Raw genomic sequence first — 286,770 nt, forward strand, 5'->3', positions numbered from 1 at the left:
CCGCTAACCCAGAAATAGTACCTCGGGTTAAGAACTTTGCTTCAGGATGAGTACAGAAATCGTGCTCTGGCGGCGCAGCAGCAGGAGGCCCCATTAGCTAAAGTGGTGCTTCAGGTTAAGAACAGTTTCAGGTTAAGAACGGACCTCTGGAACGAATTAAGTACTTAACTCGAGGTACTACTGTATGTGTTTTGCTGAGAGCTGTGAAACTGCACATATTTGTTGCTTATTGTATCTTTGTATCTTGATTCTCCTCCCAGGAGCTCAAGACTGTGAACATTGTCTTCCCTTTCCCCTTTTATATTCACAGCAGCCCTGTGAGGTAGGGAAGGCTGAGAGCTGTAGTTTTGTAGTCTAGTCCCAGCAGGACTAGAATGTATTATGGGGAAAGAGATCTGATTGGACACCAAGTTAGAACTGCCAGTTTCCAAGTTTTGCTAACCCAACTCTGTTAGAGAGTTAGCAGGAACCAAGTGCCACTATCTGCCCAATCCAAGGACAGCAACAGGAGATGTGATGTGCCCATTTTTTCTCCTTTAGCAAGATTTGGTGGTTTATCATTCTACGGTATATATCTCAATTTTAACTCATGAGCTATTGCTGCAATCTGCTCCGATTGTATATTTTATCTTTATGAACGCTGTTTTTATTGTTATGTTACGTGAGCTGGTCTTTGACCGTAATAAACTATCTGTCTGTCTGTCTGTCTGTCTGTCTGTCTGTCTGTCTGTCTATCTATCTATCTATCTATCTATCTATCTATCTATTCTATGGTATACCAGGAGATGGCAGCAGAAGACAAGAAAATACTTCCCCCTGAATTTTAGGAAAGAAAGGTAGGTAGCAGCTTTATACAGTCAGACCACTGGGCTGGATAGTTCAATGCAGTCTACACAGGCTGCTAGTGGCTTTCTGGGGTTTCAAGCAAGGAATATGCCCAGCCCTATCTTGAGATGCTTGGGACTGAACCTGGGACCTTCTGCATGCTCAGCAGATGTTGCAGCTCTTCCCTTATTTGCTTCCCTGTCACAACCTGAAGACCAAGCCTCCTCCTTCCCTTCTTCTGCAGCACAGAGAAGCTCCCCTCCAGCTTCTCTGGGGCCACATTTGGGTCTCTCCCACCCAGTGATTGTCTTCTCAACTACTTGGATCTTTCCCCTGGAAGCAATAGCCCATATGCAATCTTCTCTGCCTGTCTTTTAATCATGGTGGCAAAGGTGGCACCCAGAATGCAAAAGGACTTCAACAGTCTGCAGGTAAGTATATAGGGAAGGGGATTCCCTTCTTATTTTTTTTTTATTTAGGTATTTAAACCACTTGTATCTGCTTTTTTAAAATCAATGATTGCAAGCTGGTTTTTACGTTATAGCTTAGCATCTTTTGGATTCTTATATTCTCTTGGTACATTTCCTTTTCCTTTCTAGTTCAACTAATCATAGCTGTGATTTCTGATTACAAGGCTAGCACTAGACTGCATTAATTGCAAATCATTGCAGTCCTGAGGTTTTGATGGAAGCAATTTGATTTGACTCTGATGTAAGCCTGCAGAAATATTTTTTTTATAAGATATTTATTAAGATTTTCAGAAAAATTACAGAATAAAAGGAAAAAAACAAACAAAAAAACCCCAAAAACACCAAAATAAAAATAGTTTAAAAAGCAATTCAATCTTTCTATCACATATTTTTCATTTGCCTATTTCCCGGACCTCCTCACGCCTTCCTTTTCTGTATTCCAGTTCCAATTGTTAATTCAGCAAATCCCTCCCCTCTTCATTCATCTTAATCTTCAATTTTTAAATATTATAACATTATTATTTTTAACCTATTAATAACCATTTTCTCATATTCCCTTATAGCATTACAGCAAAAGACCACTTAGTTTCTATCCAACATCATTCTAACATTCATTAATTTTGCAGTGTTTCTGTAAATAATCTTTGAACTTTTTCCAATCTTCTTCCACCGACTCTTCTCCCTGGTCTCGGGTTCTGCCAGTCATTTCTGCCAGTTCCATATAGTCCATCACCTTCATCTGTCATTCTTCCAGGGTGGGTAGATCTTGTGTCTTCCAGTACTTTGCGATGAGTATTCTTGCTGCTGTTGTGGCATACATAAAGAAAGTTCTATCCTTCTTTGGCACCAATTGGCTGACCATGCCCAGGAGAAAGGCCTCTGGTTTCTTCAGGAAGGTATATTTAAGTACCTTTTTCATTTCATTATAAATCATCTCCCAGAAAGCCTTAATCCTTGGGCACGTCCACCAAAGGTGAAAGAATGTACCTTCAGTTTCTTTACATTTCCAACATTTATTATCGGGCAAATGATAGATTTTTGCAAGCTTGACTGGTGTCATGTACCTCTCTTCCTCTCTTCCTCTCTCCTCTGTTATAGTTGCACTTGGAGAGATGTTTTGTTGTGGTAGGCAAGCCTCCAGCAGCCAAATGCCAATAAGAGAAGGAGGTAATAAATCACTCAGGCTGGAGTCAAAGTCGGTGTTAGCTAAAGCTTAACAGACAATAAAACTACTAGCTCTAAAACTTCTATCTCTAAAAAGCTCTAAAAGGCACGGCAAGGGCATTTGGAACGAGCAATATTAAGCTGTAGCTGTCTGCAACATCAGCGAGCAGCGTGGGGTTGCTGCTCCCTAACCGCCATCTTGCCTTCCCTCCTTGTTTTTCAATATCCACCTGTATATCATTTTCATAATATTCTCTCTTAGGGCATTACATGCCGTAAATTTCATACCTGTGGTCCACAACTGTTCCCAGTCAGCAAACATAATGTTATGTCCAACATCTTGTGCCCATTTAATCATAGCAGATTTCACCGTTTCATCCTAAGTATTCCATTTCAACAGCAAGTTATACATCTTTGACAAAGTCTTAGTTTTAGGTTCTAACAGTTCTGTTTCTCATTTTGATTTTTCCACCTGGAAGCCAATTTTCTTATCCAAATTATATGCCTCCATTATCCGATAGTAGTGAAACCAGTCTCGCACTTTATCTTTTAATTTCTCAAAACTCTGCAATTTCAATTTGTCTCCTTCTTGTTCCAAAATTTCCCAATATTTTGGCCATTTGACCTCCATATTAAATTTTTTCTGAGCCTTCGCCTCCATTGGTGATAACCACCTTGGGGTTTTGTTTTCAAGTAAGTCTTTATATCTTATCCAGAAATTAAACAATGCTCTTCTGACAATATGGTTTTTAAATGCTTTATGTGCTTTAACCTTGTCGTACCACAAATATGCATGCCACCCAAAAACATTGTTAAAACCTTCTAGATCCAAAATGTCTGTGTTCTCAAGAAGCAGCCATTCTTTCAGCCAGCAAAATGCTGCTGACTCATAGTAAAGTTTAAGGTCTGGCAGGGCAAATCCACCTCTGTCCTTTGCATCAGTTAATATTTTAATTTTTATTCTGGGCTTCTTGCCCTGCCAGACAAATCTAGAAGTAAGCCTGCAGAAATCTGATGATGCATCCTCTGCTTGCTCTGAACTAGTTAGAGGGGACAGCAATATCACTCCCATACAGTGTAGATTCAGAAGTAAGTCCCACTGAGTTCAATGGGGCTTATTCTCAAGTGTGTCTCAGGCTACAGCTTTGGGTTGCAATCTCGTACGTACTTAACCTAGGTGGAAGCCACATTAAGCTATATGGGACTTGCTTCTGAATCTACATTGCATAGGATTTCGCTGTAAATTGATACTGATCTGTCAATTCCAGTTTTTCTGTTTCCCATTCTGAGTTCATATCTCCATATTTCCACATCAGTTTTCATCTTTTTTTTAGGTTCTCATGAAAATTCACCAGCGTTGTAATATGAATTTTGTCCAATATAATAATTTCTAAAAGCAATTCCCCCTTATATATTTTTGTATGTGCAAATTTACACTAGTATATGATGTTTATGCATATTTTTATGCCGTTGAGGTGAAAGGGCCTCAACTGATTGCTACCCTTTCCCATGTACTATATTAAGACTTTCAACATTAGCAGACAGAAACTGAATAATACTATCAACCCCCTCCCCATTTTGTTTAACATCCATTTGTCTTTTGGTAGCAAATTTCAGAGTTTAACTATGTGCTCTGTGAAGAAGTATTTCCTTATGTCTGTCCTGAATAATCCAACAGATTCTCAGGATAGCCCCATCTTTTGTATTATTAGAAAGAGAATATACAGTGGCACCTCGGGTTACATATGCTTCAGGTTACATACGCTTCAGGTTACAGACTCCGCTAACCCAGAAATAGTGCTTCAGGTTAAGAACTTTGCTTCAGGATGAGAACAGAAATCGTGCTCCTGCAGCACAGTGGCAGCAGGAGGCCCCATTAGCTAAAGTGGTGCTTCAGGTTAAGAACAGTTTCATGTTAAGAACGGACCTCCGGAATGAATTAAGTACTTAACCCGAGGTACCACTGTATAGGTACAAATGACTATGTGTGACATTTATTTGTACTTTGCATATCTATGCAGGAGTTCGAGGTTTACACTATCCCCCTCTTTCCCCCTTTTATGAGGCTGAGCTAGATTAATTTAATATATGCCCAATATACATAAAAATGTACGGCTGTCACGATGCAGCCCACATTGGAGGATTTGTAGTGCTGCACCACAATTTTGGATTTGCATGCAGTCAGGGTGGGGCAAAAGAGAAGGCAGGTTGCACACCAGCAGCAGCCATGGCATGGAAGCAAGAAGGGAAGACCTTTAAACCACATTTTTTGTCCATTGTCTCTCCATCCCCCCACCCCCACTTCTGCCATTGCTTGAATACAGCAGGGAGGGAGAGACTCTGAAAGGGGGGGGGGGAGGGACTGTTTTAAACACTCTCTTCAATTTCCCAGCTGCCTGAAGCTGATCTGTAAAAAATGTAACTTGATAAAAGAGACATTGCATATACTTTTAGGAACCAAGAAATCTCTAATAAAATATATATTTAAAAAGAAAGAATGCGGAGCTCACAAATATTCCATTGTACCTTCCCATATTCTTCATTCCTAAGTAGTATTAGGGACGCGGGCGGCGCTGTGGATTAAACCACAGAGCCTAGTACTTGCCGATCAGAAGGTCGGCGGTTCGAATCCCCACGACGGGGTGAGCTCCCGTTGCTCGGTCCCTGCTCCTGCCAACCTAGCAGTTCAAAAGCATGTCAAAGTGCAAGTAGATAAATAGGTACCGCTCCAGCGGGAAGGTAAATGACATTTCCGTGCACTGCTCTGGTTCGCCAGAAGCGGCTTAGTCATGCTGGCCACATGACCCGGAAGCTGTACACCAGCTCCCTTGGCCAATAAAGTGAGATGAGCGCCGCAACCCCAGAGTCGTTCACGACTGGACCTAATGGACCTTTACCTTTACCTTACCATGTGTTGTATTTAGCATGAAGTTCCAGATTCATTGTAGTAATTTAGAAGAGATGTTTTATAAACAAACAGCCAGGTGCATAGGAAAGGGGAGCCCGCCCCAGGTGCCATCATGGAGGGGGTAACAAATTATCAAGGAACAATTACTGCCCTACTAGGGTGGTTCATAAAAATACCTTTTTTTTTTTGAAATGCGTGCTCCGAAGGTCTTATCTTACTACACTAGGGATTATATAGCTATATATGAAATTTCATGCCTATCAGTTAATATCTTGACCCTCCTCCATGAAAATAGCTGTTTACTTGGCCGTTTTCCTATGTCGTGAAGGCTGAAATTTCAATTCAGTGGAGCAGGGTCAAGATATTAACTGATATGAGTAGATTAGGCCTTGCCTTTCCCTTCTCCCCACCCCTATACACAGCCAATTTTTCCTGATTTTACTGCTGTGGTGTTTTTTTGTTTTTTTGTTTCGGTAAACCACTTTGCAGGTTTTTTAAAATAATTTTTATTAAATAAACAAACAATAAATATAAATAAAATAACACAGGCCAAAACACAACCCATCCTGCAGATTTAAGTATCTGTCCATAGTTGCCTACTTGTTATCAGAGGCCCAGATTCCACATTCCTTTGCAAGAAAATATGAAATAACGTAAAACCATTTTTGCAGGCAAAAAATAAAATAAAAATCAATGTGTGTGTGGGGTGTGTGTGTGTGACAAGAAACTTTCCACACCGGATACCACCTGACCTTCGTACGCCTCTGCAAACAACACCTACCGTATATATGTACATCCATCAAGTGAATTTAACCTTCTCTAATTGAACAAGCTCACTGACAGGCTTGCTCTTAAGATTCTATTAATTTTAAAGATACAGTAACATATACAGTGGTACCTCGTGTTACATACGCTTCAGGTTACAGACTCCGCTAACCCAGAAATAGTACCTCGGGTTAAGAACTTTGCTTCAGGATGAGAACAGAAATTGTGCTCCGGTGGCATGGCAGCAGCGGGAGGCCCCATTAGCTAAAGTGGTGCTTCAGGTTAAGAACAGTATCAGGTTAAGAACGGACCTCTGGAATGAATTAAGTACCTAACCCGAGATACTACTGTATATCTGTATGGGTTGTGTGCACAGACGGGGCTACAGAATAAGAAAAAGGAAGAGATATGGAAATATAGGGAGATTGGTGTGCAAGGGAGTATTGAAAAAAATATGAAAGAGGAAAAAGGATGAAGGAGATAACGGTGTGTGCGCGCGTGTGTACGCGCGCGCAAAGGGAAATATAATTTGAAGGGGTAAGCAAAAGAACCTACCTCTCTTGTAGAGACATCCTGCTCATTCTTCTTATGATGAAAACTGGAAAAATGATCTCTACCTCTTTGCTTTCAGGTTTGCGCACCAAAAGTTAGGCAATATGGAGGGAGCAGGGTCAGTTGTTTTATTTCCAATCTTTGGTACTTTGGGATGTGGAAGAGATCAATATCTGAGAGAGTGCAGGAGGAAGCTCTTTGCCTGCTGGAGGAAATGGTGACCATGCAAGCTCCTCTTGTGTCTAGCTTATCTCCCCTCCAAAACCCCTTCAACCCCAAAAGCAGCCCCTCAGGGCAGGGAGAAGGAATTTGCTTAATTAGAAAAAGGAATAGGCTCTTATGTAATGGAAGCCACATGGAAAGTTGCTTGAAACATTTCCAAGTTAAAACTCAGTTCCATCTGCACTCCATTGCAGCAGAATGAAGTGAAAGGGGAAATATTGTTAAACAGCAGCAACTGGCAATGTTAATTTCTTCCACATTCTGGATTACTGTGATATTTATTCAGTCCAGACACCGATTTTCAGGGGAAATAATATTGCTAATGAATAGCATTTCCTCCATCCCCCGATACTCAGAATACGTCAAAGTACAGAAGCACTTGAGCTTGAATTCTGCCCATTCTACCGTTTGCTATGGAAAAGACTGTTACGATCTTACATCATATTACATATGCTGAGATGCCAATAGCTCTTCTGATACTTAGATGGGGTGATTCCTGTGGGTGAAAGCAGTGGATTTAGGGCTTGATGCAAAGCTCCAGCTGTGGATTGTAGTTCAAAAGTACGTTTGTTGTAGAATGCATCAACAGGCTCCCCCTATTGGTGGCTAACCCCTTTTAGACTCGCCCCTCCCTGAGGGGCGGAGTCGAACTTTGAGGTTTCCCCAATGCCTAAGCCAATACCTCTCACATGCTGTAATCTATAAAGTTGTGGCCTTTTCTAGCCCATTAACCTTAAATACTGTGTCCGTGTGTCTTTCTTATCCCCAGGCGTGGGGGGAGGGGCCTCGAATCACAAGTACATTTGTTGTAGAAAGCATCCATTTTCAGAATGGATTGTAAAATTTCAACAGACTTGGCATTGCGATGAGGCCAAACAAACCCCTGTGTTGCAAAGAGACCCATAACAAGTACCTTCTAACCATAACAAGTTAGACCTTAATTGTTTCATTTGATTATTTGTATATTGTCTGTTACTTTGCACTGTACCTTTAAACTCAACCTCCTTGTTCTTAGCACCACCTGGAGTTGGCTTTATATGTTTTTCAAAAAATATTGTTAGTAGCAGTGACTTCATTATTACATGAGCACTGTTCCACAGCATTTGATATTTTCATTTGCATACATTCATTCGATATAAGATGGGGTATGTACTATTTTTCATTACTGTTTATATTATATTTTTTGTAAAGTGGCATGTGCATGCAGGTCATCGTTTGTAAAATTTTATTTTCAGTTTATGAAGCAATTCTATATCCTCCCACCATGCTGATGAAGAATTCTACAAAACAGTAGTCAATATCTGGAATCACTGTTCAGTGTTGGACATCATATTTGCTGAATACACAAAGCTTCACAGAATGTCTATCATCACACAAAGTCTGGTACCTCACTTCATTTAAAGGTTTTCAGAGACTTTAGACTAAAGATTTCATTTTGTACTTGTTATGGTTTGAAGGAATTCTATAATAATAATAATAATAATAATAATAATAATAATAATTTATTTATACCCCACCCATCTGGCTGGGCCTCCCCAGCCACTCTGGGCGGCTTCCATAAAAACCAAAAATACAGTAAAATATCACACGTTAAAAACTTCCCTGAACAGGGCTGCCTTAAGATGTCTTCTGAATGTCAGGTAGTCGGTTTGACATCTGCTGGAAGGGCGTTCCACAGGGCGGGCGCCACTACCGAGAAGGCCCTCTGCCTGGTTCCCTGTAGCTTTGCTTCTCGCAATGAGGGAACCGTCAGAAGGCCCTCGGCGCTGGACCTCAGCGTCCAGGCAGAATGATGGGGGTGGAGACGCTCCTTCAGGTATACTGGACCGAGGCCATTTAGGGCTTTAAAGGTCAGCACCAACACTTTGAATTGTGCTCGGAAACATACTGGGAGCCAATGTAGGTCTTTCAAGACCGGTGTTATATGGTCTTGGCGGCCGCCCCCAGTCACCAGTCTAGCTGCTGCATTCTGGATTAGTTGTAGTTTCCGAGTCACCTTCAAAGGTAGCCCCACGTAGAGTGCATTGCAGTAGTCCAAGCGGGAGATAACCAGAGCATGCACCACTCTGGCGAGACAGTCCGCAGGCAGATAGGGTCTCAGCCTACGTATCAGATGGAGCTGGTAAACAGCTGCCCTGGACACAGATTTGACCTGTGCCTCCATGGACAGCTGTGAGTCCAAAATGACTCCCTGGCTGCGCACCTGGTCCTTCAGGGGCACAGTTACCCCATTCAAGACCAGGGAATCCTCCACACCTGCCCGCCTCCTGTCCCCCAAAAACAGTACTTCTGTCTTGTCAGGATTCAACCTCAATCTGTTAGCCGCCATCCATCCTCCAACCTCCTCCAACCTCCTCTATAAAGATTGTCTATTGCGTATGTACATGGTCATCGTGTTGCCTAGACATTGCTGACATTGTGATGAGGTCAGCAGTTGGCTCCATGAAGTTATAAGCACGCCCCAAAGCAGAGATTTCTGTTTATGGCTTCAGTAGCTATGAGACTCCAAGACTCCAAAACCATTAAAAGATGTATTCAGGCATCCAATTATGAATGATACAAAGACATTGTTGGGTTGCTCACCATGAGCACCAGATCTTATTTTGCTGCTCCTACCCCTTTTATTTGCCACAGCTAATGATGGTAGCAGTAGGAATGCCCCCTTTTTTTTAGTGGCCTGGCCTGACCATCATTTCCCCTGGGTGCGGTGTGATTGTTGAGTACTGTGAAGGGAAAATAACAGCCACTTAAAAAAAAAAATGCAGCCACCAATATGGGGTGGATGTCAACCAGCATTCTCCACCCCAGAACAATGTTGCATACAAGTTTCTCTGGCTGAAGAAAATAGTACCTCAGCTATTGAAGAAAGAGCAGTGCTTGTAAAAATGAACGTGTGTTGGAAAGGGAGGGGGAATAGAGAGAATGATTGCTGCTATGGATTCCTATCTGCTTTCCTGAATTTCATTGTCCTTCATAAACCTCAAGGAAATCACCTCCAATTTCCAAAGACAATAAATGGGGCCAGAAAAACAGGGGCCATTTGGACTCAGACCCAAGATCTAGAGTGTCATTTCCTGCTGAGACCAAGCAGTTTCCCATTTCCTTTTAAGATACAATTCTAAATTCAATGATTACGGCTGGAATTATTGGTAGGATGATTTCCAGCATACAGTTGTCGGCCTATAAACTCTCTCCATTGCCATTCATCTCTTGCAATGGGTCCAGGTTCTGTATCAAACAGATGAGGATGAAAATAGGCCACAAGCAGGATTTGTAGTCAAGCAGTCCATGTAGTGTTGCATATTTAGCAAATTAATTGCACTGCAGAAAGAATGCTGGAGAGACCACACGTTCAGGAAACCATGAAGAAACACAAAAATATCTTTTGCTTGGCTTTAATTACAAAAATAAAAACTCCTCTTACATTAACTCTATAAGTATGACCCATTCACCAGGGTACTGAGAGAGGTACACGCTGCTCTTTATATACTATACCCAATTGCTGACACAGCTTGATTAACACAAATTAACAGCACCTGCTATACTGCTTCACAGCTGTAAAACTAGGTCATGATATTTACTCTGGCCTTTAAAGAGATACATATTTTGTGAAACAATAATGAACCTTAATATAGTGGTACCTCGGGTTAAGTACTTAATTCGTTCCGGAGGTCCGTTCTTAACCTGAAACTGTTCTTAACCTGAAGCACCACTTTAGCTAATGGGGCCTCCTGCTGCCGCCGCGCCGCTGACGCATGATTTCTGTTCTCATCCTGAAGCAAAGTTCTTAACCTGAGGTACTATTTCTGGGTTAGCGGAGTCTGTAACCTGAAGCGTATGTAACCTGAAGCGTATGTAACCCAAGGTACCACTGTATTTAAATAAACCATTCAACCCTGCCAAGTTGATGGGCATTGCCATGCAAATCGTGTGCACACACTGTGTCATGTGATCAATGATGTGGGGCGGGGCTTTCCTGGGCCCCTGCAATATTTCATTCAAGTTGGCACCCCTGGTCAAGCACATCTGGTATTCCAGCTTCTGGAAGAAGGAGACAAATAAGATGGGATGGGTAGCATCTAGGGATGTTGGAGGAATCACTTGAAAAGTAATTATCTTTGAATGGGTGCACCCAGGGAAGGAAATTGATTTGTAAATATCCGTTGATGGCTAAGATATGCATGTTTATCAGGTGCAGCAATATACATTAAAATTACATGTATTTTTCATCACCAGACAATGAAAAGGAAAAGAAGACTTGTGCAAAAGACACCAGTAATAGTGGAATGGAAAATGCTGGGTGAGAGTGCAAATGAATATTGGAACAGACTGTGGCACAGTCATACATCTCAGTGGGATGAGTTGCTAACCTGAGGAACCAAGCCTAGATCATCAGTTACAACAAGTTATAAAGGGCTTTCTAATAAGCATCCCTTAAGAAGTGAGGTGTCATGAAGCGGATGCTCCAAAGTTCCTGCTCAATTTTCTATATACTGTAAGTCATTTTAAAAGCTGCTCTATGACTGTTTGGGGTATTCAGCCAGAACTTTTTTGGGGTGCACTAAAAATATTCAAAATATCTAAGACTGTGCATATCATCTCAATTTCAGATGTACATCATTCCCAGAATAATGGACTACCTGCCTGTAAGACAAAAAAATATAGCTGATTGTGAAAAACTGTGTGCCTTCATCCATGAGACAGTGGAGTTCCCCACATAGACAATGGATGCCCCAAACCCCCATGACTATATTGACTGCTTCCTTTTCAGATCTGAGAAGGTAGGTAGAGCCAAAGCTTTAGTGGCACATTTGAAGATGTTTAACGAATATATCCAAGTTGGACCTAAATATGAATGCTACATTTGAAACCATACCACCATGTCTCAACACAAATTCCTCTTCTGGGTGTATCATTGACTGCTAAAGGCCATTGTGATGATTGCTAGACCACTGTCAATGTTGATTGTTAAAAGTATCCCTGAGACAGGAATACGTTGGTAAAGAGATGTGTTACAGTTGCTCTGTATTTGACTCTGCACACGCTTTAAAGTCTTAAAATGCATAAGTTTTATATTTCATATCTTGTGCATTCTAATAAAAGACAGACATATAAAATGGTAAAGATTTTGATGCACCTTGGAAAACTATAAATATTGTTAGGACCATCACCATCACCACCACCATCACCACCACCACCACCACCACCACCACCATATTTATACCCCATCTATCTGACTGGGTTGCTGACTGACTTCCAACATATAAAAAACCATAATAAATCTATCCAGGGCTACTTTCAGATGTCTTCTAAAGGTTGTAAAATTACATCTCCTTCATTCGGGGGTCGCATAACTCCATACTCTCCAACATTTCTCTGATGAAAATAGGGACGTCCTAAGGATTGTTCCTGGAAAATAGGGAAACTTGGAGGGTCTGTAAGGACTGCCTATCTTGAAGTATTTTCTTGTCATCCTAAACTTTTTAGAATTGTGCTTTTGTCTCTGGGTCATGTTGTCATGCCACACAACTGTTCCAATTCATTTTATGAGAATAAGATACGTTCTGTCTCTACTTCCTGCCTTTGATTTAAAATTTACTTTTAATGCTATTGCCCACCCTCAAAAGGAATATGTCTATTCTCTTGACTGATTATTCTTGCACACTTGGGTTGCCACAGGGACTTGTGCTTAGCTACCAAGAATGTAAGAGATAATTATATAGAAGATGCCCAGGTGAGCAGGTTTACTTGCTTGGGGTCAGGGGTTGTTCTTTCCCACTTCCCCTCTCTGCCACTTTGTTACATAAGGCAGGAAGCATCTTTTGGGTTTCTTGCTCAAGAATATGCTTCTTCTCTCCCCTACCTCCATTCTCTAAAACATTGCAGGAAAACATGTGCCTAAGGAAGTTAGAATTACCTGAAAGGTTTTCTCACCGCAGGCGTAGAAGAACTGACAGAGCACATTTCTACCTGTTACTTAATGCTATAGATGCCAGTAAATACTTTTGAGGGGAAGAACCCTTGAAGGAGAGGAAAGTTTAAGTTTCCCCTGCTTCCTCTGGCTTGGATTAAATTTCAACTTCATTTAAATTTCACAGCAAGAGAAATGTTCTTCCCCTGTCCACTAACTCTCTCTCTCTCTCACCCCCCCCCCCATGAACCAGGGGCATGGAACTGGTGACCCTCCAAGTGTTATTGGATTCCACCCTTAACCCCCAGCCAGCAGGGACAATGATATAGGATGATGGGAGTTGAAGTCCAGCTGCATCTGGAGGACCATGGGTTCTTCACCCAATATAAATGAATATCTTCACATGTATAGCTTAATCTGACATTTACGTAGTCTTTCACACTTGGTTATGGAAATGGACCATGTATGTGAGTGGTCAATGGGCTTATTGTTTCTGTGTCTGTTGCTTTTATGCTTCTAGTTTCAATTCATATCCATCAGTCTGTTTTTCATGAATGATGTTGTTCTATGCCAGAGTGGTCCAACTTTTTATTCCAAATGGGTGGCAAGAGTGTTTTGACATAGAACCTGTGGGCCACTCACTGCCTTGATGCACAGAAGGGGTGAGTGAGCCCAAAATTTGACAACCCCCCACCAGCCCTCATGCTGCCTAAGCATGGCACTAGGCGTGAGGCTCTGGCAGCATTCTAGAGCCCTCCCACTTCCTTTTCAAAGTTGGAAAAGCACTAACTAGGCTTTGTGATGGAGACAGGAGGACTCTGGGACCCTGTCAGAGCCGACCTTCATGCCTCCTTCCTAAAGCCCAGGGCCTTGCTTACCTGACTTTGGGAAGGAATTTGAGTGCTGGGGGGCCATCAGATGTTGCCAAGGGCCACCAAAAAGGACCTTGAGGGCTACATGTGACCCTCGGACCACCCTGTTTTGCAAAGTTTATTTACATGTTTTGTTGAGATAACAAAAATATTTTAAGGCTCAATAAGATTACTCAGGAGTTTTTCCACAAAGAAACCTTAGCCCTAATTTTTAATTGATATGAAAATGTTCTAGAGGCAGGCATGACAATAAGTATTTCTCAAATATATTAACTTACTACAAAAATATTCTGTTTCCTTCATCCATATCTTATGCCCAAGCTGGAAAATGCATCGGGTAAGAAACTTGTTTACTGGTGGTGAGGGCAGGGGAACGTGACTGAAAATGAAGTATGAATGCACCAAATATCAACAGTGTTTTCAATATCAGATATTGATTGCACATTGGTTATTTGTACCATGCAGTATAAATTAATGCTTCTTTTCACAAGGGTTATTGCTTCACTATCCGTGTTGTAACACAGTTTCCGGACAGTGTGTTACAACATAGATGAAAAGTCATTATATTTCCTTTCAGGGTGGGTGCGTGGCTCACTTGATTTCAGTCAAAACTTGGTGGCATATTCAGAATTTATTTGCTGTGAAGTAGAGCAATTACTTTTAGATGCTGGTTGAAATCGGGAGATGCCAGTTCAGATCTGACTAGGAATCTACTCACCGAGGGGTCTGGCCTATCATCCTTACCAGCATTAGGATGCCCCTTGATGGATAAAAAGGTGAGGTTGTCAGTGATGGGAGGGTGGTGGTGTTTGAACATGGATATTATGGTTTTAAAATATTATTTCATTGTTGTGTTAAAGAAAATGTACATTGTTGTCAGTAACATGTAAGTCTGTACCCAACCTTGATGTTGAAGACATAGAAATTAACCTATTTTCAGCCCAGGTCTAGAGCTTATGTTGATGATTAACCCACCTTTCCTAATGGAACACATACTGGAAATAAAAGAACTAAGATTATTTGGAGAAGGTTGGAGTTGGGGTTTGGCTGGGGCTCTAATAAGCAGCTGTGTTTTCACCTTGACTTTCTTTAGTAGTTTCCTGGATATATTTGACCAAAAGAAGAGCCTTCAAGGAAGATGGAAGTGGCTGTAACAGGAGCTCTGTTCCTTCTCTGGGTTCTCTTCATCTTCATTTTCTATTCCTTAAAAATGTACAAGGAGAAAAGCCAGCTACCTCCAGGCCCCACTCCCTGGTTCTTCCTGGGGAACCTGCTGCAGAAAGATGTCATGCCTCTGAACAAAAACTATTCAAAGGTAAAACCGTTTCTTGTTGTGGTTTCTCTCTGTTCCTTTGTCCCTGTGGCACGGCATAAACAACCATTGTCTGGAATGAAGCAATGTGTAGAAGAAGGACAGAAGGTTAATTGTTCCCTAGCTTGCTTATATACTTTTCCATTCTTCCTTATAATAAAGGCATGCTTTGAAGAGGCCCAGATTTCTGCTTCCTTATTTTTATTTGTACTGTTTATTACTTGATTTTACTAGGTTTTGTTTACTGTTGGCATGTGTCTATTTTGCATGCTCTTTAGAGCTTCCCTGAATCAACTTAAGATCCCTCCAGACAATTGGTTTATTCAGCATTCATTCTGATTTGCTTTCACAAAGCTTAAACAGAAGTTACCATAAAAAATAATGTCAAAAATTTGGGGGCGTCTTATGCACGTATCCATCTTCTCCCATTTCCTTATATCGGAGTCCCAAAAAATAGGGGGTGTCTTATACATGGGGGCGTCCTATAGATGGAAAAATAAGATATATCTATATCTATCTCTATATCTCTATATCTCTATATCTCTATATATCAATCACACATTTGTTCTGATTTGCTTGCAGGGTGGTTCTATGATAATGAGCATTCATTCATTCTTCATTCATTCTGGTTAGCTTGCAGGTTGTCTATAGTCATTTATTCACCCCATGCTTTTCAATACATTTTCCCATTACTTTCCAACAAGCAAAAGTCCATTTTTTAAAGAAGTAGATTTGTTGCACTAGGATTATGTTAACTGCATAGTCCCAAGATTTTGGTATGTGCTTGAATCCCTCTTGCAATGAAATAGCAATATTCATTTAGAAAAAGCACAGCAGCAGCAGATTAGATTTTTACTTCATTTCATTTTTATTTATTTATTAAATTTCTATACTGCTCATCATTTGAGGATCACAGGGTGGTTTCCAACATGGAATTTTGAAACCATTAAGTTGCAAGCTAGCTGTATTTGGCTGTATGTGTAAACACAACCAGTCAAAGGGTAGTGTAGGCACATTGCAAAGCCCTGTCCCTTCCAGTGCATGATACCTATAACATGTGAAAAGCTCTCCACTACTCATGCAGACTCCTACACAATTTAAAACCCTGTTTGTGGTTGGCAGGTCACATGGGAGTAAATAATTGTACTGTAATCCATAACAGTATTGTACTGTAATCCACATAATTGTTAGAAGATCACTTACGGTAGTTGTAACCAAATGTGAGGGATGCGGGTGGCGCTGCAGTCTAAAACACTGAGCTTAGGGCTTGCCGATCGGAAGGTTGGCGGTTTGAATCCCTGTGACGGGGTGAGCTCCTGTTGTTCAGTCCCAGCTCCTGCCCACCTAGCAGTTCGAAAGCACACCAGTGCAAGTAGATAAATAGTTACCGCTCCAGCGGGAAGGTAAACGGCTTTTCCGTGCACTGCTCTGGTTTGCCAGAAGCGGCTTAGTCATGCTGGCCACATGACCCGGAAGCTGTCTGTGGACAAACGCTGGCTTCCTCGGCCTATAGTAAGAGATGAGCACTGCAACCCCAGAGTCTTCTGCTACTGGACCTAATGGTCAGGGGTACCTTTACCTTTAACCAAATGTGATAAATAACAAGCTGAAGCAGAACCAGGCAGTATGTCAAGAAGCATGGCCCCGTGTTCATTGATTGGCCTGGACATAATTATATGGTTATGCTTTAGACATATGAAGCAGTGGTTGATCATACTGAAATGTGTGATGGGACACCTATTGCAGTGTCATACCTGTTAAAGGGGCAGCTAAATTTCTTTTCTTCATGTGCCTGTCTTGCAAAGTGAATCAAACACCTGATGAAGATGGTGTGGCTGAACATAGGATTCATTTCACAAGACTCTCTTTCTTTTATGGAGGCAGTTCTAAATGTGGTTCCTCCTCATTCAGGAACAACAGCGTTCTAGCAGCCCATTCTCCCAGGAGCCATCCAGGTGTCCTTTTTATTGCGCATTCATGATTATTTGTACTCATGATGACATTGGAGTAGTTATACGCAATCCTGTTTCCAATACTGTTTGCACTTGCAAAAGTTCTGAGGTGGACACACTGTTTTGTTCCAGTCAGTGCACGTCCCATAGCTTCCTGTTCAAATCATGTAGCTTGTTATAGCCCAAATGTTCAAGTGTGTGTGGCTTTTGTTGCACTACAGTATATACAATGTATGGATGTAAATTTTATGAAATAAATAAATGTACCTGTCAGGGTCTGGACTGAGGAGGAATGGTGGGGACCACCCCCCGAACCTTCCCGAGAACAGGAGGACAGTATAGATTTAGAACAGTGATTTGCAGAAGGGCATAGTTCAGAGACTGCAGAGGGGAAATGCTGGGGAATATTGGGAGAGGAACAGCAGGAAGAAACACTGGGGGAGAGACAGCTGACAGACTCAGGGTCTTTGAAAAGCATTCCTGAGCCACCCTCTCCCAGGACTAGGCATGCATTGAGAGTAGTAGAACAGAATGCTCAGAGGCAGAAAGCCCAGATCAGTCGGCGCAGGGATGACGTAGGATAAGAAAGATAGAGGGGTTGGAATTTACTTGGAGCAATGCCATTATTTAATAGGCACTACATTCCTTTCTCTGTGTGAATACTGAATAAATTACGTGGTGAGGACTCTTCTTGTTATCTGCTTTTTTGGCTGCCACTGGGGGAGGGATAGGATTCCCTGAACCTTGACAGTATCCCTCCAGATGGCAATAATGTAATAACACTCAGGAAGTATTGGGGAACAACTAATAAAGCGGAATTCTGCCACTAATGTGCATTTACTGCATCAGCAACATGTTGCAGCATATGCCTGCAAAACCCAACACAAAACAAGCTGCAGGTGCCCTAAGAGATATTGCAACCATTCCTTAAGTTAATTACTCCAAAAGAAGTTTCATTGTGTAACACTTTCTTTGTGCCTTCAGCTGGTTGAGAAATATGGCCCTATGTTCACAATCTGGATGGGACCCAAACCTATGGTCGTGCTTTGTGGATTTGATGTGGTAAAAGATGCTCTGGTGGATCATGCTGAAGCGTTTGGTGGGCGTATTAACAGCCCCATCATTGATCGAGTGACCAAAGGCCACGGTAGGCTATTTCTTCTTATTCTTTATGTATAGTTTAGCTCTACTTTGATTTGTAATTCAGTCCCCCAAAATGTGCATGATAATTAGCATCATGTCTAGGAAAGAAAGAAAAGAAAGACAAACATTATCAAGCAAGGCATTATTTTTTGCTTTGGCTTGCTTCTCCAAAGAACCATTTTTGAAAATCAATTCCCCCCAAAGATCCAGGGAAGCTGTCCCCTACGCAATCACTTTAAAAAATAAAGAAACACCACCCATTTCTTGAGTCTGCAAACTGAAAATAGCAACCTTATTCGTTGCTACCTCTCTCCTGTGCCAATAGCATGTCATTCTGAACATGGGTGACATGATTTCACCTTCCCACCCCAACTGCAGCCAACAGTGTGGGCTACAGGCAGGCAAGAGGGTGATGCCATGCCTCTTACCATCCATTATTTACTTTGTTATGTAGCACTGGACATAATTATTCAACCAAAGAAACAAAAATCCCTTACACAACAAAGGACTGGGCTCTTGGGGGCAACAATTAGTTGCCGGATTGTAACTACAAATGGGGATATAATTTTAAGGTGGAAAGCACCAGAACCACCTTTTCATGTAGAAACTTCCTGCTGGTTCCTGTTAGGTCAAGAACTGAGAAAATGACGTTCACCTCTTTTCCCCCCCAGGGATAGTCAACTCTAGTGACATAGAATGGAAAGAGCTGCGCAGATTCACGGTTATGACACTGAGAGACTTTGGAATGGGGAAGAGATCAATGTCTGAGAGGGTGCAGGAGGAAGCTGTTTGCCTGGTGGAGGCACTGGCGGCTACAAAAGGTAATCTAGCTCATTAAAAAATAAAACTGAGAAAGCACTATACCAGGGCAAGGAGATGATATTTATTAAATTGAATATAGGAATGGGCACTTATAGTATGTAAGTTTCTGACATAGTTAGAATATGTGGCTGTCGGGCTCAGTGGCAGCAGGGAGGCAAGCTTTTCCCATTTGTCCTTTCAACTCTCTCCATGCTCATGTGAACCCCAACTCATGTGTTGTACTTCCACCGTAATATTTCACTAATCCAGTAATGCGAGAGAGTCTACCTACACTTCTTAGGTGTGCACACTGAAGAACATACTGTGTGCAAATTGTTTCAGTGAAAGTTGTTGGGCTTATTTTTATTTAGTGCCAACATGGCCTTGTGCACCACCTGAAACTCTGCTGCAGGCAATGCTAGCAGAATAAGCATCAGATAAGTTAATTAAGTGGAATGTTACAGCAAAGAAATGATTATTTGGACTGTGGATGGGGTAGGTGGTGGTGGTGGGGGGGAGAAGTAAACCCAGTGCCTCTTTTTCTGCCTCTCACCTCCCAAAAATTATGTTTAATTGCAGTTTAAAAATAAAAAATAGCACAGCCCCCAGAATTGATTTAGGATTGGATACAATTTGAGTGTTGCCCAGGTTGCCCTGAATATTGGGTCAGAGCCAATTTGTGGACCCAGATTCAGGCCTCACATCAGGTCGGTGTCAGGGGTACAGCTGTGCACTTTACTACTACTTTTAATTTCTTAAACATTTGGTTCTTGGGACTGATGGAAATTCAATCAACCAGGCTTAAGCTGTTTAAACAGTTTTTAGACTTAATTTTGTATTGGGGTCTGAAGATGGTGGGGTCCACTTTCATCAGGCCTTGCTGACTGTCTTCAGTTCCTCCTACAGGACAGGGCTTTGATCCAACAACTAGAATCACATCCGCTGTTTCCAATGTGATCTCGTCAGTCATCTTTGGGACTCGCTTTGACTATGCAGACAAGACCTTCCTAAAGCACCAACGCATTATAGAGGACGAAGTTGGCCTTTTTCGTACTATCTTGGGACTGGTAGGTTGTTCCTTCTGAGTTGCAAACATTTTCCTCACTATCAGGAAAAGGAAAAACAAAACCTAGCTTGTTGGAGTATGAACGATGGCATGAAGGGTTCACAAATGTGTGCCTGACTAACTATCAGATGAAAATAATGTTCTGAAAATGTCTTCGACAGGGTTGAGATGGAAATTGACACAATCACAAAGTTCCAGTGATTTCAGGGGAGAAACTGGACCCTTGAGCAGGGCAGGCAGCAGAAAAGTTGGAAGACTTACCTGGGCTGTTCACCAATAGCAGCAGATCTCCCTTTCCTTTCCTTTCCTGACCCCACCCCTTTTACTTTGCCATTGCTCCCCCCCTCCCATTTGCCTGGCCACCATTTCCCTCTGGATGCAGTATAACTGTAAACATTGCAAGGGCACATTTGTACATCTATAGAGGCATAGGGTCCCCTCTGCCACTCTTAGCACCTGAGGAAGTCTGCAGGAAAGGAAAAAATAATTTTTTTAAGGTAATTGGAGCCTGAGTCATTTAGGGCTTTAAAAACTAATATTAACACATTGAATTGGGCCCAGAAACAAATTGACAATGTGTGCAGCTTTTTTAAAACAGAGGTTATGTGAAACTTAAATAGAACCTGAACCAGTAACCTGGATTTTGGACCAGTTGACATTTCTCAATCATCTTCAAGGGAAGCCCCATCATCCCCATCATCATGAGGTAAAATGAACCAGAAGCTCAACAGTTCCTGCTGGATTTCCAAAATAAGTGATTAAAAACAACAACTGCTTTATCACTTTTCAGCCAGAATCTTAGTGGCATAGTATAAAAAGATGGATTTGCAATATTTAAGGCTGTATGTGTTATCTTCATTTCAGCTGTACTCTGCTGTCCCTAAAATATTGGACTACTTTCCTGGAAGACACCAAAAGATTTTTTCTGATTGTGATGAGTTGTGTGCTTTCTTCCATGAGAATGTGAAAGTACACAGGCAGACGCTGGATCCTCAGAACATCCGTGACTATATTGATTGTTTCCTTATCAAGTCTGAGAAGGTATGTGGGTCAAAAAATTTAGTTGCACAGGCATTGGTGCCCAGTTATGTCCTAGTCCATGTGGGGAAGGGATACCAGGCCAACCAGAGTGCCCCTCTGTCTTTGCCTCCTCCCCTTGCAACTTCTCTCGGCCACTCCTTGCAAGACATTTTTAATTATTATCATTATTCATTAGGCTGAGGTATCCTGTGCCCAGTGTTAAAGTCTATGCTTAATGTTGTACTAAACAATGCAAGTGCTTACGATAAAAGTAAAATTGGTTCACTCACTTTACAGCCTATATGAGTACCATGGACAGCTACTTTGCCCAAACAAAAATACATAACAAGTTACTCTTTTTTTTACTGCCATCACTCCTATAATTTCTGATCCCATATATTTTCAGATATACAGTGGTACCTCGGGTTACAGACGCTTAAGGTTACAGATGCTTCAGGTTACAAACTCAAAAATAGTACCTCGGGTTAAGAACTTTGCTTCAGGATGAGAGCAGAAATCGTGCGGTGGCAGCGCAGCAGCAGCGGGAGGCCCCATTAGCTAAAGTGGTGCTTCAGGTGAAGAACAGTTTCAGGTTAAGAAGGGACCTCCAGAATGAATTAAGTTCTTAACCAGAGGTACCACTGTATATAATCTTGGTTAGCTCTAACATTCCAGTAATCAAACAACACGTTTGTAATGCAATGATATGCAAGTACTTTTCTTTATATTTCAAAAGTAATTCTATTTTAAATACATGTGATTGGATTAAACACCTCTTGGGGTGAGTGCAGGATTTCACCCATGATGCTCATTCAAACAGGCTAAGGTGTCTCCATTTTGCCATCTTTCTTTATAGTGAAGTTTTCTCTCTCCCCCCCCCCCTTCCCTCTGCCTCATAGGAACAAAAGTCTGCTAGTGACACCTTCAGAACCGAAAACCTTGTCATGACAGTGTTTGGACTTTTTTTGGCTGGGACAGGAACCACAAGCTTTGCCTTGATCTCTGGCCTCATGGTGATGGCTAAGCTGCCACATATTCAAGGTATTCAGATACCCCAGAGAAGTTTAACACGAAAAGGTTTTGAGGGCTCCTTGGTGTCTTCAAATGGCACTTATGTCCAGGGGTAGAAACATAGCCAGAAGAGGAGGGACCTCAGAATTCTGGAAGCACATTTTCCAAATGATATTTGTTACAGGAAAAGTCCAGCAGGAGATCAACAAGGTGGTAAGACACAGAGGAATGAGTGGAAATCACTCAAGAGGAGAATTTGTGTTGGCATGAGTTTTCATGATGTCGGAGAGTCCCTGAGTTTTTCACTCTGTCAGATGAGAAGCAGAATCTGAATCCAGGAAATAAATCTCTCGAGTCTTTTTCATTACAGCAAAAGTCCAACAGGAAATTGATGAGGTGATGAGTGCCACCCGTGCCCCTAGCATGGAAGATCGTGTGAGGATGCCTTTCACCAATGCAGTTATCCATGAGGTTCTACGATACCCACCATCAATTAATGAGACCATTCCCCGTACAACGTCTTGTGATACAAAATTCAGGGGGTTCACCTTCCCTAAGGTATGATGGCCCAGCATTTTGCCATGATAATTGTGGAGAAGAAATGGAGCAGTTCTAGGAACTGATTGTATAAATGGCCCTGGACTGCCCTCATGGAGGCAGGGATGAGATCAGTAGTGGAGATCAGTAGTGGAGATCAGTAGTGGAGATCAGTAGTGGAGATCAGTAGTGGAGATCAGTAGTGGAGATCAGTAGTGGAGATCAGTAGTGATTTTGTTGGCCTAAACAAATGAGCTGAAGGAACTAGTGATAGAGGAGAATTTTGTTTGTTCGGTTCACATTTTAAAATGAACCAACGGAATTAGTATTTCACAGAACTATGCATACAAAATGTATCTTTTATGGGGAAAATGTGTACTAAAATCAATGGTTTAGTGGGAAAATGCACACAGAAGCACAGAATAAAGCACACAAAAATATATTTTAGATTGAGAATGGGTACATAAATGTGTATTTTAGGGGAAAGTGCATACAAAAAGATGTAGAATATAAATGCTAGTGTTTGGTGAGGTTTTAAAACAGAAATTGTCTGATGGGATGGAGCAGAATTATGACTGAAAGCTGGTGGAACTGTCACAGAACAGAACTATAATGATCCATCTGCCCCCGAAAGGAGCTGATAGATGCAGCAAGCTATTTATGCTCCAGTTTCATAATTTCTTAAAAAGGAATTCTACTGGTCATATTGATTGGAGTGGAATGTAAGGCAGTGTGTACTTATGGACTAATACAGGAGTGGAACAGAATAAATCCGCTGATCCCTAGTGGAATCCCATTCTTCTAAGTTAGCATCCCCATTTTATCATTTTATCATAGTATGGCTATTTCCTAGATAGTCATGAATTGAGACCAAAAATGTAAATCTGCCGTCTTCTATCCCTGAAGGGCACAGCTGTTGCTCCAATGTTCACAACTGTGCACCGTGACCCTCTCCAGTGGGAGACTCCAGAACAGTTCAATCCTGGACATTTCTTGGATGAGAAAGGCCAGTTCAAGAAGAAAGATGCCTTAATAGCCTTTTCGGCAGGTAACTATATGAGCCTGTGGTAACTTATGTGCAAACAATGCCATTTCCACTTTCTTTCAAAAGACAGTGTATGGAAAGAGAAATGTCTGCCCCTACATAGGACCAGCCATTTATTTTTCTGTACAATATCTCTGGAAAGAAAGTGAAACAACATCATTTCCCTTGACAGTGGGATTGTTTTGAGCCGTCAACAGACCCCATGTTTTGCAATTTCCCTGAAGGATTACATGGCACCCTGTTGTAAGCTGATGGCATGCACCACTTTTTAAAAGCAGGCAGTGCCCTCTGTCCATCTTCTAATAGGCTTCTTCTCACAAAGGCACTGTGATTTGAAGTAAAATGAGAGACCTATAAAGCATTCCCTGATTGGACATGCCAGTCTTGTAATTATATTTCCCTCCCTGGTATTTTCTGTGAGTAGGGGATGGCACAAAAACATATGATATTGTTTGAAAAAAATTAAAGTACATCTGGGTCAGGAGTCACTGTGCATGCAGTGTGGAGCTAGAAAAGGGTAAATAAACTGGAATGTTTGGAAAACATGAAGTTGAATTCCTCCCATTCTGTGGTTGGAGTACTGCATCAGAAAATTTGTAGAAGTGAAAATTTTGAAGATTGGTTGTGTTTCCGTTCTCATATGGTTTCAGAAAGGGCGCATTTGATAGACTGAGCTTTAAATGTGAACTGAATCTCATGTCTCCCCATGCCTACTTCAGGCCAATCATAATATTATTAGTCTTAGTCTTAGTCTTACTCTTGATTTAGTCTTGATTTTAGTATTCCTCACCTTTTCCCATAATGTGACTCAATATACTATACTCTAGCTGCAGTACATTTTTGGGGGTGCATTAGTATTTCCAGTCCCCCAAACCAACACTGCATGAATTCACTAGGGGTGGATCTGCACACAGGAAATATAAAGCTATAAATAAGTCAGAAATTAAATTGTTATATGATTTAATTGCATAGAAAAGGATTTTTGCTCTCCACCACCATCTGGTGTTGCATGGTTATAACACATTCAACACGTTATTTTTTTGACTAATGGAGCTGAGTCCTAGGTTTCCTGTGCACTGTGTAGATTTTTGGGTTACTGGTTAGCTGTGCCTTCTTTTTCTTTGCCAGGGAAGCGGGCATGCGTTGGGGAAGCCTTGGCGCGAATGGAGCTCTTCCTGTTCTTCAGTACTCTGCTCCAGAACTTCACCTTCCAGCTGGTTGGAACTGCAAAAGATATGGATTTAGCCTCTTTGTTTACGGAGTTCAGAGCTAAAAATGTCTCTCCTCTAATGAAAGCCATCAGACGTTCAATGTGATCTTGTGACAAAAGATAAGCAGAAAGAATGTGGTCAGTGGCTCCCAGAATATTTGTAGTAGGTAGAACAGGAGTACTGCGAGGTGCCTTCCTTCACTCATTCAACACCTCTCAGTTTCACATAAGGGTAATAGCCCTAGATATCAGGTATTAAAAGTTTTCTTAGCATGGCAAACGTGAAGAGCCTTTGACCTTTCAATCCCTAATGTCCAGTCAACTGTTCACGGGCTCATTAGCACTTAATAAAATATTCCACATCATCAACTATTGCAGTGTGTGTATGTGTTTTTTAATTCCCCCCCTCCCGTCATATACTGTTATAAACATTTGCTCTCTTCTGCAGATTATATTGAGGGGCTTTTTGTTCTCTCAAGTATACATGGTTTCTTGATTTCAGTTTAACTACAAGTAGGGCTGGGCAATATCTGGTTTTCAACATCGCAAAATATCCCCAGGTAAATATTGCAATATACCGATATATCACAATGTCTGAAATAAGGATGGAGCTATGTAGAGGCATTGGCTGGCTTCATGGTTTCCCCCCCATTGTGATTTTGCATGGCACATGTGCGCACACACATCATGATTCACAATATATTACCAGGTCAAAAATTATGAAACCGACAGCACAATATAGATTTTAAACTGGTTTTGGATGCTATATTAATATATCGCCCAACTACTAATAGGGATGAAAGTGGATTTCATTTTCATTTTCTCTTTTTTTTTCAATGATCATGCCCGGATTGGAACACAAGCATTCAAATCAGATTGCATGTCTATAGACCTTTCTGAGGATGATGATTTTTATTCACCCCACCCCCACCCCTTCATTTTAACACGGCAGTCTGTGGGCTTTCTGTCAATTTCCCCCTTTCTTCTTAAAAACTATTTCCAGCCACTTGAAGCAGCTAGAAAGCACAGTGTTTGCTGTGTTCATTGAAATGTTTAAAGTAAAAAAGCCCCTGGAAATGGCAATGCGTTGCTGCTGGCCACATTTTCCTGACTAATTCTATGTAGTGCTCCCCCAAAAATACCACAAAAAGAGCCTAAGTCCCAAGCACTCACTGTCCAAATTGTGCTCACTGTGTGAGGGGGAAGCTTGCCTTGCCAGTTCAAAGCCCCTTGCAGAGATGTCACTGTGACATCATATTAAACTGCAAAGAACTCATGATGATAAGGATCAGTAGGCTGAGTCGCCTCTGCAAAGCAAGTCAAATAGGTGGCGATTTTGCTGCCAAAACTAGTGAAGTGAGCACAGCGCCATGCTTTTGAAGGTGAAGGGGCAGTAGGTGAAGGGGCAGTGTTGGTCCAGAAGAATTGTAGGTTTTTCTTTCCATTTGTCAAAAGTGTTGGTCAGATTGCAAAAGTCACAGATCCTTTAGAAGCCTGAATCCCACCTCTCTAAGGGCGAAACTAGATGATGTGCCAATTGCAGAAATGCAATCAGATTCCTCATCTTATCCTCCAGATAACCCTGGAGAAGCCTAAACAGCCTCTGAAAAAGGTAGATGACAAAGGTTGTAGATACTTCCAAAACCAGAAATTCCACCTTTCTGAACTTGTATCTATTTTGTGTTTTGTCAGAAGCAAATGTAGAGGTTATGATTAAAATGTCCTGAATTGAAGGTGAGAACTCTCTTGTGTTTTTCATAGTAGGGTAGTAGAGGGAAATTCAGCAGGTGAAGGTTTTCTCACTTGTGTCAAACTGGATTCTTCTTCTGCACAAGAATTCTGGTGCTGCCTTATGTTGCATCTGGTCATGGTACTGTCAGAGTGATGGGTCAGATTACCCAGTAATTTCTTGTGGTCTTCCAGGAAGCAGAAAGATTACCCCAGAATGGATTAGCCCACTGTACCGTCTTTCTAGCTTACAATACTCAAGGCAGTATACAAGCTGAAGAAACAAAGAATGTACACCTTATAACAATCTAATGCAATACAAAAATGTGATAATAAAACATAACATATCCATCCCACCTCCTGGGCATGTTTATGACCACATGCTGTGGTAATTCAGCAAGGTTTGGAAAGCGTTCTCCCTCCCTGGTATCTGTGGCAGATCTTGGGGTCTCAAATTTCAGGGGCCAAAAATTTGACACTCCAGTCTCTTGAGCTCCATTATAAATAAAAGCTGTGGCATCTCGGAAGCTCTGTGCCCAGTGTCACCAAACCCATTGCACTTCCTTAAATCTGCTTCTGCTGGTATGTTCACCTGACATGCACACTGTAAGGGTTCCAAGCGATTGCTCGAGAGCAAGCAGGCAATTACCTGCCTACTTGGTAGTAAAGCCTTGCTTTAGCTGCTAAAATAAACTTTATCTGTCCAGAGCACCACTCTCTCGTGGCTGGCTCATTCACTGGAAGAATCTGTGAGTGGGCGGTTCTTAAAATTTCCCCAGCAAAGTAATTTCTTGACTCCCAGTCTGCGCCTCCCCTCTCGGCACGGAAGCTTACTGTGCAAGGAGGGTGTGGGTAATGGAGGACCCCTCTCCTCCCCGCTTTGCCCAGGCAAGGTGTCTTGGCACCGCCTCGCCTCCTCCGAGCCCTGAAGCTCCTCTCCACTGGAGGCGTGGTTACTCTCCTCCGTTGAAGAGGAGCTGCTTCCCACGATCCTTGGAGGCTCTCTATAATCCATTCGGCTTTTCCTTTCTCCCTCCTGAACCGATGGCAGTTCCCTGACACACACTCTCAGCCATTTTTCACCTCAATGAGCATGCCAAGTCTAAAGGCACTCCAAGGACCCACCCCTCAAAGGCAGAGTCCATGGAAGGTGACTAAAGAGTGTCCTCAACCCAATAGTGCCTCAGACACTGCAGAAACCCTTTCTTAAATATTCTCACTTACCTGGGCTAAATGCCAATTGCGCCAAATTAAGGAAACACTTCTCCAGTCCCACAGTGTGCAGTCAGTGGAGAAAAAACACCATTCAGAAAGATCAGGGCAGCTAGATGCCCCAAAAGAAAAAAGATAAATCACTAATTGAGCCTCTTGGCTTATGGCCAGTCCCATACATGGGGCAATGCAGCTAAGAAAGCCTTACTTGAGATGCATAGCAGTCAGCAGGTGAGAGCCACATCTATGAAGCACAAACTGATCAGTAGGTATGTCAACACACTAAACTCCTGTATAAAAATGAGCAGGAACATAAAGTCACAAAAATGGAAACTACACTAAAGGTCTGTCCAGCTCAGTATTGCTGACTTTGACTGGCACCAGAAAAGAAAATGTTTTCCCTGGCTGACTTCACAATAAATGTGCATCAGTGCACAGCCTCCATGCACAGCATCTCACATTTCCAAGGGTTAGGGGGTTAACTCGGAGTTCAGGTCAGAGTGACATTCTTTTAATGAGTAACTAGCTCTTGCTAATAATTAAAAATCACATGGAAAAGAATAAAAACAGGGTTGGAATGTTAGAGACAAGTTTGGCTGGGTCTCCAGCTGACGGCATTCCCTCCTTCCTGACTTTCTTAAGCATTTTCTTGGATTTCTGGCCTAAAGAAGAGCTCAGTGAAAGATGGAGGTGGTTGAGGCAGGAGCTCTGCTCCTTCTCTACTTGCTCTTCGCTTTACTCTTCTCCTCCTTCAAAATGTACAAGAAGAAAAGCCAGCTACCCCCAGGACCCACTCCCTGGCTTTTGCTGGGAAATCTCCTGCAGAAAGATGTCCTGCCACTCTACAAGTTCTATAAAAAGGTGAGTTTCCCTGTCCATAAATGTCAATAGGATTTTGCCTAGAATAGTAGGACAGAGAGAGGAGGACACAAATTTAATTTCTTCCTTGTCTGGTCTGGGTATATCTGCTTGAGTCTGCTGCTTTGAGAAGCCTTCAGTTAACAGAATGGAGCTTATGATAGGAAAGTTCCCATCCTCTTTGTCTTTTACCATGCTAGAAGGCTTTAGAGAGTATGGGGATCCATATGAACCAACTTGGACCCTGTGATTGTCATCCGAGGCCCTTCTTTTGTGCCTTCTCTGTGAGAACTCCATAGGGTGACAACATGAGAATGGGCCTTTGCTGTGGTGGCTCACCATTTGTGCAATGCTCTATCCAAGGAAGCTCACCTGGTGCGTTCATTACATATCTTGAGGCACCAGGCAAAAATATTCATTGTCACCCAGGCCTTTGGCTAATTAAGCAATCTATACCGTTTAAACTTCGGGGAGGGGGGTATTCTTTTTGCCTGTTATTATGCTATGTATTTCTGTGTTTTTAAATTAATATTAATAATAATATGATGATATAATCCTCAGAATAAGAGCACTATAGAAATTTAAAAAGTAAAAAATAATGAATGAATGAATAACAGCCATTAATTTTGATGGAGGATAAAGCTACAGTTGATGGCCATATTATAGCTTTAGGAAATCTGCCTTGGTGGAACTGAGTGCCTACTACCAACTTTAACTGGTGTCCCAGCTGTGTCTCTATCTTATCAGCTGTTAAAACTGTCCATCATTACATCTAGGAGTCATGAATTCCAAACTCTGTGCTGTGTCTATGAAGTACAGTCATACCTTGGATGTCGAATGGAATCCTCCCAGAAGTCCATTCGACTTCCAAAAGTTCGGAAATCAAAGTACAACTTCTGATTGGCTGCAGGAAGCTCCTGTAGCCAATCAGAAGCTGCAGAAGCCCCATCGGACATTCAGCTTCCAAAAATAGTTCGCAAACCGAAACAGTCACTTCTGGGTTTGTGGTATTCGGGAGCCAAAACGTTTGAGAATTAAGCTGTCTGAAAACCAAGGTATGACTGTATTTCCTTGTGTTTCTCTTGAATTTCCCACCATAGAGCATCACTGGGTGACTGGCCAGGAAAGAGATCTTGTGTGATGGGAGAGGGAGCAAAACCTCTCTCTCCGCTTCCTTCACACCATGACACTGTTACACACTGCTGTCTTCTCTCCTCTTACTCACCTTTTTCCTAAAAAAAGAAAGAAAGATCCAGATGTTGTGCCCAAGTTTGGCCCAGGGGACACAGTTTCTCCACCCCTGCCCTGAGGCATCTGTCCAAAGGAAGCATTGCCCAATGAACCTTGCTTGTCTTTGATTCTACTTTCAGCTCATTGATAAATATGGCCCCATCTTTACTGTCTGGATCGGGCCAAAGCCCATCGTTGTGATTTGTGGATATGAAACAATGAAAGATGCTTTTGTGAACCATGCTGAAGAATTTGGTGGACGTCCTGCAATGCCCTTCATAGACAGAGCGAACAACTATCGAGGTAAGGGGTGTATTGCATTTCTGTGCTTATTTTTGGATTACCTGTGTTAACCTAGGCCCTGCCACACTTCCCTGTCTATTATGCTCAGCAGTTATGCCATATTTCAGGTACACAAGCAGAGCAGCCATGCTGGATGAAAATGGATGACATTACGCCATGTTTGTGTCTTCAGTATCAGCTGCTTGGATCTTTGTGAACATGTTTGTAGCTTTAGGTTCGATGAATGGTGTGGCGTTTGCCCTCCTAGGTGTGTGACATCATACTGGCTTCATAAGGAAAGGGTTAACTAAGTGTAAAATGATTAACCAATAGGAACCCAAGGGGAGGAGTTAGAGTTAGAGTTGTTAAGAAGTTAGTCTGGAGTTAGAGAAGAGAGAGGGAGGATAAGTCTGTGGGTTGGGATAGTCTGATGTGAGAGGGTGAGAGAATCTGTTAAGTGGAGTCAGTCAAACAGTCAAGATAATCAGTCAGAAGGTATTAGGAAGGTATAGGCCGGTAAAGAAACTAAGGTTAAAAAACTGACAAGAAAATTATCTGAGAAACCATAAACTTGTTAATGCTTATAAAATAAACTTGTTTATTTGGTTTAATTTTAACAACTGTCTGGACTCAGTGTGTACCTGAGAGTAATGGGTTGGTGGCAGCAGGGAAGCAAGCACAGTGGTGGCACAGGGATCAATAGACTGTCAAACATCCGGGGACCCTGTGTGATCACCACAAATGGAGACCTTGGCATTGTGAAAAGAGTAACAGAACAGCCATGAAGCCAAACAAAAAACAAAAAACCAACTGATAGCACAAGATGTTTTGGCAAACCAGTGCTTGAGTGTGTGAAAAAGTGACCTGTGTGAAGAACTGCTGATATAGCATTGGTGCAAGTTGCTCCTGCCCCCCTATTCCGGATAGATTATCAGAGGGGAATTTTGTGGGGAAGTCCAGCTCCATGCTCATAGCTCAGCTGGTAGAGAATGAAAGTAAAGTAATTACCCGTGAGTAGAGCTGAAATGGAAGAATTGGATTTCTAAAAGTTTAATTTGGCATCGTAACGGGGAGGTTCAAAACAGGAAGTCCGCCTTCCCTTTTTGTAAATAGACTGAGGCAACGAAGTTGCAAGCTGGAGTCCTGGAAGGTCTTTTGTAAAAGATCAAATTTCCAACGGTAAAGAACATTAACCCCCCTCTTGGAGGCAGGAGAAGAGAGGGGGAAGTTGCGGATTAAGTATGCCTGCAGGAGAGAGCGAAGAGGCTTAAAACACCGCCGCTCTGACCCTGGAAACGGGCTGCTAGTAAGACTGACATTTTTGTTTTTGTTTTTGGAATGTTCATTGACAGCGCTTAGAACATTCATCGACAGTTAGCTAAATAAGAGAAATACATTGTTTCTACTGTTTCTGGCTGCTTTAAAAAGGAGTAAAAGTAACTGAAAATTGAAACTAATTTGAAACTAACTTTGGATTGTTTAAAAGAGGGCACTATTGACTTTTACAAATAGAAACTGTTTTCCCCTAGTGGAAGCCTTTGAAACTGGTTGATTTACAAGAGTTGGACTAGGGGAATTTCCAGCTGCAAGTTAAAAACCGTGAGACTCTGGGACTGACCTTGAATCTTTCAAATGTTATGGTAAATGGAAGAGGAAAAACAGACCAGTCAACTGTTGATAAAACATTAAGGTCTGGGAGGACTTGGTAACAATCCAGGAGGGGTCTATTATTAAGCCCTCCTGTTCTTTTTGTTGCTGACTCTGTACTAGTATATTTGAAACTAAGAGGAATGTTGACAGAAGAGGCTTTGGTGGCGGCATTATATAAGATAAATGACTCATTGGAACAGCTTCACAGGAAAATGGACATGATAAATGCGAAGGTGGATGTTTCAATTGTTGAGGTTGACTTGAATGCAGGGAGTATGGACAATACCAATACAGAAACCACCCAGAAATTGATGCAAGAACCTATTTTGATATGGCAAACTGTGGAGGAAGTTAAGGAAAAAGCTGTTGCTGTTGAAGGTACAGAAACACAAATGGAGAGAAAGAGAAAGAGAGCCCCAGCCCTACAGAGGCAATTTGATGAACATAAGTTGATGCTCGCTATGACTGAATTTAAGGAAAAACAGACGAATTTGAGGATTAGAGTTCACCTTTGGTGGACATGCCCAAGGATTAAGACACTCTGGGAGATGATTCATAACGAAATGAAAAAGGTATTTAAATATACCCTTTTGAAGAAACCAGAGGCCTTTCTCCTGGGCATGGTCGGCCAATTGGTGTTAAAGAAGGATAGAATTTGTTTCATGTATGCAACAATAGCAGCAAGAATACTTATTGTAAAGTACTGGAAGACACAAGATTTATCTATCCGGGAAGAATGGCAGATGAAGTTGATGGACTATATGGAATTGGCGGAAACGACTGGCAGAAATCCCAGACCAGGGAGAAGAGTCGGTGGAAGAAAACTGTCGGTGGAAGAAGACTATGTATAGAAATATTGTAAAATAATGAATGTTAGAAAAATGTTGGAATGAAGTTATATGGCTTTAGTAGAAATGTTATAAGGAACTAAGTATAAATAGAAATAGAATATTAAAGGGAAAAATAAGATTAGAATATGTTAAGATAATTATAGGATAGAAAACAGAGGAAGATGGAAAGGAATTGCTGAAACAATTAATAGAAGTGGAATACAGAAAGGGAGGCATGAGGAGGTCGTGGAAATAAGGGAATGAAAGTTAAGATATTGAAATTGTTTTTGTGTTCTAAATGGTTTGAGTCTTGTTTTGTTAATCTTATGTTTTTTCTCTTTTTTTCTTTGCTTTTTCTTTTTCTTTTTTGTTTTTTCTGCTTTATTGTGTTCAAATGGTTGGAAAATCAATAATTATTTTTTTTAAAAAAAGAGAATGAGACTCAACCTCAGGGTCGTGGGTTTGAGCCCCACATCAGGCAAAAGGTTCTTGCATTGCAGGGGATTGGACTAGAAGACCCTCGTGGTCCCTTCCATCTCTACAATTCTGTGGTTCTTTTAATGTTGTATAATCTAAGTGCAATTGAACCGCAAACAAATCAGGCTGAATGCTGAATAAACCAGTTGTCTGGAACCACCGCATTTGCAATTACAAATGGGAATATAGCTTGAAGGAGGAAGGCACCATCTCTCATATTGAAACTTCCTGCTGGTTTCTGGACATTGAGCTCTCCACCTGTTTCCTTTCAGGAATGGTCAACAGAAATGAGGCAAAATGGAGAGAGGTGCGCAGGTTCACATTATCCACCCTGCGGGAATTTGGGATGGGAAAGAAAACAATGTCTGAGAGGATACAAGAGGAAGCCCTTTGCCTGGTAGAAGAATTGGTGGCCACACAAGGTACTCTTGAGCCATACGTCTTCCAAAGAAAATTCTGCCATCCTTCAATGCAGGAAGTGGGGTTTTATTTTGTGATTGTTGTTGGTGATTGTAATTTGTCTCTTCTTACTTCAGACCTCTCCAATTTTAATTCTCTCTTTAAATATTGGGCAAGCTTTATATTCTTCTTGGGGGTGGTGGTTCTATAATTAATTTGTTTTTAAAGCTAAGTGTCAGGGGTCTGCCTCCAAGGGAGAGGGGAGAGACAGGAATGTACAGACAGCCTCCTCCTTTGTTGAGCAGCTGCACCTCGTCAGTCTGGTGAAAGTGAGACTTTAGGAGAAAGGGGGGAGGATGCAAAGGCTCAGTCAGGCTGAGATGAGCCACGACACCGCTTCCAGGGAGTTGGACGTGCCTGTTCCATTGCATAGTTTTCGCCAGGGAATTACACGTAAGGAAAAGAGGCGGAAATGGGGTTCTCCCGGGCTTATATGCTGAAGGGCAAACAGGAAGAAGGCACTTCCGGAATCTACTGGTGATTGAGGCAGACATGGATTTTAGACCTCTGTACTGTACATAGTTTTTGCACTCAATAAAACCTATAAAACCCTCCCAAAACTAACCTAGCTATTCCAATCCCTCCCAATCTGGATCCCCCAAACCCAACTCTGCAGATGGGAGGGAAAACTACACTCCTTTATCTTCTCACACAAAAACCCAACAATAAGCCCCAAATACCTGCACCTCCCCACCTCAGAAGGAGGATGGGGAATCCCCAACATAGAAGGATATTATACTGCCAACCAAATGTGCCATATAATCCCATATATACTAGAAGATGAGACAAAACAATGGATACACCTAGAGAGGGACACAACTGAAAATACCTGCACCACAGCATACCAATTCCTCCCAAACAAAGGAAAATTCCCACAACACTTAACAGGTACACACAGACCATGCTCAAGGCATGGAAAACAGTAATAGGCAAACTATCCCCAACCCCAGCCCCACTAATCCCCCTGGCATACTACCCATTATTCCACCACGCAGCACAAAACCTCCAGATTAAAACCTGGCAAACCAAAGGCCTATATTGCCTAATAAACTTCTATGAAAATAACAAACCTTTATCAACACAAGAAATACAAGACAAACTAGAAGACACCCAAATGCCCTGGTTAACACATCACCGATTACATGACTTCTTAAACAATCCAGCAGTAAAATCAGCAGCAACTAGGCCACTGACAACCTTTGAAAACCTCCTTTTAACAAGTCCTGGCTGTTATCTTTGTGGGCAACCACACATACTCCTCACACTAAGCTAGGGAATTTTTGTCACCTGCTTACTTGGTTGTTGAGACAGAGAGACAGATAAGAAGGTAGTTCTTTCTCTCTCCTCCATTGTCCCCCTGCCCTTGTGGCATCTGTCATGCTGATGCAGGGCATAAGTACTTGAATTGGGAGTTACGTTTACGAAATGCAAACCACTCACTTGCAAAATGCAACCATTGTGTGTTGAACCAGATTTCTAACTAGACCAGTACTCAAAATGGTTTGCAACCAGTCTTTCTCACCCTGCTGTTTTCTCCCTTTATAATAAAAACAAAAAATCTTGCTATTGCAAAGGGAGGAAATCAGAAGTGAGATGAGGAAACCCAATTTATTACCAGGCCAGAAGACTGCCATTTCCACAATGCCATATCAAATATTTATCTATTTACCTATCTATCTCTTTTTAAAAATAAACTTTATTCCATTACCATATTAGAATAAATAACAAAACATTTAATACTTAAACATTAGATTTCACATATATGCACATAGGTTGGTGGTTCGAGCCCAAGCAGGGACAGCTGTGAGTGGGATTCCTGCATTGCAGGGGGTTGGACTAGGTGACCCTCGGCTTCCCATTTCTATGATTCTATGATCCTCACACTTAAACTGTACTTCTGTATTACTAAATATAATAAATATCAGAAGGTGTCATGTACAAGGAATTTAGGTAAAGGTAAAGGGACCCCTGACCATTAGGTCCAGTCGCGGACGACTCTGGGGTTGCAGCGCTCATCTCGCTTTAATGATGAGGGAGCCGGCGTACAGCTTCCGGGTCATGTGGCCAGCATGACTAAGCCGCTTCTGGCGAACCAGAGCAGTGCACGGAAACGCCGTTTACCTTCCCGCTGGAGCAGTACCTATTTATCTACTTGCACTTTGACATGCTTTTGAACTGCTAGGTTGGCAGGAACAGGGACCGAGTGTGGCGATCACACAGGGTCCCCAGACGTTTCACCATCTATTGAACCCTGTGCCACCACTTTATTTCTCGCTGCCACCACCCAGGCACTACCTGGTAAAATACTCAGTCCAGTCAGGGTTAAATTGGAACATAAACTTCTGTTTATTTATTGCAGTTTAACAAGTGTGTGGTTTCATAAACGGTCTCAGTCAATTACAATCATGGGGTGCCTATCCAGACCTATAATTTCCGCTACCTGCTCTCACTCACTAAACCACCTCTCAGATTTTTATCTGTCTTCCTAGCTCTTAACTGTTCCTGACTCAGCTTTTTTCGCTACACTAACTCAACCTACCCACAGACTCCATCCCAATTCACTCCCACTCCAACCAACCACCCAACTCCCATCAAACTCCCCCTTCGCCCCTCCCAGAGCTGATTTTATAGTTCCTCTGACTCTACCCCCCTGGGTTCTGATTAGGTAACCTGTTTAACTATTTCACCTCCAGCACTCTCACATGTTAACGTCACACCGAGCAACGGGAGCTCACCCCATTGCTGGGATTCGAACCGCCAACCTTCTGATCAGGAAGCCCTAGGCTCTGTGGTTTAGACCACAGCGCCACCCGTGTCCCTTAAATTACTGGGAGATATCAAAAGGAAAATATATCAGTTTTGCCATAAAGGCAAAAGCAGCCCCCCAGAGTGGCTGGAACAACCCAGTCAGATGGAAGGGGTATTTATTATTATTATTATTATTATTATTACTACTACTACTACTACCAACTTGCCAGGCCCCACTCACCATGTCTTGTTTTTCTTGCAGGGCAGGACTTTGACCCAAGAAGAAGCTTCACATGTGCTGTTTCAAATGTCCTCTCTTCAGTTGTCTTTGGGAATCGGTTTGACTACAAAGATCCGGTGCTGCTGGAGAACCTGCGTATTGTGCAGGACTTCATGGGCTACATCCGTACTTTATCAATGCAGGCATGTCGTTCCTTCTGCATGCTGAACCTGGGGGTCTTTCTTCCACCTCTGTGTTTCTACTGATAACTATTTCTGTACTCAAACAGGCATGCTTCCTCAAATTTACTTATGTCACCAGTAGGGATGTAAAATTTGGTTCAATTCATCTCAGTGTGACCTGTTACAGGTCTTTCTCCCACATAACAAACTGCAATCCAAATCAGTTCTTCACCCCAGTGGCCTGTCTTTATGCAAATAATGCCAAAAATATCGTCACATTTTTGTTAAAGTTGTAAGTTTACATAAAATACCGTGTTTGAATGCTGCAACCTTAAGCAAAAACGTTGCACTCTGACAAAAGCATTAGAGAAGGCTCCTATTTTTCCATTGGAGTGAGATAAGTGGCCTGATGACTCATTTCTGGATACAAGAGTGGCAGAGCTCTCACAGCAGGAAGCTGAAACTTGAAAAGTCTCTGTATGTGCTTGTTGGACATGACTACTACTACTAGTAGTAGCAGTAGAAGCAGCAACAGCAGCAGTAGCAGAGAAGTTCCAAAAGCCACATTAATTTAATAACCTCTGAATGAGAGAGAGGCAAATACAGTTTATCTCATTTCTCGTTTATCTCATTTATGATTGCAGTATATCTCATCTCCTCATTTCCCCATTGCTTCTGTTCCAGATTTATAATTTAGTCCCAGGAATCATGGCTTACCTACCTGGACAGCACAGGAAGATATTAGCAGACTGTGAAAAAATGAAGGCCTTCATTCGTGAGAGGGTGGAGTCCCACAGGAGGACACTGGATCCTCAGAATCTCCGTGACTATATTGATTGCTTCCTTATCAGGTCAGAGAAGGTAGGGAGATCCACAACTTTCTTTCCCTACATTTCTGAGATGCCCCTCATTTGTAGTTAATTTGAAACTGTCCCTCATTGTTGTTGCACTCCCTCATTCTGAACCATTGTCCCTCTCTTGGCTTTGGTGGCTGCTAAAGTCCATCTCCAAACTAATCTCAGATGGAAACATCTTTCCTCCAGTTTATTTAGACATCAACCCAGGCAGGAGAAACACGGTTGACCAAAATGAAATCATACATGTGATTGTGGTCTGAAATTCTCCCCCCCACACTGGTTCTCAATGATGTCTTTATATTCAACAATATCTTTATATTGCAATAAGCAATGTACATCTTGTGTTTGAAGTTATCACAGTTCATTCCATTTATAGCCTTGAGAAGACAAGGCCATGGCAGACCAGACCACCAAGGTTATTGTGTGCAATAGGATGAGATGTTTCAATTTCTCCACCCTCCTTTCCCTTCTGCCTTGTTTATAGAAACAAACCAATCCTGAGAATATCTACAGCACTGAAGAGCTTGTCCAGTGTGTGTTTGGACTCTTTATTGCTGGGTCAACAAACTCAAGCACTGCCTTAGTCTTCAGCCTCCTGGTGATGGCTAAATTTCCACACATTCAAGGTACTTAAATGGCCAAAAGATCAGATTTGCTCTGCTATCCAACACAAAATCTTTCAAAGGTCACTTGCAGTAAATTCAACGAAACAGCAAAATATGCACTATTTCACTAATATAGTAATAGTGATATGGTAAAAAAACAAGTAAAGAAAATATCAATGAACAATTGGAAGCTGCATCATAAAAAACAGCAAAGCTGTTCAGAGGCAGTAAGACTTACTCATAAAGATCATTGCAGAACAAAAAAGTATTTCTACACCTCTAAAGATGTCAGACGAGGAGGTTTGAATGGGGGTTAACTTTAGCCTTAGTTTCTAAGAAGAGAAAGATGATTTGACATACAATTTTTTATATTTTCATGCAGCTTTCCACTCAGATGAATCCCAAAGTGACTTACAAACAATTAATAATAATGGCATGATAGAACATAGTAGAAAATCACAAATACAGTACAGCATAAATCATATGAATAATTCACAAATATTCAGATAATGCTCCCTGCATTTTGGAAGAGAAATTGCTTGAGAAAATATCACTGTGTCAGATGAAAAGCAGCTCCAGAGTTCCAGAAGTACATTTTCTGAATGCTTTCCATTGTAGCGAAAGTCCAAAAGGAGATTGATGAGGTGGTAGGTGCCAACCGCATCCCTGGCATGGACGATTGGGTGAGGATGCCCTTCACAAATGCCGTTATCCATGAGACTCAACGATTTGAAAAAGGGAGCCTTGAGGGTTTCCCACGTGCAACGACGTGTCGTACAGAGTTCCGGGGCTACATCCTCCCACAGGTGTGATTCACGCATGAAATGATCAGTTTACTATGGGGAGGAAAAGGGAGGGATTTAGCATCACATGAAGGGCCTTGATCTGCCATAGTTCCAGACAGTGTGGAGACAAGTCGTAGTAAGTTCCACCCACCTACTCCATTTCTGGTGATTTTTCAGAATACTGTGCAATTATGTGAGACAGACTGCTTCAGCAATCACTGTCTTTCTGAAAAGAATGTCCTTTCTTATATGACTGTGAAACCAAAACAAATAATGTAATGTCTATCTTCTCCCTGAAGTCAACCACTGTGGTTCCAATGCTCACAACTGTGCACTATGACCCACTCCAGTGGGAAACTCCAGAAAAGTTTAACCCTGGACATTTCTTGGATGAGAAGGGTCAGTTCCGGAAAAGAAATGCCTTCATGCCTTTTTCTGCAGGTGACTTGATTCCCGTGTTGTGGGGTTGGGGCTGGTGGCCGGTGTGTAGGTAGGAGTGGGATGCTGGGAGAAATCTGGTCATTCTAGGAGAGAAATAAATGCTGGAATTGGAGCGATGGAATGAGGGGCAAGGATATTTCTGCTGTTCATCTAATATTTGCTTTGGAGCTAATATGCATATGTGAAGCCATTGAGCAAGGGTTTCTACACACAAACTCACAGATTTGCATAAAACTGATTTGGTTCTGCTTTTCAAATGAGAGCAATTTCACACACACAGACCCCAGAAATAGGTCACATGTTGTCTAAGTTCTTGGCTTTATCTGTATGAAGAGGTCCCACACATTTGCTGTCTTACACTGAGTTCCTTGGATCTTCTGTTGCCCTAATGACTCATTAAAAGGTAAAGGGACCCCTGACCATTAGGTCCAGTCGTGGCCAACTCTGGGGTTGTGGTTCTCATCTCGCTTTATTGGCCAAGGGAGCCGGCGTACAGCTTCTGGGTCATGTGGCCAGCATGACTAAGCCGCTTCTCGCGAACCAGAGCAGCACATGGAAATGTCGTTTACCTTCCCGCCAGAGCGGTACCTATTTATCTACTTGCACTTTGATGTGCTTTCGAACTGCTAGGTTGGCAGGAGCAGGTACCAAGAAATGGGAGCTCACCCCATTGCGGGGATTTGAAATGCCGACCTTCTGATTGGCAAGTCCTAGGCTCTGTGGTTTAACCCACAGCACCACCCGCATCCCAATGACTCATTACCTCCAGGCTATTACCTGAAAAAGAATGTTGGTCTGGCTTAATTAGCTTTTAAAACATGCCTATTCCAGATTAACACCAAGCAGGTCTTCCAAATCCTGCTGTACTTTGATGCTACATAACATGTCTACAATGAAATGCCACCCACGAGTCAGAGAAGCAAGACAAACTGGAGACCAACAGTTCAAAAACCCACTTGCTGAACCACCTTGACCTTTCAATGTACATAACAGTTTGCAAACAGAGAGCTGTAAACACCAACTGAGAATTGGCCCTATTGCTGCCCTTGCTATGCTTGCTTTGTTGTTGTTTTTTTTTAAAAAAACTCTTAAATGCCAGCATTTGCTGTGTTTGCTGTGCACTATCTTGGTCTTTGGTTATTGATTGGCTCTGCCTTCTTTCTCTCTGCCAGGAAAACGGGCATGCCCAGGGGAAGCCCTGGCTCGGATGGAACTGTTCCTGTTCTTCGCTGTTCTGCTCCAGAACTTCACCTTCCAGCTGGTGGGAGATTTCAAAGAAATGGACGTAACATCTTTTCATATGCAGTACAAAATGAAGAGCGCATGCTTACAAATGCAAGCCATTAGACGTTCTAAGTGATCCAGTGAGGTAAACTAAGCAGAAGGGATCAAGGCAGTGCCTCCAAAACTATTTGTAGTAAGTAGAATGGAAGCACTGAGAGATTTGAATCCAACAGTACTGAGGAAAACCAAATATTCCAAGCTTAGGTGGAACACGCCATAGGAGCTGCCCCCCCCCCCAAGTAAAATATTTGAGGAGGCTGCCCCCCAAGTTGATAGCTATTACCATTCAAATGGGGTTCATATGTCGTATCTTGTGATCAGTTATGCAGGGCAGGGCTTAACCCCCCCCCCCAATATTTTATTAAGGTTACCACCCCTGGACAAGGCAGAAATTGAACAGGCTAATCCCGATATTCTCGGACATCAGCTGCCATCATCCCAGCTAGTAGTTGCTAGCAGGATGCATGGGTGATAATGTGTTGCTATCCTCACTTTTCAATGCCACACATTGCCCGTTATTCAATGCCAATTATTCACAGTAAACAGAACAGAAGTAAAACAAGGCTCCAAAAATGAATGGAATGTCAAGTGATAATACCTTTACAAGTGTGTGTGAAGCAGATACTGCAAAAGAGTTTGTTGTTTAGTCGTTTAGTCGTGTCCGACTCTTTGTGACCCCACGGACCAGAGCACGCCAGGCACTCCTGTCTTCCACTGCCTCCCGCAGTTTGGTCAAACTCATGCTGGTAGCTTCGAGAACACTGTCCAACCATCTCGTCCTCTGTCGTCCCCTTCTCCTTGTGCCCTCCATCTTTCCCAACATCAGGGTCTTTTCCAGGGAGTCTTCTCTTCTCATGAGGTGGCCAAAGTATTGGAGCCTCAGCTTCAGGATCTGTCCTTCCAGTGAGCACTCAGGGCTGATTTCCTTCAGAATGGATAGGTTTGATCTTCTTGCAGTCCACGGGACTCTCAAAACAGTAAATTACCTGAATTATGAATTAAGGCTATGACAGTAATTTTGAAATATAATAAGGATCCTAACTAAATGAAATACTATGTCAATATATTTTGTTTTTGTTTTACAAAAGATATGTTTAGGAAAATAATAAATCTAGTTTTGTCTGAAAAACTAAAAAATAAAGCAGTAGTTATTATTATTATTATTACATTTCTACATGCAGCAAAAACATGCAATAATATCCGTTTCTTTGGGGGGATTAAGAAATTTTAAAGATTGAAATTAAATTCTAATCCAATCCGTAAATTCGTGAAGAAATCCATTTTTCAGTGTACCAAAAATAAATTGCCTTCAGAAATATATATATATTTCAGATACTTTTTTTTTCCAAGAGAAAAGAAAATGCAGCTGTGTTGATTCTTTTATTGTTTAAAGCAGCCTTGGGGGAAAAGGTCCAACTGATTTTGGTGTTCTAATGTCAATATTGCAGGCTGAATTACTATTACAGGCAAGAATTATTGTTAGTGCCCTGGCATCTACATTAATTACAGAATTAGCTTATAATTTGCCCAGCTGGCTTGGTCTTTACCAGGTTTGGAAATAACAGAGATATGAGCATCCTACCATAGAAGAGTGGGAATATAAATTCAATCAATCAATAAAAATGTATTGTGTGAGGGGAGTGCATAAAGTTTCCACTCTGTTCTACAAGCCACACAAAGTTTTCAAAACACCCATAAGGATGCCTTCCAGTTAAATATTTTCCTAAACTAAAAAGCCAAAATCGAAGTGTTAAAAGATGGGCTCCTGTCAGTAAGATAATTTGCTTGAGTTTTACTTTTCCTTCCAGTTGGAGAATGTTGAAGGTTTTCACTGTGTCAGATGTGTAGTGGTTTCAGAAATCTGGAAAAAGAGCTCTCAGTGTTGTTTCTTATTACAACAAAAGTTCAACAGTAGATCGATGAGGTGAGAGGTGCCAACCATGTCCCTGGCATGGAAGATAGGGTGAGGATGCCCTATACCAATGCTGTTGTCCATGAGGTTCAACGATAGGAAGAATAGAGCCTTGAGAGCTTACCACAGGACACAATGTGCCATACAGAATTCCAGGGTTACATTATCCCTCAGGTGTGTTTCACACATGGAATGATCAGATTACTACAGAGAGGGAAATGGGAAGATTTATCATCACGTGAATGGCTTTGATCTCCCAAAGTCCCAGACAGTGTGGATACAATATATGGTGATTCTCCACTTCAACCCCATTCATGGTGATTTTTCAGGATGCTGTGCAACGACTTGTTTTTATGCTAGAGAACCAGTTTTAGAAATTACTTTCTGACAAAAGAGACAGTGATATCTTTCTTCATGAAAGAAAGCTGTTTCCTATTATATTTATGTGTACTGTAATCTTCATCTTCTCCCTGAATGGAGCTGCTGTCCACTGTTCACAACTTTGCACTTTGACTCTCACCATTGGGAGACTCCAAAAAAGTTTAACCCAGTCATTTCTTGGAGGAGAAGGGTCAATTCCAAAAATAAAAAATAAATGCCTTCATGCCTTTTTCTGCAGGTGACCTGATGGGCCCAGGTCCGATTGGGGTTGGTGGCCTATGTGTGGTTGGGATTGGGGCACTGGGAGAAATCTGGTGGTTCTAGGACAAGCATAGGCAAACGTGGCCCTCCAGTGTTTTGGGACTACAACTCCCATCATCCCTAGTTAAGAGGACCAGTGGTGAGGGATGAAGGGAGTTGTAGTTCCAAAAAATCTGGAGGGCCGAGTTTGCCTATGCCTGTTCTATGAGATAAATAAGTGCCATTAAACTAGCTCTTCCAGTCCCTCACACTCACACTTCAGCTCAAAATTTGTTAATTGTTACACGTGTCTCAAGAAATCCACACATGAGCTTTAAGCATTCTTGCAAGAAGGAAATCTTTTATGTGGAGCAACCGTGTCCCATCCTGGACAAGTATCTACACTCTGAGAGGCTTCCAACACATATAAAAACATAATAAAACTATACAAGTCTGCTTTCAGATGCCTTCTAAAGATTGTAAAGTTACATCTCCATGACCCAGGGACTGCATAACTCCATACCCCCCAACATCCTAAGGACTCTCCCTGGAAAACAGGGAAACTTGGAGGGTCTGTAAGGACTTTCTATCTTGATATATTTTCTTGTCATCATAGGCTTTTTAGAATTGTGCTTTTGTCTCTGGGTCATGTTGTCATGCCACACAACTGTTCCAATTCATTTTTTTAAAAAAGTAAAATGCTGTACTTTCTGTCTTTACTTCCTGCCTTTAAAAATTACTTTTAATGCTATTGCCCACCCTAAAAAGGAATATGTCTATTCTCTTGACTGATTATTCTTACACAACAGGGTTGCCACAGGGACTTGTGCTTAGCTACCAAGAATGTAAGAGATAATTATATAGAAGATGCCCAGATCAGCATGTTTACTTGCTTGGGGTCAGGGGTGGGGTAGCAGCAGAAGAATGTGGAGAGAAGGATGTCGCCTTTTGGGCTTTTTGCTCAAAATATGCTTCTTGTCTCCCCCACCTCCATTCGTCGAAACAATGCAGGAAAAGATGTGCCTAATGAAGTTTGAATTACTTGAAAGGTTTACTCACCACAGGCATGGAAGAACTAACAGAGCACATTTCTACCTGTTACATAATGCTATAGATGCCAATAAAAAGGTTTCTGCAGCTGAATTTGAATATGTTTGAGGGGAAGACCCCTTGAAGGAGAGGAAAGTTGAACTTTCTTCTGCTTCCTCTGGCTTGGATTAAATTTCAGTTTGATTTAAATTTCACAGCAAGAGAAAAGTTCTTCCCCTACCCATCTGTTGTTCATGGATGATGTTGTTCTATTTCAGGGTGGTCCAAATTTTGATTGCAAGTGGGCTGCTAGATTACTTCAACACAGCACCTATGGGTCACTCATTGCCATGCTGCACAGCAGGAGAGAGTGAGCCCAAAATTTGACAACCCGCACCAAACTTTATGCTGCCTAAGCGTGGTGCTAGGCTTTGGGAAGGACAAGGCGTGAGGCTCTGGCAGCATTCTAGAGCCCCCTCACTTCCTTCTCAAAGCTGGAAAAGCACTAACTAGGCTTTGTGTTGGAGACAGGAGGACTCTGGGACCCTGTCAGAGCCGGCCTTCATGCCTCCTTCCTAAAACCCTGTGCCTTGCTTGTCCAGCTTTGGGAAGGAATTTGAGCGCTGGGGGAGGGGGCATCAAATGTTGCCAAAGGCCACCAAAAAGGACCTTGAGGGCTACATGTGACCCTTGGGCTGTGTGTTGGACCATAGCGTTTTGCTAAGTTTAGTTATATGTTTTGTTGAGATAGCAACATAACACACAATAAGATTACTCAGGAGTTTTTCCACAAAGAAAGCTTAGCCCTAATTTTTAATTGATACGAAAATGTTCTAGAGGCAGGCATGACAATAAGTATTTCTCAAATATATTAACTTACTATGAAAATATCCTGTTTCCTTCATCCATATCCTATGTCCAAACTGGAAGATGCATCAGGTAAGAAACTTGTGACTGAACGTGACTGAAAATGAAGGACGAACACACCAAATATTGACAATGTTTTCAATAGCAGATAGACTGCACATCGGTTATATGTACCATGCAGTCTAAATTAATGCTTCTTTTCACAAGGGTGATTGCTTCACTATCTGTGTTGTAACACACTTCCTGTTCATCCAGACTGGCAAGCTCAATGTGACTTTTAGGTCGGCTTGTTCATTGGCCATGAAAGCTCTCCCAATTTATTCAGTCTTCGTATGATTTGCTGCACTACATTTGACAAAGGTAGATAAGGCAGTGGAGAGTTATATATTTCCTTTCAGGGTGGGTGGGTGGCTCACTTGATTTCAGTCAAAACTTGTTGGCATTTCCAGAATTTATTTGCTGTGAAGTAGAGCAATTCCTTCTAGATGCTGGTTGAAATTGGGAGATGCCAGCTCAGATCTGACTAGGAATCTACTCACAGAGGGGTCTGGCCTATCATCCTTACTGGTATTAGGATGCCCATGGATGGATAAAAGGGTGAGGTTGTCGGTGCTGGGCGGGTGGTTGTGTTTGAATGTGGATATTGTGGTTTAAAAATATATATTACAGTTGGACCTTGGTTTTTTAATAGCTTAGTTCTTGAACATTTTGGCTCCTGAACGCCGCAAACCTGGAACATAGCGTTCTAATTTGTGAACTATTTTTGGAAGCTGAACGTCTGATGGGGCTTCCGCAGCTTCCGATTGGCTGCAGGAGCTTCCTGCAGCCAATTAGAAGCCACATTTTGGTTTTCAAACATTTTTGGAAGTTGAACGGACTTCAGGAACAGATTCCATTTGACTTCCAAGGTATGACTGTGTTAAAGAAAATGTACATTGTTGTCAGTAACATGTAAGTCTGTACCCAACCTTGATGTTGAAGACATAGAAATTAACCTATTTTCAGCCCAGGTCTAGAGCTTATGTTGATGATTAACCCATCTTTCCTAGTGGAACACATACTGGAAATAAAAGAACTAAGATTATTTGGAGAAGGTTGGAGTTGAGGTTTGGCTGGGGCTCTAATAAGCAGTTGTGTTTTCACCTTGTTTTTCTTTAGTAGTTTCCTGGATATATTTGACCAAAAGAAGAGCCTTCAAGGAAGATGGAAGTGGCTGTAACAGGAGCTCTGTTCCTTCTCTGGGTTCTCTTCATCTTCATTTTTTCATCCTCAAAAATGTACAAGAAGAAAAGTCAGCTACCTCCAGGCCCCACTCCCTGGTTCTTCCTGGGGAACCTGCTGCAGAAAGATGTCCTGCCTCTGAGCAAAAACTATTCAAAGGTAAAGCCGTTTCTTGTTGCAGTTTCCCTCTGTTCCCATGTCCCTGTGGCACGGCATAAACAACCATTGTCTGGAATGAAGCAATGTGTAGAAGAAGGACAGAAGGTTAATTGTTCCCTAGCTTGCTTATATACTTTTCCATTCTTCCTTATAATAAAGGCACAGATTTCTGCTTCCCTTCTCTTTCCTTATTTTTATTTGCATTTTTTATTACTTACTTCCCTGAATCAACTTAAGATCCCTCCAGATCATTGGTTTATTCAGCATTCATCATTCATTGTGATTTGCTTGCACAAAACTTAAAAAGAAGTTATATCTTTTTTGCACAATTGTTCTGATTTGCTTGCAGGGTGGTTCCATGATAATGAGCATTCATTCATTCTTTATTCATCCTGGTTAGCTTGCAGGTTGCTTATAGTCATTTATTCATCCCATGCTTTTCAATGTATTTCCCCATCGCTTTCAAAACAGCAAAAAGTCCTCTTTTTTAAAGTGGATTTATTGCACTAGGATTATGTTAACTGCACAGACCCAAAATTATGGTATGTGCTTGAATCCCTCTTGCAAAATAATGACAGTCTGGAGGCATCCTAACTGAAGGACTCACAATAAATAGCAATATTCATTTAGAAAAAGCACAGCAGCAGCAACAGCAGCAGCAATATACATTAGATTTTTACTTAATTTTTTTATTTATTAAATTTCAATACTGCTCATCATCTGAGGATCACAGGGTAGTTTCCAAGATGGAATTCTGAAACCATTAAGTTGCAAGCTAGCTGTATTCTGGTATATCTGTAAATACATTCAGTCAAAGGGTAGTGTAGGCACATTGCCAAGCCCTGTCCCTTCCAGTGCATGATACCTATAACATGTGAAAAGCTCTCCACTACTCATGGAGACTCTTACACAATTTAAAACCCTGTTTGTGCTTGGCAGGTCACATGGGAGTAAATTCCAATATACTTCCATAACAGTATTGTACTGTAACCTAAATAATTGTTAGAAGATCACTTAGGGCAGTTGTCCCCAAATGTGATAAATAACAAGCTGAAGCAGAAACAGGCAGCATGTCAAGAAGCATGGCTCTGTGTTCATTGATTGGCCTGGACATAATTATATGGTCATAGACATATGAAGCAGTGGTTGATCATATGATGTGATACCTATTGCAGTGTCATACCTGTTAAAGGGGCAGCTAAATTTCTTTTCTTTATGTACCTGTCTTGCAAAGTGGATCAAACACCTGATGAAGTTGGTGTGGCTGAACATAGGATTCATTTCACAAGACTCTCTTTCTTTTATGGAGGCAGTTCTAAATGTGGTTCCTCCTCATTCAGGAACAACAGCGTTCTAGCAGCCTATTCTCCCAGGAGCCATCCAGGTGTCCTTTTTATTGCGCATTCATGATTATTTGTACTGTACTCATGGTGACATTGGAGTAGTTACACACAATCCCATTTTGAATACTGTTTGCACTTGCAAAAGTTCTGAGGTGGACACACTGTTTTGTTCCAGTCAGTGCACGTCCCATAGCTTCCTGTTCAAATCCTGTAGCTAGTTATAGCCCAAATGTTCAGGTGTGTGTGTGTCTTTTGTTGCACTCCAGTATATACAATGCATAGATGTAAATTTTATGAAATAAATAAATGTATCCTTCCAGATGGCAATAATGAAATAATACTGAGATGTACTGCAGAACAACTAATAAAGCTCAATTCTGCCACTAATGCACTGTTACTGCATCAATGACATGTTGCAGCATATGCCTGCAAAACCCTGCACAAAACAAGCTGCAGGTGCCCTAAGAGATATTGCAACCATTCCTTAAGATAATTACTCCAGTGGAAGTTTCACTGCCTAATTAAATAACATTGTCTTTGTGTCTTCAGCTGGTTGAGAAATATGGCCCTATGTTCACTGTCTGGATGGGACCAAAACCTGTGGTCGTGCTTTGTGGATTTGATGCGGTAAAAGATGCTCTGATGGATCATGCTGAAGAGTTTGGTGGGCTTATTAGCAGCCCCATCAATGATCGAATGACCAAAGGCCATGGTAGGCTATTTGTTCTTATTTTTTATGTATAGCTCAGCTCTACTTTGATTTGTAATGCAGTCCCCAATTCAGGGCCAAACTAGTTGTGTGAGTACCAATAACATTTTGTTCATAAATAGCCAGCACAAAGAAGTCTGAGTAATCTTGGGGCCACAGACAATGGGAAGGAGAAGCTTGACTCTCTCTACATGCCATCAAAAAGTGTCTTTCTAAAGCTGTATATGCATTTCAGGGCAATTTGTTCCCCATGTGCACCAATGAGAGCATTTAAGAGGCAATTAGAAGCCTCAGAGAGGTGATTTTTGTTACCATGGTGGCATGTAGAGAGAGTCTAACCTCCATGGTCCCAGTTTTGCTCAGACTTCTCTGTAGCTGCTATTTGTATAACCATGATAATAAGAATAAATAAAAAAATTCCTTCCAGTAGCACCTTAAAGACCAACTAAGTTAGTTCTTGGTATGAGCTTTCGTGTGCATGCACACTTCTTCAGATACACTGAAACAGAAGTTGCCAGATCCTTCTATATAGTGAGAAGGTGGGGAGGGGTATTACTCAGAAGGGTGGTGGGAATGGGAGATTGGCAGATAGCTGAGATGAGCCTGTTGACGACTGTTGAGTAATACCCCTCCCCACCTTCTCACTATATAGAAGGGTCTGGCAACTTCTGTTTCAGTGTATCTGAAGAAGTGTGCATGCACACGAAAGCTCATACCAAGAACTAACTTAGTTGGTCTTTAAGGTGCTACTGGAAGGAATTTTTTTATTTTGACTATGGCAGACCAACATGGCTACCTATCTGTAACTGGAACCATGATAATAAGCATCATGTCTAGGAAAGAAAGAAAGACAAACACTATCAAGCAAGGCATTATTGTTTGCTGTGGCCCACTTCTCCAAAGAACCATTTTTGAAAATCAATTCCCCCCAAAGAAGCTGCTTTCCTACCCTCCAAGAGAAACTGTCCCACCCATAAACACTCCTAAATATAAACTTGCCACTCAAAACATCATCCATTTATTGAGTCTGCAAACTGAAAATAGCAACTGTATATGTTGCTACGTCTCTCCTGGGCCAAAGCATGCCATTCTGAACATGGGTGACATGATTTCACTTTCCCACCCCAACAGCAGCCAACACTGTGGCCTGGAGTCAGGCAAGGCAGTATGTCATGTCTCCTGCCATCCATTAGTATGCTGAACTCGACATACTTGTGCTGTTTTATTTGCCGTGACCCCCGCTAATTGATTTACGAACCACGATTAGCGATTTATTAGCTGCCCGGCACGCTTCCACTCCAGCTCCTCACCGTCACGGCCAGCAGAGCTTCGCACAGCGTTGTAAAACTGTCACCTGCTGGATTCAGCTTCTTGACAAACACACAGAGTCCCGTTTGTCTCTATACAGCATTTATTTACAACATTTCTCAGGTATTTCCAGGGCTATTAGCAGCCATACCAAGACCACGTCTTTTCCCCACAAAGTTCAAAGTGGGACTGGCAAACTTTGCCCAAGCTCCGCCCGAGCTTCTAAAAATGACGTCAGAATGGTGTAGCATCATGGGAAAAGCTTAACTCGTTAAGTTCCAGCTCCCACACCCCCCCTTGCTGCACCTTCTGACAAGACCCTTTTGAGTTCAACACCTTCCCCTTTGCCTTGTGCTCTTTCCCAGCATCTTTCCCAGGCACCCGTTGAACCCCTTCAATACTCCCAGAAGCACACTGTGCGAACCAGGCCCATGCACTTGTCGCCTGGTACCTGTCCGGCGGAATTCCCTTCGTTGAGCGACTGGACCTTCTGGGCACAAACTCAGATGTTACCTCTGACTCACTGCCACCAGGACCTGTGTCCTCACCCTCACGGGATTCCCCCTCTGACTTAAAACGTTTTCGGACCTTCTCCATTACACTTACCGGAGAACTGGGCTCGCTTTTGGGTGTTCTCTTAACCTGTGGAGAAACTACAGATACCTTCTCCTGTTCCTGACTTTGGTCAGTTCCCTGATCGTCATCATCAGACTCAGTTTCTTCTTCCTCCCCTCCTTCCCCCTCAGAATCTTCTTGTTCTGAATCAGAGAGACACTCTGAGAGAACATCACGCTTGGCAGCAGGTTTTGACTTTTCATCCTGCTCATAGAACTCAGCGTGTTTGCTGATCAGTAACTTACTCTGATCACCTGATGGAAATGCAAATCTCCACGCATTGGCTGTTGGCTCATACCCACAGAAGATCATTTTTCGGAACTTGGATCCATCTGGCCCCTGCAACGCAGCAGGTACTGACACAGATGCAAGTGATCCAAACCTGCGCAAAAAATGAATCTGGGGTTTCCTGCCATGCAACAGCCCAAACGGTGTGTCCCCTACCATGGAATTGTAGGTGCGGTTCCAGGTGAAGCTCACATACTTGATTGCCTCCAACCAAAACCTTGGAGGTAACCCAGAATCTTTCAGCAACACCTGAGCAGTTTTAACCAGAGCCTGACTCATCTGCTCTGCCTTCCCCCCCTGATTGGGTGCAGTCACTGTGTGACGTATTCCTTTCTTGCGAAAGTACTTCTGCAAAGCAGAACCTGTAAACTCAGCTCCCCTGTCACTTGTGACAGCTTGCACTTTGGTGGAAAACTTCTGTTCCACCTCCTCAATCCAACGTTTGATCAGCTGTGCTGCATCATCCTTGGATTTAAGACCATGTGTCCAGGAATTCTGGGTAAAATTATCCTGCATTGAGAGCAGATATCTTGACCCTCCCAGACTTGGTTCCTTCACAGGACCCCACAAATCTATGTGAATTTGTTCAAAAGGCCTAGTGGTTATCCTCTCAATCTTTGGATAACTGCATCCTTTTATCTTTGCCAGCTTGCAAGTTTCACAACTTACATCATGTCCACATTCTGAAATCTTACACCCTTTAGAAACTTCCGGCAGCACCTGTAGTTCTTCTACTGAACTATGAGCCGTCCTAGCATGCCAAATATGTGCACATTGCACTTGAGCGGGAATCTCAGTACACAGGGCTTGTGCTTTCTCAACCTTCCCCTCACCCTCCAGAGACGTTTTAAGAATGAAAAGATCATTCTGCCCCTTTTTAACCTTGGCAAGCATCCTCCCTCCTTTGGAGATTGTGCACACATCATCCTGAAAAGAAAACGTAAATCCCTTTTTCAGTAAATAAGGCACAGATAACAGACAGTGGTGCAACCCAGGAACGGTACAACACTCCAGCGTTTCCTGCAAAACACGAAAATGCAGATTTACAACGTTAGTCAGATTTCCTTTCTGTCCATTTGCAAACAGTACAGATTTCCCGGCAGGTATTGCCGTGCACTTCCACCGCTCGACAGCAGGTGTCTCTGGAATCAAATTGCGATTAGCTGCAGAGTCAATAACAAAGCGAAACTTGGAATTTTCCACACAGCCGTCTTCGAACAAAGCCATGCTCGCTGCTATCTGATACGTCTCGTGTTGTTTTCCACGTCCTCCTCTTGCGTTCCCAGGCTGGCCTCCTCTCCCAGACTGGTTCCCATGGAAACCCGACTGATTTCCATGATAGGTGTCCTTGAAGGCTTCCTGCCCAGCTGTTCTCGCTTTCTGTGGGCAGTCTCTTTTCAAATGACTGTGAGATCCACACACGTAACACCGACGAGCTGCAAAAGCCTGAACAAAGCTCTCATCTTGCTTCGCCCCCCCCTTTTTTCCGGTGGAGCTTGCTGCGCCAGACTTGCTTTCCCTGAGCCGTCTCTCCTGTTCGTCAGCCAAGCGTCCTGTGACGTAGGCCAAAGTCAGATCCTGCGGACTCATAGATTCCAAAGTTAGACATAAATTGTCATAACTTTTGTCCAGAGAGCTTAGCAAAATATAAACCTTCAATTCATCAGTAAAGTTCACCTGCAACAGCCGCAGTTCATTAAACACAGAGAGCATCTCTGTAACATGTTGTCTTATGTCCCCACCTGGACGTAGCTTCATTTCAAACAACCGCCTGGTGGTATGGATTTTAGCACCAGCCGTGGTCCTGTGGTGCACTCTTTCAAGAGCAGCATAAGCTTCATGCGCAGTTTCCAAACCCTCCACATGGGGCAACTGTGAACCCTCCAAACTGAGCACTATAGCTCCCAGGGCTTTCTGATTTTTCCTCCGCGAAGCATGCGCATCTGCAATTACTGCTGCTGCAGCTCCGGCGGCTGGCTGAGGCAGTGGAGGCCCTAGGACCGCGTCCCACAGACCCTTGGCTACCAGCCAGGCCTTCAGCTTTCTGCTCCATTCTCCCCAATTTTGGCCGTTTAATTTTTCGAAGGGTACGGAGAATGATTCATGGCCGTCCGCCATCTCTTTCCGTTCTCCCAAGGGGCCCCAAGCTGTACTTACAAACGCACCAGCTCCTCCGGCTCCTCAGCTCCGTGGAGAAACGACACCTCAGCTGCTCTCAGCTCTTGGCAGTTCTCAGCAACTTGGCTCCACAGCAACGCAGGCACTTCTCTGCATCTTGCAGCTGCCGCTTGCTTGTTTGCTTCTGCCTGCACTTCCTGCCGTTTCTGCTCGACACCGCAGATCAAAGCTCCCGACAGTTTTACAAGCGGTGATGACCCATAACCTGTGCTGTTTTATTTGCCGTGACCCCCGCTAATTGATTTACGAACCACGATTAGCGATTTATTAGCTGCCCGGCACGCTTCCACTCCAGCTCCTCACCGTCACGGCCAGCAGAGCTTCGCACAGCGTTGTAAAACTGTCACCTGCTGGATTCAGCTTCTTGACAAACACACAGAGTCCCGTTTGTCTCTATACAGCATTTATTTACAACATTTCTCAGGTATTTCCAGGGCTATTAGCAGCCATACCAAGACCACGTCTTTTCCCCACAAAGTTCAAAGTGGGACTGGCAAACTTTGCCCAAGCTCCGCCCGAGCTTCTAAAAATGACGTCAGAATGGTGTAGCATCATGGGAAAAGCTTAACTCGTTAAGTTCCAGCTCCCACAATACTTATTCTACCAAAGAGCAAAAATCCCTTACACAACACGGGACTTGGCTGTTGTGGCCTACTTTACCAGGATAATTGAGAGAATGACCGCTCCCCACATTAAATGGGGGGCGCCCTTTGCGTGGTCGTGTGCAGCCCCCTCTACCCTATGTGGCACCATTACCACAGGCTTGGCTTCATCTTCATCTTCCCCAGGTGGGATACCTGGAGGTCTCCGCCTAACTCAGCCAGTTGCCCAATCCCACCTGGGGAGGCATTGCCAAGGTGATCAGGCTAGGTAGGGGGAGGGACCACCTGCCCACACAATAGGGGGAGGATCTTACCTGGGACAGGGCTGTTGTGGCCTACCTTATCAGGATAATTGAGAGAATGGGAACAACTGGTTGCTGAACTGTAACTACAAATGGGGATATAATTTTTAGGTGGAAAGCACCAGAACCACCTTTTCATGTAGAAACTTCCTGCTGGTTCCTGTTGGGTCAAGAACTGACGGAATGACCTTCCTCTTTTTTCCCCCAGGGATAGGCAACTCTAGTTACATGGAATGGAGAGAGCTGCGCAGATTCACGGTTATGACACTGAGAGACTTTGGAATGGGGAAGAGATCAATGTCTGAGAGGGTGCAGGAGGAAGCTGTTTGCCTGGTGGAGGCACTGGCGGCTACAAAAGGTAATCTAGCTCATTAAAAAATAAAACTGAGAAAGCACTATCCCAGGGCAAGGAGATGATATTTATTAAATTGAATATAGGAATGGGCACTTATAGTATGTAAGCTTCTGACATAGTTAGAATATGTGGCTGTTGGGCTCAGTGGCAGTCTGTCTTGATCTCCCCAGGTCCGCAGCAACCTCATAAATTTTTCTCAGGGGGCCCAGCTAAGCTGAACCCACACTCCAACATAGTAACAGCCTAGTCCTCCTCCCCCTGGATTCCTGCGGGTGAGCCTGCCATGATGAATCTCTTTTTATGACTGCGTCACAAATGACTTACTTTCGTTTCCTGATGCTCCCATAAGTCACGTCCTTGCATAGTAGTTAATTTCCACACAGTTCTTATTCCTCCTGCTTGTAATCAGTAATTGCAACGATTCTTTTTTTGGGGGGGGGGATTATTGGGCACTCACATAAGGCAAAAAAGAAAAGTTTTTCTCCCCCCTCCTTTTCAGTCTCGCTCCGACATACCGATCCTTTGATGAGTCTTCTTCTTGATTTATTCTTCTTCTTGATTTATTAAGTCCAGCCTGTCGCTCCACCTCCCAGAGATCCCTTTAGTTAGCAGTCTTTACTCCCGATCTTCGCTCGAAGTATGTGCGTTTGCTTCTGTCCTGATTGTTTATATAGAGCTCCCGCAACTAGCTGCGCAGATCAGAGACAGCGTCCAGGAGAGCCGACCCACATGAGGGCTTTTGTGCCTAGTACCCTCACCCCCTTTCGAATCCGGGGGTGTATTATGGGCACAGCAGGCAAGGCAGCGTTCCCCATCCGCTTGGGGTAACGAGGGAGGCTGCATACTCCCATTACAGCCTCTTAATTACCTCATGTGAGCCGGAGAGATGGTATTGTCGGCCATCTTCCGATGCGCCCCCTGGCGGCCCCCGTCTACCTACACTTCTTAGGTGTGCACACTGAAGATTATACTGTGTGCAAATTGTTTCAGTGAAAATTGTTGGGTTTATATTTATTTATTTACATACATTACATATTCAAATGATATAGGTAAGACACATAACTTTGAATATTCAAATACTATAAATAAAACTCGTCATGTATTCTTCGCCTTTAACATTGCAGTTGTATATCCACATTTAATCAACTATTGTTACACCTTTCCCTTTCCCCATAAACACTTGTGACTCCCCTCCCCCCCCCCATGCATGGCTTCTTTGATTCTATTTACAAATACAGTGGTACCTCGGGTTAAGTACTTAATTTGATCTGGAGGTCCATACTTAACCTGAAACTGTTCTTAACCTGAAGCACCACTTTAGCTAATGGGGCCTCCTGCTGCCGCTGCACCACCAGAGCACAATTTCTCTTCTCATCCTGAAGCAAAGTTCTTAACCTGAAGCACTATTTCTGGGTTAGCGGAGTCTGTAACCTGAAGCGTCTGTAACCTGAAGCGTATGTAACCTGAGGTACCACTGTAATACTAATGTGTTTATACTTACTAACTTATTCAAAATTCCATCTTCAACATCATAATTCTTGTCTTTGTGAGCTCAGTCTATGCTCATCAATAGATTCTGGTTGGAGCATCTTTGTACCATGTAATCTGTTGGGATACTGCCAGGGAGACAAAGTCCATCATGGCCCCAAGCCGTCTGCCGGACGATCCATTGATCTCCCGTAGGCATGCAGTATCAGCAATTAGTGACATGAGTTTCCTGAAATATCTTGCCACATTCCAAAGCTCATGCACACTCTATCAGCAGATAATGCACAGCAAAAGTCGCACTCAGGAGAGCATTATTTACAAGTTTTATTCAGCGTTGATCAGAACAAAGAAAGACATGACTGCCTGCGTCAGTGTCTCCAGCACAGAGAGAAAACGAAAGCAACAGAAAACATAAACATCCTGTGAACAGGAAATACGCAGACTCTGTGACTCACAGCCTGCTCCCTTTTAAGGTGGAACGAAAATATCCTAACATAATCATCAACACATTTCCATTCCTTGGGTTTATTTTTATTTTTATTTAGTGTCAACATGGCCTTGTGAGCCAACTGAAACTCTGCTGCAGGCAATACTAGCAGAATTGGCATCAAATGAGTTAATTAAGCGGAATGTTATGACAGAGAAATGAGGGGGCGGGATTCATTATTTGGACTATGGATGGGGTAGGTGGCGGGGGTGGGTGGGGGGTTGAGAAGAAACCCAGTGCCTCTTTTTTCTGCCTCTCACCTCCCAAAAATTATGTTTAATTAGAGTTTAAAAATAAAAATAAAAATTAGCACAGCCACCTGAATTGACTTAGGACTGGATACAATTTGAGTGCTGCCCAGGTTGCCGTGAATATTGTGTCGGAGCCAATTTGTGGACCCAGATTCAGGCCTCACATCAGGTCGGTGTCAGGGGTAGAGCTGTGCACAGCCCTCTTGATTACAGCATTTTACTACTACTTTTAATTTATTAAACATTTGGTTCTTGGGACTGATGCAAATGCAATCTACCAGGCTCAAGCTGTTTAAACAGTTTTTAGAGTTAATTTTGTATTGGGGTCTGAAGATGGGCTCCACTTTGATCAGGCCTTGCTGACTGTCTTCAGTTCCTCCTACAGGACAGGGCTTTGATCCGACAACTAGAATCACATCCGCTGTTTCCAATGTGATCTCGTCAGTCATCTTTGGGACTCGCTTTGACTACGCAGACAAGACCTTCCTAAAGCACCAACGCATTATAGAGAACCAAGTTGACTTCTTTCAGACTATCTTGGGACTGGTAGGTTGTTCCTTTTGTGTTGCAAATATTTTCCTCTCTACCATGAAAAGGAAAAACAAAACCTAGCTTGTTGTAGTATGAACGATGGCACAAAGGGTTCACAAATGTGTGCCTGCCTAACTATCAGATGAAAATAATGTTCTGAAAATGTCTTCGACAGGGTTGAGATAGAAATTGACACAACCACAAAGTTCCAGTGATTTCAGGAGAGAAACTGGACCCTTGAGCAGGGCAGGCAGCAGAAAAGTTGGAAGACTTACCTGGGTTGTTTACTAATAGCAGCAGATCTCCCTTTCCTTTCCTGCCCCCCCTTTTACTTTGCCATTGCTTCCCCACCCCCTTTAGTTGCCTGACTACCATTTCCCTCTGGATACAATATAACTGTGGAACATTGCAAGAGAGAAATAGCTGCCACCACAAAAAATGGCAGTCACCAACAGGGGCTACACCCTACAGTTTCCATCCCCACAACACCCCAGAACAATGCAGCATACAGGTTTTTCCTAATGTAAGAAAATGGTACCCAAGCTACTGAAGAAAGAGCCATGAGGATGTGGGGCAGGGGAGAATTGTTGCTATGAATCGCAAACTGCTCCCCTGAAATTTACTGCCCTCATAAAACTTCGCAATCAGTAAAGGGAACCACATAAATTTCTGTCCCAACAGGAGCTTTACTTCTTTCATTTTTTGTTAATTTTAAATAATTGTTGATTACTGGGATAGGTTTGTCTATTGTGCAATATGATATGCATTTAAAATGGCAGACATTTCCACATTAGCGGATGACAAAATAGAAGAAAGACTTGTGCAAAATGCACCAATTGCAGGAGAATGGGAAATTCCAGTTGAAAGTGAAAATGAGTGTTGGAACAGACTGAGGCACATTTGTACATCTATAGAGGTATCCTGGTGGGAGGAGTTGCTAAGCGTGGGGAGCCACACCTAGATCATTAGTTGAAACAAGCTACCCAGGATGATGTTGTTCTTGTTGTTCTGCCCTTCACCCTAATGTCCCAGGGCAGGTTACAACAATTGAAACACAAAGTTTAAAACAGTTGAAAACAACTTATATACACCTCAGGAGTCAAAAGCCAGAGTGAAAAGGCAAGTCTTCAGCATTCTTCAAAACCTGTATAATGAAGATGCCAGGCACATCTCTGTGTAGAGGAAGTTCCACAACTGAAGGGTTGCCACAGACAATACCTTTTTCTGCACCATGAGCCTCTGAGGGCAGTGCAACAACTAATAGGGTCCCCTCTGCCACTCTTAGCACCTGAGGAAGTCTGCAGGAAAGGAAGTTGTCTTTCAGGTAGTTGAAGCCTGAGTCATTTAGGGCTTTAAAAACTAATATTAACACCTTGAACTAGGCCCAGAGCCAAACTGGCCACATGTGCAGCTGCTTTATAACAGAGGTTATGTGAGACTTAAACAGAACCCGAACCAGTAATCTGGATTTTGGACCAGTTGACATTTCTGAGTCATTTTCAAGGGAAGCCCCATCATCCCCATCATCATGAGGTAAAATGAACCAGAAGCTCAACAGTTCCTGCTGGATTTCCAAAATAAGTGATTAAAAACAACAACTGCTTTATCACTTTTCAGCCAGAATCTTTGTGGCATACTATAAAAAGATGGATTTGCAATATTTAAGGCTGTGTGTGTCATCTTCATTTCAGCTGTACTGTGCTGTCCCCAAAATATTGGACTGCTTTCCTGGAAGACACCAAAAGATTTTTTCTGATACTGATGAGTTGTGTGATTTCGTCCGTGAGAATGTGAAAGTACACAGGCAGACGCTGGATCCTCAGAACATCCGTGACTTTATTGACTGCTTTCTTATCAAGTCTGAGAAGGTATGTGGGTCAAAAAATTTAGTTGCACAGGCATTGGTGCCCAGTTATGTCCTAGTCCATGTGGGGAAGGGATACCAGGCCAACCAGAGTGCCCCTCTGTCTTTGCCTCCTCCCCTTGCAACTTCTCTCGGCCACTCCTTGCAAGACATTTTTAATTATTATCATTATTCATTAGGCTGAGGTATCCTGTGCCCAGTGTTAAAGTCTATGCTTAATGTTGTACAAAACAATGCAAGTGCTTACGATAAAAATAAAACTGGTTCACTCACTTTACAGCCTATATGAGTAACATGGACAGCTACTTTGCCCAAACAAAAATACATAACCAGTTACTCTTTCTTTTACTGCCATAACTCCTATAATTTCTGATCCCATATATTTTCAGATATATATAATCTTGGTTAGCTCTAACATTCCAGTAATCAAACAACACGTTTGTAATGCAATGATATGCAAGTGCTTTTCTTTATATTTGAAAAGTAATTCTATTTTAAATACATGTGATTGGATTAAACACATCTTGGGGTGAGTGCAGGATTTCACCCATGATGCTCATTCAAACAGGCTAAGGTGTCTCCATTTTGCCATCTTTCTTTATACTGAATTTTTTTCTCCCCCCCCCCCTTTCCTTCTGCCTCATAGGAACAAAAGTCTGCGAGTGACACCTTCAGAACTGAAAACCTTGTCATGACAGTGTTTGGACTTTTTTTCGCTGGGACAGGAACCACAAGCATTTTCTTGATCTCTGGTCTCATGGTGATGGCTAAGTTGCCACATATTCAAGGTATTCAGATACCCCAGAGAAGTTTAAAGTGGATGGGACTATGATGGGCTCCACTAGTAATCACACATGAAAAGACATCCCATGGACTAGGAGGTTTCCATTAGCATTCTGCATCAGCCTGAACCTCCACTCATTGTTAAAAAATAAAAAGGGTTTTGAGGGCTCCCTGGTGTCTTCAAATGGCACTTATGTCCAGGGGTAGGAACATTGCCAGAAGAGGAGGGACCTCAGAATTCTGGAAGCACATTTTCCAAATGATATTTGTTACAGGAAAAGTCCAGCAGGAGATCAACAAGGTGGTAAGGCCCTGGCACAGAGGAATGAGTGGAAATCACTCAAGAGGAGAATTTGTGTTGGCATGAGTTTTCATGACATCGAAGAGTGCCCAAGGTTTTCACTCTGTCAGATGAGAAGCAGAATCTGAATCCAGGAAATATCTCTTTTTCATTACAGCAAAAGTCCAACAGGAAATTGATGAGGTGATGAGTGCCACCCGTGCCCCTAGCATGGAAGATCGTGTGAGGATGCCTTTCACCAATGCAGTTATCCATGAGATTCTACGATACCCACTATTAAGTAATGAGGCCGTTCCCCTTACAACGTCTTGTGATACAAAATTCAGGGGGTTCACCTTCCCTAAGGTATGATGGCCCAGCATTTTGTCATGATAATTGTGGAGAAGAAATGGAGCAGTTTCAGGAACTGATCATATAAATGGCCCTGGACTGCCCTCATGGAGGCAGGGATGAGATCAGTAGTGGAGATCAGTAGTGGAGATCAGTAGTGATTTTGTTGGCCTAAGCAAATGAGCTGAAGGAACTAGTGATAGAGGAGAATTTTGTTTGTTCGGTTCACATTTTAAAATGACCCAACGGAATTAGTCTTTCACAGACCTATGCATACCAAATCTTGTGGAGAAATGTGTACTAAAATCAGTGTTTTAGTGGGAAAATGCACACAGAAGCACACTAAAAAGCACACAAAAAGGTTTTTTAGATTGAGAATGGGTACATAAATGTGTATTTTAGTTGAATGTAAGGCAGTGTGTACTTATGGAGTAATACAGGAGCAGACCAGAGGAAATCAGCTCATCCCTAGTGGAAGCCCATTCTTCTAAGTTAGCTTCCCCATTTTATCATTTTATCATAGTGTGGCTATTTCCTAGATAGTCATGAATTGAGACCTATAATGTAAATCTGCTATCTTTTATCCCTGAAGGGCACTGCTGTTACTCCATTGTTGACATCTGTGCACCGTGACCCTCTCCAGTGGGAGACTCCCGAACACTTCAATCCTAAACATTTTTTGGATGAGAAGGGCCAGTTCAAGAAGAAAGATGCCTTAATAGCCTTTTCGGCAGGTAACTATACGAGCCTGTGGTAACTTATGTGAAAACAATGCCATTTCCACTTTCTTTCAAGAGACAGTGTACGGAAAGAGATATGGCTGCGCTGTGGTCTAAGCCACTGAGCCTCTTGGGCTTGCTGATCAGAAGGTTTGAATCCCTGCAACGGGGTGAGCTCCCATTGCTCGGTCCCAGCTCCTGCCAACCTAACAGTTCGAAAGCACACGAGTTCAAGTAGATAGATAGGTACTGCTGTGGCAGGAAGGTAAACAGTGTTTACATGCGCTGCTCTGGTGTGCTGGTCCCATGGGTCAACCGAGAGGCGAGGTCCAATTCCAGTCCCAGGTCGAAGGTGCAATATGGAGGCAGTCCATCAAAGCCGAAGCTGGGTGCAGGGCAGGGAGTCGGGTGAAGTCAGGAACAGGCTTGCAAGCAGGGAGTCAGGGCAGGTCAGGAGCTCCGGCAGGAAAGCAGGACAGGGTTCAGGCAGGAACTAGCAACCAACAATGTTGCTCCTGCAAGTTGGGACTGGGGCTGGCCGGCTTTTATCTGCCCCGAGGCATAGGGCGGCCCCAATCCTCTAATGACCTTCTTCTCCTGGCCTGGAGGCGAGCACTCCTCCTGTGGGAACTTAGTTCCCTCCGCCTCTCTGCCCTGAGCCTCTGCAGCTCAGGAGAGGCTGGAGGGTTACCGGACCCAGAGGCAACCTCAGCTTCCCCTGACGGGGCTGAGAGTAGAGCACCTGCAGGCAATGGGTCCTCCATCACCTCAGGGGCCAGAGCAGACTCAGCTGGTGCCTGCACCTGAGGATCCAGCACAGGTGAGGACCCTTCAGGCTCATGCCCCTGCCCCGGCTCAGCTGGTTCTGGAGGCGGGGGATCCTGTGCAGGCTGGGATTCCTCAGGTTCAGCATCCAAATCCGAATCCCAGGCCATCACATCTGGTTTCACCAGAAGCAGCTTTGTCATGCTGGCCACATGATCCGGAAAAACTGTATGCAGGCAAATGCCGGCTCCCTCGGCCTGTAAAGTAAGATGAGCACTGCAACCCCAGAGTCGTCCATGACCGGACTTAACTGTCAGGGGTCCTTTACCCCATGTTTTGCAATTTCCCTGAAGGATTACATGGCACCCTGTTGTAAGCTGATGGCATGCACCACTTTTTAATAGGAGGCAGGGCCCTCCGTCCAGCTTCTAATAGGCTTGTTCTCACAAAGGCACTGTGATTTGAAGTAAAATGAGAGACATATAAAGTCATTCCCTGGTTGGATGTGCCAGTCTTGTAATTATATTTCCCTCCCTGGTGTTTTCTGTGAGTAGGGGATGGCACAAAAACATATGATAGTGTTTGGAAAAAAAATAAAGTACATCTGGGTCAGAGGGTAGAAAAGGGTCAATAAACTGTAATGTTTGGAAAACATGAAGTTGAATTCCTCCCATTCTGTCGTTGGAGAACTGCATCAGAAAATTTGTACAAGTGAAAATTTTGAAGAAACTTCCGGGTTGGCGCCATCGGCAATGGCGGAATTCCTCTGACAGGGAGGAATTTGCCCCGTGGGAAATTGGGTCTGGCCGCCACGGCGAAGGTGGAGACCCGCAAAAAATCACAGGCGGGAGAAGCCTGTGAACGTGGGATTCGGTGGGCACCTTCTGCGCCTCCCCTACTCGCGGAGAAACCTGATTTCGGGGCTCCGGAGCGACTTGGGGTGAGTGGCGCGGTGCTTCGAATCGTCTGCTTCTTCCATGGAGCGAAGCTGCACAGCCGTTGCCGGACAGCGCTGACTTTTTCCTGTAAATTTGGCTCTAAAGTAATTACCCGTGAGTAGAGCTGAAGCGGGAGAATTGGATTTCTAAATGTGTAATTTGGTATCGAAGCGGGGAGGTTCAATACAGGAAGTCCGCCTTCCCCTTTGTAAATAGACTGACGCAATGAAGCTGCAAACTGAAGCCTTGGAAAGCCTTTGGTAAAAGACTAAACTTTCAATGGTAAAGAACATCCCCAGTCAAGCTTGCAAAAATCTACCATTTGCCCGATAATAAATGTTGGAAATGTAACGAGACTGAAGGCACATTCTTTCACCTTTGGTGTACATGCCCAAGGATTAAGACATTCTGGGAGATGATTTATAATGAAATGAAAAAGGTATTCAAATATACCTTTCTGAAGAAACCAGAGGCCTTTCTCCTGGGCATGGTCGGCCAATTGGTGTCAAAGAAGGATAGAACTTTCTTTATGTATGCAACAACAGCAGCAAGGATACTTATCGCAAAATATTGGAAGACACAAGATTTACCCACCCGGGAAGAATGGCAGATGAAGTTGATGGACTATATGGAATTGGCGGAAATGACTGGCAGAATCCGAGACCAGGGAGAAGTCGGTGGAAGACGATTGGAAAAAAATTAAAGATTATTTACAGAAATACTGTAAAATCAATGAATGTTAGAAAAATGTTGGAATGAAGTTACATGGCTTTAGTAGAAATGTTATAAGGAATTAAGTATAAATAGATTAATAGAGTATTAAAGGAAAAAATAAGGTTAGAATGAGTTAAGATAATTATAGGATAGAAAACAGAGGAAGATGGAAAGGAATTGCTGAAATAATTAACAGAAGTGGAATACAAAAAGGGAGGTGTGAGGAGGTCGTGGAAATAAGTGAATGAAAGATGGGATAATGAAATTGTTTGATTTATTTTATTATTGTTGTTTTGTTTTGTTAGTTTAATGTATTGTATTGTATGTGTTTTTTTCTTTTTTTAGTGTTTAAATCCTTTAGAAAAGTAATAAATATTATTTTTTTAAAAAAAATAATAATTGAAGATTAGTTGTTTCCATTCTCATATGGTTTCAAAAAGGGTGCATTTGATAGACTGAGCTTTAAATGTGAACTGAATCTCATGTCTCGCCCATCCATATGTCAGGCCAATCATTATATTATTATTATTATTATTAGTATTAGTAATAATAATAATAATAATTTTATTATTTATACCCCGCCCATCTGGCTGGGCTTCCCCAGCCACTCTGGGCGGCTTCCAAAAAAATATTAAAATACTGTAATACATCAAACATTAAAAGCTTCCCTAAACAGGGCTGCCTTCAGATGTAGTAGTAGTAGTGGTAATAATAGTAGTACAGTGGTACCTTGGTTTTCGAATTTAATCCATTCCGGAAGACCGTTCGAGTTCTGAAACGTTCAAAAACCAAAACTCAGTACGGAAGCCTCAGTATAGAAGCTGCATGGCATATTTGACCAGAACGCATAGAAAATGTCCTTAAAATTATCTTCCCACTTTTATTGTTTCTTGATGAATGATACCTAACACTATTTCCAGTCCCCAAACCAACATTGCATGAATTCACTAGGAGTGGATCTGCACACAGGAAAAATAAAGCTATAAATAAGTCAGAAATAAAATCGTTATAACAAATTATTTTATCGTATAAATTTTTTTTTTGCTCTCTGTCGTCATCTGGTATTGCATGTTTAGAACGCATTCAAAACGTTGTTTTTTGGAGCTGAGTCCAAGTTTCCTACGCACTGTGTAGATCTTTGGTTAGCTGTGCCTTCTTTTTCTTTGCCAGGGAAGCGGGCATGCATTGGGGAAGCCTTGGCGCGGATGGAGCTCTTCCTGTTCTTCAGTACTCTGCTCCAGAACTTCACCTTCCAGCTGGTTGGAGCCGCAAAAGATATGGATTTAGCCTCTTTGATTATGGAGTTCAATGCTAAAAATGTCTGTCCTCTGATGAAAGCCATCAGACGTTCAATGTGATCTTGTGACAAAAGATAAGCAGAAAGAATGTGGTCAGTGGCTCCCAGAATATTTGTAGTAGGTAGAACAGGAGTACTGCGAGGTGCCTTCCTTCACTCATTCAACACCTCTCAGTTTCACATAAGGGCAATAGCCCTAGATATCAGGTATTAAAAGTTTTCTTAGCATGGCAAATGAGAAGAGCCTTAGACCTTTCAATCCCTAATGTCCAGTCAACTGTTCATGGGCTCATTGGCACTTAATAAAATGTGACAAAAGATCATCAACTATTGCAGTGTGTGTGTTTTAAAAAGCTTTCCTCATACAGTAGTACTTCGGGTTACAAATTTAATTCATTCTGGGGGTCCGCTCTAAACCCGAAACCGTTTTTAACGTGAGGTGCACTTTTGCTAATGGGGCCTCCTGCTGCTTCTGTGCCGCCACTGCACAATTTCCGTTCTCATCCTGGGGCAAAGTTCTCAACCCGAAGTAAAACTTCCGGGTTAGTGGAGTTTGTAACCTGAAGTGTTTGTAACCCAAAGCATTTGTAACCTGAGGTACCACTGTATACTGTTATAAACATTCACTCTCTTCTACTGATTAAATTGAGGGGATCTCTATTCTCTCAAGTATACATGGCTTCTTGATTTTAGTTTAACTACAAATAGGGCTGGGCAATATCTGGTTTTCAATCCGGTTTTTGGAGGTCCGGAGCGACGTGGGGTGAGCGGCGCGGTGCATCGAATCGTCTGCTTCTTCCACGGAGCGAAGCCACATAGCTGTTGCCAGAGAGCACTGACCTTTTCCTGTGGACAATTTGATTTTAAAGCAATTACCCGTGAGTAGAGCTGAAGCAGAAGAATTGGATTTCTAAATGTTTAATTTGGTACCGTAACGGGGAGGTTCAAAACAGGAAGTCCGCCTCCCCTTTTGTAAATAGACTGAGGCAATGAAGTTGCAAGCTGGAGTCTTGGAAAGCCTTTTGTAAAAGATTAAATTTCCATCGGCAAAGAACATTAAACCCCCTCTTGGAGGCAGGAGAAGAGAGGGGGAAGTTGTGGACTGAGTATGCCTGTGGGAGAGAGCGAAGAGATTTAAAATACCGCCGCTCTGACCCTGGAAATGGGCTGCTAGCAGGACTGACGTCTTTTGGAATGTTCATTGACAGCGTTTAGAACGTTCATTGACAGCTAGCTAAACAAGAGAAATACATTGTTTTTATTGTCTCCGGTTGCTTTAAAAAGGAGTAAAAGTAACTGAAAATTGAAACTAATGTTGGATTGTTTGAATTGTGTCTAAAAGAGGATACTATTGACTATTACAAATAGAAACTGTTTCCCCCTAGTGGAAGCCTTTGAAACTGGTTGCTTTACAAGAGCTGGGCTAGGGGAATTTCCAGCTGCAAGTTAAAAACCGTGAGACTCTGGGACTGACCTTGAATCTTTTAAGTGTTATGGTTAATGGAAGAGGAAAAACAGACCAGTCAACTGCTGACAAAACATTAAGGTCTGGGAGGACTTGGCAACAATCCAGGAGAGGTTCATCACCAGGCCCCCCTGCTCCTTCTGTCGCTGTCTTTGTACCAGTATATTTAAAATCAAAAGGAATGTCGACAGAAGAGGCTTTAGTGGCTGCATTATGTAAGATAAATGACTCACTGGATCAGCTTAACAGGAAAATGGACATGATAAATGCGGAAGTGGATGTTCCAATTACTAAAATTAACTTAAATACAGAAAGTATAAATAATACCAATACAGAAACCACCCAGAAATTGATACAGGAACCTACTTTGATACGGCAAACTGTGGAGGAAGCCAGGGAAAAAGCCGTTGCTGCTGAATGTAAAGTAACACAACTGGAGAGAAAGAGAAAGAGAACCCCAGACCTACAGAGGCAATTTGACGGACATGGGTTGACGCTTGCTATGACTGAACTCAAAGAAAAACAGACCGATTTGAGGATTAGAGTTCACCTTTGGTGGACATGCCCAAGGATTAAGACACTTTGGGAGATGATTCATAACGAAATGAAAAAGGTATTTAAATATACCCTTTTGAAGAAACCAGAGGCCTTTCTCCTGGGCATGGTCGGCCAATTGGTGTCAAAGAAGGATAGATATTTTTTTTTTACGTATGCAACAATAGCAGCAAGAATACTTATCGCAAAATATTGGAAGACGCAAGAGTTATCTACTCGGTAAGAATGGCAGATGAAGTTGATGGATTATATGGAATTGGCGGAAATGACTGGCAGAAATCCGAGACCAGGGAGAAGAGTCGGTGGAAGAAGACTGGAAAAAGTTTAAGACTATTTATAGAAATATTGTAAAAATAATGAATGTTAGAAAAATGTTGGAATGAAGTTATATGGCTTTAGTAGAAATGCTATAAGGAATTAAGTATAAATAGATTAATAGAGTATTAAAGGGGAAAATAAGGTTAGAATGTGTTAAGATAATTATAGGATAGAAAACAGAAGAAGATGGAAAGGAATTGCTGAAACAATTAACAGAAGTGGAATACAAAAAGAGAGGTGTGAGGAGGTTGTGGAAATAAGGGAATGAAAGATAAGATATTGAAATTGTTTTGTGTTTTAAATGGTTTGTGTCTTGTTTTGTTAGTCTTATGTGTTGGTGTTTTGTGGTGTTTTTGTATTGTATTGTATTGCGGTATTTTTGTTTTGTTTTTCTGTTTTGTTGTGTTTAAACTGTTGGAAAATTAATAAATATTATTTAAAATAAAATAAAAAATAAAAATAAAATTCCGAGCAAGATTCTGGTTTTTTAACATAGGTTTTTTTCAACATTTTTTTCAATTCATTATATATCATTTGCCAATATTCTTTAACCTTCTTGCATTCCCACCACACATGAAAGAAAGGACCATCTATCTCATTACATCTCCAACATATCTTAGATCCTGTTTTATACATTTTTGCATTCCCCCCCCCCCGGTGTGATATACCATCTATATATCATTTTCAAATAATTTTCTCTTAATAATATACAATCTGTAAACTTTAAATTTGTTTTCCATAATTTTCCCATTCCTCCAACTGTATATTATGCCCAACATCCTGAACCCATTTTATTTGTGTTGATTTTACCATCTTAACTAAAGTCTCTCCAGATAACAAAATGTTATATGCTTTCTTCAGTAATTTGGTGTTTCCCTCCAAAATTTCCTTTTGGAAGTTTGAGATAGTTAGCACCCCTGGACAAGGCAGAAATTGAACAGGCTAATCCAGATATTCTCGGACTTCAGCTCCCATCATCCCAGCTAGTAGTTGCTAGCAGGTTGCATGGGTGATAATGTGTTGCTATCCTCACTTTTCAATGCCACACATTGTCAGTTATTCAATGCCAATTATTCACAGTAAACAGAACAGAAGTAAAACAAGGCTCCAAAAATGAATGGAATGTCAAGTGATAATACCTTTACAAGTGTGTGTGAAGCAGATACTGCAAAACAGTAAATTACCTGAATTATGAATTAAGGCTGTGGCAGTAATTTTGAAATATAATAAGGATCCTAAATAAATGAAATACTATGTCAATATATTTTGTTTTTGTTTTACAGAAGATATCTTTAGGAAGAAATCCATTTTTCAGTGTACCAAAAATAAATTGCCACTTTTATTGTTTAAAGCAGTCTTGGGGGGGGGGGGAGTCCAACTGATTTTGGTGTTCTAAAGTTAATATTGCAGGCTGAATTACTATTACAGGCAAGAATTATTGTTAGTGCCCTGGCATCTACATTAATTACAGAATTAGCTTATAATTTGCCCAGCTGGCTTGGTCTTTACCAGGTTTGGAAATAACAGAGATATGAACATCCTACCATACAGATGGCAAAGAAGAGTGGGAATATAAATTCAATCAATCAATAAAAATGTATTGTGTGAGGGGAGTGCATAAAGTTTCCACTCTGTTGTACATGCCACACAAAGTTTTTAAAACATCCATAAGGATGCCCTCCAGTTAAATATTTTCCTAAACTAAAAAGCCAAAATCGAAGTGTTAAAAGATGGGCTCCTGTCAGTAAGATAATTTGCTTGAGTTTTACTTTTCCTTCCAGTTGGAGAATGTTGAAGGTTTTCACTGTGTCAGATGTGTAGTGGTTTCAGAAATCTGGAAATAGAGCTCTCAATGTTGTTTTTTATTACAACAAAAGTTCAACAGTAGATCGATGAGGTGGGAGGTGCCAACCATGTTCCTGGCATGGAAGATAGGGTGAAGATGCCCTATACCAATGCTGTTGTCCATGAGGTTCAACGATATGAAGAAGAGAGCCTTGAGAGCTTACCACAGGACACAATGTGCCGTACAGAATTCCAGGGTTACATTATCCCTCAGGTGTGTTTCACACATGGATTGATCAGATTACTACAGAGAGGGAAACGGGAAAATTTATCATCACCCGAATGGTCTTGATATCCCAAAGTCCCAGACAGTGTGGATACAATATATGGTGATTCTCCACTTCAACCCCATTCATGGTGATTTTTCAGAATGCTGTGCAACGACTTGCTTTTATGCTAGAGAACCAGTTTTAGAAATCACTTTCTGACAAAAGAGACAGTGATATCTTCCATCATGAAAGAAAGCTGTTTCCTATTATATTTATGAGTACTGTAATCTGCATCTTCTCCCTGAAGGGAACTGCTGTTTGTGGTTCGAGGACCCGACCCCGGTGAAGTGAAATGAAGACACAAGGACACGTGATATAAGGTTAATGGGCTAGAGAAAGGCCACAACTTTATTGGTTACAGCATTTGAAAAGGTATTGGCTTAGGCATTGGATCGAAACAAGTGGGTTCTTCACCAGAAGGTGGAGCCTGTCGATGCTGATCCGACTATAGGCTCACCCCTGCTGTCACCGAGGGTCGTGCCAAGGCCTCCCGCCAAGCAGGCATCGGACGGAATACACGACCCCCAGATTCCTTTAACGGAATACCCCTAAAAAATTGAAGGCATAGGCGATGGCCACACCTAGCACTTCCACACAGCGCAACACATTATTCCAATGCCTAACCTACCCACCAATACCACTAAAAAAAAAAAAGTTGTGACGATTGCTACGAGGTAGGCGAAAAAACCAATTAGCCTAGTGCCAAATGGGAAAAACTCCTACCAGGCCCCCCAGCCAACCCGGGCGACCAACCTAAGGTCCATAGCAAGGCCGAAAAACCTGAGCCCTAACTAAAGGGAGTGGAGGGTGGGTGACTCGCGAGGGGCGAAGGAAGGAAGAATGAGGCCGGGGGAAGGCTGGCGCTGCAGCAAAATGCTGCTGAACACGCCCCCACCGTGGCCCCCGGTTGGATGGCCACCGAGGGGGCGTGAGCGCCAGCCAGGTGAGTGGGCAGCAGGGGGCCGCGCCCCCTGCTAGCCGGAGCTCGAGCCCCGACCACAACCCCTCCCCTCCCCTTCGGGGAGGAGAGTCTTTGTGGTTCGAGGACCCGACCCCGGTGAAGTGAAATGAAGACACAAGGACACGTGATATAAGGTTAATGGGCTAGAGAAAGGCCACAACTTTATTGGTTACAGCATTTGAAAAGGTATTGGCTTAGGCATTGGATCGAAACAAGTGGGTTCTTCACCAGAAGGTGGAGCCTGTCGATGCTGATCCGACTATAGGCTCACCCCTGCTGTCACCGAGGGTCGTGCCAAGGCCTCCCGCCAAGCAGGCATCGGACGGAATACACGACCCCCAGATTCCTTTAACGGAATACCCCTAAAAAATTGAAGGCATAGGCGATGGCCACACCTAGCACTTCCACACAGCGCAACACATTATTCCAATGCCTAACCGCCACCCGAGCCAAAGGCTCGCCGCCAATACCCTCAAAGCTGCAACCAATCCCAGATGCTTTTAATGACACTAGCTAACCAAAAATCATTCCCCAGGGGCGAAGGAAGGAAGAATGAGGCCGGGGGAAGGCTGGCGCTGCAGCAAAATGCTGCTGAACACGCCCCCACCGTGGTCCCCGGTTGGATGGCCACCGAGGGGGCGTGAGCGCCAGCCAGGTGAGTGGGCAGCAGGGGGCCACGCCCCCTGCTAGCCGGAGCTCGAGCCCCGGCCACAACCCCTCCCCTCCCCTTCGGGGAGGAGAGTCTTTGTCCACTGTTCACAACTTTGCACTTTGACTCTCACCATTGGGAGACTCCAGAAAAGTTTAACCCAGTCATTTCTTGGAGGAGAAGGGTCAATTCCAAATAATAATAATAAAAAATGCCTTCATGCCTTTTTTCTGCCGGTTGACCTGATGGGCCCAGGTTCTCATGTTGTCCGATTGGGGTTGGTGGCCTATGTGTGGGTGGGATTGGGGTGCTGGGAGAAATCTGGTGGTTCTAGGACAGGCATAGGCAAACTCAGCCCTCCAGATGTTTTGGGACAACAACTCCCATCATCCCTAGCTAACAGGACCAGTGGTCAGGGATGATGGGAGTTGTAGTTCCAAAAAATCTGGAGGGCCGAGTTTGCCTATGCCTGTTCTAGGAGATAAATAAGTGCCATTAAACTAGCTCTTCCAGTCCCTCACACTCACAGTTCAGCTCAAAATTTGTTAACTGTTACACGTGTCTCAGGAAATCCACACATATGTGTGCTGTACACATGAGCTTTAAGCATTCTTGCAAGAGGGAAATCTTTTATGTGGTGCAACCATGTCCCACCCTGGACAAGTATCTACATTCTGAAAGGCTTCCAACACATATAAAAAGCTATACAAGTCTGCTTTCAGATGCCTTCTAAAGATTGTAAAGTTACATCTCCTTGACCCAGGGGCCTCCACAGTCATTTACGGACTCATTGTTAAAACTGTGTTCATGGAAGACAATCTTACTCTGCTAAGATTGATCACCAAAGAAGAAGAAGAAGACCTCATGTGTCCCAGCTAGGGGCAAGGGGATGTATGCCCAACTAGATGGCCCCTCCTCTTCGGGCCTGGGGTCTAGCAAGAAAAAGCATCCAATTAAGAAACCAGCCACTGACCGTTGTTGGCAGAAAAGTTTGTTACCTGATGTCTCCCCTGACTTTCTCCATCTTCATACTATCAAGGACATCCTTGATTTCTTTCAGCTGCAAAGGCTTGCCATGGATTTAGTTTGCTGCAGATCTAACTGCTGAAGAACCAAATGCAGAAATAAACTTTAGCATTCACAGATCAAGGTTACTTTTCTTTCCTATACAACAAAAAATAATACATTAGAAACTCTGAATTTATTTCGTCAGGTGTTGCATGTATTTGATTGAATCATAGACTCATAGAATCATAGAATCATAGAGTTGGAAGAGACCACAAGGGCCATCGAGTCCAACCCCCTGCCAAGCAGGAAACACCATCAGAGCACTCCTGACATATGGTTGTCAAGCCTCTGCTTAAAGACCTTCAAAGAAGGAGACTCCACCACACTCCTTGGCAGCAAATTCCACTGTCGAACAGCTCTTACTGTCAGGAAGTTCTTCCTAATGTTTAGGTGGAATCTTCTTTCTTGTAGTTTGGATCCATTGCTCCGTGTCCGCTTCTCTGGAGCAGCAGAAAACAACCTTTCTCCCTCCTCTATGTGACATCCTTTTATATATTTGAACATGGCTATCATATCACCCCTTAACCTCCTCTTCTCCAGGCTAAACATGCCCAGCTCCCTTAGCTGTTCCTCATAAGGCATCGTTTCCAGGCCTTTGAACATTTGGGTTGCCCTCCTCTGGACACGTTCCAGTTTGTCAGTGTCCTTCTTGAACTGTGGTGCCCAGAACTGGACACAGTACTCCAGGTGAGGTCTGACCAGAGCAGAATACAGTGGCACTATTACTTCCCTTGATCTAGATGCTATACTCCTATTGATGCGGCCCAGAATTGCATTGGCTTTTTTAGCTGCCGCGTCACACTGTTGGCTCATGTCAAGTTTGTGGTCAACCAAGACTCCTAGATCATTCTCCCTTAATCAACAGAGCATTATTCTGACTTTTTTGAGGATGAAGCTGGTGTATGCAGGTGTGTGTGTTGTGTTTGTGGGATGGTGGTGATAGTGGAATATGTGTTCAGGCTATCAACCTCCACCTTTCCATTTTCATCCCAAACAACTCTCTCCTGCTGACTTGCAGATAAAAAGTTACATTGCTGTGAGTACACCAAGAAAGGCAGCCGGGAAACATCTATCATCTATACCTCACTCACAGTTTTAATGTGGCATAGATAGATAGATTGATAGATTATAGATATAAGTAAAGTGTGTTTAAAGGTGCATGTGCAGATTCAAAAAAGAAGGTAAACATCCTCCCTGCAGCAGGTAAACACACCTTTTTACTGACTGGCTTCTCAGATAGCATATATTTGCCAGCAGCCTCCATGTACTCTTATCTCTCATGTGCCCCAGAGGGTATTCCTCTTTTAATTCTGAGTCAAGGTTAAGTTCAATATATATTAATGAATAACTCTCCTTGTTAATTATTAAAGGCCACATTTAAAAAATGAACACCAGAAGAGCAACAGAGATAATCCAAAGTCCGAGTTGGGTTGGGTCTCCAGCAGGCAGCTTTCTTCCACCTTGTCTTTCTTAAGTATTTTCTTAGATTTCTGACCAAAAGAACACAGAGAAAAATGGGGGTGGAAGCTCTGCTGCTTCTCAGCCTCCTCTTCACCTTGCTCTTGTTCTCCGTCAAAATGTACAAGAAGAAAGCCCAACTACCTCCAGGGCCCACTCCTTGGTTTCTTCTGGGCAATCTTCTGCAGAAAGACGTCCTGCCTCTGAGCAGAAACTATGCAAAGGTAAGTCCACCTCTTGGAGACCACTTTCACTTTTCATTCGTGCCGTAAAGCAGATTTGGCTAGAATAAAAGGACAGAGAGACAGGAAGGCACAAAGTTAATTTCTCCCTTCTTTAGTCTGGGTATGCCTGATTCTATCTGCTGCTTTGAGGAGCCCAAATATTCCTGCATCATAAGTGAACAGATGGGAAGTAATAAAAGGAACGTTTCCCATTCTCTTTGTCTCTTCCTGGAAGTGCTGCCTTGCTGAGAGGCTGCAGAGAGCACCATCTTTCAGAACATACAAAGAATCCTGAGGGACTAGATGAAAGACCTATCCATTCTCCAAGGTGTACACTCTCCTGCAATTCTGCTCTGCACCCACCCCCTGCCTTAGCAGTCAGTGTTTATTATTATTGCTGCTATAGATTTTCATGGATAACAAAGGAACATATTACGCAGTGGTGTAGCTATGGGGGGGTAGCCAGGTCCCCCCCAAGTGATGCTTCCAGGGGGCACCATTGAGGATCCCAAACTGTAGGTATGTGTACATAAATGGGGGCGGGGATATGCCAAACTGGGTCTTTGACTAAGGTGAAATAAAGCCTAGTTTCGCCCCTGCATAATGTCTCTGTTTTCAGTTAGTAGAGCCCTATCTACAGGTCAGTAATGCTTGGTTGAGACATTACTATCATAGGCATTGTGAGGTTGGGGGAGGAGGGAGGAAGAGGTGGGGAGAGAGAGGTGGGACTAATGATCTTTCGAAGGGTAGTAATGATATTTGCATCTTTTGCATAGTGTATGTGTGGGGTTTTGTGTTAGCATCACGTGGATGGTTCTTGCATCTACAGTGGTACCTTGGGTTACATATGCTTCAGGTTCCATACACTTCAGGTTACAGACTCCACTAACCCAGAAATAATACCTCGGGTAAGAACTTTGCTTCAGGATGAGAACAGAAATTACTTGGCTGTGGCAGCGGTGGGAGGCCCCATTAGCTAAAGTGGTGGTTCAGGTTAAGATCAGTTTCAGGTTAAGAATGGACCTCCAGAACGAATTAAGTACGTAACCAGAGGTACTACTGTATTCATTTATTTCTTTTTTGTTGGCAGTGAAAGAGACTGGTTGGTTGCATTTGGTTGATTACAGTGAGTTTTCTTTGTGTGTGTGAGAGAGAGAGAGCGTGAGGGGTTGTTGGGTCAAATTAGCCATATCGATTCGTATGCTGTTGGGTGTGTGTGTTATGTTGCTGTCTTGTTAGCAATTAATGTTCAAAGGCATACTATGTGTCATCTGCAGGTAATGTATCGCCATCTTGCCTAGCAGCCATTGATAGCCTTATTTGTCTAATCCACTTTAAAATCTGCCCAAGTTGATGACCATCCAGACATCTTGCGGTAGTGCTGCCTCTGAGAAGGAGCTCTTTGTGCTTATCCTGATTGTCCCACCATTCCGCTTCACTGGACCAGGAAAGCAAACTAGTGTTCTTACCCCACACCATGATAAATTGGATTCACCTCTGTTATGTCTCCTCTGCAGTAGCAGAGTCCACACTATCTTAATCTCGTGACTAGTTTAGCCCTCCTGATCAGGTGCATCTGACTTGACTGAGACACATGACCAGTGTCAATAGCCTTGCTACACAGTTATTTTGATAGCCTCCTATGATGCCCTTGAAAAAGTTCAGTGTATTGTTCCATAAACATCCATAATGATTGACAGACTGTTTGCTCTTCCTGCTCAGTTCCTGTTGGATCAGTGCCCCCTGTATTAAACTTTAAACTTTAATGGAATACCCAGTTCCTGGAGGGGCAGGTGATGGCCGCACCTCCCCTCCCCACAATCCAACTGAGCCAATGCCTAACCGCCACCTTACAAGTTGTGACGATTTGCTAAGGGGTAGGTGAAAACCAAATGGCTAAAGCCAATCTGCCAAATGGAAAAATTCCTACCCAGCCCCTGTTCCAAAACAGGCGACCCAAACCAAAGCAAGGCCAAGCGACTCTAACTAAACAAGGGAGGGTGGGCGGGTGTTCAACAGTGCAAAACAAGTGCCACTCCTTGCATCACACTGCTGTTTTTAAAGCCCCTGGGATCACGCCACCCACTGGCTATTGGCTAAAATCGCCTGGTGTGATCCCAGGGGAATGGCCAGGACTTCTTGCTCCTAACCCCCCCCCCCATTTTAATGCTATCAGGTGAGCTCTTGGGTCCCGCATGCAACCAGGACCCTCTGTTATGAGGATCCCATTACTAAACCCTTTTCTTCAGTTACTCAGATATGTCTGACCACCACACCCTTTTGCTTTCCAATAGGCTCTCTTCACACAGCTCCATTCCAATTTAAAATGTGCAGAATCTCATCTTGCTGCCCTACTTCTTGCTGATAAAACAATGAACAGGGTGATGATACAATGACTACTGCAATAGACACAAGATAATATCACCAAGTCAACTATCTGTAAACAAACAATAAACATCCATAAAAATTGCAAAAGCAGTTTCTTTCTCAAATAGGTTTTATCTTGAACTATTGCAAATGCAGTAATAAAGAACACTTAGCCCCTGGGACTACCAAATCATCGGGCCAATTACCTTCAGTTATCTTGGTTGAATTGAAACAATGTTAGTAGGTGGGAGGGGAAAATTGCATAGCTAGGTCAAATAAAAATAGGCTTTTCTGCTTCGAGAAAGAAAAGTGTGGGACCTCCTAGCTAGAGCAACACTTTTGGATTGTGATTAGTTGAGTAGTGCAGAGAGCTGATTGAGAGAAAAGTATCCAGTACTCCTGGAAATGGGAGAGTGTGTGGAACAAAAAAGACTATAGCTTTGAGATTGGGGGGATTTAAAAATAAATTGCTGGGTTTTCACTTGGTAGGGATAAACCCTGGTTGCCATAATGGGCCAGTCACCACTGATATATCCAGAACAGGTGTTGCCTAATAATCCATGCATTTTTAAAATTCTACCATCAGCTCTATGATAAATGGGGTCCTATCTTTACTGTCTGGCTGGGTCCCAAGCCCATGGTGGTACTCTGTGGATACGAAGTGGTGAAAGATGCTCTGTTGGATCATGCTGAAGAATTTGGTGGGCGTCCTGCCTTGCCTTTCAGTAATACAGTGAGCCATTTTAAAGGTAGGTAGGGGTTCTGTGCTTATTTGTTTATTGCTTCCATTTTAATGGGAGAAGCAGACTTCATTTTCAGGGGTCTCCAAGTAGGAATAAGCAGACATCGAGCCCTCCCTTTTTCAACCTCAGGTGGAGCTAGATGTTACCACAAAAAGGAGTTTGCCACCCAAAATAACAGCCCTGAACTGAATTCTTCCTTTACTGTGAGGGATATAAAGGTAAAGGGACCCCTGACCGTTAGGTCCAGTCGCGGACGACTCTGGGGTTGCGGTGCTCATCTCGCTTTATTGGCCGAGGGAGCCGGCGTACAGCTTCCAGGTCATGTGGCCAGCATGACTAAGCCGCTTCTGGTGAACCAGAGCAGTGCACGGAAACGCCGTTTACCTTCCCGCCGGAGCGGTACCTATTTATCTACTTGCACTTTGTGCTTTCGAGCTGCTACATTGGCAGGAGCAGGGACCGAGCAATGTGAGCTCACCCCAACATAGGGATTTGAACTGCCGACCTTCTCATCGGCAAGCCCTAGGCTCTGTGGTTTAACCCACAGTGCCACCCGTGTCCCGTGAGGGATATAGTCAGTCTCAAATAACCAACATGCTTAATTCTAAATGCATGAAGGTGTTAAGATCATAAAGTCAGCTGTCATGCCAAGCTTAGCTAGCTCAGCTTGGAAGGAAAGGCTACCAAACTCTTTGTTCTGCCCCATCCCTTACCACTTATAAGCATATAGTTGGGAAAATTTGGAAAGAAGTTAGAAGGGCATGTTTTAAAGGTCCAAAAGCCTATTCCCACACTTTAGTTTGCTGCAAGTTTTGTGATGTTAAATCTCTGCTGGGGCTCTCTTACCAAAGAGTACTTGCCCCAAACCTTGATCTAGGCATCCAGGAAATTCTCCTTTTTATTCTTTTACCAAATCCAACATTTTGCCCATAACAGATATTTAATGAAAGACGTGATATGACATGACCCATAGAAGAGTTTGCCTGTCCTCTCTCCTCCAGCACCATTTAACAATATGGAGAAACGACACAACATGTTCACGCTATAGTTCAGCACTGTTATTATGTGATAAAAAAGTTACATACAAACCACCCATGGCTTGATTCAACTACAAATGGAACTATAGTCTGAATGGACAAAGTGCCACAATGTAGAAACTTCTTGCTGAGAAAACTTCTTTCTAAGGGAAGGATCTTCACCTGTTTGCTTTCAGGACTGTCCAGCAGATCTGTGAAAAGATGGAAAGAGCTGCGCCGATTCACACTCAGCACCCTGCGGGATTTTGGAATGGGGAAGAAAGCGATGTCCGTGAGGGTGCAGGAAGAAGTTCTCTGTCTGGTGGAGGCAATGGCAACCGCAAAAGGTCTTCCCAAGTTATCCTTATTACAAACACAATTTTGAAGTCCTTCAGGGCAGGAACAGTCCCAGAAAGTGGGATTTCTGTTAGTTATGTCACAGGTGTTCATGAATTTATTCCTATTAAAGAACTTGGCTGAGTTGTAAGGTACACCTTGAATGCACCAAGCTCTGTTTGTGCAGGGAATTCTTGACCACACATATGGGGTAGCACATCTTCCTCCTTTGGGGAGTCCATAATGTTATCCTCAACAGTTAAGCTGCACTTACATCTTGCTAAATAAAGGGAATACAGGAGCTGCTGATACTATCATTTCCATGTAAAAGGAACTTAATCATCTTTTAATATAAGGGAAATACAAAATGCACCATGTGTCAGGTTCAATTGTGCAAGGAATTCTGGTTTACGTTATTCTGTCGTGCAGGCAGAGGGAGAGAATATCCACCTTGCCAAACTCTATTGACTGTGTCCTTTTGCTCCTGCAGGGCAGGCCTTTGATATAAGAAAACACTTGAGAACTGCTGTTTCTAATGTGCTCTGTTCTGTTATCTTTGGGAGTCGCTTTGAGTACAAAGATCAGGTCTTCCTGGAGAAGCTGCATATCATGGAGGCTTTTGTGGGCTACCTTGTGAGTTATATGGGACAGGTATGTTGTTCCTTCTTACAAGTATATCCCATGGACCCAGAACCTTGGTTCATCTTAGTGGACATGGGCCTGGTATAAGCCAGGTGCACCATGGGGTATATTCCCCTTTACCTTTTCCACTTTCTCTGATCCTTGTCTCCATTAAATTCCACATGACACAAATCACATACATCTTGGCTTTAATTGCAGAGCATCAGCAAATTAACCACTCAAAATATAGACCTAGAGAAATTCTTCTGTAGGCATGTTGGTGGAGCACTTCCCCGGGTTAGCGGTGAATTTTCCCAGTTATTCATTATCAAAGGATTGCTTATCTAAAGGGTTCTAGTTATAGGTAGGTAGCTGTGTTGGTCTGCCGTAGTCAAAAAAAAAATAAAAAAAATTCCTTCCAGTAGCACCTTAGAGACCAACTAAGTTTGTTATTGGTGTGAGCTTTCGTGTGGATGCACACTTCTTCAGATACACTGAAACAGAAGTGCTACTGGAAGGAATTTTTTTTTATATCTAAAGGGTGTGAAGACAGTCAGAGCTGGGCTGAATATCTGCTTGGGGCAGGGGAAATGAGTTTGAAACTCGGACACTCCCCTTTCCCAGGGAGTATAAGGAAAATGTTCTTATCTGGGCTTTTCTTCAGCCGGAACTCAGTGAAACTCAATTTTGGCACCTCTCAGGTGCATGCTATTGTCATTCTAAGAGAACAAGGGAGGTGTTCATGGTGAGTTCTGGTGCCTCTCTTTCTAGAAAAATGGCACTGATTCTTATCATGGATTGCCTTTCAATTGATATCGCTAAAAAGCTTCCCTCACAACTATGAGGTTATCCACACCTCAGATTGCCCCACCACTTTCCCCCAGGAAAACCCATTGTTTGGTACTGAATTGGAACAAACAGCAATCAGGTTTTCTGCAGACTGCTGTTTGTTCTGATTAAGCACTAAAGAGCAGGTTTCCTGGGGGGAAGCAGCAGGGCAAAGGCAGAACCACTCAGACCTGTGCCTAGAAAGAAAGAATGGGCCGAGTGCAAATCTGCTTGGAGCTGTGCTTTCTAGTCATAAATAAGTGGAAGTGTGGGAGAGACTGGGCAATTAACCCTTTGTTTCTCTCTGGTCTGTCTGAGAAGCTCAGCATGTGAGGACGTATGGGTTGGTTGCTACAAGCTCAGACCGCATGGCTCTTACAAGCTACTCTTGAGTTCCTTGTATGCCAGTGATTGAGCCTGGGCCCTGCTCCATGCAAACCTGGGGCTCTGCCACTGAACCTGTCTCCGTAGTGTTCCGGTTTCTAGTCTACTCAGAGTTAATATGTATGGTACATGTATCAACTAAGCACAGAAACATTCAACCAGGGGTGGTGCATCCCATTTCATGACTTGAGACAAAACAAGGTGAATTCTTAGCCAGCAGAGAAAGGAGTGGGGTGGGCAGGACATATAAGGAGGGTACCCTTCAAGTACCACCTGAGGTACCTGCTTCATTCCACTTCATGGATGGGCCAGACCGGCATACAAGGTACAATTAAGCTAACATTATTTTTTTTAATGAGTCTTTGTTGTAGAAACATCTAGAACCTATTTCTACATTATTTTGTTTCAGAGAATAAGCAGGACAAAAAATAAACAATGCATTTGCTTTTTAAAAAACAATGTTTTATTTTACAATTCACAGTAGGAAGTCAATTAGGGCTGCGATCCTAACCCCACATACCTCAGAGTAAGCCTAGTTTAATTCAGTAAGCCTCATTTCTGGGCAGGCATAGTTAGGATTTCTGCCTCAGTGGATATGGGCAGGATCTAGTGATAATGAATATGTAAATATAGTAGACTGTAAATAAAGGAGACCGAGAAGAGGAGGAGGAGGAGGAGGAGGAGGAGGAGGAGGAGGAGGAGAGAGGATTTATTTACAATTGTTTGTTTGTTTATTAAATTTAAATCCTGTCATTCCTCTTGAAGGAGCCATCGATTGCAAACATTTTGCAGTAGATTTCTCCAACATCCCTAAATCCATAGACTCAGCAGGCAGTTCTAAAATGATAAATTCAATATACAGTTGTTATGTATTGTTTCTGTTCCAGGTTTATAATGTGTTCTCGAAAATAATGCCTTACCTGCCTGGACAGCACAAAAAGATTTTAGGAAATTTTGAAAAAATGTATGCTTTCATCAATGAGAGGGTGGAATCCCACAAGGAGACTCTGGATTATCAGGACCCCCGTGACTATATTGACTGCTTCCTTATGAAGTCGGAGAAGGTAGGAGGTTATATAATTACCCTTCTCCACGCTTCTGAGATGTCTCTTGTTTGTGCCTACATTTGAAAGTGTCTCACATGGCTGCTGCCCTCCCTCATTCTGATCCTGCATTCTGGCTGTGGTGGTTGGCCATTGTGATGATCTCCAGGCTAATCTCAGGTTTCCCTCAAGTTTATTTAGACATCAAACCAAGCAGCAGGAGAGCAGCTGAAAAAATAATGCCCATCATTATAACTATACATGGGATTGTTTTCTTCATGGTTCTATTATTTGGTTTTCAGTTATCTTTTTATTTTCAGCATTATAGATATGCTACAATAAGCCATGCAGGTTTTGTGTTCCTTCTGAGTTACTGCATGGAAAAGACTGAGATGTCTCAGACCCTCCAGAGTTTGACATTCTTAATGTCAGGTGGTGCATTCAGACACAACAATTATGATTTACTTTTCTTAATTGCCAATCAGGTCAGCTTGCCTAATGCTTCAGTTTCCCCGATGGCCTCCTTCAGCAACACTTCTGGATCAGCAAGTAGATTGAGTGGATTGGATTGACCATTAAATGCCACAAGACCTTTAGCATCATTTGAAAATCTGATCTTACTTACAAATGAATATACCCCCCCCCAATAAACACTAGATCAAATAATTAATGAGTTATTTGATAGAGTATAGTAGTTTTTGGGGGGCAGGTATATTCATTTGTATGTAATTGGAGGATGCAACTCCATGAAACAGCACCCCTTTTTGTAGAGAAATGTCCCTGAATTCAATTAAAAAACAACAACACTGTACTTACACTGTAATAAACCATGCAAGTATTGTGCTCCATCCAGTTACTGCATTTATTGAGATGTCTCACTTCCTCCGTCTCTCTTTCAAATAGACGTTTTAAATTCTTCTCTTTTTCCTTTCCCTTTTTACAGGACCAAACCAATCCTGAGGCCATCTACACCAAAGAGGAGCTTATTGTGATTGTGCAGGAGCTCTTTATTGCTGGGTCATTGTCCACAAGTGAAGTTTTGAGCTGTGCCCTTCTGGTGATGGCTAGATTGCCACACATCCAAGGTACGTAAATTGCCCCAAAGACTGAAAGGCTCTGCCTTTCCAAGGTGGAAAGGGTAATAGTAAAGAGAAAGAAAAAACAAAAAAACATTAAAACTGCACAGTCAGTACAACTTGCTCACAAAATGTCTTCTCCTAGGTCCATGATAAAGGTTTCCATTAGGAAACCTCCACTTTTATTTTTTATGACTATTTATTTTGGATAGATTTTGAGGATAATAATAATAATAATAATTTATTATTTATACCCCGCCCATCTGGCTGGGCTTCCCCAGCCACTCTGGGCGGCTTCCAAAAGAATATTAAAATACTATAATACATCAAACATTAAAAGCTTCCCGAAACAGGGCTGCCTTCAGATGTCTTCTAAAAGCCTGGTAGTTGTTGTTCTCTTTGACATCTGGTGGGAGGGTGTTCCACAGGGAAGGCTCCACTACCGAGAAGGCCCTCTGCCTGGTTCCCTGTAACTTGGCTTCTCGCAGTGAGGGAACTGCCAGAAGGCCCTTGGTGCTGGACCTCAGTGTCCAGGTAGAACGATGGGGGTGGAGACGCTCTTTCAGGATTGCTTTGTTTTTTATGTTTTAAAAAGTAATACATGTTGGCAGATGGAGCACATAAGGATAATATTTCTGGAGGAGACCAAACAGCCCATCTATTCCCATACAGTGGTACCACGGGTTAAGAACTTAATTCATTCTGGAGGTCCGTTCTTAGCTTGAAACTGTTCTTAACCTGAGGTATCACTTTAGCTAATGGGGACTCCTGCTGCCGCCGCGTGATTTCTGTTCTCATCCTGAGGTAAAGTTCTTAACCTGAGGAACTACTTCTGGGTTAGAAGAAACTGTAACCTGAAGCGTTTCTAAACTGAAGCTTTTGTAACCTGAGGTACCACTGTATTCCGTGTCCAAAAGTGATTAGAGAGATGCCTCTGGGAGGTTTTCAAACTGAGCATTAACGGAATTTTCTGAAAAACGTGATATGGAGCTGATATCTATGGATTTCTAAAATTCCTGTCTGTCTCATAGATCTCAGTGAGAAGTGCTCCACTTTCGAGGTTATAAACACTGCAGACGCTATCATATGCATATTATAAGCATATGCACTCCAATTTTCCGAAAGTAACCAGCACATAAATAAGGAAGCTACATCAATGATATAATTTATGAAAAATTGATAAAATTCTCATAAATTAATACGACAATAGAGTACCGTCCTCCCAGAGTTATGTCCTTCATGTTCTGTCTTCCTGGACACTGATGTTTATCTTTCCCTGAGGGAAAAGGGCATCTTCTCATTCACCTCAACTCCACAGCACTTCACTCCAGCGAATTTGGCACTCAGGAACTAAAACTTACATTCCTTTATAAAACACATACTTCAACAAAGAAGGACCTTACCATGTAATGAATAACTGCACCTAAAACTTTAAGGAAACTTCACTACTGAGCTATTCTTAAGGGTTCACAGCCTTACACAAAGGAGAACAGGTTATTTGCTCATAATGCTGGCTGCTCCCTGCCTCAGCTCTTGTTAAAATGATCTAAAGCAGTGGGTTACATTTGCACCAGCCCCTTGGACAGATGTAGCCACTGGATACCAGAGGCGATCCTATCGGAGCCCAACTCCGTGTATGAATCAGTTTTAAATGGTTTCCTCCTCCATCCCTCAAAGCAACAGTCCTCCTAGTCCCTGGTATTCAGACGTTAGACTCCCCAACAGAGGTTTTCATTCTGATTGTAATGGCTCCATGAATTTGTCTTCTGGCAGCAAATTATGACTTTTAAATATGCATCATGTAAAGAAGAACTTTATCTTTTCTGCCCTGAGCCTAATGCCTGAGCCCTTGCCATTGTTGACCCTGATTTACTACCCCAGGACTCCTTTTTTTGGGGGGGGAGAGTGGGATATAAGTTTAATGAATGAATAAAAGGTATTGTGTGAGGAGATTGCATAAAGTTTCCACACCATTTATTCAACATGTTTTGCATGACTTCATGAACATCTCTAAGATAAAAAGCCCACATCCTTTAGTAACCTAAGGTGATCCCCTTTAGCAAAGGGGGCAAAAGCCGAATTCCTTTCATCTTTGCATGCCATCTTTAAAAATGGGCTCCTGTCAGGATGCAAATTCATGTAAGTCAGTGTTACTTTTCCTTCCGGTTGGAGAATGTTGAAGGCTATCACTATGTCAGAGGAGAAGTAGTTTCAGAATTCTGGAAGTAGAGCTGAATTTTTTTTCTTACAGAAAAAGTTCAACAGGAGATCAATGATGTGGTAGGTGCCAACCGTATCCCTGGCATGGAAGATAGGGTGAGGATGCCCTACACCAATGCTGTTCTCCATGAGGTTCAACGATATCAAAAAGGGAGCCTTGAGAGCATCCCGCGTGCAACAACACGTCCTACAAAATTCCGGGGCTATCTTATCCCCCAGGTTTGTGTCACATGTGAAATGATCAGGTTACTGTGGAGAGGGGGAGGGAGGGATTTACCATCCCACCAATGACTTTGGCCTGCCACAGTCCCAGCCAGTGCAGAGACAAGATATGCTGATTACAACCTCACCCCCCCACATTCATGGTGATTTTTCAGAATGCTGTGCAATGACTTGTTTCTATATATGACAACCAACTTTAGGAATCAGTCTCTCCCATAAGATGGCTGCTTCTTATGTATATGACTCTGGAAAACAACAAGCAGCATGTCAGCTAATAATATACTGACAGTATTTTTATAACACTATACTGTATCAAAATTATGAACAGAAGGCATATAATATGTGCATGGAGTCACGAACTTATTAGAATCAGATAAATGTCCCATAACCAGGAATGGTAGGATTGGTAAGTCACTGTCAAAGATCACTGAAACAGAGGCAAAATGTCTTATGTTTATGAAGCTGAAACAAATAATGAAATCTGTATCTTCTCCCTGAAGGGCACAGCAGTCTGTGCAGAGATTTCAACTGCGCACTTTGATCCGCTCCAGTGGGAGACTCCAGAAGAGTTTAACCCGGGTCATTTCTTGGATGAGAAGGGCAACTTCCGGAACAGGGCTGCCTTCATGCCTTTTTCTGCAGGTGACTCTATAGACCTAGATTCTCATATTGTGGGGTTGGGTCCAGCAGCTGGCATGTGGATGGGTGGCCAGTTGGACTCCAGGAAGTGATAGTGCTGCCAGGAGATAAGTAAGAGGTTTGGGGAGGGATTGTCTACCCACAAGACATTTCTCTCTGCCTCTGTCCTCCATTTCCTGCATCTTGAGCAGAAAATTTGTAAGCATCAGCCTGAGGAAGGGACAGTTCAGTTCCCAACTTTTGGACCACTACCTACAGGAACCACTTGGGCTCTGTGTTAAGAAAGAGAGTTGGCATGATGAAATGAGAAGAAAGAGTAACTCACACTCACATAATCTTTTATATTTCTTTGCTCTGAAACTGCTTATGTGTAGCTTTCAGCAAAGATTTACACATACACACAGACGGAAGCCACATTATTGTGTTTTCTGGCAGGAGAATAAGCCAAGCAGTACTTTAGTGTTATATAACATGCTCAGAATAGAAGTCCACCAATCAGCCAAAGAATCGAGAAAATGACATGAGACCAATATCTCCAAAAACATACTTGCCTGAAACACTTCACCTTCACATCACAGTGGAAACAGAGAATTGCAGGACCACTTGAGAAATGGTCTCACTGCTGTCTTTCTTATGCAGTTCCATTATTTCAAAATGTGTTGGCTGAGTTTCTTGGGCACTATATAGGTCTTTGGTGACTGATGAGCACTGCCCCCTTCTTTTCACCCAGGAAAACGGGCATGCCCAGGGGAAGCCCTGGCTCGGATGGAGCTGTTCCTGTTCTTCGGTGCTCTGCTCCAGAACTTCACCTTCCAGCTGGTGGGAGATGCCAAAGACAAGGATATATTTACTTTGTATGAGGACACTGGCCTGATGAAAGGAGACTTGCCATTGAAATTCATTAGACGTTCAATATGATCCAGTGACAGCAACTAAGCAGAATGGATGGTGCCAGTGCCTCTCAGTATATTGAGTATATACTCAGTATATAAGTATATATCTCAGTATATAAGTATATCTCAGTATATAAGTAGGAATAATATGATTATTGGGAGATCTGAATCACACAGTACTTAGAAAAACTATATATTCCAAACTATAGCTCACATCATGCTGGCTGGGGCTGCTGGGAGTTGTAGTGCAACACTTGGAAAACACAACTGAGCCATTTCTACATTAGAAGCATCAATCCAGAAATAAGTAGTGATAGATACAGTAAAAAGGGCAAAGATCAATAAAGCTTTGGGAGCAGATGGAATCTCAGTGTTATGATCTTTAGGAGTATGTTAGCACAACAACTTTCTAAAGTGAAGAATGAGATATTACAAATGGGTAAATTGAATTCTGTAACAAGTCTATAACAATAGCATTTTTTAAAAAAAAAATCTAAAAAGGATCATAATTAAAAATCATATAGATCAAGATGGATTTTGCATAATGAAGGATAATATTAGGAAAATATTGCAGCAGCTCAACTGGTCACCTTTATATACAGCATCTATTCCTTATTGGTCTCTACAGCCACAGCAGGTGCTGTAACCCTCCAGTGGTTTGACTTCACCCACAAAGTTGCACTCCTCCATTGTCTCCTGAGACAGACGAATGCCAACAACTTCATTTATGCATGAAAAACAAATCTTGAACAAGTAGTTACGTTTCCAGATGCAGAAAAAGCATTTGATAATATCACACGTCAGTTTCTCGTTGAAGGTGTTTATAAAGCTTCACAACAAATTGCTGCCAACACCTGTATCTCTTCCTCTCCCTTTAATTTGTTGGTAAAATGGGATGAAATTACGGGCATAGTAGACCCTTTGAGGGGCATGAAACTTGCCACATATTAGATAAACGGGTGCAAGAAATCTTGGACTATGATTTTTTAATGGTTTAATGCCCTTCTTTGTTGATACCTGTGCACACCACCTCACTTGGCATCTGAAACAATTTGCAAAAAGAGCATCCCCTCATAAAGAAGAAGCTTCCTTTGCTCTTCCAGGGAGGTAACAGATTTTCACTTTCGTACACAGTTTTTATCTCTCTCTCCATTTCCCCACCAATGGTAGCCACACTCCTTCAAGCCAGCACTGTATCAACTTTGGACTTCCCTAACATTCCTCAGTTCTACCTATGTTTTTCTTGCATCTTCTGCTCATCACTTGCTAAGTTGCATATAAGAACCCTCCTATTTCTGCCTTTTTCTGGATTTCAGTCCTAGATCCACTTTGAATACGGTTTGTATAGTCAGTATTATAATGTTACACCCAATCTCTGAGCACCAGGAGTTTTCAGGGGAGCCAGCTATTTAATGAGCACTCACTCTGATTTGTTTGCATCACATACTTTTTTTTTAGCACCATGAAACTGGCTCTTCCAGTTCCTTACACTCTAGCTCAAAATTTCTTTAACTGATATACATGTCTCTGAAAATCCACGTGTATGTTGCCTTGGACACATGAGCTTTAAGCATTCTTGCAAGAGGGAAGTCTTTTATGTGGAGCAACCATGTCCCACCCTGGACAAGTATGTACAAGGAATTCAAAATGTACCAGAAACAAAGCCAACTACCACCAGGTCCTACTCCATTGTCCTTTGTGGGGAACCTCCTGCAAATAGATTTCAGGCATCTGTCCAAATCATATCAAAAGGTAAGACACACACATACACAACTTCCTGGCATTCTCTCACTATTCCCTATTTTTATTTTGGATCATACAATTGTTTGTTGGTGTGGAGTGTTGCTGGGTTTCTTCTTCTTGTTAAATTAAAATAAAACATTGGCAATATAATGTTTTGTAGGGTTTCAATGAAAGTGATATTCGGGGAGTCCTCATCAGATTTCATGTAAATTGTTTGCTATAGGTTTGCTTAATTTTATTTTTTACATGAGTTCTTTTTTTTAAAAAAAATGTTGGGCTCAGTAAACATATTTATATACACCTGCTGACTTCTTCCTTTCTTTACTGTATACGAGCAGCATACAGTATACAGTGTGTATTGCTTATATATGGCATGGAAATTAACCTGAGGCACCCTAACTTTCCATTTTCTTGCCACTTAGTGCATGAGTGAATTTGCAAGTGGTTTAACTCTTCTCAAATAGAATAATAATGAGAACCGTAGGTCTTCTGGAGCATACTGACACCCCATAGGTCACTTGAAAAACTGGGCTATTGTGACAGTATCTATTTGTTACAGTATTGGGTTAAAGAGTCTTCCTGTATTAAGGTGAGCAGTTATAACTGGGGTACCAAGTAAGCCCCTTCAGCTATCAGGCTCCATCTGCACTATACGTTTAAAGCATTATTATGATGCTTTAAACAGTCATGGCTTCCCCTAAAGACTCCTGGGGAACTACAGTTTGGGTTTTTTTATATAAATTTTTTTATTGGTTTTTCACAAATTATATAAACACAAACAGTACACAATACAAACATACAAACACAAAAACAAACATGCATAATTTCAAATCCTTTTTTTCTTAAAACTTACTTCGCCGACTTCCCTGTACCTCCCCTTTCTGCATCCCAATTCTCAAATTTGTTTCAGCAAATCCTCCCCCTTAATTATATCTAATTTTTCCTTATTCTTTTCTTTTACTTGAGGGGGGAACTACAGTTTGTTAAGGGTGTTGAGAGTTGTTTGGATATTCATATTCCTGTTACACAACTACCATACCCTGAGTGGTTTAACAATCAGTCCCTCTTCCCAGAGAACTCTGGGAATCTGAGCTCTGTGAGGCGATATACATTCTGATTCCATACATGTTTTCTCACAGAGTTCATTGGTGCTCACTCTCGAGAAAACATGCATGATAGAGCACAGTATTGCAGCCTAACTGTGCATATGCATGCCTATCCAAAAGGAAGTCCCACTTAGTTCACTTTGCTTACTCGTAGGAAGCAGCATGCAGGTTTGCTGCCTATACCTCCCATTAAAGCATGCTAAAATCACAAACATTTTTTAGTAGTAGTCTTTTAAGGCAGCTGCCTAATGAATCATACACCTCCATAGTACTTTCCTCAGCTCACCAAGCAGTATGACCAGATATTCACTACCTGGATAGGATCAAAGCCTATGGTGGTGCTCTGTGGATACGAGGTTGTGAAAGATGCTCTGGTTAGTTATGCTGAAGAGTTTGGTGGGCAAAGTAGCCAACCAAAAATTTAGATGAGTGTATGATGATTTCTCCCTTCTGTTTCATAGAATCATAGAATCATAGAATCATAGAATCATAGAATCATAGAATCATAGAATCATAGAATCATAGAATCATAGAATCATAGAATCATAGAGTTGGAAGAGACCACAAGGGCCATCGAGTCCAACCCCCTGCCAAGCAGGATACACTATCAGAGCACTCCTGACATATGGATGTCAAGCCTCTGCTTAAAGACCTCCAAAGAAGGAGACTCCACCACACTCCTTGGCAGCAAATTCCACTGTCGAACAGCTCTTACTGTCACGAAGTTCTTCCTAATGTTTAGGTGGAATCTTCTTTCTTGTAGTTTGGATCAATTGCTCTGTGTCCGCTTCTCTGGAGCAGCAGAAAACAACCTTTCTCCCTCCTCTATGTGACATCCTTTTATATATTTGAACATGGCTATCATATCACCCCTTAACCTCCTCTTCTCCAGGCTAAACATGCCCAGCTCCCTTAGCCGTTCCTCATAAGGCATTGTTTCCAGGCCTTTGACCATTTTGTTGCCCTCCTCTGGACACGTTCCAGTTTGTCAGTGTCCTTCTTGAACTGTGGTGCCCAGAACTGGACACAGTACTCCAGGTGAGGTCTGACCAGAGCAAAATACAGTGGCACTATTACTTCCCTTGATCTAGATGCTATACTCCTATTGATGAGGCCCAGAATTGCATTGGCTTTTTTAGCTGCCGTGTCACACTGTTGGCTCATGTCAAGTTTGTGGTCAACCAAGACTCCTAGATCCTTTTCACATGTACTGCTCTCAAGCCAGGTGTCACCCATCTTGTATTTGTGCCTCTCATTTTTTTTGCCCAAGTGCAATACTTTACATTTCTCCCTGTTAAAATTCATCTTGTTTGTTTTGGCCCAGTTCTCTAATCTGTCAAGGTCATTTTGAAGTGTGATCCTATCCTCTGGGGTGTTAGTCACCCCTCCCAGTTTGGTGTCATCTGCAAATTTGATCAGGATGCCCTTGAGTCCATCATCCAAGTCGTTGATAAGGATGTTGAATAAGACCGGGCCCAAGACAGAACCCTGTAGCACCCCACTAGTCACTCTTCTCCAGGATGAAGAGGAACCATTGATGAGCACCCTTTGGGTTTCAGACCCTACAGATTGTGGACAGAGTGGAATGTTTTAGAAAGTGGCAGAGAGACATTTCTAAATTTGTCTGGCAGGGCAAAAAGCCCCGAATAAAATTTAAAATACTAACTGATGTTAAGGAGAGAGGGGGGTTTGCCCTGCCAGATTTGAGGCTGTATTATGAATCCGCAGCTTTCTGCTGGCTGAAAGATTGGTTGCTTCTTGAGAACACTGATGTCCTGGATCTGGAAGGGTTTAACAATGCTTTTGGATGGCATGCATATCTGTGGTACGACAAGGTAAAAATTCATAAGACTTTTAAGAACCATATTGTCAGAAAAGCAGTGTTTAACGTCTGGACAAAATACAAAGACTTATTAGAAAACAAGACCCCAAGGTGGCTGTCACCAATGGAAGCCAAGGCTCAAAAAAGACTCAATATGGAGGCCAAATGGCCGAAATATTGGGAAATATTAGAAAGGGAAGGAGATACTTGGAGATTGCAGAGTTTTGAGAAACTAAAAGATAAAGTGCGAGATTGGTTACACTATGCTCAGATCAGGGAGGTTTTCCATTTGGATAAAAAAACAGGTTTCCAGGTGGAAAGATCGAAACTAGAAACAGAATTGTTAGAACCCAAGACCAAGGTACTCTCAAAAATGTATAACTTGCTGTTGAAATGGAATACTCAGGATGAAACGGTTAAGTCAGCTATGATAAAATGGGCACAGGACATTGGGCACAATATTATGTTTACAGGGTTAGCTAAAATTATGAAAAGGAAAGATATGAAAGATGTTTGGAGAGTGATGAGGGGAGGAGAGAAGAAACCATCTTGAGGGGCTGGGAGCTGGGGGCACTGTCATACGCCCCTTCCTCCTGGGCCGTGTTCAGAAAGTGGTGGTGGGGGATGAGTGTTCAGACCCCTAGGCTCTCACTTGTGGGGTGCCTCAGGGTTCTGTCCTCTCCCCCATGCTTTTCAACATCTACATGCAGCCACTAGGAGAGATCATCAGGGGGTTTGGGCTGGGTGTTCATCAGTATGCGGATGATACCCAGCTCTACCTCTCTTTCAAATCAGAACCAGTGAAGGCAGTGAAGGTCCTGTGTGAGTGCCTGGAGGCGGTTGGAGGATGGATGGAGGCTAACAGATTGAGGTTGAATCCTGACAAGACAGAAGTACTGTTTTTGGGGGACAGGAGGCGGGCGGGTGTGGAGGATTCCCTGGTCCTGAATGGGGGTAACTGTGCCCTGAAGGACCAGGTGCGCAGCCTGGGAGTAATTTGGGACTCACAGCTGTCCATGGAGGCACAGATCAAATCTGTGTCCAGGGCAGCTGTTTACCAGCTCCATCTGGTACGCAGGCTGAGACCCTATCTGCCTGCAGACTGCCTCGCCAGAGTGGTGCATGCTCTGGTTATCTCCCGCTTGGACTACTGCAATGCGCTCTATGTGGGGCTACCTTTGAAGGTGACCCGGAAACTACAACTAATCCAGAACGTGGCAGCTAGACTGGTGACTGGGAGCGGCCGCCGAGACCACATAACACTGGTCTTGAAAGACCTACATTGGCTCCCAGTACATTTCTGAGCACAATTCAAAGTGTTGGTGCTGACCTTTAAAGCCCTAAACGGCCTCAGTCCAGTATATCTGAAGGAGCGTCTCCACCCCCATCATTCTACCTGGACACTGAGGTCCAGCACCGAGGGCCTTCTGGCAGTTCCCTCACTGCGAGAAGCCAAGTTACAGGGAACCAGGCAGAGGGCCTTCTCGGTAGTGGCGCCCTCCCTGTGGAATGCCCTCCCACCAGACGTCAAAGAGAACAACTATCAAACTTTTAGAAGACATCTGAAGGCAGCCCTGTTTAGGGAAGCTTTTAATGTTTGATGTATGACAGTATTTTAATATTTTTTTGGAAGCCGCCCAGTGGGGCTGGGGAAGCCCAGCCAGATGGGCGGGGTATAAATAATAAATTATTATTATTATTATTATTATTATTATTATTATTATTATTATTATTATTATTCATTCTTCTCACCAATGCATAAGTCCTACTCAACGATCAATTACATCTTCGCTTCAAAAAACTTAATATCTAAAATAATGAATAGTGAAATTGGAATAATAAAGATAACCGAGCACGCATTAGTTAATATGGCATTAAAAATAAAGAAAAATTATAAGGAAGCCAGAAATGGAGGCTAGACATGAGGATCTTCAATAACAGTCAAACAGTAAATAAGATAGGGAAATAATTATTAGACATATGGGAGATTGATGAGAAGGGGCAAAGTACTCAAGCAATAATATGGGATACAATGAAAGCAATGATGAGGGGAATTAGTATTTGGGAATCTAGTAAATTGAAAAAACAACAACAAGACATTAAAAAGTTAGAGGAAGAAATTAGGACACTGGAAAATCAAAATATTAATGATAAAGATAAAAGAAGTTATGCATAATTGCAGGTAAGACAGGGAATATGCAGGAGAAATGATTTTGAGGAGATATAGAAGGTGTTTGTAGAATTTGTACTGTTAAAACAGAAAGGGATCAAACCATCGCAAGAGGTGTTGAAATTTGGGGAGGTTGGATAGTTACAACGGAATGATCTCAGTGGTGGGGTGCACATTTTTATTCTTACTTATTTATGATTATTACTTTGTAAAAAAAATAGTTATAAGTTTAATGTAAAAAAAAAAGACTTCATAAAATGTTGCTCCTTTTGACCCCTTGCTCATCCATCTGTGTGATATTAGAAAGGTACAGTAGCCCTAGACTTCAAACACATAAAGAAGATTGTATGTAGCAGATCCAGAATATTCAAATCACAAAAAATGACTGTTTGGCTAGGGAAGTGTGGTCTTTAAGCTTAGCAAAAACTTCCCATTTAATTTAATTTACCCAGCTTTCATAATTTTGTTTTCTATTAAGTTGGAATGATTTATTTTAAAACCCTCCATTTTGAATGGATATAGATGTTTATGAACCCTGTTTTCCACATAACACATTTTTAAGGCTGCTATGTTTTGGGATGAGTACTACGACACACACTTCTAAAATGGCTGTTAAATTGTGAAAATATCTGACACCCAATTACATTGGGTTGTAATTCAGGGGTCAGCAAACTTTTTCAGCAAACTTCCCTCAGACCTTGTGTGTGTGTGTGGGGGGGGTGGACTATTATTTTTTTTTAAAAAAAATGAACGAATTCCTATGCTGCACAAATAACATTTTAAATAAATGTTGCATTTTAAATAAAAGCACACATTCTACTTATGTAAAAACACCAGGGAGGCCCCACAAATAACCCAGAGATGCATTTTAAATAAAAGGACACATTCTACTCATGTAAAAACATGCTGATTCCCAGACCTTCCAAAGGCCGGATTTATTTATTTTTTAATAATTTTTATTAACAGACCAATCATATCAAATCAAATCAAATCAAATCAAATCACATAAGTTCCGAATTACAGAGCCTAATTTTGAATTTTTGTTGGGGGTACCCATATTTCAAGTTCCGAAAGGGATCCAATCCTCTTGTTGCTGCTGCTTTAAAAGTCCATAAATCTGTCCAAATAATGTTTAGAATTCTGTCCAACCCTTTCTTGCTGTTTTCCACATCTCTTCTAGTTGTTTTCATATATTTTTCCTTTCTCTTTGTCTTTGTGGCCTCTGATTGTCTCCATAAGCAGGTTGAAACAAATTTGTATTCCTGTGTGGATTTTTCCGTTCGTCCAAGAGTCATATTTCAGACAGCTGAAGAGTCATATTTCATCGCTTCCATAAAGAAAAACATTCTTGCTGTCTACTCATTCACTTTTCACAGGTCTGTCCCTCTTTCTCAGTCCTCGAGGAGGTTCTACCAGGAATCCAATATGAAAACAAAGCTTCCTCCTCCCGATCATGAATCTTTCGACAGGACCTGTCAAAATGGCAACTCCCTTTTTGTTGCTGCGCCATCAAAAGCCCTTGTTCTTTTTCTCGATCTCACAAGCCAAACTTTTGGTAGTAAATCATTTCCACACAGTTTTTAATCATCCTGCTTAGGTCGGTTATGCGGCGGTTCTTTTTGAGGAGGGGTTATTGGTTAATCACATAGAAGAAAAGAAAAAAGTCCCCCCCCCCAGCCAGTCCCGCTCCGGCATACTGAACCTGGTGTATTTTCTTCATGTTGTATTCCGTTAAATCCAACCTGTTGCTCTCGTTTCACAGAGGTCACTTCAGTTAGCAGTCTTCACTCCCGTTCTTCACTTGATTCTTTCGAATCCGGGGGTGAATTATGGACACAGCAGGCAAGGCAACATTCCCCATTCCCTTGGGGCAATGAAGGGAAGCTGCATACTCCTATATCAGCCTCTTAATTACCTCATGTGGGTCGGAGAGATGTTATTGTTGGCCATCTTCCAATGCGCCCCCTGGTGGCCCCCTCCGAAGGCCAGATTTAGAAGGCAATTGGGCCGGATCCGGCCCCCGGCCCTTAGTTTGCCTACCCATGGGTTATATCCAACATTTGCAATTCCCCCCTCCACTGCAGAACCCTCAAAAGGAAGGCCCACCAGGAGAGGCTTTTTTCAGGGGACCTGGCAGAGGGAGAAGCTGAGAAGAAAGATCATTTGCACAAGTAGTCTTTAACCTGCACAGCCATTTTATACACACCACTTTGTCCCAATCTGTCCAATCCTAAACAGTGTTTCACATTTGCTCTTTTCTTCCTGACTTTTTTTGGGTATTTTTATTGAAAACGTTTCAATTATAAATAAAGTGACGCAAGGAAAGGAAAGGAAAAGAAAAAGGTACAAAACTGGGTAGAAAGAAACAATATATGAATATATAAAATATACGAAGAAAACTCTAACCCATACATCATTATATAAATTCAATATTATTATCCCGATGCATATGTAAATATTAAAAGCCTACTGCATTTTGTATAAAGTCCTCAACTTCAAGACGTGTTCAAAGCAGTAAAATTGTACCTAATAAAATTAGATACTAAGGGGAGGATATGGTTGGTTCCTTGCAAGTGGAAGGAAAGCTAATGGAGGAAGAAGGCCAGCAGGTAAGAAACTCTGTACATTAAAAAGTATACACAAGAGGGGGAGACTATAGCAGGAGTCTACATTTACCACTATGTTCTTTTCAGCTAGAAAAATATCTTTGACCTGCATTCTGCAGTATCAATGAGATCATTTCAGCAACTGTGGCTTGTCAGGCAAGCCCTTTGTTTTCCTCTGGACAGCCAATTAGGCTGAGACACGGTGCCGAGACCATGGTTATCTAGATGGCTTTATGGATGAGTTGGGATTTGAACCTGGGTCTTCCCAGTACAACATCCTAACCATCAACCCATGTTGGATCATGCTGTAGCACTCCCATGCTTGTGTGATTGTGCATCAGCTTCTTAGTCCTTTCCCTGTGTAGTGCGGCTATTCCCAAACATCGTGACTCCGGGTCCTTTATAGGGGGAACAAGTCAGTTGACAAAGAAATGCTAGAGAATGGTTCATGAGTTCCTAGTAATGAGGAAAAGGGGCGTTGTAGTTTATAATTAGTGCCGAATTCTTCTAGTGCAAACTGGTCCTCTGGCAGGAGGAAGAAGGGGAATGATGCTGGCAGCAGAATGGGGAAACAGGACAAGAAAAACTGCAATGTTGCAGTGTCATTGAGCTAAAATAAGCAGCAATGCAAAGAACAGGAACTGAAATTGCAGGTAGGGGAAAGTGCAGAAGGTTAACAATTTGAGCCACTTTCAACAATATAGCAGAAAGGTCAGCAACAACTTTGAGCCTAACCAAATTTGTTATGGCACAAGCTTTTGTAGACAGAAGCCCATTTCATTTATCATCATATATATTCATCTCATGTCACAATAAATCTGTAGGAATCATAGAATCATAGAGTTGGAAGGGCCATCAAGGGCCATCAAGTCCAACCCCCTGCCAAGCAGGAAACACCATCAGAGCACTCCTGACATATGGTTGTCAAGCCTCTGTTTAAAGACCTCCAAAGGAGGAGACTCCACCACACTCCTTGGCAGCAAATTCCACTGTCAAACAGCTCTTAGTGTCAGGAAGTTCTTCCTAATGTTTAGGTGGAATCTTCTTTCTTGTAGTTTGAATCCATTGCTCCGTGTCCGCTTCTCTGGAGCAGCAGAAAACAACCTTTCTCCCTCCTCTATGTGACATCCTTTTATATATTTGAACATGGCTATCATATCACCCCTTAACCTCCTCTTCTCCATGCCCAGCTCCCTTAGCCGTTCCTCATAAGGCATCGTTTCCAGGGCTTTGACCATTTTGGTTGCCCTCCTCTGGACACATTCCAGTTTGTCAGTGTCCTTCTTGAACTGTGGTGCCCAGAACTGGACACAGTACTCCAGGTGAGGTCTGACCAGAGCAGAATACAGTGGCACTATTACTTCCCTTGATCTAGATGCTATACTCCTATTGATGAGGCCCAGAATTGCATTGGCTTTTTTAGCTGCCGCGTCACACTGTTGGCTCATGTCAAGTTTGTGGTCAACCAAGACTCCTAGATCCTTTTCACATGTACTGCTCTCAAGCCAGGTGTCACCCATCTTGTATTTGTGCCTCTCATATTTTTTGCCCAAGTGCAATACTTTACATTTCTCCCTGTTAAAATTCATTTTGTTTGTTTTGGCCCAGTTCTCCAATCTGTCAAGGTCATTTTGAAGTGTGATCCTGTCCTCTGGGGTGTTAGCCACCCCTCCCAGTTTGGTGTCATCTGCAAATTTGATCAGGATGCCCTTGAGTCCATCATCCAAGTCGTTGATAAAGATGTTGAATAAGACCGGGCCCAAGACAGAACCCTGTGGCACCCCACTAGTCACTCTTCTCCAGTATGAAGAGAAACCATTGATGAGCACCCTTTGGGTTTGGTCAGTCAGCCAGTTACAAATCCACTGAGTGGTAGCATAGTCAAGACCACATTTTACCAGCTTCTTTACAAGAATATCATGGGGCACCTTGTCAAATGCCTTGCTGAAATCAAGGTAGGCTACATCCACTGCGTTCCCTTCATCTACCAGGCTTGTAATTCTGTCAAAAAATGAGATCAGGTTAGTCTGACATGACTTATTTTTCAGAAATCCATGCTGACTATTGGTGATCACAGCATTCCTTTCTAGGTGCTCACAGACTGTTTGCTTAATGATCTGCTCCAAAATCTTCCCTGGTATTGATGTCAGACTGACTGGGTGGTAATTATTTGGGTCCTCTCTTTTCCCCTTTTTGAAAATAGGGACAACATTTGCCCTCCTCCAGTCTGCCGGGACTTCGCCTGTTCTCCAGGAATTCTCAAAGATGACTGCCAGTGGTTCTGAGATCACATCTGCCAGGAGTGGTGTTCAGTTTTGTTCAGAGTTATGCCACTGAAATGAAGGAATATGACTAAATTAGGCCAATTTATTTCAACGTGTCTGTTCTGAGTAAAAATTAATTGGCCTAATTTAGTGTTGAATATCATCCCATGTCTTTAAAGTACCAGAGTGTCAGGAACTGCTGACCACTGCTCCATGGGGAAAACAGGGTCAATGCATTTTCAAAGCACAAAACCAGTTAAATTCTAGTTTCAGTTATAAAAGAAGGCTTCTACAAAGAACTAAGAATGGTCTGCAAGATCAGGCCAGTGGCCCAAATAGCCTGGCATCCTGTTCTCACAGGGGCCACCCAGACACCTAGGGGAAAATCACCTCCTTTCATTTCCAGCAACTGCTATTCAGAAGCATTACTGCCTCTGACCATGGAGAGAGACCATAGCCATTGTGACTAGTAGTTATTTCCAAACTTAATAAACACCCATTGTCCATTCCCTGACAAAAATCCCCATGGGGATAAACTGACCTAAATCTATATCCCTTTCAAACTCCTACTTACTGGAATCTTGAACCTATGTTTATGATGATAACGGCAAATGAACCTTTACAGAAAAAAATAACAGGGATTATGCCATTTATTTTTATTTGAAATCAAAACAGTAACTAAACAAGAATTTTGTGAAAAGTTCTGTTGCGTCCCTAATCACTGGTGTAATTGACTAGCCTGCAGCTGTGTTAGCAGCAATGGAAGATACCAGGGGGATTGGAATCCAGGAAGGTAGAAAAAATGTCTCTTGCTGGCGTTCTGGGCGTGTCTCAAACTTTGTCACTTTCTTCTAGCTCAGCATCTCTTAAAAAGTTTCTGCCCTTTTGTCTTTGGAGTGGACAGAGCAAGGATACAGATGGAGCTGGTAACTGGGGCAGGAGTGCTCCTTCTTCTCTTTCTGCTCACGGCCTTCTCCTTCAAACTTCACAAAGCTAGAGGCCAGCTACCTCCAGGACCCACTCCCTGGCTCTTTCTGGGGAACCTCCTGCAGAAAGAGGTCCTGCCTCTACACAAAACCTACCCCAAGGTAAGTGCCCTCTCTTGCAAGGTTTCCACTGGAATCCTTTCTTTAAAAAGGCAGAGAATAAGAAATGGCTCAAGAAGCAAAGGCAGAAATAAAGGCAGGAGGTGAATGCATATGTGAGATTTCCAGGAATACCAATCCTCTTGTGCCACCACCTAATCCAAATGCTCCTTGGTTCTATTCTCATAACTACCCCATAATTGGGAAGCATTTTCAAGATCCATTAACTCATCCAGCTGGCATGATTGAAGTTCTCTCCCCTGCCACCTTCCTTTGATTGCATTTGGAAGCGTGTATTTAACTCCCCCCCCTTTATTTGCTTCTACTCTCTTTGCTTCTACTTTCAAGGTAAATTCATCAATATCTACTTCACGTTTTAGCTCTCCTCACACCATGACTCATGGTGTTCCAATTGCCTTGTGATCTTTCCATTCAAAGCAACCTTGGCTTGAAAGATCCATGATCTGAGGAGTCCAGATGTGTGTGTTTTCCACTTTAAAGCAGCAGAGTGGGGGCAGAGAGGGTACATTGTTTTGCAAAGAGAGGGTCACATGCTCAATCCCTGGAGAGCACCTGGAGAGCTGCTGCCAGTCAGTGTAGGCATTACTGGAGTAAATGGGCTGATGGTCTGACTCTGCATGAGGCAAATTGCTGTATTCCTATGCTCAGAACCACCCATGCCGTCTCTTTAATGCTAGCATTTTTGGAACGCTTCAAGGTTTCCCTGCATCTTGAAGAAATGATTGAATTGAACTCAGCACGCTAAATGCGAAGTGAAGTATTAATGTGCTTTGGGCGATAGCTGTGAATCAGAGGTGAAGTTCTAATGTGAATGCAATCTCAGTCTTACACTAGGCTGTTTCCTTTATTTGAGGTGAACTTATCATGTTCTCCCCAGTGCTAGAACTGAGATAAGTATAGCTGCAGAGCCCATTCAAGGTACTTACGTAGGTCAGGTGAGGATCTCCACCCCCCATGCACACATTCTTTGAACTCTATTTTTTTAAAAAGCAAAAATAAAGGATGATCAATGCAACTGATCTGCAGTAAGCAATGGTATGGTGTGGGCAGCAAATTGGGGCAGATTTCCAAGAATGATATCTTACAGCTCAATGACTCGTGCTTTTCTTGGATTCTGTCCTCAGCTTTTTGAGAAGTATGGCTCAGTCTTCACCATCTGGCTGGGGCCAAAGCCTGTGGTTGTGCTTTGTGGATATGATGCGGTCAAAGGTGCATTGGTGGATCACGCTGAAGCGTTTGGTGGGCGGCCACCCATAGCTCTCATTGAAAAAGTGTCTGGTGGCTACGGTGGGTGCTCTTAACTATCTTATCTTCCCCTTAATTTGAGATGCAGTTGCCAAGAGTCATGGCAATCTTTCCCAGGAATTGATGGCTGTCAGTCTTCTTACAAATCTTGGGGACAACGAGCCATCTAAATCCTTTGGGAGAAGATCCTTGCCTCTGGACAAAACATGCTGCAGACTTCAGTGTCGTCTGATTAAACATAAATACAACAGTGCCAATTGTATTTTTCAGGGCTCATCAACCCAGACAATGCAAAATGGAGGGAACTGCGCCGCTTCACTCTCTCCACACTGAGGAACTTTGGCATGGGGAGGAAACCGATGGCTGAGCGGATGCAAGAGGAAGCAAACTGCTTGGTGGAAGTGCTGGCAGCCAAACAAGGTTCTCTAGGCCCCTTCCTGGTCTAGTACAGAGATGGGGAACCTGCAGCATTCCACATATTGTTGGACCCCAGCTCCCTTCAGCCACAGTCAGCATAACCAATGGCCAGGGTTAATGGAAGCAGGGTTCCAAAATATTTGGAACATGCTAGATTCCCATTCCTGGTATAGGGAACACAGAGCAGCCCTTCCTTTCGGGTGGGAACAGTTAAAGAGGAAGTAAAGAAGAGTATGCTGGGGCATATAGACGTGTGACCAGGAGCAGGGGAATGCTGTGAACGTAGTGTATCTTGATTTCAGTAAAGCTTTTGACAAAGCCCCCCATGATAGTATTGCAGAGAGATTGGTAATATGTGGGCTGGATGAGATAACTGTTATGTGCATTTGTAGCTGAAGAGTTGTTGTGCTCACTAATGGTTTCTCATCATCCTGGAAAAAAGTAGTAGGAGGAGGAGGAGTTTCCAAATCACCTCCAAAGGTAGCCCCACATAGAGTGCATTGCAGTAGTCTAAGTGGGAGATAACCAACACATGTATCACTCTGGTGAGACAGTGCACAGGCAGGTAGGGTCTCAGCCAGTGTACCAGATGGAGCTGGTAGACAGCCGCCCTGAACACAGAATTAACCTGTGACTCCATGGAGAGCTGTGAGTCCAAAATGACTCCCAGGCTGCGCACCTGGTCCTTTAGGGGCACAGTTATGCCATTCAGGACCAGGGAATCCCCCACACCTGCCTGCCCTCTGTCCCCCAGAAACAATACTTCTGTCTTGTCAGGATTCAACTCAATCCGTTAGCTGCCATCCATCCTCCAACCACCTACAGACACTCACACAAGGACATTCACCACCTTCACTGGTTCCAATTTAAATGAGATGTAGAGCTGGATATCATCTGCATACTGGTGAACACCCAGCCCAAACCCCCAGGGGTCTGAACACTCATCCCCCAACAGCACTTTTTGGACACGGCCCAGAAGTGGGGTGCCCCAGGGTTCTGTCCTGGGCCTAAATGACTTGGATGAAGGTACTTAGGGAATGCTAATCAAATTTGCAGATGATATCAAACTGGGAGGGCTGGCTAATGCTGCAGAATACCGAATTGGGATTCAAAATGGCCTTAACAGATTGGAGACCTGGGCCCAAATTAATACAATGAAATTCAATGCAAGATTCTACAGTTTGGCATGAAGAACCCGTTTCCCTGCTCATAACACATACATTGGCAGTATCTCTAATGTGTTGGAAGTACATTTCTCATAGGTTAATGACTGGCTGGATTGTGGTAGTGAATTCTGGCATTCATTTCACCTTTTGTCCTTGCCAATATCTTAGGTGTGTATGTCTGTGGAGGCATTAAGGCAGCAATCCTATGGCCATTTACCTGGGAGTAAGCCCCACTGAACACAGTGACTAACACATCTCTCTTTTGGTAGCTTTCTTTAGGGAGCAAAATAGATTGCTCCCATGCTTTTCATAATGCTTGTTTTAATCAGCCTCTTCATGTTACAATTTTTTCAGAAATGTGTCTTGTTAGAGCTGCTGTATTTTCCATATAAATTCTGTGTGGAAAAATTGATTTCATGATGAATTCAGATGAAATTCACTTCTTCTTCTTCTTCTTTTTAAAAAAGTTCATCACTTTGGCACATCACCTTCACTTATTTGAATGTGCCAACCTTGAGCTTTAATTTCAGAACACACAGAGATAAAAGATCCAAATTCCAAACTATCAGTCACTGAGAAAGTTCACAAAGCCTTGACGGATGAAGGGCAGAGGATACAAACGCCAGTCACCTTTTTAACCCTCTCTTTGCGGTTGTAGGGCAGGCCTTTGATGCATTGCCAGACATCACAACTGCTGTTTCTAATGTGCTCTGCTCTGTTATCTTTGGGACCCGATTCAGCTATGAAGACCCCCAATTAAAGGAGCTCATGGATGTGATCAAGAAATTTGTGCGCCTCTTTCTCCATGTCTCTGGAACGGTACGTCACCCTCATACACTAGGAAAACTGGGGACGTCTCCCAGTCATTGAAAGTGTTCATTTATGCAAAATGCTCCTTTTATGAGCAAACATTCTACTGCATTCCGAAGGAGAACAACCTGTACATAGGTTTTCCATGTTAGTGAGAAGAAGGGTTGACACCTATCCTGTATAATACAGGATAGTCCTGTCAGCGGTGTTGCTAGCTGCTTGGGTGCCTGGTGCAGCGCGCATGTCCTGCAGCTGGGGGTGGGGGAAACTACCCATGGGGGTGGGGCGAGCCAAGGCAGGGAGCGCTGCATGGAGCCTCTCCGCAGCCTCCCCCTCAGCTGTAGGGCTGCTGAGGTGGTGGGTTGACACAAGTCTCATGTTGCTCAAAAAAGCAGCATGGAGCTTGCAGGCAGTCAGCCCACCGCCTCCCCCTCAAGAGAGACACATGGCTCAGGCACGCTGCAGTGTCCCCCGCTTCGCCTAGCTATCAGTGGCGTAGGAAAGGAGCTGTGGTGGGTGCGGGAGTTATTTTTTCCAAAAAAAGAAAAGTATCGTGAGCCCAATTTTTATTTATTTATTTTAAAAACACAAATTTTGCCATTTTGTCACACACACCCCTTAGTAATGACACCCAGGGCAGTCCGCACCCACCACAAACCCTACACCACTGAGTCCTATATTTCAATGTAAAATGCGGTGTCCTATATTGATTCAATGCAGAATGCAGTTTGTCCTGTATTTCAGGTCAACTCTCTTCCTCTCCCTCCCCCTCCCCCCCCTGCCAAGTTAGAGATCCTCTCCAAATGCTTGTGTGTGAAAAGGGGTGTGAAAGGTTATGTATTTAAGTTCTGGGTAGCAAATCACAGACAGATTTACAAATTTGTGTGTGTGTGTGTGTGTGCGCGTGCGCGCATGTATGTGTGTATGTCAAATTCCAGAGGGGCCATTCTGTTAGACTGTAATAGATTGTAATTGATTGTTTTGAAGTCATTTCAGCACCAGATTTTAAAAATAAAAATCACCCCCCCTTGACCTGCCCTGTATTTTGCCAGAAAGAATGTGGCAACCCTTCTCTAATACATGGGTGCATATATTAACGTGTGAATTGGGCCAAAGGTGGGAAAGTAAGCCACTGATGATGGGGGCAGGAGAGGGGGGAGGGAATCACTGTCTCTAATGCACTGCATTGCCTTGTCTCAGGCATACAATGCTTTCCCAAGGATCATGGACTTTGTACCTGGACCACACAAGAGTACCTTCACTGACTCTTCCAAGCTCCTCCAGTTTATCCGAGATAGCGTGGAATCTCACAAATTGAACCTGGATCCACAAAATCCTGGTGATTTTATTGACTGCTTCCTGCTCAGGTTGAATAAGGTAGATGAGAAGTTTTTTGGCGGAAGAGAAGCTAAGGGAAATGGCTTGTTGCATGTAACTACAAAACTTGTATCTTTTCAGCCTGGGGATTCCCGCCCCCCTACCCCCACCCCAAAAGCTTAGGGCAGACTATTTTGATTGGAAATTGGCTATGCTCTCCAGAAAGCTTTATACGTATGTGGCATATATTGTCATGTCTGCTACAATTCTTTGCCTGTAAATTCAGTAGTGAGTCCCTGTGATCCAAAGTCACTCACCTGGGTGTGCATCAACATGTCCACCTTGCTTGGCCATAGCCAGCAGCACACAGATCAGTTGGAGATGCTTATCAGGTAATGGGGGAACATGAAAATTGCCACAAAGGTTATCTGTGGCAGGGTCCCACAGAGGGGTAGGTGGTGGAGGCAAGGGAGTAAGACACATCAGATATTTGGAGTTTGCTTGTACAAAGGCCATAGGAGAAGGAACTGGATCTGCTTCACCTTCACCTCAGTCCCTTTTCTTTTCCATTCAGCCATGAACCTAAGCTGCTACCTCTATCCAGATGGGTGGGACAGTCTCAGTAAGTTCCATGGGACATCCAAATTAATGTGTAGTGTATTACATAGGATTGCCACTTTTGGTGGCCCCTTCCTATAGCTTGATCTAGAATAGGGTTATCAGACGTCCCCGTTTCCTGGGGACAGTCCCTGGACAAATTCTATCCCTGGAATGTCCCCAGATTTCATCTAATGTCCCCGGGAAACACAGCAGCGGCAGTCTCAGCAGCCCGGAGCTGTTGGCTCTGGCTGGCTTCAGGAGCTACTTGGAAACCCCCATATGATGGTGGTGCAGGGGCTTGAAGATACAGCTTCTGGGCTGCCTCCACCTTCCCTGACCCCAGCAACTAAGCTATGAAGGGAGGCTTCATGCTGCCTATCGGAGCTTGCATGCAAGCAGGAGGGGGCAGGGATCTCTCAGTTAGGCAACAGGAAGCCTCCCTTCCCAGCTGAGGGATCCCCACCACCTCCTGCTTGCACGCAAGTAGGAATGGAATTGGGGCTGCTCCAATGGGAAGGGAGGCATTGCACTGTCTGAGCCTCACCACCGCCACTGCTCTTGGCCCTCCTTCTCCGCCTTCCATGCCTGACCCACCACCGAAGAACCAACAACTCAGGGGCTGCCCAGGCTCATGGAGAAAGGAGATAGGAGCCTCAGAGGAAGGGGAAACGTGGTGGTTGAGGTCAAGGCAGTGGCCACCCCTCTGCAACTGGCATCGCTGCAGCATCAACATGTAGTATTTATTTATTTATTTACTGTGTCCCTGGATTCATTGAAAAAAAATCTGGTAACCTTAATCTAGAGTGGAGCTAAAGCCGAGAAAACCATCTTGCCAGCTTACTGATGCACAGCTGTCTGGTGTTGCACAAATTCTGGTCCTTTATTTTAAGCAGGTATTTCCCTTCCACCTCTTCCCTTTCTTTCTGCATTAATTTACAGGAACAAAGCTCTGCTCAGAATATCTGTGCTGAAGACCTAGTGATGACTGCGTTTGTCCTCTTTGTTGCTGGTATAGAGACCTCAAGCAGTAACATCTTGTATGGCCTCCTGTTGTTGGCAAAGTTCCCACACATACAAGGTACACAGCTTTAGCACCCCAACAGACACTTCCAGATATTTCAGAGCTCCAGCTTAGCTCTCTCACCACCCCCACCCCCAGTCTGTGGTGTCTCTCCCACAAAACTACAGGCTGTTTCTCTCTCCACAAGCGTCACCCTTAGAGAAAGTGAAGGAAGCCATGCCCACCACCCTCTAGTAGGCGTCTCTGCTTCCCGAGCTGTTGCTAAACTCCTCTACTTAACAGCTGGGACACCCTGAGCAACTTATTTCTGGAGTTTACTTAACAATGAGCCTAAACCTGCCTGTCCATTTCTTGGCCCACATTCTCTTAGAATCAAGGATGGCTAAGTTGAAAGAAACCCCAAGAGATTTCTCTGACCACCACAATCCCACAACCACCTCAGTATTTGAAATTAACAATTTAACCATGTTTGAAAATACATTTCACATTTTAAATGTGCACTAGATGTATAACCTCCTGAGGCAGGGCCAGCCTAGTGCATTTTGCTGCCTGAGGCAAAACAGAAAATGGCGCCCCACGGCCACCCCTGCCTCTTGCTCTGCTGCTGCCATCACCTCTGCCACGGCAACCTCCTGAGACAATGGGAGGCAGCCTAGAGAATCCCACACCTGCTGAAGACAGTGGCGGAGGGGGGAAAGGACCAGAGAGCAGCAGGTGGCAAGGAAGAATGGTGGGGGAAGGTGGTGGCTGAGGAGGCAGTGGCTGACAGGCAGAGGAGATGGCTCCTCAGGGGCCTGGATCTGCTGCCTCTTCCACTGCCTGAGGTGAATGCTTCACCAAGCCTCTTGGGTGGGCTGGTCCTGTTCTGAGGCAAACAGGCCAATAAAGCAGCTATTCTCTTTATACAGTAATCTTTCACCTACTCTAGAATGATTACACACATTATATCGTCTTTCTTACATAGAAATGTAAGGCTATCATCACACTCTGCAATTCAGGTGGCTGCCAACAGGTGACCAAGCCAACTCTAGCACTATGAGCAGCAGGCAGGAGAGTTGAGGAAGCAGCACTGGTGGCAGGGGGCTCAGGGGAGCTGTTTAATAGAAAGGGATGAGGCATTTCACAGAGTGGTTTAGCAAGTTGCTCTACGAAGCATTAATCCTCCATTAAGCATGGCTGCAATGAGGTTTAACACAAGCGGAGAGGGACTTTCATAGAGCAGTTTAGCAAACCACTCTGGGAAGCACCCCCAGAGTAGGTGAGGTGTAAAGGAAGAGGGTTGGCCAGTGTGGGGAGAAGGTAGTTGGCAAATGGGGAGGCAGAGCTGGAGGCTGGAGCGAGCAGGGACAGACTTCATAATTATTCTTTTAAAGATAGCTCAGACTTGATGGATTGATTATGGGAAACTGCTAGAGTAGTGGGCCTTGGACTTTCAGGAATAAGAAACTAGGTGCAGAATAAAGCTTAACAGATGCAGCATTTCATCTTCATGCTCCTGTTCTGGTTTTAGCAAGTCCTTGGCAGTGCTATTTTTCTAGAAAAAGAGGTACTGGAACTCACCATGAATGCCTCCCTTGTTCTCTTATAATGGCAATAACGCCCACCTGAGAGGTGCTGGAAATGAGTTCCGGTTGAAAAAAAGCCCTCGTTCTGGGTCAGACAAACCTGTGATTAACCCTAAGCATTTTTGATTACTGGCCTGGATCAAGCAGTGGATCTGTCATGCAGCAAGTGACTGTGGATCATTGGGCCATCACTTCAAATTGATCTCTCAAATAGGGTTGAAATTGGAAAGTGAAAATCGGCTGTATATTCTTGGTTCTACACACTGTATGATGCAGGCAGTCTGAGCCTGTATTGTCAATATGGGGTTAATGGGTTCCAGAATAACATGCAATAATATTATTTATTGTAATAAAATATCATTCTTTGCAGCCAAAGTCCACCAAGAGATTGATGAGGTTGTTGGAGTCAACCGTGCTCCTGGCATAGAGGACAGGGTGAAGATGAACTACACCAATGCATTTACCCATGAGCTGCTGCGTTATCAGCTAGGGAGTGGTGAGGCTTTTCCACGTTTGACAACTCAGGATGTGGATTTCAAGGGCTACACCATCCCTCAGGTGTGGCAAGTCAGAACATAAACAGGGTATTTTGGTGAAGGGCAAATGTATTGTGCAAAGGATGGTCAGATATGGCAATTTCAGTTTTTTGTTTCTCATTTCTCCAGTCATAAATTCTATTATTTTCATCAGTATATGAATTTTATGCACACTTTATCTTAGTATGTGTGTTTTTGTACACATGGCCAGAGAATTGCACTGCTAAACTGGGAGAAGTGCAGATTTTGAATTGTTGGTAAAACACTACACACACTTTTCCCCACACATCTTGATACAAGTGATCGTAAATCACATAAAGATTTGGGGTGGGGCTTAACATAGTGGCAAGTGGGGTATGCATATGGGGAATGAGGTCTGCTTGTGCAGCAGAACTTCCCCACCTATCCTCCCCACCGATCCGTTCTTTAAACCTTGCATTTTTCCCAACCCTCCAGAAGAGATTTAGGGGGTGAGAGGCATGTGGTGGGAGGAGAGTGGGGAGAGTCTTGTTGCGCCAACGGACCTCATTCCATGCACACAACTACTTAGTTGAATCTATCAGAACCACACTTTTCAAAACAACATGATAATGGAAACAGCATGAGAATGGAAAATTCGAATCAGTTCGAATTTTATGAAATAGTCTCTCCAACAAAACTATGTTTACAGAAATGCATCAATAAGGGGAAAGTTTGCATAAAAATGGGTAGATCCATGAAAAAACATTCAAAAATGCATTACTTTCAGGGCAGGGGGTTGCTTGTGAAAATTGTGCACAATGCTGCATACAAATGTGCTTATTAGAAGATATTTGCATTAAAATGCTGAGGAATTTTTATGAGGATTTAAGAAAAAATGCTGCAGAAATGGGGGGGGGCAATGAGAACTTGAGATAATTGAAACTGACAGATCCATCCACCCTTAGCTCCCATCATCTTTCTGCTACTATCCTTCTATGAACCACTGAGGAGATTTATTCCATTCAACTCTCTGTCAAAAACAATACTTTTTATTTCCTCTCTGTTAAATTGAGCCGTCAGTCTTGATTATGCATCTTCTTGTCTCCCTAAAGGGCACCATTATTGTTCCACTGCACATTTCTGCACATTTCGACCCAGCCTGCTGGGAGACTCCTGAAAAGTTTGACCCAGGTCACTTCTTGGATGCAGAGGGTGAATTCAAGAAGAATGATGCCTTCATGCCTTTCTCTGCAGGTAACAGTAAGAGCTGTTCCCGGGGCTCGCAGCTGCATTTAGGTACCTAAGATCCTACAAAAGCCTGGAGCAGGACTGAGGGACCTCAGGAAGCTGAATGTGGCCCTCCAGGCCTCTTTATTTGGCCCTCAGGACTCTCCTCAAACACCCCCCTCCCCAGACCACCCCCCTTTCTCCCAGGCTGCACCCACCACTACCCCTGCTCTATGCCCACCCTGAGTGCTCTGGCTGACTGGAATATATCCTTGAACTGTGACAGTGCTTCCTGCTTAGCTGGCTGGCTGGCTGGCAAGGGGCAGGTGCAGAAATAATCCTTTGACTTTTGCAAGGCTGGATAGAGCCTACTCCATTGCTCTACCCACTATTGCCTTTGGTCCTGCTCGCCCAGATCATGTGAAAAGGTTTCCTGCTCCTGGCATAGAGAGTGCTTCATGGCAGTGCCGGATTAAACCCTGTGGAGGCCCCTAGGCAGTTGAAATCTTGGGGCCTCCCTAGTGCGCGCACTCCCGTGAGATAACATTGAATTAAGAAAGCTCGACTGGAATTTTCTTTCAAGATCTAATCAATATTATTTTGGTCCGTTGTTGTGGGGACCGTAAAAGGCATGGGGCCCATAGTTTGGTGCCTACTCTGCCAATTTGGTAATCCGGCATTGCTTCTTGGAGTCTGGTCTTCTGCTATCATGGCTGCTGCTGAAATTCCTGCTTCATCCACATGTGTTGGACTTGCTCCCTGCCATTGCTATTGACTGTCTTGTTTTTGAGATTAACACCTCGAGCACATGCAAATCCACATGTAAAAGTAGGTAAAAGGTAAAGGGCCCCTGGACGGTTAAGTCCAGTCAAAGGCGACTATGGGGTTGTGGAACTCATCTCGCTTTCAGGCTGAGGGAGCTGGCGTTTGTCCATAGACAGCTTTTCCGGGTCATGTGGCCAGCATGACTAGACTGCTTCTGGTGCAACAGAACACCGTGATGGAAACCAGAGTGCATGGAAATGCCATTTACCTTCCCGCCAGAGCAGTACTTATTTATCTACCTGCACTGGTGTGCTTTCGAAATGCTACGTTGGCAGGAGCAGGGACCAAGCAACGGGAGCTCAGCCCGTTGTGGGGGTTCGAACCACTGACCTTCTGATTGGGAAGCCCAAGAGGCTCCGTGGTTTAGACCACAGCACCAGCCACGTCTCAGCATGTAAAAGTAGCAGCCATGAACACTATTGTGCATTGGGAACAGGAGCTTCAGATCTGAGCCTTGAAGCAGAATGCTATTTATCTTGGTGTCAAACTGTATAAATATGGTGGGAGGGAGATATCCATGACTAAATCTCTCAGAGTGGGGTGGGGCAAAGGTACAAGCAACCATGGGAGTGATGGAAGGAATGTGCATTGTCCTCTTGCATTGGGAAAACAGCATAGGGAGATGGTTAACTTTGCAGTCCCAGTGTGATTCACCTGTATTCCCCAGAGTGGCTGTCTTTTACTTTTGCGGAGAAGGGAGCGCAGGTGATCTGGTCACATATCACCTGATAACACATCTTTTTGGGCCATAAGTCAGAAGTTCTCAACGCATACTCGATCTTAGTAAATCTCCCCAAGTGCATTTAAGGGTACACAAACAATCCCTCTGGGACAAACCACAGCTCATGTGGGTGGGGTGGGAGTTTTTATAGTGCAAGAGTGGATGGTTACCCCCCTCCCCATGCTGCAGCTGCCCCCGTTTTGCTTCTAAAAGTGAAAATTATAATAATATGCAACAGTTCTGCAACCAAACAATGTTTACCAAAAAGCATATATTGGAGGAAAGTGTGCCTAAAAATGAATATATTTGCAACTATAACATACAAAGATGCATTATAGTAGGGAAAACTGATTGCGAAAATGTGAATATTAGTCAAAACTACATATAGAAATTAGTTTATTAGGGCAAATTCTGCCTAAAATGCTTATGAGGTTTGACAAATATATATTTTTAATGACAAATTGTAGCAAAATATGGGCAACTGATTTTAAGAGTGGGGAAATGAAAAAATGAGAGGATCGAAATTGACAGATCCTTCCACTCCTACTTCTTAGAGTGATGAAAATTGAAATTTAATCCTGTTGCCTAGGCTGCTCAGTAAAATGTTGATCTAAGTAGGCAGAGGAATAACAGAGCTCTTACAGATGGTAACCTTTATAGTCTAACATACATTTAATGGTTAATGAAATACCTCTGCATTCATATTGTGGGGCTATCACATTATCTTGCTTCTGGGAAAATATCTCTACACACACATAATAATTTGAGGTGACTCCTCAGGAGTCAAGAGTTTACTGGGTACCATAAATGTCTCAGGTGATGGGTGATGAACTAGTTCTCTTTCCCTTTCCGTCTTCTAGGAAAGAGGGCCTGCCCAGGAGAGGGTCTGGCCAAGATGGAGCTTTTCCTTTTCATTGCCACCCTGCTCCAGAACTTCACCTTTCAACTGGTTGCAAACCCCAATGAGATGGACATGGGTACCCTGTTTTCTGTTTGCAGAGGAAAGAGGAAGCACCGCCTGTTACGAGCCATCAGACGTAAAAATGAGAAATGAGAAGGAAATTCATGATTCCAGAAATACTCAGAGATCCAAAACAATGTCTCTCTGTCTCTGTGTGTCTATTTGTTTCTCTGTCCAAAAGCTTCAGGCCTGTGCCAGAGTAGAAAAGTGGAGGATGTGGAATCTGCTGAGAGTCACCAAGTGTGACACACGGCATTATGCTTATTCTAAACTTGAGGTTCTGATGTCACATAACTCCCGCTGAGAGTCCTACCACTCTTCCCTTGCCTCTAGTGGACCATTCCAAAACCACAACCCTGACAATGCATTTGGAATATACAGTAGGCTTCATACAAGAACCCATGCCTAATTTTCTTTGCTGCCTCTCTCAAATGTAACCACAGAGCAGCTTCTGGCTAGCCGTTATCTGTGAGCAAATAAATGCTTTATACTGAGTTAACAAAGTGAATGCTAATCTTGTTTGTCTGGTTTCAGCTGGAGGCTTAAAACTGCATACAGGTTGTTGAGATATTTCAAATGAGTCATTGGCAACAGATTATTGTTTTTTAATCTTATTGGATTTACCCTGGATTGAATTGAGGGGGAATATGGGTGGCATTTGTTGTGTGCAAAACAAAAAACACTTGAATGCATGAGGAACACTGATCCCACAATTAGAACCCAACTGAAAGCAAAGAAAGCCTGTGAATAGACGTGTCAAATAAATATCTCTTATCTCTCTCCTCTGCACCTGCTCAAGAGGCAGTACCCCCAAATTCCTTAATTCTGTCTATTTAAATCTCTGAAGAAGAAGAAAATAACTCTCTCTGTTTCAGTGTATCTGAAGAAGTGTGCATGCACCTGAAAGCTTATACCCAGAACAAACTTAGTTGGTCTCTAAGGTGCTACTGGACAATTATATATATATATATATATATATGTAGGTTTTGGTGTCTTCGGGTGTCTTCCCGTGTAAGAGTTGGGGTGTCTAGGCGACGTTTCGACGAGGTCTCACTCGTCATCTTCAGGCTGGTGCTTTCGGCTTCTTGTTACTGGAACAGAGCTCTGAGGAAGCTATCTAGTTTTTCCTTCCCGTGTGGCCAAATTACAAAGGTGTCGTAATTTGTTTGTAATTTGGCCACACGGGAAGGAAAAACTAGATAGCTTCCTCACACATCTCAACAGCCTACACCCCAAAATACAATTCACTATGGAAATAGAAGCCAATAACCAACTTCCCTTCCTTGACGTCCTAATCTACAAAAAACCTGATGGCTCCCTAGGACACACTATCTACCGGAAAAAAACACACACCAACCGCTACTTACATGCACAATCACACCACCACCCTGCACAAATAAACTCCGTAGCCAAGACTCTCATCTCCAGAACCAAACGCCTGGCTGACAAAGACCACTTGACAACTGAGTTACAGAATCTCTCAAATGTGTTAATCGCCAACGGATACCAGCAAAACAGGGTTACGAAGCTAATCCAAAAAGAAACACCCCCCAAAAACCAAGACACAGAAGAAAACAATGGCATGGCCCTCCTTCCTTATATCAAGGGCACTACAGATAAAATCAGCAAAATCCTCCATAAACACAATATCAAAACAGCCTTTTGCACCAACCAAAAAATAGCCAATATCCTCAGAAACCCCAAAGATAAAATCCAATTAGAAAACCAAGGGGTCTATGAAATACCCTGCAAAGTCTGCCCAGCCACGTACATTGGACAAACAAACAGACGAATAAATGCACGTATCGCAGAACACAAGAATGCCGTCAAAAAAGAAGAAAAAACTTCCTCTCTTTACCAACACATGAAAGAAACAGGACACGAAATTAATTTTGCAGATTCCAAATTGCTCTTTAACATGGAACATCACCACAAGAGAATAATCATGGAAGCCATCGAGATAGAGAAACACCCTCACAACATGAACAAGCGTGACGACACGTCCCGCCTGCCAGACATCTGGAAATTAGCCCTCCCCACAAAAACCGACACCAGAACCAGAGGCACACAGAACGCCATCTCCAATCAACCACACCAGACCCAAACCCAGACCCTCTCCACAGATAAATTACAGACACCATCCAGTAGCCAAACCATAGTGGCACCTCCGGATGCTGCACCCCCCTGCAATCCCTACACAGATCTGGCTGGCACAGGGCACAAAACCACAGCTCGCCCCTATACACGAAGCCAAGCCAGAGCACAACTAAGTGCAGTACAGCCATCTTCTCAGAAAAAACTCTTCACAAGCTCAAGAGGTCAAGACACGAAAGCTTTAGCAACTAATCCACACCTAATGACCCTCCTAAGTGGTACTCAGAATATCACTCAAGAAATCACTCAAGATATCCCTCAAGTAATTAATGAACAAAAGAAGAAAAGGCACACTAACCTGGAAACTTCCTCTCTGCCCAGAACGTTGGAGGCTATACACCACACCCCCTCAACAGTATTTATAGGAACTCAAACACTGAGATCCTGCTCTGTTCCAGTAACAAGAAGCCGAAAGCACCAGCCTGAAGATGACGAGTGAGACCTCGTCGAAACGTCGCCTAGACACCCCAACTCTTACACGGGAAGACACCCGAAGACACCAAAACCTGCATTCCTGTACCCGTGAAAATCTACGAAAGCAAATATATATATATATATATATATATATATATATATATATATATATATATATATATATCACAGACAGGTAAGTGACAAGTGGTCAAGGGGAAAATTTCTTTGGAATTAGAGGAAACTGAGACTACTGTAGGAGGACCAGTTTCCTTCAGAAAGTGTGAACATAATTTAAAGTCATTTGCACAAAGACACAAATGAAATATGTAGTAAGGGCTAGGAAAAGGCACAAACCCATGAAAAAATGCCAGCGTGGCTGAATAAGAAACAAGAAGATGTGGAAAAACTTGGCCTAAATAAATAAATAAATAAATAAATCGTTTCATTTGTATGCCGCCTTCCCAAAGTTAAAACCATGCTCAAGGTGGCTTACAAAGTACAAAAAAACATAAGTACAAACATAACAAAAGTAGTCATAAACAATAAACACAACATCAAAAGGTACACAACCTGAACCTTTTAAAAAAATAAAAAAACTGCATTTATTTAGACACTGCTTAAGATATATTGTAACCAAATTTGGCACAATCGTCCCTGAGGTCAAGGAGCAGTTTCCTGACTATATTTGAACACCATTTTGAAACTAAATAACAAGCTAGGTCTTTCAAAAATGCACTGATTAGGACAACTATTAAGATATTTTTAAAAAATTGGTACAGTGGCTCTTCAGATCAAGCAGCAGGTTTTGGTCTATCACTGGATGCCATTTTGAATCAAAATGGTGGATGGAACCTTTCAAAACTGCACTGATTGCCAGTAAAGGGTTGCTGTTGGTTTCTTAGAATTCCCATGTAATGACAGCAGTCCCCACTAGTTGATTGTAAGGAAAGCCAGTTAAGAGATTTAAGAATAAACACTAGTAAGTAATAGTAGCATGGTTTTACCCACCTCAAGGCTTTACAATAAAGCAGAACACAGGTTTTAAAATATATAAATACTGTGTTTAAAACCACCCAGAGAAGCAGTACGTCCTTTAGTTGACAAATGTGTGATAAAGAGAGCTTAAGGGAGGCAGAAATAAATTCTTTCAAAAAATAAGCCAACTCTTTGCATCAGTCTTCAGGTGCTCAGCCATGTTCCTGTGGGTACCGCAAGCCAGATACCACAGCAATCTTGCATCTGCCTACAAAAGGCAGACAGCTTTACACTGAGTTCTCTGTCGTAGTAGCCAGCTACTGTTTCCTGCTGAAGAGTGGCTCCACATACCTCTGAAGCTATTGGTCTAGGAAAAAGTCTCCACCACTTCTAGGCAACCTGTTTATTGAACATTCACACTGATTTGTTTGCACAAAGATTGCTTGGAACCTGCACAGTACCCACTGTTTGTTGAGCATTCATTTAGATTTGTTTGCACAGAGTTATGCAACGTCCACTATTTATTGAGCATTATATGAGCTTTCATCAGTTCATCATTACCCTACACTTTCACACCTTCCAACATTCCTCTGATGAAAATAGGGAGCCCTAAATAATAATAATAATAATAATAATAATAATAATAATAATAATAATAATAATAATAATAATAATAATACCCCACCCATTTGACTAGGTTGCCCCAGCCACTCTGGGCAGCTTGGAGGGTCTGCACTCTTCTTACTGCAAAAAATCTGAGTGGGTTCCTTTTTTTAAAAAGTGAGCTTGCTGCAGAATAACACTTCAATCCACTTTTGCAGCCCAAACCTAAATGTGCTAATATATGATCAAATCCCTCCCACAGAATATTGACCACCTGGAAGCAAACCAGTTATGATGGAAATGTAGTAGTAATGCAGTAAGCACATAGACCTTATTACAGATTAGTGACTGGTTTCAAAACTGAACACGAAGTGGACAGTTGGAAGGAATTAATGGATTTCACAGTGTAAGGGATGTAAACAAGAGTGCGATGTACCAGAGCTCTCCTTTGCAATTATTGCTATTGAAATAATTCATAAAATGATTTAAAGTCAGATGATGCCAAACACCTTTAGAATGGTAAAATCCCAAGAAGACTGGGAAGAGGGCCAAAAGGAATTCCCCAAACTGAAAGCAGAGAGAGATGAGATTCTGTGTGAATTCAAAGTGCTCCCTCATGGAGACAAAAACAGCACAGAAGACTATGTGCTCAATCATAATGAGTCTGATAAGTCTATTAGGAGAGAGACTCGCTGTTAAATGAGTTAAGTGGAAAATGTAGGCCAAGATGCACAGTGAAACAAATAGACAGAATTTCTGGGAGGCCAGTTGAATATAATGAGACTTACTTTTGAGTAAACTCAACATGTGTTAAACGAATGGTAACTTTGGATGGACTTTTGGTAAACGCACTTCTGGTAAATGCACACAAGCATAAGCACCTGGGAGACCAAAACAAAACAAAACAAAACAAAACAAAACAAAACAAAACAAAACAAAACATGGTTCTTTCAAACAGACCTCCCCTTCAAGACCCACCAATATCCTCCCAAGTTTTTCAGAGAGATGGCAGCAGCTTTTTAATCTCCAGGGCTTGGCACCCAGGAATTTAGGATTTCAAAAGGTTGTGGGTTTATTGGGGGGAATGTACATCCCCCCACCACCACTGTATTTTGTGGGCAAAATCTGATCTATGTTTGATCTTTCTGTGTCTATATTGATACAGAAGCAGCTCTCTCCATCTATTAGAGTCTATAAGGTATGTTAGCTGCAGACAGTTTTGCCCTGGCAAGTTCTAGGAGAATTATGGTACTAACTGTGTCTCCTAGGAGTTCTGAAAAATAACGAGTTCCACAAACAGAAAACTGTTGCTGCTAGACAGAGATTTAGGGTCATGGAGAGAGACTCTTAGGAAGCTGCTTGCTTGCCTTTGGCTGGTGGCCCTTGTGTCTGTGTGTGTGTGTGTGTGTGTGTGTGTGTGTGTGTGTGTGTGTGTGTAACACAGGCTAATACAATGAAGACCCACCCGGTGGTGGAAGTGGTTCCACAGCTCCTGGAATATAAACTAGAGTACTCTCCAGATCTGCGGTGTGACAAGCAAACAGACTTGGTGCCTGTTTGCTATCATTGCAAATCCTGCATCTTGTCCTGGAAGGCTCTCTCCACCCGAGAGTGGTTTGTGCGGGCCAGCCATATTTCTAAGGGGCAATTCTTGAAGGGGATCATAAAACGGTTCCAAAGCCAAGACCTCTTGAAGTATGCCTGGAACCTCCTGCAGTCCACCAATAGCAAGGATTTCACCTACAGCCGTTCCTGCGTCAGCTCCAGCTTCGCAGCATCTTCCACCTTGGACCGGGCACTTAATCCGAAGAAACTGGAGCATGCCATGGAAGACCTCTGGAAGTGGTTCTTAAATGCCAGTTTCTGGAGCAAAGCAAACTACCTCTTGCTTCTGCTGCAGATGTGTGACTCACAGTTGTTGCTGATGGCTGCCAACCTGGTTAGCATCCTCTTGAGCCAAGATGAGGCCACTTGCAAATCGGCGGACAACAAAACAGGTAATACTAATGCATTAGGAAGCTGAAGGTGCTATCTCTGACTCTCAACCAGACATCCCAGTAATGTGTGGAGGGGGAAATGGACAGTATCCTTTACTATTGTGCTAATCCTCATTGCATAGATATGTGTGGGGCAGCCAGCATCCTAGTTGCAACCAGCGAAACTGAATGAACTGTCCCAGCTTACATTGGCCAAGGATCCAGTTACATTCAGAAGTTCACGTGAAAAGGTGGGTGTGGTGGGGAACCTCCAGATGCTGCTGGACTTCAATTGCCATCACCTCTGGGTGGGTCTGATGGGAGTGGGAGTCCAATAACATTTGGAGGGCCATAACTTCCCCATACCTGACTTCAGAGAGGACCACGTTAAGTGTAGCTTGTAACTGCTCTTCCTTTGGTTGCAGACCAATGAGCAAAGAACCTAGATACAGAATCATTTCCTGTGGATTGTTTGTCTCTTACTGTTTTGTTTTTTCATTTTTTTCTATCTCCTGTGTGATTTAAATCTTTCCAGCTGTGCCAGATGAAGATCAAACAAGCAAGGATGTGATTCCTCTTAAGAAGCAGGAGAAATCTATCTCCCAGGTTCGGAGCCACCTCACATCTCACACCTCTGGTTTTACCTCGGGGGTTGCTTCAGAGAAGAGTGACTTATTTGGTATTATTTAATTCTGTTTATCCATCCATCCATTTCCCATTCCTAATACAGTCATACCTCTAGTTGTGTTAGGTTCACGTTGCATTTTTTCTGGGTATTAACACAGCAAACGCGTAAGTGTTTACTTCCAGGTTCGCCACTTTGTGCACAGAAGTGGCGCTTTACTTACGGACTTTTTGGGGTAAGAATGGCACCCTAGAATGCATCACGTCCGTAAGCAGAGGTACCACTGTATATATATGCCACTTTTAATATGCAAAATCCATAGTTATTTTTGGGTCAGCCAAAATGTCACAGAATAGTGAGCAAGCTTTCAAGTGCTCCAGAGTTCTTCCTTAGGCTAGAAGTTAAACTTGTGGTGGGGCTGGGAGATGGTCACATCTCCCTTTTGTCAAATTACCCTAACTAATGACATCCCTTATCACAAGAGCAGTGTACAACAAAGCTCATGCTGTCAACCCCACCAACCTCTGCAGCTGATCCAATAGACTAGACTTTGTCTTCCAGCCAAATGTCAATGTCTGCTTCTAACAGTGGCACCCCAGTGGAGCAAAAGAGGTCCACCCAGTATGAGCAGGTGGGTGGGTGGGTGGGGAACTGATGGCAATGCCACTGTTAGCCTGAACAAAACATGCTATGGCATTACTTAACTGCCTCCTTGTGATTTCAACTCTGGTGGCAGTCTTGGCTCTCCAGCATAGTTTCTGTGGCCATGCTGGCCATCCCAAGGTCATGGTTGGGAAACTCTCAATCAGAAAGTTGAGATCAGCCTTCCCCACTCAAGTTATGTCAAGGCTTGTTGATACCCCTGAGCTGCACCACCCTGTAGCTCTGGCGGGCCATCCTGCTCTGCTCTTCTTCTCATTCCACCTAATTCCCCTTCCAGCAATCCACTCCGCCAGTTGTAATTATAGATAACAGCCAGAATCACAGTAGTGGATGTTTTGATGAGATTAGTGATAATCAAGACAGACCATTGGTCTGTTTATCTCAGTGTTGTTCCCAGCAACCGGCAGCATCTCCCTATGATTTCACACCAGGGTCTCTTCCAAGGTCTTTACTTGGAGATGCTGCAGATTGAGCCTGGGACCTTCTGCCTGTGAAGCAGCAGCTCTACCACTTCTATGTCAATCCATGACTTTTCATTGTTCCTGGGTTTTCTCCAGGAGTCACATCTTGTTGGTAAATAATCGCAGCTACTACCCAGTTAGCATAATGGAAATCTGGTGTTGCATAGCCCCTCTTGAGATGTGGGACTGTATGAGACATTGGCTACGTCACCTACAAAGCCATGGTTCATATATAACATGTGTATGAGGAGGTCCAATTGCTCAAAGGCACAGGCTGCGTGTTCACTGCAGGGCTATAGAGGGTAACTTAAGATTCTTATCCTGCCCGTTCTTTTTATGGCCACTCTGTAATATTCCCTTGGTTGGTTTTCTCATCCACTCCGCAGGTCGTCTACGTTTGCAAAGGCTTTGGAGCAAAGAGTCAGATCAGATGTCTGAAGTAATGTCAGAGTACATGGATGAAGCCGCCAGCAGCTCTATCATACTGAATGTCGCGGAGCCTGTACCCACCCATCCCACAAAGCCCTTCAAAATCAACAAGTTCAAAGACTTCATTCGCTGTCTGCCCATCCACTTGTCCAAGTTCATATTGCGTAAGAACCTCTTGCCTTCCTCACAGTGCCAGATTTACTTATACACAAGCTAAATTAAGCTACATTCAAGAGTTTCAGATTATGAGGAATCTCTAAATACATTCTTTTAAAAACTAAATTTAATGTTTTACATAATGGGTTAAAAAGGAGAACAGGGAAAGCAGACTCTAAAACATACAATATTGCTCTGATATGACAACAATATACTTAATGGCTACACATTTGTCATACTGAGTTCATTAATTTGTGCAGAAATAGCTGTATTTTATAAGGTGTCCATGGTTAGATGGTTAGTTTTTTGTTATAGCCTTACCTGTGCCACCACCATATATGCCAATATTAAACTTCGTTATTTCTATTCCCATTGCCTTTTCTGTTTTTTGTTGTGTTTTTTAAAAAAATGTTTCCCGGCCTCTTAAACTTGACAAAAGCTTAGGGGCTTCAGCATGTCTTAATAAGTCCCTGAAGCAGCTTTCTAATGCTTCACTTTTAGGAAGCAACAGAGCAACAAGCTTCTCTTTGTGTTTCTCTAGGAATGCTGGACATGAAATCCTTGAACAGATGTGCTCTCGTGAGTGCACACTGGGACTTCCTGGTCAAACTAATCAAGAGGGATATGATAGCAAATCGTGCTCTCCAAAGTGAGATTGCATTCCTGCAGGTACTGTGGGATTCTCCTCAACCCTTGTGGTTTGTTAAGGGTACTGGGCATTGTAGCTCTTTGAAGGGCAAACTACGGTTCCCATGATTCTTTGGGGGAAATCATGTGCTTTCAATGTATTGCGTATTTGCAGTCATAATGTGTGGAGTGCAGTCAGTAAGGATGGACCTGCCCTCCCATGCAGAGGCCAAGCATTATCTTGCACCAACTGCAGCCGTTTTTGTCCTAACATTTCAGTGCTGACATATTTAACTAAATGATTTTGTCTTCTTTCTGTTGCAGGGGTCATGCCCTAAAGGAGCAATTTCCAACTATGCCAAAATTGTCAATGTTGCCATTCCTCGCATAAACTCTGAAGGTGACATCATCCGAAGCAAGGCCAAGTTAATCGTAACCATAAAGGTGCATTGTGGGTGTTCTGCATTCCTGGATTTTCTTGGATTGGGTTTGAGTAGGTGGTGGGAAATTCTTGGGCCCTATTCAGTTCTCTGCCATTGGTTGATCTCTCTGTTGGAGAGAGAGAGAGAGAGAGAGAGAGAGAGAGAGAGAGAGAGAGAGGGAGAAAGTGTGAAGTGTGAAGTTGTGTCAACCTGAAGCTATGCTCCTTCTTTCCCAAAGAAAGGAATAATAGCCCATATGTGTGCACAGCTTGCGGTGGGAGTCTGCGTACCTGTCTTGCCCTAGCACATTCTCTATACTGGGTAGAGGGGGCTTCTGACGATGGAAGTGGTGGTGGAGACAAAGCCCATTTCTGCCAGTTGAAGCAGAAGGCTACCTACTTCCTCGTTTGTCATTCTCTCATATCACCAGTCATCACTGCTTCTCATTCTGCTTTAAGGAGAATGAATACCTGCGCAAAGCTTATCATGGACAAGAGGTAGACATTGTCAAGTTGGAAGAACGGAATGTCTTCTGCAGTGGGTATAATGTCCGGATTCTAATAGACAGGTATGTGTACCTGGCAAGAAGTGTGTTTTGCCTCATTCCACCCTCCTTCCCCCCAAAAATCTGTAGATGTGCCTCACAACAACCAATGTTCCACAACATATGGGGCATTTTGTAAACCCATGAACCTCTGGTGATATTTTCAAAATAGTGAACACATATAGCTTTACTCCCAGGAGCAGCATGCTAAGGGAAACCTCTCTGTGTCTTTTATCTGCTTCCTGCCTCTGAATAAGTTGGCACAAGTGGTACAAGTAGAACGTACATTCCCATAATACATGCAAGTAGTCCAGTTCAGTTCCTTCTTAGAGGCCAAAAACACTTGGAGGAAACCAGATGAATGTTTGCTTAGTGTTGCATCTGTTGCTACATACTGGGATCTGGTGTGAGGGCATATGAAGCTAAGCAGGTCTGGATCTGTTTGCTGCTTGGATGGGGGACCTCCTGGGAATACTATATTAGCTGTCATGATGAAATCCACCATGGAATAAAGGCAGGATATGAAAGAAATAAGTCTATCAAATAAAACCAGGTTCTCCCTTCAACTTTCGCTTCCTCTTCAGTTTGGATCCAAACAGAGTGATTCACTATGGTGGTGGGAAGCTGATGGCCACTGGTTCTGTGGACCGGAAAGTCCGTTTGATGGATGTGGATGAGATGCGCTATGTCCCTCCTGCCTTTCTGGGACATGCTGGTAGCATCCGGGCTGTGTACCTCAATGAACAGAAAGGATTGCTTTTGAGTGGCAGCTATGATCTCAGCATCAGGTGAGCTGTGCTGATCCTAACATCTTTACATTGCATTTTTGGGGGGAAAGGCAAAATATGAAAGGTGTTAAGGGTACTTGCGGCCCATTTAATTCAACGTCCCTTGAGTGCTTCGTTGCTGGTGGGGCTTACAAATACTTCACACTGTATTATTATGCTCCTTGAGTCTAAAATAAGTTATGTACTCCCACAACAAGGATGAGGGCTCAGGGGTAATCTGTGGAGAGGTACATTCCAACACTGGATGGAGCCATAGCAAATGATGGTTGGAGTCAGAGAGCTCCAGAATTAGCTAATGTATTTTATTTTTTTAAGAAAATAATAATTATTATATACCATCCTTCATTCTCCATTTCCAGGGCACTTCGCACTGTAATGAAATATAGATCCACAAACTACAGAACACAACAGCAAATGAAACAGCAATGCACTTGCAACTCACTAGCAGAATTTCAAATAAATTGTTGGTTGACTAATTTGTTGGTGGCTCCAGTTCATTAAGGAGTGTCAGCTTCTGAACATTGTTTATTGAAACCCAGAAAGCGCATTAAAAACAACAACAGTATAGTGCCATGTGTTACATTGTATTCCATAATATATCATACCCATATCATCAAATTATTTAAACTTTAGTACATACTAGACAAGCTATAAAACCTGGTACCAACAGATCGGACAAGAAGATAGGTGAATGGAATGTCAGAACCTAAAGCAATTTTCATGCACATATCTACCAATTCAATCTCACCTTGGATTGGCCATTGCCACATATTGCCAATCCCCATACTAATTTGGTAGAAGAGTTTGGAGGAAGAGTTTGGATTTGATATCCTGCTTTATCACTACCTGAAGGAGTCTCAAACTGGCTAATATTCTCCTTTCCCTTCCTCCCCCACAACAAACACTCTGTGAGGTGAGTGGGGCCGAGAGACTTCAAAGAAGTGTGACTAGCCCAAGGTCACCCAGCAGCTGCATGTGGAGGAGCGGAGACGCGAACCCTGTTCCCCAGATTACGAGTATATTGCTCTTAACCACTACACCACACTGGCTACACCACACTAGTAGGCTACATAGTAGAAAGGGGGAAATGAAGCATTAACCCCAGTATCGTAATCCAAACAGAGAAAGACTGTGCAAAGCATATTGCTTCCAGATATTTATTCCCATTTGTTTGGTTACACCCCTATCTAGATATGCTTGAAATTTTAATAAGTCGTTATATTCTGGCTGTGTACATGCTTCTGTTTACTCAGCATCTCATGCACTTCCGCTACTAGTTTGGAAAGCAATGTATACACCATGTTGGCCACAATGCGCATCTATTCTGTTGTTTCTTGAGAAATACTGCATTTTGATGCAATTTCCCCTAAACCCGCTTTGATCCAAATTGATGGGGGAAACAGCCTAGCTATATTATAAGCTGGTAACATACATGCAACTTCAGTGTTTGTTTCTTCTCATCCTCTTGATCCATATCTTTTAGAATGTGGAATATCCTCACTGGGGCGTGTGTGAAAATTTTCAATGGCCACACAGGAAGCATCACTTGCCTGGATTTGTACAAGAGCAAGTTTGTGTCTGGATCCAAAGACTGCACAGCAAAATGTAAGCAAAACGTTGTCCGTCTCCTAGGGAAATATGGGAAAATCTACATACTATAGTTAAATTTAATGCAGAACTAAATTTAATGTAATGCAGAACTATGAGCACATCGTCAAGGTACTTTTAAAGTAGAATCATACCACTTTAAACAAACATGGCTTCTGGCTTCCTCCAAAGAATCTTGGGAACTGTAGTCATTAGAAGGCTCCTACTGGCACTGTGGTCTAAACCACTGAGCCTCTTGGGCTTGCTGATCAGAAGGTCAGTGGTTCGAATCCCCGCGATGGGGTGAGCTCCTGTTGCTTGGTCCCAGCTCCTGCCAACCTAGCAGTTTGAAAGCATGCCAAAAAGTGCAAGTAGATAAATAGGTACCGCTCTGGTGAGAAGGTAAACGGTGTTTCTATGTGCTGCTCTGGTTTCGGTGTTCCATTGCACCTGAAGCGGCTTAGTTATGACCCGGAAAAACTGTCTGCGGAAAAATGCCAGCTGCCTCGGCCTGTAAAGCGAGACGAGCGCCGCAACCCCAGAGTCGTATGCGACTGGACTTAACTGTCAGGGGTCCTTTAACTTTACCTTTTATTGCAGAATAACATGTTGCAGTGCATCCTCAATACAGTCGTACCTTGGTTCTCAAATAGCATAGTTGCCAAACAAATCGGCTCCCGAATGCCACAAACCCAGAAGTAAGTTTTCCAGTTTGCGAGTGTTTTTCAGAAGCTGAATGTCTGACACAGCTTCTGCTTGAGTGCAGGAGACTCCTACAGTCAATCAGAAGCTGCGACTTGGTTTTTGAACAGTTTTGGGAGTCAAATCGACTCCCGGGACAGATTAAGTTCGAGAATCAGTGTAGCACTGTATCTAACAGGAGTGTTCCAGTTCAAGGTGCCAATATGCCTTCCTCCATAAGTTGCAAGGGGTCAAGCAAGACTGTTCACGCACACCGTTTTCCATTTTTCCTCTCCGGTAGACACTCAGCATTCTATTTTGGCTGAAGGCCACTAAGGCTGCTCAGTCCTCATTGGGATTTTCTTTTCTGCTTCCAGAGCAAGTGCTGGGGGTTGCTTGGTCATCAGGGGGAAGGGGACTGAGTGACTCTTCGGAGCAGATGCTGCTGCTAAATATGCTGCCACCTGTAGAGATTTTTTTTGCAAGAGAGTACTGTCCATCTCCCAGCCTGTCTGTGTCTTTGGCAAGGTCTCTGAGATCCTGCACTCAGCTTAATGGCAACAGGAGACTGCTCAGGGTTGTGCTGAAAATGAATAACGGCATCTTTTTGTGTTTTTCACAGTGTGGGATATAGAAACTGGAAAGTGCGTTAAGACTTTCGCACACAAAGCTATTGTTTGGGCTGCTAAGATGAATGAAACACATGTTGTGAGTGCCTGCGATAAGGGCATAGTGAAAGTGTGGCATGCTGAGACATGTATACTGATAAAGGTAAGACTTAAAACGCAGTGGCCGACTCTGAAAATGCTGTCAGCTCAGTATGTGGCACCAAGCAACACATTTAAGGTGGAGTCAGAGCAGTGGTGGGGAAACTCAGGCCGGGGTGGGCGGGCGGGAGGGTAACATGGCCCTCCATACTTCTCTACTGCTCTTGCCAAAAGTTTGTATGCAAACAATGGGGCTCTATCTTCCTTGGGAACACAGAGAAAGGTCAGCGAGACCTTTCAAGCTTCTTTGGCATTTCATGAATACAGGGATAGCAAAGGGACTAACCCAGGCAAGCGTCAAACAATCAGAAGAGAGCTGGCTTACAGTGACCACTCATTCAGAGTGAAATATGGGAACTGCCCCTGGCAGCAGGGGTTTTCTAGGTGGGCAGCAATAGGTATTTAGTGTACAACTTCACCAAAAGTGGTTGCTAATTGCAATACATCATGTCTGTGACACACTCATAGAATTCTGAATGTTTGGTGAGGCAAACCTCTGTGAGAAAGTCTTGCAGGTCTTTCTTCAGCAGGGCTTGTTCGTTTAATCACAGGTAAAGTTTTAATTATGCTTTCTAAAATTTTTCCTGGGGTTGAAGTTAGCCTAATCAGTCTGAATGATTCCTTGCTCCCTTTTAAAGGGGTTATATTGATCTCCTTCTACTCCAGTAAGAAAGCTGACATTTCTGGTAGGTTAGATGCTTAGCACTCAGCAACAGGCGGCCAGTGGAGGTTAGTCACATCTTTACCACCAACAAAGTAAACAATGGCATCATAATTCTGTGGTTGCTGGAAGCCTCTAAAGAGCATGCAAAAACAAGTATGTTTCATTTTCCAGACTTTACAAGGGCATCTGGGCCCTGTGACATGCCTGTCGTTTGATGAGTGGCATCTTGTGACAGGAAGCAATGACGGCTATATCCTGGGATGGAGCATGCACGGAAATCACAAGAGATGCTTGGGGGCTTTCAGACACCCCATGTAGGTATTGTTTATTGCAGTCAAAAAGCTGCAGACTTTGTGATGTCCTTAGCAATGACTCTTGATCCTTATGTGTTTGGAGTAGTTTTTATAAAGGACAAAGCTAACTGGAACTGTGAATCTTTCCCATTGCCAAAATCCCTTCTGTACGAGATGAGATAGCTCTCTGCTTTTGAACCATACAAGGTTCATCTTTTCTTTTAACTCTCACCCACCTCCAAGATGGCAAACCTAAGACCACAGAACCTAGCATGACTCTACTATGAATGGCTTGTCTCCACCTTCAAAGTCCTCTACGTTAAAGCTGTTCATGGGATTTACCACTTCAGTTAATATTTAGTCTATATCACATCTCAAAAGTGTGTGTGTTGTGAGCTGGTAATGATGAAAGGATACAGCAAGAAAGAAGGAGAAGAAGAAGAAGGAGAAGAGTTTGGATTTGATATCCCGCTTTATCACTACCCGAAGGAGTCTCAAAGCGGCTAACAATCTCCTTTCCCTTCCTTCCCCAAAATAAACACTCTGTGAGGTGAGTGGGACTGAGAGACTTCAGAGAAGTGTGACTGGCCCAAGGTCACCCAGCAGCTGCATGTGGAGGAGCGGAAACGTGAACCCGGTTCCCCAGATTACGAGACTACCGCTCTTAACCACTACACCACACTGGCATGTGGTTACAGGCCTCTGAAAGATGGTGGCCATTTTTCACTTTCCATCCCCATCAGACTACTTTACTCCAGAAAGGCAGTAAGTTGTGCCTCTTCATTCACTAGGCTGTACTCCAGGGATGGTGATCTTGCTGGCTGGGGCTGATGAAGGTTCGAGTCCAACAATAGTTGAAGAGTCACCTACCCTTGCTGTACTCTCTGTGGTCCTCTTCTCTAAGTTTGTCTCACTTCTCCCAGGTTCCTGCTGGCCTGCCTTGGCACATAGAAGAAGGTGCCTCTAGCATTTCTGGACTCGAGCCAATGCCAGTTCTCGGTTCAGGCGGTTCTCCACCCAGCCCCTTATGTCAGCATACAATCCTTCAACACGGTGTTGACTTTCTTTCTCCCTCAACTGCCTAAAAGTAAATTGGCTCACATTTTGTTTGCTTACGTTTAGCGCTCTGCTGATCCGGGTGCGTTCTTGCAGTAACTTTTCACTTCAGGTGGCAGCCTGTTTAAACCTCAATTTGTCATTTTCCTAGTAAACAGCACTTGCTTGACATATTTTCTGCTCAGAGTAACACATGAGGGAAGGATAGGAACTAGGGGTGGTATTCCACTAAGTTCTACTCAGAATAGACTAATTCAAATTAATGAACATTGACTGTATTATGTGCATTCAACGTGTTTGTGCAAATAGACAAAGTTGTACTAGTAATAATCCCCCCCAATTTCACCTCAGTCATGAATATTCCTTGTAAAACACATCCTCCATTTGTTTACTTTGAGGAGTGTTAATTCATCATTCTACACCAAGACACCCTTACAGTCTCAATGTTGTCCTCATAAGAGCAAGTGCTGTATTTCAACAACTTTCCTTGTTTGTAGGGAGGTTCTGTCCCTGGGATTTCTGTATCTCAGAGTCATCAGTGGCTGTGCGGATGGGAAGATACGCATATTCAACTTCCTGACAGGGACCTGCCTGAGAGTTTTGAGAGCCAATAGCAGAGGTGACCCCGTCGTGTCCTTCTGTATAGTGGAAAACACGTAGGTTGCAGACATTATTTCCCAGTTCTTAAATAATAAAGGTTGTCATATACATTTCTGAGGAAATGTGTGGGCTGGCATGTGAAGGGCCTTGGATTGCTTCCGGAGTGATTGTCTGAATTGCTGGTGGACGGCACTGCTTTGCTGTGGTTCTGGTCCTGTTTGGATGGATGTTTCTAGAGAGTGACGCTTGGGGAGTGCTCTTCAGCCCTGTGGAGTCTTCAGTGCAGGGTTCCTCAGGGTTTGATGTTATCCCCTATGGCTGTTTAACATCTACATGAAACCAACGGAACCATTCCCATGCAAATGACAGCTTTAGAGGAGCAATTTTCATTAGGACTGCACCAAGGGAACGAGAGTTTAAAATTTCTCCTCCCCCATTTGCTACAATTCTATAATTCTCAGTCTTCCACCCCGCCACGTGATTGCTATTTGCATTTGGAAAAAAATCAAATCATGTCACTAGTTGCAGGAAAAGGCAGTGTGGCAGTAAGCTACATCCATACCACCTTTCCTTCCTTGCAGATTGAAGGTTCTAATAATGCCTCACTCCTCACTTTATAGCACTACATGTTTGGTACTTTCTGACAGTTGGCCATGGTGTTTTCTCACTACCTTTGCCTTTCTTTTAGGCTACTGGTCAATGCACTGGGCAGTGTGGTTATGTTCCAGTTTGAGGAAGTAGTGTGGGACCACACACTAGCTTCCGAACAACTAACTAAAAGGAAAGAAAAGAGCAAATTTGACGACAAAGCATTGCAAATAATGCCGCCACATTTACTTTCTGGGCGGAAGAAACGGTCCCACAGGAATAAATGGAAGCTTTACAACACCAGAACAGTATTTTCCTATGACATTACTCGGAAGTCGACGAAATACTTCAGAAATTCTACTGCAGGTACTGCTCCTGATGCCCATCAAGTATTAAGTTACCGTATTTTTCGCCCCATAAGACGCACTTTTTCCCCTCCAAAAATGAAGGGGAAATCGGGGTGCGTCTTATGGGGCGAATGCCTGCAAGCCTCGCGCGCCCGGCAGGAGGTCCCACCGGGTGCGCGAGGCTTGGGGCGGCAGCCTGTCGCCCGAAGCACGGGGAGCCCTCGGGAGGGCTCCCCCTGCTTCGGGCGAGTGTCTGCAAGCCTCGCGCACCTGGCAGGAGGTCCCAGCGGGTGCGCAAGGCTTGGGGCGGCAGCGGACTGCTTGCGCGCACCTAGAAGCTTGGGGCGCGCTGAGCTCAGCACGCCCCAAGCTCCTGGTGTAGCGCAGCGATCCGCTAGCCCTGGGAGAGCCCCGCGGCTCTCCCAAGGCTAGCGGACTGCTTGCGCGCACGCAGAAGCTTGGGGCGCGCTGAGCTCAGCACGCCCCAAGCTTCTAGGTGCGCGCAAGCAGTCCGCTGCCGCCCCAAGCCTCGCGCACCCGGTGGGACCTCCTGCCGGGTGCGCGAGGCTTGGGGCGGCAGCGGACTGCTTGCGTGCACGCAGAAGCTTGGGGCGCGCTGAGCTCAGCACGCCCCAAGCTCCTGGTGTAGCGCAGTGATCCGCTAGCCCTGGGAGAGCCCCGCTGCTCTCCCAGGGCTAGCGGACTGCTTGCCGGCACGCAGAAGCTTGGGGCGTGCTGAGCTCAGCACGCCCCAAGCTCCTGGTGTAGCGCAGCGCACCTGGGGGGGAAATAAAATTTTTTTCCTTTATTTCCCCCCAAAAAATCTAGGTGCGTCTTATGGGCCGGTGCGTCTTATGGGGCGAAAAATACGGTAAATGGCAGGTGAAATCCTGCAAGTGTTGATAGGAGTCAAGAAGGGAGGGACTTCTTCACCCTTTTACAAATTCTTCCAGGGTGTTTAGATGGCTTGTATACAGCCTCGGTCATCTCTCCTTTAAATTCTAATACTCTGTGATGATAAGCATCACATTTGATCTATGTTGCATTTGACATGCAGTAAAAGGGTGGTCTGATCCTCCTTTTATCACTCACAAAGAGGAATGAAAAATCTATCTGTACTCCAAATGTTGTTGGACTATAACTCATATCATATGCAGCCAGTTTAGCCAATGATTAGAGATGATAACTGCTGTCAAGCAACATCCGGGGACCTCAGTTTGAAGGATATATCATCATTTAGGATTATGTGAGCAAGCTGCAGTGAGCCTTGGGCTCACACAACTGCCCCTGCCACTCTGCTGTGGCTACAAAGAAGAGTTTGGAAGGTTTTGCTCAACCACAGCTTGCTTGTTTTGCCCCAACTGCAAAACCATGGTTGACATTAGCGATGGTTTATTTGACACAAGCTAGCTTTGAACTACATTGACATTAAGCACAGCTTATTGGTTTGGAGAACTCAACAAGCTGTGGCTAAGCAGAAGTGAGAGCTTCCAAGTGCCTCTTCATGGCTGTACCAGACAAGATGGGTGACCTTTCAAACCTGAGGCTTGCAGCGGCTCACTCCAGCTTGTTCATCAAACTATGCTTTAGCATGACACCCCAATGCAGCCATTGAGTTGTGCAAATGCCGAGTAATCAGACTCCTTTTGCCCACTCAGTTTGCTGCAGGGTAAAGCAAAAACAACCAAAATCTGAGCATATGAACCAGTTCTGGGTACATATGCAAAACAGATGGCTGTGCGGGGATATTTCAGGTCATTGGTGGCTGTTTGAAGATAGAATGAATTATCTGTAGGTTTTAATACACAAGCGATCTGCAATGTCCTGCTTTATACTGTTTTTTGGATAGGTAAAAAGCGGAACTCATGTAATATAATCATGGATTTGTGAGCAGGATTGGGGGACCTTATGCCCAGAGACCAAATCCAGCCCTGACTGCAATGCATCCTTACAATAAGATAACACCTCTTACTTGCCTGGATGAAGGATGGAGACACGTGGCTGTGTGTGTGTGTGTGTGTGTGCATGGGCGCACATGCAGAAACCTAGCCCTTTTGTGTCTCAGCTACTGTAGGAAGATAAAAGTTACATCCATTGTTCACCCACTTGGACCACACCCAAGACTGTCACGTGACCCTTAAAAAGTTCTCCATGAGGAAATGTGGCTTTTAGACTAGAAAATATACAATCTAGGGCCACCTTCCCTTCATCAGATGGCGTCATATTCTGCTTGATGACATTCTCCTAGGTTATTATTGATTAAACTTATTAGTCACTTTTCTTTTTTTCATATACAAGATACTCAAAGCAACTTAACAACAATAAACATATAACACATATATTAAAAGCAACATTAAAAAATTATAAAACCTACCTCCATTACAGAAAGAAAGGCTGGATATTTCTGGGTTCCTAGGAATATTCATCAGAAATCTTTGTGTAGTTTTGCAAGATGGGCTTGATCTTGGTTCTCTGGAATAATGAAGAGTAAGACGGGTTTCTACTGAAGTACTCCTTTTGAATGTGTTCTAATAAGTTCTTAAGAATTATACAAGACCAACTGCACAGTAGTTAGATAATCCCTTTGGTGAAGAAGTCCTATCAGACTACTTTTCACATTTTTCTAATTTCACAATATTCCAATTAACTAGAATTTCTGGAGAGAGGAAACAGATATCAAGTGATACATTGCTCATATATGTTCAGGATGTTTGTAACTGACACAAAACTGATAAGCCCAAGCTCACTGGCATGCACAGTCCCACTGATCCACAAGACACAACTCTGGAGTTAAGCCATTTGAAGATTGCAGCCATATAGCCATATTCTCATATACTTGGAAGAAAGTCTGACTGCGTTCAGTAGGACTTCCTTCACAATAAGTGTTCTTTGGACAGCACCCGGATTTATTGCCTTCTTTTCTAGCTCTTCGTTATCAAATTTCGAAGGAACCTCTTCCCAGGATGCGCGAAAATGTAGTAACCCTGGAAATGAAGCCAGATGAGCAGACTAGACTCTCTTCTATTGCCGCGCATTCAAAATCTGTAACAACTCTAGTAGGTAAGGAACTATGGTGTATTGAAAATGTGCAGCTGCATTTAAAGGTGCCATTTGTTCCTGTAGTCCAGCTTTAGGCCACTAGAGCTGATTAGCATACTCAAAATAAACAGTATGCAAATTGTAGATTTGGGAGGTGTAGTGGAAACGCCAAAGAAGGATCGAGCAGGCTTAGGATTGGCCTTGCGCAATCAACCATTCCTTGAAGGCCGCATGTCCTCGCAGGAGCACTCCTGCCCTTGAGGGTGGCCAAGCTCGGGCTCGATTGCCCAGATTATGGGACTGGGAGGCAGTGGCGTAGCGTGGGTTGTCAGCACCCGGGGCAAGGCAAGTAATTTGCGCCCCCTAACCCGTGGATTTGCGCCCCCTAACCCGTGGATTTGTGCCCCCTAACCCTAACCCCCAGATGTTGCGCCCGGTGCGGCCGGCCCCCCCTGTACCCCCCACGCTACGCCACTGCTGGGAGGAGCCCTAATCACCACAGGCGGCGGCCGTGGAGGCATTTGATGCAGAGAGTCTGGGTGCGGGGCAACATAGTCAACGTTGCTGCATCACAGACTGGACGCTGTTGTTCCTGAGGCTGCCTCCCCCCCATGGCTGGAACAAGGGATTTGGTGATCTGGTGCTATATGTGGGTTGTCTGAGTGAAGGTATTGTGGGGATTGCTTCTTTGTGATTGTTTCTTTGTGTAAGAGGGTGGATCATAGATTATCTGGGGAGGTTTTACACGAGAAGCCTATTTTGTTCAAATAAAAATCTTTCCCTCCACTAAGCGCTCTATGGTCCATCAGAGATCCATTAAAAAACCTGCGATTGACTTGGCATAACAGGAGGGGGGAATGTAGATTTTAAAACAGACTGACGGAAGGTGAGGGTGGGGAAAGTAAAATGTGGGTCAGGGCATGGGAATATCCTTTACTACATGTTAAAGTGAAATAGTAAAGAGGCAGGTGGGAAATGGGATAAACAAAGCACCACAAAGCAGCAGGTTAAGGGATGTTAAATTAGAAAGAGAAACAGAGCCAATATACATTTTAGATCGTACAAATGTCAAACACGTACTCTACCCTTTGTCTCCATAACATCCACCTCACACTCCTGCATGACATAATAGTAGCCTGGAACTGTGCTTGTCTTGGCGCACCATGGCAACCACTTTGACATCATCAGCAACAATGAATTCATCTCACAGTAAATACCAGTGCTGCAGTTTAGGTGAGTTGAAGACTTTGGGCCCTCCTTTACATGGTAATGTGCAGAGTGAGCTCCACATTTTTGTGAGCCATTGAGCAACAAGCTTATCATCTGGCACCACTCCTTCCTCCTAGTCATATCCCTTCCCTCTTTGGACTTTCGCCCTTAAAACTAAAGTGCCATCCAACATGATTTATTCCTCCCCACCTCAAACAAACACCCAAGCCTTCTCCCCATCCTGCTCTACTCATCAGGCTTTGCAGGCCCCTACCCACCTACCCATATTCAGTCATTCAGCCCCCCCCCCTATCCTGCACAAACCACAGCCCCCAGTCTCACAGAGAGAGGAGAGGGGAAGCATTCAGCAGGAAGCTAGCTACTCTTCTTCTAGCTCTTCTGACAGTGGAGCTCCTGATCCCCATAGGTTCCTCTTTCAATCCATGGATTTTTAAAAGACTTCATTTGGGGGGTCTTCTGATCTACCAAGTAGGGGCCCAGACCTGTGCTCCAAGTTCTGCCCTGCCTTCCCCCAGGTGCTAATCTTCACTCATCTCACTTTTATTTTTGAAAACAGGAGATGAGTTAGAGGAAAACAAGCCCTTAGCCAGCAACTTTGCATCGGGCCAGGATGCTGATGCTTTCATAAAGCACATAAAGAAGAGGCGTTTCCATGGTCCCCTGTCTGGTGACCAGATACTTCTCACTGTTAGCACAATGCAGCATGCCTACCAGACAGACCAAGTCAGTGCCAACATGGCATACAATATGAAAATCAAAGATGCCTGGGGGCCTGCCTTTCTCCAGAAAAATTTGCCCCAAAAGACCCCTGGTGCCCAAAGTCCAGAGCAACTGAAAATGGATCCATCAACCCAGCTGAAACGACTGAAGGCTGCCCGTTGCATGATCGGCATGGAAAGGATTTCCACACCTTATGAAACCAAAACGCTGCAGTTAAGCTTAAAGAACTCCTTGCTTGGAAGCAGGGTGAAATCCTTCATCCCAGCCCCCACTATTACACGTTCCCAATCATGCAGCAACTTGGCCAGAGGGGGAAAGATTTCTCGCCAGGCAAAGATACCATCTCCACCTGCCATAGGGCACGTCGTTGGTCACTTTACAAGCTCTGTCGAATCCATCAAAGTGCCCCGAATGAAGATTGCCCAACCCGATAGAGACATGATACCACGGCGACCCAAACTCTTCTTCACCCACACTCCAAACCCATACCGGCTCAATTCTGGGTTCCGGCTTTTGACAACCCAACAGATGAAAGAGTATGAAGAAGCTAAGGCGCACGAGTATCAGGCACAGAAGACCAAGGTTATAGCAAACAGAGAAAAGGAGTGTAAAAATGCCTGGCTAAGGAAAATTAAAGGTCTCCCCATCGATGATTTCAACAAGGAGGGCAAAGTTGCAGCTCCTGAGCTTGGAGAGAATGTTTTCATCTGAACTTTGCTTTTCAAAGCAGCCTGCTAGTCCTTCCAAACAACTGCCTACAAACCAAACAGCTGGCACTGGAGAGCTTTGGGCTGAATTTTTACCCTCAGCTTGAAGCTACCTTTCAGAAAATGCTAACAAACTCTATTGAATTATCCATATTTTCACATAGCTGAGAAGGTGGGACTCTGGGCTGCACTGGGGGTGGGGTGGGCTGGATATGATGGGGAAACTACTTCACTCCGCAAAGAAATGTTTTTCCAGTTTGCAATGAGTGCTGTTTACAAATGCTCCTGGTCTCTAGAGAAAGGTTTATTAACATGACTCTACAATGATTCTGTTTGTAAGCTTTGTTTCTAAGACTGTGTGTACACTTCTCAAAGCTCACCATATAGCCCAAATCTTAATGAAAATGTTCTAAACTTTGCAGTCCTATTGAGGACATCCTCCAGGTGTCCAAGAGTCACCATCAATTAATATATGTTCAAAAAATAAAGAAACCTGGCTACAACAGCTCTTACAGCAGTATCTGCTTTGTAATGAACTTGTTTCCTTACTTGTTGCTTTTCATGTAGGTCTTGTTCCCACCTTCCAAACAGGGTGGAAGGAGCAGCATATTAAATTCCCCACAATATCAGACTGTCTCTATCCCACTTCATGTTTAAGTGGGCCTTAAAGACAAATTTTTTCTCTCTGCAGCCTTCACTAGTTGAAATAAATTAGACTGCTAATACTATACAATATTCCAAATTGTTAATATGTTGAGTTTATGCTGGGCTGGCTAATAGTTTGGGGTAACTTTTTAGTTATTAGTGTGGTTTTTATTTAGTGTTTTTAAATGTTATTTGTATTGGTTGGTGTTTTTTGTATATTTATTAAGTTTATTTATTAAACTTCGAAGTATCTAGGACAATATTGTTCCTCTAACACTGAAACTACCTTAGAGTGACAGGTCTGAGATTATGCTTAGCATCTCCTTCACAGGAAGAAGTTGAGCAGATCCATTTTGTCCCAGATGCTGGTGTGGTTTTGGCATTGATTCATCTTTGACACCTGCTTTGTGTGGTTCACAAATTATACAAGGGGGAAGACAAGGGGATAACTAATCCCATTTGAAAGAAGTCCAACCAGATGATCCCCAACTTGGCACAGAGCTGTAAATCTAACTTGGTGAGACCAGCTGAAACTGAAATGTTGTTTAAATTGTGTGTTATTAAATTGTTATTTTGTGGTTGGTTTTACTGTTGTTGTTTTAATTTAAACATTTTAAGCCACCCAAAGTTCCTGACAGTTTACAGGCTTTGTGTTAATATTGCAGATAAATTAATAAACAAAATAAATAAATTTGTCCTTAGTCCTGCTTTTGGGGATGGGGCAAAGGGAAAATATAATGAATAAATGTAATTTTCTATGGAAATTGCAGTCGAGTTGGTGCTGGACTTTCTGTCCTTTAGACTTCTTTTTACCGTTTATAAGCAGTTTTAGCAACAGCTAACCATCTCATATGTTTGCAAAGATAGTATAAACCACCATCTAGTTTTTCCTGACTCTGGCCACTGAGTTACTATCAGTATTTAGTTCTTCTTATTGACATTAAATACCATATTTGGTATGGAGGTTCCTAGCAGAGACACAAACCCACAAACTGTTCACATTTAACAGCTTTTGCCATGCTGAAATTATCTGCCTTTTGGCCTGTTCCTTTGAAGATTTACTCTGAAATTACAGTGCTATCCTAGTCATTTCTACTATGTGCCCTCCAGTTCAATGTGACTGATTCGCAGATTGCAACCTAAAGCTGTGTGCACATTACTGCTTACCTCCAGCACCTTCCCACCACTGGTGTTTGAAGCTGAGTAGACATGACAATAGCCATAATCCATAGGTATCCTGTGACTTCTTGAGAAATACTTCTGTTTGATGTGTTTTCTCTCAAACCAGCTTTAATCTGATTAGAAAACAGAAGCCACAGTTAAGCTGAGGTGTGTACATTTTGGGCAGCATTATGCACTCACGGGTGACAGGACTTGCACAGAGGGCGGATTAGGCAATGAACATCATATGAAGACCTCCCTGCCCCCTCTCTGGTGGGAACAGCAACTTGAAATATGGGGGGTAGGAGGGAGACTACCTCGCCACATTTGAAATCACTAACGTGTACATAGCCTCACTCTCACAGAGCCCAGGGGTGCTTACTGCCTGTAAAGCAGGCATGGCCAAAGTTGGCCCTCCAGATATTTTGGAACTACAATTCCCATCATCCCTAACCACTGGTCCTGTTAGCTACAGATGATGGGAGTTGTAGTCCCAAAACATCTGGAGGGCCAACTTTGGCCATGCCTGCAAATAATCTGCATCACATTGCATGAGTTTCTTGGGCCCAGCAGCATTTTAACCATGCTGCTGTTGCACATGTACAGTTGATTTTGGCTATACTCCTCAAAGCTTCGATGGGAACAGCCTCAAATAGCTGCGTTGAATAGTTAAAGCCTTTTGGAAAGGATGAAACCACCTGCAGAAGAAGCATGAAACTGAATGATACGGAAACAGCAACAAACAGGGAAGGACAGGGGAGATCTCCACTGAGGCCAGGGCTGGATTTAGGTTTGATGAGGCCCTAAGCTACTGAAGGTAATGGGGCCCTTTATATGTCCAGCTGTCCTTTGTCAACAATAAATTGTCGCTGGTTTTTGTGTTGAATGTGGTCATTTATGGACCTAATAGGTATCGAAAGCAATTTGGCACTGTTGCTGTATGTAGGTTTTATTTTATTTGTTTTTAACTTATATTTTGGGAATGTACATCCAGTTTTTCCCCTTTAATTTTTTTTGGCCCCCCCAAGAGAGTGGAGCCCTAAGCTATAGCTTGTTTAGCTTATACATACATCCAGCACTGACTGAGGTAGAACTGACTGCAGCCTGTAGAAATCAACTGAGAAATTCAAGATTTTAATGTTGCTCACAGTGGATGAACAGGCAGGTAGCAATAAAGAACAAGCTTGTCAACATTTGAAGCCATGCAAGTCCTGGAAGGGCAAGGCTTCTGCATGCAACTGACACCTTGATATGGGTTTGGAGGGGTCCTGAGGGGGCAATATAGGGTGATTGGTCTCTCCTTGTATATATGAACAGTATCTTAGGAGGAGTGGAGTGGTGGTGGATGGAAAATATTGTCAGCCATTCTCTCAGCACCATTGCTTCCCTTTGCAATAAGCGGCTATATATATTTGGCATACGGATTCACATGCAATGGCATTAAAACACACGAAATAAGCCGTGAGCCTGGAAAAGCACAGTCTTCCGTCCCTCCTGCCGCTTCCTTTCGTTTTGGGTGGACAACCCGCTGTAGCAGCTCAGTCCCCAATACGCCGGCGAAGACACCTGATATTATCCGCGCCGCCCTAGGACACATTTAAAACAGCTGCCGATGAAAATGCGGAAATACAGAGATGTGCCTCTCTGTACTTTTATCTGTCGGCCAAAACGGATGCTCTTCGTTGCTGTTTTTTACTCCCGGAAGTTCAAGAAGCGGGTCGCTCTTGCCTTTTTTCTAGTTCTATCTAATCGCGCGCGTCGGTCGCAGAGCGACGGCGTGTCGGGTTTCGCCCGCTGGGCGGTATTGTGACGTGGCAGAAGGCGGAAGCGATGTTGCGGCAGGTGGGGATGTGGGGGACAGCGGGTGGGTGACACGGTTTCCTTGCGAGCGGGGCGGGTCAGAGGGAGCCCATGAGGGGGCGCGAATTGGGGGAGGGTCCGGGGGAGGGGCTAGATGGTTGGGGGCCCGCGGGGGAAAGTGGGTCGCAGGGGGGGGGGTCGCTGTCTGGGGCTGCTCGACTTGGGGGGCTGCTTTGCTTACAGAGGAGGAAGGGGCGGGCAGCGGGATGAGCCTCCCCACCGACCTCCTTTCCTCTATGCACAAAGCTAAGGGCTTGTTTTTTTGGGGGGGGGATGTTGCTTTCTTCGCACTTGGTTTTCTTTTCTCCCTCTTCGTTTCTTTTGCATTTGCTTTATACGCATCACATTTCTTTAGGATTTCCCAAACCCTAGAAGTTAGGCATCATTAGAAGGAAACACTCTGTGTCAAAATGAAGAGTAGCGGTGGCTGTGAAGTTTTTTCGGCCGCAGTAAACTAACATGATTCCAAGTTATGGAGGGGGGAGTATTGGATTGTTGCTTTTATTTTGGTTATGTATTTTGTGGTTGTATATTCTAATTCTGTTCCGTGAACCGCCCAGAGACCTTCGAGTTTAGGGCAGTATATCAATTCAATCAACAAACAAATAAGTTGCCACCACAACACACTTTGACTGCTGTATTCCTTGTGCACACATAGGAGTCAGTTTAATTTACCTTTGTGCTACTTATTTCTGAGTAAGCATATTTTTATTTGTATATTTTTATTATTTATTTATTCATACCCCACCTTTTTCCCTGACAGGGACTCGAAGGCAGCAAATTTTCTTTCCAATTAATTGTCTTGGCGTTCTCCCAAATGATTGGGTTCTTGCTGTGCAAAGTGCCTTTTCATAATCATTAATACCTCTGAAAATGAAACTATATGAAATACCACTTTGAATGGTCCTTTAAGATGAGAAAATATTAAAATATCATTTGACTTTTTCAGGCATTTGCAGAAATTTACAAAATGCTGAAGGTTTTAAAAATGCATTTTAAAAAGCCACATACAGTATTTTGGATCTGGAACAAGTGGCCAGAAAAAAATAGATAACTGACAACTACATTATCTAAGGAAAAGGATGTTTATGCAGTTGAAGTCATTACTGTTCTCTGAAATAATTTGTTATGCTCTATAATGTCTCAAGAAAACAGAGATCAGATAAAGTGTTCAGAATGTATTGTCTGACTGTATAAACTCCCCTCCAGTGCGTCTGACTGTTAGCCAGAAGGTTGGGGGTTCAAGCCTACCAAGGGATGGCTGTGGCAGGATTCCTGCATTGCAGGAGGTTAAACTAGATGACCCTTCCAACTCTACAATTCTACGATTGTATGTAATGTCACCACTCATGCTGTCTTTTCTAACCCTTGCCCATGTGCTTGTCCAGGACAGTAGTGATGACACAGAAGATGTGTCACTCTTTGATGCTGATGATGAAACCTCCAGGAGGCCGAAGAAATCAAAGATAAAGTAAGTAATTGACAGAATTGTCTTGGGCTGCCGTCTCTTTGGTACAAGACCTGCCATTTCTTGTGTCTGTCTGTTGGAGTGAGCTTGGGGAAAATAAAAGCTCTGGCACTGGCTTTATATGCTTTATTGAAGAGCTTTCTTGTAGGATTTCTGTCTTGAATATCATATGATACATATATTTAAATCTTACCTGCTTTATATTCTAGTACTGTATGGGTCAAAATAAGTCAGATCAGATATATATATAGAGAGAGTCTGTATCTAATAAGAAGTATTTTTGATATATTTTGGTAAGGAATCAACCATACTGTATCTAGTAAGAAGTATTTTTTATATATTTTGGTAAGGAATCAACCATAGAGAAATCCAGTCAAGCTGGGCAAGGGCTTCCATTCTAATGGCTTTGGAAAACCTTCCCATATACCTTGAGGAAATGGCACTGTGGTGCTATTCTGGAAATAGACCAGGATTATATGAAATGGAGGAGATCTTGTGACCCAATCCCATGCCCTATGTTTGTGCTGGGGACCATGTAAATTGGATCACAGCAGGAGTTTGATTGCCTTAACTGCCATGTAGGTACTAAGACCTGTGGATGCATATGGAATTGCAGTTGGGGGTCTCTTGCACGGTAGGGAATTGTAGCTGCAGCACTGGATAGGAAGCTCTCTTGTAGTAAGTCAGACCAGTGGTCCATTCAGCTCACTATTGTCTACACTGGCTCTGTGGGATTTCAGACAGGGGTCTCTTTCAGCTCTACCTGGAGATGCTGATGATGAAACCTTGGACCTTCTGCTCTGCTACTGAGATATGGCCCTTCCCTTCATGGAACAGCCCCCCAATGTTGCATGCCATCCACTTTGTTTTAAGTTTTATCGCAGATATTGTGCATCATCTCTATAATTTATATCCATTGGTGGTATATCAGATTATTTGCAAATAAATAAAACCTTATCGACCAAAGACTTTTGGAGGCTAAAAATAAAATGCAAAATGCTACGGTGGATAGCTTTCCAGACAACTCAGCATTTGCTTGCCAATTCATTGTTGCCACTATGGTTTATTTATACTGTCTGTCACATAGGGTGTGTTTATGTTCTTATCCAGGCGCAAGAAACCTGGTTTGGAGCATTTACAGATGCTGGCATGCTAAGGTGGCCTTGAAATTCCCTAGTTCAGAGCAAGCAAAGAAAAATTGATCCAAACAGAGTTAATGGATTTGACATATGCATAGCATTGAATGCACAATGTATCATTAAGCACAGAACTGCTCCAGGCCAGTCTTCTGGTGTCTGAAAGTGTTTGACAAAGCTCTGGATAGGTTCCATCTGAATGATTTACCTGTGCATGCAGATTATTATTTTAGAAGGAAATAGATGTATTCTTCTGAACTGCAATGTTTACTTGCCGCTGTATTCTTAGCAAACTTTGCAAGGAAGTGCTGTTAGAGAGGTCTATCTCACCAGCTAAAGATTGACGCTTTCTGTCTGCCCACACTGATTATGCTATGGTAATTAATTAGTTGGTTTTTATAATTACTTCTGTCTTTATGAAGTGCAATAACATGGAATTACGATTGAAACTATAACCCTTGTTAGGCCTTTTGATTTGGACAGAGTGAACAGATAAATGCATTACTAAATTATTGTCTACATGTGCCTTTTACAGACATCCGATAGCCTCCTTCTTTCACTTGTTTTTCCGGGTCAGTGCAATAATCGTCTACTTACTCTGTGAATTGTTGAGCAGCAGCTATATTGCCTGTATGGTGACGATCATCCTACTTCTGTCATGTGACTTTTGGGCAGTGAAGGTAAATACTGTTGAGAGTTTGTCGGTGCTATAAAATGGCTGTTCTCAAAGGAGAGTGGGCAGATTGGCCAAGTTTTTAGATTTTGAGTTAGAATTCTCTCTTCTAAATCCCTTAACTTCAGTAGTAAAAGTAAGCAAGTGTTTTTGCATGTACTTTCATACCTCTAGGTATGTGCAGAGTACATTTAACCTCTGAACAAGCTTCCTTTTGAAAGCGTGGGGGGGGGTAGGGTATTGATTAAACCCAGGGTATCCCTAGTCCTAGTGTGACACACACTAACGACTACACCAACATGAATTGAGATCCAGCCATTTCCAGGGATGATTGTAACTGGCTGGTCTCATGAAGAGAGGCATCTAGACCCCTCTTGAGTAGAACTCAGCATCTGTGATGGAGTTGCACCCTACATATCACCCATGTAAAGCCATTTGGTGGGGAGGAATACAAAAAAATAAACAAACCCCATTTTTCAGCCTGCAGTCCCCTCTAGGGCATGAGATGTCTGTGGTTTCCCACGGTGCTGCAAATCCCAGGCACATTCAGAAGCACCCAGGGCCACCAGGCAGGCTGCTATGTAATGGGAGGAATCAATTCATTCCTGCCTTCACTTATCCCATGGAGTAATCTCGTATTTCTCTCTCTAGAATGTCACAGGGAGGTTGATGGTCGGCCTCCGCTGGTGGAACCAAGTTGATGATGACGGCAAAAGCCACTGGGTGTTTGAAGCCAGGAAGGTAAAGATCTCCCAGTCCTTGAGGGAAGTCTGCGGTTGGTGGTATATGGTGTTGTTTTCCAGGGCTGTAGACATCTTTCATTCAAGATGCCATTTGGGGGACATAAGACAGATTGAGCTGGAGCAATAGTTAGTGTGGGAGTGTGGGTGTGAAATCTGGCTTTCCCTATCCTCTGCTTTAGAGACAATGCTGCAAAGACATGTCATTAATTTCACAGCGAAAGAACACAGATTATATTACTGAACTTGGAATAGAGTATTTACAGTTAGGCATATAAAGACCAAACTATATTTATACAAGCTATATGAACAGCGATGTTAACTGTTTTATACTAACCAAATTTCATTAAGTGGTTTCAGAGCCTGGATAGCAGAATACCCTGGTTACTATTAAAACGTTGACATGTAACTTTTAATTATTGAAATGTAACTCTTAATTATTGTGAAGTCTTACAATGGAAATCCATATGGGAAAGGAGAAGCCTTGTGGCAGGAAGCATACATCCTAGAGCTTGGTCTTGACCCAGTAATCGTGTGGGATTCAGGCCCTGTTACATCTTTACAGGCCTTTAAAATGATAGGAATAATGAGCATTCCCAAGATAAAATAACCTTCACTATGCCTACTCTGAGATACTATTTCCAGTTGTGGCATGTTCTCCTTCCCCATTATTTATAGAAGAATTCATTGATTTTAGCTGGCTAGTAGTGGAACACCTCTCATCATTATTCGACTAACACTCATTTTCAGTATATGCAGCACTGCTCAAAAACTACTTTGGTTTGATCCTTTATTTTGCTGTATGCAATTAAAATATCACATCCTGTTACTTAAAAAATACCTCAGCTGCTTTTCATTAGGATGTTTTAGTTCAGTTTGCTGAATGCTCTTTTTTTCAGGCTATTGTATGTCCAAGGTCAGTGCTCCCAATTTTTAGAAGCTTTATAAAGAGGCTATTGTGTCATGGCATTGTGCCATGCCTGGAAATGTTGGGGTGATGGTTTGTGGCTTAAGGTGGTGGAACTTCTTGGTATTCTGATTAGGTGGCTCTTTTTTTTCTTCTAAAATAACAGGCTGAAATATATTTTTCTCAGTAGGAAACATGGTTGTAAAAATGCAGTTAAGTGTTCTTACTGCATGACTTGCAATTTTTAGATCCTGCTGGTTCAGGGGCAGAGCATTACACCTGGTAAGCCACGTTAAAAAAACAAAACTTCTGTATTTCTCTCCAAATTATTAGGCATCTGCTCAGACGAAGAAAACAACATCAGAAGCGGAGTCCAGAATCTTCTGGTTAGGGCTTATCAGCTGCCCTTTGCTCTGGGTGATTTTTGCCTTCAGCGCCCTGTTTTCTTTCAAAGTTAAGTGGCTGGTGAGTGGCCTGCTTGGCAAATATCTGACTGAACTTGTTCCTTTGAGTGTAATGAGACCTGAATTCCGTTACATGTCTTTTTCATCTCTCTCCACAGGCGATAGTGATAATGGGTGTGACATTGCAAGGGGCCAATCTGTATGGCTATATCCGGTGCAAAGTAGGCAGCAGGAAGAACCTGACCAGTGTGGCGACCTCTTACCTAGGCAGGCAGCTCCTGCGTCAGGTACTTGAGATTTTGTTTGCATGGCCATTTTTCCTGCTTCCCAGAGTGTATTTTGGTGCTTATCAATTGACTTTGCATTCCTTGAATTCATTGTGGCCCAGATATTGGCAGGCTTTTTGAATTCAGTCTAAATAACAGTATGATCTGGCTCTTCCACAACTGGAAAGAGAGTTTGTTCTGGGCTTCAAAGGTACATTACTTCACAAATGTTCCTCTGCCTTACCCTTCTGAGAAAGTAAAGTACAGGATCTTTAATGTGCCCTGTTATGTAGTTTGCCGGACACCTGGAACCATGAGGAGAAAGGAGAATTGTTTCCTCAAGGCCTGTGGCTTAATGACCACCATGAGAAAGACAACAAGCCTTTCTGTACATCTCCGAGTGCTCCTCCTTGACTTTTCCCACACCTCCTTTCCTATTCCGTGAGGCAGGAGGCCACATCCTTTTGGGGCCCTAGGACCTTGTGAGTTTGGGGCCACACTGCCTTCTCCACACTCATTCACCCTCTCTTCTCTTAGCATGTAGGGATGAGTAGTTTTAAACCCCTCCTGCCAGCATGTCAACATCCCATTGAGCCACCCAGCTGATTGGCTCTGGGAAGAGTATGCTCATCAGATCGATGCAAGGTGCAGAGCACAGTAACCTTTCTTGTATTAGAATATCCTCCCTGCTTCTTAACCTTAGACTTTCAGATATGTAGCTATATATAAAATAAAGTATGGCATAGTTCATAGAGTGCTCAGCTATGAAGTTCCCTGAGTAAACTTGGGGCCACTTCTCCACTCTCGGTCTAACCTACCTCTCACATGGTTGTTGTGAAGAGAAAGTGGGATAAGCCCCATGTAGTTCCTTGGAGCCCCTGAATTCCTTAGAGGAAAAGTCCAAATATTAACAAAAGCAATCCAGCCATCTCTAATTTGGGTCATTCCCTTCTGTTTCTTCCTCCTCATTTCTGATGTTGCCTTGCCTGTTGATAAATGCTAATACAGCATTGTTTTCTCTGAAAAGATGTGTGGCTTCCATCTTCTGGGATCTTTCTATAGGGCATTATTTCTCAAAGCCTTGACCATGCAAAGTTTGTAACAGTTTTTAATTGGTCCAGAAAATAATAGGAGGCTGCTTCAGGGTTTTCAACATAAGGCCTGTACATTACTGTCCACACTTATATCATTTTAAAAATAGGTTTCCAGGTCTCGTGGAGTGGAAATGATGCCCAGCTAATTATCCATAAGTGAGGTTCAGAATCCTGAGATCCAGGGTTTCTCAATGAGAAGTTACACATTAAGCAATACTAGATGATTAACAATTAGTTCATCATGTCTGCTGATAACACAGGTCTCAGCAGGATACCTTCCTCCCGTATCCACACTTAATCATTTAATTCTTGTTTTGGAAATCTATCCTGGCCAGTGGCCCTCTGCTGCTCTTTAGCCTTCTCCCCCGCTGTTATTTAAAAAGATATTAAAGGGAATACTTTTTCAAAGTTGGGAATAGTTCAGCTTCTTGGTGATCTTTCTTCCCCAAGCAGTTCCCTGTCTTTTAAAGTCCTGATCTAATGCTGCTTTCTTTTCTTTTATAGACTGTGTCCAAAGAGGAGCAAGCAGTATCTTGAAGATCAGGAAGAGTCCCGTTTTGTTTTCAATTCCTTCTGGAGAATGAGAAATATTTCCTTGACCCCCTGTACAGAAGATTTATAATCTGTGTGTGGATTTTTCGTAATTAAATGCATCTTCTAGAAATGCAGGTTACCTCTCATATTCCTTACAGCTTATATTTTGCAGAGTCCTTCTTGACACTTGATTCTGGGCTCTCTAGGTGCAATAGCTCCACTTATACATAAGTAAAATATATTGATGGCAGAGAGTTCAAGATAAGTACCATAGTTTATTGCCATCAGCATTTTTGTGAAATTTGGGGCAGTCCCAAAAGCTGAGAAGCCCTTTGAGCAGGGACTTGAGTAATCTCTCATCCCCCGGAAACTACAAAATCTGACCTCTAGTATGAAATCTGAGATATTATCTACATAATTACAATATTATAGGTTTCTTGCTTTCTTTTAAAACGAGGAAGTTTTAAAATGTGGAGGGGGCAACTTGAAAAACAGGTTGATAAGTTCTGCTACCATAAATGTGGAGGGGGCAACTTGAAAAACAGGTTGATAAGTTCTGCTACCAGGAATTGGGAAAATTGCGGTAGAGTACCAATTTTGAAAGTTGAACAAAAGCACTTTGATGTCTCAACTTTCAAAACTGATTTCAGCTCAAAAGTTTTCCTTTGTGTAGGACCAGAAACTTTTTAGTGTGGATTTCAGAGCACCTGGCGAGTATGGATTGGTCTCTTTCCCCTCCCTCTTCTTTATAAAACATTTTATTTACTTTCTTGGGAGGACCAAATTCTCATGGTGCAACTATAAAGTAGGCTGCTAGGATTTCATCGGAGCAACCCTTTTTGGTTTTCGGCTTTTTTCCTAAATAGCCAGCAGAGGTAAAAAGAAAGAGGAATGTATTTGCATCCTAATAAAGTTATGTAGAGTATTTAATGCATCTGGCCATCCTTTCCTTGATAATAAGTTAATATAGGTAAAACATTCTGTAGGTAATCAGTAGAAAGTAGAGAAGATTCATGCTGATGTGATTATGACAGACCTTTGCTATAGAGTTTTATCTCTGTTCTTGCCACAAGAGATAAATAACTAATGTGGTAGTCCATATTTTCGTATATAATATCTGCAAGCCTGACTTCAGAACCCTTCCTCCTTTTACAGATACGTAATAGCTGTGTTCCAGTGTGGTGTCTCAAGCTTGCATGCTTCTCTCCCATCTGTTCCTCTAGCGCACCCATAGGGCGATCAGAAGCTTTTGCTTCTGTTTTCACCAACCCCAGTTCAGTGTTATGCCTGAACCTTGACAAGAGTGTGGTTTGTATTAACTGTGGTTTACAGAAGCGTGTCAATTTCAAACTGTGTGTTAAGAAATTGGCTTGTTTCATAAACAAACCATGGTATGAGCAACCACAGTTTGGATGTGTATACTCTGATTAATTGGAAAGAGAAGCCAAGGCTTCCCATCTCTTCTTCATGGGTGAGGGCATGAGTCTGAGGCTCGTTCACCTAATGAGGCTCGTTCACCTAGCGCTCTGTTCAAACACAGCCAATGACAGTTAAAAGTCCAGTGCACATATTGCCCCTAATGTGTCCATGCTACAGACATTGTGGGACAGGAAAGAATCTGGGGCTTGCATGCATATGTTCACATACATGAACATGTGTTCACATACATGCACACTCCCGTGCACATAAAATGTATAATATGAACTGGAGCTTGTTTTCATGCAGTCATATGTATTCTGCATCCATGTAATCTTCCCATCTATGTATCGGGTGTTACTGTGTGCATGCACAACATTCTACAGGTATAGATTGCAAGCCTGAGACGACTTCTGCTGCATCACTTGTAGAGCATCTCAATGCAGTATGAGAATGAACCCTAAGATACTGGAACACCAAACCATTACATTTTAAAAAGGGTAATTTAACTGGTGCAATTTGAGAAGGGTGTGTGTGTTAAACTTGGGGGTTCGTTCATACACACAACCTGTGATGGCCAGAGGAATTAGAAAAACTACCTTGAGCCAGTCATCTGCTTGTTAAAGTCACAGCCTCATTTCATCCAGGATTAGGATTGTGGTCCCTTACATCAAACAACCCTCTTTAAAAACTGCATTTCCCCACACTCCCTTTGGAGTCATGTAAATTGGCTCCTGGATTGACCATATTATGTAGCTGGCTGGCTGGGCTACTTTCAGACTCAGTTCTAAATCATACGAGCATTACTAACGCTGGCTGGATGCAGTTTTCTAATCAAAATGCAACACTTTTAATATGACGGATTTGCATAAATCAAGGTGTTTAAATGGAAGTTGCAGCTGTATTATTCAATTACTGTTAAGAAAATGTAGTGAGGTATGACTGGTAAAGAAGCTCTGTTACAAAGAGGAGAATACAGTGTTGTCTGATAATGGTTAAAAAGAAGAATCCATTTATCAGGCAACATTATATTCAACGGAGTGCTGAATACTGATAGTTAAATGTTTGTGTTTGGATATCTGGGTAATATAAAGCTGTGGGTTATTGTTTCTTTGAGGGATACTAAAGCAATGTATTTAAAAATTCTTGTGCACGCTTGTGAAGCCTTTTGAATTAACATGTTTTTCAAAAGAAATATATTTTTTTAAAAGTTCTGTACCTTTGAACTGGTTTGATTAGTGTCCTGGATTTCTTTGCCTGCAGTGATGTGTAATGTCTGTCTGGCCGATTAACAAGCTTACATTTTTAACTTGGCCTCCTAAAGCCCTCCTTTCTTTGTGTGTTGTGCTTGCCAGTATGTGTGGCTGCCAGTACCCATTTTTCACAGACCCGCATTTGATGTCTTATGCAGAGAACCATCACCTTGCTTTGTGGGCCAGTGATGGGCATGGCCCAGAGGCAAAAGTGACCAGAGCAACCAATGAGACTTTTACCTTTGTACATGCAAAGTGTGAGTGTGTGCACATACACATATAAACATACACATGCATGCATGCAAGAGATATTGGCACAGTTATTGACAATCTCCTTGTTCCACAGGATCACTTAGTCCTTTTTGTTCATATGAATGCCATTGCTAATTGTTAATCTTGATGACCAATCAGAAAGAGTTCTGTCCTCATTGGCTGGTCAATGGAACTCTAGGAAGAGGAGCCTGCTAATTGGTTGCTGGAATCCCCAAGGGAAGGTGTAAGTGGCCCTAGAAGAGTTAAGCTTGGGACGCAACAGCACTGGTGTGATTTAGTGCTCTGAGTTTGCTATTAATGTGGCCATGGCTGGCTATGGCTAGGTCTGGCTCATTTTATTTATTTGTCAAGCTTCTAGACCACTCTTCATGTCATAGAGCTGTTTCCAACACCATTTGAAATGAAGCATTGTGCCATTTAAAACAAATAAAATACTGTTTAAAATTCCAGCAGAATAAAATGATGAAACAGCAGGACAACAAAAAACAATCCTAAGACCCAGAGTTGCTGGCGAAATGGTTGCCACATCAGGTAGTGACTTACAGATATAGTAATCGCCATTGCAGAGTGCATGCAACCAATAGATCATTTATATGATTTCAAATTCAATGCATATGATCACATACCCTCAAACATTCAGGGGCAAAACTAGGCTTTATTTCATCCGGGTCAAAGACCCAGTTTGGCACACGGGCTGGGAGCCTCAATGGCACCCCTCTGGAGGCTTCACCCAGGGCAAAAAAACCTTGCTGGCGCCCCCATAGCTATAGCTCTGCAACCTTCCACATGAAAATAGGGACATTCTATTCACTACATAATGGAGCGAGGGAACTCAACTAAGATCCCTTTGCTGATCTTAACACCTTAGAGAGTCAATAGGAAAGGAGGTGGTCTTTCAGTTGTTTGGGTCCCCAAGTTATTTAGGGCTTTGAACGGTAATGTGAGCACCTTGAATTAGACCTAGAAACATATTGGCAACCAGTGAAGCTATTTTAAGGGGGCCATTTGGTAGAGTTCCACAAGCTGAGGAAGAGCAACAAATAGCCATGACTGGGGGTGAGGTGGGTCGGGGCCAGAATGTGTGGTTGTGACCGTGTCAGTTGCACACACAGGAAAGTCGGACTGGAGCAACCCAATTGCGATATGAAGCCCTAATCTTGAAGCACAGTTTGTAATATCTTCATGTTATTGTGGAACCTAAAACACTGTACTAGGTAGCTGAGTCATAAGCAAATACTCTGTTGAAGAGCAGATTAATATCTTCATTAGAAACTCTTGGTTTGACTTATTTCTGAGCAGACTGTAAGCAAATATACTCTCTCTTTCTATGCATACGCACCTCTTCCCCAAGTACTGTATTGGATTCTTTGGCAAGCAGGAGTGAATTCTAAAAAAATGTGTTATGAATACAGTGGTACCTCAGGTTGAGTACTTACTTCGTTCCAGAGGTCTGTTCTTAACCTGAAACTGTTCTTAACCTGAAGCACCACTTTAGCTAATGGGGCCTTCTGCTGCTGCCGTGCCGCCGGAGCACGATTTCTGTTCTCATCCTGAAGCAAAGTTCTTAACCTGAGGTAATATTTTTGGGTTAGCGGAGTCTGTAACCTGAAGCGTATGTAACCCGAGGTACCACTGTACAGTAGAGTTATCAGAAAACCCACTAGGTGGCAGTGTATTGTTACAAGTGCACCACAACGAAACACATTTGACTTTCTAAACACTTTGAAATTTGGTTTTGCTCATCCTGTTCTGAGCTAGGCATCTTTTATTCATTTATTCATATAGAGTTCTGGGGCCCTTTTAGTCAGTGAACGAAATACCAAAATACAATTTAAAAATATATTGGATCACTTAGAAAGTGTCTTAAGAGAAATGAGATAGCGCTTCAATGGATATTTGGTAATCTCAGTGAAAAATGGGGTGGATGAGAAGCCTAGCCTCAGGGTGGGGGTACTCTGAGCAAATTGCCCACAGTGTTGTGCCATCCAACATTTACTGGTTGTTGAGGGTGGGCTCCAATGCCAAGTCGGTCGCAAGGATGTTTGGGAGATTTAATCTTGTTAGACTTGGGGAGGGGTGTTGTGAAGTATTGATGCTTTATAGTGTATGTTGTGATGCTTTTAATTTTTAAACTGTAACAAAACCTGAAATCTCAGCTTAGGGTAAACTTTTAAAAAATAAAACTCTTACAAAGCAGTAGTAATTTTGAAGGCAAGGGGGCAGACAATTAGGTCTGATTTGAGACCAGCCTGGGATCCAGCTCCCCCCACGTCTCTACAGTTGTGTTGTAAACAACAACAACAGTAAACAGCTTTGCTGTTGTGAAGCCTTGTCCTATTGCAGATCGGTCTCTTCTGATGTACGTTTCCACGCAAGTATAGGTGCTTGTGGGTAGGATCAGTGAGAGGCCTGATAAAACCTCCCTCAAATTTAAAAAACCTTTGTTGCTTAGTGGATTTCTTCAATAAACATCCCGCTGTGGTGTTTAAGGAAACTTGGTCATAGCAGCAGCCACTGTGGAACTCACAAAAATGGAATCCCCAGGCCTAGAAGTTACACAGGCTTATATAGAGGCATTCCCTTGCCTCAGCTTGGCACATGCATAGAAATTCAGTCACATTCTTGGAGGAAAAGCATGCCTGGGTTAACAGAGCTGGATGACTTATTCAGAGAAAAGGACAGGGTGCCTACTTCCTATCAGGCTAGCTCAAGGCTGAGTTCTTCCTGCACAAATATTATCGACCCGTTCTTAATACAGCCTGAGTAAGCAAATTCTCCTAACATCCTTTCACACTCTCTTTTACAGTTTCTACATCTCTTCACATGCAAGCTGCCTAGCAGAATATCCTATAAATTTCCACTGCAGTTGACTTGGTGTGGTTATAAGCACCTTCCATTTGGTGGTGTGATGTGAGCACTCCCTGCATACTGTGGGCTTCCTCGTTTCCTGTCAGGAAGCAGAGGTTGCGTTCCAAGGTTCCTTTCCTTTCGGTTGCAATTGTTGCCTCACTGCACAGCTTGTTCTTTGCAGGATGAGCAATTTACTCGCACTCGCTTCCCACCCACCGCCTTGTTTCCTTCCTCCCTGCGGTTTCTCACACCTTTCACTAATTGTGGGTAGCTTTCTCTGCTTCATGGGCTCATGCTGCCTCCCAACTTGCTTCAAAAATGATGGAATCTTCCCCCTTTTATTCTCTTTCCCTTTTACCTATCTATATACAGTGGCACCTCGGTTTTCGAATGTAATCCATTCCAGAAGACTGTTCAAGTTCCTAAATGTTCAAAAACCCAATACGGAAGCTTCAATACGGAAAACTCAGTGCAGAAGTCTCGTTGCATGTTCAGTTTCCGAGGTGTGTTCGAAAACCAAAGCATTTACTTCTGGGTTTACAGCGTTCGGAAACCAAAATGTTCAGCAATGGAGACATTCGAAAACCAAGGTACCACTGTACCAACGCCTTGGTACTCAAACAACTTGGAACCTAAACACTGCAAACCCGGAAGTGTCCTGTTTTGCGAACTTTCTTCAGAAGCCGAAGTTTGAGTGTTATGCTTCTAATTTGAATGCCACACTTCCATTTTGAATGCCACACTTCTGTTTGGAGTGATACGCTGAGGTCTGTCTGTTTTTGCTATTTATTTTGCATTTTTGCTGCTCTTTTTGTTTGTTTTAGTTCAGCCATTGATTGATTGATTGATTGATTGATTGTGTGACTGCAGTACATTGTTTATTGCTTTCATTTTATGGATCAATGGTCTTGTTAGATAGTAAAATCCATGTTAAATTTCTGTTTTAGTGGTAAAAAATCTGGAACGGATTAATCCATTTTGCGTTACTTTCTATGGGAAAGCGTGCCTTGGTTTGGAACGCTTTGGTTTTGGAACAGACTTCCGGAACGGATTAAATTTGAGAACCAAGGTACCACTGTACTTGTTTTAGTTTCATAGCCATTTAATTGTGATGGCTTCACAAGCACAGTTAAAGGAACTGGGCATCATGTGGCTGGCATAGTACCATCTAGGGTATTTTGATTACCAACCATGCATCAAGGAGCAGAGGCACAAAATTGCCCCAAGATTGAGGGGGCCCAGTGCATGATGTGATGATGTCTGGAGGAGGCTGAACTCTCAGGAGAAGCCAGCCACTGAAGCTGAGCTGCACTCAGCTCCATATTTGGCCTCCTCTGCTCCCTCAACATTGAGAGGGCCCAGCCCCCTTTCAACAAATATTGAGGGGCAAAATGCCTGCCTTCATTACAATGTGTAGTGTGCTGTTGGAGAGAGTTGTCTTTACCACATAGTACCCCTAAATACAGTGGTACCTCAGGTTACATACACTTCAGGTTACATACGCTTCAGGTTACAGACTCCGCTAACCCAGGAATAGTGCTTCAGGTTAAGAACTTTGCTTCAGGATGAGAACAGAAATCGGGCTCCGGTGGCGCGACGGCAGTGGGAGGCGCCATTAGCTAAAGTGGCGCTTCAGGTTAAGAACAGTTTCAGGTTAAGTACAGCCCTCCGGAACGAATAAGTACTTAACCTGAGGTACCACTGTACAGTGCTTTTTTCTTTCTTTCTTTTAAAGCCACCCAATTTTGGCCGACCAAAGGCCTATTGGGTGTGGAGAATTCTTCTTCCGCTTGCTTGCTGGTTTGAATTATTTCCTGAAAGTCATTTACTGTTTCTTGGAAATGCAATTAATTTCCTCAAGACCAGAAAAAGTCTATTAATAAGCTCAGATAAATATAGCACCCTCTGCAGCTTTTTATACCCTTGCCGTGTATCTAGGCTCCCTGCTGTTGGGAAGCCACACTTTCCCATTGTGATGCTATGAGGGGGTCGGAACTAAATAGCCTTTATCTCACTTCCACTTGGGCTGCTGTGGGAACTTAAAAATAAAAAATAAATAAAGCTTAGACGGGCTTTCCTGTGTAATAATAGAAATAGAAGCCGTCATGGTTTGACAGGAAGGTGATGAGGGAGCCTCGCCTCATGTCCTTCACACTACACTTCTTAGAGGAACAATAGGGTGGGGCAGGGTTCGCAAAGTGGCTCAAGGGTCAAAAATAGAAGGGAAACTTTGACACACTTCCAGTGGGTGCAAGTCAAAGTCCTAGTTCTGCTTTTGTTACATCCAACAAACAATCTTTGATTTTGGCAGCGGTATCTACATCATCATCATCATCATCATCATCATCATTATTTTAGGGAAGTTTTTAATATTTGATGAATGGTTGTATTTTAATATTTTGTTGGAAGCCGCCCAGAGTGGCTGGGGAAACCCAGTCAGATGGGTGGGATAGTAATAATAATAATAATAATAATAATAATAATAATAATAATAATAAGAAGAAGAAGAAGAAGAAGAAGAATTTGTATGCCACCCTATACCCGAAGGTATCAGGGTGGTTCACAACACAATATAAAAGCACAAAATACATAATAAAAGTAATTAAAACAATTAACGATACTAATGCATACAAACTAATTAAAAATACACTCCCCAACAAAAGCCCCTAAACAGCCCACAGATACAAATACAAACATCCAGATTAACATTTAACATTGAAAAACAATTTAAGGCAACCGCACCCCCAAATTTATATAGGCACTTCAGAAATACAGTCTGTGCAGGTACACTGTCCAGTACTGGGATAAAGAGAAATGCTACCTGTTACTCTTATGTAGTGGGAAGATGGTTTTAAAAGACAAAGCTGTCATTTCTAGCAGCTTGGTCATTTCTAGCAGCTTGGTGGGCTGGATCTTTCCTGGGGGCCACAGGCCATCAACTCTTTTTGTACAGAAAATAAACATTTAGTCATTTCCATTCCCTCTCCCTCTCTTTCTCTCTCTGCCCCAGCCACTCTGGGTAGATTTAAACATATATAAAAACATAATAAAACATTAAACATAAAAAATCTTCCCTATACAGGGCTGCCTTCAGAGGTCTTCTAAAGGTTGTTTATCTCCTTAGCTTGGGGATCACATAAAGCGGATAGATAGTAAGAAGTAAAATGTTCCAGTTGTCACAGATTGCGCAGTATCCAAGTTGAGACACAGCAGGAGAAAGAGTAAGGAAAGCCTAGAAAATGAGGATGTATGCAGGTAAATGCATACTTGCGTCAATACAAATTTCATACAGAGCTTTTCTATAATTTTTTCTGTATTTAGCTACTTCTGGTTTTGTTTTTTTAATGAACAGACAGTAGAAGAGGAGAATGGGTTGTAATGAGAAAAGGGGATAGAGAATGTGTATTTAGTGGTCCAAGCCGGCCAGATCAAGGGGACTTTTTGCTCCTCTTTTCCTATCAGTGGTACTCTATAGACTTTCGTTTACAGAATCTTATGCTGCAAACAGCCAGTTCTCGTCTTACCAGCAGAGGGAGCCACAACCCTTCTTTCCTTTGCAAAGGCAGGAGGAGCAGGCTAGAAAATGGCTACTTTTGGCACAGAGTCCTTTTTGGAAGAACTCCTTTGAAATGGCTCCAGGAATCAATTTAAGTGCGAGAAGTGGAAAAGAATAAGGCAGCCCTTCCCTGCCAGAGCTTCACTTGCCCGGAAAGAGGAGGGAACAGAGCGGGGAACGAGAGTATAAGTAGATTCAGAGCCGGGTGGAGTCACAATACGGGGTCACTCTTGGCCTGTGCCTACCTTCCTTGGCTGCTGCAGCAGAGGTTCTTGACAGGAAATCCATGACAAAACAGAGCAAGAGTCGCTGTTTCCACCCTTTCTCGTATCCCGCTCACTGCTCCCTTTGGGTCATCGGTGCAGTGATGGGGGATGGGGGGGAGGAAGATGATTTCGCTGAGCTTTCTTGGAGCAAGGAGCCAAGTGGGAAGAAGCAAATTGGAACCAGGCAGTTGTGTGAAGGAGGAGTGTGCAGGACCGAGACCCACAGCCTGGCTCCACTTAGGAGGCGTTTTGAACTCCATTTAGACTCGTAGGCTCCAGTTTCGGGAAACGGGGCTCGCTTCCCACTGAACGCCTCTTATTAAGCATTTCAGGCTGCAGTCCTGTTTGCCCTGATTTCACAGCCCTCCTTCAGCATCACAGATCAAGTTGCAAATCAGACCCCCACCTGAACTCCGCTGTATTTCCAAGTGATGCTTGGTTTCCTTGCAGTGGCTGTTCCATAAAATCCATCTTAGCTCAGCAGAAACGGAAACCTGCTGTCAAGAAAATATAAGTGCCTTGCACGGCATTCCTATATATAGCCAGACGTGCTAACTTGAATAAAATATTGGGGGGGGGGGTTTGGAGGTAAGCACTGCTCCACGTAATCGCTCACATGACATGGCACCCCCCCCCCACTTGAATGGCAATGCCCATTAAGTTGGGGGGGGGTGTGCGCGCGCGCTCCTTTCTGATTTCTCCTTTCTTCCATTTTTTATACAGTGGTACCTCGGGTTACATACGCTTCAGGTTACATACACTTCAGGTTACAGACTCCGCTAACCCAGAAATATTACCTCAGGTTAAGAACTTTGCTTCAGGATGAGAACAGAAATTGTGCAGTGGCGGCGCAGCAGCAGCAGCAGGCCCCATTAGCTAAAGTGGTGCTTCAGGTTAAGAACAGTTTCAGGTTAAGAACAGACCTCCAGAAGGAATTAAGTTCTTAACCTGAGGTACCACTGTACATTCATTTCTTACATCTTAGCTCATCTGTAAGCTGCTTATGTGGCCACTCTGGTTTCTTTAGATGCCTCCCACTTTAATTTCTTGTCAGGTGTGTCTGCCTTTGTGCCCTCTACATTCCACCCTTAAGAAACTTCCATCCATCTTGGACTCCCTTCTCTTTGAGTATTTTAGACCATGGATCTCACCCAGTAGTTCCTTAAGCTTTTTGAAATCAGCCTCCTGAATGTCCAGTGTGCATGTCAGACTACACTCAGCTTTTCCTTGCCTGTGTGTGATGAAACCCAAGAGGACATGATCACTTCCTCCCAGGTTTCCCAGTACTTCCAGTTTGTTGATCAGTTCCTCCCTGTTGGTGAGAACCAGGTCCAAGATAGTTCATCCCCTTGTCACTTCTTCCACCTTCTGGGAAATGAAATCCTCAGCGAGGCAATGGAGGAATTTCTTGGACCTTGCATTATTGGCAGAGTTTCAGTTCCAACACACATCCGGATAGTTGAAGTCTCCCATGACTACTATATCTCTCCTTTTTGAATGTTTGGTAATTGCTCTAGGAAGGCATCATTCAGGTCTTTGGTCTGGCTTTGAGGTCTATAACAGACACCCACAGTATGGTTCCTGTTGCTTCCCTCTCCGACCATTTTTACCCCTTTACAATCCCTGGTGGCCTTTTTGGGGAGTGTGATGGTAATCCTGTCTACATATGCAAGGCAGGCATGCCCAGATGTTCTCTGCAATAATTTCCCTCCTCCAATCACTGGAGGGATCGAATCATGGCATATTCTTGAACAGCAGACAAGCTTTAGAATGTGGTCTGTCAGTATATCCCCAGTGAGTTGAAACAGCTGCAAGGATCAAAGGCAGCCTCAGGGTGGAGCCTCTTACTCAAGCAAGGCCAATTGAAGAAGCAGGAGGAGGAAACAGTGGTGGAACATTTCACTTGAGTTATTTTGAATCTTATGCTATTTTCTGGGAAGAGCTATAATATACATGTTTAAAGGATGGGGAACCTGAGCTTCGTCAATATAGTAGGAGATAGCTCAGCCAGTAGAGCATGAGATTCTTAATTTCAGGGCTGGGGGTTTGAGTCCCTTGTTGGACAAAAGATTCCTGCATTTCAGGGGGTTGGATTAGATTACCCTTGTGGTCCCTTCCAACTTTGCAGTTCTGTGCTTCTGTGAAATGTTCTTGGGCTCCAGCTTCCACCAATCCCAGCTACCAGGGCTAGTGTTCAGGGATGATGGGAGCTGCACTGCAAAAACACCACATCCCTGATATATTCATTATAAAAACCATTTGCCCAGCTGCCTAAGTAATTAGCCCTTGCCTTTTAGGAAGGGGCTGTAAGTTAGTGGTAGAACACCTGCCTTGTTTTCAGGAGGTCCCAGGGTCCATGCCTGGCAACTCCTCTCAGCCTCAAGCAAGCATGGCCAGTGCTCAGGAGTGATAGGAGTTGTAGTTTAACAACCTCTGGAGGGCCACAGTTTACACACACACACACACACACACACACACACACACACACACACACACAATGTAGACAATCTTGAGCTCAATGGGCTTATAGTGTGGCATAGGATAAAGCAGCTTCCTAAGGCTGCACAACTTCTGGATTATGCCGGATTGGTGTGGTCATTGCTTTCTGTTTGGCATTAGGTTTCAAAGTTGCTAGCAGCATTTCTCATCAATGACACATCCTTTGGCTGAAGAAATCCAGCATCTCCTCTGCAGGCAGCAACCCGGCAAAAGGGATTGTGTACATTTTTTTTTGTAAAAGAGCAAGGTGGTGGTTCTTCGTCAGCAGCCAGCCCTCCTCTCTTTCTGTTTGGGAAACCACAGACAAGCCACACAAAAGCCCTTCTAGCCATGTGAACTCTCTGGCATTCCAGATGTAAACGGAGCTGTTCGGCTATCTCTGACCTTCCACATGTGTTTTGCAGCCATTTCCTATGAATGGCGCACTTACGAGGACAGTCGGGTTTCAAGAGCCACATGACTCTAGTGGTGCTTTTTACACATGCGAACCCTCCAGCAGATTCTTTTTTGCCTACATCTCTCTGAAGATGAATGTCAAATCTACACTGGCCAGAATGTTCATCTGAGTGACCAGTGTCTTCCAGTCTGACAGCACAACCCCACATAAGGAGTGTGTGAGAGAAGTTTGATGGCTATTTTCAAGTCCATGCATGGAAACTTTGAGGGCTGAATATTAGATTCCTGGGACTTCTGTCTTGTTTCAGTGCCCTAATGAAACCAGTGACACCGTCTCTGTGTCAATACATTCAATTCAAGAAGATCTACCTCCCAGCAGTTGCCTTGAGGCCCTGAAGAGCAGAGAATTGCAATTTGGAAACTGCTCAGCAAAAGATCTGGACAAGCGAAAGAGATGCTTGACTGCTGCTCCTTGGCTAGCCATGGTGGTGCTTGGAGATGGCTAAGGAGGAAGGTATTTTTATACCAGCCATTATTTATCAAGATAAACTCTTTAAATACATTTCCATCGCAGAGGTGAATCATGCTTCCTGGAGATGAGCTTATCTCATCCTGTCCAGGAACAAAAATCCTGGAGGCCTTGCAAAGTGCAAACTTTGCCTTTCCCAGAGAGCACATACCAGTCCTTCTAGTTTCCTCACTGAGTTTCCTGATTCTCAGACTCCCTCACACAAATCCTAGGCACACACACGGGGACACACCTAGCTGCTGTCATCATATGTGATGGAACTCCCAGCCTTGAACACTCATTTGTCAAGAGAATTCTTTTCATAAACAAACAGAAATTGGAAAAGCTTCAGGAATGAAATCATGTGATCATCATGCTAGTGCTTAAACTGGACCAACATGGGTCCCAGAGATGACACAGGGAGAATGATCCCAAAGCTTAACAGCTCTGCTGCCTGCTCTCTAAATCCCCTTTGTCTGACTCTGTGCACATTGTCTCCCAAGCTCCAGTGCCAATGTCTAGCAGAAAGGGCACCCAGCACCAAAAGGAAAGGATTCTCTCTCTATTCTTTGGTTCTTGACTAGATGGTTTCCAAAGCTAAAACTGTTTTTATATGTAATCTGCCCAAGTTGTGAGTGGTTATTTCAATTCATGCCATGCCAAACTGTTTTGCAGGTGAACAGTTTTGGTGCAAAAAGGGGACTTGGAGAGCAAAAGACATTTCCTTTTATTTTGCTGCCAGCTTGTGCCCTTTTTACTTCCACAGATAACATATGCTTTGGGGGTATTTCTTGAAAAAGAATTCATCCTGATGCCCACATGATCTTAGCCAACCAGTGCTACATTCTGGAAGCATCCCTGGAGTTATGACTAGCACCACTTCAGAACTCTACTAGCTGACATTGGGCCTACCTTGTGAGCAGGGCTGATTCCAGACTGCTGTTTCAATCACTTCCTGGCAAATCCAGGCTGTGCAATTAGGGTTGACCAACTTCTCAAGAGGATCAGACCTTTTATGATAAGGAAATTGATGGGAAAATGTGCTGGAAAGTGTGGGATAACGTTGGTTCTGAAGCAATGTCATCTAACCTCTTTGAAAACAAATCAGGATGAATGCTCCAAAACCAGGTCATCTTGAAGAACTCAACTATTCATTTGAAGAAGAAAAATGCTTATCACACACATCTAGTTTAGCCCTCAGCTGAGGGAAGCAATAAAGTGGGTTGAGCCTGCAAAGAAGAAACTGTTAACTAACATTGCTGGGGAACTTTGCTGAATGGAGTTTACTGAGTAAGCATTATATGAGGATATTTTACTATGGGAAAGGGTCATTGCTGGATAATATGGCTATAAGTTAAGGCTGCATATTCTGCTCCTGTTTTCCTGAGAGGAAACACCATTGAATTCAATAGGACATATTTCTGAGTCTTCTTTCATAGGCGAATCTGTGTGACCTCTTTTAATTTTGCTTCATCCAGGTAAGAAGAAGGACTCTAGCATGGAAACAGCCCAACTCTCCATGCAGCTAGACCTCTTGCTGCTAAATTCATCATATGATTCTCCTTTATAACTTGTAGCGATATGTGTGTTGCTTGATCCAGCTCCCTTTGAGAGACAAACTATTAACTGAATAATCTGGGTTAAACTTCTCACTGTGTTTGCACATCAAACAGTATGCCCAAAATTTAGTAGGTTTCTCCATCTTCCTCCCCATTCCATCTGAGCTATTACGCTTTTCTTTTGCTCTGCTACTCAGCTGGTGTTGTATTGTTCTGTATTTATTTAAGCAAGCAAATTCTCTTCTTTCTCTTAAGTCACCCCCTGGCTGCATTAAGTAACAGGGGGCTGACCAGTTCCCTGACTGCTGCAGTATTTCAGAGAACCACTTGGATGGCTGAAGGTTGCATTTATTCACACTCAGGTGGCAAGCGCAGCTAGTTAGGAAGACATGTCCCTGCTCTGCTGGCCTCCAGTGTTGATTGGCAAGCTAGCTGAGCAGGAAATACTATTCCTGCCCTGCTCCAACCTTGCCTTCCTCGTCCTCCACCTTTCAGCATCAGTCAATGAAAAAGAGCCCCCTTCTGCCTGATTGTACTGAACATTGCATTAGGGGAAGGGTGTGTGAAAATGTTTATAGTGTGAGCTCATGGAAAGAGAAGCGCTGGCAAGAATCTAGATTGCAGAGCAAATGCCAGAGGAATCTCAGAGCCCCAGCATAAAGTGCATCATTGCTTTTAGTGAGTGCTGACTTGCTGCTAATGCTGATGTGCTGGTTGGAGTGAGGGATTATCAGGGAATGCAATAAAATTGACATCATGCTTCGGAGCTGAGGCAAGGTTGCATCTGTCAACAGCACGACCCTCTTCTTTGCTCACAATTCTAAAAATATATGTGTATTGAATGAAGGACTTCATCGACTTCATCCGTGGCCGAGAGAGAGGCTTCCTACAAATGCAGACAGGAATTGTGCATCCCTAGAGTAGCTTTCCAGACATCTTTGATACTCACGGGAGACATGGTGGCCCAGCGTTTCATAGTGGGAGAGGTTTTTTTATAAAAAAATGCAATTATCCCATTAATTCTTAAACTTACATATACACAGAATATTATTCCCTTCCCTCAAAATAAGCAGCTTTTCCTTTTTATGTAATGAGGACACTCTGTGTGTACCAATCGGGCCTAGAGTCAGTGGGTGGGGGAATCTGTTTTTGCAGACCCTGTACCCATTTTTCCTACTGGAAGGTCCACAACACAGCCACACAATATATTTAAAGCACATGGTTCCTCTCAAAGAATCCTGGGAACAGAACTGGGAACAGAACTACAATTCCCAGCCACCTTAACAAACTACAGCCAGTTGGGTAGGGTATAAATAATAAAATTATCATCATCAACATCACCAGGAGTCTGGGTTTTTTTGGGTGGGGGGGAGGTGAAGATGTGACCATAGTCCTTACTTCCTGCCTGACACCTAGACTCTTTCGCAGAAGCTTCTTATACATCCTGAAAAAACAGGGAGGGTGGTCCTTCTATGAGTGATCCCAAATTGAGAAAAACTAACATTTAGGATATATCATCCAAAATTGGTTTGAAGTCCACATCATGGTAACAGTTTCATAATATTTGGCATGGCGATATATTGCAAATCACGATGTGTGTGTGTGTGTGCTATGTAAAAAATCATGACGTGGGAGGGGGGGAATCATGATTCTCTCATGATTCCTGCCATCTCTGTTGCTCTATACTATAAAATAACAGTTGGAACAATATGTTAAATGTAAGTAAAAATATCTCTGTTTTAGACTCCTGAGTAGTAGCAGTTGTCAGGACATTGTCCCATTCGCTTCCACACAGTTCCATCCTGATTTCAGACATTGTCATATATTGGTATATTGTGATGTTTAGCTGGTGATATATCATGATGTTGGAAACCGGACATCACTCAGCCCTAACACCCTTATGGATCGCAGGATCTAGAATCAGTGGTGGAGCAAGCTGATTGGGCACCTGGGGAGGTGTGCGTACCCTGTGCCCAGGGGCGGGGCCAACCACCCACGGGATGGGGCAAGCCAGGGCAGGACGCTCTGCGGGGCCTCTGAAGAGTCTGTCCTACAGCTGAGGGGGAGGCAGTGGGCGGACCGTTTGGGGCAGTGTGGAGTCTGTGGGCGCCAAGCCACCGCTTCACTCCCAGGAGAAACGCGTGGCTCGGGCACACAGTAGGCCCCATGGTGAATGCCGCCCAGCATTTTATCACCCACCTCAGTAGTGACACCCAGGGTGGCCCACCCCCACCACACCCCCTTCCTCCACCCCTGTCTTTGTTGCCCAACAAATTGGGCTACAGCTGAACTGGGGTGGGGAGGGTCAAAAACTGGGATGAGCTCCCAGTTTTGAAAATTCAGATTCTGATGGTGTGTGGATTCAAAAGGTCTTTGTAAGACAAAAATCTGATGCTTTGATAGAACTAGAGACCTTCTTAATTACTTATGCCATTTATGTCTCACCACCAAGAAGCTCAAGATAGCATAAATGGTTCTCCACCCCGATTTCATCCTCACAGCATCCCTGTGAGGTAGGCTTGGCTATTTATACCCTGACTGACTGACCTTCTGTGTATCAGAATGGGCACCCTCAACGGCAAAGACCTCTGTATAGATATCCAAAATAATCAAAGTGGAATGTGGAAAGAAACGAGCCTCAGATGTCCCTATTGGTATAAAAAAATATTTTCCTAAGTACGTAGATTAAATTATTTTTTTGGCACAGCCAAGACTACCACAAACCTGACTCCCACAAACTCTGATTACCATGATACCCAAAGCAACAAAGACACCTTCCTCTTCCACACACCCACAAACACGCCTCCTCCTCTATTTTGGAACTGACTGTGGGCAGAGCCTCAAAATGCTCTTCTGCCTCTTGTATTTTTGGCCCAGTCTCCACTTTGAAATGTGGCCAAGGTGACATTTGGATGATTAACGTAACCAGTGGTTATCAGCTTTCCTGGCTGCTTAGGACCTTCTCACAGCCTTGCCATTCCTCAAACGCTGTAGATGCTTCGTGTGAAAAAGAACACCCCTTTTCTGGTTAGTCGCAAGAAGATGACTGAGAGAGAACCGGGACTATCCCTCAAATTAGCACCTGCACATCAGAGCCAGTCCCAGATGCTGAACAATAATTATGGCGAAAACAGTTCATTGTGCAGCAAATAACTTCTTTGGGCAACTTTCAATAGTCACTGGGAGGAACTCAGCATTGCATTAAGTTGATCGTTCTGACAGCTCAAGCATTTCAGCTTACAGGGAAATCTTCTCTAAGCTTTAACACTTTGTTTTGGGGGTTCTCCTGACCTGCCCAGAGCCAATATCAGTGGGTACATGGGGTGAAGAAAAGGGTACAAGTCTCATTGCATGAAAAGGAGTCAGGTGAACCCCACATACTGATTCCTACTGTGACAGAAAAAGAGAATACAACTTTCAGAAATTTTAGCCAGATTTTAATTGCTGGCTTACATGTGTGCACATTTGTACAACTAGTTTTACATATTGGACAGTATTACATATTTTAAAATACTGATTAAGATTATATGGTGAATCCATTTGTTCTATTTTCACCTTTTTAATGGAGGGGTGGTGGTGGGGAATCTCAGATATTTAGGGCATGTCCGGTAGGCCACTTTCCAAGTTTCTACTCTGGCCAAAGCACTCAAGAATGCAGGGAGCATCTTAGGAGGAAATAGGTAGTCTGACATCCTTGATCCTGGGAAATCTGGGTCTTTAATGGTCCTTGTCAACTAATAGCCTGCAGTCTCCAACCACCTCAAGATATCTGCAATCACCTTAAAGAAAATTCTCATTTTTATAGCCACATTTACTCCAGTCTTTTCCCATCTTCATGTATGTAACTGGATCAAAATTCTGCAAAACTTGAAATTCTGCTTCCCTAATGCAAGCTGGTCTTCAAGCAGAGGCTGGACAGTCATCTGTTGGAGATGATCCAGTTCTGTATCAAGCAGGAGATGAACTTGGTGGCCTACAAGGCCCCCTTCTGACTCTATGGTCACCTCCACATCATACTTTTAACTCATGGTTCTGTGATCTTTTGTGCACCAGGGACCAATTTGTGGGACGGTGCTGCTAGCTCCAATTGCAAGGGGCCCTCCTGGTCTTTTGTGTGATCTCACAAGGCCTTGCCCTGCACTTGTGTGGCCTTGTGGGTAGAATGCTGGCCTTTTCAAAAGGGCTCGTCATGGTCTTTCCCTTCATCAAGCTTCCCCAACTCACCCTCTCTCAGTTTAGAGTCTCTTCACTGAAGCTTCAAATGGCGGCTGATTTTCTGGGCCAAAGGAGAATTTTACTCTCAGTCACCATTGTCTATTGGTTGTGAGGTGGGGTTTCTTTTGTGGCTTTTTTCTCAGTAAAAAAAAGCCATTTTTGTTAGGTGTTTGTCATAACTTGGGTGAAAATAGGATTGGCTTAACATGGCAGGTGCTCTGGGATACTTTCCCATAGTCTATTCCAAACCCCACAGCATCACCCTGAGTCAGACATCCCCCCCTGTGCTCCACATTGAGGAATTTCCTTTGGAAGAGCCCAAGGTCTGAACATGGGGGTGTCTGATTCATGAGGTAACTGCTGCTTGTCAATGACATACAGCCTGGAGGCATTTGGGTTGAGAGGAAGGGAGACTGCCCAGGGAAGGAAGGAAGAAGAGGCAAGGCTCCAGGGCTGTACGGCCAACCAGTCACGCCTGTGTGTACAGACAGAAATCCTGGCTGTGTAGGTGGTGATCTCAGAACAAATCATTCACTAGCATATCCTTCAAAGATACAAACGGGGCTTTGCCAAATATCCCTTCCTTGGAACAGTAGTCAAACGCACATGTACTGGTTGTATCTCCGCCCAGTGGTTCATAGCAACGTGCTGTTGCATTGTCTCCTGCTAGTTCCCCCCCTAACCCAGAACAAAGGAAAGAACAAATGTCTTTGCAGCTCATGATGGCAGTAAAGAGAAGGAAAAACTTATTCACTTCCAGGAATGCTGGAAGTCAAGGGAGCACTTGGCAGCACTTCAGTTGATGACACTGCCTCTCTCTATGAGACCATGCGCTTCACATCCCAACGAATAGATGGGGGAGCAATGTTGCTTTATTTACAGCGGGCGGATGCTTCAGATGGTTCTGTTCCCAGAAATAATCAGTACCCTTTGACTAAGTTAATCCCTGATACAAAATCCTCTAAATGAGCAGTGGGGAGACTTCTTCAGCCTGAGGACTGCATTCCTGCCATACGTTAACTTCCAGAGTTGACATGCCAACAGAGGGTGGGGCCAAAGCTCCATATACCTTCCATTAACACATATATATACCTTTCATTCACACTCATCCCTTCATCCATCCACATGCTCCTGACCCACCCTCACTCTGTGCTCATCCTCATCTATGCATCAGCAGCACATGGTTCCTCTTGGGTTTTTCCCCGAAGATGAACGTTACAGCTTGCCTGATGTTAAATAGAGAATTGTGAAATTGCTAGTTGTGGCCTGATTAAATAATGGTCATTATGATCTGAGCCAAGGCTGGTCCAATACATTTGGGCACCTGAGGTGAGCCACAAAATGACACCCCCTTTCCCTGCCAGGAATGGGGGGGGGGAGAGAGAGATAAAGACATCAGGTTCTGCTGCCCCTGTGGGTCCTGCCACCTGAGGTGGTCATCGTGACTAGTGTCACCTGCAAACCCCATAGTCTTTCACTGCGTGGTTGGATTTCATGCCATATAAGCAAAGCTAAACACTTTTCTTGACATGGTGACATTAAGTGATTGACATGTGGTGGCCCCGCCCACCTGTCAAAATAGCCCACGGGACTTGCGGGAGGTTGAGATCTGGCTCACCGGCTAGATCCAATTCCCACCCCTGCCTTAAAGCAGCACCTGGACACCTAGGATCGGAATGTTAATAGCTCAGGGTATTCAGGTGACGTGTCTCCATGGGAGATAATTGTTAGATGATTGCTTCTTAATACAAGACCACCTTGCATTGTTCTGAAAGTAAAATACCTGGAAGGTCATGAAAAGTGACATGCCTTTCTTCTCCTGACAGAAGCTGCAGTTGGAGTCGGGAAGAAGAAAGGCTGAGAGAACCAATAGGGCAGAGAGGTGAGTTTCAGTTCTGTAAGCAGCTTTGGGACGCACCTCTTTGGAGATCTGAAGTGGACAACAGTTTGGCTATCTGCTGTCATGTGCAAACTGGGGCTCCCACTCTACTCAATCTATATATCTGCAAATAAATTATACAAAATGCTAGCTAGACTCTAGTGACTACCTTCCAAAGGGAACCAAACTTGCGTAACTGCTTTGCCTCAGGAGCTTCCTACCATGTGGAGAAATCACAATACTTCAACAATATTAGTAGCAGTGGTGCAGGTAACGGCTAGCAGGTAACAAAGTTTCAGTTCCTGTGTCTCTGGGTTGCACCATGCCCCTGAAACGGATGCAGAGAGGAAATGAAAGTGAGGAAGAGGCTGCAGGAAAACAAAGGAGAGAGGATGTTGTTACAGAGTGTCCAGCCACTTGGAGTGGCAGCCTTCCAATGGACTCCTGACACAAGGAGAGATGTTGACTTGGAGCCTTGGATTTCAAGCCAATCCAAGGAGCCCTGGCCTTTGTGGTTTCTTGCATTGTCTTTTCCCTAGTTGACCCCCTGCCAGTTGTTTGTGACTCCCACACTGTACAGCGTCACATGCACAGTTCCGGTGTGAGCTGTGAGCCTGCCAAGAGGATGACTTAATCTAGATCTACAAGAGGCATCTCTCTCTCTCTCTCTCTCTCTCTCTCTCTCTCTCTCTCTCTCTCTCTCTCTTTCTTTCTTCTGAGGATGCCAAAAAAGTGCATCATTGTTTGCTTTGACAGCCTTGATTTCACCTCAGGGAAGCTTCCCCCACAGTGACTCTTCCAGTATTCCTTTTAGAAAACCATTTATCTCGGATTGCTTCCAACCTGGCAGCAACAGGAACAGAAATATCTCCTGCAGAAACATACCATTTACAATGCTCAGTCCAACAGGGGTTTGAGGAGGAATTATAGTAGCATTGAAATGTTAGGGAGGCTAGATGTCATGGGCATCTGTGGGTTATAAATAGATAAAGATAAATAGATAAAGATATAAATAGATAAAGATATAGATAAAGTGGGCAGGTGCTCCCTGCCCATGACCCATAATCCCCAGATTCCTATCATTTTACCAAACAAAAAGAGTAAGTTTCTAACATTTTTAGAACCTCAGATATGAAGCAAAATGTACAGGCAGTAATTCTCCTATCTTTTTTTTTTTTTTTTGAAACTAGCATGCTCCTCCCCTTTCAGTGTTTTACCTCTCTGGGATAATTCCTGCAGAGGCTCATGGGTGCCACCAACTTGATAGGGAGTAGTAGTTTGGCACTACCCACTTCACAATGTCCCCTGTGGGCTATAACAACACTCTAAGGCCAGGTCGCCAATTCAACAAATAAGTTTACTGGCGTTTGTGGTACAGTTGGGCTACGCTCTTCTATAAGCCCCTGTTGGACAACCCCAACACTAGGTATAAATCTTCCTTGGTCAAGGCCTCTGGTGGGCCCCACAGAACCTCTTGCCATATAGGTTGCCATGCTCAGTCACAGACTGCTTTCTTGTTCCATCATCTTGGCCAACTGGGAACTTACTTCTCTGTTCCTGTTTCCTTCCCTGCCCCATTCTCTATGGTTCTTTTAGCTCTCAACCTTTTGTCCTTTGCCTCCCCTGCTTTTCCATAGAGCTTTGTCCATTTTCTTAAGGGAGAGGGCCATAACTCTGTGGTGTGCCATAAAAAACCATATCCTTTATATGAAAAAGGTCCCAAGTTGAATGCCCAGGATCTCCAGATAAAGCTGGGAGAGGCCCCTGTCTGAAACCCTGGAGAGCTACTGACTATCAGAATACAGTCAATATTGAACTGGATGGACCAGTGGCTTGACTCGGTATACACCAGCTTTCTCTCACTGTCCTCTTGCCTGTTTTGGGCACTCTCTCTTCACCTGCTTTTGCCTGCTCCTCTGGGACTCTTCATCAGCAATTTCCCACCACACCCTCTGTCTAATTCTTATCCACCTAAACTCCCTTTCACTGCTCTCTGCCTCCTGCCCATCTCTGTTCCTCTCCTTTCCTCATCTTCACTTTCTGTCAATGCCAACCAAACTTAGAAGAAATTGCCAGCCTGTTTTACATAAGTCATAGTGTTGTTGAGTTTTTGTTGAGCTCATAGGGCTGGACCCCACCACCACCTCAATCTGCAAAACAACAGGGCTGATTCCCATTCATCAACCCAAGTGAAAGGGGACATTTGCAGCATCTGCATTGATGGAATTCTGCTAAATCTTCTCAACAGGGTATGATTGTTCAATGATGCTTTGTACACTTTAACACACCACAGACTGACAGTGCAGGAAGCTTCCATGCAGGCACATCCTTAGAAAGCATAATCAAACTCTCACTTAGGCTCCCATGTGCCCAACTCTTCCATGTATCTACCCTGCAGTTGCCTGGTAGCTGACACAACATGTTCTCAGTTGTAAATCTTTTAATTCCACCAAGGCTTGACGGCAACTTAGCCAGCAGAGCTGCAGGATGCAAGATCCCTAAAATGGAGGAATAATATAACTGGATTACTGTGCCAACTATGTCATAATCCCAGCTCCTAGCAATAATCTACAATGCTATGTTGAAGAGTGATATGAGGATGCCACAATGATTTACACCAAGGGAGCCTCAAGGAGCAGGGCAGAACAACAGCTGCATGAGTATTGATTCCTAATTCTATTTGCTGGAGAAAACAACTCCTACTAGCACGATAACACATGAGAGGGTTTCTTCCAGAGGGACTTGAAGTTCCCATTGCACCTGATAGTCAGAAAAGAAGAGAGAGCCTTCCTTAGGTACCATATGCTTCATGACACCAGGAAGGGTTGTAGCTCAGTGGTAGAACACATGATTTGCATGCAGAAGGTTCCAGGTTCAAGCCTTGAAATCTCTAAGCAGGGCTGGGAAAGGCCTCTGCCTCAAACTTTGGAAATCCAGTGTCAATCCATGTAGACCAGGGTTTCCCAAACTTGGATCTCCAGTTGTTGTTGGACTACAACTCCCATCATCCCTAGCTATGAGGGTGATGGAAATTATAGTCCAAAAAACAGCTGGAGACCCAAGTTTGGGAAACCCTGGTGTTGACAGTACTGAGCCAGATGACATTAGCAGTCTATTATTATTATTATTATTATTATTATTATTATTATTATTATTATTAATTCATACCCCGCCCACCTGGCTGGGTTTCCCCAGCCACTCCAGGCGGTTCCCAACAGAACATTAAAAACATGATAAAACATCAAGTATTAAAAACTTCCCTAAATAGGGCTGCCTTCAGAGTCTTCTAAACATCAGATAGTTGTTTATTTCCTTGACAACTGATGGGAAGGCATTCCACAGGGCGGGCGCCACTACCAAGAAGGCTCTCTGCCTGGCCAAGGGCTTCATGCTATATTGCTCTGTTTTGCTCTGTCTTAATTTGCATTGCTCCATTAGCCAACATGGCAACTGAACTAAAAAGAGGTGATAAATTGCATGGAAAAAGAGACGCAGGGAAGGTAAAGAACAGTCTGTTTAGTAACACCGCATTGGTCCTCAAAGGGCAGCTTGATTAATTATGGCAATGTGCATAAACTTTCATTCTGGAATCATAGTTTTTGCATGAGGCATTGACTACAACGATTAATAGAAAAGACGCTAAGGTTATATCGTACTGCCTTGTGTTGTGTGAAACAAACTTGTGCACTGAAGTGCCTCATAATTATGGAAGTGAATGATAAAACGCCTCTTCATTTTAGATGGTCTGTGAACCTAGCAATGTCCCTCGTGAGCCTTTATTTCCTTGAGCAGGACTTCAATATAGCAGCTCTATGGCAACCACCCTGTTTACTGGCAGGCATATGCAACTTTCTAAACTGCACCTAGCTTCTGGGAGAGCAAAAGAAACAGAAATGCATCCTGTTTGCTGTGTGCCAACCTGTAACTTATTAAGCCTGACGAATGGATATTTTCTTAAAGGATCTCTTAGAGCCTTCTCAGAGGGACATCTTCAATCACTTGACAAGGACGAAAACAACCATGGCAGTCCCTTTTAAGAGCGCACTGAAAGGTAAGGCATTCTGGGTTGACTTGCTACATCACCATCAGAGAGCCAATCATCTGTTGTGGCCAAATCCCAATCTGAACAAAATTACTGAAGAGTTGATCTATTTTGTTAGGAAAGCTTATGTACTGCTTAATCAAAAGGAACATCCAAGTGGTGTTATGTTACTGGTATCGATGTGTTCCCCATACATCTTCATTGAATTACATGTTTAAAGTTTTCTTGGTACATGCTGAATTTGCACAGTTGCAGCCCTGCATATTCAAATATATTGGATGAAGTGTTGCTATTATTTTTTAAAGGTGGGTTTGGGGAAGAGAGTGATCCTTGAGATGGGACTATATAGCACCTGTGTTTATCTTATGCCAAAAGAAATTAATAGAAGTTACCATATTCTCGGAGGCAGGAGGGCGGTCATGGATGCAAAGGCATAAATTCACTTTCATTGAAAGACTTTCATACTGAAGAAGGAATAGAACTACGGCCAGAAAGATGGCTTCTATCCAAACTAAACAAAAATGTTTTGCACCTATTTTTTGTGGAGTTCAAAAAAAACAAGAAAGGGGAGAATGACCACTGAATGACCATAGAATGTGTAGTGCACGCAGCCCCACTTCCTTGCATGATTATACTCAGCAGATCACATGAAAAATTGCCATAGACATTTGTCCTAATTCAGCAGTAAATAGCAGGTTTTCCCAGGGGAAAGTGGTGGGAAAAGTGGAAGTGTAGGTGAGCCATAGGTTGGAAATATGCATTGTGAAATATGGAGAGCACAAATTTTGAAGCGCTGCTGTGTTTCAGTTAACGAATTGTTTTGGAAAGTGCAGATCATGTTGGTTCATCTTCAAATGCAAACTGAATTTAGTTTTCTCCTGGTTCCTAGGCCCCACCACTGGGCATGAGAATTTTGAAGCAAAATCCAATAATTTGAAGGTTCTGTGTTGACAGTTCCAACCTGATAATCTGGCAACCCTGGTTTGTATTCCTTAATCAACCACTATCCTTGCAGCCAGAATTATTTTCCTTCTTTCTTTATATATTGGAAAGCACAATGGTTTGTTTTAGAAGAGAGAGTTCACTGTTATTACTGCAAAAGTTGCTGAAGCACAAAAGCAAACCCTTCCACATGTTAGAGCAATGTTTTCCTTTTCAATGAGGTCTGAAGGACAAAACCAGAAGAACGCTCGGTGTGTTTTTTGGATAAGGTTTCTGGCAATGCTTTCACTTGAAGTAGAGGTTTGGGGTAACTCATATTACTTTTGATGTTTATTTATTTTTATCTCAGTGGTTTCTAAGTGTTACATTTTGGTTCGAGTAGGCAATGAAAATGTTCAAAATTTCAGCCCGACTGATAGTTAAAAAGGTAAAGGGACCCCTGACCATTAGGTCCAGTCATGACTGACTCTGGTGTTGCGGCGCTCATCTCGCTTTATTGGCCGAGGGAGCCGGCGTACAGCTTCCGGGTCATGTGGCCAGCATGACTAAGCTGCTTCTGGCGAACCAGAGCAGTGCACGGAAATGCCGTTTACCTTCCTGCCGGAGTGGTACCTATTTATCTACTTGCACTTTGACGTGCTTTCGAACTGCTAGGTTGGCAGGAGCAGGGACCAAGCAATGGGAGCTCACCCCGTCACGGGGATTTGAACCTCCGACCTTCTGATCAGTAAGTCCTAGGCTCTGTGGTTTAACCCACAGCGCCACCCACATCCCAGTGATTGATAGTTACCTGGGTGCCAAAATTACCTGGGTGCCAAATAGGTGAGTCCACCCCACTGGCAGAGGAAGAGGGGAGCGGGGGGAGCGCACCGCCCCCAGCAGCACGATCCCGGTGGGGTGCCATCGTGACTGCCCCCCGCCTGTGTGGGCGCCACACCCTTGTGGGCAGCGCGCCACACCCCCACCTGCTCTCTGTTCCCTGGTGCTGGAGCATGAAGCTCCGCCACTGGTCCACCCCATCCTCAGCAGGCTTGCTTCTTAGGGATTTGTAGCTCTCTTTGAGTGGCTTCAGAAGCCTCATATGGAAACTGCCCAGAGAAATTGGTGTTATGGGACCAGCGTCATCCAAGTCTCCTCCAAAAACATGAAATAAACCCATGAGCAACAGTTCTTCATGGCTTAACAAGGTCTGTGGCTCCATAATGTGAACTTTCTCCATTAGCCTCCTTACTCAGCACGGTGAGTGATGGCTAACATGCAAGGGTCATGGGGAGGGAATGTAACCACAATTCACTGATATTCTTCTCACCTTTGTCTGCCTTAACACAAGAGAGTTCTGCTGGATCAGACCAAAGGCCTACCTACTCCAGCATCCTATTCTCACAGTGGCCAGTCAGATGTCTTACTGAGGAACTTAAAGGATCCATTAGAAGTGCATCACTTCTGCCACTCTCCTCTTTCTCACAAGCAACCTTTAAGTTGCTATGCTTTCACTTGGCTTCTGCATTATTTGCTTCCCCTAAAAATGCCTAGGCTTGGGCCTTAGTGCGTTGTAGTAATGAAGGTTGCCATTCTATGTGACCTAGCTACCCTGGATTGGTTCACTGATAGCAGCTTCAGAAAGGAAGCTGTTCCCAGTCATGGAGAGAAAGCCACTAGAACAGTCATGAGGAACCTGTGGCCCTCTCAGGTGTTGCTGGACTCCAGCTCCCAATCGTCCCTGACATTTTCCCATTCTGAATGGCGCTGATCAAACTTTTGAGTCCAGTTATATGTGCAGGCCATTGGTTCTGCATATCTGCGCTAGACCCATCAGCCCAGATAGGTAAGGGTGGAGTTGATGAGAGGCTGCAAGCTCTCAGATTCCTCCTGATGGCATCTAAGCCTCAGAAAGAACCATGAAAAAGAGGGAGAGAACCAGCCTGAAATGGCCTCCTGGGTAAGGAACTGCTGGGGACTGGCTATGTGCTATCTATTCCCCCCTTCCCAGGATGAACCCAGCTTCTCTGATTTGGAGCAAGTGAGGTGAAGTTGTCCTGAGTTCCAAGGGGTTTGGGACCCAGAAAATGTGATACCTGCCTTTAAAACAGGGTTGGGGAACCTGTGCCCCACATCATCCCTGATCATTGACCATGCTGCTGTGAGTCGTAGTCCACAACCTCTAGTGGGTGCTACATTGGCCGGAAGAACTTCTAGGCCAGGGCTAGGACCAGAAATCTGTATCTAGCTGCCCCACGTTGTAACCTATGAGAAGTACAGTTGCTGGCAGCAAAGTAGGCTATGGATTGGCTCCACCCCATTGGGTTGTCTTGGACAGGAAGACCTATAAAAGGCTTGTCATTTGGGCTGGGATCCTGCCTGAGTAGCAAAGCCTTCCTGGCTTGATTCCTCAGCTCTGACTCAACTCCTGGCTCACCTTGCTCAGCTGCCGACAGCTGTCAGACAGCATCTGAATGAAGGGAGCAGATTCCAGAGCCTGTGCCTGGTGGAAGGAAAGAGACTACCTCTTCCATGACTGACATAGCTGTGGGTGCGCGAACTTCTTTCGAGGTGAAACCTGGAACTTCTTTAAAGTTCTAGGAGCAGATAGCTGAGAAATCTGAATTGCATTTTAAGTTCTTCTCTCCCTCCTCTTTTTAGCAGCCGACTGAGCTGCCTTCTGGAGAACAGGAAGGCTAAGCTCTGCTTTAGTTCATCCAGGCAGCAGATGTGCTGGTTGCCACCCAGGTGGTGGGGGTTACGAAAACACTGTCTGCAGCGATTGGGCTTGGCGGCTGTGGGCTGCGGAAGCGCCGCCTCTGCCCCGGGGAGAGAATGCTCTTCGAGCCAGAAAGATCATTAGCTTTTGCTCAGAGCAGCCTCCTTTTCATGAGCCTTCTTGTGAGGGGCTCCTTCGAAATCAGGCAGGGCAGGATGGCGCTGGTGGCAGATGCTGCTGCTGCTGCTTGCAGGGTCCCCACATGGAGCTGTTGCCATCTGAGAGCTTCAGGAGGCAAATAAGACATCCCAGGCACAGATGGATCTATGAGGCTGCATATTGTTAGAAGCTTGGCGCCTTGCCCAAGAAGACACAGAAAACAGATGTTGCTCCGATGGCAATCCAATGGATAAGCTGTATGCATGCATGCTGCCAGCTCTGATGTCAGCTTCCTTCTCACTCCTCAGGGTCTGAGGCATTTGGCTCTCAGCCTGCAGTGGAGGCTGCGAAAGCTGAGCAGCTCCCACTTGCTCTGGGTGGGTAAACAGGGAGGGGAAGGACTGTGTTGGAGCATCTGCTTTGCATGCAGAAGGTCCCAGGTTCCATCCATCCCCAGCATCTCCAGTTTGGACTGGGAATGGCTCCTGTTGGAAACCCCCAAAGAGCCACTTTCAGTCAGCATAGATTTCAGACCAGGCAAAAGTGTGTATGGCAGGGTATGCTCAGCAAAACCCTGTTTCTTTGGAGCAAGACAAACCATGAGACCAGGTTTGCACGTAATGCTAAGCCAAACCTAATAATAATAATAATAATAATAATACCCCACCCATCTGGCTGCATTTCCCCAGCCACTCTGGGTGGCTTACAGATTATATAAAACATAGTTTTGCTCAGTGCTTTTTTTTGAAAAAAATGTTTAGGGGTACTCTCATTTTGACTCAAGAAAATCACCATTTTATAGTTCAAATCAGGAAAAATAAACACAGTAAATGGACAAAAGTACAAAGATTCACAAAATGTTTAGGGGCATGCATCCCCCTGTGTCTCCCCAGAAAACAAGCACTGGTTTTGCTGTTGGTAATGTGGTAGCAGCAAGGCCAGGTTTTTGCTCTGCATTGCCACATGCTTGCTCATTCACACTAATCCATAGGTTGTCTTAGCATTATGTCTGAATCAGGCCACTATTTCAGACACCAGTCTTCTCCTCCCAATATGCTTTAGACAGCAAATCGCCCTCATGTATCTTTAACAGAGTCTCACACAAAAGTTTGTGCACTTATCTATTCATTGCCAATTAAAAGAAGGAAACTTGCTTTTAAAAACTGCAGAACTGTGCCCAGTATGAGCAGGAGGTTTCTGGGTGATATCATGGGAAACAGGGGCAGGGTGGAATTCTCCTTTGAACTCAGTGTCTGGGCTCCTGCTTTGAACTGACAGGCGCATTTCTCCCCAAGGGCTTGAGAAAGGCGCATTTGGACTGGATTCGGCGAGAGTGCCTCTTGAGTTGCCCTACTGCTCTCACAATATTTAATAATGATGATAATGACATGTGTTCCTTCACCGTAATGTAAAGTACAAGCCAGGCACTCAATAAACAGGTTATTTGGCATAGCTCACAGCTAAGGGTGTGAGCCTATAGAACCGGTTGCTGTCATTCCCAGTAAACAAGCACCTGTTTCTAATTAGCCGGAAGGGAGAGAAAATCTTACAAAAGCCACCCCTCAAGCATGCTGGCTGGAGGCTGCTGGTCCTTTGCCTCGGAGGAAACACAGATAGGAACAATCTTGGAGGAAAGAGCGTCACTCTATCATGGCAAGCAGACAGCTTTTCTGTATGATAGAGTGGCAGTGGTGAAATAAACTCTGAAACATGGTCCCTCCATTTATTCATCCCCGACGCAGGCCTTAAGAGGAATCTGGGCCACACACACCCATCTCAGCCAGAGTTGCTGAGTTCAAGGCCATGCTGGATTAGCATTCCTGAGTGATGAATGAGGGGTTGAAGTGTTTACTTTGAACACTGTGATCTGTGTCTGAATCTACTAGGCATTAAAATCTTTCAGGTTTCTGAATCCGTGCTGCAATTGCAGAAGCGGGAGGTGGCAGCCCTTGCATTTCGGAATTTAGACTGTAATCCAATATCCACTTACCTGGGAATAAGCCCTGTTGAACTGGGTGGAATTGACTAGGAGACAGGTGTAGGATTGTGCTGTTGTGGTAGGCATTTTAAGCCCTAGTCGCTGATATTAATTGGCGCCTAAAGTGGCACGAGAGACTGCTGAGAGACTGTGACTGGTTCAATGCCACCCAGTGAACTTTGTGGCCGAGTGGGGATTTGAACCCTGGTCTACCAGGTCTTAGGCCAACACTCTAACCGCTACGCTACACACTGCTGTAGTGTGGGAGAGCTCTGCCGGAAAACCTAGATAGGTGCTGCCAGTCAGAATAAACAAAAATGCACTTGACTTGACTTATAAATACCTTCACTTGGTGTAAGACAGCCTCTCTCTGTTCCTAAAAGTAGATTAGGTAAATTTATGGCAGATAAAGCTATCTATCAGGCATGGTGGCTGGGTGGAACTCCTTTGTTCAGAAGTAGCATGCCCTTGATTACCACTTGCTTTGTGGCAAATAGCAGGGTGGGGCTATTGCCTTGGTGTCTTGTGGGCTTTCTGCATCTCCAACAATGGTTGGCCATTGTGGGAAGCAGCAGGGTGGGTTTGTCTTACTTTCTTAATTGTTGTAGCCCAGCAGACCAGGTTTTTCCTGAGGCAGAGTGATGTTCTGAGCAAAGCAGGAGGATGAAGGGCATCACCATTTCACTTGTAAGCAGCTGACAGTCCTCTTGCCAAAAGGCCTTACAGGACACTTCCAGGCTCTAGGAACGTCTGTAATTATCCCACTTCATTTTGTCCTTGTTTATCTGGTTCACCCACTGGAATAGTTCTCACAGGGAAGTGAATAACATATCTAGAAAGGGCTGCGGAACCTATGACTCTCCAAATGTTGTTGGACTCCAGCATGGCCAATGGTCAAGGGGGGATGGGAGTTGCAGGTTATCAACATCTGGAGGGGGAATTTGTACTGCAGCAGTTTCCCCATTTGTTGCTTTTATAGAAGATGAGAATCTCTCTCTTGTGTTGCGGACAAGGAAGAGGATGAGAGATAAGGAAAGGGGGCATATCATGAAGAGATAATGAAGACTAGGCCTCCTCTAATATATGTCATAGGGAACCAGGAGATTTACCCTGGTGTAGGCAAATGCAATCTTGTTTGAATGATAATTAGTGGATCCTATTTGGGGGGGGGAGCTATTTCTGGAAGAAGAAAATTGATTCTTTAAAAACAAAGCTTCTGGATTCAATTCTCCACTATTATCTTAAGGTCAAAACAAATCAGAGTAACCTCTAAATTCAGCTGTGGCTTTTTTTTTCTACCAAGAAGTGAAAGGAAGGTAGAAATGTCATCCAAATATGAGATCAGGACATTTCACATTTTAAACACTCCCATGAACTTTGGATTGGAAATTCTATATTGTCTTCCTGGAAACAAATTCAATATATTGTCAAATTGACATGGAAGCATGAGCTCATTTGGACTTCTATAAGAGAGGAGCAGTATAAAGAGCAGGGTTAGTCATTACTGTCAAAAACAAATGGATGATCATTCAGCAGTTGTCTATTAGAAATGAGCAGCAGAGTGCACTAAGCTTTGAAAATCTGGCATATTCAGAGGATGAATGGGTAGCTCAAATCCTCAGTTAAAACAACAGTTTTGTATGTGCCTTCTACACCCCAGAGTGTGCAGTTCCTTGCTGTATGTCGGGGATAGGGAAGCTTTGGCCCTCCAGATGTTTTATTCTTTTTATTCTTTAATTTTTATACCGCTTAACACCAAAATAGTCGTTCGACTCCAACTCTCAACATCCCTGACCTTTTGCCATGCTGGCTGGGGCTGATGGAAGCTGAAGTGCAACCTAATTTGTAAGGCAATTCTTAAGGTATCCTGGACCCAAGTTCATAGCTGTCAACATTTCCCTTTTTTAAAGGGAAATTCCCTTATTCCGAATAGGATTCCTCGCAAGAAAAAGGAAAAGTTGACAGCTATGCCCAAGTTATTAAGGGCTTGTAAATCTACCAGCTTGCCATTCCATCCTGTGTGCTATAATTTTAAACTGAAAACAGAGCTGATGAAACAAAGAAGTTATAGGCTGGTGATTAAGGAACAGAACACTCAGCATTCCTGGCTTCCATAGCAGAATTCGAAGGATCTCTTTGGGGGGAGGTCTCCCCACCCCCACCCTGAAGATGACAAGAATATACCACATAGTATGTGAGCCTGAATTGTAGCTGAAGGCAATGTTGACAAAAGGTTCTCTCTATGGAAAGGCTTACAGGTTTTTTGTTTTTTGTTTTTGCTCCAGCTACAGGACTTCACTGGGATTGAGGGATAGCTGCAGAATAATTTAACACAAGGTTTTTAAGAGCTTTTTTTAAGGAATCCACAAGAAAAGAGCCTTTGAATAGGGATGCTGGCATAAGCATAATAATGGAAGTGACATAGAAACATAGAATTGTAGAGTTGGAAGAGACCCTGAGGGTCACCTAGTCCAACCCCCTGCAATGCAAGAATCTTCTGCCCAACGTGGGGCTCGAACGCATGACCTTGAGATAAAGAGTCTCATGCTCTTCGGACTGAGCCCTATCCCATTACATGTGCAGAAGAAGAGCACTTCAATATTTGCAGCTATGTTTACTTGAACTTCATCATCTAGGGAACGGTTCAGACATGCTAAATCACATTTTTCAGGCATCTGCTTTGCCTCTGTATTTAAGGAAGCAATACAGTAAGTAGTCACATGGTGGCAATTTCAAAAATGGCTCATGTTTCTTCTCATGCTGACCTGCCACATGAAGGCTAAAAAGCAACATGCAGCCCTAAGATGAACCACATACATTACATCCTTCAAACAGTGAGTGAAGGATGATACTCCAAAATATGAGTTTTATGGGGCCTAAGTGCAATGGAGGCAGCAGGGAGGGAGGGGCATAAGAACCCTTCACTCCCAGTTCCTGTTTATCTGTCGATACCTGTTTCTATATTTTTTTAATAGAGCAGTTTTGTGCAAGAGCCGACTTGTGCAAAGCCTCCCTATTAAAAATAATTTTAAAAGGTTGGTTTATCTTCTAAATAAATGAACCTGCCCTCAGTGTGCAGCAATTTGAAATAGGCACACTTAATCACTCACATTACAGTGGTACCTCGGGTTAAGTACTTAATTCGTTCTGGAGGTCCGTTCTTAACCTGAAACTGTTCTTAACCTGAAGCACCACTTTAGCTAATGGGGCCTCCTGCTGCTGCTGTGCTGCCGGAGCATGATTTCTGTTCTCATGCTGAAGTAAAGTTCTTAACCCGAGGTATTATTTCTGGGTTAGCGGAGTCTGTAACCTGAAGTGTATGTAACCTGAAGCATATGTAACCCGAGGTACCACTGTAATGTAAAAGGTAAAGGTAAAGGTACCCCTGCCCGTACGGGCCAGTCTTGCCAGACTCTAGGGTTGTGCGCCCATCTCACTCAAGAGGCCGGGGGCCAGCGCTGTCCGAAGACACTTCCGGGTCACGTGGCCAGCGTGACATCGCTGCTCTGGCGAACCAGAGCCGCACACGGAAACGCCGTTTACCTTCCCGCTAGTAAGCGGTCCCTATTTCAGCCCCAAATTCTTTTGTGTGTGTTCACACACACACACACACACACACACACTTTCACCCTGTATGTCATGGTGGGCAACCCTCAACCCTCTCTAACACTGCCATGGTTGAGTGGGGTGGCCTTCAACAGCAAGGGCAAGATGAATTTGAATAGCAGTCAATGCAACAGATTCCTCACACTTGGCAAAATTTGAATTCTCATCAAAGCAGGAACTTTCATGCTACATTGATAGTCAATTTTATTATTGTTGTTGTTATTCATAATTTACAACTAGCTTAGTAAATTGTTGGCAATTTTGAATTGAATTAGCCGACAAACAACAAACAGTATATATATATTTTCTAAATTATTCCAAAATCCAAGAGCCAGGCACTTAGAATTTTGAGACATTTCAAACTAAGCAATTTCCCCCATCAAAGCTCGTCAAGGTTCGCTGGGCCAGGATTTGAAGAGGGCAGTTTTAAATTGGAAAAGTCAAAGGAATTGAAAGGGCTATTCTGTTCTTGAATCTGGGCCTCTGAAAGACCCACTTGTTCCAATCGGTCTCTCCCAATTTGCAGACCTGAAAGAAACAAGTTGAGCTTTGCTGGGACAGTTTTTCAGGAGGCACTGAAGCATTCAGCACATGTTGGGATTTGAGCTCATGTAAGCAGGTTCTATTTGAATGTAGTCAGCCAGAACAGGAAGCTTTGACAACCTTATCAAGCCAAGCTGGACTTTGGGCTGAAGCCACCACAGTATTAACACTGGGAACACTGGACCAGCCTGGCCAATCCCATTCATTGATGGCTCCAAAACTTTGTGCTGTGTTTATTATGAGTTCCAGGGAGAAGCTGATTTAAACCAAAGCTTGCTGCTCTCTCAGTGGGAGGCAGGGTTGTGATTGCTGGCGTCTGAGGCTATCAAGCCGAGCAAGCGAGAGAGACAGAGAAGGGGAGCCCAGAGCCACTAGCCTGGTTCTTGTGGGGAGTCCAGGCAGGAAGGAAAAGCTGCTGTGTTTATTTATATGGTTTTCACCATGAAGGATAACAAATTTACACAAAACCTCAGTGCATAAGACAGCTGCCAATGCTTAAAACAGAATTATTGTTTCATTAAACAGTGAAAACAAGCAGAGCGCCAAAGACAGCAGTGGGCTTTCGTAGTAGAGGAGCCAGCGTGATCAGGGCTGCCCGGTGAAACTATTTCGCAGGGTGCAGCCATTTATTTGTGTGTTTGTTTCCTTCTGGCTAAATTCTCCTTTCTCACATCAGAACTTGCAGGTTTCATAGGCATCTTCTTACTAATTCTTTTAAAAACGGAACCCTCTTTATTAAAAAGACAGGGAGGCCCACACTTCTGGTTTGGAATGGAGTCAATGTGAATCTGGAAGAGCATCTTGGTATGAAAAGCAGCTGTGTGTGTTTGTTTGTGTGTGTGTGCATGCATATTGTAGTTTGAAGGGAGAGTTTTCAGTGGAAACACCAATGAAGGAAGGGTTAAGCACACCCTCCCCCTGCCACTTTTCTGCTTCAAATTGCCCTCTCATGAACCTGCGCTTCCTGTCCTGGAGTGGCCATTGGGGGTTTGGTGCACAGTCCTGCTTTTATACTGTAACTGAGCCAGAGAGTGACCTATTGGTGATGCATAGCATGAGCCCAATCACGGATGGCATCATGTCCTGCTTGTAAAGCTCAGTTATTTTAAGATGATGGCAGATATGAAATAAGCCTGAGGCTTCTTTGGAGAGGAAGTGATGCCTGGCTTTTGTTTTTGTTTTTCTAGAGACCAGGGAAATATGCTTTCAGTTTATTCAAGGACTTAATGCATGGATACTGAGTTGGGGCTGCAGGAATGCACGGTCCATTGAGAGCTCAGTTGGAAAATACAGCCATATTATCAATCCATTGTAGCAAAAAATAAAAAATACAAGGAGCCCAGTGACTCCTTATATACCTTATTGTGTGCACACCTCTTTAGTCGTTTAGTCTTGTCCGACTCTTCGTGACCCCATGGACCAGAGCACGCCAGGCACTCCTGTCTTCCACTGCCTCCCGCAGTTTGGTTAAACTCATGCTGGTAGCTTCGAGAACACTGTCCAACCATCTCGTCCTCTGTCGTTCCCTTCTCCTTGTGCCCTCCATCTTTCCCAACATCAGGGTCTTTTCCAGGGAGTCTTCTCTTCTCATGAGGTGGCCAAAGTATTGGAGCCTCAGCTTCACGATCTGTCCTTCCAGTGAGCACTCAGGGCTGATTTCCTTCAGAGTGTATAGGTTTGATCCATGGGACTCCCAAGAGTCTCCTCCAGGACCATAATTCAAAAGGACTAATTCTTCGGCAATCAGCCTTCTTTATGGTCTAGCTCTCATTTCCATACATCACTGCTGGGAAAACCATAGCTTTAACTATACGAAGGTTAGCTAGGAAGCAGCAAAAAATACTGTGCAGGCGACAGGTCCCAAGTTCAATCTGTGAGATCTCATATAGAATCGTAGCATTGTAGAGTTTGAAGGGACCTCATGGGTCATCTAGTCCAACCCCCTGCAATGCAGGAATCTCCGCACATAATTAAAAAATTTAATCAGGTATCAAGTGAGGCTGGAGAACCAATGCTGGAAATCTGTCAGCAGGCAAGAGTAGAAAATGCCATCCTAGGAGGGCAAATAGTCTGGCCTCCTGATACCAGGCACCTGGTATCCCATTCCTTTCCTAATAATTTCAGGAAAAATAGGATCTGGGGTGTATTAAGCCTTCTTCTTTAGAACTTCAGTCCTTCGGTAGCATTTTTGCATAGTCTGCAATGGTCCTGAATTGACCAGCTTAGAGAGCTCCAAGGATAGTCCCCTTGAGGTGTGAAATTTTAACAACTGAGTGCTGTGCAAGTGGCTGAGTAGCTTAGGAAAAGTCAACACCCACTTCCTTCTTTACAAGCATGTCTTATATTTCATGGTTTCATATGTGATGTGCAGCATACCTCTAAGCACATTTGCTCAGAAGCACATTCCTTGAGAATTAGGCCCAAGTAAATGGTATTGCAGCGCCGATCATACCTTCAGGGATTTTTTACAGCTCAAGGGTACTTCTTCACATAGTAAAATTGTACTCTCAGGCACTGCTACATCCTCAGGGGGCTTCATAAGGATTTGATTCCTATTATTATTAGCACCTGGGTGACTGTTGCTTTTGTTAGGAAGATTGCTGGCTGTAATAGTGAGCTCCCGTTGATAAGGTATCAGCTAACTGAGGTTAGGAGATGGTCTCCTGGTACGTGGAGGCATCTCTTGAGCGTTCAGAAGCACCCAGCCATCATTACAGCTTGGAGAAGGACACATTCAGATAAGTTTGTGGGCGGGTGTGGTGGATGTGTTTGCATAGAAACATCAGGTGATGCATTTTGGAAGAAATGGGCAGAAGTAGGCAAGAGAGAGAGAGAAGGGACATGGGTGGCGCTGTGGTCTAAACCACAGAGCCTAGGGCTTGCCAATCAGAAGGTCGGCGGTTCGAATCACCACGATGGAGTGAGCTCCTGTTTTTCGGTCCCTGCTCCTGCCTACCTAGCAGTTTGAAAGCACGTCAAAGTGCAAGTAGATAAATAGGTACCACTCTGGCGGGAAGGTAAACGGTGTTTCCGTGCACTGCTCTGGTTCGCTAGAAGTGGCTTAGTCATGCTGGCCAAATGACCCGGAAGCTGTCTGCGGACAAACGCTGGCTCCCTTGGCCTATAGAGCGAGATGAGCGCGCAACCCCAGAGTTGTCCACAACTGGATCTAACGGTCAGGGGTACCTTTACCTTTAGGCAAGAGAGAGGGAGAAAAAATGAGCCGTGAGTTAGATCAAATCACCTGAGGACTGTCAGGCCTTTTTTTGGAGATATGGGGTAGCAGATCCACCTGAATAAATGCCTGTTCTTTCCCCCTCAACTTGTACTCAACAGTCATACCTTGGAAGTCAGACAGAATCCGTTCAAGAAGTCTGTTTGACTTCCAAAACGTTCGGAAACCAAAGTGTGTCTTCTGATTGGCTGCAGGAAGCCACAGAAGCCCTGTTGGACGTTCAGATTCCAAAAATAGCTCGAAAACCAGAAGACTCACTTCTAGATTTTGATCGTTTGGGAGCCGATTTGTTTGGGAGCCAAGGCATTTGAGTTCCAGGGTATGACTGGCAAAGGCCCATGGGAGTAAGCAGCTGGGAGGGGCAGTTTGGAGGTTTAAAATCAGTAGTGTGGAAAGGGCCAAGTCCTGCAGCATGCATCATTCTCTCAGTGGGCTTTGCAGCCCGGATACCCGATTTAGTTTTTTAAAAAGAAAAGGTGTCTGAGGGGGTTGGTGGTTATTACCTACCTTGAATGAAGGTGGAATCTAAACTGCAATAATGAAGAAAGGCTTTAACCTATGTTGTGGGCATTCATCCTGATTTTCTTGCACAAAGATCACACAGTTTGATTGTACTGAATATTTACAGTGGTACCTCGGGTTAAGAACTTAATTCGTTCTGGAGGTCCGTTATTAACCTGAAACTGTTCTTAACCTGAGGTACCACTTTAGCTAATGGGGCCTCCCGCTGCCACTGCGCCGCCACGCGATTTCTGTTCTCATCTTGAAGCAAAGTTCTTAACCCGAGGTACTATTTATAGGTTAGCGGAGTTTGTAACCTGAAGCATCTGTAACCTGAAGTGTCTGTAACCCGAGGTACCACTGTACTGAGCATTCATTCTGATTTGCTTGCAAGGAGGTTATACGATGATGAACATTCCTTTTGCATTCCTCCTAATTTGCTTGCGGGTTGTTGGCATGTATTCCCATGAATGATTCACTCATTCATTCCACGTTTTCTGTCCATTTCCCCATCACTTTCTGAACTGCAAAGAAATCTGTTTCTTTTGTAAAAGTGGATTTGTTGCACTAGGTGACATAGCGCTTTAATCCACTTTAATTGCGGAAACCTCAATTTTCTGCCATGCTCTTGAATCCAAATACTCTGTCCAGCAGCGCCCTAAATCAATGCACATGGTCAACTTCCTGGGTCAAATAAGCCTTAAAAGGCAAGTTCCACAACAGTGCCACCTAGTGATATCTGCCGTCACATGGAATTGGCATTTGTTCACGGGTAATTTCAGGGCAAATAAAATTAGCAGCCGCCTAATTTTTGTAGCAGGAGGACCGTTGGGTCTTTCAATCCTGTGCCCTTTGCAGGCTCACCATTCACTCCTCCTCAATAACATCAGCAGAGAGTTAATGACAACCAGATTCCATGGACTTTTCAAACCTGGCATGTATTATTAGGACACGCAAGCTGGGAATGACAGCCGTGTGTCCGCTCCAGAATTTGCGGCGCTTTTCTTAGAACAGTTTGAGAAGAACTCAAATGTCTTCAGACTTAGCTCTGCTCTGAAACAGCGGTGCCGGAATTTCTCACTGGAGTCCTGGGGAAACGCCGTCTGAATTGGTTGATCCCCTTCTGAACGATTCTGCCAGCCTAGCATGTAATTTTTAATGCCGTGTTGTGTTTTCCTGGCTTGTTCTCCAAGCTCACAAAGGCAGCCTTTGTTCGGGCTGCTACAGCACTTCCTCTCCCTCTCTCCCTCTCTCTCTCTCTTTCTCTGACTGTTTGGAAATTGGGCAGTCACTTATATCCAAGGTTTCACTGTCTGATGGGCATGGAGGAGTGTCTGTGCAGCAACAGCAACAGAATACCACTTCAGGGGGAAACGAGCAAAACAGCTGTTGAATGATGCTTTAGGGGCAGATCACTGCTGAAAGTGGTGAGGATTTGCTCTGTGAAAGGCAGGGCTCTTTGGCAGGGCTAGTTTGAGCATCAAAGCACAGAGCAGCTTAGCCTTTGTGTCCAACACTGTTGTCTGTGTTGTCTGCTCTGACTAGGAGCTGTAGTAATCAAAGGTCTCAAGTGGAAATGACATTTACTTTTAAAATGTCTGCATCGTGCAGGTGTTAAAGGTGAAAAAGCACAGGGTGTTAGTGGTGGTCAAGTGGCTACGTTACCACCCTCTGGAATACGTTCATGCTATTATGTGCCTCCTTCATCTCTATCCACAATGCCTAGGATTGTTTGCACTATCTACAATCCCACTGTGCGTCATGCTCAAGCTGCATTGCTAACTCCCTTGGCGCCAGAGTGATGTGCCATGCATCCCATTCAATTGCACGGCCTTGTCTTAAACGACCCTGATATTATCTCCCAGTATGTATGTATTTGCAATGGAAATGGTGGCAATGTTCAAAGGAGCTTTAAAAGTGATGTCTTCAATTCCTCCTACACAAGGTGGGAGGGGGCAGAACTCCTAGTTGGTGGTCTAAACCCAGCTGCCCATATTGTGTAATTCCAGATTGTGAAGTTGTGCATGGTACAGGGTTCACAAGTTGCATCTAATGAATCAGAACAGTGTGCCCCCCCACCGAATGCAATGTACCCCAGTTCAAGTAATTGGCTATTGACTAACCTTAGGACTCAGCTGTACAGCTGCAAATATAATGTTTTAAGTGCATTATACAAATGTGACACTAGATGGCTATGGTGAGCTTATGGCAAATTTAATATATTTTTCAAAACGCTTTTTAAAAAACCCCACTTTCACAGCATTTTTTATGTTTCTAGATTCCAGTTTAGATTTCATTCTGGGAATTAGGACGCTTTAGGATCCTAGTAGCTAGGGAAACAATGAAGTTGTAAGGTCTAGCTTGATGAATCTTAGGTGTTAGGATTGTTCCTTTGGCTGGCAGTGCCACAAACAGCCAACGTTTAACATGGTTCATTCATTGTGCAGCAATGCTTCCTCTTCCCCCGTTAGCTATAGATTAAATGCTTAACTGCTGAGGCATTTTGCATGGTGTCTGTCTGAGGCCTTTCTAGCTGCCTTTTTGAAAAGAAAAGAAAAAAATGCTTCTTCCTGCCTTGTGCTGCTTTCGTGCTCATCTGTACCCAGCACAGGCATTGAGCTATATTTCCTCCCAAGTCCTTGGAAAATGCTCTATCCCTGCCACAGAAGGAAACCATCTGGATCCCCCCAAAATGAGCAACAACTGTGGGTCTATTATCATCCGAGAGAATGCTCTTAGAATAGAACCACACTTTATTTATCCAAGTTACATTTCCAAACTTTGGGCAGTGCTTCTTCACTGTAACAGAACTATGGGTCCGGAACTGTAGGTTGGGGCAAAATGGAAGGAGGAGGCAGGCACAGACAATGCTACAACTATGTGACCTCCTCCAACTGCTCCTTTTATAAATATCGCTCACTGGATTCTGCTTTGCAGCAAAGAAGCAACACCTGAAGTCTGCAAACCTGACTTGGACACCCCATGTGTAGCTCCAGACCTAAGCTTCTCTGGCCTGGCACCTGTCAACAGTGCTGAACAAGTCCTTCCTTGGAGGTTTTTAAGTAGAGGTTGGATGGCCAGGGCCGTCTTTCCCTGGAGGTGCAAGGGGTTCAGGGCACCCGGGCACCGAATTCTGGAGGGCACCAGGCGCCCACCACTGAAGCTGCCTAAGCTCTTAACTATCTACCTGTTATGAAATAATAAATAATTTTGATCAAGCTAAAAAAACCAAAATACATATATACCTAGGTATTACCGAAATGTATACCTATTAAAAAAAAATTCATTCCAGTAGCACCTTAGAGACCAACTCAGTTTGTTATTGGTATGAGCTTTGGTGTGAATGCACACTTCTTCAGATGCATGCACACGAAAGCTCATGCCAATAACAAATTGTTTCAACTACGGCAGACCAACATGGCTACCTACCTGTAACTAGATGTATACCTACTGTTTCACTACGGTTTCATCTACTGTTTGCACGCTCATTTACCAAAAACACACCGCGCCAGCGGTGGTGTTTGTCATTCACAATGGTGCCGCTTGTCAGACTCAACAATAGCGCTCACAACGGTGATGCAAAAGTTAATTGGGGGGCTAAACTAAATTTGGGGGCGCTGGGCGGATCTTTGCACCCCGGCAGCGCATATGCTAAAGACTTGCCTATGGATGGCCATCTGCCATGGATGCTTTAGCTGAAATTCCTGCATTGCAGGGGGTTGGGACTGAATGACCCTTTGCGGTCCCTTCCAACTCTACAATTCTATGATTCTTTGGTTCTATGAATCAGTGGAAGGCAATCTAGGCCACCATGCTGTGCACAGTCACAGACCCTGCAAATGTCCCTGTTTTCCAAGGACAGTCCCGGATTTACAGAAGCCATCTTGGTTTCTGATTTGATCCCGAAATGTCCCGCTTTTCCTTAAGACACCCCTATTTTCATCAGAAAAATGTATGGAAAGTATGGAGTTATGTAACCTCCAAGCCAAGGAGCTAAGTAACTATACAACCTTTCGAAAACATCTGAAGACAGCCCTGTATGGGGAAGCGGGGTTTTTGTATTTAATGTTTTATTATGTTTTTATATATGTTGGATGCCGCCCAGAGTGGCTGGGGCAACCCAGTCAGATGGGTGGGGTATCAATAATAAAATGATGATGATGATGATGGTGATGGAATAGGGCATCCCTACTTTCACTGGAGAAATGCTGGAGGGTATGCAGCCAGGCTGCCTAAATGTGTGGCAGGATTGTTACTGTAGACGTTGGAGACCAGCAAGAACTCTCACCAAGTTCTGAGTGAGGGGGAATTGGCCAGGGTAGGCGGGGAAGGCAAATCCATGGTCACGTGAGACCCTGGTGGCCTTTTGCGTCCTACGTGGTCTGTGCATTTCAAAGCACAGACCATTGTGCTTTTGGGATAGCAAACCCTCCCCAGAAATTCCACAGGCCTTTCCCCTAGCTATCAATATCGTTTCTGTATTTCTCGTTCTGTTGCTTGTCTTTAGCAGCGAGACAAAAAAGGGGCCCTTTGTGTGAGCGCCTGAAAGGAATAGCCTAGTCCCACAGCCTGCATGCAATTCTAATGTCAACTATTTGTTGCCTTGGCATTTCACATTAGCAAGCTCTCTCCTCCACCCCCAAATATCTGTGAGCTGTGCCTTCCTGCCAAGGGGCCATATTTAACTTTGCTCCTCCATAGTGCGGTGCAGTCGGCACCAGGCAGAAGGGTCCATTCATATAGAGAAGCTTTCTCACCCGCACAGGGGGGAAGGCATATGTGAAAACACTGGAATTGAGGACAGGGTCACTGACCTGGATAGGCCTTCCCAATAAAAAGCAAAACAAAAACTGGTCCAAGAAAAGTTTCCCAGCTCTCTTACTCGATGCATTCCCGGGCTTGCCTTAAGAGTTTGCAGAATCACTCCCCACCCACCCTGCTCCACCCCAGCCATTTTACTGTTAGTGCAACAGCGGCAGCCGAGTCATTCCTGCAATATGAGCACAATCATTGTAAAAACACAATGGAAAATATAGCCTCATTGCAGGAGGCGCAGGGGGCTGTTTCTGTGTACAAGAACGGCAGCCACAACTCAGTGTTTTCCTTTGCAGGGGGAAAAATCGGGGGGGGGGGAGTCTTCAAATAAAAAAAGATTGAAAATTGTGATGGAGATGGCATCTTCTCCCAAGAAAATCCATCTCTAGGAACTGTTCTAGCTTTCTAGCTAGATTAACTTAAGGACTAGTTCTTTGGAATTAGACTTCAGATAGATAGATAGATAGATAGATAGATAGATAGATAGATAGATAGTAGATAGATAGATGGGAGATCAAGTGTTAAAGTGTTATTTAGTGCAGCCAGTCATGTAAGCTACACCTGTTGAAACTGCCTCTTCTATACAGCTATTAAAGGTGTCAGATGTCTTGTCCTTTTTTTACAAAAGGCAGACAAACCTGACCACCCTAAGATAGAGATACAGGATTCAGGCATGTGTAAATGGGAGGAAAGGATGAGAAACCAATCTATAAGACAATAACATCATAAGGGGGGAAAACGGGAATTCTGTAAGTTAAATGTAATAGGAGGTCTATGGCTGGGTCTCTGTTACCTCCTGCTATCTATACAGTGGTACCTTGGGTTTTGAAAGTAATCTGTTCCGGAAGACCATTCAACTTCTGAAACATTCAAAAACCAAAGCTTTTACTTCCAGAAAACTCAAAACAGAAGCCGTGTGGCACATTCAACTTCCGAAAAGTGTTCGAAAACTGAAGCAGTTACTTCCAGGTTTTCGGTGTTCGGAAGCCGAAACGTTTGACTTCCAAGACTCTCGAAAACTGAGGTAGCACTGTATATGGTTTTGTAGCAACTACACCTCCTGAACAGAGCAGCTGTATTTAGATGGCTCACTGGTTCCCTCCAGTTTCCTTCCTATTCCTCCCTCATTCTAGCCTGTCTTTCTTTCTTTCTTTCTTTCCTTCTTTCTTTCTTTCTTTCTTTCTTTCTTTCTTTCTTTCTTTCTTGGAGGGGGACTCTGCTTGGCTAAATCCCTTCCCATGAGTTGGATTCTAGGCTGCACTTAATGTGTGACTGCTGGTAATGTATGCTAGATTTTGTGGACCTGAATCTACAGTGACACCAAAGCTGAAATTCCAATGCAAATGCTCTTTAGGGATTCTTCTCAATGGCTCAGATTGCACTGGGTTGTGTTTGTATGAGGGAGCACATGAATGAGAACTTCACCATACAAGTACTCAGTCTGGGCTGGCAAACAGAAGCAAGGGTTGAAAATTAATGGCCCCGAGGACTCCTGAGAAGGCAGGCTCCAAAGTAAGTAGCACCTAAAATTTTGAAATGAAAATGGAATATGAGGCACCTCTTGGGTTCTGTGCATTCTGATGTTCTGAAATTACAACAGAAAGTATTATAAAATTGAAAATACTTGGCAACTTTAATGCAACTCTTGTTTTCACATGTCTTTCAAAGTAATGTACTGGATATCCTAATAATGAGGTTCCATCTCCCTTCAGAAAAAAATAACTTCTTCTTAAAAAACCCTTTTTTATAGTAGCAAGGACTACTAAAAAATCCCTCTTTTCATCTTTTCCTGCCTATGTCCTCAACAGCATCCCCTGGAGATGAGTTTCAGTATGTATGTATTTATATTTGTATGTACGTATTTGCATTTTTAAAACTTATTATCCTCATTTCTAAAAACAAAAAAACCCCCTGCAAAAGTGGCTACTCCCACCCCAAAAACATCAAGCAGTATTTCAAAAAGCACAAGACAGTCATACAACTCCAATAATAACATCATAAACTGACAAAGATGACAATTTCTGGGCACAGCAAGCCATGAATACTGTGAGAATGAGCCTAGCATCCCTGAACTGCCTGACTTTGTGCATCTGAACCTCTGCTAATTCTAGTGAGAACATGAACTCCTACTTTTTGTTTTCTTACAGAGTCTTTATTATACTCCCCCACCCTTTGTGGACTGCTTTATCTTTCCCCCTCCCTCATTTAAGAGCACCATGATGATGACAACCAGTTGAGCTACAACATACTCACTTGCTTTAGGCCAGACTGTACTTAGCCAAAGACTGAAATTCAAATACGTTTGTGTAGGGGGAGCTATTATGCCCACTTCAAGACAAGTGTTTTGCATTAGTCTGGCTCTCCATTACAAAGCGAACAAAAGCATTTGCCACACCTCTCCCTTCCCGTGCTAGTGTCTTGAGGTAGGAGCGCCTTCCGATTGGAGGCCCCAGAGTGAGCGTATATGGAAACCACATGGCAAAATAAATAGGAGACAAGCTCGGGGCCCTACAACCTTTATGCGTGTGTGGCGAGGAAGGGCTAAAAACACACAGCTTTGAAACAAGAAAGAGCAAAAGACACTGTAACTCTGTGGCCCCCTTCTCAAATAAAAAGCCCACCCATTTGCGAAGTTCCCATCTTCAGTGTATAATTTCATTTCCCCTCGTTTGCTTTTGCTAATCATTCTATACACTGTCAGAACATGCTGAGTTACAGCCAGCAGGGTTTAACTTTATTCCCCCTCTCTTTTTCCCTACCACAGGCAAATGGTCTTTAAATAGAAGAGTGTCGAAATTGCCTCCATGCCAGTTTCTCGTCAGAACTAGAAGCGATTATCCATTTTAACATGTACTGTTGGATAGGTTGCCATGATAGTAATATGTCCCCTGCCCTCTTTCATAAAAAGAAACTTTCTTCAGTTGGGGGAATCTGAAAACACCCCCCCTCTCTCTTATGCAGTGTTGGGTCACAAAATCTCTTGGCATGTCATAGGAAAGCTACAAGTGGACTTGTCTGTGCTGACTCCTCTGTGGCAAACTCCTTGACAAAGGCTGCCCAGTGCTAGGGAAAACTCTTCCAAGAGGAACATTTTTATCTGTTGAGTTTTGTTTCGTGGAATTTATATTCCCATCAAATGGTTTCCTGCCGTCCCCTGTAAACTCAATCAGCCTAATGGAAGTGACACAAAAACAAAGTGTTTCTCAGCTGGGGTAACCATGGAGAAGAGAAAAGGCATGCAGAGAGCTAGCCAAGTGTTAGGATTTTATAGGCACAGTGTTAAAGGTCTCAAGGCAGGATGGGACTTTGTTCAGCGAAATATCAGCAGGGGCAAAAAAAAAAAAGCAACCGGAAAGGGAAGGGGAAATATGGAAATGATAGAGCCACATGGGTACGAAAGCTGACTGATGCTTTGCCATCAAAGATGCAGGCAGGTTATGGGGAAGAAAGGTGTTCTCTGCAGAAAGGCACTGGCAACTTCACTGGGTTTCCTTCTATGGTCATGTACTTCTTGCCTCGAGAGGAGGTGGGGAAGATCCTGTATTTTGAATGCTGTCATTCAGAAGGATTGAGTAGAACACAGAAATGTTTCTTCTACTTCAACATGCAGCCCTCCATCTTGAGATCAAGGGAAGGGTTGGCTATTACTTTCACTCAGCACAAGATTCCATGAGCTTCTGTGGATGTTGCAATACAGTGGTTGGGAACCTGTGGCCCTCCAGATGTTTCTGGACTCAAACTCCTATCACCCTTATCATTGACCATGTTGGCTGGGGGTGACGGGAGTTGGCTTCCAACAACATCCAGTGAGCCTTAGTTTCCCCAACCCTGATGTCATTTATGTCAAAACATGATTCTTAAACATCCATGAACTGCTCACTGAATATAGGATATTTTTGACCCATCCCTTCCCACTCAAATCTATGGGGAATTTTTCAGTCATGTAAAAATTACCCACTTTCACCCATTTGAAAGCTCATATTTTTATTTCTTAGTTTTATCCTGAATTGAAATTCCCCAAATATTAGACCAAAGTAGAATATCCTAGACAGGGACGCGGACTTAGAAAAAATATTGGGGGGGCCCGGGAAAGCTCATGAATAATAAATAAGCTCATGAATATGCAAATAAAGTGGCTCCGGCCCTAAATAGGGCAAGCCACGCCCCCCAGCCAGCCGATTGGCTGGCTGGGAGGTGTGGCCAGTCGGGATTCCCCTGTTCTCGCGGGATTTCCGGCAGTGCCTTGGCAGTGGCGGTGGTGCTGCGAAGCAGCGAGGCAGGAGCCCCCGCCCCCGGGGATTCCCTAATCTCGTGGGGGACGGCCGGGGCTCTCCGATTAGGGCGCGCGGCTGGCTGGCTGGTGAAGGAGCAGGTGGGGAGGAGGCGGGGGCGGCGGCGGCGCTCTGCTGGAAGGGCGCCCGCCCGCGATTATTGGGGGGGCTGAGCCCCCCAAAAAAATTTTTTGAGGGGGCTCGAGCCCCCTCAAGCCCCATGGAGTCGGCGCCTATGATCCTAGATCAAATGGAACCAGGTTTGTGCTGGAATTCAAGTACTCATCTCCTGCTCAGACACAAATTTCCATCTCAGACACCAGTTTCCATCTTTCGATTCTCTCCATCCGTTTGTTTTGTGCATTTACTATTCACCTACTGTAAGCCAATACCTTTTATTTTATTTCCCTCATTTGAATCTCTTGCACAGTCACCTGGAGGAAATTGTTGTTCTATTTCCACTAAGTGTAGTGTAGCTTGGGCAGCTTAATGTGTCAGGTGGTACAAGAAACAAAAACAAAAAACTGGGGCTCCACCTTTTTGCATTGTAACTAAAGCTCCTTCTATATTTTGATCCAATAACGTGAATGAGGGCCAATTTGGTTTCTTGCCAGAGTCAGAGTGGGACTGTCAGCCAGTTCTGAGAGGGCCAATGCAGGAGAAAGAAAGAGAAAAGAAATCACAAAAGGACTACAAAATAGCTCATCCAAGAACATTGGGGTGGGGGTTTTACTTCCATGTGTTCTTTCAGGGAAGGTGAATGTGCAACTTACAATGGAGAGAAATCCAAGAGGGTTTTGCACCCCATGTGAAGCAAGATGTCAGTGGTAGTTTCACAGCAGCTGAGTCAAGGAGTCCAAAGGCAGCAGGCATAATTGTTAGGCTGTTACATTGAGGTGTCATGCTCCCAACACAAAACCGTCTGGCCAGTTTTCTCCAATGTCTGCCAAAGTGGATTCAGGCACAGCTTGAGGTTGTGAAATACAGCTACTGGTGCATAAATTTTTCTTGGCCTTGCAGTGTGCCTTTTATGGACCACTGCACCCAATACGAATTTCTGGATCTTGAATTAAGAGCATTTTTGCCCTGTAGATACTTAACTGCCAGTGTGTGATGATAGCAGTTGTTTTATTTATTGAGGGCTTCATAACAAACAATGTCATGCAGGTTGGGAAAGATCCATCTGAAATAAATGTTTGTGTGCCTTGGTCAAGAAGCTATTGGTTTATGATTTACTTATTTTTTAGATCCAGCACTACAAAGGTGTTCCAGGATTTCCAAGGTCCTTCTTCATGGTTCTTTAACTTTGCATCTTATTTCTGTGAACTTCTCTGTCCTCTTCCTGTTTGCAGGCTAGGCTAAAGGGAATTTCTCTTTCCTTGGGATTTCCTTGGAGAAACCTATTCTGCACATGATGCTAAACCATGGCTTATTAAACAATATTTTGTTAAACCATGACATAGCGCTATATGTTAACCCTTTCCAGCAGCTTAACTATGGATTGCTTACTGTCAACAAACCACAGTCAGAAGCCATAGTTTGTTGTTGGTATACAAATCTTGGTTTGTTTCAGTTATGGCTTAGTTTTACATGCAAACCCAGCACTCATCTTTAATTATAGTTTGTTTGACCATCCCACTCCAGAAAGGCACTCATCAAACTACAAAGGCCACAGGGCAAGAACAGCTAGAAAACAAAGCAAGCTTTAGAGAAACAAGATGTGGTTTGGTCAATCATCTGTGAGACAACTTGTGCTTAAACAAACTATGGCTTAAACAAAACACAGCTTAGCATTATGCACAAACCGGTATAGATAGGCAAGGATTTGTTTTCTGGAATCAAAATCCTTGAAACCGAAAATCCGAAAACTAATATATATTCTCTATCTTTTGGGTTTTAGATCGGGCTTTGGTATCAAGCAATATTGGCATCCCACCGCATCTGATCCACCGCATCCAGTATCCAGCCTACACTAGTCACACATCTCCCGTGGTCAAGAAGCTTGCGGAGCAAGACAAATTAAGAATTTCCAAGTTGCTGTCAGCACCTCGGATAAGCATTCAAGGACTGAGCAGCAGGGAGAACAGCCTTGCTCACATCCCCCAGCAGAAGCGCAGCCGCGGGTCTCAAGACATAGGTGTGGCTGCTGAATCAAGTCCAGCAGTGTCACGATTCAGCATAGCAACTAGTCCCCTTTACGTTAGCAGGGAATTCTTGGATGGTGGCCTAGTCCCCATAAGCAGCTTTTTCCCAGAGGGAGCCTCAGCTCCAGGTAACTTTGTCATTTTTGCCAAAAAAAGAGTCCCTTTCCGTGTGTTACCAATGAAGCCACTAGATGCCTCCAGTATCAGAAAAGGCAAGAAGATGCAAATAGCCTCCTCGGATTGGTCCACATTAAAATCCTTCGGCAACTAATATTTATATTTGGGGCGTTTTCTTTAGAAATCCAGACAGGAGGGTTCATTTATGTGGGATATATTGTGCAGAAGAAAAGACTGACCAGAATGAGAGCGTATGAAACCAGATGTCAAACATTAGAGGTCTTTTCACACTCTCACAGAAGTGGCTGAGCACAGTAGGTTATGGGGCCACAGGTCTGTGCCTGATCATGCCAGCTCCTGCCCACCCATTCTTGCCCCAGAAATTCTTTGCTTTCAAGTGCTGGACACAATTTCCAAGTGATGTATCTCGCTGATATAAAAAATGGTTAAGGATATGCTCACACTGCAGTTTGCTTGGCTGCAGACAGGTGGTGCTGTAAACTACAGTGTGGCAAGCTGGTGGGCAGGTAGGCGGCCCAGGTGAGGAGAGGAGGAGTGATCCAGAGAGTAGAGATGCAAGCCTAGGTGAGGTGAGTAGGAGGGAACTGGAGAAGGGAGACATAAAAACGCTGGGATAGCTCAGTTGGTAGAACATGAGACTCTTAATATCAGGGCCATAGGTTCAAATCCCGTGTGGGGCAAAATATTTCTGCATTGCAGGAGGTTGGACTAGATGAACCTTGGGGTCACTTCCAACTCTACATTCTATGATAAGCAGGAGGCCCAGGCAAGAGAACCAAGTGAGGTGAGGAGGTGGGAACCCAAGGACAGAGATGCAGGCAGGTGGATGGCCCAGGAGAGTGGTCCAGGAGACCCTCAGAGAGGTATGGTAAGATCTGAGACATTCTTTGGGTAAGCTGTAAAGGCAGGGGGAGAGGGTTGGTGAGGTTGGCAACTGAAGTGAGTAGGGATGCAGCCCCTATTGTGTACATAGAATCCCACTGCCCATATTTAGTACATGCAATTGCCTGCACCCTTGATTTTGAGAAGGTTCACGTGTTATTAAGCATATGAATGTAAGGTGCTATAAGCAGAGTCTTGGCAGCTGCACATTTATTGTGAGGGCAAATAAGAATGCACAAACAACCCTGTAAGATCAGTTCAAGGCCCATCTGGTCCAGCATTCTGTTCATTTGGTGCCCACTTGCGATTCCCAGCATACTGCTTCTGACTGTGGAGGTGGAATATAGCCAAAGAGGCTCATAACGGTTGTTAGCCATTGTTACTTTACTGGGTGAAAAACAGGGTATAACTTGAGGAGAAATGAACACAGAGGTTCGTCTTCCTTAGGCCAGGTTGACACAGAGGAATAACTCTTCCCAAACCGCCTTTCCCTCCAGCTCCTCAAATGGTCAAATCTCAGCAGTCTTTCTCACTGCCAGCCAACTTCCAACTGACTCGAGTCTCCAACTCATCAGCCTGCTGTCACACTTGCCAATTACAAAAGTACCACCCCCCATACAAAGCTGCAAACTGAACATTTGCTGTGCTTCCAACAGTTCCCTCATGACCCAGTTCCCTGCTTCTCTTTTATGGACTCTCCTGAGGACAGCAGGGTTGGAGGGGTTGTGCCCAGATCAGTTTAAATGAACCACCCTTATCCTAACGATGTTTTCAGTCTTGTGTGCTGGTTACTTAATTCATTCTTTGTATTATGATAACAGCCCTTGAGCTGGCTATGTTTAATGCATGTTGCCATTTCCCAAAACTGAATAAAGATAATGTTTCGAAACAAACAAACAAACAAACAAAGGACATACCTGATAAAGAAGGCAAGACTTCACAATAAGTCTCTTCCTGTTTTCTGCTATTTCTTATATTAGAAATATATTCCTAACCTTCCTAAATAATGTCTGAATACATTCACTTTAGTAATTATTATTTAAGAGAGATCTGAAGGCAGCCCTCTTTAGGGAAGTTTTTAATACTTAATGCTGTGTTGTTTTTAACACTCGATTGGGAGCCGCCCAGAGTGGCTGGGGAAACTCAGCTAGATGGGTGGGGTATAAATAACACATTATTATTATTATTATTATTATTATTATTATTATTATTATTATTATTTTTCCCTACCTCACCCCCAGATCTCAGTATTTTGGGGGTGGATTTTGATTGATCTGCCACCAGCCAAGAGAAAGACAGAATGTAGCACTTTCATTGTCCAACCGTGTCTGGTGGTTATGTTAAATGAACAGTGAAAGGTGAGCAAAGGGTTAATAAGGAAAGACCAAAAAGAGTAAGTCAGTACTCCTGACTGACACTATGTATAAAAGTGGCAGACCCCACTGCTTACTATAACATGAAACACTGACTCCCCACCCCCGTCCTGTCCCGTCCTGCCCCTGCTCTGCTCTAAAGGTGCTTTGTTGTGCTATGACTGGGTAGATTGAATCCAGGTGTTCCTGTTGGTGTACCAACAGAATCCAGGTGCTGTCTGCCTTGTATAAGTGATATATCGACTAACCTCACACCAATGACAACGTGGTCAGATTTACACACACACACATACAGAGGCAAACGAAAACGACCTGCAGGAAAGGGCAAAAAGTCTGTATTTTTAAGCAGCCAATTTGAGAATTTAATATTGTGCAGTTAGAGCAGATGGATATTGTACATGAGAGCCAAATTAGCATGGTTTATAACTTCCTTGCTCAGAACAGCAATAACTTTGGTGGTAATTAAGGGCCAAGGGTTTGCTTTGCCAAGTAATTTATGGATGAATCTGGTCTAGTTGTGGATGGATCTGGTCCAACATTAAGCCCTGCATGGTATTCGAAGGCTCAAGAGTAACGCTTATTGAGCAGGGATGGGCACATTTGTCCTGGATAAAGAAACAGCCAAGAAAAGAGAGGAGGGATTTTTCTAAGGACATTATATTGATGTGGTGGTTTACGGTGGAGAGAGCCAGGTTTACAGCATTTCATGGGTAGGCCTGGATCAGTCAAACACCTTGCCACATAGTGCTGTTGTGATAATGAGACTGGTTCAGGGGATGGATGCTGCCCTGAACTCTGTGGATGAAGGGCAGAGTCAGTGCAGAATGTAAATGTCTGGAAATAAAGAGTCTCTGAGCATGTGCACATTTCCTTTCTGAAATCACTCCGTAAGGAGGCCTTGTCCCTACCAGGGCTGGATTTAGGTTTGATGAGGCCCTAAGCTACAGAAGGTAATGGGGCCCTTTATATGTCCAGCTGTCCTTTGTCAGCAACAAATTGTCACTGTTTTTTGTGTTGAATATATGCTATATGGTAATTTATGGACCTAAGAGGTATCTAAAGCCATTTGCACATGCAGAATGTAGGCACCCTATATATAGAAATGAGCAAACGAGTGATATTTTAAGGAGCAGGCTAGCAGGCAGGGCCCCTTAGTTACATCATAGGAGCCTACACAACACTGTACATTGTTACTGTAGGTTTAATTTTATTTGTTTTTTATCTTATATTTTGGAAATGTACATCCAGGTTTTTTCCCCTTTAAATTTTTTGAGGCCCCCAAGAGAGTAGGGCCCTAAGCTGTAGCTTGTTTAGCTTATATATAAATCAGGCACTGGTCCCTATGCCTATGGGAATGGATTCCAAACACATTCCCAACACAACAGTTTTTCTTTATAGAAAAATGATCCATAGCTGCTGTTTCTCCTACTTTGATTGCTCTGGGGATCCCAACTTCACGTGAATGTGAAACCATCTTTGCTGTAGGCTTTGTTGTTACTCAGGTATTGCAGGCTTCAAATGTTACCCAGATATTCCATCCTTTTCTGGTGCTGCCCAGAAGCCCAAGTGGCAGTCAGGGTAGTTGCCATTTCTAGTTTTTGTGCCTCACTGAATGCCAGTGGCTCTCCCTTTTCCAGGCTGGCAGCAATTTCAGACATTAATTTTTAGGAGTATAAAAAGTTCTAAGATCTATTCCAATTGCCACTTTGTAATGCTTCCACACTTGCCAGTCTCATGTACCTCTGAGAGGAGACACCCTTTCAGAAACAAAAGGAAGTCTGTCTTTGCGGAGCAAACCTCACATGCAGCGGCCATGCATCTACCTGTAATTCTAATTCTCAGCAGTGATGGTGTTGTTAAGGTGGGGCTTTAGATCCATATTGTTGCATGCCACCCCAATCTCCAAGCAGTGCAAGATTCCAGGGGTTACAGGTGCTTAAAATGAAAAAGCACACACTCACACATACAAATCACAAATGGCTGCAACGAGGCCATGTCCGTTCTTTTCCTCACACTCCCTTCTGGTCTGCCACGGTTCCACATTTCAGGGGCAGCCTTGCCTCTGTAGGAGATTGGTATGATGTCAATGCTTGGAGTGGGCGAGGTGGAGGAGGCAGAAATAAGTCTTTTATACATTTCCCCAGCTCTGCAAGTGTGAAAGGGAGTGTTTGTGGCTCTTTGCATACACACAAGTGCTTTGTGTATGCCCAGCGCTGATGGCATTGCGTGTGTGTTTCAGCAGTAGCGCTCAAAGCAGCCTGTTTCTGGACATGCCCATCACTCTGAGAACTGACTTGGGAGATAACACAGCCATGAGTCTAAGCAGGTTGAATCAAAAGTTCAGTCCCAGTGAGTTGAACAGGTGGTGCGCTCAGGATGGCAAGCCCTACTCCCATATGAGGAAAAGGAAATGCTGAGGACCTCTTTGGGCAAGGAGGGGGTCTAGAGTGGAAGCTTAACAACTACTACTACTACTACTACTACTACTACTACTACTACTACTTATTACAGTTATAGACCAGCATATGGAGGGAGGGATACAATCATTTTAAAAACTCAAAAAAGATAAAAGTTAAAATAGAAAGTATATATAAAAGTCTATAAAAATCCAAAAGAAGCTAAGAGAGTCTAAAAGAAGGGCTAGGAACATTAGACAAGAGTGAAAGAGCATAAAAAGTTTAGTATATATAAGACTATAGCCATTAGTCTACAGAGCACTCTAATGAGTGCTCATTATATCTAGTTTGTGGCACAGGTCATCATCTGACAAATTTTGAGCGCTGCTGTGCAGAATCCGGCAACATTGTATGTTGTAGCAGGATTGGTATCTGAAAGCATTAGGGAGGTATAGAATTGTCCTGTGCACCCTGGGGACTTATGCAGTGATTGTATGAGGCTAGTATGAATGTCTCTATAATAAAGACATTGGAGAAGCACATGCCCTGTTGTTTCTGGAAGCTTAACAAAATGTGGGTGCAAGCCTACAGACAGGGTGTGCATCAAATGACTTCTGATGCAAATCTGGATCCATGAGATCTCCACTACACCCACTGGTTGTGTCAGAATTAAGGATGTGACGATGGGTGTTCCCACATCATGCATCTGCAGGAGCAGCTCAAGGACATTGTAGTTTATGATGTGACTGCTAAAATAGGAAGGATTTCTCATACTGCTGCTGTGGTTGAATAGTTTGCAGCGCCATGGCTTCCTCAAAGTGAAAATCAGCTGCAAGGGTAATGAAGTCGAGACCCCAAACATAGCTTGATATCAGAGGACACTGAGGGAAGACATTCCACCGATGGGGAGAGATACCTCCATTCACACTATACTTTTAACGCATCCTGATGCCACACAGTCTTGGCTTGTCCCAAAGAATCATGGGAACTGTAGTTTGCTAAGGATGCTGAGTGTTGTTAGGAAACCCCTTGCAGAACTACAGCTCCCAGCACCCTTAAAGAACAGCAGTTCCCAGGATTCTGTGGGGAAAGGCAAGACCGTGTCAAAGTGGCCTAAGAGTGCTTTACATGTGCAATGATCCATTCAAACATGCCCTTAAAAAAATTTAAAAGCACCCTGTTCAGGATCAGAACAGTGTAGCTCACAATAGCAGATTTCCTTCCATGGGAGGGATTGTAATCTGGACCGTGATATGGGGTGGGGGCAGACCTATACCTTCCCATGTTCCACATTTCCATTCTTCAACCAACACCCTTCCACCCCCAGCACTGCTTCTTTGCAAAAAATGTATGTTAAATACATGATGATATTTAATGCACTGTGTAGTTCAGTGGCGAATGTTTTTCCAGGAGCTGGATGCCAGTGGTAGATGGGACCAGGGGGAAAGTGGGCAGAGTAACAGATACGATTCTTAGGGCTCATCCACACTTGCCTTCATCCAATGTGAAAGTTTTGCCTTCAGTCCTACTGCCTTCCCTGGGAAATCCCGTGGTTTATCACTGAATCGGGACAAATGTCGATTGGGTTTCCTGCAGGGAAAGTGGCGGATGAAAAAGGAAAACCTCTCGCGCCCATGCCTGGAAATCGCAGCACAAATGGAAATGCGTATGAGCCCTGGCTTTTGTGCAGCAGGCTACATTCCAGCCATGCCAAGGCGGTAGGTTTCTACCCGCACATCTCTCCCTCCAGACAGGCAAGAGGCATTGCCACAGTTCAAGGACACATTCCAGCCAGGCAAAAGCACTCAAGGTGGGTGCAGAGTAGGGCTGGTTAGAAGCAGGGCTTCTCTTCAGCAGGAATGCACCGGAAAGCAGTTCCGGCACCTCTTAGGTGGGTGCCCTTGCAGGCCCCGGAGCTGGGAGGAGGAGAGGATGGGGCCAGAGAAGGAGTGGGACCTATGGATAGGGAATTGCCTGGGGAGTCTTGAGGCCTGGAGGCCCGCATTCAGCCCCCTGGTGTAGTTTGGCCTTAAGGTTGAAAATGAGAAGAGAAGAAAAGGTTATTGTGCTTAGTCTGCCTGTAGTTTGCCACCAATCCGCGCTTGGCCCCCTGCATTTCCAAAATGCAAACACAGATGTTGCAAACTAAAGTAGAAAGCCAGTACAGGAGAACTTAACTGTCCCCCACAGGCTGTTTCTCCACTAAAATCACCCCCCTCCCAATCACACACATAAGCTTTGTTGTGCTCAGATCTGTCCTTGCTTAAATGGGGCTTCCCTTGCTCTTACTCACTGCTGTAAGTTCCCACATCTTTGCTGCCTACCTCTCAGGCTTTTTACACATGATTAGCGCAAAATAGAATTTCCTGTGTTTCCACTATGAGTCAGCCGCATATTTTCTGCAATATGGTATCTGAAGGGCTTTTGGTGTCTCAGAACTGTGACCAGCACATGCCCAGAGAGAGTCATGCTCAAGGATGGTTGCATAGCCTCAAAATATTGCCAAGCAGGTTTAATTGACCCATGAAGCAGAACTGCTGTTGACACCTACTACCTGCCTGCTTTTGATCTGGAAAGGCTTGTGCAAATGAGTAGCTGGGACCCCAAAGAAAGTGATTTGGGGCTAGATTGAGGTTAATCCAAAGTCTGAATTTGCTGACCTAGGTTATATTTCTGTCAGTAATTTACGCAAGAGCAAGCACTATTGTCTGAAGAGCCTCAACCCTTGTGACTTCAGTCTAACCAGGAAGGACAAGCTGCAGAGTTTATTAATATGACTACAAGGCATGTCTCTCAGCCGCAGTTGCGGAAGCTGTTGCTCCTTTTCTCCAGGATACAGCAACTGTGTGTGACTTTGAGTCAGAAAGAGGATTTCACTGCTGGAGAGGAAAGGATGCATAATGGCCACTTTGTTAGAAATACTGCCATTAAACAGACAGACAGAAAGACCAATTTTGGGGAGGGTGTTCAGTGCCATATCAAATCACTTGCTCCTTGATCATTCTGTTGAAGATGATGGTCTTTGTGACTTGTTCGGGTCAGAGAACAGTCCTTAGGAAGTGGAGTCAATGTTCCTTTAGGACAAGGGTAGCCAATATGGTGCCCTCCAGATGTCGAATGACAACTCCCATCAGCCCCAGCCACTCTGGCCTCCGATAGCTTAGTCACTTGTCCTAAAAACTAATGAAACCAGGTCCTCATCGCTGCATAAGATTGGAACACTGGGCAACCCAACTCCCAAGTTCAATTCAAAATGGATAAAGGGGAGGAACTTCTTTTATTACAAAGTACCAATAGACCAAGGGACGCGGGTGGCGCTAAGGGACATGGGTGGGTTAAACCACAGAGCCTAGGCCTTGCCAATCAGAAGGTCGGTGGTTCAAATTCCCACAACGGGGTGAGCTCCCGTTGCTTGGTCCCTGCTCCTGCCAACCTAGCAGTTCAAAAGCACGTCAAAGTGCAAGTAGATAAATAGGTACCGCTCTGGCGGGAAGGTAAACCACGTTTCTGTGCGCTGCTCTGGTTCGCCAGAAGCGGCTTAGTCATGCTGGCCACATGACCCGGAAGCTGTAAGCCGGCTCCCTCGGCCAATAAAGCGAGATGAGCGCCGCAACCCCAGAGTCGGCCACGACTGGACCTAATGGTCAGGGGTCCCTTTACCTTTTTTTTACCAATAGACCTGGGACGCAGGTGGCGCTGTGGGTTAAACCACAGAGCCTAGGGCTTGCCAATCAGAAGGTCGGCGGTTCGAATCCCCGTGATGGAGTGAGCTATTGTTGCTCAGTCCCTGCTCCTGCCAACCTAGCAGTTCAAAAGCACGTCAAAGTGCAAGTAGATAAATAGGTACCGCTCCGGTGGGAAGGTAAACAGTGTTTCCGTGTGCTGCTCTGGTTTCACCAGAAGCGGCTTAGTCATGCTGGCCACATGACCCGGAAGCTGTCTGTGGTCAAACGCCGGCTCCCTCAGCCAGTAAAGTGAGATGAGTGCCGCAACCCCAGAGTCGTTCACGACTGGACATAATGGTCAGGGGTCCCTTTACCTGCCAATAGACCAATGACTACAAACTGACTACTGTGATAGTCTGGTATTTGTACAAACATGTACAAGGGACCAATCCTGGGAAAAGTCATTTGGCCTTTACACTATGCTTTTTTTTATGACATTACCTCCACAACACAGCATGATAATTCTTATGTGGTAGAACTTCCCTTAGCTTCGATGCTTCATGGCTTGGCTTCATGTTTCACATTCAGGCTGTGTGCACACTCCCAGTTTACTTGGCATCCAGGGTGCTCCCACCACTGGTTTGCAAAGCAGTGTACACACAACATCCCACACAATTTCTATTCTTGTGAAATGCTGCCGTTTGATGTGTTTTTCCCCAAACCAGATTCAATCTGAACCGAGAAAAAGAACAACCAAGCCACGTTTTAGGCTGGGGTGGGACTTCTCCTTTTACTGTTTTCCCACCTGGCTGGTGACAATTCTTTTACCAGGGCAACTGACAATACTGCACACAACTCCATCGTTAAACCTCAAGACTTTGCATCGTATCCCTAGAAAAAGCTGCCTGCCCGTTTCTGAAATATGAGCTCATGGAGAGGGGCCCCAGCAGTGCACTGACGTGCTGGGGAGATCCATGCAGCAGACACAGAAGTCATTGTGCAGGCCTGGATTTGCCTGCAGGAGAATTTTGCTGCTGGTGCTCTGAGAAGGCAACAAGTCCCACTGAGCAACCTGTGGGCAGAGTTCAGAGACAAACCTGCAAGATCTGAGTGGCCTACAGGGGAAGTGGGCTGCAGATCCCTGGGCAGGCTTGGCCAGCACCGGGAGGTAAGCCTTGCCTTGTTTGGATGAGTCCTTTCGATGCCGCTTCCCAAGGCACAGCTAAAAAAGGGCTGGCCGGCCTGCTCCCTCCTCCCTCCCTCTCCTCTGTTTACTATGGTTGTATCATCTGATCCACCCGGAGGATCCTCTGTAGTGGCAAAGCTGGAATGACAAGACTGTTTTGGTCAAAAGATGTGTGTCGCTCTGAGGTCAAAGCGCTGCACGCCCAAATAAAGGCGGCTGCGGCTGCCCGGCCAGGGCTTCTGCAGATTGCCTGAATGTCAAAGCTTCCATTACAGCAGACACAGTAGCAGGGGGGAAGGGGAGGGGGGAAGAAGAAGAAGAGGCAGACAGGGAGATGCCTGGCATGCCTTGGCCTCCTGAACAGGGGAGAGAGAGGAGAAGCCGCACGTGCTGTCCTGTCCTGCAGCCGAACTCTGTTCTCGGGCTGCAGGAATTTGGGATTGGCAGCATCCCACAGAGGGAGAGGAATAGAGGCGAGCTGCATGGAATCAGGGCTGTGGCTGGGAGCTGTGCAAAACAATAGCAGGAGCCCAGCAAAGTGGCAGCTCCTGAAAGTTAAGAGGTGCCATGGAATTTTGCAGAGTTTGCGGTCTTGGGGGTTTCTCCAGCCTGCCAGCAGTGAGGTGCTTTGTGAACTGGCTTAAGGTTCATGGTTTTCAAATTGCGTCTGCCTCTTTGGTGCTCTTGTGTTCTGTTTCTTTCTCTACAGATTCTAGCAAGGCCATCTCCCAGGTGTCTGGTTTTTCTCCCTTCCCTTCAAGTGCTGCGGCAATGCGGCACACAGAGGTGCAGGTGGTCTCTGGAAGCAGGGCCGTCCCTGGCAACTGGCCTGCTGCCTCAGGTGCAACAGAGGATCCTATTATCTCACCAGTGTTGAAGGGTGATTCAACAGCCAGTCCAGTTGGCTTCTGTACATGGAATCAGACAGAAAAATGTTTTGGGCCAGCTTGCTGGCCATGGCATGGTGATGCATGGCTTGCTTAGAGCTCCCCCCTCCATTTCTTTAAGCAATTTGTATGCTGCTGTTCAGGGCAAAACCCTTCCAAGGAGCTGTACAAACATAATTTAAAACAATTTAATAAAAAAGACATACCAAAACATTTACTTACAAACCTGAAAACAGCAGCTGCTTACAAGTGCAGCACAAGACTCCACAGACGGAAATTAAAAGGTTTTTAAGGCCCTATTCAAGTTAACAAAGAGGAAATCATACATGCTTCCTGCAGGGAAGAGTTCCAGAGATAAGGGGCAACCACTAACAAAGCCCTGTCCACCACCTGTACAACTAAAGTGCAGAATTCAAACCCCAGCTCAACCCAACCTCTTGTGTGATTGTAGCCTGTCAGGGCCAGCCCAGGACATTTTCTGCCCTTAGCAATACTGAAAATGCCACAGACACACATGCATGAACTCTGCCTGAGGCAGCCTGGAGAGTAAGAGGAGGTGGCTGGTGGCAGCAGGTGGTCATTCTGGCAGTCAGCAGCAGCACTGAGGAGGAGCACTGAGGGGGGATAAATCAGGATGGGCTCATTGTTGGGGTCCTAGCCTCCTAAAGCTCAGATGAGATGCTCCTAGTACAGCTGAACTCACAGCTACCTTACTCTGTCTCTTCCCAAATTCATAACTCTCTCTTTCAGCATCACACACACCACTCGCAGAGTACTGCTGCAAGGACCCTTTTGCAAACGAACTGATCCAAAACATTTCCTGTCCATCACCCCCCACTGAGGAATTGCACAGGGGCACACTATACTGACAATGTACCATGGCTCACGTGGACAGCATCCTCTCCCCCATGTATTGTGCAAATTGGCAGGGGACTGCTGTGGTCCCCCTTTTAGCAGATGTGTGTCTTAGGGACTTAGTTGTGCTAATTGTGAGCAATCTGCATGGCCACCATCTGCACAGCAAACCACACCAAGTGGGAGTTCCCTTAGGTGCCTCTCAGTACCAGTATATATAGGGAAGAGTCAGAGGAAGCAGACCAATGGAGCTAGGATTGCAAACAAAGAGTTGCCTTCATGCACAAAATCTGGCAACTGTGCAATGCGCAACCAATCAAGCATGCAGATGTCCTTAGGTCACCCACATCAAATCTTCTACAACTTGCTTAGTGGGGTGTATTATTATTATTATTATTATTATTATTATTATTATTATTATTTACATACCGTCCTATACCCGGAGGTCTCAGGGCGGTTCACAGAACAAAATCAAAATACAAAACCACAAAATATGTAATTGAAATAAAAACAACAACCCAATAACCTGCCTCCCCCCAAACCCACATTTTAAAAGACCATAGGATGCCAATCAAATAAACCAAAGACCTGGTTAAAAAGGAACAGTTTTGCCTGGCACATTCCACAGATGGAGAGCCACTGCAGAGAAGGCCTGTTCTCATGTTGCCACCCTCCTGACCTCCCGAGGAGGAGGTACACAAAGAAGGGCCTCAGAGGATGATCTCAGGGTCTGGGTAGGTCCATATGGAAAGAGGCGGTCCTTGGGGTATTGCAGTCCTGAGCCGTTAAAGGCTTTATAGGACAAAACCAGCACTTTGAACTGTGCCTGGAATCTAACTGGTAGCCAGTGCAGTTGGATCAGGATTGGTGTAATATACTCAAACCATCTTGCTCTGGTGAGCAACCTGGCCACTGAATTCTGCACCAGCTGAAGTTTCCGAACCGTCTTCAGAGGCAGCCCTATGTATAACGCATTGCAGTAATCTAACCTTAAGGTTACCAGAGCATAGACAAGAGTAGTTAGGCTATACCTATCCAGATAGGGGTGTAGCCGAAGCTGATGGAAGGCACTCCGGGCCACTGAGGCCACCGGAGCCTCGAGCTAAGGCCAGCTGAGCCTTGAAATATAAATATTTCAAACAAATATTTTGAAAGCCACCAACATTTGGGAGGGGCAAGAAGGCTCCTTAGAAATCATATCGGTTTCATTCTGCCTTTTCACCACCATCTTGGAGAAAAGAAAGACATGAGTACAGAGATCAAAAGAATCTGTTTCTCTACGCAACTGCGGCAGCCTGAATGGTACTATGCACAGAAATGGAGGGAGGGAACAGTACAAACAAAGGAGGAGTGACAGATGAAAACGATGGAATACGCAGTACTGGCGAGCCTAACCAGCAGAAGAAGACGTCAAGAAGAAAGGTCATTTAAGGAAGATTGGGAAATGTTTGTAGAACATCTGAAGAATCATTGCAAACAGGTAAAAACGTTAGCTGGATGAGAGTAAATTCAGCAGTAAAAATTATGTTGAGAAAAAATGAGAAAGGGAAATATGGAGTAATTAGTATATGCAGCAGTAAGGGGTAATACATGGAAGAGGGGAAGGGAGGTTGATGTTCAATGTAATGCTTTATTTTGTTTATAGGATTATGAAAAATATATAAATAAAATTTATTTTGAAAAAGAAAGAAAGAGAGGCATGAGTACAAGTTACATTTGTGAGAATTATTTCATGCTATCACACATCCTGGGTCTCCCTCCACCCATGATCTGTCATGGAACAGATACCAGTTCCCTATTTCCTGTGCTTCTCCTATGGTATCTAGTCAAAAAAGGAAACCACATGTACTTCAATCTAGCCATAAGCTGCATCTGGAACTGGAAAAGAGAATTTGATGATGGACATCATTGCCCATTTGGGACATGCTTGTTTCTCCTGCCCTGTTGTTAGGTGTAGCCAGACCAGGCGCGCAGGTTTCTGAAGCGTTGCAAACTTCCACAAAACCTGTTTACCAGCTAAGACAATTGAGACAAGCAACCCCCATTAAGTATGCTGTGTGCATACTATACCGTTAACATACATTTGAAGCCTGCTCTTCCTCTCAAAGATTTCTGGGCCCTGTAATTTGCTAAGGGTTGCTGGGAACTGTAACCCTGAGAGGGGCGTGTATGTGTTTGTATAGCATGCAGGGGAGAAGGCTTGAGTGGTACCCAAGTTCTGTCACCCAAAAGCTCATGCTGGTCTCTTAAGCAAAGGGAATGGAATGCCAAGCTGATCTAAGCTTCTGCTGCCATCCAAAGAATGCCACCCTCTAGGCTGGAAACCTGGGTTGGATTTTAGCAATGTCAGGAGATGGATGGCATACCAGCATCCCACATTTAGCTAATCCACCAGCTAAAAACAGCTTGGGCAGTGAATAAATAAATTCTATACTAGATGCTATTGCATCCTACACTCTCGGCCATAAAATGCTGCATGTTACATTGGTGCATATGGCTCTGTCTTGTAGAACAATCCACCAGAAGCGCTGGCATTTTTTTTTATCAAGTCAGATGAGCTGCCCTAACCCACAGTTAACAGAAAATGGACACAATTATTGGATTCTGAAGACAATCCAAGTGGATGGAGAAATGGTCTTCCTTCTGTTGGACATTCATTTTTCAGTCTCTGTAAAAAAAAGCAGAACCTTATTTGTTCTCTGTCATTTCCAAGGAATGAAAGCAAATGCTTGTTGTTTGTTTGTTTGTTTCTATTTGTTTTCTGCTTAGTTAAGGGGATTGTATTAGGCCCCAGATTCAATTTACTGACAACTCGGTTTTAAAGCTCAGGGCTTAAATCACGGGAATGCACAGTTGCTTGTGTGGAGTTGCCCTCACGCTCAAATTATCCTCAGGTTGTGGGGAAATTTTGCAGGATTGTAAAAAGAGAGAGAGAGAGAGAGGAAATCTCTGTGTTTGGAATGATTGTGCTCTCTATCTTGGCTCTTCTCTTCCTTAGTCTGTTCCCCAAATGTGCAAGTTTTCCAGATGGAGAGCTTTATATGAAGGTGCAGTCAGACAAGGAGTCCCTTGTGCACCTTCTTAGGCAACACAATCCGGCAAAAAGGCTGTATATCACATGAGGATCTCCCAGTAGTCGCGGGGGGGGGGGGGTGCATGATCGGCAATGGAACTCTGGGGCTTCTTTTCAGAGCAGGAGCTATGAACTGAGCACCAGGACAATTGATGGACTCAACTTGCTCTGGCAAATGAATGAGGTCATAATGAGACTTCTGAGTTTGTTTGTGACATATTCACATAGAGGTACTAATAGAATGAGGAAAATAATCAAGCAGATACTGCTCTTTTCTTCTTTGTTGGAGTTTCTAATTTACACTTGCCATTTAAATGGTAACACTTCTTTGCATTTCTCATGGAAAGCTAAGGGTTGCATTTGAGCTGTCCTCTTTTTAAAAATTACGGTATTTTTATAACAATTATTATATAATTTTACCAATTGAGCCCATGCACTCAGAAGTAAGCACCACCAAACTCAGTAGTGTTTACATCCTGCTGGTGCTGATATTGTGTCATGCACTGAAGCTCTTTGGTGTTTATGTGTGTAGAAGTAACACAGCTGCCTGCATTTTTCGAGTCTCCTTGGGTGTGTAGCTGTGAAGTCTATCATCATTAGAGGCTGCACTTCAAGATTTCCCATGATACCACTGAAGGCTCCCCATATGAACTGGATCTGAAGAGGGTGTTTTGATTGAAGTCCTTTCTGAATGTTTATTTTTTTCCTATGAGGTTGTAAAAGGTTTCGGGGGGCCACCAGGTGGCGCGTTGGAAGATGGCAGACAATAACATCTCTCTGACCCATACAAGGTACTAAGGGGCTGCTATGGGAAGTATGCAGCCTTCCTAAACTCCCCCAGGATGTGGGGGAGTACTGTCCTGCCAGCGGTGTTCACAATGCACCCCCTGAACCGAGTGATGGGGGTGCTGAACACTTGGCACAGGCCCTCGGTGAAGTCAGATCTTCCTGACGCCGATTCCAATTAGCACATGCTGGTTGCTGCAGCTTGGAATTATAATTGGAAACATACGATTGGAAATGAAGCTGAAAGCACATACATCAAGTAAAGCTCGACGATAAGACTGCTGATTAATGGATCTCTGCGACCAGGAGTGACGGACGGATAAGTAAATCTTCTGATGAATTACCATAAGGAGACTGTATGTTTGGAACGAAGGGGGGGGGTGGACAGGGGCGCCGACTTATAAAAAATATTGGGGGGGCCCATACCGGGGTCCTGCCGCTGGTTCGCTCGGGTAGCCGGGAGAACGCAGTTCGAGGTGGCGGTGTTGGGGAGAGACCCTCGCTCAGGGCGCCACTAGACTTGGCGGCCGGCGGCCTATCTGGGGGGTTTTGGAGCGTATTTCGGCGGAGCGATTGGGGAGGAGGGGGCTTGTTGCCGGATTCTTCAGCTGAGCCGGAGATCCGCTGCTGGGGGTCCCTGGGCCGAGTTGTGAGCACGGCCTGCTGAAGGGAGATCCAGCCGATTGCACGACGGGGACGGCCGGGGCTCTCCGGCTAGGGCGCGCGGCTGGCTGGCTGGCGAGGGAGCAGGTGGGGAGGAGGCGGGGGTCCTCACTCTCTTAGGAAACGCACCCGCGCGCCCGATTGCCACGAAGTCCGAAGGGTGCGTGTGTGGAATTAAAAAGCAAAAACGAGATACGGGCAGGGCAGGCAAAGAGTTTTCTGCAAGAGGATGGAGGGGCAGGTTGAAGAGAAAATCACTCAGGATGAGACAGTCAAATCAGCCATGATAAAATGGGCTCAGGATATTGGGTATAACATCATGTTTGAGGACTGGGAAAGGTTATGGACCACCGGAATGAAATTCACGGCATGTAATGCCTTGAAGGAAAATATTATGAAAATGATTTATAGGTGGTACATGACCCCAGTCAAGCTTGCAAAAATATATCACCTGTCTGATAATAAATGTTGGAAATGTAAGGAGGCTGAAGGGACATTCTTTCACCTCTGGTGGACTTGTCCAAAAGTGAAGGCCTTCTGGGAAATGATCTATAATGAGTTAAAAAAGGTATTTAAGTATACCTTTCCCAAGAAACCAGAGGCCTTCCTCTTGGGCATTGTTGGCCAGAAAGTGTTAAAGAAGGATAGAACTTTCTTTATGTATGCAACTACAGCAGCAAGAATACTTATCGCAAAATATTGGAAGACACAAGATTTGCCCACACTGGAAGAGTGGCAGACGCAATTGATGGACTACATGGAACTGGCTGAAATGACTGGCAGAATCCGAGATTTGGGAGAAGAAACAACGGAAGAGGACTGGGAAAAATTTAAGGACTATTTACAAAAACAATATAAGTTGTATGAATGTTAAAAATTTACACGATTCGGAAACTATAGCTTCAGCAATTAGATTTGGGAAACAGGAAATTATATTTTAAGTAAGAAAAGGTCAAAATCTAAGGTAATACTATGTTTAATTTAAGATATAAGTAACTGATGAAAAGTATGTTAAATTTAGAGGTATAGTATTTGAAAAGTACAAAATAAGGTACGAAACAAGGTAATAATTTGCTGATATCTTTATTATAAAGAATGCAGGGTAAGGGAGATGCGAGGAAGTCCAGTTAGTTATATAAAAAATGTGTTGAATGGTTGGTTTTCTTTTCTTCTTTTTCTTTTTTTCTTTTTCTTGTTCTTTTACTTTTTTCTTCAGTGTATGTTTCTAACTTTGTATTTGAAACCTTAATAAAATATTTATAAAAAAAGAAGAAGAGAAAATCCTTTCGCTTTTCTGGGGCTCAGGGAAGTCTCAGAGCCGGAGGTTGGGGAAGGGACCCCCTTTGCTCTGCCCTCTTCTCCCGTCTTAGATTTGCATGGGGGTCCCCGCCCAAGCTTGCCTGGCCACCGGGCCACACAAGGGCCGCGCTCTACGCGGCACACCTTGCTAGCCGCGCAGCTGTCCTCCGCGGCTGCGGAGCGGCCCTGCGCCGGTGCCCAGCCCCTCTGGGCGCCCGCTGCGCTGCCAATGACAAGCGGGCGACGTCGCGGGCGGGGAAGGCGTCGCTTTCTTTCCCGATCCTTCATCCTCCCAGTCTTCCAGCCCTTTTTTGGGTTGGAAGCTCGTCTCGTTCGCCCTTCTCCTTTCTTCACCCTGCGCGCAATTTTCCTCCCTCGTCTCCCTCCCCATTTCTCCTTCCTTCCTGACTGACTGACTGACGGGCTTGGGCTCGGGCTCAGGCTCCGGGTCGGGCTCGGGCTCAGGCTTGGGCTCGGGCTCGGGCTCGGGCTCGGGCTCGGGCTCCGGGTCGGGCTCAGGCTCAGGCTCGGGCTCGGGCTCGGGCAGCCACAGCGTCGGCGGTGTTGGCGATCGGCGGCGCGGGGGGATGGCCCTCCCGGGGGAGCCGGCGCTGCTCAATGGGGTTGCCAAGGAGACAGGCCGGCCGCCCTCCTCCCCCGGCCCGGCGCCCCCCGCCGCGCCGGTGCCCGTTATCGAGCTGGTGCGCGCCGGGCGCCCTATAAAAGCCGCGGACGCGCCCACCGCCGCCCGAGATTATTGGGGGGGCTGAGCCCCCCCAAACGAATTTTTGAGGGGGCTCGGGCCCCCTCAAGCCCCATGGAGTCGGCGCCTATGGGGGTGGAGGAAAAAACTCTTTTTTTCTCTGCATGATGTGACATTAATAACCCTCCACCCCAGATAGAAACAAGATCGTCGCGGCAGGATTTTAAGAACTATGTGGGACGGAGTATAACAGGAAAAAAGACTGGAGAATGGTGAGAAAGGAGGATTTTTTTTATGACGCAGTTAAAAAATGGCGTCTCGCCATGACAGATTTGCCGGAGGAAGAAGGACTGGGGGAGGAGAATCAGGATTGTTTGAATGAGAAGGAATGCTGGAATGTAAGTTTGACCTGACAGAACCCCCAGACTCATTTGATTTATTTGGCAAGCCTGAGAAAAATAAAGGACAGATCGGAGATTAATTTTGTTTATGGAAGCGTTGTACAGAGGCTGTCCCGGATCGATATGATTTTTGGAAGAGTACAAAATCCACATAGAATGCCACCTTTTAACCTGCTTGTGAAAATCATTAGAGATCGCAAAGAAAGGAATTTATGATAACAACAAGAAGAGAAAGGAAGTAATAAAGAACTATCCGGATCAAACTGGACAGAACTGTCTAATTAATGCAGTAAGATAAGTGATGCTGTTTTGGACTCGAGCTGAGCTTGATGTATGGGTACCACCAACAAAATTCAAAATTTGGCTGTATAATTTGGAATCAATGTGATATGGATAATGTGATGTGATTGGCCTGTTAATAAAAATTATTTTTTTAAAAAAGAGGATGTAAAAGGTTTCAGACCAAGCTTGCTAGTTTCACTGGAATCCAGATTCTGACCTCTGTGAAACTGACAAAGTTTGTACCTAAATATGTCAATTTTAACAGGAGCACTCTCTCTCTCTCTCTCTCTCTCTCTCTCTCTGTGTGTGTGTGTGTGTGTGTGTGTGAGAGAGAGAGAGAGAGAGAGAGAGAGAGAGAAACAGCCTACCCACTGATGTACATGCCCTTAAGAAACAAGGAGGAATCACATGTCAAAGAACTGAAGAATTCTGGAGTTGAAAGGGATCATGGGGGTCATTTAGTCCAACCCCCTGCAATGCAGGAATCTTTTGCTCAACCTGGGACTTGAACACACAACCCTGAGATTAAGAGTCTCATGTCAATTAAGAATGATTAAAGAGGAGACATTAAATATGTTGGGGGTGGTGGTTCCTCAATGGTTACAACATTATGTTTTTGGTTTTAATATTTTTATTGCTTTTTTTCCAAATACAGATATAAAGTCAGATATCCAACAAGATAGCAAAAGAAGAAAGAAGAAAATAAGAATAAAAGAAATCCAACTTTCCAGTGCATTTTTCATAACCAATTGGACTTCCCCACGTCTTCCTCACCATGCTTTCTTTACAATAAACATGTCAGCAAATTAATAGCTTGTTTCATGTGTTGTTTGTGTTTTCAAATAAATCTCTTTTGGGTTCAAAATACTTATTATCCATTTACTTTTACCCTGATATAAATACCATGTTATTTTAAACTTTAATCCTTTCTTAATCATATCTTAATTTCCAATATACCAAATCTTGCTGCTGGAGCTATATTTTCCAAATCATGCAATTTCTTAACATTCATATAACTTATAATGTTTTTCTAAATAGTCCTTAAATTTTTTCCAGTCCTCCTCCATCTTCTCTTCTCCCAAGTCTCGGATTCTGCCAGTCATTTCGGCCAGTTCTATATAGTCCGTCAGTTGCATATGCCATTCTTCCAGTGTGGGCAATTCTTGTGTCTTCCAGTGCTTTGCGATAAGTATCCTTGCTGCTGTTGTTGCATACATAAAAAATGTTCTATCCTTCTTTAACACTTTCTGGCCGACAATGCCCAGAAGGAAGGCCTCTGGTTTCTTGGGAAAGGTATACTTAAATACCTTTTTAAATTCATTATAAATCATTTCCCAGAAGGCCTTCACTTTTGGACAGGTCCACCAGAGGTGAAAGAATGTCCCTTCAGCCTCCTTACATTTCCAACATTTATTATCAGACAAATGGTATATTTTAGCAAGCTTGACTGGGGTCATGTACCACCTGTAAATCATTTTCATAATATTTTCTTTCAAGGCACTACATGCCGTAAATTTCATACCAGTGGTCCATAACCTTTCCCAGTCTTCAAACATAATGTTGTACCCAATGTCTTGAGCCCATTTTATCATGGCTGATTTGACTGTCTCATCCTGAGTGTTCCATTTAAGCAGCAAGTTATACATTCTCGAAAGAACCTTAGTTTTGGGTTCTAACAGTTCTGTCTCTAGTTTCGATTTTTCCACCTGGAAACCTGTTTTTTTATCCAACTTAAAAACCTCCTGAATTTGAGCATAATGAAACCAGTCTTGCACCTTATGCTTTAATTTTTCATAGCTCTGTAACCTCCAATTTTCACCAACTTTTTCTATTATTTCCCCATATTTCAGCCAACCGGCCTCCATATTGGGTTTTTTTCGAGCCTTGGCCTCCACTGGTGATAGCCACCTCGGGGTAATGGTTACAACATTATGGAAGTAGTAATGGGTGGAGTACTAAACGTTTATTTCAGATAGAATCCATCTGAGATGCAATGTGACATAAGAAATGTAGGAAGGATGAATGCATTTATTTTCTGGGAAACAGCAAAGGGCTATTTCATGCCACTTTGTACTCCCCCCCCCCCCCAGGGAACTAGTTCAGGAGTGGCTGAAGCTGCTCTGCGGGTGCATGTGCCCCTTCCTGGCACCTTAATGAATCCAATTACTATTGATTGCCTGAAAAGGATGCTTCCTCCACGCCTCTGTTGATGCACATATCACCATTGTAAGTTACAGCTGGCCGGGCAGAAAACACACACCCAAAAGGTCCAACCTTTCTGTGGCTGGAAAGAGCTGTCCAAACAGCCCTCTTTGGCCCTTTGCTGTTTCCCTCCCAATTGACAACACACAGTGAGCGTAATTGTAGACTTTGGTTTTCAAAAGGAAGCCGATACATCATAAGTGAGTTGGACATTTGCTGAGTCACTCGCTAATGGATACATAAGGAATGGGTACCGCAGACATCCATAGCCAAATCATCTCCTGGAGAAGATATCACCATTTGCATCTCCAAGAGGTATATGCATTTTGGAAGTACAAATGTGTGCTGGTGGTTGCAAGAAGACTAGAATGTAATCACAATATTCGAATGCTGCTCTCCTGTAGCACTTTATATTGAAGGAGGAATACATAGGCCTGTGGAGTTATTGCTTCCTACCATTTTCTCTGATTAAGGGATAGAAAAGCTAAAAAAAAAAAATGTCATCGGCTGCAGAGAGCAGCTATCGCCAAGGGTTGAGATATCCCTTTCTCCCATGTGACACAGCTCCTGTTTAAGGAATTTGCTGCTGTGGGTCCCAGGGCTGCTGCTGTTGCTAGTGGAAGTGCACGGGCGGATTCACTTTGGAAATGCTATGTCTGCATCCAGGGGCGGATTTAGGTTTGATGAGGCCCTAAGTTACTGAAGGTTATGGGGCCCCTTATATGTCCAGCTGTCCTTTGTCAACAACAAATTGTCACTGTTTTTTGTGTTGAATATATGCTATATGATAATTTATGGACCTAATAGGTATCCAAAGCCATTTGCACATAACAAAATATGTGATATTTTAGGGAGCAGGCTAGCAGGTGAGGCCCATTACTTACATCATAGGAGCCTACACAACACAAAACACTGTTGCTGTATGTAGGTTTTATTTTATTTGTTTTTTATCTTATATTTTGGAAATGTACATCCAAGTTTTTTTTTCCTTTAAATTTTTTGGGGGCCCCCCAAGAGAGTGGGGCCCTAAGCTATAGCTTGTTTAGCTTATACGTAAATCTGGCACTGTCTGTATCTAACAAAGGAACAAGAAGACTTGAGAAAAGGTTTGAGCATGGGAATTAGCCTTTTATGTAAGGTGAGGTGAAGGCGAGGTGAAGCTCCAGTGCCTACATTGACCCTAGTGGTAGCAGTTGGTGGCCAGAGTCTGAAAGAAAAGCGGAAGACTATATCCTGCTTCAGAGTTTTGGGTGGGGAGACGAGGGAGAGGTGCCCCAAGCATCCTAAGGTTTGCCCATTTTGTTGACGTCTCTGGGGAGATGTGTAGGGGACAGAAATATCACGAGACATCATGAGATATGAATTACCCCACAGTTCCTTGGCAACAGATTGGCAGCATCTCTCGACAAAGTGTGAGTCAGCACAACTGCTTCTTGAAGCCACATGTGGGTGACTCAGAAATAAATGTCGCAAAACGGTTGTCATTGCTAGCTTATGGATAGCCTGAAGCAGGGCTTTTCATTTTCAAGGGCTGGGCACTGTGATTGTTCCTGAGTTTCAGGATCACACTTGTTCCCTGCCAGCACTAAAGGGAGGCCAAGCAAGGAAGTGGAAGCACTGGATTCACTCTTTTTGAACCCAGCCCCAGTGTAGGAATATCTAGCAGCTTGCATGGGCACAGACATTATTTGCTTGCATGGACACAGCCTCCTTGGGTGCCTGTTTCCTCTAGGAAGGAGAGAGGTGCTGGACTTTCACCTAATATTGCCATTATATTCTTTATGCCAATGACCCTGATCCAGCAGGAGAGAATTCTGGGCCACTTCTGTGAATGTTGCAGGTACACATCTTCATTCCAAGGCACATCCACACCTGTCCTGTGGTTCTCATTTGAACCCTATGGAACTGGTTTGAGTGCCAATGGGGCTATCCTGTGTGTTGGCATCTCAGCCCGATGGTCGTTATGTGTTACTATGTGAAGCTGGATCAGGACTGCAGGCTCTGGAATCCTAAACTAAAAACCCTCAATTCCACAACAGGAGCACATTATAACAGTCAGACAACTGTGATAAACTTGCTCATGCATTAAATCTAATGCGATTGTAAGCAGCATGGTTCCACTGTCCAGGACAGCCCTGGCCATCTGGAAACCTCTGTTTAGTTTATTTCATCTCAACTTCTACTCCACCCTTATCCCATTGGGGATAGTATAAGTGTTGTCTGGCCTTCTTGCGGGCCTCCGCCCTACGGGGAATGTTATCCTGTCTTTATTTACATAGCCTAACAATTAAACAAACATCCCACCGACTGATCAATGCCAGATCTGAGGAGTCTTTCCCCACCCATCAACGGAGCCTAAAGCCAGCCCAGCCCCCACCCACTCAGACAACTGGTTCAATACATTAAATAGAAAGACCACACAAGTCCCTGCAGAAATGATATTGCCTCCATATTGTGCTATGTGAGAGCAGGGTCTGGAGGAAGAGATTCCATAGAAGCTGCTTTATGCAGCAGAAGCAGATCATTGACCCATGTAGCTCAGTTTTGTATTTGCATTGACTGGCAGTGGCTCTCTATAGTTTCATGCCACTGTGGCCTGCAACGTATGTGTTCAGCTCTGGCCCTTCCCTTGGCAGATTTCCTATGGATTGTGTTATGTACTGAGTTGAATAGGATCCAAAATGCAGCAGTCTGATTGGTCCTAGAACAATAGGATTCAGAATGCAGCAGTCTGATTGGTCCTAGAACAATAGGATTCAGAATGCAGCAATCTGATTGGTCTTAGAACAATACGACCCAGAATGCAGCAGTCTGATTGGTCCACAGGAGCCACCCAATCCATCTCCAGGTGGAAGTGAATCTGCAACCTGATTGGCCTACATGAGAATCCCGGAGTTAGCCAATCACATGGGGCCCATTGTGCAAATAATGTATATAAAGCAGACATTCTGGGGGAACTTCCATTCCTCCTCACCACTATGAGCTGAATAAAGAGCATGAAATCCACTCTCAACTCTGAGTATATTTCAGATTGCCTTGCTGCACTGCACAGCAGCAGAAAGCACACCCTCAAAAGTGCCTTTCAGAGCTGCTGCTGAGCATCCTTTCCTCCACCCACCAATGCAACATCTCCAGATCTTGGCATTCTGCTTAATATTTTGGAGGTTTTTCATTTTGGGTGGACTTTGCATGCTTTCATGTTTCCTGTGTCATGCAGTCAAGTCTTCCCCTGCCCTAAAAACAATGACGAGTCTTGTGCTCAGGGCTTTGTAGAACAACACTAAAACTTTGAAATGGGCTTGGTCAGTGCTTCCCCCCCCAAAAAAAAAATGTTTAGGGGTACTCTCATTTTGATTCAAGAAAACCATCATTTTATAGTTCAAATCAGGAAAAATGAATACAGTAAATGGACAAAAGTACACAGAACATGCATTACACCGGGGGAGGAAATGAAGCCACCATCGGAGGTGGTAACAACGAAACTGACCAATCACTGTGCTAAATTCCAACTCCAACTTGACACATTAAATGCTCACTTCTGTTTGATATTCAGGATACACCGTGACAGGAAATGAGGCTGCCATCAGGGATAAGGAACAGAACTGACAATTCACTATGCTAGAGAAGAAACTTTTTTAAAACAATTTTTAGTTTCTTCTCCTGATAGATTCACAAAATGTTTAGGGGTATGCATACCCCTGCATTCCCCCCAGAAAGAAAGCACTGGGCTTGGTAGTACACATCAGCAGGTACACATTTGAGGCTATATGGTACTGGAGGAGAATACCACATGAACAGCATTTCTGAGCTTAACTCTGCACCAAGTTCAGATAAAAATCTATCTGAAGGGAGGCCTTCTTTCTTCTGCAGAGGCCAGTCATGCAGACAGACATACCTTCCCCACCCTTGGACAGCTAAAAAACCCAAAAAAACCTGTAAAATGCAGAGCGTGTTATACACATTACTTGCAACAGCAATAGTCTTGGGGAGTGGGCTGTTCCCGATCTGACACAGAAATAAGAATGGGAAAAGGACGCAGCGTACTATCAATGGCGACAGAGTGCAATTCTGAGACATAGAGCAAACGGAGGTGGGCTGGCGGTTTTCACAAGCAAACAGAGCTGTAAATAGCAAATTAATTAGTCAAGAAATTAAGGTATAGGGCTGGAGAGGAAGGCAGATGCAAAAAAAGGAAGCAATGAATCAGCAGATAAAAATGCCGCTGGTCCTGAAGGAATATATCTCTGCAGCTTCATGCTTCCTGCATTTACATTTCTCCCCCACTTGGGCCTCAGACACATTTTATACTCTTCTGGGGCCAGGACCAATGAAAACAGCCCCTTTTTAATGCTTTTCAGGTTATGAAAAAGAAGGGCTGGGAAACTGAGAGGGAACCGCAAAAGCCGTTAAAACTCAAGAGCAACCTTGCGGCCCGTTTCCTTAGTGAACTAACGGGGGGGGGGGGTTTGACTTCCTGCTACCACGCTGTTGAAATTGAGCTGCTCCCTTTCACCCCCACCCTTTTTTATGTTTCCAGGGCAAGCGAAGGGAAAGTGCTGATGTCTTCTCTTGAAATATTAGCTGCTGCCATGAGCGATGCTCAGCTTTGCGTACAGACGCACATGTGGGATTTCCCCAAGATATCTCAACATACTTCAGAAATCAACAGACCCTTCCCAGTGCTCAGAATGCTTAATCTTTGTCCTGGGATGAGTGTCAATGAGTAGTTGTTCAACCTTTCTTAAAGATAATTAACCTGACAGAAGCCAGACTCAGTCAGGGGTGCAATGTTCTCATCTTCAAGTCAGGCGGATTAAAAAAACAGAGAGAGCAGGTTGCAATCATTATGTTTCCAGGACAGGCGCATACAAACTGGGAGTCGTGCAGCCATTTGCAAAACTCCTGCCTCCCCAGAAACCTACAAACACAAGAGGTTAAAACAGGGAGGGGGGAATTATACAACGACACCAGGCCCAATTAAGCTGCCTGTGAAAAAGGTCTGGAAGAATTCAGAAAAGGAGAACAAGCCACCTAGAAGCCCCATTTCACACTTTGGGAAGCCCTTGTAGCACATGGTTGTCTGCCTTTGAGTCATTAGCAGAGCAAGTTCTCTGGCTTTTTGCTAGGGGGTGCTGTGCTACTAATGGTAATGGCATCTGTGACTATTCACAACTCCACAGCTGATAATTGCTTTTTCAAAATAGAATTTGCAAGCATTCCAGGCTGTGTTACCCTGAGAAATCTGGTACCCATATTATGCATTTACGCTAAGTGCTCCGTCCTACAGCATTTACTGCAGTCACTCAAATACTATAAAGACAGAATGTATAATTATTTGATGTGGTATCCTCCTTCTCTGCACCAAGATGTCATTATGCATCCATTAGATCCCCACTGCTTTACTTCTTTCTGTTTTGGCTATGTGTCAGCCTCATACTGTAGAAGAAAAGATGCTCTTATTTACTTTCAATGCCTCTTTACATTTAGTCTGCTCTTCGACCTCAACGCTACAATACGGGGAGTTACAAAGAATATTTTCACAGGTAAAACAAAATCACTAACATGAATTTCAGGTATCCCTGTGATGACATCACAAGCCCCCTGCAGGGTGAATATTTATATCCAGTTTCTTTTTTTAGATAATGATGGGCCCCTCCCTGGGCGGTGGGTGAGGAGTAGTCTGAATGCTTTCATTTCTGATCACAGCACAAATCCACTGGTTCAAGACCCACCCAGTCGCAAAGAGCATAGTGCTCAAGCACCGCCATTGAGCCTTCTGCTTCAGCACATTATATCCCAGCCTCGTGTTTACAGTATTTTCTTTCCACACAGTGGATCAGAGCAATCTCCCTCTAATGCAAACAAGTCTTTCTCCGGGGAAGCCAGGCCTGTGAGCAGAATTGCTTTCTCTCCACATTTTGCAACATATATACATCTCATCAAGGTAGGTTTCTTCTGAGAGTCACCCAGGTATTCATAAATCATAGAGGCCCAAACAGCTCCATCGTAGGCATGGAAGTTTTGATACAAGCACTTGAAAGTCCAGTATCTACGGAAAGTATATCTGAGACCTGTGGGCTTGAAGAGTCAGAGTTAATTTGCCAGAGAATCCAGACTTTGGTTATCCCACTACAGTGACTCAGATGGAGGTTAAACGTGTAATGGGCCGTGATTAAACAGTCTACACCCAAATCTTAGGTCTCTGCACTTTGGGTCGTTTCATGCTTGCTAACCCCTTTAGTCAACCTGGCATGAATGCTCACTTTAATCTGGAAAAATACAAGAAGATATTTCATGGCCAATGTGCAGGCCAGAGTCAGTTGCCCGGCTACAGAGATAACAGAACTTTATCCAATGCTGGTGTAGCTTTGAAAGATAATGGCAATAAGTTTCAATGTTGCTAGAAGAAACAATTTCTTTCTCATTGCAAGCTAGTCATGTTTTAACACATACATAAATGGCTGGATATAAGGACTCCAAGCTTATTCAACTTCAGACAAATTAACTTGTTCTCTCAAGACTTATTTCTAATTGGTTCAAAATTTAGAAATAATTACATTGATGAGATTCTCACTAGCCCACGTATTTCAGATCCTAATGAAATCAAAAGCACATTAGCAAGCAACTTTGAGCCCCAAACTTGCTTATTTTAGTTCAAACTCATAATGTTTAGATTCATTGGGCATTGCAAGTGATACATGTAGAGGTTTTGGTGTGCAGATGAAGTTCCCCCAGACACAAACTTTTCCATATTAATGTAGATGGGAGGAGGCTGCCTTGCATGCACAATGTGGAGTAGACCTGTTGGTATAGCAGAGAGTAGACAGCAATCACATTGGCATCTGTTTCTCAAGGCTAGCTCTATAAAAGGCTGGCCAGGTGAACTTAAAGTTCTGGTAGCTCTATAGGAGGCATCTTGGCCAGGTATTAATGGAGACAGAGTGCCCTATCTTTGAAAAAGTATGAGTTCCCTCTCTGAACACAGCTATTTTGTTTAGGATGAAGAAGCATCTCTCCTAGCAACAGTCTTTTCCATAAGATTAAATCACTAGAATTGTAGCAATCCGTCATTCTCTTTATTAGGAATGAGAGCATTGTCTCTTATCTTTAAACTATGGCCTTAAAGCTAGTGATATTCTGTTCTTAGAATGATGGTAGTTACAGGAGCGCTTTAAACAGGCCCATGTCCCAGCTCCTAAATCCATTCTAGCACAAGCTAGTGTTTCATCACTCAGCTTAGAGCTTGGTTCCTGAAAACCCGCTAATTGGTGAACAAACCCTGATGCATTTACCCACAACCGGCCTCTCAAAAACAACATTTCAGACATTAATGGCCCTCATGCTAGCAATTGGCAGTATATCAGTGGAGGCACTGGGTTCATGATGGATTGCAAACTGAACATAAATGAGTTAGGAAATGCAGCAGCATAATCTAATCAAGTGGAAGGCACAATTAGATTCCCATTACATTCAAGACTTTGGATTCAGGCCTGCAGTTCTGAGACGGAGGACTACAAGCAGCAGCTCCTCATTATGGTTTTGAAATGGCCTCGCTCCACAAATTACGAAACAAATTTGAGTTCTGGGGCCTGGAGAACAAGAAGCCCTGCTCTCAGTGGGAGAAACACAGAGATGCACTATAAGGGGTGGGACTTTGGAATTTTTCATTTTTTTTAATGACCGAGAAATCAACTATTTGATTTAGTTGGGGAAGTGGGGAGACAGTTAGTGGGGAATAGCTGTGTTGTCTATTGAACCATGACTACTGAATTTGGGCTTCACACAGGTGTTGGTAACTGCCATGCTCTGACTCAGAGCCAGACACTGACCTCCTGAATGAAGAACTGACCTTCCATTGACTGATAACTGAGCAGAGGTAAGGATTCCCTTTGCCCACCTTGGGGATTCCTAAAACTCAGGAGCAGCCTCTTCAGAGCTGCTTTTGAACAATCTTCTAGAGGGGCCTTTGGAATGGGTTCCAGTCTGAGTGCCAGTGGATGAGCCCCAGTAGACTCAAGGGAAAAAGTCAAGCAAATCCCCCCAGGCTTCAAGGATACTGGTGTCTAATGACTCCAGTCCAGGCCACATACCCATGATGAAGTGTGCAACAGAGAGCCTAAGTTGACATGTGACTCAGGATCTATGTAAGCTCCCAAGTAGGAAATCTAAATACAGTGCTACAGCAGGCTTGCCCTCGTCTAAGGGAAGAGACTGGACCATACTTAAAGGAAGAAAGTACAGTGTCCATTCTCTTTGTCATTCATAAATTAACTGACAAAGTGGTTCTTTGCTCTCATGAACTGAGTTCTGGGGAGTAATCAACAGGTAAAGTTTCACAACCACCAAATAACACAATTGCCACTGTTTTTATTTTATTGCTCCAGCCTGTAAGTGTCCAGTATCAGGATGTGAAGCCAGTTCACTTTCAAGCCAACTTGGCAAAGATATTTTGAACTGGATATTCTTTCTGGATATTCTCCGGATGTTTGCGTTTGACACCCACAGACATGCAGGTTCAGAATCTGATATCTGACAGTTAATATTTTGGCTTAGTTTGACTGTTGGCATGCAATGCAGTACTAACATCTAGTGTGCAATGGTACATCACTTAGCAAAGGAAAATGGGAACTGGTGGACGAATAATAGTCTCTCAGTTGTTCTTCCTATGGAACCTGCTAAACTCCCAAACAACCCAAAATTCCCCAGACAATATACTATAGGTTGTATCCTGTTTAGCTGTATTTCATGGTGATAATGCAGTAGTAGTCAATGTTAAATAGTATTTGAAAGTTGAGATGTAAGATAATTAATATTGAGCAGTATAGATGGCATAGATGCCATGGTAATGCAGTATGTATTTCAGCTTCACAAAATTAACCTATTTAAAGAAAGAGAGTTGGAAGGGATCTCAAAGAACAGCTAATTCAACCTCCTATTAATGCACAAGCACAGCATAGTGTGTGCATTTCTGCTAGCAAAGTATAAATTGTTCTTTTCACACATGCATGGAGAAGCAGGATCACTGCTTATTCTCTGTGGGTTATGGTCATACTTGTATATTCCTGCAAGATGTTCACAGTTCACTGGATGCAGAGGGCAGAGAAAGTGGATATATTCCTGCTCCTCTGTCCACTCATTCGGTGCCCATGCATTTGTCTTGTGAAAGCAGCTAATGCTTGACTGGGTAGCAGCCAGCAAAACACTACAATAATATCTGCCAATTAACCTCTGATTTGCACAGCTGTTGGACAACTGGAAAAAGCTATTAAAACTAAGATGCATATCTGTTGCCTAGAATGATGAAGCTTTTCCATATCCAAATACATTTGAATAGACTCCAGCCAAGTAAATCATGGCCATTTTGCCAAAGAATCCTATGGATGGAACAAAGGTAGCAAAGGGAATGCACATTTACACAGCTTTACTCAGAAGCAAGCTCAGGTAGATTCAATGAGGCTTACTCCCTAGTAAGGTAAAGGTAAAGGGACCCCTGACCATTAGGTCCAGTCGTGACCGACTCTGGGGTTGCAGCACTCATCTCGCTTTATTGGCCAAGGGAGCCGGCATACAGCTTCCGGGTCATGTGGCCAGCATGCCTAAGCCGCTTCTGGCGAACCAGAGCAGCGCACGGAAATGCCGTTTACCTTCCCGCCGAAGCGGTACCTATTTATCTACTTGCACTTTGACGTGCTTTCGAACTGCTAGGTTGGCAGGAGCAGGGACCGAGCAATGGGAGCTCACCCCGTCACAGGGATTCGAACTGCCGACCTTCTGATCGGCAAGTCCTAGGCTCTGTGGTTTAACCCACAGAGCCACCCGCGTCCCTGACTACTCCCTAGTAATCATAGACAAATCTATCAATTTTAGTTTCTCTCCCTTTCTCATTTTACCAACCTGCCACATTTCTGCATCTGTTTGTGAGTTATGAAAAAAGTTTTCATGCAAGTTTGCCAACACTTTAGTGTGCTTTTCTCCTTATGTACACATTTTTATGTAGTTCTGCCTATTACACACACTTTGTATACAACTTTCTATAATATAATGCATCTTGGTTGTTTTTATTAACATGTACCTTTTCCATGCACACATTCCTCTAATATACAAGTTTTGTGTCCATTTTATGGTTGCACTGTATTGCAAAATTCCTAGAGGTGTGAATTTTGAAGCTTAGCTGCATTTTTTATCTGTATATTTTGGGAGGGGTGAATTAGGTAGCTTTGTGTACTGTACAAAATGTCTCCCCTATCCTCAAAGGTAAAGGTAAAGGGACCCCCTGACCATTAGGTCCAGTCATGACCAACTCTGGGGTTGCGGCGCTCATCTCGCTCTATTGGCCGAGGGAGCCGGCATACAGCTTCCGGGTCATGTGGCCAGCATGACTAAGCCACTTCTGGTGAACCAGAGCAGCGCACGGAAACGCTGTTTCCCTATCCTTACTTGCTAATAAATGTCTTGAAGAATTGCAATCCTAAGTACCCTTATTATTTTATTGGTATTCTGTGCCCTTCCTACGGGGAGAACTCAGGTCACAAGAAGTGAGATACGTTAACCATGGAGATACTCTCTTGCTCAAAACCACCCAGGGAGCAAGATCTGAAGCTGGCTTCTCCATCTCCAACCAACACTCTAGCTGCTATGCCATACTCTCTTATTAGACAGCAGCAGTAAATAAGCTTGCAGCACACACAGCCACCCCTTCCCCTCCTTCTTCGTGTGTAGCATCCCTCCCCCTTTCTATCTAATCCATTCCAAATATCTCTCAGCTTCACACATAGGGATTGTTCCCTGAGCTCCAGACAGCCCTCCCTTCTTGAGTGTTCCTTGTCCTCCGCTGGGGACATTACTCCCCCTTGGTTGTGAAGTATCTGCTTCAGCTTCATCTGAAGCCTATGCATTCTCAGCATAGTTTTGCTGGCATTGGGGGGGGGGGAGGGAAATCCAGGACTTCTCAGCTTAGCAGCCTGCTTTCTGGACAGTGTCTGGAGGAACTCCCACCAACTTGGAGCTTTCTGACCAAAGCTATTATGAGGAAGCCTCTTCTCTCCTTCTGCACCCTGCCCAGTGGCTCAGATGGAATGCACTAATTGTTCCTGGAACAAAACAGGCTGCTTGTGCTCCTCTGGAGCCACATGGCCCCATGCCACTGCGTGGAAAACACTGGGCATTTTCACTCGTTTGCGCCTTTAAATAACATCGATCACAGAAATAGCTTGGTTTCCCCATTTTTGTCCAATCAAGCCTTTTTGCTTTGGGGTATAAAGAAGTTATTTTTCACCTACCAGACTCTGCCAGTGGGCATGTGGCAACATATTTATTGCCTGCATTAATATTGGCTTCTCTTGTAGGTTCCTATTTACCGTATGTGGCTGAAGACTTTGTGTCTGGACTTGTCCCTCTCCGTGGAATTCCTGTAGAAGGTTAGACCTGTGGAAAATTATGAGGAAGCTGGGTTTCTTTGGATGATATTAAGGATCTGGTAGAAAACTGGATTATGGGAAATGGGCTTCACACATAGCTACATCCTTGGGATATGGGCAAGAGACCCCACCCAACAAGAAGAGTTGCCAGTCTTTCTTATGGACTAGCCCATTGGGAGAGGTTTGTGCTGGGTACCCAGGAGCACTGGCCAATTAATTCAGCCTCCTCCCCCCCCCCCAAAAAAAAACCATAGTTGTCTATCACCCTTTACCACAAGAGTCATCTGTGGCCAAATCCTGTAAACCTATGGAGACAGGGCTCCACAAATACCAGAGGGGGTGAATACCAAGGAGACGTGAGTGGCTCTGTGGTCTAAAACACTGAGCCTCTTGGGCTTGCCAATTGGAAGGTCAGCAGTTCAAATCCCTGTGACGGGGTGGGCTCCCGTTGTTCTACCCCAGCTTCTGCCAACCTAGCAGTTCGAAAGCACGCCAGTGTGAGCAGATAAATAGGTACCACTGTGGCGAGAAGGTAAACGGCATTTCCGTGCACACTGGCTTTTGTCACAGTGTTCTGCTGTGCCAGAAGCGGTTTAGTCATGCTGGCCACATGACCCGGAAAGCTGTTTGTGGACAAACACTGGCTCCCTCGGCCTGAAAGTGAGATGAGCTCTGCAAACCCATAGTCACCTTTGACTGGACTTAACCATCCAGGGGTCCTTTACCATTACCTTTTACCCAGTAGTGAAGCTGCATGCTCTGGCACCGGGGGTGGAGAGCAGGTGGGGGCTTGGCTGGCGCACATCCCGGGAGAGTGGTGTGTATCCCGGGGACATGGCGCCCTGGGGACGTGGTGTGCCACCTGCGGGGGCATGGTGCCCGGCATGGGGGGGGGTGCGCGGTGTGTGTCTGGGATGCACCGCAGTGGTACCCTCTTCCCCAATGGTGCTGGGGGCGGTGTGCTCCCCTGCCCACCCCCGCACCCCCTGTTCCTCCACCAGTGCTTTTACCTACCAAGGAGTCTCATTTTCACTGCCGGAGGGATCCAGCCAATGAGAACCTGAGCTCCTGTTTGTCAACCCCTAACTAGATACCTCCAGCCAGGGTGCTGATGCAATAGGGACTTGTGTGAAAAAGGCAAAATCTGAACTGACTGAAAAAGCATTAAGCATCTTCATAGCAAACCAGGTGGGTGGGGGAATGGGACAGCTTGACAGTGGTGGACATTTGACTTAACCTGAACTTTCTGTGATCCTGATCTAAGACAGAGAGGGCAGCAGTCTCTAGGGCTTGTGTATTGTAACAAATGAAACCCTCTTAGAATAAATATGGACTTTGAGTGCCTTTTTTGGACAGATCTAAGGTCAGTAGCAGAAGGAACCCATAGTTCAAAGAACATTCAACATGTTCTCCCCCTCCCCAGGCCTGACATAATCACACTCAATATATTCTCTTCCCTCCCCGTTTACAGTAACATCTGTCTCATCTCTTGAGCTGTTCATTCAGGGAATGCTGTGTAGACAGAAGATGAACATAATGGGTACTGTTAATGTACATCTGCAGAAAATTAGGGGATTCTTAACAGCTACAGTGCAGTTCAGTCTTGCTTGTTTACAGGGGGCCTCCCTGAATGTTAACACTCACAGATACACTGCTGTCGACCTTTCTTTATAAACATCTGTAGCCCTATCCAGTCAGATCTAATTGTGTGTGTCTTGATGGGCTTTGTGTGTGCATCGTATTGCCTCCTGGGAAGTGTACTTTTGTTTCACTTGACCTGCACCCAACCACCCAGGGTGGAGAACTACTTTGAATTTCAATGTCCTCCCTGTCAACTAAACAAACAAAAAAACACACCTGGAAACTAGAGTGGGCTTTAAATATGGATGGGGAAGTTACAGCAATGTAAACTCTTTCAAGGAATCATTGACCCAAACAGAAAACAAAAGATCTAATCATGCAGGTTACAGCAATCAATATGTGTTTCCATTTAAAATAATGGAAACTACCAAGTAACTGTCTATATAGTTCCCGTAGCTCCACAGTTATCAATAAGAATGTCATTGAGAGCAAGCTGGTGTTGGGATATCTGGTCTAATGAAGGCTGATCATGCACATTCACAATCTCCTTTAACATTGTGAGCCAAAGAACTTCTGGGGCAAATACATTCAGTTTCTAATACTGTACATGCATGTGTTACAAGATGTCCACATACGCACACTGAACCAGGTCATGGAGTCTTGGCAGAATCACTGTAGATCAGCGGTTCTCAAGCTGTGGGTCCCCAGATGTTGTTGGACTACAACTCCTATCATCTCTGAGCTCTGGCCTTGCTAGCTAGGGGTGATGAGAGTTGTAATCCAGCAACATCTGGGGACCCACAGCTTGAGAAAGGCTGTTGTAGATCAAAGGGAGAATGTCATATGAGCAAAAGGTTCTGAAGAGAACGGTGCAGCGCAGCCCTCAAAAGGGGAGGATGGAAGACATTAAATGCATGTCTTTGCAAAGCTGTTCCTGGAAAATGCCTTCCATTGTCCAGTCTCTAGTCAGATGTTTGTGTTTGGTCTGGGAGCAGGAGTCAGGCAGGTGGATGGAAGGGCACACCCTGCCTGCCCTATAATGTCAGGAAGCGGTATCCCAAGGAGGAAGTGGTTGTTTGTTGATGGACCAGGGACAAGTCAGAAAGTGCAGTCTATATATATGAAGCCCCTTATCTCTCAGGCTGCATATTGCTTTAAGAGACTGGTAGGTGGGTGGGGAGGACTGATGTTTGTGGTTCCACATTTAAACAAGCATATTCAGGATTGGGTGGGGGAATAATAAATGTATCCAACAGTTGACAGCAGGAAAGAAATTATTTTGCTCTTGCACATCAAGACATGTGGCCTGTTAGCTTCACTGTATCTTCAAGATGATGACTCCACTTCTTCTGTGGAGGAGGAAAGAAAATGAACAATACTTGAGAGCTGCTCTTAGTCTTTGAAAATTGGTGAATGGAACCAGGAGACACAGACATTATGGAAGGCAGGCACACACGCCAATTGCAGGCACTTACTCAAAGCATTAAAATAAATGTCCCGTGAGTTTTGTAAATTTTAGGGGAACTTGTTTGAACCTCTTGTCAGACCTCACAGGGTGTAGGGCCTGTTTGGTAAATATTGTGCTAACAAGTTAATTTGTATTATTTCATGGTCAGAATAAATTCCTTTCTAGCAGAGGCCACGGAATGGGGGAAATTTCTAAATATCCCCATGATTGTTTTCTTTACAGGAAGGAAAGTTATTAATTCCAATCTCCTGACCAAAATCGGCTCTAAATATAGGTTATAACCTGGTTCAGGATGTTGCCTGGAGAAAAAAAGAGTTCAGGAAAGCCACAAGTATGAGCTCCATTAGCCAGTGGCTAATTTATAGATGGTTTTAACCCTAATCCTCCAACAAGGGGCCTCCAAGCGCCAACATCCAGTGTAAGGGAGCCTATCTATATGGTGTGTGAATTGATGGCTTGCACACTGGAGAGTAGAGAACCAGTCAAGGTTTGGGGCTATGAGTAACCAAACTCCTTCCTCAGTTTCTCAGTCAGAAAAAGAGTTACACAGAACCAGTTCCCATGGTCCTTTTAAGGCAGGGATTGGGGAACCTGTGGCCCTTCCAGTGTTAATGGACTACCATGCCTCCCACTATCCTTGGCTGTTGGATGGGTACAGGTTTCCCAGCCCTGTTTTAAGGCATGTTTGAACATGCCATGGAATTCTGCACTATACATTTAAAGCAGTATCATACCTCTTTCAACAGTCATGGCTTTTCCTCCAGAATACTGGGCATTATAGTTTGTTATAAATTGGGCCCCATGGGCCGCTCCTAAGAGGCCCCTCCCACCAGGGCAATCTAGATGGATTTTATTTATATCTATAAGATTTTGCAGAATTTGGCTGTGAACTGGGGCCCTACAAAAAAACAAAAACAAAAAACCAAACCCTCAAGTTTGGCCCCACTTCTTCAAATTGGGCTCCACTGGCTAACTCTGAGTCTCATAGTTGCTGGGCCTGAGTTGCCCTGCCATAGCATGAAGTCTTGGATCAACAAGTTTTGGGAGATAGGAGACTGCCTCACTGGGGAGATGGCAGGCTGGTGCGGCCCCCTAGATTTAGAGGCCTGAGTTGCCCTCCCCTCGCATGAAGTCTTGGGTTTGCAATTTTGGGAGAGGGGAGGTTGCCTGCTGGGGAGCGGGCAGGCTGGTGAGGCCCCCTAGAATTAGAGGCCCTAGGCTTCAGCCTACTTAGCCTATACATAAATCCAGCACTGGTCACAAGTGAGTGGTGTCAGCATTTAGCCCTCCCCAGATCTTGAATCTGAAGGAGGTAGAGCAAAGGGAACAGGACCATCCAGTAGAACTCCACAGTGACAATTACTCTGAAGACCCAACTGTATATAGAAGTCTCTACTCTGGGACTGGATGCTACCTGAGTTCCTGGTTGGCTTTCAGAGCCCTTCTCATCTTCCCCACAACTACAGGAGCAGAGGCAACAGCAAGCCAGTCAGGAGATGCAGAACCACCATGAAATTGACCAGCAGGCTACTTGGGAGGAGAAGGTTTGAATATTATACTAAACTTACTCCATTGTATAATCTTTCCTCTCCTGGGCAGATGCCTCTATAAAGGTTGGTTTATACAGTTGACTTAACATAAACACTTATGCCGTACATCACATTCCTCAGCCTCTGTGAGGAATTCTTATCTTATCCTCGCTTATTGCAAATTCCCAGCATTTTCTGAGCTCCTCCAATTCCCACTGGAGGAAAGGGGAACATTTCCATGTGCACAGGGAATGAGATTTAGTAAAGCAATGCAACAATGAAAAGCGTTGAGAAATGAAAAGCCTGATAAGCATGTGACTTGTTCTGCTTGTTCGCTGATCTCTTCCAGCTACACACACCAAGCTTGTGTCCAAGAAGAATAAAACTGTCTCCAGGGAAACACCTGTCATCAACAATCGGGGTGGCCAGGAGCTGGTCACATATTTTGAATGTTTAATGAGCCCTATGTAAACCTAACCAGGTGCCTGGTTCCACAAGTGAAACAGGGAGCTCTTCTCTCTCCTATAGCCTGAACAAGGCACGTCCACCTTTGAGACAGAACCCACATCCTCTTCCAATAAATTTGGCATCCTGAAGGAGGCAACAGCCACACTGCATTCCTGATGGGGACTAGTCTGGGAGTCTGGGCTTGTAGAAATCTAGCTTCGGACATTACAACATCTGAGAGCCAACTCATCTCATCTCTTTCAATTTCATGCTTTGTTTTAATATTTGATATTGGTGTCATACTTTATTCTTAGCATTGATGGCCTCTATTTTTTAAATAAATATATATGTTTTGCTGGTTGCCTTACTCACCTGTTGGAGAAAGGGAGACTTGAACTCTTCCCTTTTACCTACCCAGTTCTCTCTGTGTGTGGTAGTTGTTGGCTTGCTGTGCCTCTCACCATGAGGCCAACACCTTACAGGATGACGCCTGCCTAATTTTAGTCAAGGGACTGTGAGATGGCAATAAGCAATGCCCCTTGCTGAAAGTCTTTTTGCTGAAGTTAACCCTTTGCATCACAAAGTACTGCTGAGAGCTGGCAATAGTTTTCCACAGGGCCATGGGATAGTGAGATGATAAGTGAATTCACAGAACTGTTACTTTTAGTTCTTTCTTCAGTAGTCTCCCAGGCCTGCTATTCATATGTAACAGGTTTGTATAACTTCACAAAGTAGTTGCGAATTTTAAAAACACTGCAACTTTGATTATGGTTTGGTACATTGCAAATGTGCTCATTCTAATAGCTCTGAAAAAAGACATTTGTCTAGACCTGACCCTTAGATACAGAGTTCTGAGTTTATGTCAGAATTAGGCATCACATTGGACTGTCTTCTGGACCCTAGTGGGTGAAAATCTACAAATCTATGCAGTCTCCTTCCATTGTAGACCTTAAAAATATGTTTCAACTCTCTCCTCCTTTCTTACAATGTTGCCGTTTATAAGACGTCTGGCCCAAAGCCAGGCAAATCTGGCTGAGTTTAGATTTCTCATTTTATGTTGCATGTTGGGATCCACTCTAGCAAAATTCGAGGTGGGCACGCAGAGCAAAGTTAAATGAACCAAAAGTGAAACAAAGGTTTATATGACCCTTGGCAAAAAAACTCCTGAGTCCTGGGTTTCCCACCACTCTGTGTGTACTAACAAAGGGCTAATAATGCAGGCGTCTCTAAGATCCATCAAGTTTAAAAGCACATTTGGTGGTTTTAAAAAGAACTGGGGTTGGTCTTTGGCTCTTTCCAAGGTCTCTGTGTGCTGACTGGGCAGAGAATATGATCATCACAGCTGGAAGCACTGAGCCATTTGTTAGCTTGTTCTGCTGTTAATACAGAGCTTCCAGAGAGATAAGGAAGAAAGCAATAAAATAGTTGGATCTACAAACCCTAAATAAATCGGTAAGCTGTCAGTATTGTTTCATCATGTTTGGGGATACACAAAACCAAGGGCAGTGCACTGGGGAGACTTTATTTCATGAACACCTCAGCTACACTTGGTGACTGTGGCACGCTCCAGGAAAGTCTAGGGGATGTCTGGCTTTTAACAAATGCCTGAAATTTCAGTTAGGTAATGAAAGGCTTGCTCCATTATTTTCATAGCCAGCTTCTAAAACAGGCAAAGGTGTACACATGCATGCACACACTAATTGTGTTTTTTTGTGTGTTTTTTTAAAAAGTCATCGAAGATAGGGTATTATTGCCCATTATGTTTATAGAATAGAGACTAGCCAGAAATTATAATGAGCTTTTTATATAATTATAAAATAGCACAAGTTAAAGATGATTGTAGAGTCCCCGCAGATACTTGCCTGATGCCCTCATTACATATCTTTAGTCACCAGACAAAAACATTCCCCTTCTCCCAGGCCTTTGACAACTTAAACAATCTATGTCCTTTTAAACTGTGGATGGGGTTATTGTTTATATTTGTTATTATGGTACAGGAAATTCCCCATTTACGCACGTTCAAAGCACACACAATGGCGCACGTATTGCCACGAACCTGGAAGTGGCACAAAAAGGGGCAAAAATGGCCCTAAAAGAGCATGAAAATGGCAAAAATGATGCAAAATTAGCGTCTAGCTGACCCATGAGCCTTTGCAAGTGCAAACCTAGGAGCCTTTGCACTGACCTTTGAGGCCTGTGGAGAGTTGGTGTAGCCTTATTGAAGTTCATTCCTTCATTGGGAGTTTGAACATGGAGGTTTTGAGGGAGTGATTGTGGTGGAGTTTGATGGATTTTTTTGGGGTTTCTCAAGGCTTTCCAGATGTTTAGAGGGTGTTTGCAGGCTTTTTCAATGCTGTTCCCAACATACATGATTTCACTTAAATGCGTGGTACCTCAGAACATCACCCCTGTGTAAATGGGGAGTTGCCTGTATGTATTTTTGTGTTTTTATATTGTAAACTGACCTGTGATCTTCAGATGAAGGGCGGTATAGAAATTTAATTTAATAACAGTAATAATAATAATGAAACATGTTTGTTTCAACCATAATTCCCTAAGAACCAGGGACTTGCACAGTCAGCAAAACAGGCCCTGCTTCCTGTCCACCGTACTGCATGGTTTCAGTAGACGCACCCCCCCCCCGGCAGTATCTCTGGAGATCCGACTCCTTACAAAGTTACTTTATTATAAGCTAGCCACAGCGGTGGTAGGGCCTTGAGGTAAAGCTGACATCAAAAAACATTCTGAGGGTAATTTATTGAGAGTTCATAGTCCCAGCGGGAGTAGTAAGAGTTGCCCTGTCTCCAAGAGCTTTCTCTAGCCTTTGAAAAGCTTCTCCCTTTATCAGGGAAACATCAGCTCTGAAGAGGGGACAACTTTGGCGCTGGCTGTTATCCAAGCACATGTGTGTAATCACTCAGGCTCCTGCTAGCCTAAGCAGACAGCAGAGCCAGTGATTTTCTTAACAAACCAACATGGCCGGTCCTACCATCAGGCAGAGTGAGGAAACTGCCTCAGGTTGCAGATACTTGGAGGCAAGGTCTTGGAAGTCAGGACTGTGTGTGTCATGTGGCCTAGCCTGCACCCCCTAAACACCCTTCTGTTCTTGGGTGTGGTAGAAGATGCTTCCCCACCATTACCAGTGTTGAAGTAAGATTCAACTGCCCTTTGGAGGCTCCAGGGATTTGGCAGGGGTGGGGGAGGCAGGAGAACTTGGGCAAGACACCTTCAATGGGTTCCCTTCACTCAGTGAGCCTACCACCTCACTTCTATTGTTGGCAACTGTTCCCACTCCTCTGCCTCATTAACATTGCTACCACCTTCTTGCTTGCCAAAGCCAATGAGCAAGCAGGCAGTGGAAGCTCTTCCTCATTTGTAGCACCACTGTAGATGTTTCCTTGCTCAACCCCCTATTCCCAAACAAGAAGGTTGCAATAGGGATGAGGAGGAGCCGGTTCCAATGGGTCCCCACTTAGGATGTGGACCCTCAGCAGTTGCTCAAATATGCCAGCCCAAGACTGAGCCCTGCAATTGCCAGTTCAGTTGGTTTCTGTTACGTGGGATGCAGTAGGTGGCTATCACCTCAGGCAACAAAATGTCTTGGGCCAGCAAGAAAGAGGCTTGCTTCAAAAAATGAGATGCTGGGATTCTCAAAAATTGCTCCTATCAATGGTTGCAATTGGTAAGAGCAGGTCCTGTCACACAGTAGTAGTCTGGCGCCATCAGGCACTTACCCAGGGGGTAATACATTTTGGCCTGTTAGATGAGTGTACACATGCTTCTCCTCTCCTTCTTGCACTTGAAGTGTGATGTGGCACTGTGGTTTCATGCATTGGCTTGTAGACAGGGAATTCTGATTTGTGACAACCACTTGCACTTTTCTTCCATATTTCTCTTCTGTGCTGAATTAGCATGGCACCTTTGACTAAAAACAGGTTCATATGTAGGGCAGAAATGGAGCATCTCCACTGAATTGTGAAGGAGATGGCATATTTATGTTTCCACTTCCTTAACTGGTCCACTCCCCATGCTTCACCCATTTCTCAGCACAAAGAGAGATAGAACTGGAAAGAACTGCCATATAAAAGAGAGAACTTATCCACCCCTCAGAATCAAAGAAATAACTACACAGGGCTCCAGATATCTTAAGACAGTGGTTCCCAAAAGGGGTGGTGGGTACCTAGAGGGACGCTAAGAGGCGAAGGGTTGGCAGAAGGTTGCTGGAGGTGTAAATGACTTTGAAAAGCTGGTATCACTGGCCCAAGTTCTTCAATTTTGTTGATCTAGGTAACGTGGTTTGTTTTATTACTCTTTCACTTCACTGGAACATCTTTGAGAACCATCCATCCTCCAGGCATGTAAACTGAACCTCATAACTTGCTCTAAGCTAACTTGATGCTAAGTTTATGTTTTATTTTATCTAGTACTCCACTTATCTCCCCCCCCCCCACTTCCTTACTTATTAAAAGAATCTCTTCATCATTTTGGAGTCCTGGTTGTTTTAGATCATGACTGTTTATCTTCCACGGGCCTCCAGCATCACGCTCCAAAGTTTGGGATAACAAGGAAGCTGGGAAAGGATGGGCTGACTTCCAGCAGCGACTTGTGAGAGTCTTCTGGTGGTTTCCCCATTTCCAAGATAAGCATCTGAGCCATGTGGGTGTCTCTGCAGCCCACTAACTTTGAAGCATCTATAAGCAGGTTGGTGGCAGCACTACTTACAGGTTGGTGCCGTGGGTAGGTCTTTGCCCCTCACAAAATAGAGATGCACTGAGGACAACATGGCACCCTGGCTCTGGTAAGCATCATACTTGGCATTTCTCAATGAGGGCTCATCCATATTTCTGCTTGTCCCATGCCTAGAAAGCAGGTGTCAGAGCAGTTTTCTGCAGTTTCCACTTGCCCAACTCCTTTCCCAGGGAAAGCCTGCTCTTTCACTCTAAATCGGAGCAAACCTCAATCTAGAGAAAACTTGAATTGCCATTTGCTCCAATTGAGTGCTAAAGAGCGATTTTCCCCAGGGGAAGACAGGAAGACAGGAGGAAGTGAGGATAAGCCTGAGAGAGGTCTTCGAAACTGGGGATTAAGGATGGCTTTGGAAGTTATGGAGCAGCACCATAAGCCAAATGCAGAGTCATTTCCACATTTTGCCAGTGGCCCTCCTCCACAGCACCCACAGGAGAATATAAGCATCTTCTCTCTCTCTCCCATAGTCAATTGCACATACTCTCACTGCAACAAAAATGGCATTTCATTCCCATTGCTACGATGAATTCCACCATGTGAATGTGGAATTGTCAGATCCTCACTGCAAGGAGTTCTTACCCCACACTATCACAGTGGAGATCCAAACAAGTTTGTCCCACCACTCAAATCCTTCTCTGTGAATTGCAATGGCAGATATTCTTCTCCACAATCCCTAGCTGTATTATTCACTGAATAGTGAGTTTGTCCATATGTGCAGCACAGTCCCATCTGTGTTATGATCTCACATTCTTATGCCTGTTGTTGTCTCCCTAAATTATGAATTGCTTTACCAAGAGAAATCTGTCGGAGGCCACCACTTTCTGGTTTAGGAGAGTGCTGAAGAGCATATTTATTTTGCAAGGCATATGGTCATAATATGGCTCTTGGTGCTGACTGATGCTCTAGTGTTTGTATACAGAGATCTTGCTTTTGCCCTCTGTTGCTGTTTGTTTCAATGCAGTTATGACTCCTTTGGAGTTCTGTGCTGTTTGTTTTATTTTTGGACTTTGTCTCCATTACTTGAACATAAGGTGCCTTGAGTATTTGTTTGAAAGGAAAGATATACATTTGCAACATATATAAAATAAATAAGTGAAATGTACAATCACATCTTGGCACTGTCCGCTTCTCATTGAGAAACCATGACAAGTCACCCCACAATTCCTTCAAGCAGGGGGTTCTTTGGGGAAATCTAAGAAATGGTCGTGGACACTACAAAATACTGGAGATGCTGAGAACCTGCTCCCACTCCAGGGCACAACACCTATATAAACAAAACCTCCAAACAACTAAAACAGAAAAAAGGCAGGAACACCCCCTCCCTCCGCAAAATAGGCATCCCTGGGAGGAAAGGTCTGGGTCAGGGGTATCAAATGAAGTGTCTGAGGTTGCCATGGTGACCATAGCACTGCATTGAGGACACTGGTCTTAACAGAATCAAACTCTCTCTGTGGATATTATAGATAGGCATGCACACTTCAATAAGACAATGTATTAAAGGCATTGAAGTCAAACCTACCTCCCCACCCGCCAGCTGCTGGCTGAGTTTTTGTGTTGTCATGAGACGCTATGAGGGAGGCTGCACGTAGTGGAACGCTGACAAACAGCACAGGTTCTGTGAGAGAAATGAGAGGTCATTTTCGCTAGGTTAACCATAGCGGTTAGAGCAGGAGGGGCTGAGTGGGGAAGACAAACCAGCCACCACTGGGTAGAACAGACACAACACCTGGTGAAAGAAATAGAACATACTTTGGCTCCCAGGGTCAGTCCAGGATGTTTTTGCCACTAGAGGCAATACAGAAGATACTGCAGCCTGCCTCCCCCTCTGCTGTGCACCCATAGCTTGCCCATCACAACCCAGAGGCAGTGAGTGACCAGTGGTGGGCCCACATCAGAGGAGGAGGAAAGTGGCTGACAAGTGCAGGGTGTGCTTCACAGAGGTCGGGTCTACTGCTGGAATGCAGCTGTCCAGAACCTGCCTCACCTAGCCAGCCCTATTAGCCTCATATATACAGTAGCTTGCACTGTCTCATATTTTGGACTTGCCATGGCATATTGGCCACTGCAGACATGGGGCATATCCGCATCAGCACTGGCTTCCTCAGAGAGAGTGCATGACACCCTTTGAGGGGCATTGGAATCCTGCGGCAATTTCTGCAGACAGTTTCCTACTTCCTGCCACACCAGTCAGTCGGAATGTCAAACCGTTTGGTACAGCGGGTGGCTGTAGGTCCCCAGCTAATTTACTTTCAACCGTCTGGCTTTCCTGGAAAGTAGGGTTTCTTTGGCTCATTAAGATTTAAACAAAAAAGCAAGCGCATAGCATCCAGCTCTGTGGAAACCAGAACTTTTTAAGAGTGCCTCAGTTCAAGAGCTCTTTCCGAGTGTGTTATTAATGTACATGTTTGAAAATGCAACACAGCTGTGCTTTTTTTCTAATTAGGGCCCTGTGTCTGTTGACTCTTTCTTGTCCAAGGTGGCAGGAAACAGAGCGAGAGACATTGGTCTCAGTTTTGTGGGAGGCTAGCCTGGCCTGCCCACACTAACACTTCCCTGAGCTTGTTGGAGGAGAGGAGAGGTGAAAGGAAGAGGCCCCAAGGCAGAAAGTAACCTTTGAATCCACTGAGCATCCCACAGGAGGGCTGGTTGGAACATGCAGATGTTATGCTGGAGAAATCCAGTTGAGGGTTTGAGCTATAGAAGTGTTTTTAGTGGAAACATATGCAAGAAGCAAAAGGGGCTGATGCTGGAAAATGGAAATGTTTATGCAAAGCAAAGTGTCTTTCATAAAATCCGCTGTAAAATTCTACACTGCTGGGGCGAGCTTGCGGCTGCGCCTTTGGCTAGCTAACGTGCTTAGTTCCTGAAAAGAGTTACAGCCCAGTGCAGAAGGATGGTGGGGGCTGACTTGTGCTAATCGAGGTGACTGCTAATGGAGAAATATCTTTCATTCACCTATTAGAAGCAAATACATGTTTCAAAAAAATCTGTTTATTTTGTGATTTTTTGGGGAGGCATTTGTATGCTATAATCCTCCTCCCCTTCTCCCTTCATCTCTGCCCTCCTCCCTGCTCTCTAGGGCTCACCATCACCACAAGGATATGTGGATTTTAAGGTTTCAATCATTTCCCAATGAAGATGTCATAGACAAAAATGAAATTGAATACAGTGTAATCATTTTTGCCAGCCAATTTTTGCCTGCTTTTGATGTGTGTGTGTGTGTGTGTGTTTCAGGTTTCTAAAAATAAATAAATACATTTATACATACAAACATTGGCCATCAACAAGCCTGCATTTTGAGATTCCAGTTCTTACTTTTTGCTTCATTTACTAGACATCTGGTTGTATGTTTATATCTGATCTCTTTATAGGTTACATATTATTGCTACCATTTCATTCAATCTGCTGAACAGCTCTGTGTGATTTAAAAGCTTGTGTGCTATCAAAGTTGGTTCACCAAGAAAGGATTGATTCATGCTTGCCCTGAGCGCTATGATAGTTGTGGAAGGGTGGGGAACGAATGCCTTTTATAATAGTGAATGAATACATACATTAATAGTCTCTTATCCAATCTACAAAAACAATACTAAATTATTTGATTGATGATTGATTGGCTCCGAATTACTAGTTGCAATGGAGATTACAATACAAGGCTAGTTGAAATGAAGGCCCCTGTATTGTGTTTTCTGGAAAGGAGGCAATTTCAAGCCAATATACAGTTATGCTAAGGGGAATATATTCAGATAGTTCAGTAGCTCAGCAAGAAATAAATTAGCTCCTGCTTTCCTGTATTCTGGCCAAAGAGTGCAACGCTTCTGGACAACTGATAAGCACTTAAGCATCTGGCACTTATTTTTTATGTTGTTATAGTTTTATTTTAATAAAACAATTAAATCATATAACTTTTAACAGATTTGATTTAGGTTTTTGTTGTTTTGCACTGACCCACAGTGCCCCCAAATGTAACCCTAAGCCCCCATCACCACCTTAACACTGCTACTGACTTGGGCCATCTGGATTTCATTTGTTCCACTTGCTTCCTGTCCTGCTCCTTGCGATCTGTTTTCTAACACAAAACATGCTAGGACTCAAGTCTACCAGACAATCAAGGCCTGTGCATCATAGCATACCTTTTCTTCAATGCTTTTGGTACAAACAAACCCAGCCCCCCTATGCTGCAGGGTGGCCACCAAAGAGTGTTGGGCTTCCCACCATCCCCCACTGTGAGCCATGCTGGCTGGGGCTGGTGGGAGCTGGAGTGATGTGGAGGGCATTACATGGGCTCACCCTGTCCTAGTGTAAGCCTCATAGGAAACCTCTTTGGACACTTTGCTCCATGCAGTTAACACAGGCATAGGCAAACTCAGCCCTCCAGATGTTTTGGGACTACAATTCCTATCATCCCTGACCACTGGTCCTGTTAGCTAGGGATCATGGGAGTTGTAGTCCCAAAACATCTGGAGGGCCGAGTTTGCCTATGCCTGAGTTAACATCATGCAGTGCAGGAGAGCAGGGGCCTACCCTCTGGCCATGATCCACACCAGAGGCAGGCGGTGCTGCATTATGTCTCAATGCCCCGCTCAAGTCTAGGGCTGGGTGATATATTGTCCAAAACCAGTCTGAAGTCCATTTTGTGATATTGGTTTCATAATTCTTGGCCTGGCAATATATCATGTGCTATCATGTGCTACCAGCAATGTTTAGCTGGTGATATATCAACATGCTGAAAAGCAGATATTACCCAGCCCTGCTCAACAGAGGCAGAGCTAGCTGCTCTGGCACCTGGAGTGGCACACATGCTGTGCACCAGGAGGCATGGGGCTAGCCACCCGTGGGGGTGGGGTGAGCTTCCTGGGGGGCACCGCAGTGATGTCACCCCCCTCAGGGATGACACCCAGGGTGGGCTGCACCCACCACACACCCCTTCCTCTACCAGTGCTGCTCAAGTCACCCCACACACTGTTTGCACATTCAGGGGAAGGTCTGAAGGAGGGAGCCTGATCTATGCAGGAAAGCTCACTGAGTGATTTAGAATCCTGATTGTGATGGGTGGGGCCACTAAGGGGTGGGGCATCATGGGCGGACTTAATTGCACGAAGCAGGAAGCCTCTTATCAAAGACTGTCACCTGCAATATAATACCAACAATAATGATGCTGGGGGGGGGGGTAGAATTTGAAGGAGCGTCTCCACCCCCATCGTTCTGCCTGGACACTGAGGTCCAGCTCCGAGGGCCTTCTGGTGGTTCCCTCACTGCGAGAAGCCAATTTACAGGGAAGCAGACAGAGGGCCTTCTCAGTAGTGGCACCTGCCCTGTGGAACACCCTCCCACCAGATGTCAAAGAGAACAACAACTACCAGACTTTTAGAAGACATCTGAAGGCAGCCCTGTTTAGGGAAGCTTTTAATGTTTGATGCATTACTGTATTTTAATATTTTGTTGGAAGCCGCCCAGAGTGGCTGGGGAAGCCCAGTCAGATGGGTGGGGTATAAATAATAAATTGTTGTTGTTGTTGTTGTTGTTTGCCCAATCTAAGCCTCAATCCTATGCAGAAGTGCCAGCTTGGTTCTGTGACTGTGGGTGCCTGGGGTCGTGGGTGCCATGCAGTGTGCATGGCCCTGGTGCTGAAATATGTGGGTGCCTGGCCTCTTCATGGGGAATCTTGTGGGTGCTAGGGCACCCAGGGAGCCAGCAGCTGTGATCCTATGCAAGCAAACGAGGGAAGTAAGCCTCATCAAACTCAATGGGATTTACCACCAAAGGAGTGAGCTGTACAAATCTACAGTGCATGTGGGTTACTGAAAAGAGACAGCTGCCCTCCCACCTCCTCTACAGCCCTGGCTGGAGTGCGATCAGCTTTTGATGGATCATGTGGCAAAACCTATAGCAGCGTTACACTGAGTGCAATAATGAGACAAGGGTATTTGCTTTGTCTCCTGCAGCAGCTGCCTGGGTGGTTTCTGTTCTGCGGATGAAACTGAGCAGCTTGCTGGTTTTTATCCAGTGGTGAATTAATGTGAGGAAATGGTGGTTGTTAATGCTCAGATGCAGCACAGTGAGATTTGTTGCTGTGCTGCTGCTACGCCGGAGACAGGAGAGGCTCTGCAGGGTGGTATAGAAAGGAGGCCGCTATCTGGTTCCCTGGAAAGTTGCCAATAACAGGGAGCTGTGTCTGAGACTGAACTACCCCTGTGTCCAAACCAATTCCACAAGCTGAACAGAGCCAGTGTGGTGTTGTGGTTAGAGTGCTGGACTAAGACCTGGGAGACCAGGGTTTGAATCTCCACTCAGCCATGAAGCTCACTGGGTGACCTTCCAGCCAACCTACTAACTTTTAGCCAACCTACTTCACATGGTTGTTGTGAGGATAAAAATGGGGAGGAGCAGAACCCTGTAAGCCACCTTGAGCTCTTTGGAGGAAAGGCGGGATATAAATGTAAACGGTAAAACTAGCAAAGGATGTGCAAGTTACTTTACTCCCATCTCCCTCAATGCATTCAGGTGTGTACTCTAGTCAGTCAGAGATTATAGAATAGTCCTTTGACCCTTTGGCTTCAGGACCTGACTTCAGATAAGCTACTTAGTCACTGGTAGGTTGATCTATATACCAAAAAGTTATCCTGATGAGTTATCTACAGCTGTATCCATTGCTTTAGTGCAGTGGTGGTCCAGTGAAGATAACGGATCCTACCATGTGACAGAGCAGCTCTCTGCTGAATCTGAAGCCTTATTAACACACCATTACAATGCTGAAACAAAATTTTTTAAATTCCTTCCAGTAGCACCTTAGAGACTTTGTCTGGAAGGAATTTTTTTATTTTGTTTCGACTACGGCAGACCAACACGGCTACCTACCCATTACAATGTTGTGCACAAAATTTGCAAGGGGATTCTAATGACAGTGGATGCATGGGTAGCAGTGGGCAAATCAGCTCTCAAGTCTATTATTATTATTATTATTATTATTATTATTATTATTATTAATTGAATTTATGCACCTCCCTATACCCGGAAGTCTCATATCAGAGCAAGTGTCTCCCCAAGCACACATGTTTAAGAGGCCCAGCCATAGAAGTTTTATAATCTCTCAATAAAATCTCACTTAAGCAAAGTAAACCTTAGGAAAAGTCTCGTAGATTTGCCAGTCAAAGCCTTGTCTGGGACACTCTCTGTGTGCTGGGGCTGCACGTCTGGCTCGTCCCTGAACGTTAGCTTTGATTTCATCCCTGAATAACATAAATAAATAAAAACCCTGAAGCTCATTATTAATAATAGAGCAGTCCTGAAACAAGGAGCTGCACATCTCTGCTCTCTCAAAGTTCTTGCACAGCAGCAGCAGCAGGAGTTCAAAATGCTGTTGCTCCCATCTGTTTGTGTGCCAAGACCACAGAGGTAGGCCTCGAGCGAGAAGGAATGCTGCCCTGCAACGCTTTGAAGTTTGACCTCAAATTTGGGTGACATTTTTTGTTTAGTTTAGTTTCTGTTTGCACTTTGGGGATGAAATAACCTTGATATGATTTAAATGTATACCCCATACATTCAGCTCTTATGAGCAAAGCCCCAAATCTGTATCACATAATAATAATAATAATAATAATAATAATAATAATAATAATAATAATTTATTATTTATACCCTGCCCATCTGGCTGGGTTTCCCCAGCCACTCTGAGCAGCTCTCAATCGAATATCAAAAACACACTATTATACCCCACCATTTTTCTCAAGGTGATGTACCTGGTTCTCCCCTTCCTCATTTAATCCCCACAAGAGCCCTGTGAGGTAGGTTAGGCACTTACTAGCCTAAGCTCGCCCAGTGTGCTTCATGGCCAAGTGGGGATTTGAACCCTGGTCTCTCTGGTTGGACACTCTGACCACTACACCACACTGCCTCTCTTATATTCCTGGGGTACCACATGGATACATTTAGGATGCAATCCTAAACTTGCTTGCTAGGGAGTAAGTCCTATTGAATACAACGGGGCTTACCTTTTAGTAAGCCTTCAGGGAATCATAGAATTGTAGCATTAGAAGGGACCCCAAGGGTCATCTAGTCCAACCCCCTGCAATGCAAGAATCTCAACTAAAGCATCCATGACAGATGGCCATCTAACCTCTGCTTAAACACCTCCAACGAAGGAGAGTCCACCACCTCCCGAGGGAGACCGATAAATAAATTGATTTTATTGATTTTCTTGTATTTAGATCCTGTCATCATGGGGCCCAAAGTAGTGTACGTGTGGTCCCCCATCTGAGCACTGACCAAACCCAGAGGTATGGGTGGTCACTTCAATTACCTTGCTGGCAACTGGCGACCGTTTGGGCTGGTAGGGTGTAAGGCAGAGAAACCAACGGCAAGTGGAGTCAATGCCAATGGCAGGCAGATCTAGCTAATTCTATGTTATGCCCCTTCCCTGCTGAGTTTCCCAAGGGGCAACAGCAAGACTAGAGGAGGAAACTGGCAGGCAGCAACAGCCCCTGCTGTGGTTCTAACTAAGAAGGCAAGCAAGTAGGGGCTGGCTGAGGGCAGGTTGAGGTTGGTGGGGCGGTGCCACATTTGTCCTAATGGACTAGCCCATGGGTAGGCAAACTAAGGCCCAGGGACCGGATCCGGCCCAATCACCTTCTAAATCTGGCCTGCAGACGGTCCAGGAATCAGCATGTTTTTACATTTGTATGTGTCCTTTTATTTAAAATGCATCTCTGGGTTATTTATGGGGCCTTCCTGATGTTTTTACATGAGTAGAATGTGTGCTTTTATTTAAAATGCATCTCTGGGTTATTTGTGGGGCATAGGAATTCGTTCATCCCTCCCCAAAATATAATCCGGCCCCCCACAAAGTCTGAGGGACAGTGGACCAGCCCCCTGCTGAAAAAGTTTGCTGACCCTTGGACTAGCCTCTCTGGAATTTCAATGTATCTCTTTCCCTTTCCCTAAACATGTGTAGGACCAGGACATTAAAATGGATGGATTATTGGTTGCGCATTTAAAGAAGGAAGGAGTTTCTCCCCAACCCTGCATATGAAATTACGCTCCTTCTCCAAGGTATTGGAACTTTGGACAGGAATCAATAGCCCTGCTTTTGTAAAGGCTTAAACTTACAAACAGAATCAAAACACAATAAAATCATAGCAGTCATAGGAAACAACTATTATTATTTTTTAGTGTCAAACTGATGGGCCAGCTCAAACTCGGTGGTTGCTGCTCCCACATTTTGGAACTCCTTCCCTAGAGAAGTTAGACTGGCCTCCCTCCTTATTGTTCTTCTGCTGGCAGGTTCCAACCTGCTTTGCTGAACTTCAGCTTTGCTGAACTAACTGCTTTGAATGAGGGGGCTAGTGCTGTGCTGTTTTTGTTGTGATTGTCTGCACATTTTCAATAGATCTTATATAGATTTAGTTTTAATTCTGATCAGTGGCGTAGTGTGGGGGGGTGCAGGGGGGCCCAGCCGCACCGGGTGCAACATCTGGGGGGGGGCGCACTCGCACTCTCAGCTCTCTGCCCCTACCTGGCTCACTCACTCTCTCTCACTGCAGTGCTGGCTGTGCGAATCCGATCAGAGCCGCCGGGTCGCCGCCCACTGTGGAAGGGGGGGGGGGGGTGCCAGGTGTGCAGTGCGGAGAGAGCGCGAGGGACTATCTGGGGGAGGGACAGTGCAGCGGCCACCCAGCGCAGCGCTGAGCGCGGGAGAGAACCACACCAGACCAGACCAGGCAGCAGCAAGAAGCTGGCAGCGGCGGCAGGTTAGGGGTTAGGGGGCACAAATTACTTGCCTTGCCCCGGGTTAGGGGGCGCAAATTACTTGCCTTGCCCCGGGTGCTGACAACCCACGCTACGCCGCTGATTCTGATGTTCAATTGATTGTTTAATGATTGGTTCCCCCCCTCCCCGGCGCACATGTTTTTAGCTGTTATTTTATCTGTAAACTGCTTTGAGTCGCTGTTAGCGTAAAGACAGCGCATAATAACAACAATAACAACAACAGGCACCCACAATGCACGCTTGCGGGGGCGTCCTTCTGCACACTTTTAGTACTTTGTCGGTATACACCGTGGCAGAACACAGCAAGATACAACCGGCGCTTTTAACTTGCCGATCTTCTAACCTCTGCCCCGCCCCCCGCTTTATATCCTCAGATCTCTATCATATCTGGAGGACGACACTGTTGGCATAGGTAACACACGATCTTTTCTTTCCCCATTTAAAATGGGCAGTAGGGATGGCCAACGGGGTGCGGCAGTTGTTCACAGAGCCTGGTTGCTGCGGGACGAGACGAGCCCCCATGCGCTGGTGACAAGAGCTACAGGTTCAAGAAAAACCCTCCCTCCTTCCTTTCTCTCTTCCCTTTCCACCTTGCCCCCCTGCCCCGCCCCGCCCCGCCCCGAAGGGGAATAGAGTTACTAGGCAGCTATTGAGTCCTTAGCGACGCCCGTCCCCGCTTCTCCCCCTCCTTTCCCTTCCACCCTCGTTTGGACCAATGGGAAGTGTTGGAAGGATGCGTGTCACAAAGGGCGAGGGCGGGATAGAAGCCTTGTGTGGGAGGGAAGAGCAGGAAGATGTTTCTCCCGGGCATTGGGGAGCAGCAGCCTGGGTATACTGGAGGCTCCCTCCCCTCCAGCCCGTCCTCTTCTCTTCCTCAGAGCTAACCTGCAGACAGGTGAGTAGCAGGTCTGGCAGCAGTAGGGCGAAGAAGAAGAAGAAGAAGTCTACTAAGGAGCCACCAGCTTCCCAGACACAAACTGCCTGGGCAGGACACTTTGCCCCACTGCTCCCTGGCTGTTGCACACTGAGCAAAGAAGTAGTTGGAAGATGCTTACCTCACTTTAGGTGCAGGGCCAGTTATCCTCCAAGGAAGGATGGCTTCCTTGGAGACAGGGGGATGCATCTGCCTATGGGAAATGAGGCAAAGGGATGGAGAAACTGGTCAGGAGAAGCAGTCAAAAGAATGTGTTCTTGAGCCACCCCCAAATTAATAATAATCCACTGCACAGACCACAAAAGAGCCACTTACTGTCAATAGGTGGTAAGGATGCTGTAAAAAGGGGAGGGCAGAGGTGTGGAAAGTTATGGGAGGGAAAATAGGATATAGACATATGTAATATTAATTGGGAGCAGGGAGTGCTGGAAAACAGCTTTTCATTACCTTTATTGTCAAGTTTAGGTCATGAAGAAATGTAGAGGTGTGGGATTTAAGTAACAGAAGGAATATAATTTGCTTAGGTGGGAGGAGGATTTGCTGCCATGTGAACATCTTCACCACTTTCTCCACGTTATTCTGTTTCCAAGACCTAAATATGCGCTGGATGTGACAATGAATAGATCTTAGTAGTGTGCCTGCAACAGAGTAGCAGAGTTCATTTTTTAAAGAAGAATCACACCTCAGCAAAAGCACAATATAAGTGCAGACATTAATCCATTGCACAGTGGGTAGGATTGTGCTCTCATGCTTAGTAATAATAGCTGTAATTGTAGCAGTATAGTTATTGTTATTTAGATGTCTTAAGCCCATTCTGTTCCCAAATACTGTAATAAAATAATAATGTAAAAAATAAAAGACAAACTCTTTATCAGTGTAAGAACACATCCTCAGTCCATGCCCAGTGGAAGAAAAATGCATGTTGGAGAAAGAGAAGTAATATTAATGAACTAGATAAAGGTTAAAGGGCAGCAGAAAACACAGAACAGGTCCAACAGGAAAATTACAGTGGATGAAATGTATTGGGAGAGTCTCCAATTTTCATCATTTCTGACCATTGGTCATGTTGGCTGAGGCTGATGCGTGTTGGAGTCCAGCAACAACTGAAGAGCCACAGGTTCCACATTCCCAGTTTAAAGGATGGAGTTAGCTTATTAGCAGGTGGTATGAGAGGGCTATTGCAGAGGGAACTGTGTGGTCGAAAGCCCTCAAGTAAACGTGAGAAAAATGCAAAGGGGCCACAACTGCACAATAAGTTTTGTGAAGCAGTAAGGAGCCAGCACAGAATGGAATGTGATAAGAGTTCTCATAAAGAACTCATCCACTATGAGTACGTTAGAACCATTTGTCCTCTCTGGGCTTGGAAAACAACCAAGAAAAAGCTGACGAAGGAAATATTTAGGTTGAAAATGAAGGTGTTTTTAAATAACCATCACCCTGCCTGATGAACTTAGAGAGGCATTGCTATACAGTATCCACAATCCACTCTTGTAACCAAAGTGAATGTTACCTCCGCTGAATGGATTATTCTGTGTTTGTTACTGGATTGTGTATTATGTACGCTGAAGTATTTACATTAGATAGCAATGCATATTAGATTTCCACTAGCATACAATTAGGTAAGTGAAAAGGACAATAGACTGCAAGTCAGCTTGCGGTCACTTGAGCCAATAATCTCTCTGTGTGGTTACATTCTCCAAGGTGAGCTTTGAAGATAACTTCAGAAATGTTATGTTTTTTTCAAAAGACACTGTCAAAGAGCTCTCCTTGGGTGATCTCTTTTGCTAAGTATATTTGTTGCAAACCAGTGACTTCCATATAATTTCATATATATATATATATATATATATATATATATATATATATATATATGCAGGTTTTGGTGTCTTCGGGTGTCTTCCCGTGTAAGAGTTGGGGTGTCTAGGCGACGTTTCGACGAGGTCTCACTCGTCATCTTCAGGCTGGTGTTTTCGGCTTCTTGTTACTGGAACAGAGCAGGATCTCAGTGTTTGAGTTCCTATAAATACTGTTGAGGGGGTGTGGTGTATAGCCTCCAACGTTCTGGGCAGAGAGGGAGTTTCCAGGTTAGTGTGCCTTTTCTTCTTTTGTTAGAAAAGGCACACTAACCTGGAAACTCCCTCTCTGCCCAGAACGTTGGAGGCTATACACCACACCCCCTCAACAGTATTTATAGGAACTCAAACACTGAGATCCTGCTCTGTTCCAGTAACAAGAAGCCGAAAACACCAGCCTGAAGATGACGAGTGAGACCTCGTCGAAACGTCGCCTAGACACCCCAACTCTTACACGGGAAGACACCCGAAGACACCAAAACCTGCATTCCTGTACCCGTGAAAATCTACGAAAGCATATATATATATATATATATATATATATATATATATATATATATATGCTTTCGTAGATTTTCACGGGAAATTAATTTTGCAGATTCCAAATTGCTCTTTAACATGGAACATCACCACAAGAGAATAATCATGGAAGCCATCGAGATAGAGAAACACCCTCACAACATGAACAAGCGTGACGACACGTCCCGCCTGCCAGACATCTGGAAATTAGCCCTCCCCACAAAAACCGACACCAGAACCAGAGGCACACAGAACGCCATCTCCAATCAACCACACCAGACCCAAACCCAGACCCTCTCCACAGATAAATTACAGACACCATCCAGTAGCCAAACCATAGTGGCACCTCCGGATGCTGCACCCCCCTGCAATCCCTACACAGATCTGGCTGGCACAGGGCACAAAACCACAGCTCGCCCCTATACACGAAGCCAAGCCAGAGCACAACTAAGTGCAGTACAGCCATCTTCTCAGAAAAACTCTTTACAAGGTCAAGAGGTCAAGACACGAAAGCTTTAGCAACTAATCCACACCTAATGACCCTCCTAAGTGGTACTCAGAATATCACTCAAGTAATCACTCAAGATATCCCTCAAGTAATTAATGAACAAAAGAAGAAAAGGCACATTAACCTAGGAACTTCCTCTCTGCCCAGAACGTTGGAGGCTATACACCACACCCCCTCAACAGTATTAATAGGAACTCAAACACTGAGATCCTGCTCTGTTCTAGTAACAAGAAGCCGAAAGCACCAGCCTGAAGATGACGAGTGAGACCTCGTCGAAACGTCGCCTAGACACCCCAACTCTTACACGGGAAGACACCCGAAGACACCAAAACCTACATATATATATATATATATATATATATATATATATATATATATATCTCCACCTGGTCAAGATTACAGTTGGCTATGCTATGTTGACTTTCCTTTACTATGTCATCACCATCAGTCAGGGCCAACATTGCAGAGCTTGATTTATATTTGTGGTGTACATATGATTTATATGTATATAAATAGTGGGTTTCCCCTGCTAGATATATAGGCAGACTACTCAGAAAGAGCCCCTGTATTGGGATTTGCTTGCAAACATCTAACTTCTGGGATTGTGAAAACAACTGCACATGCACTTTGACACAATGGGCCAGTGCAACTGGCTGTTAACTGGAAGGTTGGTGGTTTGAGCTCATCCAGGGATGGCTGTGGGCTGGATTCCTTCATTTCAGGTGGTGGGACCAGATGACCCTCAGGATCCCTTCCAACTCTTCTCTTCCATTATGATTCTAGGACATGGATTGTGCAAAGTAGATGTGGGAGAGAGAATCCATTTTGTACCAATTAGCCCTTGGAATTAGCCCAAAATACAGCAAACTATGTGTGGACATCCTTAAGAACAAGGTCCATCTCCTTCAGCATTCTGAATTGAGAAGCAGCTCTGGCTCCAGTTGCTGCACCTCAGCATTCCAGGGTGGGAAATAAAGAAAATCCCACATGCCTGAAACTTCCCCATCTCCCCTTACTTATATTGCTGTTAGGCTGCTGTCAGCAGCTCCCAGCTGGTTGCCCAGGAAAGTATAAAGACAAGGAAAAGTTTCTTACAGTCCTTTTTTATTTCAATCTTTACAGAGAGAAGCTATAGAACCCAGCCTCTTGGATAATGGCGTTGGCATGAGTGAATCCCCACCTACCACCTCTCCCATTTCCTCATTCATCATCCTCATCATCTCCTCTATGGGTGCTGCTAAGCGCCCTCTGTCTTTGAGCTCTCTGCTCTCCTACTTTTAAGGCTCTCCGGGTTCTGGAAGATGGAGGGTCTGGAATGCTTTCTAATGACAACGTGTCAGCCAGGTGTTGCTCTGGCTCTCCCATGATTTCCCAACCTCCCCTCTCATCTGCCTCTGAGCTGCAACCTCCCTCAAGCCCCTGTTGTAAATCTATAATGTCTTCCTCTTCCTCCCCCCTGAAAGGGTCAGGATGGGGTGGTGGTCTCCACTATTCCTTCTCTGCCTAGTCCCTGACAACTGCAATCTCTTATCCCACCCCATTGCCCACAATTCCCTCATCTGCAATACTTACGCTTTGTCATTGCTGCATCTATTGTCATTGCCATTGATGCAGTGAGATAACTAGGTAAGAAAGTGACTCATTCAATAACACCTTGTGAACTTCATAGCTGAACGGGGATTTGAACCTGGGTTTCCCACAAACAAGTCTAATAACATGCTACAATGGGGTCTGTAAGATGGCAGGTGTAAACCCCACTAATGAGACTAGTAGAATAGGCTTGTTAATTCAGTGTCCTAAAGCAAAAGAGGTGCTCTCTCTCTCTCCAGATTAACCCATTGTTTTTCTATGAATTTGCATTAAAATTGGGTTCATCATGGGACTGACCACCTTGTTGCCATGAGAGCTGCAATGGAACTGGACCAGAGGTGTGTTTGTCCTCTTTGGAGAAGTTGTTTGTATGAAATGTACCACTTTCTGTTATACCAAGCAAAATGCTGCTATAGTTGGGTGCATAGTGGTAAGAAAAGCAATATATGGGGGTCATGGTTGCTTAGACACTCATAGACATGAACCCTCTCTAGACTACCTGCACAAGTGTTCATTAAATGTGTTTTATTTTTCTAGCTCTTCTTTGATATAGGAAACTTGATTGGATAGACATTTTCAATCATGGAGCTTGTAGGCTCCACCTTGACGGCAACATATGCCCATCCAAGACCAACGCCCTCAAATTTTCTGCCGGCCATCAGCACCATGGCATCGAGCTATAAGAACAGATTCCCTCACTATGCCCTGACCCACAGCTTAAGCCTTCCTTGGAGACCTAGTGCCTATTACAAAGTCGCTGCTATCACTCCAACTTTGGCCCCCTTCTCCAAGAGTTCTCAAGGGCTCACGCCATGCAACATGCTCCCCTATGTTTCCAACAGAACAGCACTCTTCACTAGGTACACTCCCGAAGACTGGTATAGAGCTAACCTAACAAATTTCAAGGAATCAGAGGCATCACGCCACAATGCCGAGAGGTTGAGGGTGGACACTTCCCGGATGATTCAAGACAAGGACCAGCAGATAAGGAAAACACAAACGGAATCAACAAGAAATCTAGGAGAACGAGTCAATGACATCATATTTTGGAAATCAGAGCTCAACCACGAGATTGATGGAATGATTGGGGAGACAAATGCTCTTTCAGATATGAAGAAACGACTTGAAAGAGCCATATTAGAAACAGAAGGGCAACTCCAGGTAAACAGGCAGATGGTGATGATTATTATATTAATACCCCACCCATCTGGCTGGGTTGCAGTAATGCGCGGGTGGTGCTTTGGGTTAAACCACAGAGCCTAGGTCTTGCCGATCAGAAGGTCGGTGGTTCAAATCCCTGCAACAGGGTGAGCTCCCATTTCTCAGTCCCTGCTCCTGCCAACCTAGCAGTTTGAAAGCACGTCAAAGTGCAAGTAGATAAATAGGTACCGCTCCGGCAGGAAGGTAAATGGCGTTTCCGTGCGCTGCTCTGCTTCACCAGAAGTGGCTTAGTCATACTAGCCACATGACCTGGAAGCTGTATGCCTGCTCCCTCGGCCAGTAAAGCGAGATGAGCGCCGCAACCCCAGAGTCGTCCGTGACTGAACCTAATGGTCAGGGGTCCCTTTACCTTTACCTTCAGACTACTAGGGGCCATGCAAACACAGCCATGCAAAACTCTGCTTAGGGTTCACCTGAACCCATTTGAGGTTATTAGGCAACGATCCAAATCATCAATATATGCTCTCTCTTTTGGCAAATGAGCACACCAGAGCTGTGTTAGGCTTAAGAAGCCTGCCTTTCAAACACCGGTACTCCTACTGCATCTATGGCTGGGCTTCGCGGCTGAAGTTCAAACCGTGCATTTCATAGACATCTGAAGGCAGCCCTGTTTCTGGAAGCTTTTAATGTTTTATGTATTTTTCCTTTATATTTTGTTGGAAGCCGTCCAGAGAGGCTGGGGCAACCTAGCCAGATGGGCAAGGTGTTCTTGTAACAGTGATAAGTTACTGTTCTTGTTTTATTCCATAATATACTACTTTATACCACTTTACATGTTAAAAACAGAGAAAGATAACTTTCACCATTTTTCCCTGTAATGTCAAACAGGTAGCCCAGGAATGTCTGCTTCACCGAGAGAAGAGGATGGGCATTGACCTTGTTCATGATGACGTGGAAAAACAACTAATGACAGTGAGTTGCCCGTTTAGTACATAACATGAAATTTGTAGTTTTTAACTGTGGGCTAGTGGTATGTTGTATAGTAAGTAGCTTTGAACATATATGCAAGTGTTTGTTTATAGCAGGGTTGGGCAGCCTTTGTTCTGTGAGATGCCGTTGGACCTCCAATTCCCATCAGCTCCGGCCACCATGGCTAGTGGTCACATATGATGAGAGTTGTGGTCCAGCAGCAACTCTATAGAACTGCAGGTTCCCCACTCCCAGTTTGTATCCTGACCTTTAAAACAGGGGAGGTCTCGGAGTCTTAAATGTGGTCTGCACAAGGCCAGATTTAGGTTTGATGAGGCCCTAAGCTACTGAAGGTAATGGGGCCCTTTATATGTCCAGCTGTCCTTTGTCAACAACTAATTGTCAGTGTTTTTTCTTGTTGAATATAGGCTATATGGTAATTTATGGACCTAATAGGTATATAAAGCCATTTTATTTGTTTTTTATCTTATATTTTGGAAATGCACATCCAGTTTTTTTCTTTAATTTTTTTGGTGCCCCCAAGAGAGTGGGGCCCTAAGCTATAGCTTGTTTAGCTTATACATAAATCTGGCACTGGGTCTGAACGGTGCTGTCCTTGTCATCTCTTTCTCCAGCTGTTAACAATACTGTGGCAGAGAGGAGGAGCATTTCAGTGTACTTCACTTAAATGCTTGTCTTCAGGGTCAAGAGCAGGTACAGAATAAAAAAAGTCAGGAATATCCACATCAAGCCTTTGCTGGCTACACAGAGGTAACTTCGCATTAACCTCAGCCATTGAAAGTTGAGGAGTGGAGGCATATGAGAAATAAGCATGGAAATAAGTGTAGCATCCTATTACAAGGGATAAATGCCGAGCGTGTATATTGCTATAGTGCTGCATGTTGAAATATATTTTTAGTAGAGAGGCAACTAGTATGGAAATGGAGGATAGCAAAGTACTGACTAGGCAGTCCACCATCCGAATCAGTTCAGCAGCAGCCTGTCTGTGATTTATTTTTGTTCTTCCAGTAGTTCCTGGACAGTATTTAGGAACCTCGCTGGAGCCCAATCAGGCAGGAAGAACAATTTTGTATTTATCAGTGCTAACCTGGATGTGCCTCCCAGCCTTGCTTTCCATGGTACATCCTGCCTCTTAGTCTTCCTGTATTTGCACTGCCTTATCTCCAGTGTTTACTTCTTCATCCACCACCACTAGTGTTCCTTGCCACATGAACTGTCTGCTTATCTTCCATTTTCTTCCTGTGACATCTTTTCCCTGTGATCTCTGATAAAGATTTGTCCTATAATTACTGATTCCCCTCAAACATATGGTACATGCATACAGTGCTAGTCCTGCTGAAGAGCATTGAGCTCAGATTCTGGATCAGGAACTTCTCAATGTAGCTCAGTTCTGGCCCACCCTTGCTGACTATTGAGGTGCTTCAGGTCTTCTGCATGGTGTTTCCTTCATCACAACATTTCCCGGCAAGAAAGGTAATTGGGCAATGCAGAGTCCCTTCTCACAATGTTATTTTAAAATCCTGCGTCACCTCCCATGATCATTGATGGAAGATTTCACACTGACGTCAATAACAGCAGCACCAGCCCATTTCCAAGCCATCAATGTTCCTGCCACTCTGTCCAGAGCACAAATTTTGTTCCCTTAGAAATAGCACCGGCCAAGCCCTACTGTCATTTGTTCCAAGGTGCTTATTAGCTCATGAAAGCAAGCAACCTACAGCACAGCTGGATGCCACAAGCTATCTGGAGGATGCTGTCATCCAAAGGAAATAAGGAGTTTCCAATAGGGAGCGCCACATGGAAAAATCCAGTCCTTGGGAGCTGCCTGTTTCTTCATTTGCCAGAGCCAAGGCATGTGGGTATCAGGAGAGCTTCAGACATTAAATGTGTTTCTGGAAACCAAAGTCAAGCAAAATTGACTCTGGTTTGCTGAGAATGTATCACAGACAATTAGACAAATCCATAGACAATAAGGCTACCAAAGGCTACTAACCATGATGATGGTTCTACTCCCAATGTTGCAAGCAGTATGCTTCTAAATACCAGGTGCTAGAAACCACAGAAGGGAAGAGTACTGCTGCACTCAGGTCCTGCTTGCAGGTTTCCTGGGAGAATCTAGTTGACTGCTGTAAAAATAGGATGCTGGACTAGAGGGCCAATAGCCTGATCCTACATAAGGACTGTTCTTGTGTTCTTAAGTGGATAGTAAAGGAAGAAGCATGTGTGCAAGGTTCTCTCCCTGTACTAACCACCACTGCTGAGGACAGATCTATAGGCTAGTTTGCTCATTCACCTTTTGTAACAAACACTGGATTGGTTACAGTTTGGATTTCTTTGCACAGTCAAGAAATTGGCTATGCCCAATGTATTGAAAATGAGAAGCAGAATCACTTTCATCACTCCTGTTTTGGGGACCAAGCCTTCTGTATGAACAGATAGCAAATGGCCCATCTGTCTTGTCACATTAGCATTAAAATTACTAGCCTTAATTTATATGTTGAATTTCTGGCAAGCTTCTCAAAGGAACTTACAACATGTATGCTCAGAGATATATCATGAAATGCAATTATTATACAATGTAAAGGGTGGAAAGAATTAAACATGGCAAGAGTTAAAATTAGAAAGCTCTAGTCAGTTATTATAAGGGACGCGGGTGGTACTGTGGTCTAAACCACTGAGCCTTAGGCTTGCCAATCAAAAGGTCAGCGATTCGAATCCCAGCGATGGAGTGAGCTCCCATCCTGCCAACCTAGCAGTTCGAAAGCACGCCAAAAAGTGCAAGTAGATTAATAGGTACCACTCCGGCGGGAAGATAAACTGCATTTCTGTGTGCTGCTCTAGTTTCACCAGAAGTGGCTTAGTCATGCTGGCCACATGACCCGGAAAAACTGTGGAGCAGACAAACGCCGGCTCCCTTGGCCCGTAAAGTGAGATGAGCGCCACAACCTCAGAGTTGTTCACAACTGGACTTAACTGTCAGGGGTACCTTTACCTTTACCTAGTCAGTTATTGCAAATATCAAGGGGGGAACGGCTCTCCAGTCCAAAAGAATACTTCTGATGACTCAAGTTATTCTGAGCATGCAGTGGTCTTAAGAAGACCTTGTATTACCAGTCTGCAAATTGAGGCTCTTGCGGAAGGGAATTCCAAAATGTGAATCCCTGCAGTGCCCACCTACCAATCTGACCCAACAAATAGAAAGGAATTTTCGTTTGTCCTTTCCAAACAATCTTAAAAGAGAGGACACTTACTCTTTTACTGGAACAGGGATAGCCAATGTGATGCCCTGCAGATGTTGCTGGACTTTAGCTCCCAGTTGCTCAGCCAGTATGTCCAATGGTCAGTGATGATACAGTTTTGTATTCCAGCAACAACAGGAGAGCGCAACATTGATTACTCCCATGCTAATAGAATGACAAACTACTAACCATCTTGAATTGCATTTTTCTTCCGATGCTTGAGGAGGCCATAAAAGAGTGTATTTTAAAACTGTAATTCACATTATCCTTCATTAATCAAGGGAAATGTTGACAGGATTTTTTGCTATTGTAACTTGATCAGGAGGTTGACGTCATCCTATCATGCCAAGAGAGAATGAGAAGATACCTGGGTAAGACAGCGGCCCAACTTGCGTAAGGAAAATTTTAATCTCCACCTTTCTCAAAAGATCTTTAAAAACAAATTTTGATGCAAGCACCTCATCCGTTTTCCCTGTAGTGCAACTTGAGGGGGAGAAAAGTCTCCAATATGCTTCTTGGCCTTTTCATTCAACAAGACCAGAAAGAAACCAAATGTCTGGGAGAGTTACAAAATTGCCTTCTAAATATACATACTAAAAGGCAGATGTGCAAGATTAAAGAGGACCCTGGAAGTTAGCTTTTTACCTAGGGGGATAATGGAAATTCCCTATGGGAGAACAGCTTGCCAAATCCAGTGTGCATGCCACCTTATAGGAACAGGGAACTAAAAGAATGTGAAACTATGGTTTACAAAGCTGGCTTGGTTTCATTAACCATAGTGAAGATTAACCACAGTTTTAGGGTTCAGACATAACACTTAACTGTTTAATGGAAGCAGAAGCTTTTAATCTCTTCCATGTAGCCGTGTCAGAGGGGAAGGGGGATGCATAAACCCAGGGCTCACGGTCTTGTACTCATCACACTAAGCTTAGTTTTGCATGATGTCTGAATCCAGCCAATCAGAAGGGATAGATATAGCAGAGAGAAAGGCAAGGGAAATCAGGACAATAAATAATCTCCAGCAGCCCAAAGAGCTACCCTGATAGCAATGCACAGATTTGATCCAGATGTCTCTCCACATATACTGAACTTGTTAAGTTTTACAAGAGACATCTGCCTCTCATTGCTAAAGTGAACTGCTTTTCAACATTCCCAATTATGGTTACTGTTGAAAAAAGTGAAGTGCAAAAATACAGATTTTTTTAAAAAATATTCATATCCTGCTCCTAGGTGGGACTCCCGGTGGTCTCCCATCCAGATTATTGAAGCTTGTTTTAGTTCAATATAAAGCAGCTGATGTTCTCCTTCATCAGACCCACATTTTTAAAAATGATATAGATACCATAAAATTAGTCAACAAGTTTTAACTATCTATCCTACAAAGTACAACATTTTCTAATTCAAAAATTCATGTTCTGGAGTGTTGGATTAGTGGTTAGATGTGGGTACACAGTGGGTACATGTGTGTATGCACATCACATGTGTGCTTGTGCTTGCTGCAACATTTGCAATTTCATCTGTGCCAAATATCCACCTACATGTAACTTTGGTATGGAATTGGCACTTTGGTGGAATTGAAATGTTTGACTATATGATGGTGTAAAACAGGGGGAGAGGGGAGCCTCGGGTCTATGAGGGTGAATGCAGACCTCCAAGCCTCTCTATCTTGCCTTCTGGAGTCCCCCCACCACTCCTCAGCTGCCCACCCCTACTGACCAACTTTTGCACCCACCTGGAGCACTTCTTCCTGGCTTGTATGTATCCTTGCTCTCTGATAATGCTTCCCTGGATGGAGGACAGATAAGGCCGAGTGTAAAGATACCAGCCTACTGCACAAAGCTAACATTTACACTCATTGCTCTGTCAACCTTTGGCCCCACCCACCCACAGGTATGTGGCCCCCAGAAGGGAAAGTGGTCCTCAATCTCAAGAAAGTTCCACACCCTTGCCATAAAGCCACTTCAAAGCGAGCAATGTGCTTCTTTGGCTCAGCCCTACTAATAATGTACAGAATCATCTTAAGTTCTTCTGCCTGAATGGTCAGTGTCTAACCATTCAGACACTGCATGAGATGTTAACTTCTTTACAGAAGATTTACTATCTATAGAAAAACCATATCTATGTTCCAAGTGCAAAATGTGCTGTCTCTACAGGAAATGAATGCATGGTGTAAGGCCAGGAATATAACCTCTGGCTTATGCCCTAGTACACATGATGATGATGTATGCAGTCAGATCTGCCAATACAATACTGGAGTTCTTTATCATAGGAATGCCATAAACATGAAGTAAGGATTTAAAACTGAACATCTTACCATTGTCATGAAGGGGAAATAGAAGGTTGAGAAGGTGGTCTTGGGGGTGTGTGTGGCTATTTATGTTGTAACCACTCAGGTTCTTTTCCCTTGAGCATCTTTTGACCCATTTTATTACAGAGCCAATAGAGCAGCCCAGCATGAACTGGAGAAAGACCTGAGTGACAAGCAAGCAGCTCAACGAATCGATGACAAGTGCCACCATCTCAGGAACACATCTGATGGCATTTCCTTTTATCGAGGCGTCGAGCGAGTTGATGCCACGTAAGTATCACCTGGAGCTTGGTGTACAAGCACCAGATCTAGCTGTAGAAGGCATGTCAACAGAAACAAGTATTGTGCTACAGCTGACACTGGGCGATGTCAGGTTTCCTCTGATACCTCATCCATCAAGACCATCGCCTGATACAGATGATAACACATGTGTGTTTGAGCCCCAAACTAGTTTGGGAGCATAGAACTGTAGAGTTGGAAGGGACCCTGAAGATCATCTGGTTCAACGTAGGAATATGCAGCTGTCCTTACAGGGATCGAACCTGCAACCTTGGTGTTATCAGCAACCATGCTCTAACCATCTGAGCTGTCCTAAGCAACCATCTGTTATTCACTCTATTTCCAAAGATCAGGCTGTAAGTGCTGTTGCGTATGGCACAATCCATGCACAAGAGGGGGGGTATCAGTAGGCTTGGGATAGCCCCAGGTTTGCAGAAGGGTGGGTTGCTCAGTAGCCACAGAATGCTGGCTGGCTGTTGTGGGTGTGGAGGCAAAATGTGGGTGGGAGGGGAAATGGAATGGAGACACAAATGCAACGTTAGTGTTTCTGGCTTCTGCTTTTTCTTCTTCTTCATTTAAACCCCTTTCCCTCCCTATTTCCCATCCCGAATTCCACAAGTAATCTAAAAAGATGCTCCAGAATTAGCATCCAGAAAATCTACTTTAAAGCAGTTACACTTGTTTAAAGAACAAAACAAAAGTCCAACTAGTACTCGTGGAAATGTTAAAACATGCAATATATTGCAAATGTAGCTGGTATTCCTTCTGTATCCTCCAGGCTTTATTATTTCAGGAAGTCCCATGCAAACGATGTGTACAAACTCTTTTGTTTGTCTCTTTTTGTGCTTTCCCAGGATTTCTGTGCCAGAATCCTGGGCCAAGTTTACTGATGATAACATTATGCGCTCCCAGAGCGAGCGGGCTGCCTCCGGCAAACTCCGGGATGATATTGAAACGCTGCTCGTGACGACTGCCAATGAGATGTGGAACCAATTCAACAAAGTGAATGTCGCCTTTACCAACCGGATCTCTGAAACGGCTGATGCCAAAAACAAGATCCAGGCCCATCTGGCTAAGGTGGGATTCATTTCCAAACTTTCGGTTTGGGGTTAACTGCCTTCCCCTGCCTCCTTGCATGAATTGTCTGGAGCTAAGCCAATGTTGTGCCCCCCAGATGTGTCTGGACTACAGCTCAAGGCATCCAAAACTGTTGGCTAGGCTGGCTGGGGTTGGTGGGAGTCCAAATCCGACACCAGGACTGCACGTGATTGGCTACTGTTGCTCTTCCTTGTGCCTGCTATCAGCTTGTGGCACACACCACAGCCTTCTCCAGCCTACTGCAGATCTGCTACAAATCCTTGATTCTATGTGCCCAGCACTGAAAGCACAATAAATTGCATAAGAAATGCATGATGCATATACAGCTAGGGCTGCAGTTCTGTAGCCCTGAACAATAAGCTATCATTGTACTGAGCAATTTTGGGTGGGGAGTAAGAAGCCTAAATCCAACCTTTCCTCCACCAGCCCTCCAAAACATCAACATGATTCCTGCTTATTTTACAAGGCATGTTTCAAATGGATTTATGTTTTGTGTCCTATTTTATGGATTAAGGCAGCATTTGAGTGTGGCGTTGTCGTTAGAGTGTAGAATTGGGAAGATCTGGGTTAAAATCCCAACTCAGCCACGAAACTCAATGGGTGCTGTTTAGCCATTCCCTAGTTGTCAGACTAACCAATCTCACAGGGTTGTTCTGGGAATAAAATTGTTGTCTGGAGGGGGGGGGGGAGATGTGTGCTGCTTGGTTAAATGTACACTTACCTGGAAGCAAGTCCTATTAAACTCAGTGGGGCTTAGACATGCACAGGATTGCATTTTTTATTCCTTGAATTTCACTATAAAAAACATTTTCTGGAACAGAAAGGAGTACTGTCCAGTATGTTGAGGAGGTCTGTAATCTTCTGGTTCTCTGTATTAACAGGGGCAGCCTAATGGTACATTCTTATAGTTAAATTATGGATCTTGCTCCCACAATAAATAGGGACGACCACCAACTTAAATGGCTTTGAAAGGGCCTTGGACAAATTGCGGGAGGATAAGGCTATCAATGGCTGATAGTCATTATGTCTATGGTTTATCTCCACTGTTGGAAGCAGTATCCCAGTTGCTGATTAACAACAGCAGGAGAGGACTCTTATGCTTGTGGGCTTCCCACATGCATGTTTTTGGCTACTGTAAGAACAGGATCCTGGACTAGATGGGCCATTGGCCTGATCCAGATGGACTTTGACAGCTACATTGCTGAAAATATATTTAAAGGGAGACAGCAACACTTGGTGAAGGTCCTCCCTTTTTCCCCTGGGTGAGCAAAGTGAGATAATGAATTGATGTGGCTGTTCTACAGCAATTAGATTGTTTAATCTCAGAAACATAGAGCTGGAAAGAGTCCATAGAGAGTTCATGCCTTGAAGAGGGACTCCTCCCCCACAACATGGGGGTTGTGGGAGAGTGGAAGAAGAGAAAAAAACATGTATTTTTAAGCCTCCAGTGTTGAAGAATCCATAGTCTCTCCAGGCAGCTTTTTCCATAGTAAATCTGTTATTGCAATTAAAAAGTTCTTCTTGAATGTTCAACATAAATCTTCTCTTTCATCCTTTCCTGAGAAGCACAATATTTGTTTTTTCTTGTTCCCCAGTCTTCTTTCTGGTCAGCTAAACATGCCATATTCTTTCACTCTGTCCTCAAAAGAACTCATCTCTAAGTTATGGGCATAGCCAGGATTTTTGTTAGTGGGTGCAGAACCTCAGATTTGTATTGAGGACAACAGATTGGGGCAGACTGTTCTATGCTGTATATTTCTTGAGATGAGTATCCTCATTATTCTTGGGGATCCACTGCTTTTAGAGAGTTATTCAAGGGGCTTTCAGATGGAAGACCATTGAGTCAATGAGTCACTGCACTAAGTCTGGGGAACTCTATTGAGTCAACACACCAGCTTCTGGATGGATTCAGGTTTTATTACAGAAGTGCAATAATAAAAAAACATGCAGTGGGGGAAATCTCTACTAATGTACATTCTGTATTTAAGACAGGAAGACATTTGTTGTTGGGTTTTCAACCCCCTTATTCCTCCAACTTGCAGACTCTACAAGAAATCTTTGAGACAGAGATGACTATAGAAGCACTTCGTAAGGCCATCAAGGACAAAGGGTGTTCCTTGAAGGTTGCCCAAACACGTCTGGATGAGCGCTTGCGTAGACCCAACATAGAACTCTGCCGGGACTCTGCCCAATTACGGTAAGCAAAGGCAGCCATCTTGCTTCATTGTGGGGAAGGCGGGAATGTGATGCTGTTTGATGAGTCTCATAAATTGCTACAGCCTTCCATGCCCTTTGAAAATAGGAACATAGGAATCAGCCACATACTACAGTACAGGAAAATTCTTCATCTTACCCAGTATTGTATCTTCTGACAGACAGTGGCACTCCAAGAGATCTTTCCCATCACTTCATCCTTTTAACAGCAGGCACCAGAGACTAAACTTGTGGCATCCTGCATGCAGAACATGTGCTCTGCCACTGAGCTCCAATCCCTCCCTTGAGTAACCAGCCCTACTAGCTCTCCTTTGATGTCTACAGTCTTTTACGCCTAGAGGCATCAAGGGTCCAGCCACACATTTGGATGAAGTGCATTCATAAATCATCCACAGATGAATTAGCTCCCTGGGCTTATGGTAATAGTGCAATGACCTTCCACAAGGCCTTTGTACCTTCTCAGGAAACTTGTTGGAATAGTTTCCTCCTTCCTCTGCTGGAAACAAAGCACTGAAACAAATTCTCCATCTGTTCTGGTGTGGTCTTGGGCCGTTATGACTGTCCCCTGCCATGCAATGCTGAAGGTGTCATCAGTGCTCACCAATATCAACAGGAACTTCAATCACACATCTCTTCTCATGAGATGGGTCCTATTGCTAAGAATTAAAATGCTAGATTGTTTTGTGTTTGTTTTCTGGAAACAACGAATCCTCTTAGACAGATGATGGAGTATATTTACTCACATCATCTGTGAAAGCCAGCATATTTTCCTGCAGAAGTCCAGTTTGGTCCTGGGCCAAACAAGATGTAATGCACGTAATTCCATGCAGTGTTACCCCAACAACACTTGCTTTAAACAGTAAATGCTGCTTCAGGGGAGAGACATGACTGGGACTGGATCAATGGTAGAGACTGAGAGGGGTGCTTAGGCTTTCCACACCAGTGGTTTTGCAGCTTTTCTTTTTGTTATATGCACTTGTATGTCACCTCTAAATTAACCCTTATATCTCCACTTGCCATTAATTCAGCCAGTAAAGCCGACTAGTCCTCTGAACTTAATTGTCTATTTCAGGCATAGGCAAACTCGGCCCTCCAGATGTTTTGGAACTGCAACTCCCATGACCCCTAGCTAACAGGACCAGTGGTCAGGGATGATGGGAGTTGGAGTCCCAAAACATATGGAGCGCTGAGTTTGCCTATGCCTGGTCTACTTTATCACATTTTGTGTGTGTGTGTGCACAGACTAGGAAGATATTAATCGGACCCAAACTCTGCAATTGATGTAGGGAGACACATAGGGTTAGATCCTGTCTAAGGCTGCACATCCACCTTCTTTCCCCTATTTTGATGGCTAAGTGATGGTAGTTAGGATGCAGTGCAGTTACCCCTCTACCAGCTAGATAAAAGCACAGCTCCAAATGGAACAACACTTGCTGGAGCTGATGCAGCAAAAAGAGGGGGGGATGCCCCACCTTAACATTTCTGCACTTTCCTAACCCTTCCTAGAGTTGCTCTTCTAGTTACAAAGATTTATGTTAACTTCCTTAGTGGATTTAAGTGAGGCCTGTGAGCATCTAACTTATTCTGGATCTAACCCACAGCCAGAAGATGCAAGCCCATATTCAGGTTATCCTGACTTTCTGACTGGTTAGGTATTGTGAATGAATTCTAGATCAGCTGGTTCCATCTTATATAGCAGTAACAAAGAACGACTGTTTCTTCTTGCACATTTCCTCTGACCTCCTTGGACCGGCCACAGCTGGAGACAGGAAACAGGGCTAAATGGATTGTTCGTCTAAACCAACATTGGTATTCTAAGGTTCACTAACTGGAAACAAATGGGCCTCACCTTAGAGTGCCCCCTTGGCACACTGAGTGCTTTTATTTACCTTTCATTTATTCACCACTCTTTAATTTGTGAATTCTGCTGGGTTTTGCCTACTTACATTAGTTGTCAGAGGAATGTGAACCCCATAAAAAAAACACTGACAAACCAGAATGCCAAAATGAGAACAGGAAACCACAGCTTTCCATTCTTTCTTTTTTTTCTCTTTCCCCCCTAAGTGGTACAGCCTGTTGCATGGACTTATTCCGTAATTCACTCTAACGTTTTGTCTTGCTCATTTCATGGGGGAAAGGACTATTTACGACTTTGCTAAAAAGTACTGTGCTCGCTCCCTAATGGAAAGAGAGCCTGCTGAGCTCTATCCTGAGCAAGGAGATCACAACTATTTTATTTTGTATTGAATGCCACCAAGAAGCAGACGGAAGATTCACTAGCCAACCCCTCCAGGGGTTGTTGAATTACAGCTCCCATCACCCCTGACCACTGGCCATGCTGATTGGGGATTTGGAGTCCAACAACATCTGGAGGGTACCAGTAATAATAATAATAATAATTTATTATTTATACCCCGCCCATCTGGCTGGGTTTCCCCAGCCACTCTGGGCGGCTTCCAAAAGAATATTAAAATACTATGGTACATCAAACATTAAAAGCTTCCCTAAACAGGGCTGCCTTCAGATGTCTTCTAAAAGTCTGGTAGTTGTTGTTCTCTTTGACATCTGGTGGGAGGGCATTCCACAGGGAGGGCGCCACTACCGAGAAGGCCCTCTGCCTGGTTCCCTGTAACTTGGCTTCTCGCAATGAGGGAACCGCCAGAAGGCCCTCGGTGCTGGACCTCAGTGTCCGGGTAGAACGATGGAGGTGGAGACGCTCCTTCAGGTATACTGGACCGAGGCCGTTTAGGGCTTTAAAGGTCAGCACCAGCACTTTGAATTGTGCTCGGAAACGTACTGGGAGCCAATGTAAGTCTTTCAAGACCGGTGTTATATGGTCTCGGCGGCCGCTCCCAGTCACCAGTCTGGCTGCTGCATTCTGGATTAGTTGTAGTTTCCGGGTCACCTTCAAAGGTAGCCCCACATAGAGCGCATTGCAGTAGTCCAAGCGGGAGATAACCAGAGCATGCACCACTCTGGCGAGGCAGTCCGCGGGCAGATAGGGTCTCAGCCTACGTACCAGATGGAGCTGATACACAGCTGCCCTGGACACGGATTTAACCTGTGCCTCCATGGACAGCTGTGAGTCCAAAATGACTCCCAGGCTGCGCACCTGGTCCTTCAGGGGCACGGTTACCCCATTCAGGACCAGGGAATCCCCCACACCTGCCCGCCTCCTGTCCCCCAGAAACAGTACTTCTGTCTTGTCAGGATTCAATCTCAATCTGTTTGCCGCCATCCATCCTCCAACCGCCTCCAGACACTGACACAGGACTGTCACCGCCTTCACTGGTTCTGATTTGAAAGAAAGGTAGAGCTGGGTATCATCTGCATACTGATGAACACCCAGCCCAAACCCCCTGATGATCTCTCCCAGCGGCTGCATGTAGATGTTGAAAAGCATGGGGGAGAGGACAGAACCCTGAGGCACCCCACAAGTGAGAGCCCAGGGGTCTGAACACTCATCCCCCACCACCACTTTCTGAACACGGCCCAGGAGGAAGGAGCGGAACCACTGTATGACAGTGCCCCCAGCTCCCAGCCCCTCAAGACGGTCCAGAAGGATGTTATGGTCGATGGTATCAAACGCCGCTGAGAGATCCAGCAGAACTAGGAAACAGCTCTCACCTTTGTCCCTAGCCCGCCGGAGATCATCAACCAGTGCGACCAAGGCAGTTTCAGTCCCGTGATGAGGCCTGAATCCCGATTGGAAGGGATCCAAATGGTCCGCTTCTTCCAGGCGTGCCTGGAGTTGTTCAGCAACCACTCGCTCAATCACCTTGCCCAAGAATGGAAGATTTGAGACTGGGCGATAGTTGGCCATCGTGGCCGCATCTAAAGATGGTTTTTTAAGAAGCGGTTTAATAACCGCCTCTTTCAGCGGGTCTGGGAAGGCTCCCTCACGGAGGGAAGCATTCACCACCCCACGAAGCCCATCGCCCAGCCCTTCCCGGCTAGCTTTTATAAGCCAGGATGGGCAAGGATCAAGGAGACAGGTGGTTGGTTTCACTCGTCCAAGCAGCCTGTCCACATCCTCGGAGGTAACAGATTGGAATTGATCCCACTCAACTTGACTAGACAAAACTCTAGCACTCTCCCGCCCCGGCCCTGCTCCCACGGTGGCGTCTACCTCTTCCCGAATCTGAGCGACTTTATCTGCAAAAAACTTTGCAAAATCATTGCAGGAGATCATGTGGCCCGTACTGGGCCCCGATGTAGCAGGTGGTTCCGCTAAATTGCGGACCACCTGAAAAAGTCTCCTGCTGCTGTTTTCTGCAGATGCAATAGAGGCGGCGAAGAAAGCCTTCTTCGCCGTCGCTACCGCCACTTGGTAGGCTCGACACTGAGCTCTAACCTGTGTCCGGTCAGCTTCAGAATGGGTCGTCCGCCACCGGCGCTCTAGCCGTCTCAACGATTGTTTCATTGCCCTCAGATCCGTGGAAAACCACGGGGCTGTCCGGGCTCCATGCAATCGGAGAGGGCGCTTCGGAGCCAAACAGTCAATAGCCCTGGTTAACTCCACATTCCAGCGGGCCACCAGGGAATCAGCTGAAAGGCCATCAACATGGGATAAAGCATCCCCTACCACTCTCTGGAAACCATTTGGATCCATTAAGTGGCGGGGGCGGACCATCCGAATCGGTCCCACCTCCCTGCAGAGGGGAAGGGTCGCGGAGAAGTCAAGTTGCACCAGGAAGTGGTCTGACCATGGCACTTCTTTTGTTTCGCTTTTACTTAGTGTCAGAACACCAACATCCATGGAGGTAAACACCAGGTCCAAGGCATGTCCGCGGCTATGGGTTGGGCCAAACTTATTCAGGGACAGCCCCATGGAGGCCATGCTTTCCACGAAGTCCCGAGCGGCCCCTTGTAAGGTCGTGTCGGCATGGATATTAAAATCCCCTAGGACAACCAAACTAGGTGTCTCCAGGAGAACATCCGCCACGACCTGAAGCAGCTCGGGCAGGGAATCCTTGGTGCAGCGGGGAGGTCGGTACACCAAAAGGAATCCTGTACTGCCCCTATTGCCCAACTTCCAGAACATGCACTCAGAAAACTGGGTCTTCCCAATAGGACGCCTGGTGCAAACTAATGACTCCCTAAAAATCACTGCAACCCCCCCTCCCCGCCCACAAGGCCTGGGTTGCTGTGCGTAAGAGAAACCTGGTGGACAAGCAGCGGCAAGAACAGGCCCATCTGCTTCATCCAACCAAGTCTCTGTTACACAAGCCAGGTCAAATCCTTCATCCATGATCAAGTCATGGATGGCAGTGGTCTTACGAATCATTGACCTGGCATTGCACAGCAGCACCTTCAGGCTATGTGGGTATCCCTTGCTGATTCTAGTATCCGTCCGGACAAGACCAGACCCGGAGGCAGGGATAGTCCTCAGACAACGACTAAACCTGCCTCCTCTGTAATGACATGGTCTGGTCTTAGCGTAACTCCTCCTCCTACCCGTGATCACTGAGATCGGTTGTCCCAGCGCATCCCCCTCTGTGGAACATGCCCCAGCCATTTTGTTGGCTGGGACCCACTCCCCGGCAGCCCTGACCCTTCCCCTTAAGAACAAAATAAGACCTTAGAACAATAAAAAACCCCAGAAAACAAAAACAATACAATAAGACAATAAGACCTTAAAACAATAAAAAACCCCAACAAAACAAAAACTATAAAAATTACAAATCCATTAAAATCAAACAAATTCCCAACTAAACATCCATCCCACCCCCATCCCCGTCCCCGCAAATACAAAAAAATAAAAGGAAAAGGAAAAGGAACATTTTAAAACATTTTAAAAAGAACTCTGCGCCCCTCCGGATCCCCCTGGGCCGCAGCAGCAGTGACAGCAACCGTCCCTGTGAGGCCTGTCAGGCCCTGCCCTGGGCCAGGTGGTGAGTGGCAGGAAGGAGCAGGGCCCTCAAACACTCACACAGGAGAGTCCTCCTGGGCAGCAGAGCACAGCAGTCCCTGTAAGTTCTAGTGTGGCTAGAAACATGGAAGGAGGACTCCCTAGAAAAATGGAAAGCGGAGAACTTGCTAACATTCTTTCTTACGTTCCATGCAGCCTTGTGAACGAAGTGTATGAAATTGATGACACCATCCAGGACCTTCAGCAGAGGCTAAGAGATGCAGAAGATACGCTCCAGTCACTGGTTCACACCAAAGCCAATCTAGAACATGACCTGGCTGTCAAAGCAAATACACTCTTCATTGACCAGGAGAAATGCATGGGGATGAGGAAGACCTTCCCCAACACACTGAGGCTGGTGGGATATACATAGGCTGGAGCTAACCCTCAAGACATTGCGTGGGGGGGATGGGAAATTACTAAAGAAGTATGTCTAGGGGAGGTTTGCTCTGTTGCACTTTTATGAAATTTTGAGGTGTTTATTTTTGAAGATATGACTATATTTTCATTTATTAAAGCATGCTCTGCACATGAATTTAGCTATCTTCTATTTGATGTGTCTTCCCTGTTTTCTATACTGATGTTCTTTCCTTTATGGGATCTGCATGCACACAATGTTTATTGTGGCCGGCCTATGTCATGCAGTCCAATCCAATGCATGTTTTTACTTGGCAGTAAGCCCCAATGAGTTCGATGAAGCTTACTCCCAAGTAAGTGAGCATAGGATTGTGTCTTATGCCCTGATCAAATACAAAGAAAAGTGTGTGCAGAAGGGCAACTGCGTGCCTCTTTCCTTGAGTTGAGAGCTTGATTCTGAAGCTAGTCTGTTAGTATTCAGAACTGCCAATTGTCTGTTCATGGAGTGGACTGAGGAAGGGAGACTGAATCCAGCTTTATGTGCTCCCTTCCCTCCACCCAAGCAAATGATGGATTCTGAACACAGGTTATCTGATTATTTTTTTGTGTTTGTGCAGCGCAAGCTCCTGGACCAGACAGAGCCAGATCTTATTCTTGTCATCTCAGCCTAAAATTTTAGGCATCTCAAATTTCAACATTCCTTTGTTTTATTTGAATGGGGTAGATGGCACAAAGGTGTCTGAATTTTTTTAGCAATTAGTGTCATTCGGTGCTGATATATATTTTGTATTTTTAGGGACATGGAAAGATAAGCATGAATGATGTGACATCAAATAAAGAAACTTCCCAATATATACCGTCCTAAGCTATCAGACTTTTATGTCTATGTTTATCTTCATCATTTTCCTCACTCTAAGGAAATTTCTGCATGTCTGGTGTAATATTGTTATAACACTGTCTGTGCACCACCACACAGCAGAAGCATGTGCTTCAGTGACTGATGATACCTGGCAGCTCATCAGCATGGGCACCAAGGTAAATTTAGCAAAACATCAGCTTGGTTCCTCATGGAAACATTTTGCACTTACTATGTTGGCATAAACAATGAGGCATCTCAGAAAGGAGCTGAAGATATAACAGACTGACCCATCCTATTTTAAAAACAGTAAGCCCTTTCCATATGAGCTTACAAGCCCAGCTCATTTGGAGAGTGCAGCCAGAGTTATTTTGGTGGATTTGGATAGATACATTTGAAACTTAAAGGCTTCCACTTATAAATCCACCCTCTGTAATTAGAAATCGCCAACAAATCCCTTGATTCCCAAATGGGCCTATAATGAGTATAGCATTCTGAAGGCTGCTGTCATGCAAAGTAGCTAGGTTCTGTTGGGTTCTCAATAAGTCAGTTCTTCCTTGCTGAGACAATTCAAACAGCTCACATGTTGTTACACCTGCATATACTGGGCTCTATTCTGTGGGCACCACTTGCCACAATATGTCCAACAACATGTCTATCTAGTGCTATTTTTCTAGAAAAATGGGTGCCAGAGCTCACTATGAATGCCTCCCATGTTCTCTTATAATGACCATGATGACCACCTGAGAGGTGCTGGAACTGAGTTCCAGTGAGTTCTGACTGGAATAAAAAGTCCTGTATCTGTCTTAGCTATCTACAAGTGACTTGGGGCCAAGGATGGAGCAGGTGGGTTCCCATTGCCCACTGCATTGAGTAAACACATTTCCATGTACACATTTCTACTTTTCTACTTCTTGGCTGAAATCTCAGGTGGTTTTTCTTTTCAATTGGATTACCAAGCTCCAACCCTAGAACAGCCACAAATGTTTATTTAGTTGTCTAGTCTGAAGACGCCTCTGTTGTTTATTGCTTCTTGTTGTCCCTCTGGCGCTATGCCAAAGCACTGCCCTTGGCAAAATCCTGTCCCACAATTTTTGCATTTTGGCAGAGTGTCCTATTGGGACAGCAGGTCCAAACAGGAAGTAATTATTCTTGGCGACCTTTTGCACCAGCAGTTGGATCTCCTGTCGACTAAATATAGCCTCCCTCTGTTTTATACATAACTTCAGGGCTTATTCATATTGAAGGCAGATTTTTCTCTTTAAGGCTGTCTGGCCCAATATTCCATGTCCTTCTTTGGATTAAGATCTTCCTACTATCTCTTTGTCTACATACACACCATACATTTAAAACACATTTAAAGTGCACTTCTCTCCCCTTATCCACAATGAATCCTGGGAAACTGTGGTGTTTAAGGGTGCTAGGAATTGTGGTCCCATGACAGGTAAACTTCAGTACCCAGGATTTATTTTTTGGTTTTTTTGAAGGGATGTGCTTTAAATGATGGTGTGTATTCAGCCTTTGCTTGTCCTTTCAGAATCTCTTGCCTACACAGAAATAAATCTAAGACCACTCTAATCCATTTAGACCTTTAACTTTCCTGGTAACTGATATTACGGGAGCAATATGTGGCAGTGTTCCTTTTTGTTTGTTTGTTTTGGACAGGGATGTGTTTTTTTAATTGACATTTCCTAAGCTCAGGAATTTCAGGCATTGCTACTGCTTTGGGGGCTAGGGCTCTCAAATTTAGCATGGGCCAAGTTGCTAAATGTTTCCATTCTTGTGGGCAGCAGAAAGATATGTAAGGAAGCCATCTGAAAAAAAAGATAGGGCTCCTGTAATTATTTAGAAGAGGGAACATCAGCAGGTATAATCGGATGAAATTCCCTCTTAGGGCAGTTCCAGATGACTTGTTTATTGAGTATTCATCCTATCTGATTGCAGAGGGTTTGGGTGATGTTGGCTATTTAATGAGCATTCACTCTGATTAGTTGGCAGGGAGGCTAGACAGAACTTAGGTCAAAGCAAGTGTTGTCCCACACTTTTCTACTGCATTCTTTCTGTTGACTCCCTTATCAGAACAGCCTGATCTTTTGGGGGTCCAGGTTTGTTGCCCATGGCCTCCCAGCCAACTGCAGTTGTGCAACCTGAACTTGCTGGTGTGTGATTGAATCCTGCCTGAAAACAGTGACAGTCTGGAAGTGCTGTTATTATTCAGCTATAAATGGCACAGGAAACTTGTCTCTTTTGCTTCTGGCTATCTTAAAGACTTGGGGAGGAGTGAAAGAAAAAGAAAGGAAATGTGAGAAAGAGTGAGGGAAGGAAAGAAGGAATCAGGAGAGAGAGAGAGAGAGAGAGAGAGAGAGAGAGAGAGAGAGAGAGAGAGAGAGAGAGAGGTGGCTCTGGCCCTGCCTTCATCCAGCATGCCTCCCACTCCATTACCTACCCATATGGAAAGGAAGCAAAAGGTTCCCCAGCTTGTTATAATTTCTAGGGACAATTGCAGTTTAAGAAGCAAGCAGTCTCTCTCAAGGTGAGAGGAGAATGTCAGGGCTGAGAACTGCTGCTCAATCTGACTGAGCAGCTGTAAACACGAACAGATGGCAAAGATCACCATTTTTATTTGAAGACCGCTGAATTTCTCTGGGACTAGTTTATTATTTATTTATTTATTTGCAAACTGAAGGATACACATAAAAAAACCACATTGTTCTTAATACAAGAAAAAAGAGCCAAAAAAAGAAAAGTCATAACGAAAATAAAAAAGAAAAAAAAAGAAAAAAAGAAAAGATAAATACATGAAGAATCTTGTCCAGTACATACAGTTATTTAAGGAATACAAACCATCATCGATAATTTTATAAACACTTACTTCCAGTAAGAACTCATTTTGTCTTCTTATCTTTTTTATCCTCAGTACTCCCACTTCCTTTTCTGTAACTGATTTCTGGTTTGTTGCCTTGATTTATTTGATGACTTCCTTCTAACCCTATGCGGTTCCTAATCTCTCATATCTTAATTTATCTGTATCAATTTTAAATCTGTGGAGAACCTTCTTGTTTCGCAAAGCCCTACATCTTCAAAGGAAACTGACCCTACAAGTCTCACCAGCACTCTGGGAGGGAGGTGCACAACAGCAGCAAGATCTCTTTCCCTGGAAAACATGTTCAAGGGAGAGCCATAGCTCAGTAGTAAGACACATGCACTGAAGGCAGAAGATCCCAGGTTCGTTCCCTGAACTCTCTGGGTACAGCTTGGTATGACTCTTGTTTAATATGCAGGAGAGCTGCTAGGCATTCATTTTAGCCAGTGCTTTTTTCTAGAAAAATAGGTTCTGGAACTCACCATGAAGTTGTGACAGTAAGTGCCAAAGCTTTTTAACAAAAAGAAAAAGAGGTTCCGGTGCTGTGTACTCTGCAGTGCTAAAATATACCCAGAGTCCTGTAGTGATTTCATGCTCCTTATTGCAGCTTGTAAAACAGTGATTGAATTGCCCCCCCCCCAAACCTCAGGCTTTTATATACATTATTTACACAATGAGTCCCGTCTGATTGGCTGATTCTGCTTCCCTCCTGGAGCCTGATTGGTCTTTTCCTGCAGGCCAATCAGTTGTTGCATTCTACGATCCTTACCAGCCTAGTGTTCTAGGATCCAAGCTTAGTACATAACAAGTACCCCCTGAAAAAAAGCACTGATTGTAGCAATACTGAGCTAGATGTAGATGGGGATGGGATGGAGAGGTAGATAAAAATTTGATGGTACTACTACCAGAATGCCCTGTCCCTGTTCTCAGCTTGGAATGTCAGCCTGTTTGGCATTTTCAATAAGGCAGCATTTGTCCACCATGCTAGTTTAAACATTCTGCATTGCACTGCTTTCAAATTCACTTCTGCTTTTTTTTTGCAACATCTCCGATTCTTCAGCAAATTATGTCCTGCCTCCTTTCTCCAGCAGATGCTTAATCCATTATAAAAATCCACCTATTCCTTGGGGAATTCCACATTCTTTCCAACCAGAGTCTCTTCCTCTAGCACTAGCCATTCCCTTAAAGAATAAATCATAACCGTCTAGTCTTTACTTTTCCCTTGCATTCATACTTTCAGTGAAACTTCAGACTGACCTTGCCGTGAGCTGGCATCAGTCTTGCTTCAACATGCCATGCCCATTTACTGAATTACTGCAAAGTTTCAAGTGGGTTGTGTGATCAAACAGTGGTATGATTGCAGGAGCAACTGACTACAGTTCACATTGTGAATGATCAGTTGATTTCCAGGCTAGGCTCCTGAGTTGACCTTCTGTGAACAAGAGTGCTCCTTCCATTCGTGGAAGTAATTCGGATCCAATGGAAAGTCCTCTGCCACCTTCTAAGGCAGTCCTCCCACCACAACCCCCCAGGGATATCTTCCACATTGTTTTGAAGGCTCCCCTACAACACTCCTGAGGAGATTTTTATGGGCACAACAGGCTTCTGGGGGAAGGAGGAAACTGAGTTTTCAGTGGGGATTTTCTACTAATGGGAATTTTGAATCCAAGACACTAGCATTTTTTGACAGCAGCAGTCACATCCCAGATAAGGAAGGCACACAACTGATAGTTAACTATAGTCAAGAGAAATACAGCAGCTGCTTCCATGGTGCTCCAGATACATACATGCACACTTACAGCCTCTAGGCTGCTGTCCACAGCTCTAGACCCTTTGAAACAGTTACAGCAACTGGAAGACACCCCCCCCCCGTCGTCTTATATACACTTCCCACTTCAAGCCCCTTCTTGTTTAGGAGACAGTGGGGCAGGGCAAAGTAGGGAATCTATGAACTCATCCTCTGCCTTAACTTTCCCTTCATCTTCCGTCATGTCCTGCATGCCTTCCTATGCCTCAGATTGCCCTGTCTTTTCCTCTCCCTCTGGCTCTTGCCTTGCAGGTGTTGTAGCATCCCACAAATCACAGGTCCCATCTCCTGGGTCACTCTTCTGGTCCCCTGCCTCTGTCCCTAAAACTCAAGGACTGTGTCCAGTTCTGGGCACCACAATTTAAGGATACTGATAAGCTGGAAGAAGTGCAGAGGAGGGCAACTGTTATGTACTTGGATCCTAGAACAATGGGCAAGTAGGATCCTAGAATGCAACAACTGATTGGCTTGCAGGAAAAGACCAATAAGGCTCCAGAAGGAAAGCAGAATCAGCCAATCAGATGGGACTCATTGTGTAAATAATGTATATAAAAGCCTGAGGTTTGGGGGGCAATTCAATCACTGTTTTACAAGCTGCAATAAAGAGCATGAAATCACTACAGGACTCCGAGTATATTTCAGCAACCAAGATGATAAAGGAAACCAAGCCTTATGAGAAGAGGATGAGGGAGTTGAGTATGTTTAGCCTTGAAAAGAGGAGACTGAGAGGAGATATGATAGTCATCTTCAAGTATCTTGCGGGCTGTCACGTGGAAGATGGAGAAAGATTGTTTTCTCCTGTCCTAGAGGGTGGGACCTGAGCCAATGGATTCAAGTTACAAAAAAGGAGATTCCAAATAAACATCAGGAAGAACTTTCTGATGATAAGAGCTGTCTAACAGCGGAACGAACACCCTTAGAAGGTGGTGGGCCCTCTTTCTTAGGAGGTTCTTAAGCAGAAGTTGGACAGTCGTCAGTCATGAATGCTTTAGTTGAGATTGTTGCATTGGAGGGGATTGGACCAGATGACTGTGGAGTTCCTTCCAGCTCTACAACTCTATGATTATATGATCCTAAGACCTTCTGTTGCTTTTGCTGCAACATAATAGCATAGCCACCCCTCAGGAAGTTGTTGTCAATATGTACATAACCATCTGTCCTGTCAAAGCTATGGTGTTGCAAAACAGGGGTGGGTTCTCCAGAAGGTACTCAGCTCCAACTCCCATCATCCCTGACCACTGACCATGCTGTCTGGGGCTGATGGAGGTTGGGAACACAACAAATATCCAGTGCTCCTGCCAGTGAGTTTGCACCACACCAGCTTCTCCATCACCTTGCCCCTCTACCTCTCAGTAAGCAACAGCAGCCCACTTTCCAAGAAGCCAGCTAAATCTGATTAATCTATGCTGTAGGTTAGGTAAGTCAAAAAAAGGAAGGGGCTCCTGCACTATTAAGAGTTGTTAGGCTGTTGTAAAGCCATTTTCCAAAAAATGACAGACTAACTGATATTGTTGGTGTTTATTGTAATTTAAATTATGTTTATTACAGGTGATTAATTCATTTTATAAAAAGGAAAAAATAGAGTTGTCTAGGTGTGGTAGCTACCTTACACCAGCCTAACTCCCAAGGACGTTGTGGGGATAAAATGAAGTGGGGGAGGTCGTGTATTCTGCCTTGAGCTCCTTGGAGGGAAAATATGGACTATAAGTGAAATAAATGAATAAAGAAAGAGCGGACAATGGGAAAAGATGGGGATCTTATAGCCTATCACTCAGGGGGCCTAGCTGTGCCAGCCTCTCAGTAGTTACTGCCATGTTTCTTTGGCCACCATTTCCTTATTGTGATTAGTTCCCAAATAACTCTTTTTTTAAAAAAAAAAATCATTGTGCACATCTAGCTCAGTTTTCCAAATCTTCTGCATTCCCTCTCCATTCAGAATTCCTTTCTTTAAGCTTTCCTGTTCTGCTTCTTGTCACAATTCCTGGAATTCCCAGGCTGTTTTTATTGCCACCAGGACAGCAAACTTTCTCAACAGCCAGCCAGGCTGATATAATTAGTTTGTGGAAATTCCCATTTATCCCAGAACCATATCCCCACCCTTCCTGCTGGCTTATTTTGTCTGTCATTTGGGTATATTCTTGTGCTGTTTTCTTTTTTGTTATTATAGTAACTTGAGTAAAGAAAATTCCTGTGATAATGTAACTATTTGAAAGTTGTCAGGCTTGTGCATAAGCATAATCAGGCTAGAATCCCAAAGCCACAAAACCATTGTAAATTGAAGGTTATAAAAATCATCATCATCATCATCATCATCCTGATTTATAACTTTGCTTTATAACTTTCTTCCTCCTCCTCGTCTTTGGCGATCACTCGTAGCCGAGTAAGATTGTGTTCCATAAACACAGATTTTAACAATGAGTCCGTAAGTGACTGTGGAGGCCAATTCTGGACCCACACGTCCTTCCACAGTGGGGACATTGGTTCCTGGGTGGGAGTTGATCACGGTGTGTTTATAACTTTAAAACACAACAGAGGACCATGGGGGATTCTGGTGGGGATGAACTGAGCAGCCTGATTCTGTCATGTTTCAGTTTTGATGGCAGTCAGTCATAGGTCCATTCTATCTTGTTTTGTGCAGGGATTTGGGGTTTTTTCTGCATTTTAAATGACATGCATTTTGTGCACATTTTTGTAGGCATTTTTTCTATAAAGTACACTATTTTCAAGAAAATATGCATTTTTCCCCATTTATAAAATGTGCAGTTCTATGCACACTTTCTGCACGCCAAAGTCAAAAGATAGCTCAGTCAGTAGAGTAAGAGACTCTTAACCTCAAGGTTGTGAGTTTGAGCCCCATGTTGGGTAAAAGATTCCTGCATTGCAAGGGGCTGGACTAGATGACTCTCATGTTCCCTTTCCTCTCTACAATTGTATGATTCTATGACTTTAATCTCAAAGTTCTAAATCGCAAAATCTAGAGCAGCAGGTGATCTGGTTGTGTTCACATCCCCATGAGAGTGACAGAAAGCAGACTGAATGAATTCCATCTCCATCCCTTGAATCTGGCATTTTAAAAAACCACGCAAGACTGTAGGATATCCACTCCTGCTGCTGCAATCCCACTTTGTACAGCAGCCTGTCATATCTATATATAGCAAGACTACCCACATTAGAAATTATTCTGAGTCATTATCACCCTCATTATCCTAGCTGCAACCAAAATACCCAGCCCACTTTCATACCAACAATAGATAATCTTGCCACAGTATATTTCCATGGCCTTCCAAATTGCACAGAATTTCCTGTTTGACTCAAACAATTCCAAACCACTTGTAAAACTCAAACAGTGCATCCAAGATGTCAGAGGAGGGAGAGAACGAGCCAGTGATCTCCATTAGAATCATAGAATTATAGAATTGGAAGGGATCGTGAGGGTCTTTTGCCCAACGTGGGTACAAACCCGCAACTATGATATTATTATTCTCATGCTCTACTGACAGACCTCCAGGTGTCCCTCTTTTCCAGGGACAGTCCCAGATTTGCAGAAGCTATCCCACTTTCTAATTTGATCCTGGAATGTCCTGCATTTCTGTAGGAGATCCCTATTTTCATCTGAGAAATGCTGGAGGGTATAGAGTTCTGTGACCCCTGAGATAAGGAGATAACTAACTATAAAACCTTTAGAAGACATCTGAAGGCAGCCCTGTATAGGGAAGATTTAATGTTTAATGTTTTATTGTGTTTTCATGTAAGTTGGAAGCTGCACAGAGTGGCTGGGGCAACCCAATCAGAAGGAGAAGGTAATAATAATAATAATAATAATAATAATAATAATAATAATAATAATAATAATAATAATAATAATTTTTTATTTGTACCCCGCCCATCTGGCTGGGTTTCCCCAGCCACTCTGGGCGGCTTCCACAGAGACCAAAAATACACTAAAATGTCACACATTAAAAACTTCCCTGAACAGGGCTGCCTTAAGATGTCTTCTGAATGTCAGGTAGTTGTTTATCATTTTGACATCTGATGGGAGGGCGTTCCACAGGGCGGGCGCCACTACTGAGAAGGCCCTCTGCCTGGTTCCCTGTAGCTTTGCTTCTCGCAGTGAGGGAACTGCCAGAAGGCCCTCGGAGCAGGACCTCAGTGTCCAGGCTGAATGTTGAGGGTGGAGACGCTCCTTCAGGTATACTGGGCCGAGCCGTTTAGGGCTTTAAAGGTCAGCACCAACACTTTGAATTGTGCTCGGAAACGTACTGGGAGCCAATGTAGGTCTTTCAAGACTGGTGTTATGTGGTCTCGGCGGCCGCCCTCAGTCACCAGTCTAGCTGCCGCATTCTGGATTAGTTGTAGTTTCCGGGTCACCTTCAAAGGTAGCCCCACATAGAGCGCATTGCAGTAATAATAACACGACATCCCAATTTTCATCAGAAAAATGTTGCAGCATATGTACTGACTGAGCTATCCAGTTTACTTCACTGGTGTTTCAGCAGAATACTCAATAGATTATGATTAGTTTTGTGCTGGTCAAGCATAAGACATAACATGCAAGGTGGTTTTCAGGCCCCCCAAACTGAGCAGCAGCTTGGGCTCTGTCACTGTCTGAAAGGAGCCAATCAGAACAGTACTAGTGGCAAAGTAACTGGTAACCTACTCAGGCCGCAGAATCATGATCAAACTTTGAGCCCAAGCCCATCAGTTTGGGGGTTCTTGAACGAAAGACCTGAGAATAAGGGCCTCACGAAATCATGCCCTCAGAGCCTACACCACCCCAAAAAAACCTGACAAGGGACCCACATCCCTGTGTTGGCCGGGCAACTCACCTGCAGGGGCTTGTTGGAGAGGAGGACGATGACTGCTAGGATTCCAACCAGAGGTTTCACCCTTCAAGGAAAGGGCAGAACCTGGGAGACTTTTCAGTCAAACGATAGATAGCATCATTTGGAGCTGCCCTTACTCTGTGGGCACCTAGTTAAGATTACGTCAGTGACTGCAATGAATTTCCTCTTCAGTAATTGTGTTACAGTGGTACCTCTGGTTAAGAACTTAATTCATTCTGGAGGTCTGTTCTTAACCTGAAACTATTCTTAACCTGAAGCCCCACTTTAGCTAATGGGGCCTCCTGCTGCCGCCCTGCTGCTGGAGCACGATTTCTGTTCTCATCCGGAAGCAAAGTTCTTAATCCGGGGTACTATTTCTGGGTTAGCAGAGTCTGTAACCTAAAGCGTCTGTAACCTGAAGCATCTGTAACCCAAGGTACCACTGTACTTAGCTATTTTCCAAGACCTTTAGATATCAAAACCATTTCAAATGAATTTCTTACTGTCCCACTTTATGGATCTTTTTGGGATCCTTGTTTAAATATTCATACGATCTTATTTCCATCTTCTTAAGCTCCAGTTTTCTTTCAGCAACTAGATAGCAGACAATGATGGCCATAGCTTTGCAGTACTTCTTAGTTGTCTTTACATTTCAAAGATGTAAAATCAACAACACATGTACTAATTTATGAGGCTTGCATAAGAAGTGAATTGCGTGGCGAGTTCCCGCCCCCCACCAAGATAAATAAACACACGAGACACCATAATTAAGGTTAATTGGGCGAATTAGGCCACAACTTTATTGAATTCAGGAATGAGAGGCATTGGCTTAGGCATTGGTCCTAACGACTATCCGGCTCCAGCCCATTTGCTGGAGACACGGTGAAGGATTAACACTGATTGGGGGAGTCTCCCGCCGAGGCACGTCGACTAGGAGCTCCCACGGGTCACCGCTCTGGGGCGTGCCTTTGGCCCACACCTCCATAGGCTTCGGACAGGGCCACGCCCCCGGAGTCCTTTAACGGACCACCCTTCGTTCACTGGGGGGAGGTGATGGCGTTCCTCCCCCCCCACATCCTCTTAACCCCTTCTTACCAATGCCTACCGCCAATGCCGAAGAGTTGTGACGAGTTGCTACGAGGTAGGCGAAAAACCAAAGGCTGGAAATTGCCAATTGGGAAAAATTCCTACCATGCCCCTTGCGGCGACAGGCCGAAGCCCATAGCAAAGTCAGACCTACCTAAAGCCCAACTAAAGGGAGGGAGGGTGGGGAAACGTGGGGCTAGCCGGAGAAGAGAGGGCGAGCCCCCTCCGCTCCGGCCCTAAATAGGGCAAGCCACGCCCCCTCCAGCCAGCTGATTGGCTGGCCGGGAGGCGTGGCCGGACGGGATTCCCCTGCTCTCGCGGGGGCTGAGACCAGCCCCCGCTCACGTGGGGAAGGGCGTGATGCCCGCAACCCCACCTCCTGGGGCAGGCCCGGAAGTGGCTTTATCTGAACGTAGGGTTCTCTTTTTCTTTGGGGGGGGGGAGGGAGTATACAATTTCTCAGTTGGATATGAATGCTTTTCTTTTCATATTGATTGATAGACTGCATTTCTATGCTGCCCAATAACAAAAAAATATGTGATTTGTGTTAACAGTTTCTAAATCTCCGTAACAATATGCAAACTTTATGAAGCTCTCAGTGCTGAGCAACTGACTCACCTCAGCTCTGGTGAGACTGAGGGAGGCATCCCATCTCAGACAGAGGGGAGGGGAGCTCACGCAGGGATATTGAGCCAGTTCCCAAACAGACTTTGCAACAATCCAGAGTACAGGCTAATCAACATTTGGATTTCGCATCCGAAAGCACAGTACAGCAATATACATTTCTGCCTGTCCAGCTATCTAAACAAAAGCTGCTTCCGCAGCCTCTCCATCTCCACTCACATCCACCCATTTTCCAAGCCCTTTATGAATTCCATGTTTTCTGACCTCAATCTAGACTTCTGCCTCCCCCCTCCCCCCTTCCTCAAGCACATTCCATCCCCCCTCCCCATCCCCCTGCTTTGTATGGTTTTAATCCTCAGCAGAGGAAATGAGAAAACCATTCCAAAGTTTCTGGTGGCAGAACAAGGCTGTTACATTAAAACTTATTTTTCCACACAACGCATGAAACCCAATCCTCTGGGCTACATTTAGGGGTCAGATGCATTCATTCCGCACACCTTGAAGATGTGTGCAAGTGCTTCTGTGTGGGATGTTCCCATAGCCCTCGGCCAGCACCTTCCTTGCATCCAAGCTGGGTTTTCAGGAGATAATGTTTCCGTCTTTATATAGTGTATACAAGCCCCACCTTCTTGGTGCACAAGCTCTGTCATTCAGAGAAGAATGGCATGTGAGCTGGGTAAGATTACAGAGCCTATGGCAATTCCCTGGATAGCAGCAACTAGAATAACAGAGGTAGCAATCGGTGATCACTTCCCACATTGCATTCTTCCTTCTTGGCATTTACTGAAGGATGGCCAGGACTCTTCATGTAAGCAGGAAGAAAACCCTATGGAGTAAACCAGCCTACACATAATATTTCTTAATGAAGGTGGGGTGTAGGATGGGAAGGACCCTGCTTTTAGATTATCTGTACAGCCCCTGGTCTGTGCTAAGTCTTCTTCCACCACTGCACAAGTTCAGGTCATTCAGGTGTCCTGAAACTGGGTCTATGAATAGATCATAGGGGCATGCAGGAAATGCGCAAGAGCACAAGAACAAACCTTGTCCAACAAAATTGTCCGGTTAGTGCAAAAACTTCCACTTGTACAATGAGACTTCATCTTTGTCTCCTTTTCCTCTGTGTCCCCCACATCTGTTTTGGGGATTTCCCCAACCTTCTGGAGCAGATGGAAGTGGGCACCCAGGCAGAGGAGACAGAGCAAAAGTCCCATTTCACAGATGGAAGCCCTTGCACTAACCATTATATGGCAATTTCATTCAATAGCTATCATATTCTCAATGGGCAAAATTGAGGCTTCTGATTTTGTGTTTGTGAGAGAGGGAGGCGATATTTATTTCCATTTGGTTTTCAAAAAAAAATAATAATAAACTGAGGTATTGTGCAAGGGAGCGTCTCCACCCCCATCATTCTGCCCGGACGCTGAGGTCCAGCGCCGAGGGCCTTCTGGCGGTTCCCTCATTGCGAGAAGCAAAGCTACAGGGAACCAGGCAGAGGGCCTTCTCGGTAGTGGCGCCCGCCCTGTGGAACGCCCTTCCAGCAGATGTCAAAGCGATAAACAACTACCTGACATTCAGGAGACATCTTAAGGCAGCCCTGTTCAGGGAAGTTTTTAACGTGTGATATTTTATTGTATTTTTGGTTTTTATGGAAGCCGCCCAGAGTGGCTGGGGAGGCCCAGCCAGATGGGCGGGGTATAAATAATAAATTATTATTATTAAATTATTATTATTATAAGGCTTGTGCAAGAGTGATGTAAAAAGGTAAAGGTAAAGGACTCCTGGATGGTTAAGTCCAGTCAAAGGCGACTATGGGGTGTGGTGCTCATCTCGCTTTCAGGCTGAGGGAGCCAGTGTTTGTCGACAGACAACTTTCCGGGTCATGTGGCCAGCATGACTAAACTGCTTCTGGTGCAACCATGACCGAAACCAGAGCACACGGAAACGCCGTTTACCTTCCTGTCGCAGTGGTACCTATTTATCTACTTGCGCTGGCATGCTTTCAAACTGCTAGGTTGGCAGGAGCTGGGACGGAGCAACGGGAGTTCACCCCGCCGTGGGGATTCAAACTGTCAACCTTCTGATTGGCAAACCACAGTGCCACCCATGTCCCTTTGCAAGAGTGACAAAGCGGTACTAGGCCTCTGCATATATTCATTTATTTATTCCTAAGGATCAATATATGTGCCGCAGTTGCAGTCTCTGAGATAATCCCTCCGGTGGACTGTGTGGAGAAAGTTCCTCCATGCCTAGTTGCTGGTGGGTGCATCTGCCACCCACTTAAAACGTCACCATACCCATGGCATACTGCCCACCAAAAACACACATGCAACCTTTCACCAAGTTCTGCACCCGCAGCAACTGTGACTATGTAACAGGTTATTTTTCCACACTGAGGGGAAATGTGGATGAAATGCAAAGAGAAAGTACAGACTGACATTGCGATGCCAATGACGTCCTGTGAAAAACCTGTGTGCATGAACAGGACTGCTTCCCCAGCAAACTCCCATCTGCGACATATATGGGCTGGGATTGTGATGCCAATTCCTTTATGCGGGCACAATGAAAAGCAAAAGAAAAGGAAAACCTCTAGAAAAGTGCATGCATATTCAGAGAAATTGGTTCTTCCACGTGTCTGGGTATGTAAGCATGTCTCTGTTGCCAGTGTAAAATCGGAACAGCCATGCCCCCTAATGCATTCTCACTGCTGAAGGCAGGCAGAATAGCTTTCCTTGTGGCTTGTTCACATGATTAAAAATATTTGGAGGCAGCACAGTATTAAAATCCCTGGTGCTATAATGGAAACCACATGCGTAATAAATATGTCCAGGGGCCCCAGTCTGCTTGGATCACTTTGCTTTTCAAGGCAGAAAAAGAGAGAGAAACCTTTTGTCTGAGACAGGCTAGCGGGTGGGATGGGATCTCATGTATGCATTTCCTTCTCATTTCCTAATCTATAAGATTGTGCCAGAAGAGTCTTCCTTAGCCCCAGGCTACGCTGAACTTGTGTTTAGGTTTTGCATATTTCTCACTTTAAAAGCTGTGTTTGGCATAAGGGGAAGAAAGGAAGCTCACCCTGGCCAATTTCTTCTGGATAAAGGACAAGACGTAGCCTCTCTTTGCAGCACACATGCCATATGTGTAGTTCCTCCGTTAGGATCTAAATGTTTCACAGTTTGGGACATTCATTATTGGTGTTTTTATTTGAGGAGCACGTATTCAGAGTTCAAAATGTGGTGCTTCATCAGAACAAAACTGAGGCACTCTTAAACACACTTACCCACTGAATAACATGAGGCCCACCTCTGCATAACTATGCCCAGAAGTACACTGGTAATATATGAGCTAGCAACTCAGTTTATCCAGCTAAAAAATAATCTGCGATGCATTTTGGAGCTTCCTTAACCCAGGAATAACCCTGGAACAAGGCTGAACTCAGGGTTTTAGGCATCAGGCCAAGAACAACATATTTTGGTCCAGAATTTGGCTGTCTTTAAACTGTGCCCCAAATTAGCTGCCTGATGAGGTGAAGATTTCAGACTGCCTCGTGATGAGGCCAGCATTGGCTTGGCCATAGAAGTTGCTGCAGCTGTGAGATGTCAGCTCACAGATTAAATAGCTTGTGTACATAGGCTTTTTCTTGAGAATGGAGGGAAGAGGGGGGAAATGGTCAAAGGTAACATGCAAAATGGGATCGAAGGCCATTGAAACGTGGTAACTGGGGTGCTTTCCCACTGCGACTTGCTGAATCAGCTCCCTCATGGAAGGCCTGAAGTGCCTGAAGTGGGAGGTGAAGGAAACCAAATGCTGGCAATCCTCACCGTGTGTCAAAGCACATTGTTGCAACACACATCATTTTTAAAGACTGGAAGCAGTTTGGTTTTTTTAAATAAATAAAAGTTTTTCCACCCTCGTAGGAACGTAGGAAATTGTCTTATGCTAAATTAGACCATTAGTTCATCTAATTCAGGGTTTCCCAAACTTGGGTCTTCAGCTCTTTTTGGACTACAACTCCCATCATCCCTAGCTAGCGGGACCAAAGGTCAGGGATGATGGGAACTGTAGTCCAAAAACAGCTGGAGAACCAAGTTTGGGGAACTCTGATCTAGTTCAATATTGTTGGTGTTGAGTGGTAGTGGCTCTCCAGGGTTTCAGACAAAGGTGTTCCTACTCCTATGCAGCAATGCCAGGGATTGAACCTGGAACCACTGAGTTTTGGCTCTTCCCCGTCTTCGTAACTATGCCTAGATTCAATAAGTCAATATTGTCCATTATTTTCCCTAAACTGCCCCTTTTCAGTCCTTTAGGGAGCTCACCTAGCCTTGTCTCCTGTTCCAAGTGTTTTTTCAAGTTCCAAGTTGAGATCATAGAGTGATATGGATTCTGACAGGACAATATAACGCTGACACCACCAACTATTTATCCTTAACATCAGGGGTGGTGATGGTGGGGGGAGTCATTTCACTCTGATGCTTGCTCAAGGACTGCAAGCCACGGATGGCAAACCTGGTCTACAGCTTCCATCTCCTGAACCAATGGCCATGCTGGCTAGAGATGGTGAGAAGTGGAGTCCAACAATATCACCATGTTGGCTACCCCTGGTGTAAGGAGCAGTTCTGTGAACTGACTGAGACTGAATCCAAACAAGACTGAATATATCAGGTGGATCAGTGACTTGGAGGTATAGATAGACACCTGCCATTGGTTCTTCCTGGTCACTGAGTCATGCAGCCTTGAAGTGATCCTAGAGACACAGATTAAGATGCTGCTCCAAGTGTCTTCACCAAGTAGCTTGAGGCCTTTTCAGAGGCAGGAGGACACACCCAGACCATGGAACAGTCTCTCGGACAGGCTCAGCTGGCGTCTTCTTTATGGTCTTTTCGTTGCCAGACCTTTTTATTCACCCTTTTCAAAGAATCATAGTATTGTAGAGTTGGAAGGTACCCCACGGGGTCATCTAGTCCAACTCCCTGCAATGCAGGAATCCTGCCCACAGCTGCCCCTGGGTAGGCTTGAACCATCAACCTTCTGGTTAACAGCCAGCCACACCGACCCAATAAATAACTTGTGATCTAGTTATCTAGTCTATCAATTCCTGGTCTGTTATGTTGTATATCTATACCCTCTTTTTTCATTTGTTAGTTTTAAAATTCACACACACACATTTTAGAACAGGCACATCCAATTTCCATGAGAATGCAATCTATGGTACTCCCACTATAAAAAAAAAACTGGCAGTGATCTACCCATCAAAGCTGTTGAGCTTTTCTTGGGGAGGCTGAGCCAAAGTTGCTGAGCTTTTGGGGGGAGCATCAGTCGAAGTTGTTGAGTTTTTTAAATGGGGGGCTGATTGGGGTCCTGCAATTAACCAGGATCAACCAGGGACACCCCACAATCAACCAGT

General features: G+C 44.0%; 7 protein-coding genes and 3 long non-coding RNA genes across 16 annotated transcripts; 8 read left to right on the forward strand and 2 right to left on the reverse strand.

Moving 5' to 3' along the window:
- The first annotated feature begins 868 nt into the window (after positions 1–868).
- LOC308581483 (uncharacterized protein) lies at positions 869–41,791 on the forward strand. The gene is made up of 20 exons (XM_081183893.1): positions 869–1,256; positions 14,267–15,004; positions 17,938–18,100; positions 18,768–18,917; positions 19,804–19,964; positions 20,828–21,004; positions 21,883–22,024; positions 22,365–22,552; positions 23,438–23,579; positions 24,705–24,888; positions 25,790–25,844; positions 28,411–28,587; positions 29,955–30,117; positions 33,326–33,475; positions 36,523–36,683; positions 37,347–37,523; positions 38,004–38,145; positions 38,743–38,930; positions 39,209–39,350; positions 40,523–41,791. The coding sequence occupies exons 2-20, from the start codon at positions 14,828–14,830 to the stop codon at positions 40,708–40,710; spliced, it is 3,027 nt and encodes a 1,008-aa protein (XP_081040019.1). The 5' UTR covers positions 869–1,256; positions 14,267–14,827; the 3' UTR covers positions 40,711–41,791.
- Positions 41,792–42,504: 713 nt separating this feature from the next.
- LOC308581794 (cytochrome P450 2G1-like) lies at positions 42,505–64,938 on the forward strand. Its single transcript, XM_081184486.1, has 10 exons — positions 42,505–42,720; positions 46,222–46,443; positions 48,336–48,498; positions 53,997–54,146; positions 56,755–56,915; positions 58,592–58,768; positions 59,411–59,552; positions 60,006–60,193; positions 60,771–60,912; positions 64,485–64,938. The coding sequence occupies exons 2-10, from the start codon at positions 46,267–46,269 to the stop codon at positions 64,670–64,672; spliced, it is 1,488 nt and encodes a 495-aa protein (XP_081040612.1). The 5' UTR covers positions 42,505–42,720; positions 46,222–46,266; the 3' UTR covers positions 64,673–64,938.
- Positions 64,939–73,145: 8,207 nt separating this feature from the next.
- On the forward strand, positions 73,146–111,503 carry LOC308581484 (uncharacterized protein). The gene is made up of 18 exons (XM_081183894.1): positions 73,146–73,423; positions 76,377–76,539; positions 77,747–77,896; positions 78,376–78,536; positions 80,606–80,782; positions 81,705–81,846; positions 84,089–84,276; positions 84,780–84,921; positions 85,649–85,833; positions 98,320–98,610; positions 99,753–99,915; positions 100,144–100,293; positions 102,115–102,275; positions 103,467–103,643; positions 105,123–105,261; positions 107,140–107,327; positions 108,379–108,520; positions 110,900–111,503. The coding sequence occupies exons 1-18, from the start codon at positions 73,256–73,258 to the stop codon at positions 111,091–111,093; spliced, it is 3,081 nt and encodes a 1,026-aa protein (XP_081040020.1). The 5' UTR covers positions 73,146–73,255; the 3' UTR covers positions 111,094–111,503.
- Positions 111,504–116,447: 4,944 nt separating this feature from the next.
- FBXW10B (F-box and WD repeat domain containing 10B) lies at positions 116,448–134,621 on the forward strand. The gene is made up of 14 exons (XM_081183818.1): positions 116,448–117,143; positions 117,658–117,801; positions 119,258–119,464; positions 119,998–120,125; positions 120,408–120,527; positions 120,964–121,073; positions 121,634–121,837; positions 123,321–123,442; positions 124,728–124,876; positions 125,708–125,850; positions 127,383–127,541; positions 128,174–128,439; positions 131,346–131,480; positions 133,246–134,621. The coding sequence occupies exons 1-14, from the start codon at positions 116,600–116,602 to the stop codon at positions 134,118–134,120; spliced, it is 3,306 nt and encodes a 1,101-aa protein (XP_081039944.1). The 5' UTR covers positions 116,448–116,599; the 3' UTR covers positions 134,121–134,621.
- On the reverse strand, positions 121,594–133,294 carry LOC308581457. 2 transcript variants are annotated; one of them, XR_014005087.1, is made up of 3 exons: positions 133,172–133,294; positions 130,795–130,892; positions 121,594–121,784 (listed from the first exon to the last, which is right to left on the reverse strand). It is a non-coding gene; the product is annotated as an uncharacterized lncRNA (long non-coding RNA). The 2 variants fall into 2 exon arrangements; XR_014005088.1 differs by lacking the exon at positions 133,172–133,294 and adding an exon at positions 132,540–132,590.
- LOC308581462 lies at positions 127,246–130,432 on the reverse strand. Its single transcript, XR_014005093.1, has 2 exons — positions 130,393–130,432; positions 127,246–127,523 (listed from the first exon to the last, which is right to left on the reverse strand). It is a non-coding gene; the product is annotated as an uncharacterized lncRNA (long non-coding RNA).
- Positions 134,622–137,680: 3,059 nt separating the features above from the next.
- Positions 137,681–147,634, forward strand: LOC308581454 (Golgi apparatus membrane protein TVP23 homolog B). 2 transcript variants are annotated; one of them, XM_081183864.1, is made up of 7 exons: positions 137,681–137,764; positions 139,171–139,253; positions 140,922–141,066; positions 141,711–141,800; positions 143,040–143,171; positions 143,269–143,397; positions 144,975–147,634. In XM_081183864.1, the coding sequence occupies exons 1-7, from the start codon at positions 137,753–137,755 to the stop codon at positions 145,005–145,007; spliced, it is 624 nt and encodes a 207-aa protein (XP_081039990.1). In that variant the 5' UTR covers positions 137,681–137,752; the 3' UTR covers positions 145,008–147,634. The 2 variants fall into 2 exon arrangements, with proteins under 2 accessions (XP_081039990.1, XP_081039989.1); XM_081183863.1 differs by lacking the exon at positions 137,681–137,764 and adding an exon at positions 138,032–138,076.
- Positions 147,635–165,238: 17,604 nt separating this feature from the next.
- Positions 165,239–196,546, forward strand: CDRT4 (CMT1A duplicated region transcript 4). Of its 4 annotated transcripts, XM_081183867.1 has the most exons (4): positions 165,239–165,495; positions 165,622–165,677; positions 169,635–169,725; positions 194,365–194,894. In XM_081183867.1, the coding sequence occupies exons 3-4, from the start codon at positions 169,695–169,697 to the stop codon at positions 194,877–194,879; spliced, it is 546 nt and encodes a 181-aa protein (XP_081039993.1). In that variant the 5' UTR covers positions 165,239–165,495; positions 165,622–165,677; positions 169,635–169,694; the 3' UTR covers positions 194,880–194,894. The 4 variants fall into 4 exon arrangements, with proteins under 4 accessions (XP_081039993.1, XP_081039994.1, XP_081039992.1 ...); XM_081183868.1 differs by lacking the exon at positions 165,239–165,495 and having other exon boundaries at positions 165,510–165,677; positions 194,365–196,546; XM_081183866.1 differs by lacking the exons at positions 165,239–165,495; positions 165,622–165,677 and adding an exon at positions 168,243–168,334 and having other exon boundaries at positions 194,365–196,545.
- A 23,523-nt stretch (positions 196,547–220,069) lies between these two features.
- Positions 220,070–223,275, forward strand: LOC308581459. Its single transcript, XR_014005090.1, has 3 exons — positions 220,070–220,114; positions 221,240–221,343; positions 223,186–223,275. It is a non-coding gene; the product is annotated as an uncharacterized lncRNA (long non-coding RNA).
- A 23,352-nt stretch (positions 223,276–246,627) lies between these two features.
- TEKT3 (tektin 3) lies at positions 246,628–269,488 on the forward strand. Of its 2 annotated transcripts, none has more exons than XM_081183832.1 (8): positions 246,628–246,761; positions 252,291–252,914; positions 253,803–253,886; positions 257,466–257,536; positions 259,578–259,721; positions 260,585–260,807; positions 262,871–263,025; positions 269,110–269,488. In XM_081183832.1, the coding sequence occupies exons 2-8, from the start codon at positions 252,336–252,338 to the stop codon at positions 269,324–269,326; spliced, it is 1,473 nt and encodes a 490-aa protein (XP_081039958.1). In that variant the 5' UTR covers positions 246,628–246,761; positions 252,291–252,335; the 3' UTR covers positions 269,327–269,488. The 2 variants fall into 2 exon arrangements, with proteins under 2 accessions (XP_081039958.1, XP_081039957.1); XM_081183831.1 differs by lacking the exon at positions 246,628–246,761 and adding an exon at positions 247,086–247,244.
- The last annotated feature ends 17,282 nt before the right edge of the window (positions 269,489–286,770 follow it).

Source organism: Podarcis bocagei (assembly GCF_964188305.1).
Source record: "Podarcis bocagei genome assembly, chromosome: 2".
NCBI lineage: Eukaryota > Metazoa > Chordata > Lepidosauria > Squamata > Lacertidae > Podarcis > Podarcis bocagei.

Coding starts and splice junctions, on each gene's coding strand:
- LOC308581483 (XM_081183893.1), top strand. CDS start 14,828: ATGGAAGTGGCTGTAACAGGAGCTCTGTTCCTTCTCTGGGTTCTCTTC. Junction 22,553..23,437: donor GGGGGTTCACCTTCCCTAAG/GTATGATGGCCC, acceptor CTATCCCTGAAG/GGCACAGCTGTTGCTCCAAT. Junction 30,118..33,325: donor CAGAGCGAACAACTATCGAG/GTAAGGGGTGTA, acceptor GTTTCCTTTCAG/GAATGGTCAACAGAAATGAG.
- LOC308581794 (XM_081184486.1), top strand. CDS start 46,267: ATGGAAGTGGCTGTAACAGGAGCTCTGTTCCTTCTCTGGGTTCTCTTC. Junction 54,147..56,754: donor GGCACTGGCGGCTACAAAAG/GTAATCTAGCTC, acceptor TTCCTCCTACAG/GACAGGGCTTTGATCCGACA. Junction 59,553..60,005: donor TAAGTTGCCACATATTCAAG/GTATTCAGATAC, acceptor TTTTCATTACAG/CAAAAGTCCAACAGGAAATT.
- LOC308581484 (XM_081183894.1), top strand. CDS start 73,256: ATGGGGGTGGAAGCTCTGCTGCTTCTCAGCCTCCTCTTCACCTTGCTC. Junction 81,847..84,088: donor TAGATTGCCACACATCCAAG/GTACGTAAATTG, acceptor TTTTTCTTACAG/AAAAAGTTCAACAGGAGATC. Junction 108,521..110,899: donor CTTCATGCCTTTCTCTGCAG/GTAACAGTAAGA, acceptor TCCGTCTTCTAG/GAAAGAGGGCCTGCCCAGGA.
- FBXW10B (XM_081183818.1), top strand. CDS start 116,600: ATGAAGACCCACCCGGTGGTGGAAGTGGTTCCACAGCTCCTGGAATAT. Junction 125,851..127,382: donor GGGGCTTTCAGACACCCCAT/GTAGGTATTGTT, acceptor CCTTGTTTGTAG/GGAGGTTCTGTCCCTGGGAT. Junction 131,481..133,245: donor ATCTGTAACAACTCTAGTAG/GTAAGGAACTAT, acceptor TTTTGAAAACAG/GAGATGAGTTAGAGGAAAAC.
- LOC308581454 (XM_081183863.1), top strand. CDS start 138,056: ATGTTGCTTTCTTCGCACTTG. Junction 141,067..141,710: donor GTGACTTTTGGGCAGTGAAG/GTAAATACTGTT, acceptor TTCTCTCTCTAG/AATGTCACAGGGAGGTTGAT. Junction 143,172..143,268: donor CTTTCAAAGTTAAGTGGCTG/GTGAGTGGCCTG, acceptor CTCTCTCCACAG/GCGATAGTGATAATGGGTGT.
- CDRT4 (XM_081183867.1), top strand. CDS start 169,695: ATGGCAGTCCCTTTTAAGAGCGCACTGAAAG. Junction 169,726..194,364: donor TTTTAAGAGCGCACTGAAAG/GTAAGGCATTCT, acceptor TTTGGGTTTTAG/ATCGGGCTTTGGTATCAAGC.
- TEKT3 (XM_081183832.1), top strand. CDS start 252,336: ATGGAGCTTGTAGGCTCCACCTTGACGGCAACATATGCCCATCCAAGA. Junction 253,887..257,465: donor TGGAAAAACAACTAATGACA/GTGAGTTGCCCG, acceptor TAACTTGATCAG/GAGGTTGACGTCATCCTATC. Junction 260,808..262,870: donor TCCAGGCCCATCTGGCTAAG/GTGGGATTCATT, acceptor TCCAACTTGCAG/ACTCTACAAGAAATCTTTGA.